The sequence below is a fragment of the Lepidochelys kempii genome, chromosome 10, assembly GCF_965140285.1.
Source record: "Lepidochelys kempii isolate rLepKem1 chromosome 10, rLepKem1.hap1, whole genome shotgun sequence".
Taxonomy (NCBI): Eukaryota; Metazoa; Chordata; order Testudines; family Cheloniidae; genus Lepidochelys; species Lepidochelys kempii.
The window spans coordinates 6571646-6837546 of NC_136389.1; the positions used below are offsets into that span (position 1 = coordinate 6571646).

Genomic DNA, 265901 nt, shown 5'->3' on the forward strand with positions numbered 1-265901 from the left:
TTTTTCTTCTGAGATTCTGGAATTCAGTGGTTTGATTTTACTAGCAATGGAGGAGCTCAGCGTGGCCGGGTGATCGCAGCTACTCAGGCAGGAGATTGGAGCACAGAGATGAGCTGGTTTAGTACACGCCAATCTAAAGCACAGTGAGGAATAGAGATGCTGCCAGGCTGGATCAGACCAGTGTGTCCATCAGTTCCGATACCCTCTCTCTCTCTCAGCTACCTACCAGCTGCAGGAAGGTGTGTGAAGCCCTGCAATAGGCCATTGTGGAATAATCTGTCCAATGGGAAAGTTTCCTCCTAATCCCATCAATTAGAGTTTGGTTAATGCCTTGGAGCTTGAAAGTTCATAACCTTTGCAATATGCTTCATGTGGTGTTGGAGGTTTTTTAACATCCTTACGATTGTAACTGGATGAAGGCTATGGAGAAGGACAGGGAATATATAACCATTATACTTTTAGCCACCTTTTACCTTTTGTCCTTGCAGTTGTCATTTGGAATCTGGAAACTTGTGTAGATTAAATCAGAACTGACCCATCCTTTCACCTGTGCTGTAGGTAACCAAGTAATTGCAGGGGGATGTATTATTCACAAGGAAACCTGTTCTTATGAGGTTTGCAGACAATTTTTGTGAATAGAAGAGACTCGGGCATTGGAAAAAGAACCAAAATGTAGGGGTGCATATGCAAGATAAATTAATAACCATTTGAGCTTGATTCACTACTGTTCAATGCGTACAGCACACTTGTGGGAAATATTAACTATCACCTTCATAACAATATACACTGTTTGTGAGTCCTGATGTTCCTGCTTGGACTCAGACCTGAGATCTTCCACTGTATCACTTAGCTGCAGACCGCCAAACAGGGACAGGAGCTAGGTGTGGGAGAGTCACTCACACAGAAAACTCCTCAATGAACTGTAGGCTTGTCAGATGCACACCACTTCTGTGGCTTAATCCAAATTATCTTCTGTTTTACCCGATTTATGGTCCATAACAAGCGTTGGTTTAACTGTAAATCTGAGTCATAGCATGGCTGAGTAGTTCACGGTACAGGATTTTGGCGCAAGTCATTTTGAAGGTGTGCGTTCTTTGCTTTACTGCCAAAAATGGTTTTGTTTGAATAAGAATGGTCTAAGTTCAAGCAAAGGACTGGGAGTGAGAGCTGGGTTGACCTTTCCCAGCCAGACATGCTGCATGACCAAGATGCTGAGGGGGGTACACTTTTCATAGAATCATAGAATATCAGGGTTGGAAGGGACCTCAGGAGGTCATCTAGTCCAACCCCCTGCTCAAAAGCAGGACCCATCCCCAATTAAATCATCCCAGCCAGGGCTTTGTCAAGCCTGACCTTAAAAACTTCTAAGGAAGGAGATTCCACCACCTCCCTAGGCAACGCATTCCAGTGTTTCACCACCCTCCTAGTGAAAAAGTTTTTCCTAATATCCAACCTAAACCTCCCCCACTGCAACTTGAGACCATTACTCCTTGTCCTGTCCTCTTCCACCACTGAGAATAGTCTAGAACCATCCTCTCTGGAACCACCTCTCAGGTAGTTGAAAGCAGCTATCAAATCCCCCCTCATTCTTCTCTTCTGCAGGCTAAACAATCCCAGTTCCCTCAGCCTCTCCTCATAAGTCATGTGTTCCAGACCCCTAATCATTTTTGTTGCCCTTCGCTGGACTCTTTCCAATTTATCCACATCCTTCTTGTAGTGTGGGGCCCAAAACTGGACACAGTACTCCAGATGAGGCCTCACCAATGTCGAATAGAGGGGAACGATCACGTCCCTCGATCTGCTCGCTATGCCCCTACTTATACATCCCAAAATGCCATTGGCCTTCTTGGCAACAAGGGCACACTGCTGACTCACATCCAGCTTCTCGTCCACTGTCACCCCTAGGTCCTTTTCCGCAGAACTGCTGCCTAGCCATTCGGTCCCTAGTCTGTAGCTGTGCATTGGGTTCTTCCGTCCTAAGTGCAGGACCCTGCACTTATCCTTATTGAACCTCATCAGATTTCTTTTGGCCCAATCCTCCAATTTGTCTAGGTCCCTCTGTATCCTATCCCTGCCCTCCAGCGTATCTACCACTCCTCCCAGTTTAGTATCATCCGCAAATTTGCTGAGAGTGCAATCCACACCATCCTCCAGATCATTTATGAAGATATTGAACAAAACCGGCCCCAGGACCGACCCTTTTGGAAGGGTGCCCCCCTTTTTGGATGTGCAATTTGTGTCTGCACAATCTACACTTGCATTTTTACATGTGTGAATTGTGGACACAAATCTGTGCATTTTACACCTCCTAACTCTTTGACTGCTGATGCGAATGCGAGAGAATTGCACTTTCTCCGATTTACACCTGCAATTCATTTGATGGATGCAAATTGCAGTTGGAAACCAGAATGAGGAGTGTCAGCCCAGCAGAAAACCTACCCCTTAACTTCTCAGTGCATCAGTTTTCCGATATGTAAAATGGGGAGAACATAAGAATGGCCAGACTGGGTCAGACCAAAGGTCCATTTAGCCCAGTATCCTGTCTTCCAACAGTGGCCAATGCTAGATGCCCCAGAGGGAATGAATGGAACAGGGAATCATCAAGTGATCCATCCCCTGTCACCCATTCCCAGCTTCTGGCAAACAGAGGTTAGGGACACCATCCCTGCCCATCCTAACTAATAGCTGTTGATGGACCTATCCTCCAGGAACTTATCTAGTTCTTTTTTGAACCCTGTTATAGTCTTGGCCTTCACAACATCCTCTGGCAAGGAGTTCCACAGGTTGACTATGTGTTGTGTGAAGAAATAGTTCCTTTTGTTTGTTTTAAACCTGCTACCTATTAATTTAATTTGGTGACCCCTAGTTCTTGTGTTATCAGAAGGAATAAATAACACTTCCTTATTTACTCTCTTCACACCAGTCATGATTTTATAAACCTCAATCATATCCCTGCTGAGTCATCTCTTTTCCAAGCTGAAAAGTCCCAATCTTATTAATCTGTCCTCATACGGAAGCTGTTCCTTACCCCTAATCATTTTTGTTGCCCTTTTCTGAACCTTTTCCAATTCCAATATATCTTTTTTGAGATGGGCGACCACATCTACATGCAATATTCAAGATGTGGGCATACCATGGATTTATATAGAGGCAATATGATATTTTCTGTCTTGTTATCTATCCCTTTCCTAATGATTCCTAACATTCTGTTCACTTTTTTGACTGCCGCTGCACCTTGCATGGATGTTTTCAGAGAACTGTCCACAATGACTCCAAGAGCTCTCTCTCACGTGGTAACAGCTAATTTAGAGCCCATCGTTTTATATGTATAGTTGGGATTGTTTTCCAATGCGCATTGCTTTGCAATACTTACCTGGAGCACAACAGTTTTGCAAAGTTGAATTTACTCCCTTTATAAAGCACTTTTGCTGGTTGGATGGAAGACGCAGAGAAAGGCAAAGCATTGCTCTTTTCTTTACGCTTATCGTAATTTCAGTGCTTCTAGGTAAGTTCAGCTTCCTTGGGTATGTACTGCTTGGCAGGCAGCCAGTAGAAAAATGCAGCAGAGTTCAGGCTAGCAACTCCATGTGTTTTGCTAGTGGAGCATGTAGGGAAAAGGAAGTTAAGATTCATTGGTGAGCTGTTTGTGTGAATTTTCACCCCCAGAGCTGCTTCATTTACTGTTGACCTGGCCGCTCGTTACATATAGAGAAATAGCTTCCCCTTAACCTATGGCTCCTGTGCTGACCCTTATTAATCACAGCTCTGATTCATTTTACTCTGGTCCTTAATGGTCCTCATGTTTAGACTATGGTGGGGAGGGGATGGCTTTCTATGCCCACTCCAAGTTATTTAGTTAACTGAAACAAACAAAAAAAGTACAAATATTTATACTCTCATTCCATGAAAAGGGTGGGTCACGTCCCAGAAGTGGGGGCTTATAAACTGCATCCTGCTACTAAGTCACGGGATAGCTAGTCAGTATGAAATACTCAGCATGGGGCAGATAAAAGCAATAACATTTAACTACCCAGGATAAAAACATTTAACTACATGCGATTAAAAATAAGTGGCACTATATGTGTGTGGTGTTTCGGGACTCTCTGCTGTGTGGATGTGCAGCAAACACAGCCCTTTCGAGCATCCCTCGCTGAGGAACACCCGGAGTTTGATGGTCTACCCATCAGTTTCCTGAGTTCCCCTGCAGTTCTCTTTGCCCCAGCAAAACTGGATAAATCATGAGAGCCCTGGTGAGTACTTTTTCTGGACACAGTGAAGCCCCTTGCCTGAGAAAGACGTGAAAGATTTGGCCCTATGTCACTTTACATCATGCATAGAGAGAGACCATAAATTTGGGTGAGGTCCATGACCGAAAGAGGGCCTGATGATGAAGAATGAACTCCCTTCCATCCTGCTGCCCTTCTCCCCAACCACTGCGCTTGTGTCATGGCCAATCTGCCAGGGTCTCCAACCTCCAACTGTGATTATAAAGTTGCTGTATAGGCATATAACCAGCCTCTCCAGCGGGTGCCATTTCAGACCTAGAGTGGGGGGTAGAGCTATTTATCAGACTAGCTCACTAAAACCCCAGTGCCGCCTTCAAACAGCATTTGAGCAGCTCACACTGATGCGTTAAGGATGAAGCCTTCGGTTGCCATGACACCAACCCATCCTCAAGGAGACGGTGATGTGTCTGTTTCATTTTGCCCTTGCTGACCCTATTCCCAGACTATGTGGTCTCTCACCCACGTTCCAGTCTCTTTCAAGTAATTATCTGCTCTGATTGCTCATCTGGTGCTGTCGTCAGATATACATGTATGTATATTAATCAGATGAGTCACACAAGCACAAAAGGGACAAGGCAAAACATCTCTGGTTTTGCCCAGTTTCTGGGTAAGGAGTGGTTTTGAAATGAGCAAGCATGACATATATTTATTTTAATTCGATGGCTGAATGGTTTGTGGTGTATTTAAGGATCCATTGGGTTTATTCTGGGTAAAGGTGCAGTTAAGTTGATCTCTGATTTGGATCTTACCTACACCCCTATAAATCAGGAGCAGCTCAACTGAAGTCAGTAGTGCTTCACTGGTGTAAGAGAAGTCAGAATTAGACCCTGTGTGTGTTTCTCTTTTGGACCAACTTTTCAGACGACTTCCTAATTTGTGTCCACAGATATTGCAGATCATTTGATTAATGCTCACAAAACCCAGGCTTGTGTGCACATCATTGAGGTTTGCACATACAAATGTCCATTTAGCATATGCAAGTGTGGGCTTTGCATGCACCAAATGGGAAAGCTGTCGGCTCTCTGTTGAGAAGGCCACTTGAAAATGGCTCTCTGTTTCTTGTGATATTTAGGGTGGAGTGGCAGGGACAGAGGTCTCCATGGATGACTTTCCATGGAAGTTCGCTTCTGTCCTGAGAGACTCATGGAAATATGTTCAACTTCACTTGATCTCAAATGCATAATTTCCTAAATAAATTCTTCTCCTCTGTGCTTGCCTGATCCTCACTGATCTGAATGGAGAGATGCACTGGTCTAGGAAGAATCAACCCTGAGTTCTGGCACAGAATGTCGTTTTGGGGAGCATGATCTGGGCTGTAGCAAGGGAGAGACCAGGGAGATTGGATTGGTAATGCGGTAGGCAACCTTACCCTCTAGATCACAGGTAAAAACCTAGCCCAGTGACTGACCGTTCTTACTGTCCAGTGACCATTCAAATGGCCTGTGTGAAATGATACTGATCTCAGCTTGCAGAAAACACCAGCACAAAGGACAACAATTGGAATTGTTCTGAGTCCTCTCAAAAAGAGATGGGGCCATGGTGATTGGACTCCTGTCCCATGTCTAGCTACAGGTTAAGGTTAAGCTATATTGGTATGGCTTCATACGCTGCTCCCAGCCATGTCATACCTGTCCATCGAATAAATAAAAGACGTTGGTTTCCCGGTCTGTCAGTCCAGCTCCAAATTAATTTACCGTATTAAAAAAAAAAGGAACTATGTGTGGTAGGGGACTGAAGGCTGAGTGACTCCAAATCCCCAGCAGGACAGGTTTTCAAGGCTCTGGGTTAAGATACAGATTTTTATCAAAACCTGGGCTACGAGTGATGAGGGGAGGGGACTCCTAGGACATAGAAATTAATTCCAGGAGAAGAGAATTAATATCATGCTGGAGGCGAGCCAAAACAATAAATGTAAGTACAGCTTGTATTGCTTTATGTGGAAACAGAGACCATCATTGTGTCGAAGGAATCCTGGGCATTCAGTCATGTCACACTTTCCGACAATGCACCGACTGCTCTGTTCAAAAACATTCATCTATCCCCGAGTCAGTGACCGTAAGAGGCTGACAGAATGTTCAGTAGGGGCCCAATCCTGTAGAGTACTGAACACTTCCTGGAAGGTGCCAAGTGCCCTAAATCCCTCTGAGCTAAGGGCATTCAGCCCCTTCCAGGGTTGGACCCTTTTGTATCAATGTATGATTTGCAATTCTGAATGATGATGCTCTTTCTTTAAGTCTCTGAACCAGCAGAGTAGGAACATTTGTATATGTGTTTGACCTTTCAATCCAATCTGATTCAGTTCCCTGTGATCTAAGCTACTACTTTGCAAGCTTTAATTCTCGAGAGTTATAAGAGGAATGTGTCAGGCTCTGGCTAGCGTGCACATCTGCATGTCACCATTGCTATCTAATGGGTGCCCAAGAGTACAGTGCCCCCTTGTGGCAAGGCCACACAGAGAACGTAAGCCCTGCTACCGTTCCTGTGAGTAAGGGGAACGATGCTCCGTTTGTGCGACTGGTACAAGCTTGTTCTTCTGGAGCAGAAGGATGGTCTCAGTTCTATCCCTCCTCTGATTGTGAAGTTCTGGGTGGTCATTGATTCATTCCAGCTGCTACAGTATATTGCACTGAGTTTGAAAAACCATAAATAACAAACCATTCTGTGATTCAGACCAAAGACTGGCAATGTTTATTCTGTGGTTTTTGAGGGGAGCGGGGAAAGTCATGAAATACAAACTAAATAGTCGGAGATGCAGTTTAGTGGAAAAGCTTTAGTGGAGTAAACTTCTTGTTTTCAGTGGAATTAAATTGAAATAGCTGTATTTTATCTCATCCGTCATAATAATGCTTGCTGCTTATCTAATACTGTGCACCCATATATCTCACAGCACTTTACAAAGGTGGGTATTTTATCCCCATTCTACAGATGGGCAAACTGAGGTATAGAGAGGTGAAGTGACTTGCCCAAGGTCATGCAGCAAGTCAGTAGCAGAGACTAGAATCTAGGACTCCTGACTCCCAGCCAGATGTCTTGGCCACTTGACTACACTAGAAGAACTTAAATCACCCAATGTGGAGCCTTCCGTAAAGTAATCGGTTCTGAAATTCCTCGGCCAGATCCTCAACTGGTGTAAATCAGTGTAGTGTCTCAAAATCATTAATGATTATCTTCAAGAAGTCATGGGTGAGATCCCAGAGGAAGGGCAAACATAGGTACCTACCTTTAAAAAAGGGAGGAAAGGAGGACCTGGGGAATTATAGCTCTGTCAGCCTAACTTAAATTATTGGAAAGATACTGAAACATGAGCCAACAATGTGATGCAGTAGCCAAAAAAGGCAAATATCATTTTGAGTGTATTAACAGGAGTGTTGAATGTAAGAGACAAGGTAATTGTCCCGCTCTGTTCTGCACTGGTGAGGCCTCAGCTGGAGTATTATGTTCAGTTTTGGGTGCTGCATTTTAAGAAGGATGTGAACAAACTGGAGACAATCTGAAGGAAAGCAACAAAAATGATAAAATGTTTAGAAAACCAGATCTTTGAGGAAAGGTTATAAAAACCAGGAGTGTGCAGTCTGGAGAAAAGAAGACGGGGTGAGGGGGGACCCTGATAGTCTTCAAATGTGTTAAGGGCTGTTCTAAAGAGACAGTGATCAATTGCTCTTCATGTCCAGTGAAGGTAGGACAAGTAGTAAGGGGTTTAATCTGCAGCAAGGGAGATTTAGGTTAGATATGTGGAAAAACTTTCTAATAAGGATAAAGTACTGGAACAGGATACCAAGGGAGGTTGGGGAATCCCCGTCACAGGAGCGTTTTAAGAACATGTTGGACAGTCACTTATCAGGGATGGTCTAGATATGCTTAGTCCTGCCTTAGCACAGGGGGGCGGGACTCGGTGACCTCTCAAGGCCCCTTCCAGCCAGACATTTCTATGTTTCTACTGAGGTGGATTGAACTATGCCTGTTTACACAGTTGAGGATCTGGCCCCTAAGTTTTATTGGTCTAACCCATTCACTCTCTGACTTCTTTTTCTAAGCTGCTTATCATAATTCTTTAAGTTTGCAATCAGCAGAATGACATATTTTAGGAGATTGGTAACTGGGTGTAGACCCTTCCGCTGCTAGATTGCTGGTTCAAATCCAGGTTGGCTAGGGATTGAAGCCAGTCAAAAAATGGAGTGAAAATTTTCTCAGAATCTCTCCTGTATCGTTCATCAAAATTTCCAAACTCTCACAGCAGCCTTGCTGGTTATTATCCACTGGTGGCTTTTCGTTGGCCCATTTTGGATGAGTTAACGGTCAAACAAAATCCATTTACTACAATCCAATTTGGCACTAATGTTCCCCTTGTTGACAATTGCATGTGTGTGCAAGGAGGGAGTGGACCAAGAGATGGAACTATTCTCTTACTATGGCGGTGGTCTTTTCAAGTCATGGAGGATGCTCATTGGCAATCCAGTGTGGGGAAACTTCCAGAGTGGTTACTTGCTGTGTGTAAGAGAGAAGTTCAAACTCCTTTGACTTTTCACCTCTTGGTCTCTCTTCTGAGACTGCTAGCAGGAGTGCCAGTTGTACTGGAAAAACTGAAAAGGTGTAAGGCATGATTCAGCAGAAATCACTCCAGCGTATGCAAGCCTATTCTTTGAGGCTTAGAAAGTGCAATGTAAGTGATTATAAAGAACCTCCTCCTTTGGGCCAGAACATAATCTCGTGGTTAGAGCAGCCTGGGGGTCAGGACTCTAATTTCCAATCCTGACTCTGGCATTGCCTAGGTTAGCATGTGTAAACTGCTTAGCTGCTTTGTGACTCATTCTCCCCATCTGTTGAGTGCTTCGACATGCTCCAATGCAAGGAGCTATACAAGCAGCACAGTATTGCAGCTGTGATCAAGGCATCTCAAGGTTTTTCTATTAGAGACAGGCCTGAGTTACAAAATTTGGAGCCAGCTTTTTAGGGTGACCAGATGTCCCGATTTTATAGGGACAGTCCCGGTTTTGGGGTCTTTTTCTTGTATAGGCTCCTATTACCCCCCACCCCCTGTCCCGATTTTTCACACTTGCTGTCTGGTCACCCTACAGCTGTTGGACTTGCCAAAAGTTAGCATGCTGAGGGCAGGGGGCGTTTTTTGGTGCCATTATCAAGATGCGGCTCAGCCGTGACATTCAGATCACCGGTGCAGATTCTGAAGTTACACCTGTGCCGGTGGAGAAATGGGCCCTTACTCCTCTGAATTGTTACTGTATGGCGGAAAAGGAGCTTGGCTTAGAGAAGCTCCAAAGAGCCAAGGCCCCAATTCAGTAAAAAAAACACTTAGGGCTTGTCTATGCTTGAAACACTGCACTGCTTCAACGTAGTCACTGCCTCTGCCGATGAGTGGGGTTCGTCCATCACCTCCCAGAGAGACACGAGCGAGGTCGACAGAAGAATTCTTCCAGCGACCTAGCACTGTCTACGCCAGGCTTAGGTCAGCTTAATACAGTGTTCAGGGGCATGGCTTTTTCACATCCCTGAGTGCCGTAGCTTGGTTGGCCTTACTTTTTCCATATAGACCAGGCATAAGGCACAGGCTTTAATGACATGCGCATGTCTGTCCTTCCTCAGCCAAAAGAAGGAACGCATTCAGCGGTGCTTGATGATGTGCTTAAAGCGAAGCTTGACTAAAGCTGGACTTGACCCTGTCACTGAAATTCAGAGACTTGTCGATTTTAAAGCTAGAAGAGACCACTGAGTCCTTTAGCCTAACACAGGCTATAGGGCTTCAACCACTTCCCCCTGCACTGAGCCCAAGCTAAGAACAAGGCCTGCTTTTGCAAGATGCGGCACACATTCGGCTCCCACGGCTCTCAGGGGAAGCCGCTGGTGTTCAGCTGTTCAATTTCCAGCCCGTCTTTTAAGATTACTGATTCCAGTAGGCTATCCCTCTAGATGAGTAATACCTTTCTCGTCTCTTCTAGGCTCTCTGGTTTGCAATCAAGCACAGTTGTGGGAAAGGGAGCTTCCATTGCAAGCCATGCTTAGTGTGATGCCGGTAATGTTCTTTATGCCATCCTACTGATTCCAGCCGTTCATGGACATGCTGGCTCTCCAGCAATGGACTTGCAAAGGGACAAAAGACGCGCGCTGTTGATCAGCATTGACCCAGGCATGCTGCTGCCTGCAAAGTAGCTTTTAAGGATGCTCCATTAGAATCATAGAATACCAGGGTTGGAAGGGACCTCAGGAGGTCATCTTGTCCAACCTCCTGCTCAAAGCAGAACCAATTTCCAATTTTTGCCCCAGATCCCAAATGGCCCCCTCAAGGATTGAACTCACAACGCTGGGTTTAGTAGGCCAATGCTCAAACCACTGAGCTATCCCTCACAAACCCCAGCTCCAGCATTTCTCCACGGACCACAGACATCCCACCTCCCCTGCTTTCCCTTAATAGCAAGGGGGTGCAGGCAGTGGTTTATGTCAGAAATTCCTAGCAAGGCTGCGGATGGAGGGGAAGCGGCTCAGAACAGAGGACGGAGCATCCTATGGTAACTAAAACCATTGACGATGCAAGGCATAGAGAAGGAAGCGGAAAATAAATTACTGAGCGGAGAAGTTAGGGAGCCTGATCCTATGAGGAGCTGAGCCCCCTCCTTTCCCCAGGTCCTTAATAAGTGTTCAGAGCCAGGGGACAAAGAATATGGTGGGGGTGCGTTCAGAAATCCTTAGCCTGATTTAGATGTCCTTACGAATAAATCACTGACAGCACAGCAGTGCACAGCAAAATGAGTTGTTTATGCTTTTGGGAAAATAAGACACGTTCTTAGTGTTAGCTTATCCTTTGCGCAACTGCCAGCAGAATGAGAATGTCGCATAAAGTGCATTTGGGTTTGTTAGGTGGGGGTGTGTGTGTGTGTGTGTATTTTTCAAACTAGTGGAAAGTAATTATCAAGTGACTCAGGCTAATCCTTCCTTAAACAAGTTTTCTCTGCAATCAGCCTAATCGCCAAGGATTTGGGGCTTTTCTTTCTTTCTTTCTTTCTTTCTTTCTTTCTTTCTTTCTTTCTTTCTTTCTTTCTTTCTTTCTTTCTTTCTTTCTTTCTCAGAAATGTTGTTTCTGCCCTGTATGTTTATGATATTGTTTGGGCAAAGCATATATTTCTGAAACTGGTTTTAAAAAAAAAACCCACAAACAAATGAACCCAAATTAATTTTAGTTTTATTAAAATGATCCTGTTCGGTGAATTAAAAATAGCTTTAATCCATCAACTTTTTAAAAATAAAAATCTTCCTTAAATTATTCAAAAGCACTAGTTTGAGTTGCCTCTTGGGAATTTTATTTTGACTGGTTTCCTAACTTCTTTCCCACAGGGGTTTTTGGGTTTTTTTTTCCATTTAATAAATATTGTTGAGGGTTGAGTATTTTTTCACTCATTTAGCAGCTAATATTAAACATCTAGAAAGTGGACTTTCTAAACCTGTTTGTTTCCTGTCATCATGCTGGTAGGTAAGGGAGGTTGTTACTATCATCATGTATGCATGCACGTGTGTGTATTATGGCAGCACCCGGATGCCCCAGTGAAATAAGTGCTATACATTCATACACGTCTGTCTACTCAAGATCTTATAATCTTAATACACTAAAGAGACAAAGGATGGAAAAAAGGTAGTAGTATTCTCCCCATTTTACAGACAGGGGAACTGAGACACAGAGAGATTAAGTGAGTTGCCCAAGGCCGCATAGGAAGTCAGTGGCAGAGGCAGGAATCTCATCCAGGCCTCTTAGGTCCCAGTCCAATGGTATCCTGTTTATCTATCTCCAGGTGTTTATATGGCACCAAGTTCCTCATGTCATCTGACCTCCTTGCAAAAATTATGAGTCCAGTTCTGCACCTATATAAGTCCGTGGCCTAGCTCCCAATGACTTCATCGGTCAGGATCAGTAAAGAGCTTAAACATGGTGGATGTTCAGTTCGCCCTCCTCTTTTTCCACTATTGACTAGTGCCCTGGGACAAAAGCTTCAGAAACTGGCCACTGACTCGGGGCGCCTCGGTGTTGTGATGACTGACTTGATGCCTCTGGCCTGAATTTCGGAGGGCCGAGGCACACCTACCTCAACTGGATCTGTGGATGCTGAGCACCTTTTGCAAAGCAGGCTCTCGCTGTCCCAAGCTGGACACCCAAACTCAATGGCCACTTTTAGAAAGGGGGGCCGTGGTTCCCCTGGTCGGGAGCGGTTGCTAGGAAACTGTGGCAAAGAGGCGCTTTGCTGGGAAAGTAGGGAGCTTCCTGGTTATTCTGATCCCCTGGGGAAGAGAGCTCTAGCTTTGGACTGGCAGCTGTGAAGGTTCTGCTTCCTGGTACTCCAGGCCTCACCCTTGTTCTTGACAGTTCCACGTTTCCAGACTGTAGCTGCCATGGTGGACTCTGAGGATGGAGGAAATTTTGCGGGGAGATCGAAACTTTAGGGAGGGATAATTAGAGGAAAGCAGAAAGAGATCTTCCCTTATGGTTCTCTCTCTAATGTAGTCTCCCATCTGTCCTAATCTTCCCTAAACCACAGCAAATGACATGTGTGGGGCTGTTCTGCAGATGGGGCAGCGGTGGCATGCACACACAGCGGTGCACATCCGGCATGCAGCTCTTTGATTCTCTGTTTACTAGCTGGCCAGGGGCAGCCAGATTCTTAGATGGCTCACAGAGAGAGAGAGAGAAATCCAATGACACTAGTCCTACCTAACAAGGATCTCCATGTTTGAGGCAGAACTGTTACTCTCACTTTGTCTCTTTCCTTTCCCCTCTGTCCCTGACTCTGATCCTGATTCCAAGTTACTCACATCCTCTCGGAAATAGGTTAGGGGCAGTTGACATAGGCACAGAAAATGCACAGGTGACATCTACTGCAAATTAGCTCTTAGGCCAACAGAACTGCAACCCGATCTCATTTACACTGGCTTCAATCTGGAGTGACTCCATTGCAGTCTGTGAAGTTGTGCAATCTTGGTGGCTTCAGAATCTGCCAGGGTGCGAAGGTTAAAGGTCCATTTCTCCCCTCCTCCCCACTCCATGCCTTATATTTCTAATTTAGGCCTTGATCCTGGTAGTAGAACCACATGGGTGCAGGGATCTGTGAATCTTATTCTTATAATGGGAGCTGGGCACCTGATTCTCTTACACCTCTTTGAAAATCCAGTCTTGGTCAAATAAGAATAATATATTTTTTTTAAAAGTCTACCCCTTTTGTGTCGTGTGTTAGTAACATCATAGACTCTAAAAACTGAAAGTTCCGCTGGCTGCTTCTTCTGTAAACACATGTAATTATAACTTGGCTTTTATTCCTTGTTCTTATTTTCCTCAAAGACTTATGCACTGTGTGTCACAGTACAGTAAAGCTACAATATGGTTAAGTATTGCCAACCCCAAGCATTTACAAACCATGAGTCAGTCCTCCCAAAAAAACTAGGAGATTGGCGTAAAAATAATAAATTTGGGGTCTTTTTCTTTGCCTTCTGTTTTATGAGCCTATAGGTCACATTAAGGTCACATTTTCAAGCTTTTCTCTGCAACCTCAGGGGGCTAGAAACTTACTCTTTTCTTTAAATGAAAGCAGAGATTCTCACCTATTGATGGGGCTTTACAAAACAAACCCAATATCATGAGACTTGTAATAAGATCACAAGAGTTAGCAAAACTATTCTATGTACACTATTCTAGCACTTTTAATGTGTTTATCTCAAAGACCTTTGTCAAATTACAAATATGGGTAATACTGATTATTCCCGAAGCATTATTCCCATATTAGAAATGGGAAGCCTGACGTGATGTGTGGGAACAGGACTTACCCAAGGTCACAGCATCGGAGTCAGCCTAAAAGCCATTTTTCTTGACACCCAACCCTATGTTCTCCACACCTAGCTTTGTCTGGAGTTCCATAATATTCACCCCATGGAGTCTGAATGGTGAACAGTGCAATGACAGACAGCTAAAAGCAGGGATTACAGGGACAACAGACAGAGTTTAAATACAAAAAGGAGGTTTTGGCAGGGTAGTTACAAAAAGCTACCATCCAAACACAAATAAAAATATTTTCGTGGATTTTAAATGTTAGGTGAATTTCAACACTTAGATAGATGGATAGACATTAAACTTGTATCTGCAACCTTGGAACCCCAAACATTATGACACTGATCTAATGTATGAGACACTGGGACAGAGAAACTGACTAGAAACAGGAAGTGAAACTGATCCTTCTGGTTTTGCTGGCCAAAGATGAATGAAACATGGAACGGGGCCACATCATTGTAGAAAATTGCCTTTGAATTTTACAATTCTTTTTGAGCTGAGAATCGAATGTTTGTTAGTGACCGAGATAGGGAACGTCTTGTTCGTTTGTTAGTTTAACTTTTAATAATACGCAGCTCTTATCTAGCACTTTTCATGAGTAGATCTCAAAGCACTTTACAAAGCAGGTCAGTATCATTATCCCTATTTTGCAGATAGAGAAACTGAGGCACAGAGTGCTAATGTAACTTGCCCCAGGTCACCCAGCAGGCCAGTGGCAGAGCCATGAATAGAACCCAGGACTCCTGAGTCCAAATCGATTAGACAACACTGCCTATGTGATTTTGTTTTTTCTTTTGTTTTGTTTTGACTGTATCCCTTTCAGTGTCACAATGTAAAACAATATTGACCATCTCAGAAACAAGCGGGGGCCTTGTCTACGTGGGAAAGTTGCTCCAGTTTAACTTAAATCAGTTTAGCTAAACTGATGCAAATCCTAGTATGGACACTTACTCTGATTTAAGAGCAGCTTATTTCTGGTTAGCCTGTGTGTTCCCAAGCAACTCAAGCTAAACTGAAATAAGTGTGTCCACACGGGACTTTGCACCTGTTTGCTATATTGCTTTAAATTCACACCTTAGGTTACAGCAGTGTAACGTTCTCACGTAGGCAAGTCAAGGTCTCATTAAGCAAAGCACCGGCAGGACGAGAGATAACAGCCCGCAGCTGGGCCGACTCCTGTGACTCGGTGTGGTGTGGGAGGACTGGAAACGTCGCACACAGCAGTTTCACAGGTTTTTTTTTTCCCCCTTTCCATCAAATCAAGGACAAATAAATCTATGAATTAGAAGAAAAATAAGACTCCTCTTCTGGAAACACTTGCGGCATTAAGAAAAATACATGTCCCATCTCTGCTGTACCCCATAAAGTGTAAAGTGTTGGTGACAATCCATTGTGCTCCAGCTCTAATTAGGCCAATTTCAAAGACTGAAATGTTCTCTGCTACTTGTTAGCCTGATCTCCTAATTAATCAATAATGTCCCTGACACAAGAAATGAGAGACTTGTTGACAGGTAAGCCTGGTCAGAACTCCTTCCATTTGAATAAGACAATGACTGCTATTACAGCCACCCTATGCCAAGACTCTTTCTGCCTGCACTCAGGACGAAGACACGCGGGTGCTAGGCTGTTTGTTGTGTAAGCCTCTCTCAGCATATTCCAGAAACACAATGAATCCCCCTAAAATTAATTGTTAGACCATGCTGACCTGAAATCCAACCCAATTTATTTTTTTTGGCTACTTTAACTAAAATAAGCTCTAATATTTCCAGAAGTAAAGTTGCCTTGTGCCAGTTGGAAAGATGAGATTAAATGGACCTATATTATTAGTATATATTATTAGGATGGAAGATCAACTCATTACAAATTGTGTTTGCCAAGGAATGCTGCTACATGGTCAGCAAATCACGTGGGCACCAAAAGCTTTGATGGTGTGATAAGTTCACCAATAATGGACATAGACTGCCAGCAAGATCATAGAATCATAGAATAACAGAGTTAGAAGGGACCTCTGGAGGCCATCTAGTCCAACCCCTTGCCCAGAGCAGGACCAATCCCAACTAAATCATCCCAGCCAGGGCTTTGTCAAGCCTGACCTTAAAAACTTCTGAGGAAGGGGATTCCACCACCTCCCTAGGTAACGCATTCCAGTGTTTCACCACCCTCCTAGTGAAAAAGTTTTTCCTAATATCCAACCTAAACCTCCCCCATTGCAACTTGAGACCATTACTCCTTGTCCTGTCATCTGCTATCACTGAGAATAGTCTAGATCCATCCTCTTTGGATCCACCTTTCAGGTAGTTAAAAGCAGCTATCAAATCCCCCCTCATTCTTCTCTTCCGTAGACTAAACAATTCCAGTTCCCTCAGCCTCTCCTCATAACTCATGTGTTCCAGTCCCCTAATCATTTTTGTTGCCCTTCACTGGACTCTCTCCAATTTCTTCACATCCTTCTTGTAGTGTGGGGCCCAAAACTGGACACAGTACTCCAGATGAGGCCTCACCAATGTCGAATAGAGGGGAACGATCACGTCCCTCGATCTGCTGGCAATGCCCCTACTTATACACCCCAAAATGCCATTGGTCTTCTTGGCAACAAGGGCACACTGCTGACTCAACAGTGATCATCTTAAGGACCTAAGTATATTGATCTGGGTGGTGCTTGTTCTGCAATGAGGCTATATCCTTTTGGGATTTGCCATGATGTTGGCAATTAGTGCAAATGAGTCCTTAGTATCAAGTCAGATCCTTGCCAGATAAATTGACAAGGCTGAGGCCAGAGTGGAAAGATGATCTTCGTCATTGTGCAGCAGTACTTGGCAACTGCTGTTCTTGATCTTCAGAACCCCCCAAGAGTCTGTCTTTGAGGTAATTCTGATTTTAATTAAGAAATATTAAAACCTTTATTTCAGTGACTAAGCACATCAATTTAGCATCTACCCTAGCAGCCTGTGCACTGACATTATTTCCTGGAAGTAGCTGGTTTTAAACCCTATTGCTTCTAAGCTCTGGACCAAATCCGGAAGTGGAAGTTACATTTCAGCAAGTGAGTTTAAGTTGATGTAATTTACGCACTCAGGTAGGAATGCTGGGCTGTTGCAGAGTGTATAAAACTGTCTAGGTGAAATCAGACCCTTCATTCTTTAACTTACGACTTCATATCCCCTCTGGCCTTTGGCATGTAAGTTTCATTAACTGAGACTCTCTTATTTAGATTCAGATGTCCTTACCAACATATAACTTACACATCAGTGAAGTCTGAAGTCTTGCTGTGGAGCTGGAGAAGTCTGAAGTCTTGCTGTGGAGATGCTTTCATGTATTAGTAATAATTAGCACTCTATAGCACTTTCTCATCTGCAAAGTGCTGGAGGTCTGGCTAATTGAATACTTGCTACCTGGTTTTGGAACATGATGGTTCTTGGAAATCCCATCAGGTGGAAATATCTCAATCTAGCCAGGACAAAGCTCTCAGTAGTTCACTGTAGAGAACAATCTTGCCTGGGATGGACAAGGTGACCCAATGGATCTTTTTCCAACCCCAGTCTCTCTGAGTCTAACAGCCTTGCGTTTGGAAGTTTTGGTGGGAATTGGAGATTGGCCTTGTTCTGGTTCAGATGCCATTACCCTGGAATTTGCTGTACAGACAAAAAGATTAAGCAAATTTCTTATAATTATCATTCCCTCTAGTGACAGATGACAGCAGATCTCCCTACCGTGTCTTTTTATTTTTAAATCTCTGCTTAATCACTGGCTCGGCTGCTTTTAAAGTGGGTGGCGCTTCATAGGCCTCTGAGAGCAATAGTTTCCATGATAACTAACATTTACCGGCTTTTGCACGGTGATACTGTTAATGGGTCAGCAGCCAATACAGGTGGGTTGTGATGACATTAGCAAACTGAAGGGGGACCTGAAGAATTCCAGTCAAGCAAGAAGTTTCTGCACATGGGGGCAAATCAAGACCTGGCAAATCCAGCCATGGCATTAGTTCTGATGAGGCTCTGCTGTCCAGAGAGAGCTGGATTTGGGATGGCGATGAAGCTGTGATAAAACAGGAGTGCTGGTAAGAGATTGAAGTCCCTTTCTTGGTGCAAGTCACCTGATATGGTTAAAGGTTACTGCTCCCGCTACATCTTCCCTCCCATCATTGCCAGCTCTCATGATTTTAACATTAGTTTAGTGGTATTTGTTATTTTTCTTTTTACCCAAGCTCCTGGAGTCATGTGAATACATGAGACTCTTGTGCTTATGTTTCAGAGTAGCAGCCGTGTTAATCTGTATTCGCAAAAAGGAAAGGAGTACTTGTGGCACCTTAGAGACTAACCAATTTATTTGAGCATGAGCTTTCATGAGCTACAGCTCACTTCATCGGATGCCTCAGTACAGTCACAATGGGACAAATTCCTAGTGTAGACAAGGCCTGAGAAATGAACCAGTATAGCCAGTTTGAAACCAACAGAAGCATGTCCACACACTAAGTTGTCCCAGTTTAATGAACCGGGTCGTTTAAACCAGTGGTTCTCAGCCAGAGGTACGTGTACCCCTGGGGGTACCCAGACGTCTTCCTGGCGGTACATCAACTCATCTAGATGTTTGCCTACTTTTACAACAGGCTACCTTAAAAGCCTTAGTGAAGTCAGGTTTCAGAGTAGCAGCCGTAGTGAAGCAAAGTCAGTACAAACTAAAATTTCATATAGACAATGACTTGTTTATACTGCCCTATATTCTATACACTGAAATGTAAGTACACTATTTATATTCCCATTGCTTCACTTGATAATATGGTAAAAATGAGGAAGTCAGCAACTGTTCAGTACTAAGAACAGGAGGACTTGTGGCACCTTAGAGACTAACCAATTTATTTGAGCATAAGCTTTCGTGAGCTACAGCTCACTTCATCGGATACATTCAGTGGAAAATACAGTGGGGAGATTTATATACACAGAGAACATGAAACAATGGGTGTTACCATACACACTGTAACGAGAGTGATCAGGTAAGGTGAGCTATTACCAGCTGTGGGGGGGGAGGCTTTTTTAGTGATAATCAAGGTGGGCCATTTCCAGCAGTTGACAAGAACATCTGAGGAACAGCGGGGGGGCTGGGGGGTGGGAGGATAGTTTTACTTTGTATAATGACCCATCCACTCCCAGTCTTTATTCAAGCCTAAGTTAATTGTATCCAGTTTGCAAATTAATTCCAATTCAGCAGTCTCTCGTTGGAGTCTGTTTTTGAAGGTTTTTTGTTGAAGAATTGCCACTTTTAGGTCTGTAATCGAGTGACCAAAGAGATTGAAGTGTTCTCCGACTGGTTTTTGAATGTTATAATTCTTGACGTCTGATTTGTGTCCATTTATTCCTTTACGTAGAGACTGTCCACTTTGGCCAAGGTACATGGCAGAGGGGCATTGCTGGCACATGATGGCATATGTCACGTTGGTGGATGTGCAGGTGAACGAGCCTCTGATAGTGTGGCTGATGTGATTAGGCCCTTTGATGGTGTCCCCTGAATAGATATGTGGACACAGTTGGCAACAGGCTTTGTTGCAATCAGGCAGCCAGTTCTTCTGATAACTGTCCCTTCTGCCATAGCTTGTTTGGCCATTGAAGTGGATCCATCACTGGGAGACTGTCTTTGCTGCTGCTTGTTTCTTTCATAGCCAGTGACTTTTTGTCTTGTGTGCTGTTCTGACTGTCTGCATGGTACTCCGCTTTCTGTAATCCGCTGGGAATGTAGTTTCCTCTCCTCTTTGTTTGGCTGAAAAATGGTGGTTTTATTGCTTTTATTCTCATTAGCACAGTCTCACTTTCTTTAGTTAACATGGTGTTGGTGGATGTCATTGTGCCACTTAATGTACGGTTTTAACAGTAAATAATCACAGAAAAGAATAAGGGATGCTAGGAGCAATCACATCTTGTAGTGTCTCCTAATATAACTTCTGTTTCCATTGGTCCATTGTGTGTTACCGCTGTCATGCACAGGCACTGTCTGCAGTATTCTGGATGTCTTCAAGAAACAGAGAGCCAGTGAAGTATGTCCTCCAGTAGTACTCTCCCTCGGGGGTAGTTATCGTGTATGACAATAGCACGGATGGTACAGGTGTCACCTGGGTAAATTGTCAGCCACTTTCTGTTTGGAATCTGATAATCTGTCCCATGTGCAGTGAGGGTCACTATATATCATTTAGTATTCCTTCTAGTCACCTAACTTGCAGCTCTTTTGCAATTACTTCAGGGTAAATTCTCTTTGAATGAAGAAGCTTGTCATAGTAGATGGTAGCACTAAGATTTTTGTCTTTCCACAAGTCTCTGATCTGCTAGTCCCCGGCTCCCATTGTGACATATGTTGCAATATTCCAGTAATGCTACATATGAATTACTTGTACCCAGTAGGGCTTTTATTTGTATCAACTCCTTTGCTATTTGCACTGACCCAGACCTACTATTGGCTGGTGCATTTGACTGTGCACAGTAAGGGATTGATGAGGTGCTTTGACTGATACACCAGAAAGAATTGCTGAAATGAGCCATTTATGTGTTGTGCACCATTGGCTGTTATTAAGTCATCTGGAATCTCACAGCAAGCAAACTGTTATTTACCATGTGTTATTACATTGCCACTTGATGTGTTATGCAACAGCTTGGGTTTAAAAGAGTAGTAGCCCACTAGTAAGATGTAATCTTTTTCATTTATTTCAGATGAATCTGTGACAACCTAAATTCCAAAGTGTTCAGAAATCACACTTGGTTTTAATGATTCTTTGCATTGTACTCTGCTTTTCACTCATGGAGAACTTTTCTTGGATGGCAGCATTCACGCCTGGCCAGAATAGGCAAGCTTTGGCTTTGCTTTTACCCAGTTGGGCATGATGGGTTGTGCTTAGCGTTTCCAGCTTGCGCTGTGACATGATGCTGGAATCCCACTATCTGCAGCAATGTCTGTCAACCCAGTATGGGCTCTTATGAGAGTCTTCGCACTGCTCCTGAAGCCTGACACTACTTTGAGGACACTTTTACAAAATCAGCAGGCTATGGGTTAAACCTGATCCCCAGAGCAGTTCATCTACCAGGAAGCAAATCAATTTTCATTCAGATTGGAACATGGCCCAGTGCAAACTACCCTCACTTGGAGCAAGGGACATAGCGTTCTCAGCTTAGCTCATTGTCAAGAGAAATTGAGAATGAACTGAAATTGCCTCTGTCTGGAATTTCTGGGAAGGCAGATTAGTTCCGTTAGACCACAGCTATCAGGGTAATCCCACTTTTGAATTATGGAACAAATCACTGTCATTAATCTGATGTGAAAATAAATAGACCAGGCACTTAATGCATTTGTACAAAACCCCAGTCACAGAGAGAGAACGCTGTCTGGTGAGACATTTTCAGAGTAACAGTCGTGTTAGTCTGTATTCGCAAAAAGAAAAGGAGTACTTGTGGCACCTTAGGTACTAACCAATTTATTTGAGCATAAGCTTTCGTGAGCTACAGCTCACTTCATCGGATGCATACTGTGGAAAGTACAGAAAATCTTTTTATACACACAAACCATGAAAAAATGGGTGTTTACCACTACAAAAGGTTTTCTCTCCCCCCACCCCACTCTCCTGCTGGTAATAGCTTATCTAAAGTGATCACTCTCCTTACAATGTGTATGATAATCAAATTGGGCCATTTCCAGCACAAATCCAGGTTTTCTCCCCGTCCCCCTCCCCCACAAACCCACTCTCCTGTTGGTAATAGCCCACCTTGATTATCATACACATTGTAAGGAGAGTGATCACTTTAGATAAGTTATTACCAGCAGGAGAGTGGGGTGGGGGGAGAGAAAACCTTTTGTAGTGGTAAACACCCATTTTTTCATGGTTTGTGTGTATAAAAAGATCTTCTGTACTTTCCACAGTATGCATCCAGTAAAGTGAGCTGTAGCTCATGAAAGCTTATGCTCAAATAAATTGGTTAGTCTCTAAGGTGCCACAAGTACTCCTTTTCTGTCTGGTGAGACAGGACAACAACAGCAAACCTCCCTGCACCAGGCTGGAGTTTAAATTCAGAGTGCTTCTTCAAGACGGTATCAGTCATTAGTCTTTTTGAGGTAGGAATAAAGAAAGAGGAGGAAGAAATATGCTCATATGGAAATTTCATAGCACTGCAGATGGGGAAAATTCCTCGAGGGTCCTGCATTATATTTCTTACAGTGTATTCTTTACTGGTTTCCCAATCTGGGTTAAGCATCCCAAATGGTAAGATGCCCACCGCTGCTAGTTCAGGTGTCCACAGCCTAAAATATCTCAACATTAAGAAACGTTGATTCATATTCCGCCTACATTTTTCTTTTCCGAATTTCTTTCCATGCTCTGCTTTTATGCTCCTTTTCTCCTCTTGGGTATTTCCAGTGATGCCTTTTGCTGGACATGGCTACAACTCTCTAATCTGCACGGCTCGAGTTTTCTGTGCCACCGTGCGGTAGGTGTTCCTTCCAAAAAACTTCCGGCTTACTGGAAAATACCGAGTTCAGCTTTGGCACGAGATGAATGAGGGCCAGTAATACCTCCAACTTCCAGGACTCACTTGAGCTTATTCCAACTCTATGGACAAAATTTCAAATGTAGGTGCTTAAAATGAGGCACCTAAATCCATATTTAAATGAAAGTGGCCAGGTTTTTAGAGATCCTGAGCTTCCTCAGCAACTAGTGAAGTTAATGGGAACTTTTGGGTGCTCAGCGTATCTGAAAATCAAGCCACAGACTTAGGTGTCAAAATACCGATCGGGGTGAAATTCTGCCCCATTGACATAAGTGGCAAATTCCCATTGATTTCAGTTGGGCTGCGATTTCATCTTAGATGCCTAACTTTTAGATATCTACATTCAGGCATTCGACGGCAATAAAAAAAATTCCTGATTGAGATAAAGGGCATTGGAAACCCATATGAATGTATTTGTCATGAGAGGAAGAGGATGAAAGATGTTGCTTTCATTGATGTGTGTGGGACAGGAGCCAGAGAAGGATGAAAGCTCATGATTGTCAATAGAGTGTAGAGAATTCACTGTAGGAAACAATCCTGAGCTAGCCAGATATGTGAACAAAATGATCGACTGGATATTTTTCCACCTCTTCAACAGCATCTATTATTCTATTGTGGCCACAGAATCTATTACAGGGAAACGCTGGAAGCTTTTATATTGTAGCTCCAGGAAGCTAGGTGGAGTATATTAAACCTTGGGTAACCTTTGTACTAGTTTGATAAGTTAATGCAATCTATCTATAGTTTTTATACTGTGCTCATTACTGTCGTCTGGGCCAATGTTCCCTCTAACTTTTTTTCCATCCATGTTTCGGAATGAATTTTGTGATGTGCACCAATATGGAGGTCACATGTGGTGGGGGTGGGGCCAAGGGGGTTTGGCGTGTGGGAGGGGGTCAGGGCTGGGGCAGAGGGTTGGGGCACGGGGGAGTGGGCTACCGGTGAAATTTATGAGCAAACCTTCCTGCTTAAAACAAGGTGCTGAAAGTGGTTGTTCCTAGTGGTGGTGTTTGGTCTGAAGGGCCAATGTTTGGTCTGAAGGGCCAAGTTCCATGCTATGAGACAATGTCCCCTTTAATTAAATAGTGTCAGTCTGAAAACCATCCCCATTGATATTTCCTCCTCAGCGAGGCAGGGCATTGCTTGGCTGAGTATAGAGAGGGATTAGAGCTTTCAAAACAGGGGAGCAGTAGTCTCTACAGGATTGCTCTGAAATCCAGCAAAAAACAGCAGTTAGCTTTAAAATGGCCATGAGCGTCCGATTTGCGACCACATCACTCATGAAGTGTTAGACCTCGGTACCTTTCTTTTCTGAAGGCACCGCCTTTCCGGGTCAGAGGGCAGTTCACAATCCCCGAGCCCATTTAGCTCTTGGCCTGTGTGTCAAGGCTGCCAACAATTGGGCAGCTGCGTGCCAGTTGTGGTGGTGGCTTTCCTGGTGTGGTCACTTGTCTGCTGAGAGCTGGCGTGAGACCCACCCACGCACGTCACAAAGGCCACCCAGCATGCCTCCTTGCATCCTCTCCTGAACTCTCCAGAAAGCAACTCCAGATGGAATGTGGGGTCAAATGCTTTGTTCAAGCGAGGGTGGGAAATTGCGTAATGGGCAAGTCCACATCATAAAATCCAACCCAGCTTACACTAACCAGAACATTGAGACCAAGGATGAGCGGGGCCATGGAGCGTGAATTTCCCCTTTAGTCCCCTAGATGGCCTCTCTAGGGCCGAAGTACGTTGGCAGGGGGGAGCTTGAACTGCTGTTGCTTGTTCTGAATCTTTTCAGTGGGGAAACAAGAGGCGCTATCTCGACAGCCCCTTTCACCAGCAGTAAACCAACCCACTATTAATGTTTTTTTCAAGGAAAATACAATGTAAAGAGTGAAACAAATGTGAATGCAGACATCTGGGAGTAACCCAGGAGCTATATTAACACAGAGTTCTACATAAACCCATCAAGCTAAGCAAACGTTGTAAGCAGGCTGCAGCAGTGGGTTGGTTTTTGTTTGGGTCTGACGTGGTCTGTTTTCTTTATGGAACAGGATTCTAACTCTGCTTCTAATTAGCCCAAAGATGAGGCTGAGGTGGAACCAAACGTGCCTAAAAAAAATGCCCAAAATCAAAACCTAATGGCATCTCGGGGAATAAAACCAAAATAAACTCAAGCTAGTATTTCAGCAATGGACCAGTTCCTTGAAACTGTGGCCAGTAGCTTCAGTATGGGGGCCTTCATATCACATGGCAGGAGAACTTGGCAGCTCCAGTCTCATGGGTGGATTGGCTGGATTTTTATTTGTTTATTTCTGTAGAAGCTCCTCCTCCATTAAAAAATCAAACACGTTCAACACAAAACGTTAGCTGGGCAATTCTCCCAGGTGCAGATTGTTCCAGTTCGGCGCTCTCTCATGAAACCAGAGGCACCATACCCAGCTACTGATATCCCCCTTCCACCCTCAGCCTTTCTTCTGTGGGCCTCCTGACTTTCTGAACTGCCTGATCCAAATCCCACTGACATCAATTGAAAGGCTTAGGCAGGAACATGCCAGGCAAAATATCTTAAATGTACCAGTAGGTGTCAGTGTTTCGGATTATTGCTTTGATTTGCATTTGTTTTCTCCCAGAGGGCCCTGTCTCTGTTCTCCAGCTGTTGTCAGTGGGGCAGTCGGACAGTTCCGCCATGGGTCAGGCAGGGCTGCAAGGAGGCTGGAGCTACAGAAGAAGCCGGCAAACACACTGCCAGCCCCAAGCGTTCAGACGTCGTGAGTCATCCCTAGCCTCGTCAAATCAGGAGATCAGTTTAAAAAGCAAGAGCTGTTAAAAATAATACAACAGGGGGTTGGTTTTTTTACCTTCTGGTTTCTGAGCCATTAGGATGCGCTCGGGGGCACGTTTTCAAGCGTCTCCCTGCAGCCATTAGGGCTACAAATGTAGTCATTGTTTTAAATGAAAGCTGCCGTTCCAATGTAATCACCTGACTCCAGAACCTGGGGCTTTAAGAAATACACCAAGTGTCGTGACTTGTGCGTAAAACTGCAAAAGTTGGCCCCGGGGCAGAAAGAGATGACATGGTGTTGGTCTTCTTTTAAAGACACTGAGAACTTGTACTTAACATCGACATTAATGCTACTTAAACGATACATACCGCTAATACAGTAGCAACCAAAGCCTGGTGTTGACTGTAGCCTGCAGTTCCCTGATATCCAGCACCCCCCCTCCCAAATTGGAGGATGACCTTTGACCTCTGCAGCCATACCCCACCTTTGCATCATACTAACAGTAGTTACGCCAGGCAGGCAGCGCGCGCACAGGCTCTGTGGGCAATGACTCGTACAAACAAGGTTCACATTCACTGAGAGATTTACCAGTTTGGCTTGCCTCTGTTCTCATTCCACCCTGGTGCCTTAACCCTTTGGCTGTTGGCTGTCAAACCCTGGTCCAAGTGCCAGTTTTGTACAGTGCTTTAGTCTTTTGTGGCTGCTCTTGCAGGCCACCATTCTCTCTTTATGCTGAGGTTCCACACTGGCCCTGGTGTGCCTGTATCCATTCAGTGGTGCTGACCCAGACTCCCCATGTGTCCTAGCTAGCCCGTGTTCTCTGGTTGCTGAGGGTGATCATGACTAACAGGCAGGTGGCGGTCACTGCCTGCCACAGCTGTGGTGTGTGGTGGTTGTTTTTCTGGATAAACTGGAACTTTTGTTCAGAAAGGTTGGAAACTCTAGCTCCGCCATTGCCTGTTCTTCTGCTGTGATTCTGTGACTTCGAAATCTGTGGAAATGGACAGATTTGACTGCCTGGGAGATGTGTCCTGGTGGGTGGAGCTGGAATACCGGGCTGTTAAAGATCTCCTCCAGACTGGCTCCATTAGATTGCAGTACAGATCACTACTGAGGTCACACCATTGAAACCAGTGGCGTTTTGCCAGCAGAGACGTCAACCCCCAGTCATGTTTGTATTACGCTCCTAGGAGCAAGGGCAGTCTCTTGAGGTCCGTCGACACTGGCGGTGTAATTTGTGGCTAAGATACACGTACCTGCGTTAGCTCTGATCAAGCCAGCACTCTAAAAATAGGTTTCCGAGTAGCAGCCGTGTTAGTCTGTATTCGCAAAAAGAAAAGGAGGACTTGTGGCGCCTTAGAGACTAACCCATTTACAAATAGTGTAGGTTTGCTACCCCAGGAACGGTCCCATCTGACTCCCTACGTACATACTCAGAGTGACCAGCCTGCCCCGCCACCTGTGACTATGCTTTTTGTTGTGGTAGTGTAACGCCGACAGACCCCGGTTGTTAGTGGGCAGGATCAAACTGGGGACCTCTGGAGCTCAGTGCTGGAGCCTCTACCGCGTGAGCTAAAAGCCAACTGCCTCTTAGTTAAGGCTGCAGAGCAGACTCATTTCACTCTCCCTAAGTCTCAGTGCCACTAGATGGGGCAGAACACCACACCCAGGAGGTGGGTGGGTTACACTAGCTTGGTCAGAGCTAGTGCGGGTGTGCCCACCCGCGCTGGAAATCTCACCTCCAGCTCCAGTGTATATTTACCCTTAGATGCTCAGATACCATATTGACAAGCACAGGGTGAACACCTTGGGCCAGATCCTCAATCGTTGTCACTCAGTTGAAATCAGTGGGCCTCTAACCGTTTACACTGGCTGAGGACCTGGTCCCCTAGGCTTCCTCTGAGCTTTGCAGAGCAGTGCTCACGCTGATGTGATTTTAATGATAGTGCTCTCCATTACGGCTTCATTTCACCCTCGCTCTGGCCTGGGAGGGTGTCTGTGGCTGGGCTTTATCACAAAAAGCTTTACAAGCACTTAGTGGAAACCAAGGTCTCCTTCCTTTCTGGTGCCCGGGCTGTCTTTGTTTTGTGGCTTTTAGGGAGGCTGCCGGTCATTACGGCTGGAATGCTGCTGAGTTTGAGCAATCCGGATGGTAGCGGAATTCCAGCTGCCTCCCGGGTGCATGGTTTCCATCCTGTCGGACACACGCACACACCGCCCGGCAACCCAGATTCCAGGCAAACGCAGTGAACGTTTTAAAAAAAAAAGCATCTTTGGGGACAATAACACCAAGACACAAGCCTGGGTGGTATAAATAAAGGATAAAACATGGGGCCGCCAGGGCAAAACTGACAGACCCATTTCTCGAGAGATGAGAAGCCCCGATAACCCAAACTCTAGTTTTTGTTGGATGGTTTTCATGAACCTTAGTTGATCTTCAGATTATAAACACTGGATTTATTACTCAGGCAGCTCTTGCAAACACAGAGCAGTCAGGCAGCATGGGAGGGAGGTTGAGTTAGGGATGTTGTATAATGAACAAACCACTTGCTGTATAGTAATGAACAGGACAAGACATGGTAGGGTATTTTTTCTGAAGTTATTGATGCAAATAAGACCATTTTCTACAGTGTTGTCTAATGTAGAAATGTTGTTGCGGGTTTTTTTGCGTGATGATATAAAAGAATTCTCCTCCTCCGCCACATTCTCTCTCGTGGTCACATTTATTTTCTAACATCCAGTTCTTTCACACACACTTGTGAAACCCAAGATTTTTTCCCCCCCAAAATCTGTCTTTTGTTTTGTTTTGTTTTTAAATCATCCCAATAGTAGTAATGAAACCCTCTGAATTCAATTGAGTTCTCATTTACATTGGTGTAAATCGGCAGTTACTACACTGGAGTTACTCTGGATTTACATCGCTGTAACCTAGATCAGAATCTGGCCCTCCGATTTTCTTCTGATAGTTCAGCCACACCAAAGTTCTCTAACCAAGAGCCTTTTGCTTTCCTGTGACTGTGAATCAGATTTTTGGAAGAAACTTGGTCGCTCCAGGTGCCAGCTGAGCCAACTCTGCATCTGCAATACAGCTCGGCAGGCCCAAAATACATATTCTCCCTCTGTTATCGCCCTGTGATTTATAGCCTAACTCCCAACCTGGCATCCCCTCTCCAGATCAGCATCTGCTGCTGACTTCAGTTTGCTTTTGCTGTCATTCACCTTGCCCATGCTGAGGAGCTTGTATGGAAGTTCCCATCTCCCAGGGCCTCCGACATCGCCCTGATGGGGACTTGTAGAAATCCTTGGATTTGCAGCATTTGGTGATCGCTCTGAGAACTTCAAATGGGAACAAAGGGAATGTGTCAGTTTAATTTGGAAAATTATTAAATGTAAATGGGACCGCTAGTCAAGTCTCGGGTGCATCCGAGGCACAGAATAGGCCCAAGCCTCAGGAAAGTAATGAGGTACGGTGCGATATGGTTGGAGCAGGCAGGATTTCTGGGCTCTAATCCAGACTCTGTTACTGACTCACCACGTGACCTTGGCTAAATCACTTGACCACTCCCTCCTCAGTTTCCCCATCTTTGTAATGCAGAAATTATTACCACTAGCCTGTCTCATGCAGGGGGGTTGAGGATTTAGGCTGATAAAGGGTTTTGAGATGAAAGTTGCTACGGATGGACAAAGATTTTTTGTTGGGTCCTTGGCTGCTCTCTCACCTGTATGATATATGGAAATTGATGACAAGGTGTGGAAGGTCATCTGTGAAATCTAATAATTCGTCTCATTGCACTGTTCTGAAGCCCCTACCGTCCTCTCATCTCAGCAGGAGTCCCCTTTGCAGGGATCCTTTCCCGTCAGTTCCCAGAAACTTCAGCTTTGAGGCAGCTTTTGTTATTTGGATCGGGAGTGCAGGTTCTTTGGATGTGTAAATGGGGCCGTGCTTTTGCTGACACTCTCCATGTCTTTGCCCACTGCTGACCAAGTGCATCCTCCTTAACTCGCTGCTCTCACCTGGTTCGAGCATGTCAGCATGCTGGTCATCCTGCTGAACTGTGTCACCTTGGGCATGTTCCAGCCCTGCGAGGATGTGGACTGCAAGTCGGAGCGGTGCACCATCCTGGAGGTAGGAATGGGAGCCTGATGCACTTTCACAGCTGGGTGGTAAAACTCTAGCCCATGGAGAACAGTGAGCCTTCTGGGCTAGTGATTCATTCAGGAGCCAGGGCCCCGAGATTATATTCCCAGTCAGGATCCTAAGGATCTGGCTAGAGTGTACTAAAAGCCTGTGCCTGCTTTGTTCTTCAGCTGACCTATATCCAAACGAGCTGCAGATTACTGTCCACTGAGGCCGGTGTACAAGTCCTGGGCTCATAAACCTTTTTCCTAGAACCTTAATAGCCTCCCAGAACTCCAGGGGGCAGCACGTGAGCCTGGCAATCACATAGCTGACATATGCCACAGGGCTGGCCATCTCTAAGCCCCTTGCCCTTAGCATCACATCACTGCTCCATCTGGTGTGAGAGTTGTGACTCTGCACCTCCTTCACCAACTAGCCTTCTAGGCTCCAAACAGACATCTATGGAGACACTCAGCCTTTGCAAAGCATTATGTGAACCAGTGTAAAGATGGCTGGCTTGTGTCTGTGTAATGTCCTGAGCATGCTTGACTCTTTAATACCCTGCAAACCCTTCTGCAGTAAGGAAATGCCATTGGGACCTCTAGTAGATCATCAGATGCATCCACCTCTAAGGACTGGTCAAGGATGCAAATGTCATCAACCATATGCAAATGTCAACAACCAGAGGTTCTCTCATCCCAGACCCATATGCAAATGTCAACAACCAGAGGTTCTCTCATCCCAGACCCTTCCAGCCCAAAGTTATGAGATGTTAGGTGCAGAACTGAACCAACCAGAGCAATTGAGAAACCACCAGAGATTGGTTACAGAATAAATTGTAGAACCGAGCTGAGAAAATACTGCAAATGGTTATCCACCGTAGGAATTGCCACACCAGATTAGGGTAGCATCTGGTCCCAGCTGCTTTAGAGAAAGGTGCAGCAAATTGTGGCAGGTACTCATGGAATACCCTGCCCATGGGGAAAGCAGCTTCCTAGACCTCATCAGATAGCAACTGGTCTGAAGCAAAGGTTTCCATTCCTCCCAACCATGTTCCTGCCTTTTGTTGTTTGTAATCATTCACACAAATGGATCTTGGCTTGGTGGGTGTCTGTCATTCTTACAAATACCCAAATCCACATGCAAACAGAGGGATTTTTGCATGAGCAAGAGTCATTGTTGTTGATTATTCACTCTTTGTTCTCTTCAGAAAATGTCATCAAAGCAGTTAGCCGAAACCATATTATGGATACGTCTACACAGCCCACAGTAGCAAGCCTCCCCAGCCCAGGTGGACAGACTCAGGTTGTGGGGGACTTATGCTAGTGTTCTAAAAATAGCCGTGTCGACAGCACTTCGGAATTGTGGTTCGGGCCGGAGCTAGGGCTCTGAAGCCCATCCTCCTTCCTGGGCTGCAGATTCTGCATCACTACATCTACCTAGCTATTTTTCATGTGGTAGCATGGGTCCCGGGAGCTCGCATCTGTTGCTCCGGGCTGGGAGGCTTTGCTGCGGCAGGCTGTGTAGATCATAACCTTTGTGACGTGAATGAATCGAAGTGACCAGTTCAGGAGGAGCCCGCACAATGACCAATGTTTGCGTTGAGTGGTGAATGATTACAACATGTCCGATATATTTGTAAAAATCCGAGCATGCTGTGAACAGTTAGCAGACTGAAAAAGAGCAAAACATGCAAAGAACAATCATCCAACTTTCACCCCTGCCTCACTCCAGCTTGTAGGAAGAACGAAAGCCAAAACATGATGTAGGAAGCATTGAGCTCCCTTGTGGAGATAACTCAGATGCCAATTATCAAATGAACGGAGACTGCTGGAACAAGTTCAGTATAGTTTGTAAAGTGTTGGTAGGTAAGCAGACAGCTCGACTAGATAGATCTCTCTCACCTGCACAGGTGCACACCCAACAGCATATGCAAAGGAAGCCAGTTTGCAGCTGCCTGTTTTCTGTTATGTTTGGCAATAAACCATGCAGGCCTCAAAATGAAAGTATCAGAGACTCACCGTAGGAGGCTCTGCTGACTGTTACGATCACAAAGAAAGTGGTTGGAGGGGCACATCTGTCCACGTTTACGGGCGTGGATCAAGACACTGCTGTAACTTTCCCGAGGTTTTTTTCAAAAGAGAAAAGTTTTTTCCATGTGACTAATAACAATCAATACGTCCCACTGCATAGTCATAATTTATGGGGCAACATGCATTTAGCAATGAGTCCATTTCGTAATATTTCAGTTCCTAACCTGTAGCACATGTGGTCTGACTGATCGATATTTGCTTCAGCCTGTGCACGATACAAAGCCTGGGCACCCCAAATGCACAGCACGTGTATCTCGGAGTTTCTCAGTGGCAACTTGACAGGACCCTGAGGGTTGTGTGGCATTTGCATATCGATTTGCATATGCTTTAAATGCAATAGTAAATCCGTAACAAGCATAACACGTTTGTGTGCTTGTATCTTTGTCACTAGATGAATAGAAATTGCTTATTGTTCCTCAGCAATAAAAACCCAACAGTTGCATTTCAGTCGTGTTATCATCACTCAGCAGACAACCCAGGATGTATTTTGGGTTTTATAGCTGACACTTCAGTACTCCATGAGCCATGGTTTGATCACCTCAGCTGTAGATACATAATATCCATACAGTAGAAATATACATATGCCTAGTTTTTTTATCTCTGCAATACAGAACCACAGTAGAACTCACTGCAATCATCTTTTTATGACCTAGGCATTTGACCATTTCATCTTCGCCTTCTTCGCTGTGGAGATGGTCATCAAGATGGTAGCTCTGGGGATCTTCGGGCAGAAGTGTTACCTAGGAGACACATGGAATCGCCTGGACTTCTTCATCGTAATGGCCGGGTGAGTAGCCAAAGCTCATAAATTAACCATGTGCACTGGAGGCATAAACAAATCCACCAGTCGCCCTGGCTGCTTTTGGGTATTTCTTAAGGAAGCTGCCAAGTGGGAGCCAAAGAAAAGTCATGTAAAACCTGATCTCTGAGGCAATAAAACTGTTGAGTTCGGCTGTAATTGATTTTGCAAAAGCATCTGCAAAATATGAAATGGGAAGCTGCTGTTGATTAGCCTGACCTGAATCTGAGGGTTGGGGTGGAGGGAATGGGTTAGAGAAGGCATTCTGCAGCAGTGCATCTCCCTGGACTGGCTGCCTTCTATGGGTGTGTCCACACAGCAGCTAAACACCCGCAGCTGGCCCGTGCCAGCCAACTCGGGCTCATGGAACTGGGGCTGCAGGACTCTTCCATGGCTGTGTCGACTTCCGGGCTCAGACAGGAGCCTGAGCTCTGGGACCCTCCCACCTCACAGGGTCCTAGAGGCCAAGCTCAACCCTAAGCCCAGAAGTCTACATAGCAACGAAACAGCCCTGTGAATCCAAGTCAGCTGGCACAGGTCAGCCATGGGTTTTTCTTTGGTGTGCAGACATACCATGACCACCTCTAGTCCTTGGAAGTTTGGGGTACAAAGGGGTGGGGACTAAACTATCATTTAAACCACTTGATTTTGTCCTGCCACAAACTCTTAAGTCGTGTATCTGTCCGGGGATGTTGAAGCTTCTTCACCAGCAGGCATGCTCCCTACGGTATAGGGGAGGTCTGAACAGCAAAGAAGGGTTGCATGGGAAGTGTCAACTGGAATGCTGGCAACTCAGGTGCTTCTGTACCAAAGACATGTGCCTAAGCCCCTGGCAACCACTGATGTGAACCTGTCTACCAAAGTAAGAGCTTCAAGCCCCTTATATAGCAATCTTTGCTGGCTTGATTTCAGTCAAATCAAATCCATTCAGATCTGGGCATTGTAATAACCAGCATGTTCCCAAAGCTCGCAGTTAAGGCTCAAGAACAGATGTGTAAAGTGCAGTCGGGTTCAATTCTGCTCCCACAAAAGTCAGTGGCAACGCTCCCATTGACTTCAGCTGCTGTGGACCAGGTCCCCTTCTGTGTCTCTTGCAGTGTGCGTTGCTGGAACATGGTGCTTGAGCCCCTGCAAGGGACAGTGACTAGAAAACAACCGCAAGCAAAGCAGAAACTGACTGGCTTTCTCCTTGCCCAAGCTCGGAGACCTGCACAAAGTACAGAGCAAAAATAGGGGGAAACAAATCTGTTCCTCAAGAGTCCTGTCCATGCTAATAATCTAAGATGTTAGCAACATAGATACGGGATTTAAATTAACGTCTGAGATTTTCAGCTTGACACTGTCCCTGCCTGGAAAGCCACCATGCTGCTGTGACCCATTGGCCTCAGTGGGTGCTGTTAGGACAAATGAAGACGGTGGATTTCAGCTGAGCAAGGAGAGTCTGGCTCAGGAAGATTAAAGCATCAGCGAGGCTAGCCGTGGGGGGAGGGGCAGGGAGCTGGCTGTCTGGCACACTTTCTAATCCTCATAAATTATAAACACATGGTAATTTCTGCTTTAAATTTATGTTTGTTGACATTTGAACACACCTCGCCCAACAGCTGCTTATTCTCCTGAGACAAGTTTATGGAGATGGTTATTTTACACTCCCAAACACGCTTGGAAGAGCAGATTCCTTTAAACTTCAGGTTCCCAGTGATCTGCAGAAAAGTATTGAGCAGATTAAAAAATGTCCTAGATATAAACTAATTAGGTCCTAAGACTGGATGATACCCACTCAAAGCAATTTTACCTGCTTGGTGTACAATTAGGGATGGAAAACTGGTTTGGATATTGCGTGTAACCTTACCTTTGAATATCCTGGGTTTATAGTACTTGGTTTTGGAGTAATTGTAACATCCCTGCAATGTGTTTTACCCTTAAAGCAGTGGTGCTCAACCTTAACTCCATCTTAATGTAGTTTTTTGTCCAGGAATACAATTAGGAATGGATTACTGGTATGAATAAAACATAAAACTGTCGGAGCTGAACCTCCTTTGAATCAGCCTTTGGCTACAGTTTAAGAAAAAGCTAGTTAACATTTTTTTAGCCCCACTGTGTATTTTTTAGGATATAGTCAGGAACCAGGTGCACATGCATAGTTCTGTGTAAGACCATCCATCCAGGAGCCATTAAATCTGGAATCTATATCCAGCTGGGCGGCCACTGTCTCTCTGTGTGACTTCAGGTAAATCACCTTTAGAATACAAATGATAATGCCCAAGCATCTTATCCCAGGAGGGAGCGGTGGAGGTTATGCATTACATTAACATTTGGGAGGTTCTCAGGTGTTATCACGGTGAGCATCAGAGCAATGCATATTAAAATGCCACACACACGCAGGGAGAGTCCTCTGCTGTTGCTTAACAATCAGACTTTCCTTGGCCACAGTATTGGTAGCTCAGTAAGCTGGAAAGATAGGAACACTCGCAAGCAAGTCTGTTGGAGGTAGTTTTCCAGTCCCATTTTATAGACGTAAAAGGCTGGTGGAGGAGAGAGGGGAAAATCAAACCACTATTAACACAAGAAAACCTTCTGGTGGGATGCTGTTAATGCTGAGGAATGACACGCAGAATGATCCATTTGCAAGCCAGTCCCAAGGGCCTCTCAAGCAGTTGGAAGGCACAATGTGGCCTATGACCATTGTACCTTTGGAGCATGCCTGTGGGAATTCTAACTTTGTTGCCCACAGGAGAGACTTGAACATGGGGTCCAAACATGAACCATTTCTCCTCGTAATTTGCCTTGTCGTTCTCTGTTTGGCTAACAAGCCCTTGCATCCCCGTCCTGTTCCCCAACCCTGCCTGGGTTTTCACCTTCGGATCTAAAGAAAGGAGAGCCTTGGAGGGTGACTTGAATTACAAAGTACTTTGGAAACTTAGTTCTGTCCTTCCTGGGCAACAAGCAGCAGTTTTACCGGGGAGCCTGTGACATAATAAGTGGGTTGTTTTTCTTGACAAGCGGATCTGGAAGCGATGGAGCCTATTAAGGGGCCCTTCTGATAAGCAGGGAAGTGAGTGACAAATGGGCATTGCCCGCCATTCCATTTGTCCTATTCAGTTTCCTTAAGCGAGCTGATTTATGCTAATAGCACAGTTATCGAGGAAAGCCGACAGTAAGCGGGAAAACTACAAAATAAACAGATCTTCTGCTGACAGCAACAGATTGCATCTGAAGGCCACTCCAGCAGTAAATACTCTCTGTCTCTGCTTGCCTAAGAAAAGTACCATGGGAAGTTTCAGCCTGGGGAAAGCTGGCTCTATTTCCTCTGAGGGCATGTCTGTACGGCAATCAGGAGGCATGACTGCGGCAGATATATGCATACCCGGCCTAGATTTGAACAAAATAGCTCGCTACAAATAGTGGTGAAGCATGGGCTAGCTGCCCAAATGTATAGTCAGGATCTCAGGCAGGCATTTATTTGGGCAGTTAGGCTCTCATATCTCCTACTTGTACCACTGCAGCTTCACTCCTGTTTTTAGTGAGGAAGCTCGATCTCACCTACCCCTGCTGTAATCATACCTCCCGACTGCAATGCAGACATACCCTGAATCTGACCACAAGCCCGGGTGGAAAACATTGGCCAAGCAACAAAAAGGTAATCTGTCATTTGTCCCCTCATGACTGCTAATGTCAAGTGGGTCATATATGTCTCTGCTCATTGGAGCGGTCCCTGTGTCGTGAAAAATGCATTAGATGCCATTAATCTAATCGCTGTCCAGACCAAGAAAGTACTTGCCTTCCTTGGGAGAGCAGATAGGAAAGAGCTGTGACTTCTGTTCTCTGGTATATTGAGGCCACGATAATAGTCCAGTCTTTATGAACGATGAATGAGGATGCTGAAGGACAGGACATGTGAGGCCGTGACTTTCTCCCGTGGATGCTAAGGGTCTTTGCACGCGTATGGTCTTCTGTGGCTTTACACCCCACAGGCTGTGTGCGCCATCCTCCTTTATTATGCATCAGTGCATCCCAAATAAAGCATCATTAAAGGCTACACAGAGAGCGATGAGAGGAAGAGTTCGGTGTTGCAACTGTCCTTGTGACAACAAGAGAAATAAGACTTGGGCAAATAAATGCAAGAGGAGAGGGCTAGGGAAAGGGCTGATATGTGAAAACAGCCATGGGGGGGGGGGGTGTAACATGGAAGGGAGAGTGGCAGGAAGGTGGAACGAAGGGACAGGGTCACTGAAGGTCAGTGCAGCAGTGCAGTGAGAATGGTAAGAAGGGGGAAGCTATGTGGGGAGCCTGGGCCAGTTAAAATAAGGGCTTGATGGTGGGTTTCCCAGGCAACGCCCACCCCACGCTGCATGCTTTTCAATGCGTTTCTCTCTCCTTGCTTACCTAGAGCTGGGAGCAGAACTCTGGTTCTTCCAGACAATGGCTTTTTTTACCCTAGACAGAGCCCAGTGGCTCAGTCTTCTATTTGATTCCAAACCAAGGGTGCCTTTTCTCCCAGACAGAGGCCCTGAGGGAGTCTCTGGGTTCCACCCTCTAGCATAAAGGAAGGAAAACCCCAAACAGTGAAACACATTTATGGGGTTGCTAAGTTCACAGGGTTTTTTAATGAAGCCAGTTCTTTTCCACAAACCATTAGGAAACAAATCCCTGACTTAATCCTCCCTGGGTGCAGTGCAATGAGTCTGCCAGTCCTAGTCTGCATTGACTATGCAGCTTCTGTAGAGCTCAGAGACTGAAGAAAGGATTTTTTCCCCAAATGCTTTCTAACTATCAGGTAAAAAGAGAAGGAGTACTTGTGGCATCTTAGAGACTAACCAATTTATTTAAATAAACTGGTTAGTTTCTAAGGTGCCACAAGTCCTCCTTTTCTTTTTGCGAATACAGACTAACATGGCTGTTACTCTGAAACCTAGCTATCAGGTGTATCTCTCAGGTCTCTCACTTTACCTTGCAGTGAAAATTTAACACTGAAGTTCATAGACTTAGGTGGCCTGATTCCAAATTACTCCATTCCTGTACTTGGGACATGGATGAAGGCAGGGGGGCAACGGTAACTTTAAACCAGTTTTGTAATCTGGGGCCGTGTAGGGATCTATCCAGCCATCAGGGTAAATTAGAGCAGCCTTAGGACTACTCTAAACTTCCAGTGTGCTTCCAATGACCCCCTTTGGGCCCAAAGAAGCAGAAAATAATCAGTGCAATGCACTCCTGCCACACCCCAACCTCCCCTGCCCCCCAAAGAGGGGTGGGAAGCAAGGCTGGCATAGAGATTTTACATCAGCAGACAGTCTGCATAGAGGGAGTTCTCTGGGGGCCTCTTTCACACCTTTTAAAGCCCCTTTGTTTTGCCAGAGAGATTTAAAGTGTTTTTTGTGTAACTGAGAGTCACACCCACTGATTTTATGTGCAGCAATTTAGTTTAGAGAATCGCTCAAAGCCCAGATGTTCACCCAAACCTCCCAGACCTGCATGTTTGAGCTGGAAATGATGGGTGAATGGGCTTCCTTGCAAGATTTTTGGTGTAGCCTGCTCCTGGGTGGCTCAAAAGTGACCACTTCAGCAGGGTGTGAAAATGAGAACCAGTGGCAAAAAAGAGAAGTGATCTAGAGCACTTCACTCTTAAAGAGAGCTTTTGTTTTGAGTTGTGTGTGAAAGTTTTTGATGGTTTTATTGCATACTAAGAGATCAAGCCAAGCCTACTGTAGTCAAAGGAGACAAACTGAATAAAAGCTAGGTCGGGATCCGAGGTAGTACCCACCCAGACAGTGTAGGAACTTTCAGTGGAGCACTTTCCAACTGCTTTTACATTCTATTAGTAGTTTTAAAACTGGTGTCCAGTTGCAGTAGAATCCACTTCCTTCAGCCACCTGATAAATTGCAAGTGTGCCTTATTAGGACGACAGCCAGGGGACAGATCGGGAATCATTGATATTCATTTTAGTGACTTTAAACAGAGGTTTGTCTATTCCTGAAAGGTCTGTTTGAAGTGCACACCTGGTGCTGGCTACAGGCCTAGTTACTGTAACTAGCAGATGCAAACTGGTGTTTATCAATTTCCCACTGCGTGGTATAGAATCATAGACTATCAGGGTTGGAAGGGACCTCAGGAGGTCATCTAGTCCAACTCCCTGCTCAAAGCAGAACCAATCCCCAGTTAAATCATCCCAGCCAGGGCTTTGTCAAGCTTGACCTTAAAAACTTCTAAGGAAGGAGATTCTACCACCTCCCTAGGTAATGCATTCCAGTGTTCCAACACCCTCCTAGTGAAAAAGTTTTTCCTAATATCCAACCTAAACCTCCCGCACTGCAACTTAAGACCATTACTCCTTGTCCTGTCCTCTTCTACCACTGAGAATAGTCTAGAACCATCCTCTCTGGAACCACCTCTCAGGTAGTTGAAAGCAGCTATCAAATCCCCCCTCATTCTTCTCTTCTGCAGACTAAACAATCCCAGTTCCCTCAGCCTCTACTAATAAGTCATGTGTTCCAGACCCCTAATCATTTTTGTTGCCCTTCGCTGGACTCTCTCCAATTTTTCCACATCCTTCTTGTAGTGTGGGGCCCAAAACTGGACACAGTACTCCAGATGAGGCCTCACCAATGTCGAATAGAGGGGAACGATCACGTCCCTCGATCTGCTCGCTATGCCCCTACTTATACATCCCAAAATGCCATTGGCCTTCTTGGCAACAAGGGCACACTGTTGACTCATATCCAGCTTCTCGTCCACTGTCACCCCTAGGTCCTTTTCCGCAGAACTGCTGCCTAGCCATTCGGTCCCTAGTCTGTAGTGGTGCATTGGATTTTTCCGTCCTAAGTGCAGGACCCTGCACTTATCCTTGTTGAACCTCATCAGATTTCTTTTGGCCCAATCCTCCAATTTGTCTAGGTCCCTCTGTATCCTATCCCTACCTGCCACCGTATCTACCACTCCTCCTAGTTTAGTATCATCCGCAAATTTGCTGAGAGTGCAATCCACACCATCCTCCAGATCATTAATGAAGATATTGAACAAAACCGGCCCCAGGACCGACCCTTGGGGCACTCCACTTGATACCAGCTGCCATCTAGACATGGAGCCATTGATCACTACCCGTTGAGCCCGACAATCTAGCCAACTTTCCACCCACCTCATAGTCCATTCATCCAGCCCATACTTCTTTAACTTGCTGACAAGAATACTGTGGGAGACCATGTCAAAAGCTTTGCTAAAGTCAAGAAACAATACATCCACTGCTTTCCCTTCATCCACAGAACCAGTAATCTCATCATAGAAGGCGATTAGATTCTGGTCCTTGCTTCTGCTAAGCACCACATCCCAGATATTCTGTGATGTGGCTGCTTAATGCATCCAGGTTAGTTTTCAGAACTGCTTTAGTGTAGTGCTAAATTTTAAAGCTATCCCTCGAATTTAAATTTAATTCCTAGAGGCAAACTTTAAGGTAAAGTTAGGATTGTAAAGATTTATTAAATGCCTCAACAAAAAAAAGTTATTAAAAACAACAGCAGCATTCCAAAAATGCTAAATTAAGGCTAAAGGGCCAATTTCATACCTGCTGTAATATTAGTTAAGTTAATTGAGGTATACCAGGAATAACTCCAGCCAAAGGTGTGGAAAAATCAAATATCTGAAATTCTTGAAGTTCCAAATTAAACTTCCCAAATAGCCTTAACTCTGTCCTTTGCTGTATCACCAATCCCTTGGAACAGATTTATACCCCCACTTACCTCTGTCAGACAGACAGATTTACTCCGGGCTGAGTCCTTGGCAGAACTTTCAGATATTCAAAATGACTGGGTGCAAATCAGGCCACGTGTTAAACTGCAGACTTCTCACTTGTCAAAGGCACCAGTATGCTTGGAGAACAAATGAATAAGCAACACTTTCAGTTTGTAGGCTGAGCCGATTTTGTGTTCGCTTTGCACCAAAGTGTTAGATATTGAGTGTATGTGGGGACACATCCGTGTTCTTTATGAGAATGTTGATGTGAGTTACACTCAGCTATTCAAATGATTGTGGAAAGTGAACATACGGGGGCATAAGCCAAAGTGAATGCATTGTTAAATCTGGGCAAGCACTCTAAGAAATGGGTGCAAATCTGTCATCCAGTTCTCCTATGCAATCATGATCACAGCTTCGTAATGACCCTCTGCACAGTGCCTTCCTGTGACTCCATGATAACGGGGACCACCACAATGTTGCCACACTTCTCTTTCCATCTGCATGTTCCAAAGAAGAGGATTCCACTATATTGTCACTTATCAGATTGTCATTGCAAAACATGACCTTGTCCTCCCACATTTGTGCTAGCATAAAAATACCAATTAGAATCCTTGGGTTCATTTGCTGAAAGGTGTGCTGTCATCAAAGCGGAGATATTTTAAAAATAGAAATCCCATACCGGTTTCTGTCTTGTACCTTTAGAGTATTGAAAGTACCAGATGTTTAAAATCTCAGGCCAGGTCCTTGGCTAGTATAAATCAGCATAGCTCAATGGGACGACAACGGATTTACATCAGCTGAGAATCTGGCTTCATGTTTGTTGCATTTCACTCGATTTGGAAACCGAAATCAGTGTGCAGTTAAAACGATGCTAAAATATGATTTCTAAGGCCCTGATTCTGCCAACCTTATTCTCGTGAGTAACCCACTGACATCAGTGGGACCACTTGCATGAGTAAAGGCTACTCTCACGCATCAGGCGCCGCCCCCAAAGCGAGCAAGCTTGACTATTGTTTCTAGTCCGTTTCACTTTCACTCCCTGGTTGCGTCATGGACAATCTCAGTGCCTATGTCCTTAAGGTGCCTGTGGAATGTTTAAAATAAAAATGCTTTCTGCTGAAATTTTAAAATATTGGATGGAAACATTTCTGGGTATTTGCTTTTCTCAGGCCTCCCTCCTTCCCGCTCCATTTTTTAATTTGTGTATTACTTTAAAAAAAAAAAGTCTTTCTGGTACCAAAAGCTGGTTCACAGTCTTGCTCTTGATGCATTGTGGTGTCTGAACAGGAGTAGTGAGAGAAATGTGACACATTTACAAGCGCGTCCCTGTAGTCAGCTCAAAGGCTATAAATTGTAATTACAACCAAGCTAACTAGCCAGAGCCCCATTTAAGAAAAAAAAAGCCTGACATGTTTACCACTCCTGGTTATAAAAGACCAACGAAACTGACTAAATTTAACATCTTTCTCAGGCCAGGAGGGAAACGTGTGTGAAATGGCAACAGGACATGAAAAAGAAAATGTTCCTTTTTTTTATAATGTAAATGCAGCCCAAACTACCTGAATGTTATTCCCCAGCTCTTTTCTGTAAATGTTTGTGGGAGGAGAAAAGCCAAGCTGTCAAGAAAATACACCGGGATAGTACAAGGAGGTATCACAGGAGTAGTGAGAAAGGAATATCAGGAAAATCTTCTTGACTGTGAGCTGTGTGGGGCTGCAGAATAATCTCCCAAGTGAAGGGCTTAAGGATCGGAACAATTTACCAAGGGTCACGGTCTGTCTCCGTCACTGACGAGTTTTAAATCAAGACGAGATGTTTTTCTAAAGGGAACTATTTTGGGGGAAGTTCTAAAGGGAACGATTTGAGGGGAAGTTCTCTGGCCTGTGTTATACAGGAGGTTGGATGAGTTGATCAGTGGACCCTTCTGGTCTTGGAATCTCTGACGCGGCGTTGTACTGTAAAGAGCCGTTTTGCACTGACATGGAGATTTATAGGTTCCCCTTTGCCCCCTCCCCTGCCTCCAATTTCTGTTGGGTCTAATTCTGCAACCAGTAGTCATGGTGAGCGGCACTAACCAATGACTTCAGCAGGACTGCTTCAGTAAGTAGCTGCAGCTCAGCGTAATGCACCAGGGCAGGTGCTTTTAGAGGATGCCAGATCACTCACAGACACCAGGCAGTGACACGTTGGCCTTTCATTCATAAACCTTCCCCCTCCAGGAGGCACTGCTTCCCTCAGGTAAATCACGGCATCAGCTAGGCAGCTTCCTCTAGTGCTGCAACAATCCCGTGCTGCGGTAGCCTTCTGCTAATCCTGCAGAGCATGAGGGTGCCCACTGTATCGCTTAATCCTGAGATAGCCAGGGCACATACTGTCCAGCTAACTGATCCACCTCAGCAGCTAGGAACAGCCCCTTTTTAGCCTGCGCGCACACTTGTAAGGCCTAGGAGATGAGACACCTCTGTTCTGACTTCTTTTTCTCTTTCTTCCTTAGCATGATGGAATATTCTCTGGATGGGCACAACGTAAGCTTATCTGCCATCCGAACTGTCCGGGTACTCAGGCCTCTACGAGCCATTAACAGGGTCCCAAGTAAGTAAAAATCCTTCTTTTCCCAGAGCAATGAACACAAATGTGAATGTGATTCAGAACATGCCTGGGGAAAGTGGCACAGCACTGGGGAGCTAAGCAGGTGTGGCTCCTACTGACTTCCATGCAAATTTGATCCCTCGTGGGTGCTTTGTTTATCCCATTGTCCCAGGGTGTCTGGCCCCTTAAGAGGAGGTGGGCCTCAGTCCGACTGTGACACGCTTAACTCACTCACGGAGAATGAAGATCATGTGACTGGTGGGTCACGTGACCAAACCAGACCTCTTATAAAGGAGAGGCCTCGAGAATGAGCAGCTGATAACAGTCCAGCTAGAAGGCTCGGGCAGGGCAGAAGCCAAGAAAGCTGTAGCTGGCATGAGGAAGCAGCTGCAGAAGGCAAGACTGGCTCCTGCAGGGAATAATAGGATTGTTTGCATTATAACTCAGCCCTGGGAAGGGGCATTGGGGGCTCCTGCCTCAAGGGGAGAGAGATTGAACTGAACTCTGGAAAGGAAGACTGAGGACTCATTGGGGACGTCTGCACTGCGATAATAGACCCGTGGCAGGCTGCAGCTGGCCCAAGTCAACTGACTCAGGCTCGCGGGACTTGGGCTCCGGGGCTCTAAAATTGCAGTGAAGACATTCAGGGTCATCCTGGAGCCTGTGCTCTGAGACCCGGCAAGTGGGGAAGATCCCAAAGCCATATGGCTGGCCTGGTGCCCAGGCCACTTGCCCCGGGCTGTGTTTGGTCAAGGCCCCTCAGTGATGATGGAAGTGTGTGTCAGTGAGATCCTTGCCCCGCTGGTCACTGGGAGGGGCTGTGTCCCCGGCTTTGGGGCTCTGTGATGGGTGAGGAGCTCTGACCGGAGATGGCGCTGTGGAGACAACGAATTGCTTGGCTCCCCTTTGAACTGGCCACAGTGCTACAGCCATGAAACCCCATTGGAGTGAATATGGCGTTGCACTGGTGACGCGTGAATTAGACACGTTTTCTTTAAAGGGAAGATTATCACAGCTGTATTCTGCCCTTCTGAAGGTATGTGGTGATTTTTAGGGCTCTGAGGGGGACACACTGTGGCCCCAGATAACTAGAGTTTTCGGGTAACTGGCTGTATAATGTATTTATATGATCGTAGCAAAGAACCCTCTCAGAATTGCACCCCATGAGGCTGGGGGCTGAACTAACACAGGAAGAGCCAGTCCCTGCTCTGGAGAGCTGAAGTGAATCTACATGTAGACACCAAAGGCTCTGTAGGTGCCACTTGCATCCCATGCTGCAGAGACCACAGAAGCTGCCGAGTCGTGCAGCTATGAAGGTGTCCCAAGGATCTGGGTCACTCGCCGACATAGCGGTTTTCTGCCTTATCACTTGTCACCTCTGCCCGCCCCCTTCTGGGGGGTGGCAAAGACTCTGGCCCCACCCACCCAGTGGCCATCCATGGCAGTCAAGCAATGTGGTTGCGACTCAATATGCTCAGTAAATCCCCCAGGGTCTGAACAAGGAGTGGGGGGCGGAGGGGTTCTTCCTTGTCTGACTGACAGCTAGGCTGAGGCCTCTCAGGGAGGGCAAGTAAAACTGATATTCCAAAGAGTGGGAGAAGCAAAGACCTAGACTCTCCTGGGCAGCATACGTAGATTGTAAACCTTGCGAAAATCTAGTCCCCTGCTTCCCTCGGGCAAGTCATATTTTTATGGGTGAGAAAAATATCATTAGTTTTAGCATTATCGTCAAACCTGGTGAAGGGAAGGGGTGTAGATTTTGTACCTGGGCTGGTAAATGTTCGTATCTTGATTTTAGTAAAGTTTTGGACGCAGTCCCCCATGACATCCTCATAAGCAAAGGTGGGAAATGTGATCTAGAGAAATTACTGTAAGGTGGGTGCACAACTGGTTGAAAGACTGTACTCAGAGAGTAGTTATCAATGATTAGCTGTTGAGATGGGAGGGCTTATCTAATGGGGTTTGCAGGGGTCAGTCCTGGGTCCGGTACGATTCAGTATTTTCATTAATGACTTCAATAATGAAGTGGAGAGCACGCTTATAAAATTTGTGGATGACACCACGCTGGGAGAGTTTGCAAGCCCTTTAGAGGACAAGATTGGAATTCAAAATGACCTTGACAAATTAGAAAATGGGTCTGAAATCAACAAGATGAAATTCAGTAAAGACAAGTGCAAAGTACAACTACAAAATGGGGAATAACTAGCTAGGTTGTAGTATCACTGAAAAGGATCTGGAGGTTACGAGTGGATCACAACTTGAATATGAGCCAACAATGTAATACAGTTGCAAAAAAGGCTAATATCATTCTGGAGTGTATTAATGGGAGTGTCGTACATAAGAGACGGGAGATAATTGTGCCACTCCATTCAGCACTGGTGAGGCCACAGCTGGAGTCCTGTGTCCAGTTCTGGGCACCGCGCTTTAGGAAAGAGGTGGACAAATTGGAGAGAGCCCAGAGAAGAGCAACTAAAATGATAGAAGGTTTAGAAAACCTGACCTATGAGGAAAGGTTAAAAAAAGGGGGCATGTTTAGTCTGGAGAAAAGACAGGGGGGAGGGGAGGTTGGGAGGGACCTGATAAGTCTTCAAATATGTTAAGGGCTATTATAGAGAGGGCTTTGATCAATTGTTCTCCCTGCCCATGAAGGTAGGAGAAATAGTAATGGGCTGATCTACAGAAAGGGAGATTTAGATAAGGTAGTAGGAAAAAGTTTCTGATTAAAAGAGTAGTTCGGCTTCCAAGGAAGGTTGTGGCATCCCCATCACTGGAGGTTTTTAAGAACAGGCTGGGCAAACACCTCTCTGGGGTGGTCTAGGTTTACTTGGTCCTGCCTCAGCACAGGGGGCTGGACTTAGTGAATTCTCAAGGTCCTTTCCAGCCTGATATCTCTATGATTCTATGGATATTTTGCAAGGCTGTTTTAAACACTTTGGGACAGGGAAACTCGTCTCCATTTCTGTCTATAAAGTTCCCAGCACACTGATATCTCAAGGCAAATAAAATGTTCCTTTCAGGGGGAAAAATCAAGGCTAAGAAGATCCCGATTTTCTAGATAGGCTCATTGCTCCTCTCAGATGTCTTGCCATTTCTTTGTGCTCAGGATTAGTGGCACAACAGACTGTGCTTCTGGTGAAACACCAAAGAGCGTTCATTGCAAGGTGGAACAAAATTGAGTTCACCCCCTGTAGAAAGTTCAAGTGGTCCCTAAGCCCATTTTCAAGTGGATTCAGCTGTTTATCTCTAAATTCAATTTAAAAATCGAGCCAACCAGTTGAAATTGTTTCTGGGTTGCTACCATCCCTCTTCTGAGTGATCCTTCACTGATATGCTAATTCTATATCACTTTCATCACTCTTTAACTGAAATCCTCTCTTTTTGGAGAGGCAGTGTAATTGTTTGCAAATCCTCAGGTTCCCTCCAGAAATTGCTTTTCCTGCTCCTGTTTAAAAATGCATTTGAATTATATGGCATTATCATTGAGCATCCCACTTAGATTAATTGCCCATAATGTCGGCACAGCTACAGACAGCAAAACAAACTCCCACTAAATTGTTCTGATTCCAATACCTTACATGAACAGGCAAGAAAACAGATGATGTTTGACTGCAGGAATACTCTTTGAAGTTTTTCTCGGCTCTTGCAGTTTTTAGACTTTCTTTTTTTAAAAAAAATTCCGTGATGACATTTTTTCAAGTCAGAAAAAACTTTGGAGGGTACACACAAGGACTGAAGGGATCTCAGAGGCTTTGGATTCAGAATTTAATTTTTTATCACGATTTCTCATCAGGCCAGAAATATCCCAGGGAGTAGCCTTTCTCATGGGTTTTTGGCTCCGTTGTTTCTAGTCCCGGCTGGGAGTGGGAAAAGTGCAGAGTGGAACAAAAATATGAGCTAGTTGGTAAGGGAGCTCTCTGAACTTCTTCAAACCACAAGAAAGATTCAGGTTTTGAGGGTAAAGGTTCAAATTGGTTCTTATTTTTTCTGCATCCATTCAGCCACCCCCTAGCTGCCTTTTGAATTAGAGGGTGTTTTAGGCTGTAATTCGGGAGAGCGTTTAAACCTGTGCCTAATTTAACTTGAAGTCAATGGAATTTAAGCACATGCTTAAGTGCTTGGTTGAATTGGGGCCTTAAGGACAATCATTTCATTCTAAGAGCTTGTCTGCACCACAGAGCCTCTGCCAGTACAGCTATGCCAACATAATTATGCGGAGACGTAGCATATTCTGGCATAGCTACACCACTTCCCCAAACAGCATTAGCTATGCCAGCAAAAGCACTCTTCTGTCGATATAGTTGTGTATGCATGGGAGGGGTTATCTGGCATCGTTCTATCAGCCGGGGGGAGATGATTTTTTTGCAGTCCTAGCTAACATAGCTATGTTGGCACAACTTTGTATTGTAGACTAAACCTAAGTAAATGGGTCTGAACCAACACCCTGTCTCTAAATGCCTCCACACCTTTGGGGAAATTTTGATCCGGGTCCAAACTTTATGGTTCTGCTTTATGAGTTTGCTATTGAGGCTTTGAAGTGGGATTTTTTGGGCACTTGGTGCCATAATCCCTGTTTTGCTTTTTCTTCAGAAGAGGGGTAATAATGAAAAAAATGACTATGAGATTAAATTCAAAGAGCTAAACCCATGTTTTGAGTTGCTTGGCCTGATGAGCCCCTGGGACAGGCTCATAGTGTTAATAGCATCTTGAATTAGTGCCAAAGTAGGATTAGTATTCTTAGAAGGATCTCAATTCCTGGAGGGTAGATAAGCACAGACTGTTTCTTGTTTATAAGGCACTAACTCTGTCCACTTTTGACTTTGGTATTTTTAGTGCTCCAGCCTGATGTCTGATACGATCCAGGATCTGCCCTGAATGGATCGTGATAACCCACCATTTTTATTTTTTCAGAGCAACTGACGACCAGTATAATAATGCTGACTTATGTTTGTACAGTCAGGCAGCTTTGATCCAGGGGGATTCCAAAGCTTAACACAGAGGGAAATTCACCCCCTGCTGAAACCCTGAATAAGACGACTCATCCCATAAACCAGTATAACAATTGGCACTAATCAGCCATAGAGACTAAGCCACTCTCCAGCCATAGAATGGAACTGAGCTGCGAGAGAGAAAGGGGTGGAGAAGGTGGGAAGGGAACCTTGCACTGCGACTGCCCATTCCTGCGCTGTGATTGATGAGGGTCATTGCACAACTTTCCTGGACATAATTCAACCCGCGAAACCCCCTTCCCTTGCCTCCCTGAGATGCAGCATGTCGGCTTGGCCTCATTTGGAGTGTGTTAAAATCAGCCTTGCCAAATTGCCATATATTGGGGGTGTGTAGGAAGGAGTAAAATATCTACCTGCCCATCACAAAAAGAGACTTCCCCTGAGTGAGTGGCTTGGGATAGACTTTCGCAAAGCTGATCTAAATAGAGTAGTGTAGGAATAGCGGTTCTTAGACTTCCCCCTACTGGGACCCAGGGCTGGATTCGGTCAGCCTGGAACATACCAGGATACAGGATTCCCCATGCCCACACCCCATACTGTCCCCCCATCCAGTGATGAGCTGCCAGAAGCTGAAGAACCGGTTCCTTCAGTCGCTTCGTATCTTCAGCGGCACGTCCTTCAGTTGCTCCGGGACTTGCCATCGAAGGCTCGGAGTGCCGCCGGGTGAGTAAAAATTCAGAGGGGAGCCTCCCCAGCCGAGAGCTCAGGCAGGACGGACAGGACAGACCTGCGGGTAGCATGTGGCCCGCAAGCCGGAGTTTGCCCAACCCTTTAACAACCGGTTCTAAACCGACTTCAAAATTTAACAACTGGTTTGCGCGAACCGGCGCCAGCTCGCCACTGGCCCCATCCATCCATTAAGGGATGGGGAATATGTTCCCTTCGAGAGAGGTGGGGCAGTAACATGGTTCCCCCCCACTCTCAGGGACACATGGTGCTTGGACCCTTCCCTTGGGGCAGCAGGCTCACATCCCCTGCACAGAGGCAGGAGAGCTGTCAGGGGCACCCCCATATTTAACCAGCAGCTGGAATGCATCTGTTTGAGTGAGTGGACCAGGCCTGCGGTACCTGTCTTCTGGCGCACACACAGCCCTCCGTTGGAATAGTGCTAGCCATAGCTTCTAAGTGGCGTTAACACCCCCTTGAGATGTATGGTGCAGTTCTCCCCCTCACAGCTGTTGTTTCAGGCTCTCTTCAGATTCAGGCAGAGGTTACTGTGCCAGTTGCAATGGGGTAACATTTTTCAAGCTTCTCTTCACAATCATGAGGGGTAGAGACTTACTTTAAAAAAAAAAACCTGGATTCTAACAGTCACATGATTTTTGGTTGGCGTCAGAAATCCAATGGAATCAAAGACAACGTGACTCAAAGCCCACTGACCTCAAAGGGAGTCTTGCTACTGACTTCAGTGGGCTTTGGATCAGGCCCCAAAGGAATAAATTGAGAAGAGAAGGAAGAGACGGAGAAGGGGGCGTCATGGGTCAGTTCAGGAAGGGCCGTCAATGCATGAAGGCAGCGTGGAATGAAGTGCACAGATGTTTGTGAGGGAAGGTGGATGGCTGAATGGGAGAGGATGAGGGACAATGAGAAAAGAGACCAGCATATAAAAGTGTGGAAGGGCACAGCTGTGATGGTCCTTGATGACCAGGACAAAAAGCTTGATGTTGATGAGCCAGCAAGGAAAGAGCCAGTGGAGGAATCCAATGCAGGGAGAGGTGACCTGGTGAAAATGGTGGGGCCAGAAAATGGTCTTGGCAGCTGGTGTTTCAAGAGAGACTGGTGGAAGCCGAATTGGGTATTGAGGGCTAATTGCATTGAGAGCTCAGCTTTGGAAGAACAATCATCTAAGCAGATTTTAACTGCAGTTACTGCATAGTAGATAGAACTGTCCTCTAATTCCTTCCAACAGGGAACCAAAAGCCTCCAAAGACGAGATCTGTCAAAAATAGCACAGCAATTTATCCACACGACAACCTTGCACTTTGCCTGGCCCCATCCAATTCTATTACCCCTTCGCTTTCATGTGCAATAAATTCATCCACAAGATATTTTTTCAAAGAAAAGAAAGAAAGGCGGAACCCAGCCAATAAAAACATCATCTGCATTAGAAATTATTCCTTGGAAATGACTGGGAAAAAAGATAATTCCACGATTTATGTTTTTGGCACGGGCTGTAAGGTTTTTAATAGTGGTCACTGTTTTCAAGCTCATTTCATTGCTGGGTTGTTGTTATTTTTTTAAAAATATGTGATTTAAAATGGGCCACCACATGTAATGAAACTGAAAAGAAATCATGAGGCTTGTTTTCAGCCTATCTGATGCTAATCATCTTTTCCCATGGCACACTTGGCATTTTACTAAGAGGGTCCAGCTTGCATAGATAGCTAACAGATGGGATCAATCTCTAGGGCGGTGCCACTAAACAACCAAGTTGTCTGGCAGAGGAAGATAGATTTTACCTTCTTTCTCCCAAAAATGGTTAAGATGGGGGAAGGAGAATAGGATAAGAGCAAAAATTCTTCCTAGCACTGGGAATTACATGAGCCCTTTGCTTTTCCAAAGATAGATTTGTTAGTCAAGTCCGAAGGGCAGTACTATTGAATGTGTTCCTTGGGGGTTAGAATTACAGAGTGCATTGGGAATGAATGCTATGAAATAAAAACTCATTGTGCACTCAAGTTAGTCTCCTATTGTATTTTAAATATATATATATTGGTTGTGACATTGCAGCTCCTCAAGCTTGCGCTTTTTAGTGACTTTAGGGAAGCAACACGTTGAATAGTTAATGCACACGACTGGGAGTTGAGGAAGACCGAGTTTTACTCTTAGCTCTTTCACTGACTTGTTCGGTGACTTTTGAAGAGTTTTTTATGCTGTCTGTCCATCAGTTTCTCCATTTGTATAGGGGGTAACATCTACGTCACAAGACACTGTGAGACTAGTTATTACTACTGAGGTTTATCTTACTGGTAAGGATTCTGTCTTCCTGATCCTGCCACTTTGCACCACTCGGACAGGGTAAAGTGATGGACTCTGGCCCTAACCGGTATAGGTTCCCCTACAGTTCCCTTGCCACAGTGAAGTTCTCAGGTGGTGTAAAGTAGCATAGCCATCTGCTATGCTAACCGCCCCCCTACATCCTGCTATGGGGGTGGGAGGGCTTGCGTTGGGGGTGGTGTGGAGCATGTCTGCACTAGGCTAACTCACAGCTGATATAAGATCCCACAAGGACCAGAACCAGTCTATGTATGTTGTTGTAGCCTCCAGCCTCTTGTAATTTATGCCAAAAGGCCTGGGATGGTGCAAATGCAGTTGGGGAATTAGGGAGGTGTATCTTGCCCCGCTACTCATCCTCCTCCCCCAGCATCAAGCTTATCTCTGTATGGGAGAAGAGCTGAGCTATTGCTTGTAGCTGATGATCTCACAGTGCTTTGAGATCCTTGGATGGAATGTGCATAAACCAGCGCAGCCCCATTGACGTCAATGCAGCTATATTGACTTCCACAAGCTGAGGGTCTGGTCCGGTTAGGCCAAAAAAGTGGCACTGCCTGGGCAACTGAGCCAAATCCTGATGTTCTTAGCCCATACACGGACAAAACTCCCTCTGAAGTCAAAGGACATCGAGCTGCAGCCCTGTGTAATTAAGAACTACTCGGTGATGCATTAGACATGACTTGGGAGTTGGCTGGAAGAAGGAGCAACCTGAAAATTAAGAGCGTAAGAGAGAAAATACATCAGAATTTAAATGCCATTCTCTATCCAAATGGGATAACTAATGGAAGGTAACATCTTGCAGGGGCGGGGAAATTAAGGGAGAAATAGCTCTACACAGAGAGTACTTTGCAGAGCAGCCTCTTAACGGGATAAAATGCCCCTGAAGACTGCACTGTCGCCAGCATTATCTGTCAGACAGACTGATTTGCACCGTGCGTGATGTTTTCCATCGGAATGTTCAGTTCCTAAAGCTCTTTCCTTTTTTGGAACTTAGCATTGTTGGGGTTTTTTTAGTTCTCCTTTTCTTGCTCTCAAAGCTACAATTATCAGCTGCTCAAATTATGGTTGGTTGATTTTGGAAAACTCATTTAACCTTTATTGAACCACTAATTTGCATGTCATTATTCCTCAGGATGGGTTTTTTTCTTGCTTTAACTTAAACTTGGAAGTCACCCTGACCTCTAACTACAAAGCACAGAGCGAAGGCAGAGTTTGACCCTTCATTTATGAGTATCTCTGGTTTGTTGGGTAGGCCCCATCCATAAGTCCTTGACCAGTACAGTTAGGCTTGGAAGACTGTTTTTTAATGGTGAATGTCAATCAGCGTCGATATCACTATGCATACACAAGCAGATGTATTCCCATCCAGAATAATGGAAATTTCCAGATAGGCAATGTAAGGAAAATGCTGCTTGAAAACTTCTTAGAGTTGATTTAAGGACACGTAATTTGTGCATTTTGACAAGTGATATTGACAATTTGTGTTGTAACAGTTATAAAGCTTTACCTTTTTTTAATCTCAACATCTACTGTCATTGAATAATTATTGTCTAACCCACACCCCCACCCCATAATTTCCCGCAACTGCGAAAATTTAAATGGATAAAAATCAGGAAGACATGTTTCAAAATAAACAGCGATATTATCAGTCGAAATTATTTAAAAAAACTTAAAATCTAATTCTGCCAAGCCTAAGAATATTAGACAGACAAGGTGGGTGAGGTAATTTCTTTGATTGGACCAACTTCTGTTGGTGAGAGAGACAAGCTTTTGAGCTTACACTGAGCTCTTCTTCAGGGCTGTAGAAGCTCAAAAACGAGTCTCTTTCGGAAGCTGGTCCAATAAAAGATATTACATTTTCTCCACCTTTTCTCTCTAATATCTTGAGACTCACATGGTTACAACAAGGTTGCAAAGCCTACGTATAGTCAAGGAAACCATGCTAGCAACGGTCATTTTTAAACATGGTTCCTTCCACGGGGCCAAGAAAGACAAACCCCTTAATGGTACTAGTTTGCCATGGCTTGTTTAGGGGACAGGCCCAATGTTATTAGGGAAGCTTTGTGCATCAATGTGTAAATGAACCATCGTCACACGCATATGCTTAGCATGGGACTTTCAGACAGCACCAAGCTCTATGCACTAGGAGAACTAGGCCTTGTAGAAGTAGATATTATGACTGAGGTTTCTTTCCTTCTCCCTACTGGGCTGCTGCATCGTTTCCACAGAGCAGAGTCTTTCCCCTAATTGATTCTGCTCCAGTTTTCAGTCTCTGGCTCACCATCTTCCTCTGCAATATTTCTGTGGCAGTGGGAGGACTAAACAGCAGGAGGAGAAAAGCTAGCTTGCTACATTTTCACTTCCACTAGCTGAAGCTACGGTAGCATGAGACACCGTCATGGTGTTCAGAGGGTTTCTCTGCTGTCTGGCGTTCCAGCACAGCTGACGTGACATTTCCACTGCCTTGCGGTTGTCGATTGGTTTGCATGGATGCCGGCTCACTGTCTGGCCCTATTTCATCAGGTGAGGAATCAACAATATTATTAAGAGGTAGCAGTTTTACAATTGTCCATGTTCTTTGCAGAATTCTAAGCTGCATCCAAGTAGGGATGGGTGCCGTCACTCGCCCCACCAAAATGAAGCCACCTCTAGGGTGGGACACATCAGCCACTAAAATGACACCAGCAATATCATACAACCATTTAGTGCAGGAAAGGGGGAAGAACCTTGTATTCAGATTAGATTGCCAACTCTTCAGGGTGCAGTCTAGATCTTCATGCTACCTGTACTGTCAAGTGCCAAGCCCATTTCTGGATGTCATAAATATATAATTACTACTACCAATGATTCATTTCAAGAGAATTCATTTTCATTTTACCCATATTGGTATTTGGCCCCAATACCCCTAATTTTGTGAAAAACAGCACGAGTAGCCCAGAATTACCCCCTAGCTCCCTGATTTGGGTATTTGAGAATAACAGTTCTAACTAACTACCTTAGGAACTTCTATCCCGTCTCCCACCCCATTACCATAGCATCTGAGTGCATCACAGTCTTTATCCTCCCAACTCCCCTGTGAGGTCAGGCAGGTCTCTTCTCTGCATTTGACAGAAGGAGAACTGAGGCACAGCGAGGCTAAGGGCTTGTCCTCACTGCTGTGTTAGCTGTAGGTATAACTCAAGTACTCCCCCAACATGACTCCCATCTGCACCCAAAAGTCTTTAGCTCAAGTTCAGTGGTGCTTTAAACTCCAGCTAGCTGGCCTGACAGGATGTAGGTTGAAGGTATAGTGGCATTTGAGTTAGTGATGCAGTGGGGACTCAAACTACTCTGGGCTGCTCATATCACCAGCCTGTTGCCTCATTCGACCCAACTCGAGTTAACATTTGCAGCAAAGGCAAGCCCTAAGTGACTTGCCCTAGATCACACGGGAAGACTCGGATGAAATGGGGTCTCCTACTTCCAGGACTAGTGACCCGTGTCTGGGAGATCTTCCACAGGACTTTCCTATTGCCACTGCTACTAGAAAAGAATTATAGCCTAACTATGGCTAACCAGTAATAGGAAGTGTGGAGTATGCGTGGTGATAGGTTCTTTATGTTGTACAGCAGTCTGGTTAATCCCCTCTGTCTCCACGATTCACAGGCATGCTCTTAACATTCACCCGCTTTCTTCCTGTTCCCGTCCTTGTAAATTGCATTGAAATCGTGGTTTGCCCCTTGGAGGACTCTACGGATCTGTCCTTTACTTCTGGAACAATTAGTGCCTTTTGAAAATGCTCGATATGGAATCCCCACCCCCAAACCCTGACAGTTCAATACCAATCAGGGAAAGGGATTGCTGTGCTGTTTCCCTGAGGCAGCCAGACAATCAGTCAGGCATTGTGAAAGGACTGGCAGCCTGACAGCAGCGCAGTCTGACAGCACTTGAGAGCACTCCGGGAGAACGGTGGTGGGCATCATGGGCTTAAAGTGGTGTCAGCAAAGCTTCTGTATGTTGCAGGTAACGTTCACCCGTCTCGTTCATAGTTTGCACCATCTGGGACCTTCATGTTCCCGCCATTTTTCTCTCCTATCACCGAAATATAGCACAGAAACTAAAGTTTCCTCTGGCTGTGAAGAGCAGGTTTTGACACATCCACTGGCACCAGTAATGAAATCTTGGGCCCATTGTAAAGCACTGACTTAGTGTGTATATCAGAGTGATGTCGCCCTCTGGTGGCTGGTTCAGAAAGAGGATAAAAGACCTACTGCTACCGTCAGGTAGGAAGGTTCTTCTTTAGCTTCAGTGGCAGAGGCCTGTATTTTTTGGAGTGGAAGGGACAGATTTCTAGCCCTGCTCCCTATATGAGTGTGATTGTTGTCTGTAGGCCAAGGATTTGTTACACTCCAGCTGGGGCGCTGACAGGTTGTGGATATTATAAGAATGCTTCTGCCCAGATGAATTTTGGGTAGGAAAGGATTCCTCAGGGCATCGGGTGAGTTACTTGTTGGCACGTGTTGGTTTCCCAGAAGGTAGTTTTTGAATAGAAGACAATGCTGGCAGGTGGGCTGAAGAGTAGGGACGTTTCTTTAGAAAGTTTATTGAGCCCTTAGTCCATCAGAGAGAGACACAGCCTTTGGCCTCACGTCCTCCTGCCCTGCAGTTTGAATTCATTGAGTAACACTGAGTTCCTGAGTCAGGAGGGGGAACTCCCAGCATGTAAAATGCAGCTTCAGTGGAGATGAGCCTTGGCAGCCCAGAGTTTTAAAACTTTAAGTCTTGATTCACCCACACCCAGAGCATTCTGGGAAGCCACCTCGCAAGCATCCAATTCAGTGATTCACATGCAGTTCCGAGATGTAAAGTCTGTCTTTTATCCTAGTCTCCTCATTTCTGTTGACTTCACTGGCTCGTGCAGGGAGTGCCCCCTCCCCGCCCTATTGAGTCCCATGAGCAAAATCAAAGAGGGAAAAGGTTTGGAGGGAAGTTGTATGCAGGCAGCCAAGGAGGAAGAATCTCTCAGGGTGGGAGCCATCTGAAAAAGCAGCCAGAAGGAGAATCATTCAGTTCAAAATGTGAAATGAAAAGGCCGTGATTCTGGACTGGATCTGGGATGCCCCAGTTTTTCTGAGCTGCATTGTGCGCTCCTCCAATGGAGCGGAGAACACGGCCTGTGTAAACGCAAATGAGTGCACGTAAAGCAAGACAAACGGGAGAAAAAGAGGGTGCCAAGTTAATAAACATTCTGGGAGTGTCTCAGTGCTGACACATACCGAGTGTTCTGTTGTCTCCCCACTTTAACGCCACCCCAAGCACACAAAGGAAGTTTCATTAGTGCAGTGACAATGATAAACTTGACACCCGTCCCTGCAATCATGGGAGGTGCTGTTTTTTCTCTCCAAGCCTTACGAGGGTGATATTTCCCATAACATCCACCCTAGCACCAAGAACTGAAATGACACGAAACACCAGGGAAGTTCACGTTTTCACCAGATGTATCATAAGAGGCCTGACAAAGGTTGAGTCAGGAGGGTTCTCTTGAAGACTTCTTGTCTTTTGGGAGGGAGACTACTGAATTACTCCCCAAGTCTGAGCTGCAAATGAAAACAGGAAAAGTAACATTTAACAAAGGTGAGGCAAGAGGTTGTCCCAACGCCGTGTGATGGAGTTACATGCATTGCACAATAGTTGGTAAGGAGGTATGGTGCCTTTCATGCATAGGTCACAGGTTCAAATCAGTAGTGACCAGGAATGTATCCTGATGGCTGACCAGTAGCCTATATAAAGTGCGTTGATTCCTGCCCACATCATAGTGAATGAGGTGTCCACATCACAGAAAAACACCCCCACTAAGAGCCTAAGCAGCGAGGTCAAGATGGAGGAGACTCTGGATTATCAGCCCCTCTCTTATCCCTTGGAGAGGTTGCCTCCAACTAATGGCCAATACATATTGGTTAAAAGAAAAGGAGGATTTGTGGCACCTTAGAGACTAACCAATTTATGTGAGCATAAGCTTTTGTGAGCTACAGCTCATCCGATGAATTGAGTTGTAGCTCACGAAAGCTTATGCTCAAATAAATTGGTTAGTCTCTAAGGTGCCACAAGTCCTCCTTTTCTTTTTGCGAATACAGACTAACACGGCTGTTACTCTGAAACCTGCATATTGGTTGAGAATAGTGAGGGGGAACCCTGTATTGCTTGAGCCTGTTTGAAGGCTAAAGCGTCTCTGGAAAAGGTGCAGAGAGCATCTGCATTAAAACTCCCCTTCGTCTCCACGCCGGGCCCCATATTGTTAGGGGAGAAGGAAATTGTTGGCTTCTTGTGAAATTCTTTAATACGTTTTTTAAAATACATATTTTGCCAGCCTTTCCAGCTATCCGTAGTTTGTACAGAGCAGCAGCTCTGATGCCCTCTAATGCTAAAAGGACAAACCTATCAGCTGGGTTCCTGCAGGCTGCATGCAGTGTGGTTTTTCAGAAGAGCTGAGTAGATGACCCCCAGAGTCACTGGCCTCTTGGGGGGGCGGGGGGGAGAGAGCATTTCACAATGATAGTCTAGCTTGCAAAGTCATCAGTGTTTATGTACCATGCAGTGTGTTGTGGTATGGGAGGGGTGTCAATTTACCTCTGACTTCAGTGGCAACAGAGTAGGGTGACCAGATGTCCCGATTTTATAGGGACAGTCCCGATTTGGGGGGCTTTTTCTTATATATGAACCTATTACCCCCCACCCCCTGTCCTGATTTTTTACACTTGCTATCTCGTCACCCTACAACAGAGGTAGGACAATGCCGGGCACTTCTAAACATCCCACCTTTAACCTTGCTTTGTAGAACTACATGCTACATACAATTGAATCTTTTTGGCATGTGACGCTAAACCTTTTGCATTTTCATGGCCTTTGAATATTCAGCAGCAGCTTTAAGATGAACCCTACACATGAGCACCCCTCCAAACCTGGACTGGGGTGTACAGAATCTGGATCCACGTTTTGCATCTTTCCTCTACCTGCAGCAACTAGCCTAGGCTAACGGCTAAAACACTGGAATGGGAGCCAGAGACCAGGGATTCTGTTTCTGTCTCTGCCACCGACCAGTTGTGTGACTGGACAAGTCACTTCATCACTCTGTTTCCTCTCTCGCACTCTGTCATGTCTATTTAAATTGCAATCTCTTCAGCATGGGGAGAGTCTCTCTGTGTGTGTCTGTACAGCACCTAGCACGATGGGGCCCTAATCTGTAGGCCACCCTGTAATACAGATTGTAATACCTCTAATTGAAAAGTGAGAGATGAGCCAGAACTGGACTGCCTGATCCAGCCCTCCCAGCCCTTAGGGAAGTACTGATCTTTGACTTGCGTCCATCTTCCATTGAAAAGGGAAGATGGACCCAAGATAACTGCAGAAGATAACGTTGCTTCGTGTGCCACTGTACAGCTCATCACACTTAGAAGCTGCGAGCTTGCTTCTGAAGCTGTGAAAGTGATGAGAAAGCTTCTCCTAAATGTGTTGTTTCAGAGTAACAGCCGTGTTAGTCTGTATTCGCAAAAAGAAAAGGAGTACTTGTGGCACCTTAGAGACTAACCAATTTATTAGAGCATAAGCTTTCGTGAGCTCCAGCTTATAGCTCACGAAAGCTCACGAAAGCTTATGCTCACGAAAGCTTATGCTCTAATAAATTGGTTAGTCTCTAAGGTGCCACAAGTCCTCCTTTTCTTTTTCCTAAATGTGTGGAGCTCATCATAACACCTGTGTCTATCTGTGTCCTGCTCGAAGGGCTCACATAACCTGTTTTCTCCTTCTCCCCACAGGTATGCGAATACTCGTTACCCTGCTGTTAGATACTCTGCCTATGTTAGGCAACGTCCTTCTCTTGTGCTTCTTTGTCTTTTTCATCTTTGGGATTGTCGGCGTGCAGCTCTGGGCAGGGCTGCTCAGAAACAGATGTTTCCTAGACAGCAACTTTGCAATGTAAGTACAGCAGAAAACTCACTGTCTTGTCTTTTCTCTCTCCCACTCCAGCTATCGGGGAAACGTTTCTATGTATCTAGCTAGCAGGGTTAGCATAAGTTGTGGGTTCCATACAAATATCTCCTCCTTCACACTGCCCCAGGCAGGAAAAGGAAGGTTGCCCCATTAGGAATAGGTGTGGCCAGCAGAACTGAATTGAACTGGTCCATTTGTTGAGTTCTCCTCCCAGGATTTAGCCCAACGTGTGTCTTCCTCAGCTGCTGTAAACTGGCGTTGTCACTGAAGTCAACTAGAGCAGGGCAACATTTTTTCAACAAATAGATTTTTCTTTTCCCCATTGAAAATGCATTTTTCATTGCTCTGAAACTATTTGCAAAACTTGGGTTGAATTCAACCAATAGTTTTGCCGAGGAGCAAAATGTTGGGGTTTTTTGGTGGTTGTTGTGTTGTTGTTTTTTTTTTTCAAAAAAACCCTCAACGTTTTGTTTTGACCATTTGTAAATGTCTCATTTTGACTCTTATGGTTCACAATGGCGTTTCGAATTCAAATTTGGCCATTTAAAAAAAAAGAAGGTGGAAGAGACCCCAAAATAGCCACATAGAAGTGAAAAAGTCAAAACAAAATTCGTAGAGCTGTCTGAAACCTTTCAGTTGACTCAAAATGAATAAAAAACCCATTCAATTTCTGTCTGAGTTGACACAAAATATTTTGATCCATTAGCAGTGACTTTTGGTTGAGTTTTTTTTATTTTGATGAAAAAATTGGTTCTGGTTCAAATCAAACTGGAGTTTTGCCCTTGATTTTTCAGATTGGTCCCAAACAATGTCAATATGAGCGCTATCAATAGCAGCATTGCTAACTTCAAGCACTGAAAAATCAAGAGATTGGCCTAAAATCATGAGATTTAAAATAATAAGTATACATTTGGGATTTTTCTTTTTTTAATATTTGCCTTCTGGTTTCTGCACCTTTAGAGTTCACGTTTCCAAGCTTTTTTTTTTTTTACAACCACAGGAGACAGGCTCTTACATTTTATTTTAATGAAAGCTGAGCTTCATCACTCCAGGAGCTGAGGATTTAAGATAAACATCAAATCTTGTGAGACTCCAGAGTTGGCAACACTGCAACAGCAAATGCAGAAATGTCAGGGTGTGTGTGTGTGTGTGTGTGTTCCGAAACATGTGTTGCAGCCGTTTATTCCTGGTGGGAAGTGCTGGTTACCCTGCTAGGCTGTCTGACTCTGAATCACATAGGGCCGTTTCCCCTTTAAAGCGTGTGATGACGATGTGTGCTCTGTTTCTTTAAAACTCCGTCAGGAATCCAGCCAGGAGGGGCTGGACCCAGAAAGATCTAGGTAGCAGTGAAGCAGGGGGAGAGAGGCATAGTAGTTTGAAGGATAAAACTATTCTCCTTTTTCTTTCATCTAGCTCATTGTTCAGTGCTAGATGAAAGCTACTCCTGAGATCCTTCACCTTTGTCACATGACAATGTCATCTATAGCATTGCAGGTTCCTTCCGCCGCTCTGGTTCCCCAAGTTCCTTTCCTGATCGGTGCAACTAAACTTTAGCCTGAAGCGTCTAGGGTGCTTGTTCGATGTCCTGATTGCTTCTAGGATGCTAACATTTGTTCTGGTGGGTTGTCTTCACGAATACCCCAAACACAAATTAAAGAAACCCCGTCAATTCCTTAACGTGACAATTGCAGGTATCATTCCCAATATGTGACACATTCCTCCTCGACTCCTGCCAGGAGTTGTGCTGCTCGTAGGGCGTTTTCCCTAGATGGGCAATAAGGCCTCGGTTTTGTCCTGTGTCCTGGATGACACAATAATTTCCGTCGTCTGAATGAACCCATTCTTTGGACAGATACGTTGACTACGAAACACAAAGTAGTAAACTCCACTAATTTTTAGCCCTCTCTCCCCCAGAATGAGTAAACCCTTGTGCTCCATGAGGAAAGAGGGGGGGAGGGGAAATGCCGATTGTTGGGAGAGGGCCTCCCAAAACAAACCTCTGCGTTGCCCAAAAACACGAAAGCTGGAGGTGATTCCAATCAGGCCTCCATCACGTATTATCGTATTTTACTGAAGGGCTCAGGAGATGCTTTAATGAGCATGCTCGCGCACCCCCTGATGAGGATCTGCTCAGGCACTGATCGCATTCAGTGTAGTTTTTGGAGAATGCCCTGGTGGAACCCTATGAATAGACCAAAATCAGACCCTGCTCTCTTGACAGAGAGAGTGCAAAAGCTCTCTGGAAAATGAACATTTTCTGCGCTGTACCAGTAGGTCTGTTATAGGATGTGTTTGCAAATACACATTTCACGCGCTGTAAAAAGTGGGCGCCGTGCACTGTAGTTCAAGGAGGATGAGGCTGGCAGCCAGCAGCCTGAGCGCTCTCATCTCAGTTTTGGCATTGACAGTGTAGATTTGGGGTAGGTCACTTAGCTGTTCTGTGCCTCCCTTTGCCGGTCTGTAAAATGAGGATAATGTTCTGCAAAGCTCCCTTACAGGCACGCAGTTCGTCGGTGCTTGTACGATGCTATGAACATGTAGAGTGTCATTTTAGAGGGCAGTAGAGAGAGCAGGGGCACCGGAACAGCTATGCCCTTCCACTTTTTCTGGCCATACGGGCGAGCGACGGGAGTAGCTGGGGGAGAGGTGTGAGCAGGGGGTGGGAGGAAAGAGGCAGCGTGGGAGCAAGGTCTTGCCACCCCTTGTGACTAAGAAGCCCTGGAGAATCTTAGGGTGGAAGAGGCCAGTCTGACACTAGGCTCAGTCACAGAATGGCAGTGGAGAGAAACACATCTGCAGACCCTTTAACAAAGGGAAGAGAGCTGGATGTTGGGGGATCAGATCTTCCTGGGCGGATCGAAATCTCTCACTGTAAATGGACTGAACTTTGATCTAAGGCTTTTTTCCCCCTCTTGGTGCAGCAACAGGTCAGGGGGAAAAGCGAGAGCTTGAATGCCATCGAAATCCATGTTGTCTTAGAGCTGGGATAGCTGGTGTTTTAATGCAAGTAGCTGTCTCCTATTCAAAGGAGGAAAACACTGATGAGAAACCAGGAAGGCCTAGAAAGCAGGGGAAAACCTGGCTGGGCTGGGGAAGACACATCGAGAGAACTGTTAGGAAAAAGTAAAAAATCGGGGAGTGGGGAATAGAGAGTTGGAACCCCTAGGAGAACAAAACTGCGTTGCTAAGACGAGTAAATGGAGTAGCAGCGATTATAAAGGGAGCTCGGGATATATAAGTGCCATATCTGAGAGCCAGGATCTCCCCCCGACACTCAGGTCACTGTCACTGCTCCTCTTGTAAGTGGTGCATATCTTGAAATAGGGCTCTACAAATGCAGTTGCTTGTTTCCAAAGCTATTCAGCATATCAACGGGAAAACTCCAAGCCTCTAGAACTAGGCCGGAACCAACCTCCCTGAAGTGTGGGTTTGTTCCGGATCTGGATTTGAATCTGAGCGTTATGGATTGAGCCCATATTCATTTCATGTATGTCCTAACACCCGCCTTACCAGTCACACCAACCGGGATCCAGACTGAATACATGAAGATTTCTGGAAACTCCCAGATGACTATGAACTGTGGTTTGGATTCATAACGAAAATCCTGTAGAACAATCTCACTTCCGAGAACGCTAAAGATCGACGTTAACCACCCAGGAGCGAGGAAGTGCCTGAGTTCAGCCTGCATGTGCAGCTTTAACTCTGTCCCCTGATGTGTATGGATTATGACATCCCTCCCTCCCCCCCCATTACTTCATCATATCCTATTTGTGACGACGTAGTATTTGCAGCATGTGTTGCATCTTATCCAGTGTGCAGAGACCGTCCCTCAGTTCTGATGCAGGAGTCCTGAGGCCGATCTCACTCTGATTCGTAACTGCCTTGTTGCGTGATCTAGGACAAGTCACTTTACGTCTCTGGGCCTCTGTTTATTATGTAAAACAGTCCCTGCAATATTTATTCAACTGGCCAGCGATGCTGAGAGACATGATGCTATGAAGCACTTTTAGAACCTCAGATAAAAACTTCTATGCACGTTCAGATCTCTCTGTAGCTATCCGCTGCCCTCTGAGTCCAAGATGTCACTTTCCCCCTCCTACGTCTTATTGCTCTGATACCGCTGACCCAGAGTTCTCTAGCCAGTGCCAATCAAAGACCGCGCAGCGTACTTCGGGACTTTCCATCAGTCATAAGTTAATCACACAGTTGTCATTTAAAAGCTCACGAGGCTGTGTTAACATGGGGCTCTGAGAGGTTGCATTTCAATTTTATGGTGGGCAAGCACAGTGTGAGCGCAGTGTTTTGGGTGCCTGGAGCAGAGCGCCATCATTGACATAGGCGGGTCTCTCTAATCTCTTTGACCGGTTTGTGTCCCCGTAGTCAAAATTATGATTTTGAGGGGAGGGGGGGTTGCTGCAAAGTGGAGCCTTTAAAAATTAACCACACGGGGATCACTTGCTAAGTACAAAAACTAACCAGCACAGAGGAACAGGCTGTTACATAACGTCCATTAGCCGCATCAAAGGCACTGCAGGATTTTCTAATCAAGGGCTCAATCCTTATCATTAAGAGCTAAATTGGGTTCCCTGTCCTAAGCCTGAGCCACCGGCCTTGGCGCCGAGAGAGGGAGTCCTGGGATCCAGGCATGGCAGCACTTCTGTGGCTGCTACTGCAGCCCACACTTTTCCTGCACACCTGGTCTACCGGGGATAGTAGCAGGTGGATCCAAGTTGCTGTGGATCAACTTTTCCATGTCTGCCACCTAAAAATCCAGTTTCTCGGGGATGTACAGGGAGTTGCCAGCAGCTGGGCTTCAGAAGGATTAGGGGGGTGCAAATGCTCTGGATTTGATTCTGCTCTTAGTTACACTGGAGTAGTAGTGAAATACCGTGCACCTGTTCCATTGCATCAGGGGCCCTCTGCAGCCCTGAAGGAAGGAGCGGGGCTCGTATATTTCCCCTTATGTCCAAATGTTGCAACAGAACTCCCACTTTGACTCTTGTTCCCTATGGAGTGAGTGATCACTCCTAAAACTGCATTTGTTTGGTTCAAATAGCCCCACTCAGCACCACCACCACCCTGGCCTCTGCCTACAAACCACCCCAAAGCTTGGCCCCAAACTGGGAGTGAATAATTGCTCAGGCTTGATCAAAATTTGTACTATATCGTCTGTCTTTTTCATCCCCCTGAGTCTGCGCTTCTGGGTGCCAGCAAAATGTTCACAGAGGCAAGCGCAGTGAAATCCCACAGGAAGGGATGTTTCTGGGCGATTTATGACTTGACTGCAAATCTCAGAAGAAAGCTTGTTCTTCCAAGAATCCAGTGCAGCTTTTCAGTCTCAAAGAATCCAATCCAGCGCCTGCTAAGATTCATGGCAGCACCCATGTTGACTTCAGTGGGAGCATGGTCAAGACCAAGAGTTCTGAAATCATCTTCTGGATTTTTGAGAGCGTAGCTGAGTGGAATAGAACCCCCAAACCAGGGTTGGCCAGCCTGAGCCTGAGAAGGAGCCAGAATTTACAAATGGACATTGCCAAAGAGCAACAGTAATACATCAGCAGCCTCCTATCAGCTGCCCCGCCCCGTTCCCGGCGCCTCCTGCCCACCAGCAGCCCCACCGATCAGTGTCTCCCCCTCCCTCCCCGCACCTCCTGATCAGCTGTTTCGTGGCGTGCAGGAGGCTCTGGAGGGGAGGAGTGAGGACATGGCAGGCTCAGGGGAGGGGGCGGGAAGGGGTGGTGGCAGGGCAGGGCCTGGCCTGTGGCAGAGCAAGGGGTTGAGCAGTGAGCACCCCCTGGCACACTGGAAAGTTGGCACCTGTCGCTCCAGCCCCGGAGTCGGTGCCTGTACAAGGAGCCACATCTTAACTTCTGAAGAGCCACATGTGGCTCAGGAGCCCCAGGTTGGCCACCCCTGCCCCAAACCTTTTGAGGTTTGCCCTGCTAGACAGAGAACCAATCCCCGTTGAAATATTCATTGTGGTCACCCTGCTGATAGAATAATTGTCCCCTCGGGCATCCTTAAAGGCTCTTGGAGGGCTAGATTCTGCTCTCATTTTTACAGACACAACCCCATGTATTTCAGCACGGCCCCAATAACTTCAGTGCCATCCGTGCAACTGTGGTAGATGTTGATGTAAGTGCAGTATTCAATGCCACCCCCCTGAAGAGCAGAAAGAAATGTGGTGGCTCAGATGGGCTTGTGACTGAGGAAATTCCAACATCATTGACGTAAACAGGACTGGATGGGTGTAACTGAGGGGAGAATTCAGCCCATTTGCTTTAGTGCCCAGGTAGGTTCTTCCCCCCCCCCCCTTGCTGCTGTGCTTCAGAGTCTGAACTAGATGCGTCTGGCCCTCAGTCATGCCTTTCAGCTTCAGGGAGAGCAGTCAAAAGGAAGAAAAAACCCTTATGCAACGGACATAGATTCAAAACTAAGCCATGGCTTTAAACAGAGGCGAAGAGAATAGAAGTCTGTACTGAAATGGGAATGAGATTGTGGTAATTTAGTGTCGCTTGCAAAACATTCCCTAAATGTGTCCCTAAAGCCCATTGCTGTTCTCCTCTGCCTAAGACAATGGTTGCTAGACCTTTGGCATGCCCCGTTGGGCAGAAGGAGACACCGCAGCTTTCCTCTCACTCTGGACCTGCTGCTGGAGGCCAAGACAAAAGAGGCGGGCATGAACTTTTCCCATTCCATTTATCTGCCAGAGGGGGACAACAGTCCAGAATAAGAGACAGGGGCAGGTGGTGCTTGGGTAGTGGGCAAAGGCTAGAATCCTGGTTCTGATTTCCCGAGCACCCCTGTAAATTGGGAGTGACTCCCATGCAATCACAGAGCCTGATTCTCTGCAGCCGTCATTACACCAGTGTGATGTAAAATGCTACCCGATGAGCATGATGGTGTTTTAAACCCTCTTTGCTCTGGTGTTAATGACTATACAAGGGGCAGGGAAGAATCAGACCCATGACGTTTAACTGAAGTAACCAGTGTAAGTGAGATCTGCCTCTGGCCCTTTGACTACAGTTTCTAGTTAATTTCCTCTCTTTGAGGTCGTCATTGCCAGAAGATGTCTGGACAGTTTGACATTTTACACCAAACTTCAGAGATGACCATACGTAGGAGGCCACGGTCAGAGGTTCTTACACAGATCAGACTTCCAGGGACTGCAGGGACTTTTTTCCTGAGGAGAAGAATAAAAATAGCATGGGGGACAAAGGTGTATCTTGAACACCAGCTCCATGGTGATCTCCCCACTCCCAAATGAGGGTGCTCCCATGGTCCAGAGATCCATGTGGTGGGAGGAAGCTGAGCAGAGGGGACCTTCCTCTGAGGTGTCATTCCCACGGTTTCTTGTGTGGCGTGTCTGATCTGACATCACTTGAGATTGGCACCCGAAATGAAGGACTCTGCGTGTGTGTGTGTCAGCAACAAGTTCAACCCAGCAGCCTATCCAGATGCTTGGCCCTGCCAGCCACCAATCCAGAATTAACCTTTAACTCTAGAAAGAAAAAGAATCCAGGTCACCTCTGGCTTGCCCAGGCTGCTGGCGGGCTGTTCCTTGCATGCCGCTATTTGTAAGAGCATTTTTCTCCTCCTCAGAGCCTTTGAAGAAATTCGGTGAAAGAGCTGTGACGTGTCGTATGTATCTCACGCTGCCGGACAGATAAAACACGAGTACTGTGGTCTTAATTAACTCCGGAGCCGCTCCACGCTGCCCCGCCTTTGGCTGCCTGGTTTTTTTAAAGCGTTGAGGAAGTAGGTATAGGCCATTGCAGACAGCTCTGTGGGTTTGTATGAAAGGGGCTTGTGAGTGTAGCTTAATTGGTCCTTCTGGCTTTCCTTAAGTCAGTGGATTTGTCAGTCTGATTTCCCATGGAGAGCAATTTGCTCTTGAAGGGCCCAATCCCATGAAGTGCTGAGTGCTCTGAACTCCCCCTGGCTTCATGGGACATCCAGGGCACTCAGCATCTGGCAGGAGCATGCTCATCGTGAGCTCCAAAGCCTGTAGATGAAGCTAAACTACTGTCTTCCTTCCTGGAGGGTAGTTCCTCTGAGTCAGCACTGAGGCACGCTTGCAAGGCAGTGGGTAAGGAGTTTGGACAGTCACCGCCTGCGTTAGAACTGGACGGAGTTGTTAATGCTGCATCTCCACTAGACAGCCAACATTCAACTGCAGCAAGCACGACAAACGGACAGGCCAGCTGGCAGAGAAAGAGGTGCTAATTCACTCTTCCTTTCCGGTTAATTTGTCCTCTTAGCACAGGGGTCTAGTGATGCGTGGATTCACAGCCATTAGCAAATTATGCAAAGGACGTCTATTTGCAAATAACAATATAACCGGCTGGCCTGTCCCCCTGAACAAGGTAGGCGGTTTCAGATGAGTAGCTTCCGTTTGGTTCGTGGATCTCACCGGCTCTTTACCTTTGGATGATGGTTTTGCTTTGCATTTTTTTACCCATTTGGATTTGCTGACAGGCCACTCAGTACAACTGGACACCAACACCAAAAAAGGATCTTAATTTTGCTACATTCCTGTCATGTCATGGGATTTTTTTCTTATTGCAACTACAGTAACTAGAGAGCAGCCGTTGTTCAGTGAACAGCTACAGTGCCAGCTTTTGTAGTGGGTTGGGAAGGGGGGGAAAGTGGAGTCTCAATTTTGTGGCCTCCCTAGCACCATGGACCCAAAGGAGCAGCACTGGTTACTCAGAGCTTTTGATGCCCATTGGCAGGGTTTGGCCCTCTGTGGAAGATATTCATTTTTTTAAAAAGTGATTTTTAGTGCAGGTGCAAAATTGAGCGAACTAGAGGCAGAAAAAGAACAGGTCTGCCCATTGGCAGGGTTTGGCCCTCTGTGGAGGATATTCATTTTTTTAAAAAGTGATTTTTAGTGCAGGTGCAAAATTGAGCGAACTAGAGGCAGAAAAAGAACAGGTCTGCCCATGTAAGAATGAAGCCAAACTTCCCTCCAAACCTCACACGCGAACCTTTTCCCAGATTCAAAAATCATTAGTTAAGCAGGCTTCCCCCAGAAGTCTCCCGCCAATGCACTGACCAGATCTGACCCTACCTCTCTTGTTAGATCACCGGCCAAGGTGATACAGCTGCAGACAACATTTATCCTCTAGCAGAAATGTCTGGCATGGTGCCCATCTCTCTTCCCTCCCCACGCTTTTGTTTCACTAGCCACATTTGCCCTCCTTCTTCCCAGTTTTAATGTACAGGGGGGAGTGTGTCAAGTCAAGAGGTTAAACATAACCCAGGAGGGAGAGAGGGTGCAATGGAAAAGGTTGATTTGGGAAGACAAACATGTATTAACTGACTTGCAGCTGGGAGGACAGATAGCTATAAACTCATGTGTGCCCTAGAGCATTGCACTGTGTCTGATTACACTGGACAGGGATGGACAGTTTTCATAATAGCCAGGGTGGAAGATTAGGGGGATTGATATCACACGCAGGCATCGGTCACACCTGCCTGGATCACTTTTGAATCCTTTGTCCATGCTCTGTGATTATGGCATGTGTCTCCGTCCGCACATTTAAACATGAAACAACCGCCAGCAAGTGGGCTTTGGCATCCATCAGCTGCTAATTGTCCAATCATCAATCCAGCTGGTCTCTCCCCCTTTGAAAATCCAGCTCTGCTCTGGATGGAATCCTAATTATAATTACCCATGAGAGATGGAGCCCTGACCCGCCCCCGCAGCCATTAGCAACCAGTGTGCTCCTGGTTCCAGAGTTGGGGCCACTGAAGGTAATGAGCTTCTGCTTAGTTTGACATCTGTCTGGTTCATTACAATGCTTCATCTACTGCACCCCAGCCTGGGCTGCTTCAAAGGGCATGTCATCCGAAATGCCGCGAATGGATCAGAACAGATTTTGGCCAAAATTGCTTTTTTTTTTTTTTAACTGGTGCCCAGAGAGGGCAAGTGCCTTGTTCCAAGCTCACACTGGGAGTCTGCAGCAGAACTGGCAACTGAACCCAAATCTTCCAGGTCCCCGGCCAACGCCTAACCCACAAGACCATCCTCCTTCTCATTGTGACTCTCCCTGACGCAATACACACGCCTGTGTACTGAGCTCACCTGCCAGGATCCAAGACACAGGTTTCCAACTCCCCTTCACTCTGGGGGATTTTTTGTTTCTCCTCCGCTTAGTAGTCTTAACTCCAGAGGAGGACACACGAGGAGTCTGAAGTGTAACACGCTGCCTGGACCTCAAGCAGCCTGTCCCTCGCTGGGTGGAACGACCTTGCTTAGCCCAAGCCACTTCCGTTCTGTTTGCTGCCATATTCTTGTCAACAAACCCAGGAGCTGGAGCACGTGGGGTTAAAATGCCCTTTCCTTCCCCTGGTTAAGACCAAAGGCTGCTGTAATTCCAGGAAAACTCTGGATAACCAGGCCTGCAAGGTGAGAAAGCACCCCGAGGGACAGAAACGCCTTTCCTGGCGACGTGGGAACACTTACATTTTCCTTACAGGTTCGAAGGCCTTTGCAGTACTCGCCCTGTAACTGAACTCAGGAGACCCAGGTAACAGGGATGAGCTCGTTAACTACCGAGGAAAACTAGGCAGTTGCTAGGAGTCCCCATGGTTTGTTAGTATCGGAGGCGGTGCTAGCCCATTGGGGGCCCAAAGCAGGAATATTTTGAGGGCCCCCCTACACACAACACATAATAGACAGCAAATAGGGGGACCCATTGAGCTGCTCGGGACCCTAAGCAATTGCTTAGTCTGCTTATGCCTTGCACCGGCTCTGATTACGGTTGCACTTTCTAACACCGTCAAGCAGCTGAGAGTATCTTCCAGCAGCCCCAGTACTTAAGGAACCCAAAGTGAGACCAGGGGGATAAAGTCTCTTTATTAGATATATAGCAAGCTGGCTCCTATGGACTCTGACCCTGAGTGTGTCTGCATCATGTGAGAGACCCCTTCCAATAGGAGGCGCTCTGGTGATTGCACAGGACTAATTTTAAAGAGACGTTACCAGCCTGTACTACAGTTACCTTGCTGCAAAGTCAGCCAGCGCACAGCACGATGCAAAGGAAGAAAGGTTTGGTCGGTGCTCTTTGGGGTGTTGGCTCTGTGTTAGCCATGACCGGTGACACAAACCACAGGTTTCTGAGTCTCATTCGCAAGTCCCCGGCGCTCAAAACGGCATGTTGCTGTCTCCCTTGGAAGGCTGAGGGTGCTGAGTCAATGCTAGTGGGTTTCAGACATGTGGCTCTGTGGCATTTATGGTCTTTCATACCTATGGGCTGGACGAGGAAAAGCTGTCACCTCCAGCTGAGCAGCTGAGCCCTGGCCCTTTAAATCACTGAGGAGCCCTGGGGGCTCCCGGCTACCACTGCTACCCCGGGGCTCTGGGGTCTGGCAGAGCTTTAAAGGGCCTGGGGCTCCACTGTGGTAGCAGCTGCCAGAGCCCTGAGCCCTGCTGCCCGAGCCCAGGGCTTCAGCAGCAGGGCTCCGGCAGGGATTTAAAGGGCCGGGGCAGTAGCGGCGGCTGGAGCTCTGGGGCTCTTTAAATCCCCGCCAGAGCCCCACCACCACTACCCCGGGGCTTGGGCAGCAGGCTCAGGCCGGGATTTAAAGGGCCCGGGGGTGGGTAGCAGCGGCTGGAGCTCCGGGACCCTTTAAATCCCCGCCGCAGCCCCGCCGCCGCTACCCCAGGGCTTTAAATTGCCCTCTCAGAAAGCCAGTCCTGGTACGGCGCACCAGCTCTTACCGGTACGCCGTAGCGGGGCGTACCGGCTTACTTTCACCTCTGATGACAGTCTTCCTCTCCCTGGTTATTTTGTAGCCTAGCGGGCTGCTGAAAAATCAAACTGCCTGAGAAGGCCACGTTGAAGGGATAATTAGCACAGGATCTAACGCACCCACGTGGCTTCCACCCACACACAACCTCCAGCATACCCGGGGTGCATGCCTATGCCTATTGTTCCTCTGCAGCCCAACTGCAGACAGTGGGGATGTCTGCTGATTATGTTCCAAGCAAACTTTCTTCTGGTTTGTGGGGTTCTGGTTTCTTTACTCCCCCTTCTCTCCCCCGCCCCCCCCCAAATCCTTCAGCTACCTCCATGCGCTCCTGCTCTCTCTCCCCTGAAAACCTCCACACACTTATACACGTGTGTCTCAGCACATTTTAATCCTTCACAAGAATCTCCCTCTCTTGGTGTGACGTTGCAGCATTCGATCGCATAACAAGGACAGTAGGAATACAGCACGGACTTTTCTTCAGCCTGTTTTTGGATGGAAATTTCCCTCGGAACGAAAGAGGCTTGTGGGTGGGCAGGAGGAATTCAGGCAGGCTGGGAAGATGCACTGTTTTAATGTGCCGTCTCTGTCTCTTCGATTCAAGATGCAGATGCTCTGTATAGTGTGGCACGGCCCATGGGTCGGAAATGGGGCCCAGTGCGAGGCCCTGAAACAGGGCACGGAGAGCTCGCCTTGGCCTTGGCAAATGAGGAGTAAATAGCAATCCCTATTCACTCCTCTCTCCAGTGAAGGGGCCATAAAACCAACTGCTTCAAGAACAGGAAGGGAAAGACTGAGATGGGGGAAGACTGATATCTGACCCTGGGGATGATGGCTAGACCCCTCCCCTGAGCCAAGGAACAGGGTTTTATCTGATGGATGGGGCCTGAGACGGAAGGAGAGAGAGATCCTCAGCTGATGTGAGTTGTCCTAGCGCCATTGTGGAGCTGTTCTAAGGTTCTCCCTGGGAAAAAAGGGATCTGAACGGCTGAGCTTGTGTGTTTGCTATTTCTCCACGGAAAAGGCGAATTATACAGGTCGAAGAAAAACCAGAGTTTTGTACTGAATTGTTTCACCAGCATTCAGGCCCTGTAAATCTCTACCAAATGCAATAGGCAGCTGGATTTTCAGCGGTGCTGAGCCCCTTTACCCCCGTTTGATGTTGCATCTGCTTGTGCCATCCTGAAGCAAATCATATAAGGGAGAGATCCCTGCCCCCAAGCTTCTGTCTAATTCCAGGCCCTAGATTCCATATAAATAAGATGTCATTTATTTCCCCTGGGCCACTTCAGCTCAGAGAAGCAGACTCCAGTTTTTTATTGCGGTATTGGTAGCAATTTCCCAGCTTGGTTTACTGATGCTTCTCTCAAAAATGCCTGCTTGGATGAATAAAATAAACTGCACAGGAGCCATTGGTTTCGCTGGGACTTTCCAGGTGCTTGGTTCTTGCATTTTAACTGCTAAACTGCACAGTCTCCGACAAGATTATGGCTGGTGCAGGCTCAGAGATTTGGTCAATGGATAGCCCTGTCTTGAAGCAGTGTTTTAATTGCAGAGATGAATGCTAGGGGCACATCTCCCCTACACACCTCTTCTAAACTGGACCTTAGAGCTAACTGCTTAATAGCGGAGCCTCAGTTTCCACACCTGTACAATGGGGATAACGCTACTGTCTGCCTGTGTAAAGAACTTTGAGAACTACTGAGGAAAAGTGCCAGAGAAGAGCTAGCTATTTTTGTTATTTTATAACAGAAAAATCTATTCTTTCTCCACTCCCTCCCCCAGATAATCTCTTGTAGTTCGCATTATTGCTTGCTTAGCTAATGGCTCCACGAGGCTCCTGAAATCTGGAATCATGAGGAGATAGAGCTGTCCGTTGCGGTTCTGTTCCTCTAGTTGCATTATGCTCGTTACCTCAGGCCTACATCTCAGAATCTTCGCTGTGACTTCCCCTGCACTTTGGGATTCCATAAAGTAAATCTACCCAGAGCTGCTGAAAACCTCACAGACGTGTTCTCCGTTGTCCTCTGGTCTGATTTTGTTATTCAAGATGTTCCCACCAGTCCTCCCTTTCCACACCCCAAGGTCGGTCTGGCTGGCAAGGACTTTAGTGCTGGAGGTGGCAGATGGACGGGCCTTACTCACAGAGCTAACAGGGTTGTGGAAGGAGCCAAAGGCAGACTTTCCAAGCAACAATGGCAGCAGTTGAGCAGAAAAATCATAGAATCCCATATAGAGCAGAGTGAACTGTGGGTGGCTGGGTGGGCAATGACGTGTAACTAGCTCAGTTCACCATTAAATAGCAAATTATCCATTTGACTCACTCCATTTCCCGATCCATGGAGCTGATTGGATGTTTGTTTAAGAAGTGTTTCAATTACCAAGGGGGCAGAGGAGACAAACTTCACAGTGAATGATGTTCAGAGCAAATCCTACGATCCGCGCTGCCCTATGAAGTTTGTGCCATCCCTGGAACACAGTTACTGAGTGCCCTAACTTTTTAGAAGGACTTAGGTGAAGGCTTAAAACGATAGGTTAAAAGTAAAGCAGTATGTCCGTGTTTACAGGATTTAATTAAATTCTCATGAGCGAGTACCTAGACGTTCCCTATGCACTTCACTGAAACAAGGACCCAGCCCCTGCCCTGAAAAGTTAAGTCTAAGTTCTGTTGAGCCCTGTTCCTTTTTTCTTTATCTATTGATTGGTTTTATTCAATCTGTTACATTGCACCGTAGGTGTGCGTGGTGCTGTACGGAGCAAATTGCATGTCTGCAGTAGCACTTTTCACGCTAAACTTTTTTATCCCACTGCGGTGTTTACCAGTGGTAAAGTATCTGTGCTTGGCCTACACTAGCATGTCAACATTACTGGTACTAGTGGATCCGCACAGGCGCTAGACAAATAGTGTGAGAAGTCCAAGCCTCTGACACTCGCTTGCTTTGCCCCAGAAATTACAGGTGTAAGTAAAGATTAGTGAAAAGGCACACACCGGCCGTGCAGCAATTAAAGCTCCCAGTTATCTTAGCCTTCCAGAACCATAAACTGAATCCCAGACTAATTAAATCAGATTGGAGATAAGCACACAGCTCTCGGTAATGTGCTTTTGGGTTTGTTTTTTTTTTAATTGTGCAACAACAGAAAGAGTTTGAGATGGCTGATTCGCTCCTTGTTAATGCTCGGCGTGCTCTTCCCAGGGACATGCCTGGAGATGGATTTATTGAAAAGCCAAATTGCTTTTAATTGGAAATTGGGTTTGTCTGAAGTTTGTTCTGTGCACCAAGAGGGGAGTTGCTTTTAGTGAGGCAAACTTGACACTTTCAGCAAGAAAGAGGACTCCAGAGGAACCACAGAATGGCTGCTCTTGGCCATGCTTCTCTCTAGAGTTTGCTAATTAGTTAATTTCTGCTGCAGGCCACTTCTGGAGGTGGACCCATGCCATGAAGTTTGGAGCCAGGGATTTGTTTCGGACCTGTTGCTAGCTGATACCTATTAAAAATTGATACTGCAGGAAACAAATGAGTGATGTTATGGGACTGCAATAACTGCACCTGCAGGGAAAGTGGTGGTGATCTGTCAGCATGTGGCATTGTTGGGGCTTTGTATTGTGCTGTGGCAGCAGTACGGGATGCCGTTGCACCATAGTGCAGCAACAAAATAACTTGGCTACGTTGACATGGAGATGTGATGAACTAATGGACTGGCCCAACTTCCTGACCTGGCAATGTTGGGCTTGTGACACACCGACATGGCATCACAGTGGGGTGGCAACCATTAACAGCAGAATGCGGAATAAAACTGAAGTTAACTAGCAGGCCTTACGGTAGAGCCAACCTAATCACATTTGTGACGCTGTTGGGGACAAAGAACACGGCCAGTCCTAGATATTGTGGGGCCCTATGTTGCACCTGTAACTGGGTTCTCTTACCTGCATGTACCCACATCTTGCCTCCTGCCCACCTGCGAAACCCCTTAGCCTTTGGCAAACCCCTCACACACTTAATTATGAGACCACTGGAGCCACACCTCAGGAAGGCATGCAGTGAAGAACAGAAGCAGACTTTTGTAGGCAGAGAATGGGGAAGGACCAGGAATTGCATCTCTGCTGTGGCTTCCTGGTGCCAGAGCTGGATGGGGCAAAATGACCAGGAATCGGAGATGGTGCTGTGGGGGGTGGGTCAGGTGAGGGGAGTGGAAGCCCTGGAAGAGCAGTCTGGACAGTCTCATAGGCCTCCGACTTCCTCTGACAGGTCAGCGCCATTGAGCTCCTCCACAATTCTCAGGGCCTTCTTTCTGAGGTGGAAGCAGGTGGCCCTGGCGAAATCATGTTGGTCTGTGGTCCGTAAGAAACGAAGGAAAGCCAGCTGAGGTTTCCCCACAGGGAAGGATGGGGAGAGACACATTGTTTGGTGTTCCTCTTGGTTCCTTCCTTGCTTGCTTGCTCCCCTCAGAGCTGCTGTGCTGCAGGAGAACAGTCGTTACCTCAAGAGACAGTTGCAATGGTCAGGTTGACAAACGGGCATCTTCCAGGGCCTTCACGGGAGGACAGCCCACTCCTTCTCCAGGGGTATGTCTTCTTAGACCCTTCAAAGCACAGCTGTGGAGGTGGGAGGAGCCCAGCGCCTGATCTGCCATGTTTGACCGTCTCTGTTCCAGAGGGACCCAGGGGTGACCTAGCAGGGGGGCTGTGCGATGGGAATGAGGAGCTTTGGCAGAGCTGAGGGAGAGGGGGGACCCAGGGCGTATGGCTACAGGCTGAGATTGAGGGGCATCAGCAGAGCCCGGGGGGTTGCAGGTCTGAGTTTAGGGACATCGATCAAGCTCTGTGGGTGGGAAGAGGCCAGGACTGGGGGCTGCCTGTTGGGTTGAGGTGTGTGGGGGACAGCAGGAAGCTACAGCCACTCTCCTTGCTACGCCTGACTGCAGCCTGCATTGTTAATCTTTCCATTTCAACAACTGATTCAAACACAGCGTTTCAACTTATTTTAAAAAGAAAGCAGCATCAACAAGTGGGCAGCAGAGCTGGATCCCTTCCACGGCCAGCAATTATCAGAGAGCAGCAAGGATTAAATATTTCATTAAAGCCAAGCTGCCGTGGGCAAGCTTTTCAGGTGATAACTTGCCGTGGTATGCAAGGCAATCCCCCTGCTTCTTGCCCAGGCCTGACCTGCTGAATAGCACCTGGGAACATTTCACTGTTGAGCCTGAAAGGGAAAAGTGCGAGGGCTTCTGTAACAAAAGGAGGTGATGCGGGAAAGGGGGATCCTGTGTGTGCAAGAGTTCAAGCAGCCGAGCGTTAGGGAACGTTCTGTTCCCTCCTGCAGCCAGAGATAGGGTGGTGGCGCGGCTGGAGACCTGAGGTGGAGAGAACCTCTGGCGCTGGTTCCAGCTCTTTAAAAACGTTATCTCCCAAGCTGTAGACTAATGAGTCTGGTTCAGAGACGAGGTCCAGGCCTGCCAAGTGGGAGACGGACACCGGGTTGCTGCTTAATTGAGGCAAAGGACGGTGCTTCAGGGAAGCTAGTTCTAGTCTCAACAAGCCCTCTGAGTGAACAGGAGAGAGCACCTAAGCCGTCGCCTCTCTCTGTGGGGCCTGCGGCCTCTTCCCTCACAGGAGGTGCGCAAGTGGGGGTCACTCCTGCTGAACGCTGCGCTGGTTCCCAGGTGGGGACCCACCAATTTGGGAGGGGGATGAGAGGGTTGTTACAACGCCGGCAGGCATTTCGCCGCGTGAGCAGCCTTGTCCGTGGCGGCTCACCTCCACACCTGCTGTGCTGCGAAGGGTCTCCACGCCAGCCCTGCATAAGCCAGTGCAGAGAGCAATGATGGGGCAAGCCCAGGGCAGGGACCACAGGTTCTGTATGGATATGGATGCAGCAAGCTGCAGGCCTCCCCCCTGCAGCTGCTATTCCTACCCATAGCTCAGAGTGGTCCTGTCAGGAGAGCTGTGCTGCGGCCCCATAGCCTGGCCCCGGGTGTGGGAGTTGGAATTCAACTCTCCAAGCTACTAGAATTCAGAGTTTTGGCCCGTCCAGCTTCTATGCTTGGACTCAATTCCATCAGACTCTGGGGCGGTTCCCTGGCTGGCTGAGTCTGTGGTCCCTAGACTGCTGGTGAGTGAGGAGCTGAAGGCACGTCTACCCACTGGCTAAAACAATGGCCAAACGGTGGGATTATGGCATTTGTAGGAGTGCTTTTCAGGGTCAGGACATCACACCATTTACATGCAGCTTTTTCATGTCTCTAAGAAGGTAAATAAACAGATCATCAAGCATTCATCCTCCTTTGATGTTTGCCAGCTAGCGTGATAATTCCACTGCCCTCCCTGTTTGCAGACTCCAGCCTGGCTGGTTACCATAATGCCACTGATCCTGGGTCATGGCAACACTCTTTCTCTCTGCCAATGAATAAGTATAATCAGGGTGACTCTGAGCACCTTCTGGCCCTGAGGATACTCCAAGGAATGGAACCATGGGGTGGGCAGGGAATGTGTGATAGCCCAGTAGCTGGTTGGTAGTTTGGATAAAAAGTGGAGGCAGCTATTGCAATGCTGGAGGTGGAGTGGAGTATGGAGGGGGCAGGAACAAACCCAGCTGGGGCAGGGAAGTGACTTAAGTTCTGATCTAGGAACAGTGCCGCTGGTTTAGGGCTTGATCCAGCTCCCCTGGAAGCGAATGATATAACTCCCTCGAGCTTCAATGGGCGTTGTATTAGGCTCGTTGAATAGGCCTACACTCAACATAGTACATACACACATTAGCCCGGTTAGTGGCCAAAGCTCTTCCTCGATCCCAGTGTTTTCCTGTGTTCTTATGGATCACAGAACATAAGCTTCCTCTCCAACTTAGTTGTCTGTAGGGTTGCAGAACCTCCCTGCCCCTGCTCTGAGTTGCCTCTGCCCAAGAGGGAAATTCCAAGTCTTTTTACATTTCTTGGCTGCCGCAACTAATAGGACCCACCTGGTCTGGCAGTGAGGGAGAATCAGCAGATTTAACTACATCTCTTTGCAGGATCCCAGAACTGACACTCTGTAAGAGGCCGTTGCTGAGGGAGAGCTGTACACTGTTTAATCCCTGTTATCCTACATCTTTCTCAGTTAATTACTGACTTCTGCACTTTAATAAGCACGAAAGCGTTTGAAAGATGAGGGCTGGATGAAAGGCACTAGGCCAGGAGGGCATAACTGTTTCCTAACCTCAAACTTTGAGCATTAAATTCAGACTTTTGGGGAGATTTTGCAGTCCATTGGGACAGTCACTAAAATCTGAGCATCCATCAGGGCAGCCAGTGAATAGAACAGAGAATGAACAGGAAGACAGCTCCAAAGAAGACCATTGTGGAGACCTGGTTATTGTCTGGGTTCATAGAAAGGAGGAGTTAAGAAATCTGGATGTAATTGATGACCAGTGTCTCTAATTCCAAAGAAAAACTCTGTGTCTGTGGGCGGTTGGGCACGGAGTGGCTGAGATAGAAATCTCAGGCTTTTCAGTTTCCTATTGTAAGCAAGACTTGAGGCCCTGCCCACTCCTCAGGTCTTCAGAGCAGACCCTTAGAGTTCTCCATCTGTTAGTCATCTATATTTGCCAGTGGACTCCTACTGTGATCCAATATTAAAAGGCAGACTGTCAGTGTGCAAAGTCCGATGCACTATGGGTATCTAAAAAAATCCAGTCATAAAAAACTAGGGATGGAGAAGACTTACTAGGTCTTCTAGTTCACCCACACTTCTGGAGTACGTTCTCCAGTGCTTTGGCCATTCTGCCTTTAAACGCTGCAGGCAATAAGAATTTGAGCCTTTCCCCAGAGAGATGATTCCGGGATCAATTAGCCCTCCGTCTCAGGAATGCTGTTTGTCATCTTGTCCCCCTGATGCTACTCCTGATGATGTCTGTGGCAAGGGTCCCACTGATTTCAGTAGGAGCAGGAATGAGCCTATACACATTTGAGAATTTGGAAATGCTTGTAAGCATTTTGTGGGTTTGGGGGAGGGGGGTTCATTCTTTCCTCCATCATTATGGTGTTGTTGTCCTGGTCTGTCAGTCGGTTTCTGCTATTCCAAGAAATGACTCAGCCCTAGACACTTTTTTGCATCGTCTGGAGTTAGAGAGTACGTCCACACTGCAGTGTAAGCCCAGGGTTCAAACTTAGGCTCAAGCCAAACCCTGCTTTCATCTACACACAAATCGTGTTAAACCAGGGCTTGGTCCCAGGATCCCATGGGGAGGATCCAAGCCTGAATCAAGCCAGGACCCTGGGTTCAAGCCGTATTGCTTTGCAATGTTGATGCAACCCCATTGAACTGGCACTCTGGGAGTCTGCCAAAAGTATCCCACAATCCTATGGGCCGACTTTCTTTGTTCTCTGGAAAGTCAATTTGGTGAACAGTCAAGTTTAGCCATATTGCACGGTGGACAAAGGGCTAGAGCGGCCACATTTTGGGAGGGCGCTAGGAAGTCTGGAATATGAGTGGTTGGACTCGGGCCCGCAGAATGCAGTGTAGACACAGGTTGGGACCCAGGATTCAACAATTCCTAACCTGGGCTTACAAATATGTGTAGACACTCAAGCCCTAGGTTAACAGGGTCTACTAACTAGAGTCCTACTAGCCCTAGGCTTACACTCCCTTTCCTCACTGTATTCGCTACAGTCCCAAGACCGCTGATTTAGAATAACACTCTTAACTCCTGTCCACTCAGATTTTTTTTTTTAGGTGAGGTTCTGCCACTCTTTCCCTGTGATCCATCCATACCTTGTTTTAACCCACTTCGGGAGTCTGAGGAGAAAAGCAATTCTAAATCCCGTGTCAAAATCAGCATCTCCCAGGCCACAGCATCTCCTTCTGATGAAACAAATGATGGTATAAGACACTGACTCTCTCTCTCATCTGCTTTTTTCCCGTTAGGACATATAACTTTACTTTACGGCAGCTGTATTACCAGCCGGAAGGAGAGGAGAATCCATTCATCTGCTCATCCCATCGGGATAACGGCATGCAGAAATGCTCCAATATCCCAAACAGGAAGGAGTACAGGGTGGAGTGCACCTTGAGCATGGACTCCTACAACCAAAATTTGTATAACCCAGATTTCAGCAACAGGAGCGCTTGCATAAACTGGAACCAATATTACAACGTATGCAAGGCAGGGGATGTAAACCCGCACAATGGAGCTATTAATTTTGATAACATTGGCTATGCCTGGATAGCTATTTTTCAGGTAGGATTTTGCAAGTGCTTGCTTTGTCTTGTTTTTTCCCATGTTGCTTGAAGGGGTTTTGACAGATGTTAGTTGAAAAAGGAATCTGCCTGCAATAGAATGAAACTGGTAAATAGATGGGACGTGTCAGGTAAATGAACCAAAGAATAAACTCCGTGCTGTTTGGAGAGAGGCAAACAATGACATTTTTCAACACATTTTAGAAAAGAGAGTGAAGATTTCTGATAGTAGAAGGGTTTTTCCTCTAGCAGACAGAGGCATAACAAGGTTGAGTGGCTGCAAACTGAAACTCAATAAATTCAGGCTAGAAATAAGACACATCTGTAATAGTTAAGGCCGTTAACCATTGGAACAACTTACCAAGGGGATTTGGTGGATTCTCCATCACTTCAAGCCTTTAAATCAAGATTGAACATCTTTCTAAAAAAAAATATGCTCGAGCTCAACCACAAGATATGGGCTTGATTTAAGTATTACTGGGTTAAACTCTCTGGCCTGTGTTATACAGGTGGTCAGATGGGATGATCTAAATGGTCTTCTCTAGCCTTAAAAGCTAGAAAAACTCCTTGTGCAGTCGTTTACACCAGTGCAAAGTGCAATCAGGTCAGAATGGGAGTGTTATATTTACCAGAGATGTTTAAATGGCTACCCAAGGTGTAATGTAACAGATAATCAAGTCCTTGGTGCACTGTTCCCTGAGGTCAAGAGCAATAGATAGTAAAGTTTATGGTCAGGAGGCCGTTGTGGCTTAGGGATTGTCTACACACCAACTTTAACTTTTAATTCCCACCTTGTGTTATTTCGGTGCGCATCCGTGAATGGCATTGTTTTTTCCAAAATGAGTGTTCTGTTTTGATTTAGGAATGTCAAACTATAATATACATTTATTCTGAAACAAGAAATAGGTTAGTTCTTTGGTGTGAGTTTCTGTGAAGACCAGCCCACCTAGGGAATAAGGTAAGAAGAGTCTGGCTGAAGCTGTTCCCTATATAAGAGGTATGGAAGGAACATGGTTTTTCTACACACAAGTTGCACTGCTGTAACTAAAGTGGTGCAACTTTGTGTGTGGACAGAGTGCATCAGTGTAAACTTGGCTTACATGTGCAAGCTGAACTGAGGCAAGTCTGGTTTAAACCAAAGTATGCAACTCCATCTGTGACATGTGCCTTCTGGCTGGCCTGGCCAGGATTGTACCAGGGACCTCCAGAGCTAAAAACATGAGCTTGCTACAATTTGAGGGTCTGTAGCAACTCTTCTTCTCTGTGCATCAACACACAAGCAGATTTTAAACACACACTTTTGAGTGCATTACACATGCACAAAGTTACACCGCTTTAACTGAACTGAACCTTTAGTTAAACTGGTGCAGCTTTGTGTGTAGATCAGCTAAAAGGAGAAGTCACTTCCGATCCCAACAGCAGTGACGTCTAAGTAGATTACCAGGCAGGAATCGTCTGATCAGCTTATCATAGAGGCCTTGTCTTCCCTAGGAAAAATGGTGTGTGCTTATCTTGTGTTAGCTAACGTGGTAACTAACACAAGGTAAAATCCTAGTTTGTAGTTTTCACATGTTAGCAGGTCAAGATGAACCCCAAACTCCCCCATAGTTTTTGACTTGACCTGCTAACCCACAACAAAGCTAGCAGGTCTTCTCTTCACGGGGATTTGTCCTAGTGTTAGTTACCGCACATTGGCGAGCATAAGCTAACACGCCCTTTTTCCTAGCAAAAACTTACCTAGAAAGCAGTTTCTGTGCTGTCTGTCCTTTGAAAGTCTCCAGAGCCCTAAGCCAGAGTTGTAGCAGTGACGTCTTCACAGCTTCTGCTCTTCCCCTTTTGAGACTTTTACTGCCATGTTTTGTTCCCCTTCACTGTGAGTAGCATTTTGGCATATATCTTACATGGCTGTGCAATGTGGTAAATAATACATATGTGTTGCTGAAGGGGTGAGTTTGTTGCAGTAAGACCTGCAATGAAGACAGGTGTGACATGCAATTGTTTTTAGCCGCTGCTTTGTAGTTTGGTGAATTACATAAGCGAAGGTTAAATTGGAGAGTAGTAAGAAGAGAGGGAGAAGCAAAGAGAGAGAAGGAAGAGCAGGGAAAAGGTAAGGCTGGCGGGGTGAAGGATTGACCCAGATACTCATTAATAGGTGAACTTTGTTGCAAAGTTTGTGCTTTCTTTTCTCACATGATCTGGTTCTTTCACTTTCCGATATGCAGGAATGCCCCAATGGTATGGTCGTTAGTTCCCATCATCAGTGCTCTTCAGCTTCTGCCGCTAGTTTTTTCTTCCTTTTAATTATGTTAATTACTAATAATTACCTGTTGGCATTTGTAATTGGTGTGATTTTCTTTTCTAAATTTTCTTCTATTCCCTCCGCGTTCTAAGAAGCCCAGCTCCCAAGGAAGATAGCCCGATGTGCATATTTTGTTTGCTTTCAAGTGCTGTCCCAGTGGCATATCCTGAGTTATGTTACTGCTGCTATCTATTGTTCTAAAATGCATCCAGACAGGTTTAGATGAGTCCCAGGCATCCACTATTAAAAATGCATTGGTACCCGCCTGGCATTAATGTGTCAAAATAGGAGCAGCCTCCGTGACTTCTCATATTCCTGATTGGTGCTGCGTGGTGCATGGAAGAAAGGGGAAATTAAAAATAAGAATGTGTCCATCAGTGCGCTGTCCCATTTGGCATCCTCCTTTTCCAACAGGTGGCTAAGCATGTTATCAGAGCCTGATTGATATGGCACAAGTGATCTCTTAGGGCCTCCGGTCTCTGGGCGGGTGGTATCGTTACAGAAAAAGGGTAAAGGCCGATTCACTGCAGAAGTCCCATGCCTGGGCAGTTAAAAATGGTCAAATGTGTGTTCAGGAGGCAATGCTGCTTTCTAGGCTCCTGGGAAACAAGTTATTCATTTCACTTTGTCTCTGGGGCAAACTCTAGCCCAGATGAAATGTGTAGAATTCACCCCAGGAAGAAAACGTATCCTTAGAGCACAATACTCCCACGACTTGAATTGATTCCTCTGGGAAGACAGAAGGCTGATATTGGGTGCGTAGATCATTGTGACATCCTGCTTTCAGATACCGGGAGGTTTGTGTTTGGTTTCAGGATTGCTGCTTTGGCCATCAGAATACTATCCCCAGCCAACTCTCTTCTTATATATTTTTCCATTTAGTGCCTTAATTTTGAGCTTTTAGAAATAGAAAACAAAGTTACTTCATGGGCAAAGATGAACTTGGGCATTGAGGTGACTGCTTAACAGGGCTATGAGAATATGGATAATATTAAGTATTATCTGAGTTGTTAGGTGCTCAATCAAAACAATTGCTGGAAAGCAGAGACCATTAAATTCTCATTAGATTTCATCAGCTAATCAGGATGGCCCAGGTTAGACCTCCAAGGAAGGTCCTGAGGGCTGCAGGAGGTAGGGTTGACGGTTTTAGAAGGCCATGCACTTCGCTATCTTTGACCCAGTATACTGTGTAACAGGCGTACTGCCGCCGGATGTGTTATCTTTTGGATGAGACAGATCCAAGGTCCTGCTCACTTCTGGCCAATAACTATGCTTTTTGCAACAGTGAGAGTGGAGAGGTGACCCTGAGGTCTGGCCCAATTCCAATTGGGATCATGCCAGTCTGAAGACTCAGTTGGATCCTGTATTCTTCATCCTTCACCCTACGCTGCTTTGTAGTATAGCGGTGTACGAAAGCTGCTCTGCTCTGTGCTAGAGGTACCAGCGTTGCATAGGGTAGCCAAGAGATCGCTATGCAGGCTTTGAAGGTTTTGGAAAGCCTATGTAACAATATGAAAGCAAGGTCAACATCCCAGGCGGATCAGTAAGTAAGGTCTGCGTTTTTAACAGTATGTTGGTGGTGCTCCACTCCGAGTGCCCTGCCAAGCTGACTTAGGCTCATTTCCAAAAATGACTTAGGCACTTAGTATAGGAGAAGGTAGCCGCAGGGGGCGGGGCTAACCACTCCAAGTACGTATCTGCCTGGGACCCTCGGTACAAACTCGGTGCCGCTGACCCCTCCTGCTGTTTGCGCTGCTGTGGCGACTCTCTGTTTTCACTGCGCTAACTCCAGGTGAGCTAACTGCCGGTTTGTCTCCTGGAGCTGGGAATCACCCCCCCCACCCACACACCTCAAAGCGTTGGTGTGCCCCAAGTCTCCCGGTGACGTCTACTGCCTGTCTACCACTGGCAGCGGCGTGTAGGGTACGTGCAGCTACGTGCGGCAGTGAAAAGCCAGCTGCATCCATGCTGTAGCTACATGTGCCAGTGAAATGCTCTGGCGGGGGGAGGCAGCGGGAAAGGCGCTGCGGGAACCTTTCCCCGCTGCTTCCTTCCTGCTGGAGCCTTTCCCTGTGGCAGGGAAAGCCTCCAGCAGCAGGGAGGCAGCAGGACACTACACTGCTAAAAATGCAGTGTAAACGTGGGAGACGCTGCTTGGGGATGTAGAGTACCACATAGGGTATGTACCCACAGGGTTCAGGTGTGTCTTTACTCACCTAGTCAGAGCCTCACTGTCTGCACTAATAACGAGGAGTCCTTGCGGCACCTTAGAAACGAACAAATTTATTTGGGCATAAGCTTTCGTGGGCTAGAACCTACTTCATCAGATGCATGGAGTGGAAATACAGGAGCAGGTATAAATACATGAAAGGATGTGGGTTGCCTTACCAAGTGTGAGGTCAGTCTAACAAGATAAATCAATTAACAGCAGGATACCAAGGGAGGAAAAATAACTTTTGAAGTGGTAAGAGGGTGGCCCATTACAGACAGTTGACAAGAAGGTGTGAGTAACAGTAGGGAGATATTAGTATTGGGGAAATTAAGTTGAGGTTTTGTAATGACCCAAACACTCCCAGACTCTGTTCAGGCCTAATCTGATGGTATCCAGTTTGCAAATTAATTCCAGTTCTGCAGCTTCACGTTGGAGTCTGTTTTGGAAGTTTTTGTTGTTGAAGAATTGCCACTTTTACGTCTGTTATTGAGAGGTTGAAGTGTTCTCCTACCGGTTTTTGAATGTTATGATTCCTGATGTCAGATTTGTGTCCATTTATTCTTTTGCTTAGAGGCTGTCCGGTTTGGCCAATGTACATGGCAGAAGGGCATCGCTGGCACATTATTCATACCCATGCTAGGGGGGCGTGCAGTGTACGTTGTCTGCATGCACCCATCAGGAGCGTGCAGGGTAGACATACCATGGAAAGTCAGTGGGATGTAGGCTCCCAATGCCTAGTTACCAAAAGGTGTTGAGGCACCTCACTGCAGTGGAGGTTAGGCTGCTGAATCCCTTTGAGGATCTAGGTCCCAGTGCCTAAAGCAATTTTAGAAAATGATCCTTAAGCTCCTAAATCGGTCAGGTCAGACTTTGCAATGTGGAGGGGAGCAAGCCTAAACGCCGTTAAAAATCTGGGCCCAAGGAACTTCAGCAAGGAGACTCAAGACCGTGCTGATAATAAATTCACGAAAGACATAAGGACTATGGCTGCATCCATGTGTATGCGAGGATAATAATTCCTTATGTAATCCTACAAATTATTCATGTTTTGATTCTCTTCATTTGTTGTGTAATAAGCTAATTCATGTATGTATTTGTTACGAAGGCACGTTCAATGGCGCATTATGTGATCTAATTATCTTACTACCGAATAAATGAAAGGAGATGGAACCTAAATTAACTGTGAGGTTTGGCATGATATTAAGATCCCTTTATTGCACATGAATTTCAGTAGCAACAGTAAGAGTTGTAATTATGGGTATTGTCGTACTACAAATGATGAATTACCCACCTCAGCAAAGTCTAATGTAATCTGAATTACAGATCCTGTTTTGCAGGACATCAAAACACTGCCACCATCTACACCAGAAATTACGCTGCTGCAGGGCCTAAGCTAAATAAAAGCCGGCTATGTCAAGGGAGCCGGAGTGTTGCTATGAGATATTGTGCAGGGAGAGGAGAGATGATTCAGGCTGCTTTATTTGTATCATTTCATTTTCCATCTCAAGCTACGAAGGGCAGGGCCCACAATGGATCCTTCTGACAGAAGGTATACTCTGGGCAACATTTTACAGGCAGTTGTTGGGGTGACCGTGACATCAGTTCTGAGTAGGAACTGATGAAGAAATGTAGGGGACAATCTGTTTCAATATTTCCTTGAATCTCTGATGAAACTTGAAAAGGTAAATTTTTCAAGTATCATTGTAGGGATTTAGTTCAACACAGGAAGGGAGTGTTCTGTCTAAGCAGTTAAGGAAGGGCACTGGGAGGCCACTCTCTCGCTGTTGTTTGTGACTTTCTCTGTGCCCCTCTTACGTGATGTGTTCCACCCCAGAGGTGGCTGCATTTCAGTCCTGGGAGACGTTTACATACCATTTAGGGGCTTTTACAGTTGGAAGGCCGTATCGAAGTTAGTCAGGCTGTGAGATTGGGGTGCATATCTTAAACTTCGGGAGCGTTTTGGTTTCAGACCCATCTCAAACACAAGGGCATATCGCTTTTCATGCACCGTTTCTCCAAGAAGAAGAGTTAATCAAGTCGGATAAGCAGCACACATCTGGTCCTTCGTCAGAAGGCTCCAGTGAGGGAATTCTCTGTGGAGGCTGTTATGTACACTTCTGCTGTCACTGAAAAAAACCCGATAGTGTGCAAGAGAGGCTTGGCAAGTGAGCAGCATGACAAGAATGCCCAAGAAAGGAAACGCAGAATCACCTTCTCAGAGAAAAATACCTAAAATACTGAGTGGTATTGAAGGAGCTGTCAGCGACCACGAGAGATGTCTGTGTTATCTTGATCACCCGCCTAGGCAGTGGAGAGCTTCTGGCCGCCACTGGTCCTGCTGCAGGCAGCAGTAGGTTACAGCAAGGAAGGTGAACGTGATAAACGCACCCAATAAATATCGCCCTGCTCAGGAAAACATGTTATAAGAGGGAGCAGATTTGGAGGGGGGAATGTGATGCCAACTGCCCCTCATTCATTCCTGTGTGGAGGAGATTTCTCTGAATGAAATACACAGGCAGGAGGAAGTAGATTTTCAATGGAAAAGGCATTTGTGCTAAGGAAGAATGTACTCCAACTATTTAGTCCTCCTGTTGTGCCTTTCATCTGAAGAGCTCAGAGCACCCTGCAAATGTGAACTGGGTCACCAAATGCCCCTTTAAGGCAGATATCATTATCCCCATGGGGAAACTGAGGCACAACACGGTTGAATGATGTGAGTCTCAAAGCGCCTGCTGCTCCCATAGGATTCACAGAAAGCTGCGAGAGCATCGCGCCTTTAAAAAACCAGCTCATAAACCAGCCCAAGACCTGCAGCGAGTCAGTGAAAAAGCAAGGAATAGAACCCGAAAGTCCTGCCTCCCAACTCCCTGCTCTGACTAACTAAGGCAACATTCCCTGAGTCCATTGTGTAAGGGGCCACCTTCCCTTAGTGCACCCTAATAAACCCCTGTCAGAACAGAGGGGAGTTAACTGCAGGAGTTAAATAAGGCCATTTACACTGCCCAATCCTGTTTCGCTTGAAGCAAATGAGAGTTTTGGCACTGAGTGGAGTGAGAGCAGCGTCAGGCCCCATATAGTGGGAGGCTTTTGCTCCTTTTCAGAGGGCTGATGAGGATGTGTTCCTCTGCTACATAGCTGCTGGTGCCTTCTCCTGCATTTCTCACTGAGCAATTAGCTGCTTCAGGTACAGTCCCAGCATGCTGGCATAGTGCCCAAGCAAGCGTGACAGCAAAAGACAGCCAAAGCTTCTTTCCAGAGCCAGAAAGTTATATGTGGAATTCTACCTTCTGAAATTCCCTCTCTGTTTGCAAGTGGAGAAGTTAGCTGTGTCCTCTGGCTTGTCCGGAAAGCAGCTGGGACATTTTGTGAGTTACTAAAATGTAAAGAATTATTAATGCTTTATATCACTTCCTATAAATTCTGATGGGAAGCCCAAGAGACAGAGTGCAGCTCTGGAATGCAAACACCTCTGGATCTGTCTGGGTTTGGATCCAGGATATTTGGGGCAGTGTGTTAAATGGGTCAGCCAAGAAAATTCTAAGTCAGATCTGGGTTCAGACTTCAGACACTTGCTGAAGCTGGGGGGCAGGAGGGTTCACTTGCTCTATCGTTGCAAAAGTTTTTGCGCAGTGTACAGCCTGGCGAATAATGGATTTTCAGTCTGTTGGCAACATTGAAAAGTCAAAAAAAATTGTTGGGTCAGAACAAAATCAAAACTTTTCACATTTTTCAGTAAATCAAAAAGTTGGGAAAAAATCTGTTTGGGGTGAACAAAATGGTTCATTTCCACAAAATTGAATTGTTCTCATTTCAACCAATTTTAAATGATTCTGAATTTTTAAAATAACATTAAAGGAAAGTTTGAAATCATTAAAGGAAAGTCGTTTCAAACCAAAAAATCAAAACGTTTCGTTTCAAAAATGTTGAAGCAAAATGTTCAGGGGGTTTTTTTTTGTTTTTTTTTTTGAGGGGGTGGGGAGGGTAAACAAATGATTTCGTGAAACCAACTTAAATTTGCAGTTTTGATTTCTGCATTTTTTGCCAAAACTGTTTGACCGAAAACTTTCACCCAGCTCTAATGTAGTGTCCCAGGTTTATTTGAGTGGCCCCTGCTGCCCACCTCAAAGGGAAACCAACTTGGGTGGTACACACGCTGACTTCAAAAGTTCCTGAGAAACATTCTCTTCCTTGGGGATCCTTCCAGTTACGCTGGAGTGGAAGCAACATAGACTCATAGAAATGGAAGGCTGGAAAGGACCTCAAGAGGTCATCTCGTTCATCACCCCGCTCCCCCGATGCTGAGGCAGGATTAAGTATACCTAGGATATCCCTGACAGCTGTTTCTCTAACTTCTTAAAAACTTCCAATATCATCCCATCCCGTTCAAAGCAAAACCTGCAGCAACTCTGATGAAACGCTTCCAGAGCCATTCTCAAGAAGATCCAAAAGTCCCTTATGCTAGTCCGTGTTAATGATTTTCAGCCTAGATGAGCTCCAGTTGAGGACATGGTGTGCAGAGTTTTGAGCACTGCCTTCCTTGGAAGTAATAAAGGCTGCACTAGACTCTACCAGTAATCAGAGTAATTTTGCAGGCATCCCACTTGTTATGCATTGTGGGGGAGGAGTTAATTCAGAGTTTGGGGAGTATTCTAGCCCATGTGGCATACACAGTTTTTGCTGTGTAGCTGTAGTCAAAGTGAGGATCTTCTGTGGGTTCCGTATTGGCTTGGATTCCATTTTTCTTGGTAAGGGAATTGCTCTGTGAATGCTTTGCCTTTCAGCTTTGATACCTTTTCAGACTAGTTTATGGTTCTCAGTTAAATACATTCCCTGTGCATAAAGTACTTTACAAAAACAATGAAGACTAAGGATAATTATCCTGGTAAATCAAACCTCATTAATATATACTGAGATATGATTTGTTGTTATAGCCGGCATTCATCTAAAATTGGTGATACTTGGGAGATAAGGATTTTGCATTATTTAGTGTAGAATGGATAGGCAGTCAGATAACATCCTCATCATTACAGAAGTTGCTGTTGGGGTTAGATAATTTCATTCAAAGGCATCATTTTCTGCTCCTTGCCACCAAAGTCAATAGGTCCTCAGACTTGCTGCCCATGGCTGCTGTCAGGTTCAACGGCAAAGGGAGAGTCATGGGCATTTATTTTAAAGGGATAGGGTCTGCTATTTTGAAATCAAAATGTACAGGCTAAAATCCTGCCCTTAGTGGTAGAAACCACCTGGAAAGGAGGGAGTGGTGTTGGTTGTCTTCACTGCGGGGGGGGGGAGGAGTGTGTCCTTAACTTATGTGTCCTTAACTCAGACCATGGTACATTGACCTGGTAACCACTTGTTTATCAGAGAAAGCCTGCAGTGTATGAACCATGTTTGCTGGAGCCATGTCTGTATACATCAAACACTAAGGCCATCAGCAGGTATCAAACTCAAGGCTTTCAACAGTAGAAGCACAAGCCTCTACAGCTTCAACTTAAGGACTGACTCTGTTAGCTGGCACTACATAGCAGACTTTGATCCTCACTGGGACCAAGAGTGAGAGGGAAGCTTGATCAAATGTACCCATTGAAGTCAATGGGAGTCTTTCCATTGACTGCAATGGGCTATGAATCAGGCCCTAAGACAGCCTGTTAATATTTTTCTTTTTCTCCAGAGAAGTAGTTCCCAGTTTTGCTTTTAAACTGAGTTCACTTTGAAATTAGAAACTCCTTTTCTGTGGGGAGCCACTCATTGGAGTAGAATCAAGAAAGAGAAGGTGGGGGGAGGTGCTCATAAGCTTTCAGGAACTTTTGAATATTTAGGTCCAAATTCTGCCCTCTGGTGTAAGCTTGCATTCTCACTGAGCTCAGGAGGATTGCATGGTTACTGGGCACAGAATTAGGTTGATGATCAGGAAAGCAGCTGGGCAAAGGAGAGATTTTTGGTTAAATGATCATTCTGAAAAATCCGTTGTTTCATGTCAAAGCCAAAAATGAGGGTTTTTTAGAAATTTTGTGTTTAAAAAAATAAAAGTTTGAGGTCAAACAAAACATTGTTTTGGTTTTGAGCATTTTTAAACATTTCTTATTTTTTAAAGTGAAATGAAAGGCCATTTTGAATCAAAAAATAGAAGCATTTGTTTTGAAAAAAATCAAAATGAAACGCTTCAAATTTTCCGAAAGTTTGGGGTTTTCTCCCCCTAAATTTGCTTAATATTTTGGTGTCACCAAATTTGCATTTTTCACTGGAAAAAAGGTGTCGTTGAAACATATCATCCAGCCCTAAAAGGGAGCCTTTCTTTGAACAGGGCTATGGGGGAAAATGGCTGATGTTTGAAACTTAGCATAGAAGCGATCTGTGTTTCGCATGGGGCGGGAAAAAGTTACTTTTTAATCACTTCTGAGCATTTCTGGGTATCTAATAAGATTTTAACATTTCTTTTGTGACAACACTGCACCATTTTACTGTCCTTCCTGACAGTCCCAGTGATAAGAATTCCTGGGACCCTGTGCTAGAACAGAGGCTGCTAAGAGGCCACTCCTGGGACAGTTTGTGTTTTTTGTTTTAGTTTAGGGGGTTTTTTTTGCCACAAGGGGACTGTGTCTCATTGAAAACTCAGCATTGGATCTGAGAATCAAGCTGGGTTCTTTCTATTTTGTGCAATCTTCTATATTGTCGCCAATCCTAGACCCAACTAAATGTGTTAGAGATCTGGTAAGAGTATTATTGAGCTGTCCAATTATATAATACGCGTCTATTTGGGGAACGATTCCATTGGCTGTAGGAGGGAAAAAAGAGAACCCAGCTTAACTTTCAGATGCCTGTGTGACTTTGCAATGCTGGATATTGGTGGGGAAAGAATGATAGCATCCTTTTATTTGTAAATGGAGCGAATTTCATCCAGAGTCACTGAAAGAAAATGAACATGAGGCTCCACAATGCTGATTTTTTTGCAATCACTTTTCAGAGTAAATTGACGCTCTGCAAGACTCCCAAGTTTAACGAGAAGGTTAAATATGCTTTGCAAAGTAAGGCAAGCCTCAAAGTGCAGGAATACCTATTCAAAGGATATTACTCAGAAAGTAATAAAAGCTGTTTTTCTGCCCGTAGAGATTACTTAACAGCGTGTGTCATGAGGAAATAATTAAAATTATGAAATGGACTTGAAAAATATAGTTCGTGATTTGATTAGCTGCCAAGCACGCTGCATCAGAAAAGTAATACTCCATTATTCACTGTTCAGAGCTTGTTAGCCAAATCAATATGCCCATGAAAGGGCAAAATACATAGAAAAAGGGCCTTCAAAAATGCATGTTAAAGGCCTTGTAAATTTACTGAGAGCATCGCAGTAATTAATTAGCTCCAACAGTTTATGATATCATCGAAACTCATCTTGACAAGGTTCATAAAATCCTTCTAGTGGGGCCAGCAAAATTGAGAGATAAGCAGTGTAAAAAACAGAGCAGATCACAGACTCTCCGTCTAATCACCGTAATGGATTCTGATGCAGATAGTCTCCATCTTGCACAAAAAGAACCCAGCTTGAGCAGCTAGAAAGGCTGAGTGGAAATGTGTATATTTGAATATAGATGTAAATGTTGACTGATATATCAATTAAGATGATCCTGGCATGCAAGGATCTCAAAACATTTTGCAAATGTTTAGGATTCAATCCTGTGTTAGACCCTGATTCAGTAAGGCAAGCATATGCTTAAATGCTTTGCTGAATCAGGTCCTAAACTTTTGAAATGAACAAGCAAGGGTCTTGACTAAGGTGTCAGAGCTTGATCTAACTATTAGGCAACATTTTCCTGCCAAACATAGTCAGAACAGCTCTACATGTAAAGCTAGTTCAAGTGATTACAAAAGCAGAGGTTCCCAGTGTTTAAGATCTAGTGCCAGGGATGAGGCCAGAATTTAGCAGGCCGTGCATTTAGTACTTAGCTTGTTGGCTTCCCTTCACAAGGTAGTTTTTGCAAACTTCTCCATTGATTAGCAGGACTTCAAGGTTCATTTCTATCTGCAGCAGTCCATCTGGCACTCACCATTAGTGCTTTATAATATACCGAGAAGACTTAAGTGTTTCAAAAGTAACACTGACTTTCCTAATTAAAGGAGTGTGTGGGGTTTGGGTTTTTTCCCTCTTTCAAAAAGTGACACTAAAGAGAAGAAAAACTTGACCTCGAGCTGGACTGTGTCCAAGTCTCTGCATACACTTTGGCAGAGCTTGGAGACCATGCTTTTATGGTGAAAACTTGTAGACGCGCAGTAAGAAATAATTCCAGAAAGAGAGTTAAAGTGATCTGGGGACTGACCGAAAAAAACTAGGTAAACTGTCTCCCATTGAACAGCGAGGATGCCTGAGTTAGTAGCTACTGGCTTTAATCTACAGCTCCCTTGTGACTTTAGGTCTAAAGTCTTAGGCTGATTCTGATTGACTTGAACAGAAGGCCTGATTCTGCTCCCACTTACACTGCTATAAATCAATGGCATTACGACAGTGTAAACATAGCAGGAGAAGCAGTCCCAGGATAACTGAGGTTTTGTCTTCACTACAAAGTTTTTCTGGCCTAGCTATGTCAGCAAGGGGTGTGAAAAACTCATAACCCCTAGCAAAAACCCTAGTGTAGACACACAGAATCCTTTTGCCAGTATAGCTTATGTTGTTCAAGGAGGTGATTTAACTGCACCACCAACTCCTCCTTTCTGTCGGTATAACCTGGCTCTCCACGAGAGGCTTTGCCGGAATAGTTTATACCAGTATGGCTGTGCCAGCAGAACATTTTTAGTGTAGACGAGCCCTAAGGGGCTTGTGTACGCAGTGCGTTACTCTGCGCCAGAAGGGTACGCGTTTTAACGCACGCTAGCATATCGTGCGCTAAGTGGCCATATGAACCCTGGTGGCACCCACTAAAAGTTTCCCTAGTGCATGGTAACATAGGGCTGTTTGCAACTGGGCTACATTAGTGCACACTAGGGAGCTTTTAGTGCACACCAGCAGGATCCACATGGGCCAGTTATTGTGTGACACGCTAGTGTGGACTAAAATGTATACCCCGCTGGTGCAGACTCAAGCACCGTGGAATCAGGCCCAGAGAGACTTTGTTGTTGTGATTCTCCTCTCTCGCCCATTGTGCACCAGGATAATGCCATCAAGTAACTTCTGATTTAGGGCCTGAGGCAAAGGTAAATGAAGTCAAAGCGTGTCTTTCCATTAGTTCCAGCAAGCTTTGGACCAAGTCCTTGCACTGATGTGAGCAGAGATTCAGGCCCTGGCATGTAAATTGCTGGGACAAGATGCAGGGTTTTAGCAACCACTTCTGTTGGGATTTGGGTGGTTTAATCCACCCCTCACCAAGATGACAACATACATATGAGTGTTAAGGGAGTGGTAAAAGCGGGCAGGGAGGTTGGATGGATAATCCAGTGTCTGTCCTATAGGACCTTCATCTGCCTAGGATGACAGCTCCATTTTCTGCCCAGGAAGGTCAGTCTTCATAAACCAAATCCCTTCCTGATGCTAAGGGGAACTTTTCTTTCCCTCTCCTTCTCTAGCATGTTATTGCAATTGGCAGCGGCCTGCGAGACTAGCTTGCCAATCATCTTAATTGAATCTTTCAGCTATTTCCCTCCAGCTGCCGTTTTTGGTTTGCTGCGTATCTCGCACAAATCTTTTTCATCAGAGCAGAATTAGGAAACGTGTTTCTTGCTGCCTTATCTCTGTTGATAAATAATTGCATGTTGCATCTATGGGAGGCTTTGAACTGGTACGTTTTGGAGGGGCTGTTTAATACGTCTGTCTGTGAACGATTCCGACTTGAACCGAATTTAATTATTGAGCACGGATTGACACGATTGCAAAGCACTGGGAAAGGTGCTTTGGGCCCTTGGAAGATATTTAAAAGGGGCTTGGAGGAACAAATGGGGCTAGAGTCAACTGGATTAATCACAGAGGAGACTGGAAGCAGGAGGGGAGTAATTTCCATTTAATAGAGTAGGTGATAGTACATTCAGGGTGCCCGAAGGAGGGGTCATAGGCAGTACAGTGCTGAAAAGAAATCAGATTTTTATGGGCAATATAGAGTATTCTTGACCTAATCTCCAACTGTTTTTGGTCTGGGGACGTAAATAAGGGATCAAATTCTGTTCTCCAATGAGCACCATCAATCCAGAGCAATCCCATGAAAGTTAATAGTTACTGGATTTGGATTTACACCAGCGTACTCTGGAATTTCACTATGGACAGCTCAGTTTGTTCCAAAGAATCAACCTGTTTAGTTCATTTTATCTAAACCAGTGATGGACAAAAGCCCTGGAGCCTGATTCTCCCTATATTAAAACAGGTGAAAATTCTATTTCAACTCACATTGAGCCTTTACTCTGCCAGCGTTGCCTAATGGGGCCTTAGTGTAAATGAGAGGCTCTAAAAGTATAGAGGCTTCTTTCAGCTCAGACAAGCATCCACGTGGTGGATTTTGCCCTACCTGTATGATTAGAAAAAGGAGCTGGACATCTTGTGAGGACCAAGGTTGCTGATGAGATTTCCAGTGGTTCCTGGTTCCAACCACCTTAGAAATCCCTCAGGAATAAATTTTCCAAGGGTATTTCTGCATTTGACATTGTGTGTGCATTGTGAGAATGAATCCACCTGGAGCCAGTCACACCTATCGGTCTGCATCATGTTATTTTACAAGCGGCTCAGCAATGCAAGTCCTAATTACATCTTGAATATTCTGGGAGCTGGGTGAGTGTTTTCGGCCCGCTGCAGCAGAAATCTGGTGTGTCGATTGACAGCAACTGGAAATGATGTGTAATGCACGAGAAAAAAACCCCGCTATTAATGTAGATTCAGTTCTCCCTCACCACACACGCTCCCGAGTTCCTGAAGCTGTTTCTCAGGCACTGCACTTCATAGTGCCCCAAGCACTTGACCGCAGAGTGGCCGTCGTTGAGATGCCTCTGCCGTTTAATCATTTTACTACATTCGATTTGAGGTTTGCCAGCCAAAATCCAATTCAGTGAAGAGGTACAGCCAATATGTTTTGGGTCCCTGGGCTCATTTTTCATCACCAAGTGGATAGAACACCTGTTACCACAGCTGTTACAGCGTGACTCCAAAAGACTCATTGAAAGAAGGGAGAGAGGGTATCAAATAAAACCTTGAGCACTACAGTGGAGCCTGCCTTCTTGGGTAACTGGCAGCAGTTTGATATACATTAAAAGCTGTGTTCTCTTGCACTTTATCGACCAAAAAGCTCTAGAAACCGGTATTTCTGATATCTCCCAATACAAATCTTCAATAGGGTTGCCGGGTGTCCAGCTTTCGACCGGAACACCTGGTCAAAAAGGGACCCTGGCGGCTCCTGTCAGCACCACTGACTGGGCTGTTAAAAGTCCGGTTGGCACAGGGCTGGCAAGCTCCCTGCTTGGCTCTATGTGGCTCTCCGGAAACAGCGACATGGTTCTACTGCTCCTAGGCAGAGGAACGACCATGGGGGCTCCGTGCACTGCCTGTGCCCGGCCCCGAGTGCTGGCTCCACAGCTCCCATTGTCCAGGAAGCGTGGCCAATGGGAGCTGTGGGGGTGGTGCCTGCGCGGACGCAACGCGTAGAGCTGCCTGGCCGCGCCTCTGCCTAGGAGCCAAGGGACATGTCACCACTTGCGGGGAGCTGCCAGAGGAAAGAGCTGACCGGATCCGGCACCCCAAAACCCCTCCAGTGCCCCAACCCCTGCCCCAGCCCCCCCCACACCAAACTCCCTCCCAGAGCCCACGCCACGCACCCCCTCCCGTGCCCCAGCCCTAAGCCCCCTCCTGCATCCAACCTCCCTCCCTCCATTGGTAAGTATAACTCTTAGTTAACCGGAATTTTTGACTAACCAGCACCCTCCATGCCCCCAACATGCCGGATAACAAAGCTTTTACTGTATTACCATGCTGGCTGCCAACTTAAGTTCCTTGGATTCCCTGTGAAATAGCACAAGCAATTAGTGCTGGAGACGATCCTCTTCCTGGCATGGCACATGCCTGCCAGGGACTCAGATGAAAGAAATTTTGTTCTGTGCAAATGTTTCATCCACATTCAACACAAGGCAGAAAACAGCAGATTCAGAGCCTGAGCCTGCTGTCACGTCAGTTTTACACTGTTGAATCAGATAGAGTTACTCTTGACTTCCAGTGACTGAAGTGAGAAGAGAATCAGGTGTGTGTAGTTTTCTGTCTCTTTAAACTATCTTCCCTTCAGCACATGTGTAAACCAAGGGAGAGTGAAGTGATGGGGCAAGATGATGGAAACTTTCTATTCCACCAGGTTTGGGGTGATCATGGGTACCAGTGTTGTGAGAACACTAACGGTTATGCTGTTGCTTATAAAATCAAACAACAAAGACCCATGTTTATTTCAGCTCCATTAGAAAAACAAAGGAGGAAAGGATGTACATATCAATGGGAATGTCTACGCTGCAATGTAGGCTCAGGGTTAGTGGACCTCAAGTCAGCGGACTCTGGGTTAGCGAACCCAGGGCTTGAGCATCTACACTGATTGTCAAACCTAGGTTAGGAATTTTCTAACCTGGGCCCGAACCCAGGACTCCAGCACCCACACTGCAATACGCAGACCTGAATCCAACCACCAATATCCCAGATTTCCTTGCGCCCTCCCAAAATGTGGCCACTCTAGCCCTTTGTTCGTGGTGCAGCATGGGAAAACTTGACTGTCCAGAAGACAAAGAAAGTTGGCCCATAGGATTGACAGGCTCCCAAAGCACAAGTCCAGTGGGGCTGCGTCTACACTGCAGAGCAATAGGGTTTGAACCCTGGATCCTGGCTTGACTCAGGGTCAGAACCTTCATCCCTTTGGTGTCCTGAGATCCTGGGTCCAAGCCCTGGGTTAGTGTGATTTGTGTGCAGACAGAAGGCGGGTTAGGCTTGAGCTTGAGTTTGAACCCTGGGTTTACATTGCAGTGTAGACATACCCTATATTCCTTGCACATGCCATACTCCCACTTTAAGGCTACTTATACAATACCAACTAATGTGGAAGAAGTCAGACTGACTCTCTCTCAATGGCTGTCACCAGCACTTTTTACAGAGTCCTTTTATAATCTACCTGCAGATATGCCTATACGCACATTAGGCCTGATTCTGATCTCATTCACACCAGTGTCAATCAAGAGTAACTGTAGGGCCATCAAGGATCTCATTTACCCCATTTCAAATGTGGTGTAACTCTGGAGGAATATCATCTAAGTCCGAATGGAGCTAGTCCAAAGGCTGGTGTGTAACCGAGGACAAAATTTGGCCCTGGCTCTAGTTTACCGCCAGTAAATTCAGAAACAGGTGTATTGGTTGTGCAAAGAAGGCAGGATCAGATCCAGCACAGGGCGTGAAATGTTGAATGAATGTGCGGCTGCATTTTAATTAAATAAATAGCTTGGATGATGCAGCGGCTGTTACTTTGCTCTGAACACTGGCTGCTTAGTGTTAATTAAATCCTCAGCTCCTTTCCTAAGGAATAAGAGATTGAAAACACAAGGATGTAATTGATTCACCATTTAATTTAAGTAACTTTCTTTCGTTCAGTTTGCCACGGTGCCAACAATAATGTGATTTTAATAGTCAGCTTTGGAGTAGATATTGCAAAGAACTGAGGTAAAAAAATAAAACCTCTTTAAAATCAGGAGCATCTCACTTTAAGGGCAACGGAACCAACAGACCAAGGTAGATTTCATGTCCCTGTCTGTAGCTTTGCTGCAGGGCCTTCTCTAAGTTCTGCTTTGCGCTGGCTCTGAACCCGTGCTCCGGCTGTTTCATTGTGTTGTTTTATCAGTTTGAATCATGCTTGATTCCTTTGAAACCTTAGGCCAGTCTCTTGGCCACATGTGTAGCACTTATTACTGTGATGCTAAGCCAGCGAGGAAAGAATTACTGCGAGAACAGTGACCGACTTTGCGAAGTGATAAGTAACAGGCGTCCGCAAGAAGTTTGACATTAACTCTGATCCTAATTGTAACTTATTCTTTTTTCCTCTTCTTTCTCTCCCCGTAGGTTATAACCCTGGAAGGATGGGTTGACATCATGTATTATGTTATGGATGCGCATTCTTTTTACAATTTTATATATTTTATATTGCTTATAATAGTAAGTATGACTCACTGGACACGCGCACTCCCCCGCCCCTCATTGGTAAAGTTGTGTAAGGGCCCTTTCCTGGAGAAGAGCCAGGTGTTGTGATTATGGCCCCATCAGCATGTCATTCGGGCCACGAGGACACTCTGCAAACCCTGGGTGTCATCATAAAGGTGGTTTTACGCTGCGGGTGGGAGATTATGCCACAAAAAGCTTTGTCCTGCCTAGCAACGTATAGGATGCATTGCTGCGGCTTGTCAAACCATATAGGCCCCTCCCCTCCCTCTCTCTTGCTCTCCGAGTCTCGATCTTATAACCTTGACTTCTCCTGGCTGTTGTGTCTTGTTGCCAGGACTGCTAATGAGAATAAGCAGCACACGTCTCTTGCTTCCCACTCCCTAGCCTCCTTGACATTCCAGAAGGCAATCTGTTTGTATTAGAAAGGAACTATTTGTGTAGAACCCCAGATGCCGGATTATTAGCAGAAATGTCTGCAGCAAGATGTCCTGAGACATCTACACAGCAGCTATAGGTATAATTTCCAACACTTACAGAAGTACATGCACTTGCTTTGAGGCTGCTGTGCTCTGGTGGTTAGTGCATAGGGCTGGGAACCAGGAGACCTGGGCTTCCATTCGGGACTCCCTCGAACATTTCTGCGTGTTCATAGCCCATCAGCAAAACCAGAAGGTGACTAATTGGGACCGAGGGTGGCACCCTTCGTTCTTCCCAGAGAGCGCCCAGGCTGAAGTTAAAGACTGGAGATTTTCACTGCACATCAGTAACCCAGTGATTTCTCCAGAGGAGGCATAGAACAATGGCCCAGATTAAAGCCATAGATTTTCTGCTGAGCCCAGCACACAGGCAACAGCACCTTGAGTCTACCTCTTGATGTGAGTCACTTTAAGTCTCGGTGCATTGGTTCTCGGAACAGGAATGCTGGACGTTTCCCTGAGGTTGATCTTTTGCAGCGTGCTAACCAGGGAAGTGAGAGGGAGGGGCAGGGAGAGAAGGGGCAAAGCCAGCATGACACCGTATCCACCAGCATGGCCTTCAGCAAAGCAAAGAGAGGGGGTCAGTTGTGGTCTGTCCTTGTGGAGAACCTCACAATTCCTTATAAGTGCCACTACCCTTGGCTAGCCCTGTCTCCCTCCTCTTAGAGGGATACTATGTTCCCATCAGGCAATGTGACCTGAATAGAAAGCAAGTAGAGCTTTGTTCTTGACCATGAAATGTAAGTCACCGGACTGGAGAAGGGTCTTAGTCTGCATCCTAGCTACTGTCCGAACACAGACGGTAAGTGTTTCGTTCGGACACACGTACATAGAAAGACCAGACATCAAGTGGTGCTTTTATTTACTGATTTCATTTTGGTTAATGACTGATTTCAGCGCACCTGTGGCAGTGTCTCTGGGCACCTGTACGTGTAGATGAATATGCATATACAGCTCCGAGTGGGGGTAGGCCAGTGAGCGGACTCACTGGCTGGAGAAGGGCCAATAAAGATCCCAACTCTGCAGGTTATTTCACAACTCTTGCCTCAGGCCTTGCTTTATTTCGAGAGACAAACCTCTGACTCAGACCGCCTCGACTCAAACTCTGGGTAGCGACTACACAAGGACTTCCCAGCGTCAGCCAGCTGGGAGGAGAGTGGGTGATGCCTACACTGCAGCTGGGGGTGTAATTTCCAGCACAGGTAGCTGTAGGTGCACTAGCTTTGATTGAGTCAGCACACTAAAAATAGCAGTGTAGCCACCGTGGCACAAGCGGCAGGATGGGCTGGACACCTGAGTACATTCCAAGGGGTTTTGGGTGGGATTGTACTGGGGCCGCTAGCCCTTCCCGCTGCCTGCACCACCGCAGCTACACGGTATTTTTAGTGTACTGTCTTGGTCAGAGCTAGCGCAGGTATGTCTACCCAAGCTGGAAATTACAGCTCCAGTGTAGGCGTTCCCTTTGTCTTAGCACCAGCTTCCCCTTTCCTTTTATGACCCTGCGCGGATCAGCTATGTGGTTGGCAGGCATTTATTAACTGCTTCTCTGCTGGAGCACCTTTACTCTTTGTCACGAGGGACTAAACCTGAAAGGACTCTCCAAATGGGGGGTTTGAATCCTGGCTGGTGTCTCAGACATCAGAGTACATCATGCCAATAGGTAAGTTAGTTAAAAGGAAAAGAGGAAATATTGGCAGTTCCAGTACAAGAGAGAGAGTGAAACACAGACTACAGAACTTCCGCTCTGCACGTTGGCCAGCTGCTTGCTAATTAAGTGGCGTACTTCTCGGCAGTCCTTTGGTTAAATTTTGTTTTGCAAGTCCCACAATAACCTATGTCAGTCTAGGGTTTGAGGGCCGGGTGTTTAAAAGTAAAGATCTCCCTCGTTGCCTCTGAAATAGCTTAAAAGAGCTTACCTGCAAATTAATTAATACAGCACTTGGTTCTCCAACAGCAGTCCTGGGTATTCAGCATGATGGTCAAATCCTGATATTAAAATGAGCCCAGCAAATCTTGTGACTCCCCTGGGGCAATTGAGTGTGTTTGGTGGGTGCCTCTTGGTAAAATTGCTGATTCCTCTCTTCTTGGCTTCCCCAGGTGGGCTCTTTCTTCATGATTAACTTGTGCCTGGTTGTGATAGCAACACAGTTTTCTGAAACAAAGCAGCGAGAGAACCAGCTGATGAAGGAGCAGCGTGCCCGCTACCTCTCCAACGACAGCACAATCGCCAGCTTCTCGGAGCCGGGCAGCTGCTACGATGAGCTTCTCAAATATATCTGCCACATCTTCAGGAAGGTAAAGCGGCGGACGTTACGCCTGTACAACAACTGGCAGAGCAAGCGCCGGAAAAAGGTCACCCCCAACAGCGCCCCCAGTGGGCAAAGCCGCAGAAGCAAAAAACGCATCACCTCCATCCACCACCTCATTCACCACCATATTCATCACCACCATCACCATCACTACCACGTCAGCAATGGGAGCCCTCGGGGGCTCCGCTCCAACCCTGAGATCTGTGACCTGGAGCTGAAGGCCATGAAGTCTGGGAGCCAACTGATGCTTCCATCTCCAGCCCCCAACCTGCATAGCCCTCCTCCTCATGTGGATTCAGAGTCTGTCCATAGCATTTACCATGCCGACTGCCACGTCGAAGGACCCCAGGTGAAATGCAAGTCTTCCAATGCCTCTGCAAGTATTAAACTGACCGCTGGGCTCACCACCAACCATGGCAATATGAATTATCCAACCATCTTGCCTTCTCCAGCTAGCAAAGCCAGTTCTGCCCCGGTACCCAAAGGGAAGGAAAGTGGCAGCCCCCCTGTGGCCATGGTTAATAGCCCTGTGAGTGTGAATGCAGCTCCTTTTGAGAAGCTCCATCAACTGATGGGAGAGCATGGTAAGAACAAAGGATTTGACATCCTGCTTGGAATTAGTGGACAAGGGGCGAATGGTCAGATGGGATTTGTAGGAAAGGGTCTTCAAGGGCAAACTAGAGCCCAATTTCATATCTTCATGTGAGCTCCGACCTTTCTTCTAACTGAGGATGGGTGAACCTCACAGGGGTCGGAGTTCAGGTTCAGGGTAGCCAACCACCCAAGAGTTTGCATGCTTGTCTAAAGCACATCAGGACTAGCCCAACTTCTTGGTTCTGCAAAATGGAGGCTGAAGAGAGAGAACAGGCTTTGTATTGGGGCCCTGTTGAAACCCAGAGGAAAATAAAAATCCTGGGGAGAAAAAGTGAAGCCAGCGCGTAGCTGTGGGTGAAGGGTCAGCCTGGTTCTTAGTCCGTCAGAATCAGTTTGACTGTTTCTCATGAAGAGCCACAGTCCTCTCTTAAGCTAGTGGGGAATCCTGGGCAGACTGCAGGGTTTGGGTCAATGAGGTTGCACTAGTGCAGCTGTAAACTTGAAGCCTTTCTCCCCGGTCCCTCTCCCCTCTGATTTCCAGGAGCTTGTCCCTGCAAAATTGGGTTCAGAACAGGATGTACTTTGGGCTCCTATTTTATATTTGTTTGTCTGTTTGTTGCCATATAAAATGCCCCCTTGCCCACACTGAGACCTGCTGCAAGTACAGGAAAGAATCAGGGATTGTTAATCATGGAGGCTGTATTGGGACAAGTGGGGGGAACGGATGAAATCTCCGGAGCAGTGACATGAGGGCAAAGCCATGAAAGGTATGGGGCGCTAACTGGAGAGCAGATAGGTCCACATAGGAGATTTCCTGAACAGTGTAAGCAGAGAAGCCAGGAATAAGGCAAGTTCTGGACTGTACACTTTGTTATGCCCTGCCTTCTGCTTGCTGGCTGGTTTGAAACTGCGTGAATGCGCAGACAGTGAGCCCTCAGCAAGACTGCCCGCCTCTTTCTCACTGCTATGAAACAAACAGCTGGTCGCTTTTCACCCAGAGAACAGTGTTCCCTTGAGTTTCCCTCCTCACTCCCACCCAAAATGAAAACCCACTGCCTGGAATCTGGTCTCCAGTGTGGCAGTGATGAATGAGGATAGAATGGACGAGAGGAAAGGTACTGTAAAGCATCTGGTCCTCCAAATCAGCAGCCTGGCAGGTTCTGCTCCGAGCAGAAGCAGCCAGCCCTGGTGGCTTCGTTTATTTCCGATCTCTGATCTTTTGTCCCTGATGTTGCGAACCCTCGGTCTCGCTCCTTGTCAGCCTCTGATAAACTGATTTATCAAAGTAAACCGCTGCCTTTGGAGTAGTTTCTCTTGCTGTTCTGTGCATATCCTCCTGGGCAGCTGGCTTCCAAGGAAAGCTTGGATGTCAGCCATCTACGCTGCATGAGTTTTGCCCCACGTTCGGGCACGTTTCTCGAGGCTTTGGTTAAAAGGGGAGAGCCCACTCTACATGCTGCACCATTCCATGTGCTCATTCGCAAGTCCAAAAGGGGACAGGAAAATGAATCTCTGTAAATGAAAAGAAAGATGGAAAAAGAAGCTTCTTACAGAGACCCCCAAAACCCGCTCTTGCTTCCACGGTGGACCCCCTGGCAGCAGAACCTGTGGGGTTCTGCTGTGCAGTGGGGAGCGATATGGTTGCCTATGCTCGTACTCAACAGAGGGGTGTGGGAGCAGCAGAGCCACATAAGTTTGGATCCTCTAATCGTCCTCATCTTCCGTTTCTCCCTGCACAGGGGAATGTACAGGGCTGCAAAGCTACTGCAGACTCAGAGCTCTTTTAAATCAGGGAAAGGACAGCATTAATGTTGAACACACACACATCTCATGAACTCTTTCAACATACGTATCCCTAATTGTACGTTGTGTGTGGCCTCATTCAGCATTGCTGACTCTCACGGTTTTATTGTGAGTTTCATAATATTTGTTGCTTTTCTTAAAACCCCAGCTGCTGGAATCATGGGATTATGAGAGACTCTTAGCTTCCTTTTTTTAAAAAAAACAGTGTCTAGCCCTCAAGGTGGCAGAGAAAAGATGGAAAACTTGAACTCTAAAGTCTAAAACTACAAAAAGTACATAAAAAGACCCCACATTATTATTTTTAAAATCTCATAATTTCTAAGTCAGTCTCGTGATCTTTTATGTTTGTGGCTGTCAGTATAGTTTATATTCATCCACGCATGTACACACACAACTATTTATACTAGTGATGTAGCTGTTAAGAGTACTAAGTATGTCTTGTGGGTCTGATTTAAGGTCGTCTGTGAAATATGTTGGGTGACTTTTTCCATGTCGTTGTTTTGAACTGAATGCACAAACGGGTAAAGCTCATGAAATTATTTATATAAATTACATTCACTGGACACTTGCACCCTTTTAAAATGCTCAGGGACAAGAGGGGTTCGTTGTAACGTTCTTCTGTTGCTTATGCAAGGGTTTTATATTCATCAATGGCATGGCCTTAACTCTATAAGTTAACGAAGGCTAGAGTGTGAGAATCTGTATTTCCTTTGAGATAAAAGCCCACGCTCCTGGAAGTTGAAAGCAAAGAAATGGTTCCAAGGCCGTTGCTTGAAACTCACAGTCCAAGCCAGAGGTTGGTCCTGCTGATGTGCACAAAGAGCCCCGTTCTCTGTGCTTTTATGGGAGATAAGGCAGTGCCGGATTCACCTTTCACTTAACACCCACGTGAATTCAGGGGAACACCAGTGACGTCACTGGATTTTAATTTGGCTCAGCATTCTTCGAAGACCTTGCTATTAATAATGCCATTAATAATAATACCCTGTGTGTATAGAGGCCCTTTCAACCCTAAGGATACCAAAGTGCTTTATATACTCTACCAGAATCGTATCATCACTCGCTGAAGTGCAGCCCCCTACAGGGTGGAACACGGCAGCTGCTTGTCAGTGAACTGCAATGCTGCAGAACAGTTGACAATAGGAAGTAAAGAAGATGGTTATCAGGCATCTCTTGGTCACTTGCAAGGGGGATGTTTCTAGGGGGAAGGAAAGTCGAGTGGAATTCCTGGTGGAAATCCCTGTGACTCAAAGCCACCCAGATGAGCACATATCTACTCTTGCCTCCTCAGCTTCCAAATCTGATTTCCAGCTTGACCAGTCTAATGTCCGATCCCTATCCCATTGGTAGGGTGGCCACTCATGCAGCCCCAGAACACCGGACATTTTCGTACTTCCAGGAATAGTGTCAGCCTCCCCCCAGCATGACCCCACCTCTACCAGCGTGAGGTCACGCCACATGAGGGCTCCATTTTGAAGAGCAAGCTACCTCATCCCTCACATGCATGGCATCCTCCAGCCGTGACACTGGACAAACCATTTAAAAACGGGATTGTCTGGCTTAAAATTGTCTGAATGGCTTGCCTTACCCCGTGGCCAGACAGCTTGAAGGTAGGGTTGCCAGGTGTCTGGTTTTCGACTGGAACACCTGGTCAAAAGGGGATCCTGATGGCTCCGGTCAGCACCACAAAAGTCCATCAAAAGTCCGGTTGGCGGCGCAACAGGGCTTAGGCAGGCTCTCCCTACCGGGCTCCGCACGGCTCCTCAGAAGCAGCGAGATGTCCCTTGGCTCTGAGGCAGAGGCATGGCCCCTGCCCTGAGTGCCAGCTCCGCAGCTCCTATTGGCCGGGAACTGCAGCCCGTGGGAGCTGCGGAGGTGGTGCTTGCAGGCGAAGGCAGCGTGCACCACACAGAGCCGCCTGGCTGCACCTCACCGCCGAGAAACATGTTGCCACTTCCAGGGAGCCACCTGAGGTCAGCGCTGCCCAGAGCCCGCACCCCTCACCGCCTCCCCAGCCCTCTGGTCCAGCCCTGAGTCCCCTCCCGCACCCAAACTTCCTCCCGGAGCTCGCACCCCTCACTCCCTCCCGCACCCCAACTCCCTGCTCCAGCCCTGAGTCCTCTCCCTCACCCAAACTTCCACCCAGAGCCTGCAGCCTGAACTCCCTCCCGTGCCTCAACCCTCTGCCCCAGCTCGGAAACCCCTTCCCGCACTCCAAACCCCTCAGCCCCAGCTCGGAGAAAATGAGCAAGTAAGTGAAGGGTGGGAGAGAGTGAACAATGGGGGGGTGATGGAATGAGTGGGGGTGGGGCCTTGGGGCAGGGGCAGAGTCTTGGGGAAGGGGCACAAAAGGGAGCGGGACTAGGGAATTTGGTTTTGTGCAATTAGAAAGTTAGCAACCCTACTTGAAGGTGGCGGCAGACAGCAGTTGTGTGGGGTTGGGGAGGCCTTGAAATGGGAAGAAAGGGAGGTGACTCCCTTCAACACCATCACCCCAAGAAATATTTGCAGGGACACTAAAACAGCTGGAGAGGCACGTTAAGAAGGAGGGAAAGGAGTATTTAAATTGATCCAATTAAGCAAGAAGTTCCCTCTACTTGCAACTGCTGGTGACTAATAATTCCACCACGGCTGGTCCTTGCTTCAAAAAATAGAGCGTGACGCTACGCCGAGGTGTCTCACAGCTGCTGAGAAGTGGCTCCAGCCGGTGCTCAGTGATGGACCCGTGCTAGATCCCTCCCCATGCTGGAGGGATTAGACACTGAAGCCGGTTGGTGAGCTCCATCTGGCATTCCTGGCTTCCATCTCAATCGGACTAGTCAAAAGGGCTGCCTCACTTATCTCCCTGCACCTTCCCAGGTGGGAAGAAGGAACAGAGTGGAATCCAATCCTGGCAAGCCATGTGCTAAACAGAAACACTTGAAAGATAGTTGGGTGCATTAGCAAGGCATTAAGGGCCGGGGAGCTCACAGTCCTGTCTGAGAAGGGGCCTGGTGTAATCGAGAAGGGATGTGATTGGGGGAGCGTATTCTCCTTTTTTGTGCTGTGGAATTGAGCAAAATGAAGTACAGTCTGTTCCTAAGAGTGCGTGTGCCCTGCAATGCTGTGAGGTTATTTGAGCAGGCAGCCAAGGAGACTCTGGTGCTCTGAAGACATCTGCGGAGCCAGTGTTTTTTTGTATCATTGTTAACACTTTGATAGCATTTAGGAGGCACGAGCCATGTGCTCTAGCATGCGTAGTGCCAAAGCAGCTGCGTGGTCATTTCTCCTCGGATCTGCTTCTGCATTTCTAAATCACTGTGTAAATTAGCAAAGAGAGGGGCTGACATGGCCTAGCGTGTGGAGTCAGGGGGAGAGGGAAAATACCTCTGACCTCTTGGGATCTTTGGCATGATTACCAGAAATCTCCAGAGAGCCCATTCTCCTGAGGTGATCAGCCCAGTTTTGCGGGCCTGTGATTTCTGGGTAAGGTTCAGTGAAGCAGCCAGTCTTTCAATTTCTCATCGTAACCCAACTTTCAGACCTTGTGAGTGAAGTGATGGCTTTTTCTGTCACCTTCTGGAGTATTAGACAGCAGGGGTCTAAATCATGACGTGTTGTGTTTTAGGCCCACAGCCATTATTATCTGATGGCTCTTGGGTGGCCTCCCTGAAATGAGTTGGTGGGTTGCAGTCTTTTTCTCAGTGGAGAGGGCCAAGCTCTTCAAACATGACGAGTTGACTTTGGTGCCCAACTTGAGGGACCTCACAAGGGACTTTAAGAAAGGGCCTTTGAAGATCAGGCTCCTTTATGGTATCTCCCGGCAGGCACCCAAAATCACTCATCCGCATCCCCAGAACTGGCTGTTAGCCCCTTTCTTGGCAGATTCAGCACACAGGCCACTGTCTGAGCATGCTCAGGAGCTGAACTACCCTCTTCCCTCCAAGCTGATCCCTTCCCACCAAGCACGTTATGTAGGAGGGGAGCGTTACCGTGCTGTTGCCTGCCCTGTATTTATCTGACTCTCGCACATGAGTCTGGTTCAGGTTCCGTTCGGGTGAAGGTTCAAGTCAATTCATCTCCAGTGGCTCATTGCGTTGGTCTGTAAAGACCTCCTGGTTAGGCACATCCTCTCCATGCTGGGTAGGCAGCACCACCACCGTGTCCAGCTTCTGGGAGGGCTGCCCCATTTTCTCCCCACGCCAGCAAACACTGTTACAGATTAGATTAAAAAATCCAGCCCTTGCACGCCCGTTCGAAATAGCCACAACTCCCGCTGTGCCATGACTGCAAGAAATTCAAATGAACCTTTCAAAAAATGCTTGAAAGGAAAGGAGGGGTGAGGAGACATCAAAGCAGCCACTGCTGAGATGTTTAATTGGTAGCCGTCCTTGTTCCCCCCCATGCCTCTCCCCTCCTCTCCTTAACTTGGCTTGTTATGGGAATTGAAGGGTCCTCTAAATCTGGCATAATTTTCAGGCAGCACTAGGATTGCCATTAATGATAGATCATTGGGTTTAATAAAAGTGAATGGAAAGTGTGCGGTATGCCACTCACCTGCAGCAGAGTGCAAAGAGATCACCATGTGCTGGGGGAGAACTGCCCTATCTAGGGCTAGAGAGCTGAAGCAAGGAAGCTAAGGGGTACTTGTGGAACTTGAAGGAGGGGAGACAGGGATAAAAGGGGAGACTATGGAAAAAGTTGGACCAAATTAGAGGCCGTTATAGATTTGAAGGCCAGCAGGGACCATTATGAGCACCCAGTCTGACTTCCTGAATGGCACGGGCCGAAGAACCTCCCCCAGGGAGCCTAGCATCAAGCCCGTGATGTCTGATGGAGCTAGAGCAGATCCATCTTGTTTGTTATAAGATGACATGTCCATGGAAAACAGGAGATTGTGGGAGTAAGGTGGGAGTTAATTCCGCTGCTGACCCTGTGCGTGTCCCTTGATTGCAGGTCTGTGTAGGACTTCCAGCAGGCTGTCGGGTTTGAACATGCCGTGCCCTCTGCCCAGCCCCCAGCCCAGCACCCTGACTTGCGAACTCCAGAACTGCCCCTACTGTGCTAACATCCTGGAGGATCCCGAGTTTGAGTTCAGTGAGTCCGACAGCTACGACTCTGACAACAACGGCGTCTACGAATTCACGCAGGACCTGAGGCACGGAGACCAAAGAGATCAGATCCAGCAGCAGAGGAATAAGAAGAGGAAGAAGAAGAAACCAAAGGAGAGGAATAAAGTCACTAGACTTTGGGTGGCTTTTGGCAACAAGCTGAAAAGGATTGTGGAGAGCAAGTATTTCAACCGGGGGATTATGATCGCCATTCTGATCAACACGCTGAGCATGGGAATTGAGTATCACGAGCAGGTGAGTAAACTCGCCCCAATGACTGTTGCTTTCCTTTTCTTTTTGTTGGGCTGCGTGTGCTGCTTTGCATAGAAAGGAAACTAAGTCACGCAACTGGGATTTTGAGTTTTACAGTCTGAGCGTCAACAGCTGATGTGATCTAGATCAAGCGCCCGCTTACAGCAAGTGGCAACGGGAATGGTTTCTGAATAGTGAATACATGCAAGGGAATTGTCAACTGCTCACAGCTGAGAACAGAAAATAAGGGCAGGGGTCCGAGCCTTCAAACCATGGGCGGTGGGTATCAAAGGCCAGGGGAGGCTAAGCCTCCCCTAGCCCAGGCCGTGGCCCTGCCCATGTTCCGCCCAAAGCCCCACCTCTCTACCCTGAAGCCAGTGAAGGCTCAGTTCCAGCCGGCGGCCTGGAGCTTGAGCCCGCCAGGGGCTGGGGCTGCCCTGCAGCTCAGGCCAGCCCAGGGGTTGGGCCAGAGGGTCGGGCTGGTGCTGGGGCCAGCGGCTCGGTCTGGAACTCAGTGGCGGGGGGGTACTGGGATCCTCCAGCAGTACGGGCTGGGGGGATTGGGCTCCTCCGGCTGCAGGGCCGGTGGGGTTAGCCTCCCTGAAGTGGGGATTAACCCACCACCCATGCTGCAAACCATTATGCAGGAGCTTAACCGTTGGCAAGTATGTACATATGTGTAATGGGTTTGCAGGATCGGGGTCTGTATTCATGGAATAAATTATCCTGGTCCTCAAATGCATGAATTATTCCACTGCAAAGTTTCACCTATCCCTGGCTGAGATGGTATGCTGTGAAAGACCATCTGCATTTGAACATGACTCTGGGTTTTTCTAGTGGATGGTAGAATCTGGGAGACATTCATTTTGTAACATGAATCATCAGTGCACAAGTTTGCTTCTGTGCATTGAAATAAAAAATAAAACTCTGAAGCCCACTGTTATGCCAGGCCAAAACCAAACAAGCCAGCTTCTACTTTGCCCGTTGGGGGAGGACTCTTTGTTCAACCCCAAGTGTTGAATTTGATCTCCTAGGGAACAAGGTGATGCCTTTTAAATGTTTGGAAGCAGGAAGAAAATTCATTGTGTTCACCCTAATCCTGGGAACAGCATGATTTCAAGAAACAGCATTTGCCACCAAGGGTGGTGTGTCCTCATTGTAGTTTGGCTGGAGCTGAAGAACAGTGAGATGAGAGGTTTCAGAGTAGTAGCCGTGTTAGTCTGTATTCGCAGAAAGAAAAGGAGTACTTGTGGCACCTTTAGTCTCTAAGGTGGCACAAGTACTCCTTTTCTTTGAGAGAGGTGAGTCATCTAAAGATCCTTCAGTCAGGTCATTGTGTGGGAAGCTGCTCTTTTCTGAGTTTTCTTGGAAAAACTGGTTAACCAGCTATTTTATAAATGACGTGCTCTGAATTTTCTTGGCAAGGTGCAGAAAACGCCACCCTGTGATTTGGAGAGGAATTTTTAGTGCTGATTTTCTAAGTGGCAAATTATTCACAGTGTTCTGTCGAAAGCTCTCCCATATCGCATGCTGCAGAACCGTGAATGTATTCTGCACCCCAAGGTTATTAACTGGTTATCACCCCAAGGTTATTAAATTATCCCTGTCCCCACTAAAATCTGCTCACTCAGAAATGACTAGGAGAGGCAGTACAGGGTAGGGGTGGAGCTTTGCCATGGGGGCACTTATGTGTCTCTTCTCTCAAGATCAATTCTTAACTAGAACAACCTGAGTAGCAACCCTATAATAATAAACCAATTCATGTCTGCAACAGAGGAAGGCCAAAAAAAAAAAAAAGGCAAAGAAGCGAATGTCCAGGGCAGATTTTTGTCTGATGAATTGTTCAACAGCAAGTTTTAAAATTAGGAAATACACCTAGACAGTCTCCTTTTAATAGAGCCATTTATTCACTGGGAAGGCTGTGTTGCTGTGCGGGATACTTTGTCAGGCAGATAAAACTTAGTCAGTCCTTAGATACTCTGGTGATGGGTGCTAGGGGATAACCTAAGTTAGACAGGCTTTGGTGAGCAAGCACAGGGTTTCTGTGGAGTCTGTACCCCATTGATGATAAAAGGTAGATTGTGATAATTATGTCCTTGTTCCTAAGAAAGTAAAATTCTGTGGGTTTATATTGGATTCCAGATTTGCTTAAACTGTCTTAAAGCCAATGGTAATAAAAGATTTTAAAGTTTTTGGCTAAAGATCTTCAAACTCCAGCCAGTTTTGCTCCTAGCCACTGGCCAACTTGGGTGCAATAAAAAGGAAGAATTTTGAAGGAAAACCCTGCAAACGTTCCTGCACATGCCTGACGGTGAAAAGCCTAATGTCTCTGGTGCACTGCAAGGATGACAGATGGCTGAGCTGTCAGACCAGGCTTTGAAGCACCTCACCTAGGCAGTCTGATATCAACAGGATAGGCCCTGGGGCCTTGCCTGGGGCCAGTACATGATGCTAAAGCAATAGGAAACAAAGTCAGACTCCTAGACTATCTGGCATGAAAGCTTTGGGCTTTTGTTAGCAAAGCCTGGATGATTTCAGAACCCAAGCCCTGTGAAAATTGGCTGTAGGATTCAAGACCAGAGAGGTGTGTTGGTGCAGAGACAAAGAACAGTTGCCTTAGTGGAACTGACCATGGCTTTGGGGCGGGAGGAGAGCTGGGAATGGATTGTTCTGGCTACCCCTGTCCCCGCTGCCGTGAAAAATCCATTCAATCCCAACTTGCTGGATCGCTGCGTGAAAGGTGCTGGCCTGATGGCCCTGAGTGGCACAACAGCTATGGCATTGGTGGCAGCAGCTGCAATGTGAGGTTTCCCCAGGTTGCTGATGGCCCTCCGCCGTAGCCTGAAGATACCAAGACTGTTATCGCATCCCCACTAGAGCACAGGGAGGGAGGACAGTCTGCCTGTGAAACTGTTCTACGGAATCTGCTGCCAAGCGTCCCCTCTGCTGGGGAGTTCTGGAACACAGTGGCATTCACAGGGGGCCAGGGCTCCTAGCCCTGGGGATCCAGGAGGAAGGGGGGTACAGTTATAGGGCAGCAGGAGCAGTCTGCATGGATAGCTCCTGCCTATGCTCTGCTCTGCCGACTTCCCTACAGATTACACGGTTGCGGCTGGGCCCGACTGCCGCTGCACAGAAGCATTCGCCGCAGAAGAGGCTTGGGAGAGCAACTGTGGCTTTGAACAGTTGTCACTCCCTGTTAGATCACTGCATGGGAACCCAAAGTGTCTCCAAGGGACAGGGATATAGAGCCCAGCCGCTCCCAGCCCTGAAACTCAACAGAGCCCTTTCCACGCAGAGCACAAGATGGAAGGGATTGTGCTTGGGGGAACGGGGAGCGCTAGAGACACCAAATTCCCAGACACCATCCCTTCAGCACAGACAGAGAGATCCACATACCGAGGGATGCTCCAGGCCTAAGGGAAAGGCCTAAGGCCTTAAGGCCTAAGTGGCTTACATGTTCAGGATGGACTCCTGGAAAGAAACCCCCAGGTGTTGCCCGCAGGTACACAGACAAGGTGACAAAAAACCCATCTGTGAACATGCAGCAAGGCTCCAGGATCACCTCCAAGAACCCTATTTGAAGGTCTTTTCCCTCACCATGAAGGCCAGCACCTCTAGCGGAACCATCCTGTCTGAAGCACTTTTCAGTCAATGGTCTTGAATCCTGGATTTTGCGTTCTCGGATTTCCTTCATGTGGACAGAGCTCTGACCGGCTCAGCTTCTAAGACCGCTTCAGCGCACGACTGCTTTGTTGAGACAGCAGCCTATGTTAACCAGGTGTGCTAGTGGGTTCTGCGACACTCAGTGACACTCAACCACCAGGAACTGCTCTGAAACTAGCTTCATTGAACAGCTGTTGCCTTGACCTGGCTGGAGTTCAGGCAGTGACCATCTCTAAGTCCCATTGCTCATGCCACAAACCATCCATTCCCTTCACTGGTCTCTGTTTTTAACATCATTAAAGAGCTTGTTAGCTTTCATTTCCTGGCATTTCGGTTCTGTGAAAACGATCAGAGGCTTTGCAGAGGGATCAACAGGCGGTCTCTGTTTTTATTGCACAATTATTCAAAGCCAAAGAATCAAGTCCTTTCGTTTGTATGTACTGAAGAACATATGGCATGCAAGATAAAACAATAACAGTCCTTTGCACTTCTATAGTTCCTTTCATCCAACGACTTCAGAGCACTCTGCAAACAGCTAAAGTCTCACAACAGCCCCTGGAAGTTAACAACTATTACTGTGCCGATTTTACAGATGTGGAAATGGAGGCATGGCGAGGTTGTGATCTGCAGGGCTGGGAACAGAACCCAGGAGTCCTGACCCCCCATTCTAATTACTATACGAATGCCTCAAGTGCCACGACCGTCCTGAGTGGTGACTGGACAGGACAAGAATTTGACTGGTTCTCTTGCTTTGTGTCTCAACCCTAACTGTACATCACATCCATGAGGGATGAGCCTGGACAAAAAACCCACATCCAAATGGCCCCCATCGCATACACTCCTCACCAGTGTTAACATGGCTGTTTTGCTATAGGTATCGGAACTAGCCTAGTCAATGTACTACAGCCAGTGTCAACGTCTTCTAGCACCAGAATTCCACCTTTCAGCTGGAATAGCCCTCGCTTAACAGACCCACTCTTTTTGAAAACCATGTCAGATTTAATGGCAGGATGGCCTCTTTAAGAAAGACATTGTTGGCCTTGAAGAGTGTTAGAACTGGACCTATTTGAGAGCCAAATAATAGAAACCAGCACGCAACAGATAATTGGCAGAGTGTTTCTCTGGAACTTTAGTCATTATTTTGAATCCGATACTATGGCATAGCACATTCTTGGGACTGGCTGACCCAGTTCTGTCTCTGCCTGTCTAAAAACATGTGAATACTAATGAGGAAGTTACAGGATACTGCTAGTTAGTGGCAACATGACTTGTATTTTACAGGTTAATTGGCTGCTTTGGATTTTATTCTTTTTTATTTATTTATTCTTCTGCCACTGCCCTGAATAGGGACTCTGCCGGGTAGGGAAAGCAAGCACAGAGAAGTTGGCAATCCTTATATTATTATGATTACCAGTGTTTTCAATAAGATGGATGCTTTGACTTGTATATTCTTCATGACAGACAACTCTTTGGTATACCCGAGTGCGTGCCTTTTTAAGCTGAGCTGCACGTGCTGCTTCGAAAGCAACAAAGTACCCATGTAGTTTGCACAACCCCTTCCCCATGTCATTTTTGGGGGACGACGAAGGGATGCACAGAACAAGTATGGCAGGTTCCAGGGTCTGTCTTTTAAAGTGCGTCTCTGCTCTGGAAAGTGACTGTGGAACTGTGAACACCCTCGTACTCCATAGATATTCTCCCCGTGAGGACCCAGAGTCCTGTTTCTGCTGACTTGAGTGGCCAATACAAGTGATTACTCCGTTTTACTGCAGCTATTCCTGCAGGGCCAGCAGACCAACGGGAGAGTGAGCTGGACTCTATTCCTTCTCTTGGACCGTCACCACAATTGTGAATGAGATTCCTATTTCAGGGGCAAGCTCTGTCCTCAGTTACACCTCTAAATCCCCAATGAAAACAGCCTGCTGTTGTGGTCCATGAGAAGGAATAGGCTCATTCATCCATTCAGCCCCACTGAGTTACTCACCATAGAAAACTGAGCGCAGAATTTGCCTCCAGGACCTTTTATTGCTGCTGATGACAAGTGGGCAGGAGAAAACCCTACAAGATATCTGAAAAAAATCTTTCAAAGACCCAAGGTGAGTTTGCAGGGGTGACAATGCTAAACTGAGCCTATTTGATGTGGAACCATCACATCAAATGGCACCTAGGGATGCTGTTTTATTGTCACTTTTCAGAGCCGAACTGCAAATTAATACTTGTTCCAAGCTTTTGCGCTTCCTCATGATCCTTTCAGTTGGCTTTATGAATTCTTGCTCTCTTGGTGTGCTTCATTCAGAGAAGCTTGGTTTGGCGTAGTCAAGAGACGGTCTTTAGTAAACATTCAACAGTCCATGTTCATTGCTATGGGCCAAATGTTAATTCTAAGCACCACAATTGCTTATTACAGAGCAGCGGTAGACTCTCCATAATTAAGATTGCATCCAGCTACTATAGCTAAGCTCTAATTTAGCATCCTGAAACTGTGGCTTGGAGAATTGGTTTGGCTTGAAAAATTCTATATTTATTCTGTAGCCAAAGGAGAATGGTCAACATTTGAAGGAAATGGGTCACAATGCTTTTCAATTATGGGCCATTAAAATGTTACCTTTATTTGAATGCTGACTTTTTTGTCTAACATTTCTCTGTCTCCACCTATCTTTCAAAAAAATCTCGTTGCTTGCCCTTCAAACTTTTCATGTAGTTAAATCTTCTTAAGAACTCACGTTCCGGCTATACGTGAAGCAGGGAGATTCAGTGCCATGGTTTAATTATATTCTGTGGAGTGTATAGGGAAGCTGTGTGGTCTAGTGATAGAGCCCTGGAGTGGGACTCAGAAGACTCAGATTCTATTCCCGGTTTGGCCACTGGCCTGCTGGGTGACCTTGTCAAATCACTTTACCTCCCCCTGCCTCAGTTTCCTGCTCTAAAATGGGGATTGTAACAGGGCGGCTTTCCCTTTAAGGGCTGGAGGCCTGAAGCCAGCTAACCCTGACTACTAAAGGAACTGCTCCAGCCCACCTGTGCCGCATTAACAGCCTGGGTGGAGGACAGCTGATTCTCCGATAAAGGCAGCAGGAAGCTGCACTGAAGTGGGCAACTCAGGAAACGGCTGGCTGGCTGGCTGGCTTCTGCAGGGAAAACCCTGAGACCAGGTGAGTTGAGAAGTCAGAGCTAGGAGGCAAACTTCAGCCAGGTGGAGCCTTAGAGAGACTTTGAATTGGGACCCAACACGGGAAAGGAGGGCTGGGGGGACTCCCTGCCTAAGGGAGAGCAATACTAAACTGGGGTTGAGCCTAGAGGCCAATGTTTACCCAGAGGACTGAATAAATGGGGCCCCCAGAAGGGCAGTGTTTTGACTAACTTTGTGTTGTGGTTTTGAGTTGATTGAGGAACCAAGAGGAGAAAGAGAGGCAGGGTGCTGCAGTGTGACCTCTGGCCATGGGGGATGCTGCTGCTGACTTCCTTTGTAAAGAGCTTTGAGAACTACTGATGAAAAGTGCTTGGCAAGAGCCAGGAATCAGTAGTAGTATTAGCTGGAAGCACAAAATGGTGCCCCAGTGCAGCCAGTGGGAGTTATTGCCATTGATTTCAGTGGGAGCAGTGGGAGCTGCCCTACGCTTCTGCTGGGGACTGGCTCTAGGATTGGGGGAGACACAGGCTTCCTTTGTGTTCCCACACCAAGTCCCCAGGTGGCAATCTGGCCTGATATGTCTGTGCTTATTGTGTAGTCAAGGTAAAATTTATCCTGTCCTTCATATTTCCTTGCTCTGAGGGGCTTGGGTTTTGTAAGTGATGTGAGTGGGAAGTATAATGCTATAACTTAGCAACCTTCATTGTTTTTTTTACACAGTTGTTTGCTTTTGAACATACCTTGCACCATGAACATACAGAGCACAGCACAACAGGGAAACCCTCAGAACCCTAGAGTGCCTCAAGCAGTAGGATATTATTTCTTTTCTTTTTTAAAAGTATTAAATCTAACTATTCTGATCTGGGAGAAGATTTCTCCCTAACCTCAAATGAGGACTAATTTTTACCCTGACACAACTAATAACCCTTGAATGTTTATCCCATCTAGTATAACTGCAGGTGACATTTGTATTCATATAAATGGTCATTCATTTTTGCCTCCATTTGTCGCCATAATATCCTGTTGCAGTGAGTTCCACAGGTTAGTCCTACATATTTTCCTTTATTTCACATTTGCTACTGAGTAGTATCAATTGCCCCTTGCTGTCTAATAAGTGGAAAAGACAGGGAGACTGACTGACATTCTCCAGCAGCCACTCACTCTAAACTTGACTACTGCTCACCGCTCTGTTCATAATGGTCTCATTGTCACCTCATATTCTGCTTGTCTCTTTGCTGTATCTACCTGTTGTCTCTTGCCTCAGACTCAGATTGGAAACTTCTCAGTGCCAAGGCTGTCTTCTTATTCTGTTTTTGTATAGCACCTCGCACAAGAGGGTCCTAGTCCATGACTGGAACCCCTAGGCGTTACAGGAATTCAGATAATAAAGGCTTAATCCCCTTTCCCTTTTCAAACTAGAGATTCCTAGTGGATGTGCTAATACAGATAAATTCCTGATGGACCACTGAGAATTAAAGAGCCCTCCACTCTGATTAGGCCTTATCTGCAGTATTGTGTCCAGTTCTGGGTGCCACGTTTCGAGAGGGATGTGGACGAATTGGAGAGAGTCCAGAGAAGAGCAACAAAAATTATTAAAGGTCTAGAAAACATGACCTATGAGAGAAGATTGGGTTTGTTTAGTCTGGAAAAAAGACGACCAAGAGGGGACATGATAACAGTTTTCAAGTACATAAAAGGTTGTTACAAGCACCTCCTTTCCTGCAAACAGACATTTCTCAGCTGAAACTTAATAAATACGCAGACGGTTTGAGATTCACTCCATGAGCCATTCAGGGATCAGGACACTGATCATTACAAGTGGCCGTCCTTGTGTGTAGAGCTCTTACAACTGGGAGGCAGCATTTTTATCTCCTTGTTACAGATTGGGAAAATGGGGCTTAGCCAGAGGAAATGGCTTGCCCTGAGGACATACAGTTGAGTCAGTGGCAGAGCTAGGAAATTGAACTGAGGAGTCTTGGCTCCCAGTCCAGGGGACCCCACTTGAACCTGATGAGGCAGTACAGAGTGTGTCTATGCTGCTGCATTCACATCTCTGATTGCACGTGTAGACCTACCTGAGACAGCTTTGATCTCGCTAGCTCGAGTAACAAGAGCAGTGAAGCTGCAGAAGCAGGAGTGGTGGCGCTCAGGTATGTACCCAAGATCCTGGGTGGGCGCGGTTAGCCTGTGTCCCTTCACATCGTGCTGTGATTTCATTGCTGTTGTTACTCAGGCTAACTCGGATCTAACTAGACCCAAGCTAGCTCAGGTCTGTCTTCAGGAGTTGCAGGCACACCTCCTGACTACCGTGTAGACATACCCATTGTTCCTGCTTTGTGGGTCCAGTTGTAATGGAGCTCCTTCTCACCCACTCTGTCAGACCGTCCTTTCTATATTAACCAGCCTTCTGCGCTCACCCACTTTCCACCCTCAGAGTTTTATGTTGTTGGTATAGTCTTTTTATTATGGGAACAGCCCCTCCAGATGGGAACAGCACCTCTGCTGTGCAATTAAGCATCCCAGGGTTGGCATTCTGAGAGGTCACCAAGGAGAGCGTGTGTGTGAGGGGCCGGTACCACAGGGCTCATTGTGAGTGGGCCCCTGGAAGTTCAATTTGCAGATTGTCACTGGTTTCTACAAACATATTCATTATTCTTAACGATTCCCTGCAGAATTCTGCGCCTCCTCGTTGTTAGCCAGCTGTTCCCTTCAGCTGTGCCTCGTTTGTAGTGTGTTTTGGTTGGGTGCATAAGTCACAGGGTGTTGTTTCTGCACTCTTATTGGATGACTGAAACTTTTTAAGCAAGAAAATACTGAAGGGTGAATAATGCACTTCCGAGTATGAATTTTCAGACGAGCGTGTAATCGGTGGCTATCTGATACGCTCCGGTTTAATCGGAAGCTGTTGGGTTTGATGCAGGAGGTACTGAGTGATGTTCTCTGGGCTGTGTTATGCAGGAGGTCAGACGAGATGAATAAATGGAAGAATGAATCCATCGAACACTCACGCTCTATAAACAGAGGTTATGGCAGTGGAGCACCTATGAGAACCTAGCCTGTAGGTAAAATAGCCAAACACTCACAAACCAAGAATACTATAACCCTGCGAATCACAGCAAAGTGAACTTGCCAGCTGCATTTCCTCTTGTAATCACTGTATTATTCAGCCAACTTCAGACATCATGGTGACAATGGGTTATGAGTCGGAGAGGTTTAGAGTAGTTGGTAGTGAGAGGCTAGTTTCTTACTAGAGGAAACGTAAGATGAGGGCAGGCCTTTAGTGAAGGTGGATTGTACAAATGAAGGACATGGTGTTGCATCCGATCTGCTGCTTATTGCATGTTGTCCACGAGTAGGTTTCACGGGCAGGTGGTGTTGGTCAAAAAAGCGAGTTCAGCTCGGGTCAGTGAAGGAGGCCCCAGGGAGGGCATGCTCCACCATCTGGAACAGACATACCTGGTGCTCGTGTGTCTGAGAAATGAAGAAAAATGAGTTAAGGCTAGGAAAGGTTACAGCCCATTGTTCAGGGCTTGTAGCATCCATGAGCGGCACTGGGGAGGTCACACCGCCTTCAGGCAGCCCGCGAAGCCTCCTGCCGTGCAGGTGGTACCCCTGCACGCAACTCCTTCTGTATCTCCTGCCACGTGGCTTTTTTTTGTTTGTTTTAAACTTCACACTAAAGCAGATTACCCTCATTCTGCCTTCCTCCCTGTGTCTCTGAAATGCAACCTGGCTGTATGGAATAGTAAAGTAATTACCTGAAGGCTTTGGGGAGGAAATGCAAATGAGCAAGGCAATCAAATAATGACTGGTAACATAATGCTTGCGACGTACCAGCACTAGTCGGAATGCAGCGATAGTGTGTATGTGGCTTTAAAGTGCTGGGGAACTTGGAAAGGTATTTGGGGATCTAGCTGGCTCAGGGGCCTGGTAATTGAAAAACGCAGATTATCTAAATTGTCCAGGGTTTTGGTTTTTTTTCCTAAAAAAAAAACCCTGAAAGTTTTCAAAGAAAAGTAAAAAGCTTTGATTTTGCTGAAATTTTTCACTGAGAGGGGAAAAAAATATTTTTCTGCTCATCTCAGAGGAGAAGCCAAATGTGCCCCCAAAGATAGAAATACTCTCTTGCATCCCCAGATGGTTCCTCCAGATGGGCTAGCACCACTATCCTACTCCGATTCTTATACTGTTCCTTTCCTCCTAGCACCCAGGTGCTGTGCAGAGTTCGCCTAATCTGCCCCATACAGGTAGAGGATTTGAGTCTCCAAGACTATCAGTCTAGCACCTTTCATCACCAAGAAATTCACTCCAGAAAAATAAGCCAGTGTATCTACTGCTGCCTCCACCTTGACTGGGATGATTTAATTGGGGATCAGTCCTGCTTTGAGCAGGGGGTTGGACTAGATGACCTCCTGAGGTCCCTTCCAACCCTGATCTTCTATGCTTCTATGACTCATGGCTCGTGATTTTTGCTCAGCGTTTTAACCACTTTTCTCCAGCTGTGACAATTTCAATGACTGAGATTTCCCAGAATTATGAATGAGGTTTTAAATGTCTTGTTGAAACCTCCTTCAGAATCCTTCATCACAAGACTGAGATGCTTTTATAAATGATCTAGGTAAAAATGCATCTGAAATAAGTGAGACTCTGGCTCGACAATGAATGAGACTTGGCAGGTCTGCTTCAACTCTTTAAACCTCTTTTTGTTTTCTCTGTCTGGCTGCTGAACTTTACTGTCCTAAAGGCGGCTTGACACCCTATTTGGGAACATCACAGTGTGCACTGGGTTAATAGCATCCACAGTAGCCAACACTGAAACAGGAAATCTGCCACCAATGCTGCCGGGGTGGAAGGCAGGGGAGAGGAAAGGTGATTTTGCCTTTTATCCAAATTGAGTGCATCTCAGAGTCATCTTCTCTCCTGCCTAATTGTCTTTGGGACTAAGTACCCTGCAAAATGAGACTAGCAGAATGAATCTGGAAGTCTTTACTGTAGTATCCCCAATACAGAAAAGAGACAGGACTTGGGTGCAATTAACAAAGTGAACTGAATCTGCTGGACACAGACAGACCCTGGATGCACAGCTTGTGCTGTCTAGTATAATTGTCAGTTTCCTTAAATCCTGGCCTGGACTCCACAGTCATAGAATAGGTCATATAGGTGGACACCTCCTCCCCACACAAAAATCCTGGATCCAAACTTCCCAGACACCTTCCTCCTCCACTTCCTCCCCTCCCAAACAATCAGGTGCAGGTCCAGTCCATCTCAAAGCCAAATGAAGACCATAGAGAACGGCTCAACCGGGAAGAAAATCAAAGTTACATTTTGCCCCTAAAGAGTTTGGAGCCAAAACGCCCGTAGTCCCAGCCTCACTTATCCCTGATCTGGGTGTACAACAGTGGTGCAGTAACTCCTTGGCAAAACCAGCTTGAAGTCACTTGTTTAAAGCAATTTCTGCCAGAGGGTCAGAAAGCAGAATATGTTGCTGGGCAATTAAGTCTTATTTAGAATGGTCTGTGGTAGGTGGCCCAAACGTTGTGCTGAATAATCCTTGTTGCGCTGAAGTCTGGGTTGCACAGTGGATAGATGGGTGCCCGGAATGTCCCAGAGCCGAGATGATATCCTGTCTCTTTAACAGAAACATGCTTATCGGTGACTGTATTGCAGAGCGGCTGGGGTGTGCATGGGAGCAAAGAGATGGGCCAGATGGATGCCAGAAATAAAACAGAGAAGAGAGCGCTTTTAGGAGGTGGTGATTCCACTGAGAGCAACGTGAGCCAAATGTGAGCGCTGTGGGCAGGCACCGGAATCCCTTGGTCGATGTCTAGCCCATCCCAAAACAGACTGCAAAGAGATCCAAAGACTTGACTAACCATCCCCTCCCCCTTTCTCCTGCACCACTCTCTCCCAGCCCACTCCTCTGTCTTTGCTCCAGGCCCTGCTCCTTTTTCAGGCTCCCGCTAGACTCTGCAGTGACTTCAGCCAGAAGGCCGCCAGAGTTACATTCCAGGCAGATATTCGTGGCACAGCAGTAGTGTCGCCCCCATGCTGTAGTGGGTGGGAATGCATCATTCAAGGGTTTCATGCTGCCCCTGCAGCTCTGGTAGGTGGGTTCCCACCATTCCCAGGAGTGAATTTATGACAGTGATGGACAGACTGAGATCGACAGACAGACGACAAACCCATGACTCGTGGCCGGGGGAGGGGAGAAGACTTCTTTGTGGATTATAAAGGTCCTTTAAGTGTTGCCGTCTGAGCTAGCTGTAAAGCAAAAACTTTCTAATGCTGTCAATTTCCCCCTTTCTCTCCTTGTTTGTTTGTGTGTAATAGCAGGGGGATTGGTGTGTGTAGTTCTTTTAAATATAATATGAAAGCTGAATGCAATATTTATGGTTGCATCTGTCACTCCTCTGAAAACATGGAGCAAAATAAAGGTTAACAAGTTTGGGCTCTCAGAAAAGCATGCACAACAGAGCTTTGTGAGGGAGTTTGTGTGTCACCACATAGCAAGGAACAACACGACTGCATTTTCCAAGCGTTCGCTCACTTTCCCTGGTGCAGGGTTATTTATCATACTCTGTAGCAAACTGTCTTCTGATTGTATGTCCTCATTTCAGATTCTCAAAACCCCAAATCAAATTCTTTCCCCATGTACAGCATAAGCAGGTTGTATAGTATAAATAGCCAGAGGGGATTGCTTAAGCATCAGATTGGAAATAGCTATACTCTCTGCAACCATACGTTCAAGTTCCTCTGGCATCAGCTCATTGGGAGGTAAATGGTGCTCCATATAATTTGTGTTTCCTTAGAAACAGAGGTCACATGTGACCGGCATGGACACGCAAGATCCTGGGCTAGTTTTGGAAGAGGAGGGCTTTTCCCTGGTATCTGTGGTTAAAATTTCCCCTCCCAATATTGTTGTGCACCTCTTCTACCCCTCGCTGCCATTCTCTCTCCACCCCAGAAGTAGCTTTATACAGATCCATATCTTGAGGCCTTTACTCAGTTCTCACTTGCTGATTTCAATATGAATTTTTCCAGAATAAGGGCTACAGGATTTGACCCACCATTGTTTTAGCAATCCTCTGGAATGAAAGGTACTAGATCTAAAACTACTATTGTTCTCACCTTGGAATTCATCTGGTACCAAAACTTTCCTAAATCTTCTCTGGCTGCTGCAAAAGGTGACACCATGAAGAAGAGTAAGAGGATTGAGAGTAATTTGTAATAATGACATTCCTGTTTTAAAAAAAAAATACCACACACCATCTCCTCTAAAGTTATTTTTTAAGATGTGAGATTTAGACTCATCTGCCCAGGTATTCAGATTCAAGAGATGCAGCTTGTTCTGGAAGCAGCCAGACTTTTGTGCGATTCTCACAACCAAGCCTCTGAAATCAGTGATGTTCGCTCATGCCTAAAAAATATTGCCTCACGCCCTCTTCCCTTTAATGTTCATGCTGTGAGGAAATTGAGCAGGCTATCCTCTTGCTGTATTAGTACTCCATCTATTGCAGTTAATCAAACATCTAGATGACACTAAATGCAGCATGTCAATTTTGTTAACGCCTGTCATCCAGAGCAGTAATTTACTCCCATTATCCACAGCCCTGAATAAGCAATCATATTCTGTCTCTCTAATTCAGTTCCCTCGCTCTCGCGACTCCCCACACACACACATTTGCTGCTCACACAAGTTCTCTCCATGCACAGTCCAGTGCTCAGAAGGTGCTGTTCCATTTTCCATCATCACCATAGAAACAGCTCTGTCGTTCCAGGGTGCATGTGCTTTAAGAAGCCTTCAAAAAAATTAAAAAAAGGAAACGATGCCGTTCAATTGAGTTGGAAGCTGCATTTTATAGGAGGGAAGGTGTGTTTCTATGATAAAGCCAAGGAGAAAAATGGCAGCGATTGTCAAAGGCAGAGAGGTAATAGAAACTTCCGTGAAATCTGCCGTGGAGGCATTTTTTCCAACAGCAAAAAAATTATCTCAAGGCTTGATTTTTTTTCTTTCTCTTTAAAAACACCAGACAAACAAAAATCCAGGGAAAATGATTTCCTAGGATCATACCTATTTGTATGCAGAGCTTTGTAATATTTTACCCCCATCCTCCATTGATTCTGCCTTTCTTAACAGGCACATGTCGTTGTGCACTTGAGATCTGATCCGGTGATGTCCTGAATTCCCATTACCTTTATTGGCCTCTACAGGAATTGAGGGCTCAGCACTACCCAGGGGTGCTCGGCTCTTCTGAGGTGTGGGGCCTTAGTTAGTTTCCAGCCGACTGACATGAGAGGCCATCAGGGTTCACGTCAGTTAACTTGAGGGTTGAGAGGATGGTGTGAGCAAAGGATGCCTGTTTCTGTAGTAATTCAAACTTTTTCTCTCTCACATCCACCGACAGCAACTTATTAGCCAGGAAGGACGGCAGGAATTAAGAGAAACACCATTGAACAGCAAGGAAGGAAATTCCATATTGTGCTTGACTGTCCAAAGATTGTGTCAATTTAACGGTAATATTCCAGGGTTACCTAGGCAATGGAATTCATGGCCTTGGTAACATCCACCACCTCCACTACGAGGGTGTCAAGCAAGCAATATAATTATTGGGAGTCCCATTGGAGTGGTTGGAATCCCACTCCTTGACACATTTTGGGGCTAAACAATAAAATAACTTGACAGCTCTGACAGGGGTCTAGCTTGGGAGGCACTGTGGCAGGATTGCCACTAGGGTAAATATTTCCAGGCTCAGTTGTTCTCCTAGACCATCATGGTTTCTATGGGGATTATTTTAGATTTGATGGCTACTCAGTACACTGCACTGGTACCTCCATGCTCCTAAGATCGCTCAGAAATTCTTCACCCCTCCCACCCAGCATGGAAATAAAACCTCCGGTTGACTGACTAAATGTTTCGTATGAAGACTGACTTAGCTGATGAGAGGATTAGAAATTGCTCCTTCTGGCAATGAGGTTTCTTTCAGGGGTGTCCCTCTTTATAGAATCATAGAATTATAGAATATCAGGGTTGGAAGGGACCTCAGGAGGTCATCTAGTCCAACCCCCTGCTCAAAGCAGGACCAATCCCCAATTAAATCATCCCAGCCAGGGCTTTGTCAAGCCTGACCTTAAAAACTTCTAAGGAAGGAGATTCTACCACCTCCCTAGGTAACACATTCCAGTGTTTCACCACCCTCCTAGTGAAAAAGTTTTTCCTAATATCCAACCTAAACCTCCCGCACTGCAACTTGAGACCATTACTCCTTGTCCTGTCCTCTTCTACCACTAAGAATAGTCTAGAACCATCCTCTCTGGAACCACCTCTCAGGTAGTTGAAAGCAGCTATCAAATCCCCCCTCATTCTTCTCTTCTGCAGGCTAAACAATCCCAGTTCCCGCAGCCTCTCCTCATAAGTCATGTGTTCCAGACCCCTAATCATTTTTGTTGCCCTTCGCTGGACTCTCTCCAATTTATCCACATCCTTCTTGTAGTGTGGGGCCCAAAACTGGACACAGTACTCCAGATGAGGCCTCACCAATGTCGAATAGAGGGGGACGATCACGTCCCTCGATCTGCTCGCTATGCCCCTACGTATACATCCCAAAATGCCATTGGCCTTCTTGGCAACAAGGGCACACTGCTGACTCTCATCCAGCTTCTCGTTCACTGTAACCCCTAGGTCTTTTCCGCAGAACTGCTGCCTAGCCATTCGGTCCCTAGTCTGTAGCGGTGCATTGGGTTCTTCCGTCCTAAGTGCAGGACCCTGCACTTATCCTTATTGAACTTCATCAGATTTCTTTTGGCCCAATCCTCCAATTTGTCTAGGTCCCTCTGTATCCTATCCCTTCCCTCCAGCGTATCTACCACTCCTCCTAGTTGAGTATCATCCGCAAATTTGCTGAGAGTGCAATCCACACCATCCTCCAGATCATTTATGAAGATATTGAACAAAACCGGCCCCAGGACCGACCCCTGGGGCACTCCACTTGACACTGGCTGCCAACTAGACATGTAACCATTGATCACTACCCGTTGAGCCCGACAATCTAGCCAACTTTCTACCCACCTTATAGTGCATTCATCCAGCCCATACTTCTTTAACTTGCTGATAAGAATACTGTGGGAGACCATGTCAAAAGCTTTGCTAAAGTCAAGAAACAATACATCCACTGCTTTTCCTTCATCCACAGAACCAGTAATCTCATCATAGAAGGCAATTAGACTCTTGTATATGGATCAGTTTTCATTATCCTTCTACTGGTCATGGGATCACTTAGGCAATGTATTAGGCCAAGGGGTGCAAATGCTGGCACAATACTGAGAATCAATAAGACCAGGCTTTCAAGTAGCTCCATCCACTGCAACCCCTGCTGTTTGTGCTGCCCGTATTGTGGGCAGCCACATCTTGCAGTTTGGGGCAGCTTGACTTTGATATTCAGGGGACAAACAAGAGGCTGGGGGAGGGGGGAAAGAAGATCATGACATGAAGTGTCATGGGCGGGGGAAGAGGGGGGAATTGAATGTATAAATAATGTTTGGACCTAGGACTCTGCGCTTTTCATCTGTCACCATCTTTGCCTCTGGCAGGTTGGTTTTTTTTACCAGATGAATGGGGGATCAGCTGGCTAAAAGCGCATTGCTATTGATTAGGGCTGCACGCTGTTCTGTCACAGTGTCACGCTCTTACCGTAGGTGATCAGAGACAGAGTGGGCCTGATTCTGATCTCATTTTTTGCTGGCATGACTCCACTGACTCCCGTGGAGTTACTCCTTATTTACACCGGCATGAGATCAGAATCAGGACCACTGGCCCTGTTCTTGCCATGGAACAATGGACTACCCAGAGCATCCTGTCAAGATCCTTGGCCTCCCTTCTCTTTGGCTGGTGGGTCAATAAAACGTTGGCATTTGTTTCCAGCATAGGCCAAAGCAGATAGTGGGTAGTTCTTTCTGCTCTCCCAGTGCCTTGGACTCAACTATTCCCCACCACTGAGTCAACCGTGCTGCCAGTGACAGAATCTTTATCACTGGGTGGGCATGTAAGAGTCAGAAGGAACCCAGCCCGAATTCTGGATTCCAGTTTGGGTTTGTAACTTATCATCGCCTGCAGCCCAATCGCCTTCTGGCTTATAAACCAAACACGTTAGATATAAACTCTGCTGACCAAGAGTAAACAGGGAGTAATGTGTTGCCATTTTTACCATCACTTTCCTCCCAGGGTAGCCCCACTTGAATTTATGGCAATATGGAATCGTATCACTTTGCCATTCGAAGCATAAGTGCTTAGAACTGATGCTTTAATATGTATTATTATTGTGGTTATTAGTGTAATTAACACTGGCATAATTAGTGTTGTTATGAGTGTGAGTATTGATACTATTTTAATAGTAATTTATTTTATTAACAAATTAAATTACAATGGTTAACATGTTCTTGTTGTTGTTTTATTTTCCTGTTATAACAAAAGGAACACACCAGACCCTCATGTCTTCAAGCCTGGAGGGTGTGCTTTTTTCCTGAAGGAATAAGAAAATGTAGCTAAAAGCATTCTCCTTATTTTTAAAGCATAATTTTCTGCGTATTTTTCTCTTCTGATCTTAAATGCTAGTGCTTTATAATAAGCACATATGAAAATAGATTTGCTGTATAAGAGGGAACATGAAGGAGAATTTTGCTCACATGCAGCCTAAATCTAAGTAATTCTGATGTAACTCAGCTAGTCAAAAAAAAATCCAAACATTTTCATTGAAAACCAGTGAGGCTTCCTCCATTTAAAAACTGAGTTTGTCAAAAAGTGTTGGAAACTTGGAAAACTTTGACCAGCTGGGAACTCGATGATGGCTCCATTGAGGTCAGTTACTCCATTGAGGACAGTTATTTGTACATGGGTACAAATAAGGTATATCTAGATATTTATTAATCTATCTCCAACACCAGAGTATTAAGACACCTGATCTTCACACTAGCAAAATGAGAAGGAATCGAGGAGATCCAGTCTATGGAGTTCCTGGGATGGTGTGTTCCTTAGTACTCATGTTTCTCCACAACCAGCATGTCTCATGTCTTGGCACCAGGTGTCTCAGCTAAATATTGGATATACTGCTATGCAGCCATGTTCTTACCCAATGCACAGATAGCTGATGTTTTTATCTGATGACAGTTGCTACACTTAAAGGCAGCTTGCTATTTCTTTATTAGCAGTTTGCATTCATTGTTGCCTTAGAAAACCAAAGTCGTGGCCCCTTGGGATTTTTGGGGGAGGTCAACATTTCTGATCATAGCCCTTATTTGTATATTTGCAACTTTGCATGTGCAGATCATGTGCGTGTCTGTTTTTGGTGTGTGCACTGGAAGAATCAAGTCTCAAGCTTGGTTTCTGAATGGGTTGCGAACACGCCCTATCCTGGTCTATGCTTGCAGTTCAAGCATGTGCAGCTGATGGTCAGCAGTGGGTGATCTTTCCATTGTAGACCCAACCAGAGAGGCTCCAGAAACCTGTGATTAATCAGAATCCAGTGTCTGCCTACTTTTTGATGCATTTGAAATGATCTGGTGAACATCAGCCCTTTGCGAGCCACCATTGTTCAAACCCTTGTTTTCATACACACACAGTCTGCATCCTTCTCGGAATACCAAAAAAAGCCACTTAATTAAAATGCTAAAGAGAAGGTGAATTTAATGAGGAGAAAAAAAATCTCACCAGTCACTTTTGGCTTACATCCAACCTAAATCTGATGTTCTTGGATTCTGTTTTGGAGCATCTTGAACCTGCAACAGAGAGATTTCATAAGGTGGTGCTAGCAATGGTTTGGGTTGGGTGATCAGTTGCTGATGTACAAGATAGACACATCTGTTAGGAAAGAATGTGAGCAAAAGGGTCTGTGTTTAAATCTCCTGTATTTTGGAGCACAAAAGAGAGGCTAACTTTGTTGGCTTAATTCATCTGTAGATCTTGTTAACTGCATCTGCAGAGGAGAAAATTTTGACCGTATGGACACTTGTTAGTAATATTAGACCAAATTCAGCACTGGAGTAAACAGTAAGAGAGGGCTAAGGGGTGACTTCATGACAGTCTATAAGTACTTATGTGGGAAACATAAACATTGATGGGCTTTTCAGTCTAGCTGGCAAAGGTAAAACAAGATCCAATGTTTGGAAGTTGAAGCAAGCCCAATTCAGACTGGAAATAGGCACAGCTTCTTAACAGTGAGAGTAATTAACCATTAGAACAACTTACCAAGGGGTTGTCGCGGATTCTCCATCACCAGCGATTTTTAAATCAGGCGTGGATGTCTTCTAAAGAAGATGCTCTACTTCAAACAGGAATTAATTCAGGGAAGTCCAATGGCCTGTGCTATGCAGGAGGTCAGAATAGAAGTTCACAATGGTCCCTTCTGGTTTTATAATCTATGAATCTAGGGACACAACTCCAGCAGACTTTTGGGGGGAGAACCAGTTGCAAGATTTCTTGACAATGTTGTGCGAGTTCTGTCCTGTCAGTCAGTCCGGCTTGCCAGCCACCCTGCTATTACGTACCTGTTGAACCATATCCAAGAGAGACAGACATGTTCTAGTTCTCTGAACATGAGATTGAGAACCAGGAACCCTGAGTTCTAACCCCAGCCCTGATGCTGACCCCTCCCTTTGGCCTTGTGCTTGGTGGTTAATTTCTGCCTCAATTTCCCCAGCTGTAAATAAAGAAAATAATACCTCCCCTGTGAGACACATGGTTAACGCTTGTAAAGTGCTCTGAAAAAGAAAAGCATTAGCTTATCTCTTTGCAGATAGCTACCCTTTGAAATTCCTCCTGTGTCCCTCTTTCCAGCTGTATATCCTGCTGTATAACAGTAATTTCCATGATTGGAGTCTCTTTGTTCTTTTGCATCTGCCATCTTTCAGTCAAGCCTCTGGGGTGAGATGTCCATGGGGACTGGTGCTGCTATGACAGTTGTTACTTACAAACAGTGCACATTGAGACAGACGGGCAGAAAGCAAGCAATAGCCATCCTCTTCCTTAGTCTAAACCCTTTTAATGCCAGTAATTATGTGATTACCTTGCTCCCCCCCTGGGGTAAGGGGGAGACACACAAAGTATCTGTGTTGCGTTTCTCCTCACTGTAGTTTCGGCCATTGGTTCCAATTTAGGAAGAGGCTCTTCTGCGGATGGACTCATCACGTGCTGGTTTGACCAGTGATGGTGAGCCTAGGTAGGATTCAGCCTGTGGTTGACCATGGGCATTCTGTGCTACCAGACAGTCCCAGAGAAGCTGGGTTCGGTGTGGGCGGTGTTGTATTTGTTATTGAGCAGCCAGCCAATGATTGAGTACAGATGTAAATGTTCTCAGATTGCCAAAGTTCTGTGTGTTTTCCGCTCTGAACATTCAGCAGGAGTGAGTATTATTTGTTTATTCACTATTTGTCGTTCTCATGTTTAAATCTTTCACTGATCCAGTCAAAGACTCCGCACCATGTGATGTTGATGACCAGCCACAGGCCAGGAATAGCAAACAGCCTAATCCATATCTTGAAAATTGTTCACCCCAACTCTTCGGTAAATACTTGTGCACTGTCACCATGTCAGTTACAAGGGGCTAACTATGTAGTGAACCTTCTGTAACAGATTGTTCTGCCAGCCCTAGCTGGGAGGGTGAGACTGGCTTGAATCTCCTTATTTCACACCTTCCTTTGAAGCACATGTTACAGGCCGTTGTCTGAGACAGGATACTGGAAAGGGACCGTGGTTTGCTCCACTGTGGCGATTCCTCGATGTAGCCTAGCACCTGCAGTTGGCTGCTTTGAAATACAAACACGAGTTTATTTTACCCTCCCTCTTTCATTGTTGCCAATTTCAATCACCATTTGATTGAACTTGGCCTGCACAGTTGTGACAAGTGTATCAATAATTCAGTTCCAGGAAGTACTTGGCATTTTGGGACCTAACCATCTGCCAGTTTCAGTGGCAGGGCTCAGACCCACAGGCTATTTGCTACATTGCATACCTTGGGAGAGAGGGGGAAGTGTTGGTGTTTGATTTGTGGGTTTTTGAACAGGAGGAAAGGAAGGGTTCCCTAGATTCTAACTTATGTCTTACAAAGCATAGGCAGAGAGAAGAGATGAGGTGTGCATTTCTGGACATGGCGTATTCCAGATAATCGTACCTGTGCCGATGAAGCTGTAGGGTCCATATGCTTTGTGAGAGCGTTTCTGTGAGACAACTAAGTTGTGCCCTTACCTCCATTGCAACAGCGGTAAGTCTACGATGCGCAGCCAGGCTCGAGCCCGTCTCTGAGGGAGAAAAGCTGGAGACAGTGCAATCTGTATTGTTGGGGCATCCCAGTACGACCGTGTTAATCGCTGGACTCATTGGAGAGGGAGGACGAGCCGCAGTGGTGGTAGGCGGAGAAGTGGTTCTGGATTCTGACTGGTGAACCGAGGGGCGTTAATTGTCTACCTGCCCTTTTCAATGTGCAGCTCATTGTAACGCTGCTCCTCAAGCCTACCCTGTTCAGAATTCATCGCCTAACATTTCCTCCGGCACCGAAGCGTGGTGGCGATAGCTGGCTCTGCTTCCCGAGGTGTTGGTAGTTGTGGGCTGCTCTGAAGAGCGTGATATTTCAGGCGACAGGCCTTGAACATCATTAATTTCCAGAGTGGTCCAAGGTTCCCAGTTATGGGCCAAATTACAGCCCAGGTATAAAAAAGATGAAAACTCCATTGAAGTCAGTGGAACAGCACTTGCTTTTACCAGGGCTGAGCTGGGTCATGGTCCCTGATTTGTGAAAATAGTTTGAACAATGCAGAAGCCTTCAATAAAATGCAGACTTGCAAAAAAAGACAGCATCTAATGCATGTGTAACCCCCACACCTCCAGGGTGTGGTGTTCTGTCCCAGCTCGTGGTGCCAAGACCACTCAGAGAGAGATTAATGAGTCTGCTCTGCAGCCTTCGCAAAGGACCATAGGGCTTTTAGCTCATGCACTGAGGTCCCAGGTTCGATCCCTCCCGCCGACGACTGGGGTCTGTCGGTGTTACACGTGCTCTAAAAGTTTGTTCTAAATGAATTTGAGTCTGAGAAAAGATGTTGAATTCAGGCCATCAGAGGCTAGCATCCTCCAATTTATCCCTGGAGGAGGTAGGGCAAGGGCAGTGCAGTCTTCCCCAGTGGGTTAATCTTCATTCCTTTTTAGCCGTTGGCTTCACTCACAGCAGAGCGCCTGATTCCAACCGTCCTTACCCTGGTTGTGCACCAGTGAACTCCACTGGTTTCAGCAGACACACTCCTGTTTTACACCAGCATGTGTGAGGTCAGAACCAGGCCCAGATAGTCCAAGTGCTGCCATTTCTGAGGGTGACTGTCTGTGATGTAGATACTTGTCCAGTAGGAGAACATCATGTCACGTGTTACTGACATTTGGTTTCTTGTGGCCTGAGATGCATTTGAATTGGTGAGGGAGAAGTGAACAGTTTCATATTTTCTAGGACAACCAGACCCTTGCCCCTCTTGATAACATTAGGGAACCTGCGAGGCACTGTCCTATACCTGATCTTTGAGTGGATGATGGCAAAAGCTGGCTGACTGCTTTTGAGTCAGTTGTCTAATTATCTATGGAGTATTTGAACATAAAGTCTGTTCACATCCCAAATAAAAAACTATTAAAATGGAAGCATCAGAACCTTAGTAGGAGGACTTAGAACAAATTGTAACTGAAGAGTGGCCGCATGAAAATCAGCAAATATCAGATTTAAATTTTTTAACAGGAGGCTTAGAGCATGCAGAGCCCATCTGTTCTACTGGGAATTTCCAGGTTTGCAGAAAGCATTTCCGTTCCACAGCCCTTCATCTCCCTGATCCCTCGCCGCTCGGTTGGGCAATCAGGCCTTCTCTCGAGGCACGTTAGAAAGGTAAAGGCGGATAGTGCTAGAAGATGGAATTTTGGAGTCCCCGTATGGGCATTGCTACATCTCTTGCGGGAGAGATTATGCTGAGCGTCTACTACCTGGTTGTTCGGAGTTGGTGTCTCGCAGCATAGAGCTTCCCAGTTAGTTTGTGTGTTTGTTTTGCACAGCACGGAGGAGATCAGGACCAACTCAGAGATCTAAAAGTTATGGTTCTCAAGAGCCAATCTCCAGGGTCTATCTCTGATACTTACAGGGATTCCCTAACCAGAGTATCTGAACTCCACACCATCTTTTATGTCTTTTTCCTCATAACACCCCCGTAAGGCAGGGTGATGCTATTGTCCCCACTTTACTGAGGGGGAACTGAGTCATGGAGAGGCCAAATAACTTGTCCAAGGTCACCCAGGAAGTCTGTGGTAGAGGAGGGAATTGACCCTGGGTTTCCTGAGGCCTAGCACTCTAACCTCTAGGCTGTCCTTCCTCCCCTGCTTTTCCTTAGTGAAAGAATCTCAGAAATCCCTTAATTTAGATTATGGGAATAAATTACACGAGTTGTAATTCAGAAGAAAATTCTCCCATGAAACCCTGCCTTCCTTCCTCTGGGCATTTAAACCAACTTAGTAAATAAATACTGCCCGCAACTTTCACTACCTATTACACAAAGGTCTTGGTGCCTGGGAAGTTGTGTTGGCAAATGCTGATTCACTTCATTTCATCAGGTGAGCCTTGTGTTTGAGTCCCAGTGCGCCTTAAACCCCATAGATAGATAGAGATGTTAGATGGGGTTGGTACTACCTCAGGGATAGCATGCAGGCTGGGATCACTGAGGCTTACGGAATGCTTGTTAGAAGAATAACCTCCTCTGTGCAAATTACACTCCTCTTTGCAGACTGTATAATTTAGCTGAGTTTTCACCATAGGAGTTGTGATGTTTGTAAGCAAAACAAACATCTGTTGGGGGAAAACTTCACAGGCAGCACCAAGGACCAAAACCATAGTGTATTCTAATACAGAAATGATCATGCTTGTAAACTAGGAGGCAGGAGAAAATGAGGTGGCAATCACCATGAAAGCTGATGAACAGCTGTGAGTGTCCAAATCTCCAAGCCTGAGGGGTCCGCCAGCTATAGCTGATGGTTCACATGCTGCAGAAGAATAGTTTTGCCGTGACTTGCCTGCATGCCTCTCTCTTCCACCCTGTGGTGGCATTCACACAATCTCTGAATCCTTTCCTCCTGGCGTTTGCATTCTGGAAGGCCGGATTTCAGAGGGACCTGGAATTACAGCCGTCACTCTTCAAATTTTATCTGATCCAGTCTTCAGAGGGCTACAGAATTTAAGAGATTTCTCTCCCATGCCCCACAGAAGACCTGGGGCCGAATTCATCCCAGCTGTGACTCCTTTGATTTTACACTGGAGGTGGAGGCGACCCATTGCTTCTGTTCAGCTAATGACAGAAACTCTTTGATCCAATCCCTCTGTGCTAATGCAGGATTGTTATCCAGAGCTGCCTTATCCACCTTCCTGATGATCGTTCTTTTGCTCCTAAATCTTTCACGTGAGGATCCCAGTTCACTTTACAAACATTGTTTCATAAGTGCCCCTGTGATGTTTGTATTATCCTCATGTTAGAGATAGGGACATAGAGGTGAACTGATTTGCCCATAGGGATAGGAAGGGTGGTCAGTGGAGTAGGGCATGGACTGGGTTCAGTTCCTGGCTTGGCCACGAACTTGCTGTGGGACCTTGGGCAAGTCTCTTGGTCTACTAGTGCCTCAGGTCTTCATCTGTAAAATAAGAAAGATACTTTTCTACCACAGACTTGTGCGGAGGATATAATCTGTTCATGATGGTGAGGCACACGGATACACCAATGAAAAGTACCTAGGTAGGCATGGTCACATTGCAGTCACTGGCAGAGGTGAGAAAAGAACCCAGGAGTACTGACACACAGGGCCCTGCCACAATCACTAGGCCATGCTCCCTCCCTTGTTGTACAGGAGTGAAGCAGTGTGGAATCCATCTCGTGCCGAAGGGATGGTATCCCATTATCTCAACCTCACCTGAAGGAAGTTTCTTCTAACATTCACCCTACATTTTTGTTGGCGTTAGTTCATCCCCATTAATGATAGTCATCTTGAAACACCCTATGTAATCGCTGTCTCCTGGGTCCTTTTCTCCTTCATCACAGACCTTGCAGGCCAATTATGGCTGACTGTTCAGTCTCTCCTGAAAGATTACCTCCTCCTTGCACTTATTTCCCTGTCATCCCATCCCAGCCTTCCCTCCGAGGGCCTGAAAGATGATGGAGACGGCGTGTTTGTGAGCTGTTGGACAGATGCATTCCGCATCCAGTAATACAGATGAGCTCCCCCAGCCAGCAGGCTGGTTTTCTTTGTCATGGTTTTCTTGCTTGCTTTCTTTCCTAATACCGGCACGCGGCCCACAAGCATTTGTCAAAGGGACTTTCCATAAAAGTCTATTAGTTGGGATGAGGAATGGCTTGACAAAATAGATTTAAGTGGCCCCTTGTGAATCATCCTGGCAGTATTAGAAACTCTGTCCACTTTTTTGATTAAACATTTCCAACGCCATTAGTGGCGAAGAAGTAAACAACTTCAATTGAGTTTGGCTGTTTAATGACAGCAAAATGGCCTTTGATCTCTCTGTTATCAGGGAGCAGTCCTTTGCCTGGATGTGGAGAAAGCTCACGTAATCACAAGGCATCACCAGCAGAGCAACAAAGAACCCAGAAAGAGCTCTTTATTCTCTTGCTCCTTTGTGGAAGTGACCAGATCCTTCTGCGACTGGCTCCTTATACATCTGTGGAGTCTATAAAGGCAGTACTGAATAAACTAGCGGTTTGGCTCTGGAATGGTTCAGAGACAATACCAGGGAGCGGAGTTGAGGGAAACTTCCCAGCTACTGTTCCGACTGTCCATGCTCTGTGGATAAAGACACTACTTTGCTCTCCGGGGCTGACGATCCAGCACTATACTCACCTATTTTTTATCTAATTAAACCAAAACACAAAGCTAACATTTGTTAAATTTCATGGAATTTCAAATCTAGCTGGCCGGGCTGGTGGATTTGCAAAATTACTGGCAGCTGCAGTTTTTTCCGCAAGATTGTTGCACAGCAAAATCAGGCTTGTGTAGGTAAAGGATCTATTTAGTTGGTGGACTCCTTGGGGCAGGCACAGGGTGTTCCTGTGCCTGTTGTTCAGTTTGGAGCATGTTTCAATGTAACCAACTCTCAGTTTTATCCCAGGTCTCACAGTAGTTGGTGGTTTTTCTTAAATCCCCAGCTCCTGGAGTCCTGTGACAATGAGAGACTCCCAGCTTACTTTTTCAAATGTAAGTTTCTAGCCTTTTTGGTTGCAGAGAAACCTATGGAAATGTGACCCGAGTACATCCTAAAGGCTCAAAAAGTCAGAAAGCAAAGAAGAACCACCCAAACTGTATTATTTTTAGAAATCTCATGAGTTTTAAGCCAAAAAAAAAGCTAATTGTGGGGGGCTTGGTTCCTGAGTTTTGAACACTTGTGGCTGGCAACACTGTGCTCATGCGACTGGTTCCTTGCGTGAGCATGGACATTTCTGAAGAAATTCGTGTTCATTATTTCCATCTGTTCTTTGCCTCCCGTTCTTCTTTGGGTGGGAATCAGCACGGGGATTAGAGCAGATAGGAAATCAATTGCCATTTCTAAAAAGCTCTGGGACGTGGCAACCGTCTCCCCTGGCTGCTAAAAACAAGCAGGGGGGTTGCGATAGACCTTTCCTGGCTGTCTCCCTGTACTTGGCTGGTGACATGCAGCCTTTGGCCTGAATATACGGTCCCTTTGTGTTTGGTTGCCCAGTGTTTTGTTTGTGCACAGGCACTGTAGAAGCGATTGGGTGCTCTCCTCCGAGAGGAGTGCTGGCATCCTCTGTGTCCTCCTTTTCTCCATAAAACTAATCAGTACATCAGCCATGACGGATGGAACCAGTTCATACAGAGTACACGCTCGAGCATCTGCCCCCGAAACAAATCATTACTGCTCTCCTGGCGCATCGCTGCACTGCCTTGTCCTTGCATCTTATCTGGAGACTTGACTTTTTCTTTCCCTGAGACCTCTTTGTTTAATAACTAAGCCTAGGCTCTTCACAAGCTTTTTTGTTTTTTGGCCATCTGTCAGATTAAGCGAGTGTCCGTGGAGATATAATCTGGCTGATTGGCCCAGCTTTCAAAAATAATGGCTTTTAGATTTGCATGCGGCTGATAGGAGTATTTCAGATTTCTTACCCAGCTTCTTTTCTCCTGTGGGGGAGCCAGGAATTGAATTTTATGCCATTTGAAATGAGATTGCATTTTGCTGAGCAAAGCTGAGGAATAGGAAACTAATGCGACAAAGCACAGCTATGTGATGTCACATAAGAGACTGGGGTCGGGGAGGGGGAGGGTTCTCCCGAGAAGCTCTTGGCTGGGAAGTTTCCTCAGAAAGCTAAAAGGAAGGGAATCATATAATTAGTTCATACTAGAAAGCAAACTTGCGGATGTTTAACGTTGGAGTCTCAGGGGTGGAAACTGCTTTCTGCTAGAAATGTGAGCTCAGAGGTTTCGCCTACTAAGTGGGCCCAAAATCAGCAATGGGCAAACCTTAACAGACTCTGATACCCTACCCCCTTAGCTTTCACTCTTTTTTGTTACGCATGTTGGATTGCTGGGTAATGTTGGCTCTGATTGATTGCAATGTTCAGACTTCTGAGCAAGGCTTATGGCACCAGTTTGCTTTCCTCTGATCACTGCCTCTGTTGATAGCCTGTTTGCCATTCAGAATAAAGGAGGGGAGCGTTTGCATTTGGTTGGCCTTGTCACTCATATCCATTTGGGTGAGTAATTATTAGCAGTGACTTTCATGCCACAGAACAGACAGGTATAAGCAATTCCATGGAGCATTAGGGGATCTACAGTTCAAATGGAAGTAAGGAAAATTATTATCCTCTATCTTCAATTAAACCATTATCGCTTCACTTGAAGGAGCCCATTTAGTTAAAGGGGAGGCATAAAGCCTCAGAATAGAGTTGGTTTAGAGAATAATGTGTCCAATTTTAATTCCATAAACAGGAGGGAGAGCATCCATCCAATATTTTTCCAGCCTGGTAGTATTTCCTCATCAGATTTAATATAGTTGAGTGTTTATTGAACCAGACTCCAACGGAAGATGTTTGTTGGTATCTGTGACTCTCTCAAAGAACAGAGAGAGAGTTAGATTCCAATTGTACAAACCTTGTCTACAAGGGAAACTTTCACCAGTATAACTTTCCTTTTTCCAGCAGAAACTGCCCTGTGTCCATATACAAATCATCATATAATGGTTTATCTCACACCTGAATTCAGAATAATTAAACTGCTGTGGAATTGACGTAAGACAAGGACCCACTATGGATAACAGGCTTGATCAGTCATTTACAAAAGATTTATCTTAAAGGTGACCTTGAAAGGATTTTATTTAAAATAGCGTTCATGCATCTTCATATTGTGTAGGAGAAAAGGGCCTGATTTTGTTTTTTTGGTTTGTTTTAAATTGCTTGTTTTATTACCTTAGAAATATCAGGAATGTCAGGTCTAGTCTGTGATCTCAAAGTCAAGTCTTTGGTTTTCTGGAAAACTCCTTGAGGGGATCACCGATGTTACGTGTGAGCTCTCACACCACAACTGCAAGAGTCTGGGTGTTGAAGATTTAACAAAGATGTCCTTTCTCCTAAATGTTCAGTAGACATTGGAATTAAATAAGTGTTCAGAATACAGAGTTTTTAACAGCCTGGTGGGGGGGGGGAATCCCTTCCTTTCTCAGTTGCTGCAACATTCAGTCTTTTTGTTTTTAAGTTGTCACAATTTCACTAGTTCTCCGGTTACCATAGTCTCCAGGGATACTTTTAAATGGAATTTCTAGTTTAAAAAAAAAAGCCCCAAAAAATCTTTTTTTTTTTTTTGGCAGGGGGAGGGCTTAAAAACATGAGGCTGCCTTTATGCTTCATAGAAAGGTGCATAATCCCAAATTTTCCCCCTTTCTAGCTTAATTTTAAAACAGATTTTGTACATGATGTTGAACCATGTAATGTATGTAATAATGTGACACTGTAGGTGACTTCTGTCAAATCCAGGGTAAAACTGAGACCCTGACCCCTTGTGGTAATTTAAGATCCCACCTGACTTTTGTAGTGACAGTAGCATTAATGCTGGCGCCCAGGTCAAATTCCAATCATTCTCCTGATCTAAATTATTGCTGAGATTCAACTGGATACAGGATTTTGTGTGGTGTTGCAGTACGCTATTAAATAGTTCCTTCGTTCCAACCCAGAAATGGATGCATCTTCGGGATAGAGGAAGACCTTTATACTGGCATATACACAGGGCCGGCTCTCCCAAAGCTGCCGCCGAATTGCCACCACCGCGGAAACTCTGCCGCCCCAAGCACCTGCTTGGAACGCTGGGGCCTGGAGCCGGCCCTGCATAGACAGGCCCGAAATGCTGATGTCCCTTACTCAGACTTAGCTCCCAATGGACCTGAGATGCACTGGAAACCTACTGAGCTTTTGCAATACCGGAAGTGGCAGCAACTTTCAAGAGGGGTTTTGTGAGAGTGCAAACTAAATAAGGACTTCGTCACTTCATCCCACGTATAGAAAGAGCTTTGGAAGGCAAGGTTTCCTCTCAGGAATCGTGATCATTTCTCCATTCCAAAATATAAATCCTGCCGAGGCTTTCAACAGGACGGCGCTCTTCTAAGTAGCAGTCTTGAGTTCTCTTGGACTTTCTCGTATCATTATTTTAAGTCCCTCCCAGTTTTAATTGACGGGGCTTGTGTCTCTCTGCCTGAAACGTAAATGTTTGGTGGAGTTCTATGTGGCGGATGGCCAGGGGATAGCCCAAACCTGCAACAGCCCAAACAGTCAGCCATTCATGTCGAGGTCTGATCACGTTGCCCTGGACAGGCTAATAACGTAACACCCCCATCAGCTATGGCAGTGTCACAGGCTCCCCTTGCCGGCCCATTAACCACCTGAATGAGCTCCTCTTAGGCCTTGACAAGCAGGTCAAGTTGCAGCACTGGCTTTTGAGCCGTCTCTGCTTGTACACACACAAAAAGAACAGGAGGACTTGTGGCACCTTAGAGACTCACCAGTTTATTTGAGCGCAAGCTTTCGTGAGCTACAGCTCACTTCATCGGATGGAGCTGTAGCTCACGAAAGCTGATGCTCAAAAACTGGTGAGTCTCTAAGGTGCCACAAGTCCTCCTTTTCTTTTTGCAGATACAGACTAACACGGCTGCTACTCTGAAACCTGTACACACACAGTGATCCAAGCCAAAATGCTTTGCATGTCAGTCAGCCAGCTTAGGCCATGCACTCATCAAGCAGTTACAGACTCCTTGCATGTCTGGGGTCATTGAACTACAATGGGAAATAAAGGCTGATCCTTTGCAGCAAATGTCTCTTACATGCTTGTTGCTGACAGTGCCCAGCCTGTGAATGGACTTGAGGTGCTGACATGAGAAAACAGGGGTTCCTTTATGACCAACCCCGCTATAGACTACATGCTAAGGGCCAGATGCACAGGTGTGCAAGGAAATCTCCCAGCCACAAGATGGCCGGTCACATTTCTAGTCCTCGAGCTCACTTGAGCACAAGAATTTTGTGGGAGATTGGCACTAGCCAACCCAAAAGGACTAGGAGGGAGGGGAAAGTCAGAACCACGGAGTCACCCCCACCTCCTGTGCGTGCTGCACAGAGGAGATGCTCCCAGTCTGTTGCCCTTAGGGGCTGGAAGAGTTCTGGCGACAGCATAGTCAATTCACGTTGCAAGAAGGGAGTGACACAGCAATGCGCTACTCAGCAGCGATTCCTCTTGCCACTTCAGCAGCTCCATTCCTAGGCTCCAAAGGAAGAACAGTGATATCCCCCAGAGCGGGCTTGATGAGGGCCACATCGTACACAGTTGAGCTGGGAACGAACCCCGCCACCCTTAAGGAAATAAATTAAACCACTGCTGCTCTCTGGGCCACTGCCAGCGCTTTGCGCGCCAGAGATGGCCCTCAGGGTAGAGACTAGAAATACCCACCACATTAACGGGGGACGTCAGAAGCAGCAGTAGAACAAAGTATCTTCCCAACCACGAGACCACATTCTACCTCCCGATCTGGGACTAGAATCCAGGAGTCCTGGCTTCCAGTCTGACAAGCAAATTCCCATCACTGCTTGAGAGCACGGCATGATGTGGGTTGTAAACAATGTGCATGTTTTTTAAGGTTATGGTTAAAAATTAAAGGAGTATTTTGTAATGTTGAGCTCCCTTTACCAACTTTATTGATTCACTCCCCTCTTGAGGTGCCAGCATTTTAAATCCATTTAAGCTAGTTTCTGCAATTTTGAACAACTTTTTTAGATACTGCTCTTACCCAAAACATTACTTCTGTCTCCCCCCAAAAACGGGCTTGCATCTAGCAATTGCTTTCACAATCTAATTTGGAGATGGAGCCCCATAATCCATCAATTAAACAGATTAGTTACTCAGGAGGCTGCATGTCTCACTTGGGAAAGCAATAGGCTGTAATCCCTCCCCACACACAGAACCAACCCAAGTACAGCTCATGGGACGCCGTAAATGAAGTCAGTTTGTTCCTTTTGTTTACAGCTCCTGCTGCAAGGGTGGACTTGGGATGTGATGTGCTGGCCCATGTCGCTCGGTGTTCCGTTATGGATGAGTGAGTGGGAATGTGCTCTGCTGGGCCAGCCATGGAGGCTGAGAAAGCGGGAGGAATCTCAGTCCCCCTCCCTACTGGTGCCATTGTGGGGTGCAGTGAGGAGAGAAGATTGGCCACTGATGACTGCCCTCTCGGTGCCTTATAATGACACGGTTTCTCCTCTGTAGTGCAGCAAAGTGTGACATTCTGACATTAATGCTGAGGTGACGGCCAGTCAGAGAACACATGCTTCCAAAGACTTTAACTCTGCCATGGATAAATGTCTCTCAGAGCAACACCATGGTCTAGTGCACTGAGCACACGTCTAGAAGTGAGGCGTTCTTCGGTTCTGCCACTGATCCTCTATGCGAATTTGGGGAAATCTCTTAATCTCACCATTTCTGTATCAGTACAATGGGGAAGAGTAATTAGTTAATGCTTGTAAGATGCCTAGGAGAGGTATTCTTGTGAATAAATGGAATGCATCAGACCTGGCATAAGCAGCTGTGATGGAGAATCTAAGGTTCAGATGGATGAAGATGCAGAAGCTTGGATGCTATCTGAAATACATCCATCCAGAGACCTTTAATCTAAAGATCCATCAGGAGGCTCATAAGAGAGCCTGCAATGCTGGTGCTTCCAGGTTCTGGTGATCAGCACCATGAGAGTCTTCAAGTCCTTGCTGGGGCTAGGAAATGCAGAGCTGCCTCAAAGTCAGAAATAAGAATTTTAAAGTTTAAGCAAAAGAGTTTAGAGCCTCAGAAGAGCTTCTGGCCAAAAGTGGCCACTAATTTGGGGTGCCTCCATTTTGGACAAGCTGACTTGAGAGGCCTTGGGCCTGACTTTCAGAGGCGGTGAGCACCCGTAATGCCAGCTAAAGTTACGGAGAGTGGCGGTTGCTCAACACATCTGAAAGTCTGGCCCCGGCTGTGTCTCGTTAGGCTCCCAAATGGGGAGATACTGAAAATTAGTAGCCACTATTGCCAATTTGGCTGCTGAGTTTGTATTGGGAGAAGGTTCAGGCTGGCGTCAAGCTCTCCGGGCCATCCTGTGCTACTGAAGTGTGTGGGACTCCTGGGCACAGGATCAAGATACAACACACCTTAGACTAAAACCTATTTAACTCAGCAAAAAGAATAGGAGGACTTGTGGCACCTTAGAGACTAACCAATTTATTTGAGCATAAGCTTCATGAAAGCTTATGCTCAGATAAATTGGTTAGTCTCTAAGGTGCCACAAGTCCTCCTTTTCTTTTTGTGGATACAGAGTAACACGACTGCTACTCTGAAACCTATTTAACTCAGGTAAGTTTCTATCCTCAGTAATTACTGCATCATTACTACACAGTATCACACACTGCTACGCAGTCCCTCCCATAACCACTGTACACCCCTTGCAAGTGCTTCTGCAACCTATGGACATACTGCAAAATAAAGCTTCTTAGTGCAGGGTGGATTTATCCCGTATTGTGCTAATTGCCTTGCTCAGGTTTAATAATTCAAACAGCTGTGAGAGCTGGATTCCCCCCATCCCCAGTTGTAATTAGCATGAAAGGGCTTTTTTCCCTCTCTCCCTCTCTCTTCTGCATTTGCTTCTTTTTAAATTCCATGAAATGACTTTGCTGTAGGGCTCCCTAGCCAGGTGAAATATCTTGTAAGGAAATAGACACAACCCAGAAAAAAAAAAGTGGGGGAGAGGTAAAATATCCAGAAGCAAAGCACAAGTTGATGGTTCATTGTGGGAGACTATTACTTCTCATCTTTATGGTCCGAGTCCCTGCAGGCTGAGCTTAAAATATAAAACAAAACCCCCACACATACGCACACAAAATCTCATTGACAGCTTTAGGGCAGGAATTCAAAATAAAGAAGAACCCAACAACAAAAATGAAAGGAATGTTTGTGAAACTAAATGTTCTGAATTTGTTTACAATTCCCCTGTGTTGGTGCCAGGCCTGGCTTTCCTTGTTCCACAGGATTAAATCAACTGCCTGTGCGCGGGGGCGGAATTTCTGACGCGAGTCCCTTTTTTTTTTTTTAAATTTGCAAATGTCACCCAAACACATTTTCAGTGGAAGAATCTATGTGTTGGCTTTATCCCCCTGTTGGATTCTAATTATTTATTTCACAGTAGCAACTATGCACCAAGCTAAGTTTAGGGCCTCATTGTGCTGGATGCTAAACATAAGCATAGTAAGACAGTCACTTCCCTGAAGAACTTGCAATTGAAATAAACTAGGGAGAGGAAGGGTGGGAGGGGAAACAGGTGCAGTGCGATGAAGTGACTTGCCCAAGGTCACACAGTTAATCAGTGGCAGAGCCAGGAATAGGTCCAGATCTTCAGACTCCTACTCCAGTGCCCCGCCATCATTAATCTTAGCCACTCCCATGCTGGACTGTGATTGGATTTTTCATTTTTTTACTTTTTGATTGATCAATTTCTCCCAACTTCCTGGTGCCTAACAGACTGTAAAAGGAGACTCTCCCTTGGTGAAACATTAAGTGTAAGATTTTTTTCCAAGAGAGCACCTGTTCTTCCAAGATTTCCAGACCCAAGCTAGCTAGAGCACTAGTCACATGTTTGGCTGTTTATCTCACCTTGAAATGAACCTCTGAATCTTCTGGGATTCACTCTCTGCTAATAAAAAACACAGTTTAAAATCACTGAAATATCTTGTAGACACATGTGGTACAAATATGGACCTTCCACATTAGCAAAGGTGGCAGTCATTGTGTCTGGGTTAGGTTTTGGCTGGAATCAGGGCTAGTGAGGGTAGCAGGGGCAGATTCAAGGTGCTGGAGGGTGGGAAACTTGCTCCTCCATCTGACACCTCTCTCCGGCGCTCTTCTGCTGCTAGGAATGGGGAGGTGTCGTCTCCTCCTCCCTGACTCTAGGGATCCCTACCATTCCAGTCTCTTTGGTTAGTACCATGCTGTACATGGGTCATGTGGCATTACGGTTACCACCTCTGAAATGCCAAAAAGAAAGGCACATCCCTGCTACACACACACACACAAGGCAAGCCCGACACAACCACAACCCCAAATCATAAGGCAACTCCCCAACTCCCTGCTGACAGTATCTAGAGAGGTAACACACGCAGATAAGATTAATAATGTCTCCTGTCTCCTCACTCTCGCAAGACTCAAACCCTCTCTCATACACGCACAGTGCGCTTGTGTGTTGGTGGGCAGACACGTGCTTTATTTTCAACAGTTTTGATCTGTTATCACTTAAACTGCGGAAGGTGGGAACGCTGCAGCATCTTTAGCTGGACCCAGAGACTTTTAACATTTGATATCCCAGTGTATGGTGGTGATAATGCAATCTTTAGACCCACATAAAAACCCTGCAGATTCAATTATCTTTCCAACAACTGGCAAATCCATTAAAAACCTGCCCAGGCCAGACAAATACCAGCCAGGTGGTAACCCTAATGTTTCATTAAGGGCTGCATTGCTCCGCTCACTCCACTTGAAAACTGGCAAAAACTAGAGGTGCTCTGACTCAACATGTCCCCCAGAGCTGCCTGCAGAGCCTCAAAGTTCATGTGTTTCTCGAGTATCACTCATTTTGAGTTTCCCTTTCCTTGTCTGAAAGATTGCAGAGCTGGACAGCTTAAATGTCACAGCAGGAAAAATTTGATTAGATACCCAAAGCTAACAGAGTTGAACCATCTCTTTTGAGGAGCATTTTGGTGTCCTACAAATGGCAATTCAGTAGGGCTGGCGGGGGTGGTGACTTTTTCCTGTCCCACATGAATGTTTGAGATTTAAAAGAAAAAAATGTCCTGGTCCAAATCAGGACAAAAAGTCCATCTAAAAAATTTTGGGGATCCTAAAAACCAAAAAAAAAACCAAAAAACATTTCAGCTTGGGTCAATCAAAATGTTTAGTCTCGATAATTTTGAACCATTGTATGTTGATAATTTTGGCCTTTTTTCCACCTTTTTAAAAACATCAATCAAGTTACATTTCTAATCAAAAAGTCATTTCGAACCGAAAAAACAAAACTTTTCATTTCATAAAAGGGAACAATGGGAAGTTTTGACAATATGGAAACTTTTTGAGTCAGGAAATTCAGCAGAACTGAATCCAAAACCACCAAAAAACAGATTTGGTTTGGGTTCATCAGCATTTTTTGGTGAAAAAAGGTTTTGTCAAAAATTTCCCAAACAGTACTACAGTTCAGCTGAATTTGAGCTATGCAACAGTGACTTCTAGTGGCTGGTTCAGTTAGTCTTGTGTCTGACTGGAAGATGATTGAAGAAGGCAAGTCAAATTGGTGTTGGTTTTGTATATCTCTGCCTTAACCTTCCTCCTTGATCTTTGCTCATTGGGGGATATGAGAAGTGGGAGATGAACGACACTGTAAGCCACAAACCATTTCATAAGACATAAAAATACCTCTGTCAGGCTGTTTCCTAGACTCCAGTTGGTGCTGAAAGGGAGTAATTACGTTTGAACGCAATGTCACTGGTGCTTGACTGTGCTGTACAACTTCCACTCTGTGATACAAAAACTCACATGAGCCGCGTTCGCTAGCTTTCAGGGCCATCCAGCCTTGTCTTTGCCTGCTGGGACTGCAATCTAAATGTCTCTCATTACAGCAGTCCTTATCCCCACATTAGTTCTGCCTCGCACCAAATACGAGTAATAAGGGATAATGAAGATCTCTGGTTTGAAGCACAGTGGCTTTGCAATGTCAGCAAGGCCGAGGCATTGCGGCTTTGTCTGTAGCTATCTGATAGAAGATCTGCTTCTAATTATGGCTATTGATGATCTCATTGGTGCTAGTTCCCCCTCCCACCCCTGTTCCCTTGAGATACCATGGCATCTTTCATCGTGCAATCTCTGCCCTGATATTTCAAGCAAAGGTTACGGTGCTTGAGAATAAGAAGCAATGGCACCAAAATGTTGTTGTGAATTGGCAAGTGAGTTCAAACAGCAATGTTAGCATATGAATCTGTGCAGCGCTGCCTGCTCCAAGCTTTTGGAAATCAAGAGTCAGGATACAAAAAAATATGAGGTTGGCTTCAAAATTATGGGATTTTTTTTTAAATGGGTTCTTTTTGTTCCCGTTTTTGTTTTTTGAGATCTAGGTTTCAACGTTTTCAAGCTTTTCTCCACAACCATGAAGCCTAGAACCTTACTTTTTTTTTTTATGTATGCTGAAATTTTTCTCTTATTTACATGACTCTAGGAGCTGGGGCTTTGAGAAAATAACAAATGTTATGAGACACATGATAAATTCATGAGCGTTGGCAACTCTTGTAATAGTAGCAAGGACACCACAGAGAATTTTTGATTAGGCTTGGTTTTGTCTAGAAAGACTCCTTCTATTTTATCAGAGAGCCCAGGGTTCTCCTTTTACTCTCCCTGTTAAATGTTCAGTTCCCATCTGAAGGTACCTTGAGATCCTGCAAAATAGATGCTCTCCCTGTCCAGAGAAGTAAGACCATGAGTACACAATATTCTTGATGCTCTGTGTGTGTGGTATCCACACTGGAAGGAAAGAGAAGAAGAGGCAAAGATGGAGAGGAAAGAGGGGGGGCTGGTGGGAAATATGATTTTACATTTCGCGTTAGTGCTCAGCAATGAGATGTTCATAAGAGAGCGGAGCAGCCCTGGAACAGGCTACTGGCTAGAGTGAGGATATTGTGTATACACGGACAAGTAACTCAGCAATAGCTAGCCAAACACACATGCCCCAAGAAGTTGAGGAGACATTCCTAATGGTTTGTATGATTTAACCAACACCTGGACATGTGCATAGTTTTATCTGCAGGAGTTGGACTGGGGGCTTCATTTCTGCAAGAGGCCACAGTATGCAAGACTGTGTCTGGATCCCTAAAAATTGGTGGGTAATTGCATGACCCCTAACACTTGTAGATATGCAAGTTACGATCAATCTCAAGCTGCTACAGATCGCTTGATGTCCTGAAAGGATCAGGACAGAATTCACACGCTGATGACATTATGGGGGTTTTGACCTGCTGCTGCATTGTACGGACATAGAGGGGAAGACGGTCCAGGCCCTAAAGAATTTACAGCTGGCAACTGCACACAAGATGAGAGTGAGCCCATTCTGAATAGGGCACTGTGCAGCAGTCACCCCCCACCAGGTGCTGAGCCATTGTCCAAATCAAATTCAATCTCAGGGGCAATTGCTGCCCTTGGTTGGGTTTCTACCCAAGCCAAATGCAAGGGCCACATGTCCCCTCTTGGGTGTGTTCCCTTTTCCTTGGGACATTTACTTCTGTGGAAAGGGCCTATGTGCCACTCAAGTCCCATTTAAAATCTATTTTGAGGGGTTAAGGTTATTTTGATATCAGATGTTATTGTGAAGAGAAGGGACATTTCCTGTTAAAGTCCCACTTAATAGCCATGGGGCAGACTGTTTCCATGGACATCAGTGGCAAAAATCTCATTGACTTGAGTAAAGGAAAATCAGGCTCCTGTAATGTGTGGGAGTTTTAGCAGATGCTCTGGTGTTTCCTTACTGTCGTGTAGGCTTTCCCTTTTCCTTACTCCTTCTGGGGCTGTGCAGCCTGTCTCTCTCTCTCTCTCTTTTATTCTTTCCTTGGCAGGGTTTCCCTGAGTTTCCCCACAAAATGGAGAGTACAGAGCAGAAGTGGTATTACGGGAGGCCCCATCCCTTTAAAGTGCTCTGAGCTGCAGCTTTCATCTGAAGATGATGCTGTTAATTCTCATCTGGCCAGCAATGTGCTGCCAGCAACTTGACTTTAAGAAGATAGCACAAACATTTTCTCCCATAATCTGCAATAAATACCGTATTCCAGGGAGGCTAGAGAGACCAAGGAACGTAACCCCTAGTTTTGCCTGTCCTCAGGAATGCTCCCTCTTAACCCTGACCAAGGAGAGAGGCAGTAAACGCGCCATCCAGTCTCTGTTCCTTCACAATGTCTTGAATACATTGAGAAGTCTGGCACAATGTTCAGTTTGTGTCACATGATGGGGAGGGGAGGACCCATGGAGCTGTCTAAGGGTGGCCTCTCCCCCGAGAATGGATGGAGTCTGGTACAATCCTAAGGCAAAGTCTTCTACAGCCGTGTTCTTATGAACCCAAAGATAAGTCATCTCTGGGCAGGATGGTTTAGCAGCATCCATGGGCAATGGGGCTGGGCAGAACACGACTTCATTATATGCAGGGAAGTCATCCCAATCCTCCCCCTTCAATTCAGTCACAAAGTTTTAACAAGGGGCACCAGAGAAGCTCATCCAATATAATCTCAGCTTCTGGCCCAAGGTGGTGTCAGGCAACTGGGTGCTAAATGGGGTTGTCCTTTTATAGGGGTTTGAGAGCAAGGAGATATGGTATGAGTAGTTGTATCTCTAATGTATTTTAGCAATCATGGTGTGCATTGAGGATGAGCAGGAGGTTGCTTGGAAACACTAAGCAGTTAGTACTGTCTCTATAGGATAAATGGTTGAGCCTATAGTAGGTTATTGCACAGAATGATTTGGCCTATGCAAGTTGGTTTCATAGATGATAAAGGCAGAAAGGACCCCTGTGATCATGTAGTTGACCTCCTACATAGAACTTCCCTGAATTATCATCTGTTTGACCTAGAGCCGATCTGTTAGAAAACCATCCTATCTTGATTTTAAAACTGCTAGTGATGGAGAATCAACCACAACTCTTGGTAAGTTGTTCTAGGGGTTAATCTGCAGCAGCCTGATGGTATAACCAGCCTGGACAGGGTGGGATCTCCGTGGCTACCACTGAATCCAAGTTAACCACTGCCATTCCTGGCTGTTTGCTGAGTATTTGATATACAGTGCATTGAATTCAGTGTCTCTTCTATGCTGCGCACCATGATACGACAAACATCTCCTGTCTTCAGAAGCTCAGATAATGCAATAACCACCTCAAGTGCTTCCCAGCTGTTAACATACCATGAAAAATAAAGGAAGCTATTACCAGACAGGAGATGAGTTGGATATGAAAATAGCCCCTTTTCCTAGGCAAGATTATTGCACTGAGGAAATGGAAAAGACCCATTTTCTTTTGCAAGACAACTGGTACTTAGCTTTAGAAATGTATGTTGCAGTTCCTTGAACAGTTTTTTTTTAAGTAACTCCAGTGAGAAAATCTAACTCGGTCCCTTCTTTCTCATTAGGTTTGGTGAGAGAGGAACTTGTAAAGGTTTCACACTAAAGGCTGTAACTTGGAGCGAATGTTGGTTTATTTGGGAAGGTCAATTTTCTATGTCATGGATCTGAGTTCATGCACAAGGTCTGCTCCAAGTCCTGTTGAAGTGAATGGAGATCTTTCCATCAGCTGTAATGGGAGTTAGATCAGGGCCATAGGTAGGACATCCTTGAAAGATCCCTTCCAGGTTTCTGACCAGAACTTTGGATCAATCAAAACAGAGACAACCCACAAAGAAACCTTCCTAGATTTTTAGTGTGGCGTTTTCAAAGGCGGCTAAGAACACAAATCCCATTGACTTTCAGTGGCACTTGTACTTGTTAACTCTCTTGGGTGTTTTTGAAAAGCCCACCTTACATTCAGAGCATTTAGTCTGTTACAGATAGACCTCTAGCCTGGCTAAGCATATCCTACAAAACGTCTGACTTTGTGCCTTAATGCTTCATTTTAGTGCATTGCTTAAAAGATCTTGTTAAGCTAGGACACAACATGAGTGTCATTACTGCGGGTGCTACAGAAATGGGCATTCACTCCATTAAAAGACCCGATAGAATGTCCTTCCAGTTCTTCTTACGCACTACCTCTCTCTTCTCTGCCCCCTCTCCAGTTTTTTAACATACTTTTTGGAATGTGGACACCAGAACTGGATGCAGTATTCCAGTATCAGTCTCCCCACTGCTGAATCACCTCCCTTTCCACACTCACTGCTCTGTTTATTTATCCATGGATGGCTTTAGCCCTTTTTACCACAGCTTCACACTGAGAGCACGTGTTGCGCAGCTTGTCCATTAGGGCCCCTAAATCCTTTTCCGAGTTGCTGCTTTCCAGGGGACAATCCCCCATTCTGCAGATGCCGCCTGCCTCCTTTGTTCCCAGATGTATGGATTTGCAAAGGGCTTTATGATGTGCAAAGTGAAACAGTGCAATAAATTCCTTGAGGAAATGAGTGTGTTTACCATGCGGAATAATAAAAAAAAATTCCATGTTTCTCCTTATGTCTCAGCTTGACTATGTGTCTTTCTGTCTTGTAGCCGGATGAACTGACCAACGCTTTGGAGATCAGTAACATTGTCTTCACCAGCATGTTTGCCCTGGAGATGGTCCTCAAGCTCCTTGCCTTTGGTATCTTCGGTTACATCAAGAACCCATACAACATCTTCGACGGGATCATAGTCATCATCAGGTCACTGCACGCTGCATGATACTTTCCACCATTCGCCTCCAAGTAGCTCCAGGAGACTTTAGACATGTCATGTCATGCAGGGGGTAGGAGTGACGTGGGTTAGTGTGAATTTAGAGCTCAGTGGGATTAATAGCGTCTTGGCATTTTAGGGTCGTATCTTTAGAAGTGCTGTCCAAACGAAATGGACGTGACAGACGAGGAGTTCTATTTCTGCCATACATCTGGCGGCGTGGTGAATTTTCCACAGAAAATTCTGGGGAAAGCAGTGTAATGACCCCAAGTTGCAGCAGCACAGAGGTTTCCCAGAACGAATACATGAATATGTGACCTGGAAAGGCAAGAACAGGGCTGTGAGAAGGTGGGATACAATAAGTAATGGGTGTGGTGTCCACTGCAGGGGGCTCCCAACATCAAAGAGCAAGTGGTAGGGGTGCTGCAGATCTGGGGTGGGTTGTGCTGGCCCATGTGCATGGGAGAGGCTTCTTCTGCGTCTGTCCGTGCTGTAACTGGCTTGGCCCACACCAGTCATCCCCTGAGCTTCGTGGCTGCTCAATTCACTCTAATTTTGAGAAAGAAAAATGTCGGGCCAGATCCTCTGGAGGTGTAAATCAGCATAGTGCCGTTGACGTCCATGGTGGGATGCCGCTTTACACCAACTGATGGCTGGGCCCATGGAGATGAAATAAGTCATGACCATTAGAGAGGGGTGCAGACCCACGTCCCAGATCCAAACAACTTCAAACTCTCTGAGATTGTTCAAACTTCAAACCCAATTTTACACTTGGCTCCGTCTCTTTATAATAATAATCTGAACTAAAACCCCCATGTTTGAACCCTCTGGAATTTCAGGGCCTTCCAAAATCCTGATCTAAATTTTGTGGCTGGAGCCCATCTCTGATTTTCAGTGGTTCAGACCAATCATGCATCTAGAACACCAGTAAGTCATTTACTTTATCGCTAGATGCTGTAGCAGTTTAAACAACACTAAACTGGCTACAGAGGAAATAGATTAAGCATATATATTGAAGGGGGCTGATTCTGAGATCTTTCCAAGGTCAAGAAGGAGGCAGAGCAGCAGAGACAAATATGCAAGTTGACTTCCCCCCCCACCCCTCTTGTAAGTCCCATCTGTTCCTACAGCGCACTCTGATCCCAGGTCACAGGCTGGGCCAGACAGACACCCTGCAAGCTACTCACAATCCAATTAGCTACGGGTTTTGCTGTACTGTACATCAAACTGCTACAGGTCGGACAAGGACAGTGAGTTTGTTGTTTTCCCTCTTATGCTCCCGTAGTGTCTGGGAGATCATTGGCCAATCCGATGGAGGCCTTTCTGTGTTAAGAACTTTTCGGCTGCTCAGGGTCCTCAAGCTGGTACGCTTCATGCCTGCCCTTCGCCGCCAGCTGGTGGTCCTGATGAAGACGATGGATAACGTGGCCACTTTCTGCATGCTGCTCATGCTCTTCATCTTTATTTTCAGGTACCACCGACGGCTGCTTTTCTTCTTGAATTAATTGTTTGGCTTGATTAAATAATATGCAAATTAGAATGATAATAGAGCATGTTTGCCATGCAGCCTAGATGACAGAAGGGCTCACAATAGACTGACAGGCAGATATTCAACAGATGATTTACCACTTTGAGGTCTCAGTGTTTCATGCAATCCTTGTAATTCTGTAGACAAATGAAGAATACAGACAGACAACAGCAGAAAAACAATCGCTCCAGAGTTCCTGAGAGGCACAGTACAGGAGCAGCAGAAGCTTCCTAAAATTGGGGGGGCCACCAGCACCTGAACCGTGGCCCTGCCCCCTCTGTACCACCCCTCTCCCCTAAGGCCCCGACCCTGCACCGCCTCTTCCCTCCCCTCCCCCCAAGAGACCCCCTCTATTCCGACACTCCTGACCCAGGAAGTTGTCCACAAATGGAACTTGATGGCTTAATGTTTTAGAGGGAGGAAATATGGGGTCCAGGAATTACTTTTTAACACTAGACTACAGCTGAATGGCTCAGGGGGTTGATAACAGGGCATGCAGCCTGTCACCAGCTCCGCCCCACTGAGTTCTGGATTTGACTCTGACCGAGGTCAATAGTGATGAAACATGATCCAGAGAAGCAAGAACAACTATGGAGGGAGAGTGGGCACAAAGTGGGCAGTTGACCTAATGTTCTTTCGGGGAGCTATTTACCTCACCTTGTAGAGAATATCAGGGGTCATTGCCGGTGGGTGTTTAGGAGCCAAAATGAAATGGATTGTTGGTCTTAGTTAATTTGGTAGTGGACAACTATCTGTAGCACCAAAAGTCACTTCCCAGCAACTTCATGGGATCATCTGTCCATGTCAAATAGAAGACTTTAGAAATAATAGTCCAGATTCTCAGATGGTTCAAATTAGCGTATTTTCATGGATGTGGTCCACTGGCTTCAGTGTAAATTACCTGAGAATTTGCCCCAATACCTATGACAAACATCTTGGAAGATGGTATTTTTTATTAAATACTCAGAAAGCACTAGGAATTTATGTCAACTGTTAAATCTTCTGAATGTTTCCCCGGGCTTGTGTAATTCCAAGCTGTTTTCTCTATTCTTTCTCTGTTTGATGTCATTCATACTTGTATATTTGTCATGCATATTGTATATTTGTCATGCTTATGTCATACGGAATAGTTCCTGGCCACATATCCATTACGCTGCTTTGACAGAAGGAACTCAAAAGTGGGGGAATAGCTACCATTGCAGTTGCCACTAATTGGCCGCTTTGTTGGCATTATCAGCAAAGAGAACGAGGACTGAATGGTTAATGAAGATTGAGTGACCCTTTCAAGATCCTGGAAGTGGTCAAATCAGGTGTAAGGTCTATTTTTCATAGAAGATCCTTTTCTGGGAAAATCTCTGCGACCTGGCTGGCCTGAGCCATGACAGGTCAAATGTGCCTTGTTACGCTAACATTTAGTGAAGGTATCCTCTTTTTGCCTGAGTCCTATATAATGAACGGAAAGCAGCCCCTCCTGCACCCTCAGCTCTCTTCAGAAATTCCTCAGAGAGGATACTGGCGATAGAGCTGGATTGTCTGAAGAGTCTTCAGCCATGTCACCCATAATTCCTTGGGCCAGTAACATCCATTCCAGGTCAAAGGCTGCATAAGGTGTAGAAAGCTCACCAACTAGTATTGAAGCTGTCTCAATGGGAACCCAGAAGCCATCAGGCTCTGAAATGGAGAGTCACCTGTAGGCATCTGGACTGAAATGGCAAGTAGAAGCTGTGGGCCTCAAGAACCAGTACATTCGGTGATGGTTCACCAGGGAGTTAGTGCAGGAACATAAGGACAAAAGTTATATCTAAGTCATGCTATTCTGCTTTCATCTTCTGGAAAGGCTCTTTTTTTGCGTATAACAAACCCGTGCTCTGATTCACCTTATAGTTGGTGTCCTCCTCTAAGGAGGACTCATTTCCTGCCTGCGGGAGCACAGATAGCACTCTCTATAGACCTACAATGTGCAGCTGGGAAAAGAAAGTGACCCCCAAAAGCGCTAAGATGCTCCCTGAAACCATGTGTCTCATGCAGTGATGTCTTCTATGTCGCTTCCTTTCCCTCTCCAGCATTCTCGGCATGCATCTTTTTGGGTGCAAGTTTAGCTTGAAAACTGATACGGGGGACACAGTTCCAGACAGAAAGAATTTTGATTCCTTGCTCTGGGCCATTGTGACCGTGTTTCAGGTAAGATCTGGGACCACTGATGAGTTTTATTCTCTACCAAGCAGACAAATGTTGTTGCTTTTCAAAAAACGTCATTCACAGCATCACAGAGTTAACTGGACAAACTTACCATGAAAGAGGTTTGTTTCGGTTCTTCCCAATGAATCGACTGGTCTCAGGCTAGCTCTAAGTGGGCAAATGCCCTTGTCACAAAACCCACCACTATGTCGATCTCGCTTCTTAGCAAAGGCCAAAGCCTGAGAAGGAATAGAGATTGAGCAGTACTTTCATATCATTACACTTGTGCAAATAACAGATTTTCTCAGTTCAGTTTTGATTAAACTAAAAAGTAGGAAAAAAATTCTGGTCGCTCAAAAACACTTTGACCCAAAACAAAACATTTTGTTACATTCAGGGGTTTTTTAACCTTTGCTTTTTCCTTATATCTGGAAAAATCAAGATAAAATTTGAAACAAAGAGATAGAATGTTTTGACTTCGGGGGAATTTTTTTCCCCCAGACTGAAACATTTCAGCAGATTCAACATGAATGCATTAAATGTTTCAGTTGACCCAAATCTGCATTTTTTGGGGCCAAAATTCACGAAATTTTGCCCAGCTGCAATCATTACACAATTCAGGTTGAAACATATCGGTCATTTTGAAGGAGGTTTCTAAAACCATTCAGTGCTGTACCTGTTCCATGAATAGACAGAAGACTTCTGTCTCCAAGGATACCAATCCAACACCTTCCTCCAGCACTGAAATTCACTTTTTAAAAATACCGTGTTTTAGAATTGGGGGACGAACAGACTGTCTCAGGTCAATCTAGCTCAGCAAATTTTGTAGGTGCTGGCTACACAAACAGTGGAGTTGGGATGAGGATTGCTGGACTGGTAAAGACTGTGACACAAAAGAAAAGCAAGGCAGAGGACTGGAAAATCTCTATGTAAACTTGCCGACTTTCCTGTGTAGACAAGATCTAAGGTATCATTAGAATGACTCATATATTTCATAACAGAGCAATGAAGCAACTTATTCCAGGAAGGTATTTCTCCGTAACATTAGCTGTCTTTCCGCTTAAGAAATGAGCCCTTAGAATGCGAAGCAGAGTGAGTATATTAAAGGCCCCCTTACAACCACCAACAGACATAAACTGGGTATAGTGGAGGAGAGCTTAGGAATGTTAAGCAGGATTTCTAGGTACAGGACAGGTGCACCTCATTAAATGAGTGGCAGTCCATGTGCAAACTGATCCAAACTCTCCATAATGCAGAATGTTACCTCTCCCCTATATAAACAAAGACAGATTTTAATTCACTGCGAGGGGAAACTGACAGCACTTCCATGAGGTTCCTACTGTTGTAATAGCGGCTCATGTATTTATTTTTAACATTCAAAGTCATGTGTGTAAATAGATTCAGTGTGATGCACAAGGACATAACCTTACGGGGAGGCACAGGGCTAATGGGAGGCACAGGACTAAATGCAGCCGACTATATTTTCCCACCCCCAGATGCCGCCAACTTGTTGTTCCTGTTTTATAGCAGTGCTAGAGGACATCTTCATAGTAGAGTCTGGATTAACGAAGGGCAAGAAACCATCCTCTTCTTTCTTTTCTTTTTTTTTTTAAATCCCTGGGTTTTTCAGCTATGGAAACATTGGCAGGCCAATGTTTCCATAGCTGAAAAATAGCTGAAAGGCTAGGAATATCTTAAGTGAATCTTTTATGAAGGCACCTTGGACTAGTCTTTTCAAAGGAAATATGTTTTCCTGCCAGTTTATCTTTTTTCCACCCAACAAGCACTTGTTTCCTTTCCTGAGTTTCTGGAGATCCCTCGTATCAATGACTGTGAGGAAAACCTGGGGTTTTTTCCCAACGTCAGTTAACTCATAATGAGAAAAAATGTTCTGATTAAAGGAAAGCATGGCCCTGAAAAAGTGTGACCTTCTCTTGATACAAAACTGGTGCCATCGCAGGCCTGTGAACTGGTAGCCGATCACCAGAGTACATGTAATCATTTGGGAACTTCCCCACCAAACAGTAGAACTCGCAGCTTGTGCAGCTGATAGGTTACCAGAGTGGGGATTTGAACTAGCAACCCTTGTGGGTCATAAGGCTACTAGGCAAGCTGAACGAGGAGCCAGGGCAGAAGAGTATCCCAAGAAGAAGCCGCAGCTTGCAGATCTATCTCAGGTGCTGAGATCTAAATAAAGAGATCCTTTGCTGTCTCATCTGATTAGATCTCTAGCCGGTCAGAAAGGAGAGCGGGTGCTGCCTCTGTAAAGGAGGAAGGGATAAATCAGTGATTCAATGTGCATTTTAAACCAGCTGCTCCCGGCGAGCAGTGAGGAGTAATCGGAAAGTCTTTCCTTCCCACTCCATGCAGATCCTCACCCAGGAAGACTGGAACGTGGTGCTCTATAATGGCATGGCATCCACCTCCTCGTGGGCGGCACTCTACTTCGTGGCCCTGATGACCTTTGGCAACTACGTGCTCTTCAACCTCCTAGTTGCCATCCTGGTAGAAGGCTTCCAAGCAGAGGTAAGGAGGCTTAGCAAAGCAATGGGGCAGGGAACTGGCAGCTGCACGTAGGAAATGGGTGAGGGGGTCAGCCTCATGGCCTCTTCATCAGTAGGGAAATAGCACCTTATCTCTAAACAACCCTCCAAGGACCACAGCAGTACCTGGCCCCCCAGACTCTCCAGTAAAGCCCACCAGCTGGAACAAGATAGGACACTGGTAATCCAGTGCTCATGGGGGAAAGGGCCAAATTGAATTAAGCCTGGTCTACACTTCAAAGTTGGTGTTGCTGTATCAGCTAGTTAGTGGTGGGGGCAGTTACTGACATAAATAGGTCGGCATAAGTCCTAGTGTGGATGCAGTTATACGATGGATGCAGTTATAAGCAGAGTAGGAGTGATAAAGCTTGTGATGAGGTGCCCTTGTGATGCCTGTCTAGCTCTGATGGTTCCATTCTAGAGAGGATGATCCAGTGGTTAGAGCACTTGCCTGGCATTCACAAGACCACGCTCCACCAGGTTTCCGGTGTGACCCTGGGCAAGTTGCTATGGGTATGTCTCCAGTTTGTGCTGGAGATGTAAACTGAATCATCCTGAGCGTGGTCCCAGCTGAGACTTGAGGCACGGACTTGGGTGACTGGATGCTTGCACCACTGTGACTATGCTTCTGGTTTGAGCGTGCTAATGTGGGTATGTCCTCTTGCTGGAATGTACACCTGCCGCTCCTGCACAGACGTGTCTACACTAGGAGCTGGGGATGTAGATTCCCAGCTTGAGGAGATATACTCGTGCTAACTCTCACTCACTGAGCTAGCGTGCTAATAATAGGATGTGCCCAGTGGGATGGGCTCACCGCTCTGAGTACGAACCTATGGTCTCTGGCAGCAAGTACTGGGGTCAGAACCACAGGTCTGACCCCATATGGCTGTTCTTATGTACCACCACCTGAAAATGAGTGCTATAACAGTATATGTGGCCAGGGGCCTGGGTAATGTCCAATCGCCTTATCTTGGGTAAGGAAGATTAAAGAAATGACTATTTCTCAGTCTGCTTTGAGACGTTCCCAAGTGTCAATCCTGGAACCCGCTGACCTATTCTGCCCTTCTCCGTTTTTTCCTTTGGAGCAGGACAGATCCATATGTAGCATGGAGTTTTAAATGAGAATTATGATCCCATTTCTGGTTTAATATATTATCCAGAAGCTTTTGTGAAGTCAGTAGGGCACGGACATGATTTTGAGACTCACCTAAAATCATCCAGCCTCAGTTCAAGTTGAAAATAATGATCCAAAACGCTTGAATCACATTTTTGGATTTTTTTTGTATCCCAAGGCATGCAAGAACAGAGAGGCTGCTCAGCGTTTTGGAATATCGAACCAGCGCTAAGCCCGTGGGAACTCAGAAACAAAATGAGGAAGGGTTTCAATTTTCATTCTCTAAATTCCCAGGGTGTGGAGAGGAAAGAAAATCTTTTATTTATTTCAGAGTAGCAGCCGTGTTAGTCTGTATCCACAAAAAGAACAGGAGGACTTGTGGCACCTTAGAGACTAACCAATTTATTTGAGCATAAGCTTTCATGAGCTACAGCTCACTTCATCGGTTGCATAGAATGGAACATATAGTTAGATAGATAGATATACAGATAAGTTGGAAGTTACCAACAGACTCCAAGGAGAAACTGCTGAGCTTGAATTAATATGCAAACTAGATACCATTAACTTGGGTTTGAATAGAGACTGGGAGTGGCTGGGTCATTACACCTATTGAATCTATTTCCTTAAGTATCCTCACATCTTCTTGTCAACTGTCTAAATGGGCCATCTTGATTATCACTACAAAAGTTTTTTTCTCTTGCTGATAATAGCTCATCTTAACTAATTAGCCTCCCACCGTTTGTATGGTAACTTCCAACTTATCTGTATGTGTATGTGTGTATGTATGTATGTGTATATATATATATATATATACACATCTTACTATATGTTCGATTCTATGCATCCAATGAAGTGGGCTGTAGCCCACGAAAGCTTGTGCTCTAATACATTTGTTAGTCTCTAAGGTGCCACAAGTCCTCCTGTTCTTTTTATTTATTTGTTAATTATTTTTGATAGCTTTTCACCTTGTCCCCAGAAATCTCATCGTTTTCATATTTTTTCTGTTTACATTGCATTACATTACACCGAGACAACACTGCGGTTCACTGTGAAGTACCACTGAAATATGCATGCACCAGAAACACCCTTCTCCTCAAATTTCACAACTACATTTTCCCCCTTTAAGGTGGTCTGCATGGTTTCCATTATTAAAAAGTCCGTTCCCAGCTTCCCGATAAGTACCAGGACAGGCAAATGAACAGAAACAGCTAGTTTGAAAATCTTATCCTCATTGTTTATTCCCAGACTCTCAAAGCGGCTTTCTCAGGATCACAGATCTGTGTGATACATGCACTTTGCCAGGGATGCTACAACTCTTCACATCCTTGCCTCTTAGCAGAACTGGCATGATCCTGCTTCTATTGAAGCCTGTGGAAATTCTGCCACAGACTTTCGCAGAAGCAAGATCAGCCCCCAAAGAAGGAATCACCAGGGTTCATGGAGAATCTGGGCAGGCTGTGCTGTGCGGCGGGGTGGCAGCTGGCTGGAGTTTTGCTCTGCGGTGCTAGTTGTCTTCAAAATCCCACATGCTGTGCAGAAAGCTGGATCCAAAGCCTCTTGGAAAGTGCCTGGACTCTGGTACAGCCGGCTGGCAAGTCTGAGGCCGGTTCATTTACATTTTAAAGTGGTAGCTTTTCATGAATTAAACATAAAAATGAGTAACCCATCAATGCAATAACCCTGGTGGTGGTGATTTTTATATTGAACTCCCTTCGTTTGAAGCCGTTCCCCATGTCATCAGTTTTCAGTGTGCTGCAGATTTTTGCACTAGCCGCTACATCATAGAAGTAGTCAGTTGAAAAGGGTTTGAAAACTCGCAGCTGATCAGGACAGTTTGAGTTCTGGGCACCTTTAAAAGGTGGGGAAGGCAGTCTGAGATAATTGGCTGAACACATTAGCTGCATACTACTGCTAAAATGATCCACGGTGACATAGTTAACAACACTGGTCACTAAACGTTCATGATGAGCTTTCAGAGATACCAGCCAAATAGAAATGAATGAAAGTTTCAATTTAGACTTCCCCATAGCTTGTATGTGTTTTGAGGTGGGAGTGTAATATATGAAAAGGAACTGGGTACCTAGATTGTAAGTTCTTTGGGGCAGAGATTATTTTTGTTCTGTTCGTACAGGACTTACCACAGTGGACCCATAGATGACGTGGGAATACAAATAATAATACTATTATGTGTGTGTATCACAGCCCACGGTTAGATGGAATCAGAATAGCTCAAATGTGTGTCATAGGCCCTGTATTGCTAATGAGAATCTCATTGAACTCAAGAGGCAGGGACTGTTCTTTTTTGGAGCTGAAGGATCTAAGTTTTATCTTTTTGCTTCTACCACCAAGTCCTACGCCGCTATAAATGTGTTACGATGGGTAGAATTTGAGTAATATGTGTTTGTTTGCCTTTGCCCAAATCATTCTTCACCTTGGTTCATCCCTCCAAAGTTGCCCGTATTTCATGACTCTTGCTGCTTTTGAAGCTCCTGTCTCTCGGGGTCCACTAGTGTGTCTCACACCTCCCGGCCCTCAGAGAAAATCCTTTAGGATATTATAAAAATGCTGAATGTGCGTGCCAGCCATGTACGCTGGGGAAGGGCCACCAGTATCAGCCTTTTGATCTTCAGCAGGTTCCAGAGATAGGAGGTCATAAACATTCCAGATGAAGCACACAGGCTGTGCCAAAAGTTAACAGCTAATTGAAATCCAGGAGTCCGCTGCGCAGGCCTCCTTTCTGTTCTGCCTGGGCTGTAGAGTAGATGCAGCTGTTTGATGTTGCCAGGCAGACCCAGCCAGTCCTACTTTGCACTTTTCCCCTGTTTTTTTTTCTAAGTGTAAGTCCACATTCATGCTCTGTTCCTTGCCCAATCAGCTTTATCGGCTACACTATTGCTGTTTCATTTGCACCCTTTAATCCCTGGGTGCTGGGCCCCAGCTCCCCTTTGATAAGAAACTTGTCTTTAAATATGTTGTCATTGACGAAAACAAACAATGGAAGTGGGGGGGGGGGAGGAATGGGCCATGGGCCATGAATTATTCACTAGCTAGTCTTGGTGTGTGTGTGAGGGGGTGCAGAAATCAGTGCTTTTGTTATCCACTCTGTCTAGATACATTTTTAACTGTCTCGGGGAATTTATAATACTTCTGCTTATTCCAAGCTGTTTCATTCAGTAAGAGAGAGCAAGCAGAGAGAAATCATATTTGCCTCATTTATTTTTCTGTGATGACTTCAGTGAACAAATAATGATGCATTAAGTGAGTCTGGTAAGGGTACCAGCCAAATGCCTGGCGGTAAAGAGAGTGTTCTGGTTTGTAACTTAGAGTTAAGCTAAAGGATAGTCCCCTTCTCCCTTGGATTATAGTTGGTCGGCTCTGTAAAGCTTCCTTCACATGCCCATGGCTCCAGACAAGTCCATCCCCACTTCAAATATCTTTTCTGGTTTCCCCTTACCTCCTGAAGCAAATGTAACCACCTTCCCCTTTTCTGCAAAGCCCTACACAATCGATCTCCTACATAGAATCATAGAAGTGTAGGGCTGGAAGGGATCTCAGTAGGTCATCTAGTCCAGTCCCCTGCACTCAAGGCAGGACTAAGTGATATATAATACTGTACATATAATGCTCTGGCTCTTGCCTCTATTCATTTGTCCCCTCAGCATGACCGACAACCACCTTGGTTTACCATCTTGTGTTCTTACTACCAAATAGAACGCATGTTTACACACTGGCTCTCTGTCCCCCTTTAATAGCTGAAATACTATGAGCCCAGACTGCAGTGGACTAACAGCTACCGTGTCTTCTAGCTCAGGTAGTCGAAACTCATATTTTTTAGCTCCAGAGGTCACAGGTTGAATCCTTGCTGTGGAAATAATGTTTGTTGCAAAAGCCACCCTGGCCTTTCCACAATGTCCTGTCTCCTGCTTGTTCTCTAAACGGCTGAATCATGTGCTACTATGAAGACAGAAATTGGTAGCCGTGTGCGATATTCTCGATAAATATGTAATTACAGTCTTCATAAAATGGACCCTGTTTTCTTGCTAGTGTTTAATGGCTCCTTTTGGAGCTGGTACAGACTGTGATTTAAACGTGTAAGAGACAGTTTTTAAAGCCTGCATCAGAACAGCCTAACCACCCCAGGAATTAAATTTGTAGCATGCATTTTTCTTTCTGGTTTCCTTCTTTAGGAGCCTTGGCAAAGCTTATGGCTAGAGGCTTGTCAATTGTCTCTTAGCAAGTACAGTATGCACTAGAGAAATCCCACCAGAGCCATATTTCAGCCATGAGGCCTTGTATCAAACTGCGTGCTAATAAATGAATAACTTAGCTCTAGTTTTTATACAGCAAAGACCGGCAAATCTTCCTTGGCTGCAACTCGCAGGAAGAAGCATTCAGCAGAGCTGAGGATTTTTTATTTTCCTGTGGCTTTATTCTTTGATTTGTTGACTAGCTGTTGATGCCAAAATATGAAAAATCTTTTAAACAGCAATCCTCACAAAGTCATATACTACAGAGGAACTTGTCTGAAGTCTTTTGCCTTGCTCTTCTTCTTTGACACTACGTGTGAGTATGATCAGAAAGGTGGTTATGTACAAATGGGCCTTTCTTAGTCATCCGATCACTCCAAGTCACGTGGGCTGACTTTACTGATAGAATTGGGGGGGGGGGTTGCTATTGTTGGCCCTCCCCTACAGCTAAAGGAGCAAGCTGGGTTCTGTTCTATCCTATGCGTCATTGACAAAATTGCCAGCTGACTTTGATTGGGGGACTCCTTTACTGATGATGCTGTCAGAGGCTTGATCTTCAGATCTTGACTTATGAATGGTGCAAATTTGACAGGGACATCAAAGGAAGAGAATAGACATGGAAATCCACAAGGTCAGGCATAGTATAGAGCATCCCTGACTTGCATGTATGACTGCAGAATGATGAGCTAAAGGGCAAAACTTATGCTTGTGTAGCTGAGTCATGCGGAGGTTCCAGATTGACTGATTGGAAAACTATCTCAAATCTGCTGTACGACGCCACCCAGAGCTTCCAGAATTATGCAGATCTAACAGCTACTGTATGTTAATTCTTCATCCGTGAAACAAAAAAGATGAACAAAGAAACTCAATCCCCTCTCTTAATAAATAATCATTTCTTTGGCTGCACCACTTAGCAACACACTGCCAAAGAAATTAAATTCATCACCACCTTGGGGAGAGCAGTGTGTGTCTATTAAGACCATGGTGGGTTTGTACAGGCACCAATTAAGAAACTGTGCTCCTTATAAAGACCAATTTGCACAACTTCTCTGTAGCCTTGATGGATCAGTTGGACAGCTTGCCAGAGCAGTTCTGTCCTGCTGACCACACACAAAATGAAATTGTTCAGGAGAACTTTACAAGACAAGCATTTGTACTCCAGCCTTTTAAATGAATTTAGCTTAGTCTTTTTGGTAGCGTACCTGGATGTATGAAAGCAAAGAACCAGTGTTCAAATCCGGTAAAGACATTTCAAAGAGGATTGTGAGGCTGAGGGTTCGGCTTTGGCATGCCAAACCTCTCAGCAACATAATCTTCTGGTTGCTGGTCAGGGCCCTGTGTGTCAAAAGAATTAAAGGTCTTCTCCCAAATCCCAAACTCACTGTCACCATTGGCCCTCCTGTTGGCAGTCTAGAAGGAGACGCTAGAGACTGAATCCGCCGTGAAGACTGAATTATTCCTCCCTGCTAGAGACGGTCCATGATGGGGTAGCGTGTGCGTGTGTGTCCGTTCACCACTTGTGTTGTATCACTTCTGTGGATCCCGAAGTGTCTAATCTGGGGTCTGTTCATGACTGTATTGGGGAGGATGTACCAAAGCACTCAGTATTAGCCTAACTGCTCCCACTGAACTCAATGGTGAAACTTCCATCCACTTCAACGGTCACAGAGCTGGGCCAATGCTGAGGTGCAACTCACCAGCCGCTGTAACTTGGCACATGTCCCCGGGGTCCTCTGGGGTTAGGGTGACCAGATGTCCCAATTTCATAGGGACAGTCCTGATATTTGGGGCTTTGCCTTATATAGATGCCTATTACCTTCTCCCACCCCCACCCCCATCCCGATTTTTCACACGTGCTGTCTGGTCACCCTATCTGGTGGAGCGCTCCGTGGAGCTACGACCTTCTACCAGCTGAGTTTCAGCCCTGAGAGCATCTGAAAATCCCACCTTACATGTTTTGGTAATAAATGATTTTTCATTTGTTTCCTGCAAGGATCGCATGGTTCTCCATGTGGTGTTTGTATAATATTCCAGTATAGAGACTTCTAACAAGAAGCAACATGACTAGACAGAATTGTTAACTAGGCCCCCTGAATGAGATGCACCATAGGCACGAAAGATGTTACGGCATGAAGGTTAAAGACAAGACTATTTTCCAAACCACTGGGGAGCCCAGCGTGATTCACAGAGATAAGACTGACAGCACAGAGATGAAAATCACCGACTGCTGCTCAGAGGTGTCCCCACGAGGCACAGACCCCCTGCTCTCCAGCATGAAATGCTGTGATCTGTATTTGTTTGCTGAAGATATTGAGGCATGAGTCAGCCAACAAACTAGCTGTCATTAAATACGGATCTTTAAAAAAAATATAGGCAGATGTTTTGGAAGGAGAGAGTGTTTTAACTGCACAGCCTGAGTGGAAATAACCTGGAGGGAGGTGGTTACTCAGTTGTCATAAAGCCACCAAGTCTTAAGTCTCCAGCTGTGGCCATCTTCACTTTCAACCCTCTCTCTTTGTCTTCAAGCCACGTCTGCTGACTTTACTGACATAAATAAGCTCCCAGTACTATCTCAGCCCTGCAGAGCAGGTGCAGTTATGGAAGAGCAGGTGCAGTTCTATTCTACCTCATCCTACAATGCTGCCCAGTGACTTCTGATTGCAGAATCTTTATCATAGAATCATAGAACATCAGGGTTGGAAGGGACCTCAGGAGGTCATCTAGTCCAACCCCCTGCTCAGAAGCAGGACCCATCCCCAATTAAATCATCCCAGCCAGGGCTTTGTCAAGCCTGACCTTAAAAACTTCTAAGGAAGGAGATTCCTTTATAACGAGGCAGGATGAAAGACAGGGCAGGGCTTGATTTTTCAGATCCCGGGTTGAGTTTTTCAGTACTGGTAGCTAGAAAAATATCCTTTTGACACCTAAACCCAGCAGCTTGTGAGTTGGGATCATGGAGAGAGGATAGATACGGAACCCCGTGATGCCAGTTTTTCTTAGTCCCGTCTCTGGTAACAACGCTTTCACGTTTTGCAGTGGGACCCATTGTTCAGTTAGGTTAGACACTGAGGTGAATGCAGCAGCATTGGCAGAAGCTATATCTTGTATAAGGGCGTTCCCATACACATCATAATGCTTAGCGCATATAGTGTGACCGTGCCCAAAGGCCCCAATTAAGATCAGGCACCACTGTACAAATACAGTCAAAGAGAGAGTCCCTGCCCCAGCTTTCAAAACACTTTACAAACCTTACTTGATTAATACCCGCAACAGGTAAGTATCATGGTCCCCATTTTACAATGAAAAATACAACAGCTGCAAACACCGAGTTAGGGAAAGTGAGGTACAGCAGGGTTGAGAGATTTGCCAGTGGTCACTCAAACAAGTCAGTATTGGAGCTAGAACCTGAAGCATACTCTTGCATGTCCCAGGCTATGCTCAACCCACGAGATGACATGGCCCCTCTGATGGGATGAAGTGAAGATGGGATGGGCAGCCATTGGTCTGGCATTAGTAACTTAAATGGATCCAGGGAATTTTATTCAAAAAGGTCTCTTTCTTGGTCAAGAGCAAAACACTAATCAAACATTAAATTCCCCCATCCCTTCCATGCAGGGTGACGCCAACAGGTCTGACACAGATGAGGACAAGACATCTGCCAACTTCGATGAGGATTTTGAGAAGCTGAGAGACCTCCGCGCAACAGGTAGGAATAAGCTTGAATTTCCTTCTGCGGTGTGCATAGCTATGCTATAACTCTGTTTCCAGAGGCCTTGTAGAATGGTTTAGGTGAGTGTTTCCCACATGGTGGGTCCCAACCCACCAGGAGGCCTGGTGGCATTCCCTCTCCCCAACTACCCTCCTCTCTGGTGCTCTGACATCCCCAGGCAGAGGCATGGCGGGGTGGGATCTCCGTGGCAAGTGCAGTGCGAAGGAAGCTGCTGAGCCAGCGAGCAGACAGTAAGCCTGGTAGTGATTGCAGCCCAGCTGCGGGGAGAGAGGGGCTGGCTGGGGCACAGAAGGGGGTGGGCTGGGGGGAGCTAACTAGGGGGCTTGGGCTTGGGACTAAGGGGCTGGGGAGGGGAAGGAGCAGGTGCAATGGATCCCCAAAAGAGACAAAATACAACTTAGTGAAAAGTTTGGGAACTACCGGTTTGGGAGCTCTATCGCTTTTATCTCCCCTCGGGGCAGTACATTTCATGTGGTGACTCACCTGGCTGCTATGCTTGCGGGGCAGTAGTTTTGCATTTTCAACTAGTCAAAAAGTATTTCGAATATGAAAAAGACTTTCCAGTCTGAACAAATACGAAGAGAGAACGTGTGTTGCTTTTCAATATATCCTTGCCTCAGATATTAAACTGTATTGGCTATTTGGTCACATTACATCTCATCCCCTTTTAATTTTCAGGGTGGGGTTTTCTTAAAATTTTAAAGTGTCTTTTGGGCCTGTAGCCAAAATTCATTTGACTCAGTGAAATGACAGTCATCTGGTGACCAAATGGAATTAATTGCAGATAGAAACAGGAGTATTTTAATGGTTGGGGTCACCAGTTGAGGGAGCTGGAGCAATACTAGGTGATTTAACTGCCCAGTCATTCAGCTCAACTGGAAAATTCCAAATATCGGGTTATCAAATTCATCTTCACTGCAGACGGTTGGCCAACAAACCATAGGCTGAAATTCCTTTGTATAAGCTGTTTGCAGAACCACTTCGAATAACAGGCCCATTCCAGGGCAGGAAGGAAATTGCCACTTATTCTCAGGAAGTTCACAAATAGAGAACAGGGCTGAACTCTCAGAATAAACTATGGACAAGGAATAGCTTGACCATTTCCAGTCTCCATAAACCTCCTAAATGCCAAGATGTGTACAAACAACATACGGGCATTAATGATCCCATTACAAACCCATTGGCCTGTAAAATGTGTATAGACAGAAGGATCTTGTGTGGTTCAGATTAGCAGATTTGGGGCTTCCACCCCTTGAAGTGATTGGCAAAGCTTCTATGGATTTCCGTGGTTTATGGACAGGCTTTGTGCATCAGCAAATAAGCAAACTGATGCTAAAAATACAAGGGCACGGCATGACAAAAGCCGGCATCAGAGGAGAATTAGCCGGGGTAATAAAACCCTTGGCTTTCTCCGTACAGTGGAGGCGGAATCATTTCCTGAACTACCTGTACAAGTGTAAAATTATTCTTCTCTCCTACATATGGCAGATGGTCTCATCCTCTCCCCTCCCCCAGGCGGCAGATTCTGCAATCATTAAACCGAAATCCACTGAGCCAACATAAATTAAGATTTGCTCTCGACTCCAGACCTTGTCTTTGAATCTAGGCTTTTGATGACAGAGTATTACTGCACTCAGCAGTGCAGAAGGAGTTTTGTTCTGTAGATTCTTGTTTATCTTCATCGTGAACACTGTTGCTGCAATTTTTAACGAGTATATTATGTTGCTTTCTGAAAAGAGCTGATGCTGTGTGGCCGTGACAGCCCCTATGTCTCAAGGAGAAGTCCATTTTCCCTTGCCTTAGAGCTGAAACAATGTGGTGTAACTGCTCCCTTTCTTTTTATTAACTAGAAGCAATTATCAGGGAAAAGTAGTTCATTAGGTTATTCTGTTGTGCTTCTATAGATGTATGCATGTTTAGGAACCCTTCGCATTTCCTGTCCCTGGAATGGATGACTAACGATCACAGTGTACGTTTGTACAGTGCCTTCCGCCCCAAAGGAATCCAAAGCACTTTACAAATCATTTAATCTCTGCACCACAGGAAGAGAAGAATAATTTATCCAGATTGCAATTTGGTGAACACATGAGGACTAACAGCCGTTTCTCTTAGGGTGAAAATAATAGCCATACAATCTGCAACTCCAATCCTGATTGCTGCTGAGCACCCACAACTCCTTGTGTAGTCCGGGATGAGTTTCTAACTCAGCAAATGCTGATGACCTAGTGGCTAGAGCACTGGACTGGAACTCAGGACACCTGGGTCCGATTGCTGTCTCTGCTGCTATCCAACTAGGTTACCTTGGACAAGTCACTTCGCCTCACCATGCCTCAATTTCCTCCATCTGTTAAGTGGGGATAATGATACCAACCCCTTTTTAAAGCAGTTTGAGATCTAGGGAAGAGCTAGGGGTTATTATTAAGATTGGGCCTTCTGAATGCTCCTGACCTTGGCCTTCTATCTCCTATGAAAGACCCACCCGGCATTGATGGCACCAAGGAGTTTCCATCTGCTCTTCCTGTTCAGTGAAGTCAATAGGAGATAAATGTGGGTTGCCTGTTTTAAAAGTGCTGATTGCAGTCCCCAGCTAAGCTCCTGAGCAGAACCCTAACTGCAGCTCGCCTTCTTTCCAGAGATGAAGATGTACTCCCTTGCCATCACCCCAAACGGTCACGTGGAGGGCAGGGGGAGCGTACCCCCTCCCATCATCATGCGCACTGCTGCTACTCCCATGCCAACACCCAAGTGCTCGCCGCACATGGATTCGGTGCACACCTTCGTGGACTCAAGGAGAGGGAGCAATGCTTCAGTGGATCCCCTGAGCTATGATCAAAAGTCCTTGGTATGTTACCAGTATTGGCAGTTTCCCCCTATTCTCTGCCTTTTATATGTAATAACACAGAGGGGGAGATAAATGTATAATCTTATAGGCAGGGCTGGTAGCGCTGCCTGTGATTAAGGTTGCCCAATATTTCCCATTATAAAACCCTGTTTTCAATTGCATATAACTTTGAAAAAAAACTAACCCTTTGGGCTGATCTTTTCCATGCTGTGTGTGTGCCTCAGGCAGAATTGTTCTGCGAAATTGCAGCCAAAATAGTTTAGCAATTTCTTAGAGTGAGGCTGGGGAAAAATACATGATTTCTTCCCATGTTAAAAAATCTCAGGTGATCTTTTCTTTGACCAGCTTTAGTGTCCCCATGCTTTGGAGCTAGGACTTGAAATTTGGCAGGGGGTGGGTCAGGGATATGCCCTTTGCCATCCTTGTGAAAAGGCTGTCCCATGGACAACAACCTCCTGGTAGCCCTGATTCATCCACAGAACAGGTCCAGCCTGCGCACTGAATGAGGCAGGAGTCCTGTGGGGAAAAATACTATGTGATTATGTAATTAAAGACAGTATCGTAATGCATACACAAAGAGACATAGTTAAGGTTGCACACTGGCAATCTTCATCTCGGCATTTACTAATTTTTGAGTACTTGACTTTGCAACCTTTAATGCTCTTTTAACATTTTGGGTGGGTGGGTTTGGTAACATATCTAGGTTGTGTAAGGAGCTGATCACAAATTGGAATTGCCATACTGTGGTAAATTCTCACATTTCTATTCAGACAAAAAGTCAAAATATCTAAACCTATTGCAGAATGTGAAAAATTTGGATTTGGAAATGTCATAATGTTTTGTTTCAGGTAGACATTAATCTCTGCACGGCCTGACCTGTCACGGTGTTTGATGGGATTTATAGTTCTGGGTCCCTCAGTCCCCATTCTCCCCAATTGGCCCAGCTCTGTGGTTGGACTACATCTCCTGTGATACATCCTGGTGACTTCCTATCCCATGATGCACTGCGACTCAGCCATAATTTTTTCTACCCTGGGTTGGGTGGTGGAAATGAAGTGATCGGTGGGAAGGTGAGATCAGGCAGCAGGGGGCATGATGAAATAGGGCAGGATGGTCATAACAGTGGATTCAGGCTGTGGAGAAGCAGTGGGGAATCCAGAGTTGCAGGCTGGACTGACAGGTGCAGAGCTCGATAGTGTGTGGTCTGTCATCAGGAGGGCTGATGTGGCAGGGAATGCCTAGAGCAGTCAAGATGAGTTGCTGGTTCTGTAGTCACTGGAGAAACTAGGGTCTGAGGACTTTGCTGCCTCATCCGCAGAAGGCTTAAGGAAGAAGAGGTTACTGGGTGCTGCACAGTTGGGGGACAGGGACTCAGTGCCCCTGAATGGTTTCCCTTGGTTACGATGGAGGTGTCAGGAGAGGGGGTGAGCTGGCTCAACTGACTGGAAGCAGGCAGTCCCAGACATTACACCTGGGCACAGTCTTCGAGAGGTTTCATTTGGCTTTTGCACAGGCAAACCACTGTGGTAAGAAACACGTTCTTCCTGGAACTGCACAGCCCCCGGGTGCCTTGGAGATGAGCCAAGCATCTCCTGTCAGGCAGGACTAATGGGCGGTGGCTCTGCAGGGCCCTAATTCCTTGTGGCGTTTTAATGATTGGCTAGATCTCGGGAGGCCGGAATAAACCATCTTGGAATGACTGCGAAGGAATCTGAATGCTTGTTCACCCCTCGCGCGGCTGCTCTGCTCCTGTTTATTATACCCAGCCCCTTATTGAGGGGAACAGACAGAAACCAAGAGCTGAAATCATGGATTATCCTTAGGGAATAACCATCTGAGGGGAGAGAGATGGCTGGAATTACTGAACAGACAGTAGATTTTGTTACACTCACAGCAGGGCAGTGCTGGGGGGAAGGACTGAAAATAGAAGGACCAGAGTTAATGGACAAAAACGGGTTTGCATCTCTGCTTATCTGCCCTGTTTTTCACTATGTAGCTTCAATATCATGCTGACATCAAAGCAGTGGAGCATGAATGCACTTCATGCAGCGTACTGAGGTAGAACCATTATCACCTTTGGTAAGCTGCCTAGCCAAGGTAATGCTTCTGAAAAGAAAAACAAGATGACTCTATCGTTTATCTTGGGTTTAGATGGGATTGCTGGCTCATGGCTCGAATCAGGGCACAAGCAGCCACCCAATGGAACAGCACTGAGATGAACCTTAATCAAAACCAATGAGAATGCTTAAAGCAGTCAGCTCTGTTTCTGTGCTGGAAGGAAAATGTTAAGAGAAAAGGAGATTTCTTTCTAGGCTTTGCTGCTCTGACCTTGAACACTTCCGTACCAGGAACTATTCAGCAATGCAAATTGCAGTTACAAAATAATCACCACCAGACATTTGTTTGCAGGGGTGGGACAGGAATCCATTTGAGGACATATTTAAGGAAAAATAAGACTATTGTCTGGGTAAAATTTTCAAAAGCACTTAGATGCCCAAGACCCACTGGAAGCCAATGTGATTTAGACATTTGTTAGTGTCTAAGGTGCCACAAGTCCTCCTTTTCTTTTTGCGAATACAGACTAACACGGCTGCTACTCTGAAACTAAATCACTTAGGTGTTTAAAAAAATATTGCCCAGTGGGAACAGAGTCTTAGGGCTGGACACATTTTTGCTGCCAGAGTGGTGTAAAGGGATCTTAGTTAGTGTTAATGAGAGGCAGGCCCTTAGGAACCGGTTGTGTGATTTTTACCATGACACACAAGAATGTATCTCCAGTGACTGACCCCAGCCCTGCCATCCAGTTGGTGTGGAGCAGTGTCACAGTATAAAAGGGCCTATAAAAGGGCACTGTGACCCCAAGAGAGGATTCCATAAAATCCTCCTTGGCTGGGCTCCTCCACTTGCTGTGAGATTCATGGATCTGGAGCAGATGTGGAGCCAGCCTTGAGTTTTCATTAGTTGTGCCAAGTTTACATGGGGAATATGTTTTAAGACAGGTGGTGTGCTACTGTACGGCACTGACTCAGGTATGTGGACTCAGACCCCAGGCCATAGTGCACTGAGTGTAATTGAGCGGGGGGGAATCAATAGCTTTTGTGAGCATTGTAATTCTGGAAAAGGGGAAGTCCTATGAAAGCCTTCTTGGAGCCTTTGTAATGTGGCTGGCACGCACAGGCAGGACCCTGTGTGCTTAAAACTTACATGGGATTCAAGAATCCTGCACTGAGAGAGGTTCTAGCCATGCTGAGGGTGCACTTTAAAGGGACGCCTTCGATGTGGGTTCACCTGGGTACCCAGGTATGAGGGAGTCAAGGAGATGAGAGAGTTGCGGAAAAGCGCTCAACTGGAACACCAGCGTTCCCAGTGTGGGGCCCCTGTCCAGCAGCATGAATTTACCTGCCTTAGCCCTTAACAACACCTGCAATGTTCCCTGTCTGTTCTTCTTAACTGAATGACTGTCTTGTCCCTGGAGCCACCTAGCAGTTTGTGCCATAACTTCTGGGCTAAATTCCTTTCCCTCTGAGCTATTTCCTTCCCTCTTCTGGTTGAGGGTGAAATCTCACATGTTTTTCCCATCTCTCAGTCCAGCCTCCGCAGCTCGCCATGTGCGAACTGGGGACCCAACAGCAACTGGGGAAGCCGACGCTCAAGCTGGAACAGCCTCGGAAGGGCCCCAAGCCTCAAGAAGAAGAACCAGTCTGGGGAAAGAGAGTCCTTGCTCTCTGGGGAGGGGAAAGGGAGCACGGATGATGACTCCGATGATGCCAAGTCCAGCACTGTCAGCAGAGCCACCCTGCACCGCCGGGCAGAGTCCCTGGATTACAGAAGCTCCTTGGACTTGCCTGAGCTTCTCCAGCTCCCCACCATGCGCCACTCCCTCAGCATCAACCCCCTGGCCGTGCTGCCCGCAGAGTACCAGGACTGCAATGGCAAAATGGTGCATGTGCCCAGCGAGTTCTTCCTGCGCATCGACAGCCACAAGGACGACCCCTTGGACTATGATGACGACATGGACGACGTAAGTTGCCCTAGGGATCGGGCAGCTCTGGGGGTAAGGGAGCCTTTCCCCTGTAAGGTGCTTGTTCAAATCTCGGGCAGAGTTGTTGCCACCTACTGGCTGGTGTAGATGAAAGAGTCCAGTTCCTAGTGAATTGGCATCCACTTCCCAAAGAGTTTTGTTTGCGAATAGGGGGGTTCTGTTACTGTCTGATCTATAGGCAAGGTGAAGTGTCCGGGTGATGGGCACCCACCTTTGTGAACTACAGTCCCTGGCTGTGGTTGACACCCATCTCCAGGATGCCCTCCCAAACATTATTTGTTGTGATCTCAACCAAATTTCACCCTAGGCACACTCTGTCACAGGCTTGCTAGAAATGCAGAACCTGGTCCCCTAGGCTCCCTTGAAAGCCTGGGGCCTCTCCCTTGGGCTTGCTGTCAATTTTAGGCCCTTCCCCAGGCATGTTCTGAAATGTGGAGCCCTTTCCCTCTGGGTTTGCCCCAATCTACCCATTCACCTTGAAATAGAGGGGAAAAACCCCCTTTCCTCTGGGCTCAGTCAGCCATACAGACCCTTCTCTAGGCTCAGTGCAGTGTGAGGCTGTTGGCTCCCTGTGGAACACTGCTTTCCCCCTCCCCAGCTCAGTCCCATGTGCAGAGCCCCCCTGGGTTTGCCCTGAACCACTCGCAAACTTTGGCCACCTTACAGCGAGTTTGGGCTCTCCAGGGAAGCGTCACACATCTCAGTGTACAGTCCCCTCGTGCACAGCCCTCATTTTCCCGGGTTCTCTGCACCGCGAGCACTATCTTGGCTGTCAGCTCTTCTGGACCTGCAGTATCTGTTCTTCCAACTTCCAGAAAGTTCCACCTTCCAAGGAAAGAGGAAGTGACGTGTGGCATGTCCTGGCTTGGTGGGTCACCCAGAGCAGCTTGCAATGCCCTTTGCAAGAGCAGCATTAACCCAGTTGCTCTCCAGCACCAAACTGAGAGCCTTGGACATTGTTAACCCTCCACTGTGACCTCTCCAGGGCCTGATTCCTGTTTCAGGGACTTTGCTCCAGAGCTTCTGTGAAGGGAGGCTAAAGCTCAAAGGATTCCAGTCACTGCTGACACCCGGGTTGAGTTTTCAGATTGGAGTCACAACACTGCAGTCAGCCTCATCTCCGAAAGAGAAAAACTAGCCTCATGTCAGCCAACATGGAGGGTCAGCACATAAACCGGTGTCGATGTAATTACAGTGACGCGGTTAGGTCACTTAGGCACAACATTTTGGTATTGCAAAAAACAAAAACAGGATTTTCAATACCTCTGAATAGGGGAGTTTACACCGATGCTCAAAAAATTCATAGACCCCAGGCAATTAAATTAATTAATTAATAAGCACTTAGTGCAATGCCTTGAAGCTTGGAAGTCCCTCAATCCTTATGTCTGGTGGGAAAATAAAGACACAAAATATGACTGGATTGGTTTCAAGTGCAGCGAGCAACCCCCCGCCCCCGGCTCCCGCTCACTTTGGGGGGAGTTTTGAGGGAGTAAGGACTTCAAGGTTTGGCCATGTATGTAGGGTTCATGGAAGCTTCCTTTCCTCGGGGGAGAAGGAGAGTTAGATCTTTACCATCCTGCATCAGTCCAAATCCCAGCCGCTGGTCTGAGCATCAGATTGCCCTGTAACAAGGCTTCCATTCTACCTTTGGCTGCACTTATACAGTACATCCCATGTTGTGTGGCTCTTCTTCACTTCCCTGTGAGCCTGATGGGAGGGTAGGAAAGATGGTGTTCTGGATAGGGCATTGGACTGGGACAGGGGGAAATCTGAGCACAATTCCTGGTGTAGCCACAGGCTCCATATGGACCTCTGGCACATCACTTTACTGTGATGATGGGGGCCATATAAGGACACAGATAGGTCTTCATTTTCACAGCCAAATTCTAACACCGCCTTTTCCAGAAACCACCTATAGAGCAAAGAATTCAGAGGGTCGCTTGAGAAGGGCAGAGGGACCCCGTGGGCTAATGAGCCAGGAAAACTAAAGAAAGGAGCAATTTCTTTGTTCTCTCCAGAGTTACTGCTACAGGATTCGTAAAGCCCTGGAGCCCTACAAACCGGAGTGGTGCAAGAATCATGAAGACTGGTCCCTCTACTTGTTTTCTCCTCAGAATCGGTAAGAAACCCCAGTTCACCGAGTGGGCTGGCAGCTGAAAACTGGGGCTTGGGAGAAGCTCATTCCATTGGGCAGGAATGGAATTCCATTGCCTTTTACCACAGGAGGGGCTGTTCCAGACTCCAGTTTTAGTCAGCCCTTCAGTAGGCAAAACTCTTCTGTGGGGAAGATCTGAGTAAGGACATCCGAAGTCAGCCTCTTGTCTGAGTAATGTTTCTGTGATAGGCAGAATCACTGGACAGGGCCGTCGACACCTTGGCAGGAAGTTGAGGTGACTTATTAATAATAATTAATTATTATTATTATTGTTTCTTGTTTATTTCATTGATAATTAGTGCAGCAAACTGTGCACAGGTCCTATCTCAGCACCCTGAGATAGTTACCATTGAAGGTTTTAAAGGAGTCTCTCAGGAAAGGAAATGCCAGTCAGAGGGGTGAGTTCCAAGCTTGCTGACCCAGACTGGCTTCTGGCCATGACCTCTTCCTTTCTGCCCCTTTTCCCCCAGGATTCGAGCGATGTGCCAGAAGGTTATAGCCCACAAGATGTTTGACCATGTGGTTCTGGTCTTCATCTTTCTCAACTGCATCACCATTGCACTGGAGAGGCCCGATATTGACCCCCACAGCATGGTGAGCATCCTCCCATCCCTTTTCCTGCACCCACAATAACTTTTCCCCAGCCACATCGGGGAAGGAACCTGTGGGATGGAGGATGCTGGGTTTCTGCTGTTTAAATGACTTGCCTCCTGCTGTTGATTTCTATTTTACAGGAGAGGATATTTCTGAGTGTCTCCAATTACATCTTCACTGCAATCTTTGTTGTTGAGATGATGGTGAAGGTAATTATGTGTCTCCACTAAACCTGCCAACCCACAATGAGGGCTGGCCTCTGTGGTCTGAGAGCTAAGATGAGCTGTATTTCACTGCACGTCAGTGTCTGTCATGTACAGCAAAAAAGCAAAAGGCATGAGGCCACAACTTAAATATCTTTCTCCTACTGGTTCTAGGTGGTGGCCCTTGGCTTCTTCTCTGGGGAAAATACCTATCTCCAAAGCAGCTGGAATGTCCTGGATGGGGTCCTGGTCTTTGTATCCATCATTGATATTATCGTCTCCATGGCGTCAGCAGGCGGGGCTAAGATTTTGGGTATCCTTCGAGTCTTAAGATTGCTGCGGACCTTGAGGCCTCTCCGGTACTTTCACACTGGGCAAAATGGATGTGTGGGGGTTTGGGCTTGTCTTCATGGCAAGCTATTAGGCGTCAAGCCGTGGTGTGAATCTACAGTGGAAGTCCCAGCATACAGCTTGGCTACTGATACTTGAAAGCATAGTCAGCTGAGCCCTATTCCAGGACTTGTTGCAGTGTCCACCTGGGACGTTACTGTGCAGCTAGCTGGTGTGCAGTAGATTCACACCTGGACTTGCCGCATAGTAACTTGCCATGCAGGTGAGCCCTTCGTTTTGTTTTGATGAATCATGGAGTTTGAAGGGAAAGACTTGATTCCTTAAGCTACTGAAACTCTTCTGAAGTAAAATATCCTCTTGAAGCTAGCACTCATATAGCAAGTTTCATCCATAGACCTCAAAGCACTTCACAAAGGTGGTGAACATTGTTCCTCCTTTACAGGTGGGGAAAATGAGGCATGGGTTGATGAAGTGACTTACCCACAAACAATAGGCCTTGCCTCCTGAGTCCCACTGGGACACACTAAAAATACTGAATTGTTTCAGTGCATTGCATGCAGAGTGTCAACGGGAATCGTCGTGATCGCGCATCTCACTGTATGGCACCCTTGCAAATTCATGATGGAAATGCTCTGACAGAACAAAGCTGATAATGATAGGAAAACTAATGGTTCTTTACTGGGCCATAAAAAATAATTCTCACCACAGGTGAGTGTTAACGGAAGTTGGCAACACTGATGGTTGTGAATCTGTTCTGGGATGGAAAAACAAGTAATTGCTCTAGTAGAAGGTTCTTCCAAGTTGTAAAATGTCGGTCACATTTCTGGATTAACACCAAGACAGGACCCTTCTCTGTTTCAACATCAGAGTCGAAGAAGTTATGAAAAGGGCAAGGTTGCGTTTTCATGAAGATTTCCAGGCCAGCTTTGCAGTCTCCAGCCTGGTGTACACACGGGGTTGAACCAATTTAGCTAACGGTATAATTTAAGCCACTTTAGTTAAACTGGTACAACTTCCTGTGTGGACTCTTGTATTGCTGTGAGCTTGGCTTTGATCTGTTTATCTTGCATTGATCAATTTACAGACCTAAGTTAACCCAGTATAACCAGTCTGAAACCAATATGAGTGGGTCTGCACAGTAATTTAACTAATTTGTTTTTTAAACCAATTTAAAATAAGCCAGTGTAGACAAGCCCTCAGCAGTGATGGAGAAATATCTGAGCTTTCAGTTGCTTATTATCAGACGTGACTGAACGTGAACACCAAATGGGTTTCGGTCCATCTGTTGTGTGCATACTCTCAGCACCTGTAAGGAAGACCAAAGTGACTGGTACTTTGTCTTCACCACTATCTAGAAGAGCTGATCTGGTTTGGGGCAGGAAGTGTTATCGGACTCGCACAGTGTGTATGATGAATGCCTTCCTCACGCTGCATTTTAATCATAATTTTACATATCAGGCTGGCTCCCTAATCAAAGTGACATGTTACACTGCACAACCTTACAGCCATTCCCAAGGGAGAAGGTCGCATTGGCTGAGAGTGAAATGGCAATTAAACAGGTGCTGGCAATAATTTGATAAGCTCCAGTTTCTGTAGTCCTTCTCCTGTGTGTGTATATCTAATGCCACCTGGACACAATGTAGCTGTTGGCTAGGAAGAGGAAAGGTCATGTTTTCAATATTTGAAAGAGGAATAAAGGGAATTTGTATTTTGTTTGATAGCACAGTAATAAAGGGACAGGGAGAGTATAAATACTTGGGGAATTCTCATCAGCTCACTTTGCCCGTTCCCATTTTGCATCATGCCCGACAAAAAAACATTCTCTTTCCCAAGAAATTTCTTTGGAAACAAGATAGGTGGCTCCAGAAACGTGCGGTCCTTAGGAAAAAGAGCCATTTGCCTCTTCCCATCACACTAGTAAGCAAGAATCAATCTGGCCGGTTCCTACATAAGCAATGGCTTTTGTGTATTCGCTAGTTATTTCCTAGATGGCAAAGTGCTTGCATTAATGTTTTCATCTAATTTGTTGCTTCGGTACCCCAATCTGTTTTCTGAATTTGTCTTTACTGCTGCCCTCTTAGATTGCAATCTCTTCAGAGTAGGAACCATCTCTTTGTGTATTTACAGCATCTAGCACAATGGGGCACTATCTTGGCTTGGCCTTTTTAGGCAGTACCGTATTTCACAATGGTTGAGGTGGATTCTCCATCATCAGCCATTTTAAACAGGAATGATTTGTGGGAAGTTCTACGGTCTGTGTCATGCAGGAGCTCAGACTGGATGACCACAATGGTCCCTTCTGGCCTTGGAACCTATGAAGAGTAATGGAAATGAGGGCACAAATGATGTATGAACAAATATAAGGGACAGAATTGGGAAGAATTAGTTCCAGAGAATAATTCAACCTGCTGTATTCACAAAGAGCCCATGATTGACTCTGGTGTTACTTACATAAGTCTTGTGCACTGTTATTCCAGAGACTATTCAGTTTCTCTGTCACATTATTCATTACTAGTTTGAGAGAACAAGAAGTTACTTAAACACTTCTCACTTAGAGGAAGTATAAACCGTCTGATGTTACCTATTGACTGGGTAGCCCCAGGCTTACAACATCTACCTTTTATCCTCTATCCCTTCCTCACACATCTCTACTTGCCTAGATTATCAGCCACCTGGGCATTAAAGTGTTAACTTAGCCATGCAAAATGAAGCTACCAACAAGGATCCTGCACCACCCTCTTAAAAAGCTTTGACATTTTTCAACTGAAACATGCAGCCTCCTGGAAAAACTCCCTGGGGTTTGTGGTGCTGTTTGGGCACAAACGCATTTCTCAGACCCACCCAGGAGATCCTTTCTCTAGTCACTCACATAGAAAAGAAAAACATCCAAACTTTCTGTGCTGCTATAAACCATGCCTCTGGATCCACTACTGGGCTCCTCTGCAAATAGAAGGCAATCAGTGCTGCTCATTAATTTTGTTACGGACCTGTGGACCACAAATCTCTTTTGTCTCTGAGTCAGTTCCCGGACCGTTTAGGTAGGAAACAACCCCCCTTGTATGATAAAATACTCCTCCCCTTTATAAATGGCATCTTGTGGTTCAATCTTTCAAAAGGTGCTGAGCACCATCGGCTCAAGGCAGCAAAGCACTTAAGCCTGTGCTTAACTAAGTGCTTGAATGGTCCCACTGACAGAAAGTTGAACATGTGCTTAAGTGCGTGGCTGGAATGGGGCCAGGGTGCTCAGCAGGATTGAGCCTTGGTTCATTAGCCTTCCTGAGCACTTCCAAAGATGGGGCATCTGAGTAACTTACAAAGTAGGTGTGTTCTAAAGGCCTGAGCCCAAGAGCACGAGACACAGCTGCAGTGCTCTTCAGAAGTCCACCACAAACGGCCTCTCTCAGTGGCCTCACTTAACCACCCTGTGCTGGAGTTTCTCCATCTATAAATGGAGGCTAAGGCTTGCTTTCCAGCACTGCTGTGAGTTACTGTCTATACGCTGCTAGAAAGATTTTACATGCTTGGTATTTGGGGGCAAAGTTCAGGCTTGGTATAAGGCCACTGAACACAACATCTGCCATTCCAGATCAGACCAGTGGTTCAGTACCCTGTCTCTGATGGTGGCCAGTATTTCAGAGGAAGGTGCTAGAAACCCTTTAGTGGACAACTGTGAGAGAGTCCAGCGGAGGGCAACGAAAATGATTAGGGGGCTAGGGCACATGATTTACGAGGAGAGGCTGAGGGAACTGGGCTTGTTTAGTCTGCAGAAGAGAAGAGTGGGGGGGGAGATTTGATAGCAGCCTTCAACTACATGAAGGGGGGTTCCAAAGAGGAAGGAGCTTGGCTGGTCTCAGTGGTGGCAGACGGCAGAACAAGGAGCAATGGTCTAAAGTTGCAGTGGGGGAGGTCTAGGTTGGATATTAGGAAACACTATTTTGCTAGGAGGGTGGTGAAGCACTGGAATGGGTTACCTACGAAGGTGGTGGAATCTCCATCCTTAGAGGTTTTTAAGGCCCGGCTTGACACAGCCCTGGCTGGTATAATTTAGTTGGCGTTAGTCCTGCTTTGAGCAGGAGATAGGACTAGGTGACCTCCTGAGGTCTCTTCCAACCCTAATCTTCTATGATTCTATGAAACAACCTGCCAATAGGAGATACTCCTTCCTAATCTTCATCAGCTAGCGAGACTGGCTTGTGCCCTGCAGCAGGAGAGTTTATATCCCTTATACATTTTTATCCTATCTAATGTAACTGTGAATGTTCTCATTGTCTATATAAATGTCTAATCAGCTGAGGCCTTGCTACACATTTGATTTCAGTGAAATCTTGTGGTAGACAGTCCCACAGGTTTAATTACGTGTTGTGTAAACTAAGTACTTCCTTTTTGGTTTTCAATTTCAACTTCACCCCCTCTCTGTCTGTTATGAGAGGGTAAATTGGAGCATGCAACTGACTCTATACCCAGGGCACCATGCATAATGTTGTTCTGCAGCCTCGTTATTTTTTTAATTGCCGCACAACTGTATTCTAAGTTGTTATTTAAAAATAAAGGCCTGATTCTCATCTACACTAAGGCCCTTTAAAGTACACTTGCACGCTTTTTAAGGCCCCTTAACGGGACAAGAATGGTGAGAGGTGGCCGTAGTGTAAATGAACACCAGGCCCGATGTTTCCAGCTCTCACAAGTGCAAAGAGAACTTTCAAAGTGTGAGCCAAATGCAGCCGATGCAGAGACATCTGCCTGAGTGTGCAAAGAACCTTAAATACTAGCTCTGAGAGAAGGGCAGGTCCGTGAACACTTATCTGTTTCACAGGGGTGTGGTGAGGCTTAATTAATTAACACCTGTACAGCGCTTTGAAATCAATTGATGAAAGGAGCTATAGAATAGTATAGCGTAACATCCTATATGGTAGGGTACCATACCAATACATATGGGGGGTAAAGAAGGGTTATATCAGCCTGACTGCCCCCAAGGAGCAGGAGGAAGAATAAAGATGGGATAAATGGGGGTTAGACTAGATGGCCCTGGTGGTCCCTTCTAATTCTGTGGTTGTATGAGTCTAGGATGAGTGCCAAGCTTTTTTCTGCTGTTTTTTTCCCCAGAGTCATCAGCAGAGCCCCAGGTCTAAAACTGGTGGTGGAGACCTTGATATCATCCCTGAGGCCTATTGGAAATATTGTGCTTATCTGCTGTGCTTTCTTCATTATCTTCGGGATCTTAGGGGTTCAGGTAAGACTCTCCCTCTGTAACCAAGCACTCATTCAGAAAGTCCCTTCTTATCCCAACAAGACAGAGAGGTCATTCAGAATAGGCTTTCCCCTGCTGGGTGAGGCAAGCCACTCCGATCCCTCCAGGGATGCGAAATCCTCTTAACCCAACAGAGGGGCTTCAGGCTTTGTGCCTGAAGAGGGGTACCTCAGCTGCAGGGACAAGGGAAGGAATCCCAAATTCCAACCAAGGCAAGCAATGATCTGTCCTTGGAACAGAACAAAGTGCCCACGCCAGGCTTCCCAAGATACTTTTCCCCCCCTCCTCTTCAATTTCAGCTTTTTAAGGGCAAGTTCTACTACTGCGAAGGACCAGACACCAAAAACATCTCCACTAAAGCCGACTGCACTAGCGTGCACTACAGATGGGTCCGGCGGAAGTACAACTTCGACAATTTAGGGCAGGTAAAGTAGTTCTTGTTCCGAGAGGTTTCTGTGTCATTGTCTGATGGGCTCTTCCGAATGTGTCCTGCTCCAGCACTGAACTTCCAGCCATCTCATCGTCAGGTCCCCCGTTTAGGTTTCGTTTATTTAAAGATTTAACAAAACCCAGGAGCTGAGAGTCTGGTCCCATTACTCGCACTGAGTAGTGCCGTTACTTCAGGTCACCACTCCTCATTTGGGGGGAGGGATAGCTCAGTGGTTTGAGCGTTGGCCTGCTAAACCCAGGGTTGTGAGTTCAATCCTTGAGGGGGCTGTTAAGTTGATCTGGGGCAAAAAATGGGGATTGGTCCTGCTTTGAGCAGGGGGTTGGACTAGATGATCTCCTGAGGTCCCTTCCAACCCTGAGATTCTGTGTAAGGTACTGTTCAGCAGGAATAAGGGGATTGCAATCTGGCCCCCAGTGTGAAATAATACCTTGTTCTTGTTGTTGTTTTTAAATTTAATCAGATTTTTATGTGTTTCAGTGGCATGTACAAAATAAATAACAGCACTGAGCAAAACTACACCTAACCCACAGGCCAGTTTGTGTTATGTAGGCCCTGGTGGGATCCACAGAGGATGTGAGGCTGTTCCACCTGTAGGCTCTTTAATTCAAGCATTAGCAGTTGATGCTTTAGCTCTCTGGAGGTCCCTGGTTCAGTCCCCACTGTGTTGAGCCAGATGATGGCTGTGACATGCTCTGAGCTATGCTGCTGATTGTCACAATCAATAGCATGACCTCACATGTTCACGCACGCAGCATTGCCAACTCTTGTGATTTTATCGTGAGTCTTGTTCTGGAACTGCCATCCAATGGGAACAGTGGGGACAAACAACCTCACTCGCTTCAAGAGGGCACTTGACAAAATTATGAATGGGATTATATTACAGGGTTGCCTGTAATTGGAGGGGACTGTGCTCCGTGACTCAGGGGTCCCTTCCAGTCTGATATCCTGTGGTCCTGTTTTTTTCCCTTAAAGCCCCAGCACCTAGAGTCAGTTAATTGTGTGAGAATCTCACCTTTCATTTTTTAGAATAATTAGTTTCTAACCTTCTTCGTGTTTGCAAAGAAAAACTTGAAAAAAGTTACCCCCTCCAAATTTTTGTGCATTTGGTCTTGGCGATGCTGCCAATGTAGCTGAGCAGAACCTGTGTTATAAGTACGTGAATTAATCTGGGTGGAACTAAAAAGGAAGCTAACCAGTCAGCTTTTGTTGTCCAAGCTCCATTAAAACCAAAACCAAGCTCCATCAAAACCAGCAAAAACCAAACCAATAGCTTAAATGGTTAAAATCACAGTAAATTTTCATTTGAAAAAATTATCTCCATTGTGTTATGAATTATGAATTGTTTTAGCAGGTCATTTGACTCTTCTTGGTTTGTATGCCCTCTTTGAGGCTTGAAATTCATTGTCTTCCCAAATCAATGTCCTCTACGAATGTTGATTGTTTTTCTCCCCTATGTACTTAAGGCAGAGGAAACTGACATGACTAAGTCATTCTGCCATTTCTCTTTGGTTCCTGTGGCCCTACCTTTCCACTGCTAGTCTGAGAAACTCAAAGAGCAAATGAGTCCACCCCTTCCTCCCTTAAAAAGACCAAAGGGAGGTGAATAGCAGCAGGGCTGATCTTTATATTATTGCTTTTCCTTGCAGGCTCTGATGTCCTTGTTTGTACTCTCATCCAAAGACGGCTGGGTGAACATCATGTATAATGGCCTGGATGCTGTGGGCATTGACCAGCAGGTAGAAACAAAAGACCTCAAAAAGTTTTACAAGTTTAGTGTTCGTGGTCTGGATCACTGTGCACAGATCACAGCTGTTAATGGAACTGAGTAACCCCCACAGGCGCTCTGCTCTGGCGCCGATTCCAGTAGGGGGGCTCCAAAGCAGCAGCATGGACCTGAACAGCCTGGGAACCACAGCTGAGCACTGACGAGCACTTCAATCAGGGCTCAGTTGTCCCCTGGATGCCATCTGGGTGTGATGGGTGTAATGGGGCCCTAGTTCAGCAGATGTCTCCAGAAGGAATTCTGGGAATCTCAGCTGGAATTCTTCCTAGAGGTCCCAACCTCCCCAGCATGGCAGCTACCCATCCCTTTAAAAAGCTACAGCACACTCCCCACTCTATGCCTGGACAGGTTGGGTGCCTGGCCCCACCATCACCGCAACCTTCCGTACCCTCTTTCAGGCCCTGAGTGTCCATGGAGCCACTAAGAGGGAGCAGGGTCTACGTCCTCCAGTGGGGCTCTGGGCAGCCCCTATGCAGCAAGGTGGGGAAGGATGCTCTTTGTGTACCTCTGCAGGGGCTGATCAGAATCTTGCTCTTACTCAGAAATGGTTGCAGCAGCCCATGCAGTGCAACTTTTGCCAGTGACATGGAGCCCGTCAAAATGGGCATGTTTTTCACACATGAATATGCAGAAGATAGAACCCCCTGCCCACAGGCAGCTCTGAGTTAGCCCTCTTCCTCCCTCGGCATCACTGACCTGCTGAAGAAAACACCAGGAGGTGAAAGCTACAAATCATGTCCTAAGGACGGATACCTTGGGACCAAAACACCAGCTCCAAGGGGCTCTGAAAACATGTACCATTTCACTGTTGCTTTAAGGAATGCATGGTGAACGTGAATGTATTTACATGAAATAGAAAATAATTGGGGATGTTAAAAAGAGGTGCTACCAAATTTGGGTGTTGGGAGGCTTAAAGCATTAGCAAAATTCTCTCGAGATCCTTTGGTGAATGGTACCATGTTGTAACAGTGATTACCCTTTGTACTTAGCATCTGCAGTGCCCAAGGATCTCAGAACAATGGACAAACATCAGCTAAGCATTAATGCCCCCATGCAAATCATAAATTTGAGCCTCTCTTCAATTAAAACTATTTCCATGCCAAAAATTGTGATCTTGCGAGGAATTTTTTTTTCCAGCCAAATTATGGTTTTCACAAAAGAAGGTAAAATTTCAACAGGGGAGAAAATGGGTGAAAGGAAAACTTGCGGAGAAACAGCCCATGGGTTCTCCAAGCCCTATTCTCCTACCCATGGGAATCCACCACTGGCTTCCCACTGCTGCTGGACACTTGATATGTCTGTTTTACAATGACCCACACTTTTCTCCTCTTCTCTCTTGCCCTCTCCTGCCTCCCATCTCTCAGCCCGTCCAGAACCACAACCCGTGGATGCTTCTCTACTTCATCTCCTTCCTGCTCATCGTCAGCTTTTTCGTGCTCAACATGTTCGTGGGGGTGGTGGTGGAGAATTTCCACAAGTGTCGGCAGCACCAGGAGGCAGAAGAGGCCCGTCGGCGGGAGGAGAAGCGGCTGAGGCGCCTGGAGAAAAAGCGCAGGAGTAAGGAGCTATACATGTCTGGTCGGTAGACTGCGTTACAAACCAAAATCTTTCTGAGCCCTGCCTGCTTCCAAAGCAAGACTTTCATTTTCCTTTGGTTTGGTTGACATGGGACTAAAAAGGCCACGTTGTTTATTTACTACTTTGGCGACGCCTTAAGTCTCAGGGCTACACATTCCCTAGAAGTGTCCTCTATGAGCTCGACAAATGTTGCCCGTTTATGTAGATGGTAGGCAGAGTAAAGGCCGGCAAGCCTGGAAAGCAGAGTCCTATCTGAATTATTAGTGAGCCCCTCAAGACATGATTCTTACATTATCTTCAGGAAGCGTGAAGAAGGCCATTGGGCGAGAGAGGGATTTACTGAGTAAACATGAGCGATGTTTGCCACGTGTGCGAAGACAACTCACAAAGGCATCCCAGTGCCCTGGGGCTTAAAGTGTCGCCTGCATTTTTAAATTACGATGGTGGTGGTTTGATTTTTTTTTTCCTTAGATCAAATAGTTGCAATGCTTTTTAGGATCTCAGTGCATGGCCCCGCATGCCACGCACATGCTGCATGAGGGCATGAGCAAAACAGGCATGGGGAGAGGAACGGAGCCCCAGTGCAGGGAAGCTGAGACAAGTCTTCTTGAATGAAGTCCATTAGACAGGATGCTTGCCTAGCCACCTATTGCAAGAGACCTTTAGCACAGAGCAATGATGTAGGTGTGGACAGGCCTTCTAACCATGTTGGATGGAAACAGTGGCCACTGGAGAGTCATTAGGGACCTACATAGCTTTGACAAGTTCTGACCATGGATTTCTTTTAGGGATGGCCAAACCAGACCAGAGAACATCAGAACCTGCCTGAGTCTTTGCCCATTTCTAGAACTGAATCTTCTTGAAAGATCCCAAAAGTTTCAGCTCATTTTTCCTGTCATAATTTTTCACTTTCACTGTCCCTGCCCGGTTCCAGCTGCGAGTAGGAAATAGCAGGGAGTTGTTTGGGTAGTCCCAGCTGCAGGAAGCACTAGAAATGTCCCCAAGAACCTGTCACACACGATTCCCAGCCACACTGGCAGACTCAAGAAGACTCGTTTTGAGCTGGTTGAAATTTGTCAGACGTGAGTGGAGGGATAGGCTCCAAGCTGCAATTTCTTAGTGGAGCACAGACGGATCTAAGAGGCAAGGTGCTTTCAACTCCACCAGGCTCACTAGCACTTTGTCACGTGGATTGTACCCTTATCATTCTGCTGCCTCACATAACCTCCTGCAATGGCTGAGTGCCTCTTAATGACAAACTGCTAGCAATCTCCTAAAACACAGAGCAATAGGCATCCATTTTCAGCAGGGAGAGCTGCTGTTAAATCAAAAAGTCATGCCTCTGCTGTAATGACATGGCAAGCAGGCAGCTATGCTAATTGAAACCTCAACCCCAAATAGTTTCCTCCTTCTATCCCTGAATCTGATCTGCACTTGATCCAGAAGGCGGTCTGCCTACATCTCCAGCAATAATTTCCACTTTCCCCATTGTCTCTCTAGTAATTTGTCACAGGAGGCTTCCGCGCGAAATAGCTCCACAGTGAACTCGTGCTGGGCCTTAATCAATGGCAGATTGACCTGAAACCAAAGCCAGGGCTGCATGCTTTGGATTTGTAGCTAGTCATGGGTCAAGTGGCGTGGCTAAAATAAAATCCAGCCCAGCTCAAACCTTTATTACAGCCCCAAATGCCAACTGCGCCTCTTCTGAGATCTGAAAAAGTTCAAAAGCAATCCAGCTTTTCTTTACCTTTCTTATTCATGCGTCTGAGCTTCCAGGTTCAAGCTGGGGTTGGAAGCGGAAACCTGGGGATCCCAGAAGGCTGTTCTTGCAGTATTTGTAGCACAACAGGTGAAGTAGATGATAAAGTGTTGGGAGACAGGCAGCTTCCATGAGACTTCCAACCCAGGAGGCTCGGAGAACTCAGCTAAGCATCCAAAGCTCACTGAGGTCACTGGGAGACTTTCCACTACCTTCAATGTGCTTTCAGATCAGGCCACCAAACTCCCGAGTTTTAGAGGTTGCTGCTCATGCTATGGGGCCAGGTCCTGGGAGCTAACAAATATGTACAACTCCCATTGAAGTCACCTGCAGTGCAGCTCCTCTCCCAGAAAGTCACCTGCACCACCCAAAGAAATCAGTGCCACTCCAGATTTAGCCCACTGTATTTTGCAATTTACTGCAAGAAATCTTTGAGTCCAAGAACACACCCAGTAGGATTGCCAGTCCATGTGCAAATACAGCCAGCTGTTTCCCAAAGAAATCCATAAATAATCAAATGTACCTCCCTGTATGATGTTCAGGAAGATAAACTTCAGCTAAAGGAAGAAGAAGTTAGGAAAAAGCAGATATTCCCTTTGTAATTGTCTCCTCCTAGACGCTATATAATTATCTTTAGCAGGCTGAGAGACTCTGGAGATAAGGCCACCTACCTTTAAACTCTGAGATTAAGGTCTGATGTGTAATGAGTTTGGTCTCAGCACTGTTCCCATTGGAGAAGAGTCTATGTCATGAAACTTCTATGGCACAATGGGCAGCAGAGAGCTTCTTATGCTCTCGGAATTATTTTGGGGAAGTTCTGTGGCCTGTACTATACAGGAGGTCAGACTAGGTGGTCCCTTCTGGCCTTAGACTCTATGAATCTGAAAGTTGAATCACCTCCTTGCTCCAGAGGGTATGGTTCTGCTAAGTCATTGTTAATGTACTAGCAAAGTAATATGGGGTGTGATCACCCCACTGTTTCCTAACTCTGCCTGGCCTCTGGATTTGGGGGTTTTAGCTTCAATTCCTGCTAGCTCCATAATCATGAGGAGGACGGACAGTTCACCTATGTTTGCAGTTAGTTTTTGGAAGGCTGACCGTGTATTTTCCTCGCTAGTAATGTCTCTGTTCTCACACATAGCTTACCTCCTGCGGGGCAGTCCCTCATGCAAACTGACATGAGCTTGAAAACAAATGTGGCTGTGGAATGGGCGGCAGTTTGGGAAACCACAGAATCCATGTTAAATTTGTGCAGCTGGATGCCTCTCTCTCTTTCAAGATGCAGAGAAGACTCGGCCCTTTCCCAACAGCAGCTGAAGAATTATTAAGGACTTTGAGTTTCCCTTTTAAGTATGTGCAGCTCTGCACTGCGTGGCGAAAAGTATTGGACTGAAATCCCTAGGGACTCATGGCCAGACCAAGCCTCACAGTAGGAGTACAGAACAAAACAAGTTTCACCTACACTTTCCCACCAGCATGCATCGACCCTGACCTAGACACAGCACATTCGGGGGTAAGAGGGAAGTTTAGCCTCCAGGCCCATTCCAATCATTCAGCTCTCTGCTGAGATGCCAGAATGGGGTTGGGTTTTTTGTGAGGGGCACAATTCTCCATTAGGAACTGGCTTGAGACCCACCAAACTCATTTCACAGGGCCCACTACACAATCATCTGATCTCAGCAACTTGCAGTCAGTATTGGCTCAGGCTGGATTCGTTAGGACCCCCTAGAAGTCAAAGCCAAATCATCTGAACCAGGCCGTGGCTCCCAAAGTTCACTTGAGGCTCCCTCAATTGATACTCACTAGAACATAAGAACAGCCATCCTGGGTCAGACCAATGGTCCATCTCACCCAGTGTCCTGTCTTCTTATTGAGGCCTATGCCAGATGCTTCATGGGGAATGAACAGCACAAGGCAATTATCAAGTGATCCACCCCCTGGAAGTCAGAAGCTTAACCATCTTGGCTAATAGCCATATTGATGGACCTAATCTCCATGAATTTATCTAATTTTTCCTTTGTACCTGGTTATACTTTTGGCCTTCACAACATCTGGATCCACAGACTGACTGTGTGTTATGTGAAGAAGTACTTCCCTTTGTTGTAAAGCTGCTGCCTGTTAATTTCATTGGGTGACCCCTGGTTCTTGTGTTATGTGAAGGGGTAAATAACACTTCCCTATTCACTTTCTCCACACCTCCTGCTTCAAAACATCAATTCCTTTATTCCTACCCTTGGAAACAGAGATCCTGCAAGGTCCTGAAGCTCCCTCAACTCCCAGTGGGAGTTTGGGTTGCTCAGCATTTCCCGGGTGGCCCTTGGCAGCTCACACAGTTGGTCCAGAAGAAGCCTCCAAACCATAACAGGTGGAACTTGTAAGCAAAGAGCAGAACTCACCAGTAGTCTGTAGAGAAAATGGACTACAGCATGGGCAAATGAGAACTATCCTAATTATAGGTGGTTGCTGTGTCTGGTGGTGGGTTAGGTTGATAACAGGTTGTCCCTGGCTCACTGCTCTGAGGCCGAGCAGAGCCAGTCCCTGTCTACGTGAAGGACGCTGTTGAGTTGCTTTCCCAGAGAACTCCACACCTCATCTTAATTCATATAGAAGCCTGGAAAGGCCAGCAAGGAAAGAGCCTAGGAGGTATTTCTAGACTGAGAGCCCAGGCGTTGCACAGATGTGGAGTGTAACATTTCCATCAAGCGTGCGCAGTGAGGAAGACAGCTCTCTGGAAGGGAATCAAGGCAGATGTAGCAGGCAAGTTGAGCCTAAGTGTTTCATCCCATGCAGGGCCTACAAGAGCTTACCTCAGATCTGCTCATTCTCGTGCGTGTGCTTGGAGAATCCCTTCTTGACCGTGTTCGGAATGGCAAGCTTTGGCTCGGGAAATGTTTTTTAACCAAGTGAAATCAAACAACGGTCACTTTTTAAATTATTGTTTAAATTTAAACTCTGATCTAAACAACATGGGTGGGATTTTTGGCTCCTTTGGTTAATTTAGAAGACTATGGGCTTGGCTCAAAATGTGGCAGACTCAGAAAGATGTGAAGTGTGGCTGGTGCCGTGTTGACTTTCTGTGTGTGTACGTGACGTACCGTGCCTGTGAGGTGACGCAGTGACCATCTTGGCCTGCACAGTGCTGTGTGCTGTTGCCGTTTTGTACCAGGAGGGTGGGGCAGAAAGGAGAAAACGGGTGGCTTGGCGTTGGAAGGAAGTTGTACGGCAAAACCAGCCATGCTGGCGAGGCAGCACAAGACCAAGTCAAGAGGGTTCAGCAGCCAGCCACAGCTTCCCCTGGGGCACAGCTGGGCTGCAGGGGCTGCAAAAACAGGAAGAGTATAAGAAGCATTGAGATGTATCCTCTTCCCAGGAGGCCAAGGGGTGACACACGTAACATACTGTGGGCAGCAAAAGGAGGCTGTAGCTGGCAAAAATACAGTCTGGCCACCTGTCTGTCTGTCTGACTAGCTTCTGACTTATGTCTGTGTCTAGTTCTCTGTCTGTGTATGTCGAGCAACCCATATGTTGTGTGTCTTTAAGTGCCTGTGTATATGTACATAGGGATGTGTGTGTACACAAATGTAAGGTGTAAGCACAGCAGGCTTTGGCCTGCGTCTGGGAAACAATTAGCAGTCTGGGAGGGGCAGCTTGCTCACAGCCTGCCTATGGCACAGACAGAGCTGGCTCTATGGGTGAATGTTAGATAATTATTGACTAGCTCCCCACACTGTCTGAGTGCAACATCTGTCAAGGGTTACAATAGTTTGGAGACTGTGTACCATTGCTACAGACCCTGCCCATACACTGCCACACCCCAGAAGGGGTTGCGTGAACCCAAGGCCCAGCACTTTGTTCCTGTGCCGAACACCCCTCCGCCCCAAGCCAGTGGGGATTTGGACGCAAGATGGTCTCTTTTCTTCTCCCCAGACCCCTTACCCTTCCCCCTCGTGATGAGGCGCCCCCATCAATCTCTTGCTGCCTTCTCTATCTATCTAATCCCCTGCACTCCTCCCCAGTCCTTTTGGAGCTGGCCCTCTGCCTGTGAAATGCCAGCAACCAAGCACTTCCCTGGTCCCCGTTGAACATCGGCAATGGTGGCCTGCTGCCTGCCTCGCTTCCTCACCGGGCCGCCCTGTTGCACGCAGCCCGGCTGGGATCTCCCTCAGCTAGGCTGGGCTGCGGAGATTCAGCAGACAGTCTCTTTGCCTCCCCCCTTGCTATTCCCACAGCAGATCCGAGCCAGGGATGGGCGGACGCAGGTCATGATACCTTCCCTCCAGCCAGCTGAGCCAGGGGCTCTAAGCACCACGCCCCCTCTAGCTACAACGCACCTTCACCTAGTGGGGCATCCTACCCCTATCCAGCAGCCTCCCCAACCCTTCCTAGTGTTAGAGTGCATGGGGGAGTGGGAGGATGCTGGGGCAGCTGGTTGCTTGCAGGGATTGTGGGGGAGATAGACAGCTGGATTGCCCCTCTCCTCCCCTTTCACTGCTCCCTACCCAGCCCCCCATGCCAGGGCGGGAGTTGAGTTAATGGCTGGCAGGAGGGGAGCGCCATTCCTCCCACTTGCCCCAGCACCTTAACAAAAAACTTCCTCCTGTGACCAGTGTCACTCGAGAAGCACCTCGTGACTTGGCAGCGGGGCTAGTGGGTCTTGTGGAGGCAACATTCCCAGTGAGATCAATGGGCGCTGGGCCTGACCGAGGTGCAGCAGCGACTGCAGGGACTGGCCGGTGATGGTTTGTATGCAGCATACTCAGCTGTGAGAGGCTGATATTGACTGAGAGAGTGCCAGGCAGGCAGTGATTGATATTTAATGAGTTTATTGTAAGCAGGAGAGAAAGAGATTTAGAATTCAGGACCACCAAGTCCTGCACACAGCTGGCCTGCCAGACATTGTTGCCCTTGTCCGCTCTCTCCCCCGTTATTTCTGTGCCCGTGTTACATCTTGTGTTACATTAGTGTCTTCCTATGTATTTGTGCAGCGCCTAACACAACGTGGCCCCAATCCTGACTTGGGCTGCTGGGCATCACTGTCATATAACTAATACTAAGTGTGAATGAGCTCTTAGGTATCTTTGCATACAAGTGACGCTGGTGGACTGGGGGTCAGGAGACCTGGATTCTAGCTTTACCTCTGCCACTGTTGCTGTATAACCTTGGGTTAGTCACTTCCTTCTCTGTGCCTCTGTTTCTCTGCCTGTGATTGTGGGGAAACAGATGCCACCCTTTATAAAGTTCTTTGAGATCTATGGACTAAAGGCACTACTTAAGTGTTAAATATAATCATGCTGTATATTTGCCAGCTAACTGCTCTGGAATGAAAAAAGAGGGAGGGAGATTGAATAAATAGGCTTTAAAAATAAAATTTGGTGGTTTTTTGTTTTTAAAGCAGAACTATGTTGTACCACAATGTAATTGTTAATGTGAAGGTAAAACTTCAAGATAAGCTAACATATTTCTCCTGACACGATCACTGCCTCCATCAGATATAGCCACTGTATAAATAAAAGTGCTGTAATTTTATAATCCTGCAGCTCCTCACCTTTTGATGAGGCTTCCCGAAGACATAAAGTGAAACTCTCCTCCCCAGATTAAAAGCTTTGATTAAAAACAAATGGATCAGTTTGATCTCTTCTGTGTTCAGGACACTGGGCCAATTTCAACCCTGTTGTAATGGCTGAAAAGCCAGTGCACTTGAAGCTGGGAGGCATTTGGTCCGTCAAATACAATCTGATGCCAGGTTAAAACTGAGTGATGTTCTGCCCCTTCAAAGGCTAAACACAAGTACTTAAGACATCGCATACTGAAAGGAGAGAGCAAGCTGGACTGAAAACCAAACCAGTTGGCGTCAGCACTGGGATGGCCCTCGATCTAATGATGAAAAGTTGGAGTTTGGTTTTTAATTCTGTGGCTAGTTCAGTGAACCATGGAAAGATCAGCTACTGCTGTGGACAGTCTGGTTCTCAGTGCCAGAGTGTACACAATCACAGCTGACCTTTAATTGATGTCCATTCCCTTGGGGATCCTGGACAAATTAACATCTAGACATTTGTGGCATGTAGAAGGAAGAGGTTGGTTTGTTGAACAGACACCAAAGCTGTGCCCTAATAAGACCTGCACTTCAACGTGCTGATCGCAGACAATTCTCCCTGAGGGTGATGAGGCGTTGGGGATGCTGAACAACATTCAGGATCAGGTCCGTTCTTTCTAATCCATGTGGTGTGTGTGCTCCGTATTCTGTAGACCGAGCTTTAACTAAAACTTGTACACTGTGTACCCGTGTGTTTCACGTCTGCCTAGGGACTTAAAAACATTTTGCTTATTTTTCCAGGCACCTTTCTTAATACAGGTATAAAACCAGCCTATGGGAAGCATGCACATAAACCCACTTGGCTTTCTAATGTTTCATGCAGAGGAGACTCATGGAGCAGCTTTTTAGGTAGCACTTGTAATGCCAACCTGAATGCCTTTTAAACTGGAGGTGGTGCTTCATTAATTCTCATGTCAGCAAAATCTCAAGCAGAGCAGGCTAAATATTCCCCAGGGAAGGTGAGATTCTAATTCATACAATTATTAGTCAATATCAGGAAGCTGGAGGAGAGAAATGAGAACGGTTCACCTCTTGTATACCTTTCATAGTGTCTCTCTTCCCTCCCGCGTTTCCACCAAGTCAAACCTTCAGTAATAATTGATAGAGGTAATGAGACTGCTTTTGATGTTTGGTCACAGTCAGCTGGCCGCAATATCATTAGAGAAACCATTTCTATGGAAAAACCAAGGGAGGCTTGCATTCTGCCTGATGGTGTAATTAATGAAGAGCTTGACATTTTCCCACCCCAGCAATCCAGTGTTCTCCTCATCCAGGCTCTTCTGTAGATTCCCCTGTCTCCAAACTTTAGCAGCCTGTACAGCAAGTGTGTGCAGCGAACCTTCAGATGAAACGCACGGAAGCCTGGAGACTGTGATGGCATATTCTCCTTGGGTATTGGTAATACACACAAATGCATGTCTTTGATTGGACCGAAACCAAGCATGCAAATGACAAGCTGTCACTGTTTGTGCAGACGACTTAAAAATACTATGTCTAAAGGAAATTGGAATAGACAGTGATTCAGCAAAGCTTTGAGCCCACGTGATTGGTGACTTTTCAGGAACTCTTGGAGTGTTCCTACTGCACCATTACATCAAAATACAAGCCTCATCGTTGGTCAAAAAGAAATAGAAATGTAACAAAAAACATGGGACTGATTTTTCTCTCTTGTTGGTTTCACACCGCTGTAACCCCACTGACTTCAGTGGGGTTACTCCTGATTTACAGCAGCATAACCAAGAGCAGAATCTGGCCTGTTGTCCCTTCTGCACATCCCTGCATGCCACATTTAGCAGTGCATGAGTAGCATCTCCTCCAATGGACATTGCCTGGGTTACTGCACTGAGCATGATGTTGCTGCATGTGTTTCCAAATGTCATCAAACTTTACCCTTGGATTGTCTTTGTATGTGTCTCAAAGTTAAAGTTCTTTTCCATCCATTAATTGGCTTAAAGAAGTTAGGAAACTCCAGCAAATTAGGAGTTTTCAAGAGCTTTTTCTGTCCCTCTCCCCACCTCATATTAAATATCTCCCAGGCTTCCAAGCAACCAGCTAATCCTTCGTGTCATCTTCCCACAACCCACAATGCAGAACGGTACGACACATCTGCCGAGCATATGACATATATTGTACATACTCTACATGGTAGCTTCATGCTGTACAACATATATATACATACTGTACATCAGAGAGAGGGTCCATATACTATACCTATAGCTCACAATGTATATAAGGAAATGTCTATTTCAATAGTGGGGTAAGAAGCACGCCTGTGCTCCAGCAATTTCCAGGCAGAGTATTTAACTCTGGACTCACACTTTATATTAAGGTGCATTATATAAATAGTTGATAAAGGGTTAATAAATGATAATCAGCTCTTTTAATAAATTGCTAATCAATTGTTATAGATTGTTATAGTCCAAAAGGTCAATAGATGATCTTCTGTAGTACCTTTTACTGATGTACTTATAACCATCTATAGCACATACTATTCATGTCTGTCACATGCTTGGAAGAGTTATTAATCATTTATTAACAATAAATGTACCTTTAATATAAAGTTTGACCAATTTGAGTAAACCTTAGCCCTTCCTGCAAGCTGATTTTGCACATTCCCCAAGAAGGCATTTCCAGATTTCCACATGTGATAAGCCTGAACGTGCAATGTGTTTCCATGCACAAATTTAAATAAATATTTTTTAATTTCAAATAGTGCTTTTTATAGACATACCATAGGATTAGCCAGACTCAGCTATTCACAGCAAAGACCATCACTCCAGTTCAACATAATGTTTCGGATTTATACCCATCATCAAAAACAGAACACACAAAGATAATTGTTTGCTTTTGTGTTGTTTTTCCACCTCCACAGGCATTAAAATTAAGTCTAGGTGACCTTGATCCAAACAAATGTTTAATGTGTCCCCATTCGACATTTAACCACCAAGAAAGAATAGTAGCTAAAGGATATGGGTGGATCCAGTTCCTTTGAACCAATTTATTTCAGTTTTTGCATTCTGATCTGGCATCATCTGTATTACCAAAAAGTAATATTACAAGTGCCCCTTCCAGCTGGAAGACATTAGCAAGGATGGGAAGATGAGCTCCTGGAGGCTTCTAAGTGTAGTTTTTCCATATTTCCCTGCTTTTAAAATAAACTCTCTCCCGCTTTCAACTCTTGAGACATTTAAAACTAGATTGGGCAAAGCATCAACAAAACCACTGTCAGAAGCAATCCTGCTCTGGCTTGGATATATGGCCTAATAGGTCTCTAGGTTTGGCCCTGATTTAGTTATTTGTATTTTTATGTTTCTTAAGTTTGAAATAGAATCAATCGGAAAGACCACAGTCAAAATCTATTACTACACACACAGTAAGAATACAACCAATCACAGGGTTGTATCCAGATACTAGTTACAGTGGCTTGTACTAAGGCTGGTTATGTGCAAAAAGTTTCTCAGTTAAAAGAATTCTTGACCGAAAGCACAGATATTAAGTTCACGTGGCCACAGTCCAGCTATTTTCCTGGTTACTCCCCTGCTCTGGTTCTTAAATTTCAAAAGAACCTTGAGCTGCATAACCTTATAATGAAGGTTCTAATCACGTTCCACTTACAGCATGTTTCCTTTGGATGACCTTCACTCCTGGGCAGTGGGACTTGAGTGTCATCCTGCACAGGGTGAATTTCACTCCCTTGGAGGCATACAGCAGAAGATGTCACACCTCCAAGCACCTGTCTAGATACAAAAGAGAGAAGGAACTAACACTGTTACAGAGCCGGCAGTCTGCACTATTTGACGTGCTAAGCCACAGTCTTTGAATCATGGCTGCTTTCCGTTTGCAAATCTGAGCTACTTACAACAAAGTCATTGTAGGGCCAATAGGTACAGAACATTCCACCCTACCTCCTTTGGATAGTTACCCTTAACCTGGTCCCCTATGCTAATAACCATCCACCAATATGTGTTCCCCAGCTGCCTCATCCACCCTTGCATTCCCTCATATGCCATGCCTAGCTGGTAAATCCCCTTTCTCATAGAAGATGCGTCCAGGTTGCCATTCTCATTCCCATTGACTTGCAAGTTGTCTGACTCCAGCTGAGTGAGAAGTAGAGATGCTCAGCCTGGTCCAGATAAAATAAGAACTGCCCTGGCTCTTTGCCCCAAACTGGAATTGAACCTGTTGTGGGTGTGAAAACTTTTCCTTCCTTAATTTCTGTTTCCAACCCTGCCTCTTGCACCCCCTGCTTCCAACCAGATGGGGAAGTGCCTGAGATACTATGAGTGAGGAGGCTGGTCTCTGGTCTGACTAGAAGTGGTAAGTACTGTGAAGTCTTGCAAGAGAGAACCTGGCCTTCCATGTTATCCAGGACAGTTCTGTGGGCCCAAGAAACCTGGATTGTTCTGATAAGGTATCTGATCCTTTTAGGTGCTTAGCTGAACTGAGTCTCCAAAGGGCCAATGTCACTAGTTGGAAGGCCTTTGTTCATTCCCTCTGAGGCTCAGTGCGTTACGTCTGCTCAAAACTCTTTTTGGAAGCCTCTGATCTTAGGAGGAGCCCACCCAGCGTCCAATTTTATGTAAGAGACAACAGTCAGGAAAGGATGTTGTGTGATACCTGCCAACGTGCCTCACGCTGGCAGCAGGGAAACATGGTCATTGCCTTGCGTTTGCTTGTCTCTTTCTGCAGAAGCCCAGCGCAGACCCTACTATGCTGACTATTCCCCGACGCGGAGGTATATCCACACCCTCTGTACCAGCCACTATCTGGACCTCTTCATTACTTTCATCATTGGGGTCAATGTCATCACTATGTCAATGGAGCACTATAACCAGCCCAAGGTAAGAACCACGTGCCCTCCTTGGAGTGCAGCTGAAGCTAAATGCAATTGGATGGGATGTCACAGCAATTAAGGACCATATCCTGTTCACCGAATAGCATGGAGTATGACCATTGATGTCAGGGGTATCTGAATATGGCCCTAAGCGAAAGCTGACATGAGAGCATTCCCTGTTCTTTGAGATGCTTCTGAGGACCTCACGTTAGAAGTATTTGGTACAATGAATTCATCAGCTATAGCCACATTTCCACCTTTGATTAGGGCCAGCTGTACCGTTCTGCCAGAAGAGAGTCACCTCTTGAAGCAAAGGGCTTGAGTCTCCTCTCGTGTAAACTGGTGTGAATCAGGAGTAATGCCTTTGAGGTCCATGGAGTTACACTTGCATAAGAGCAGTGTGAGATCAGAATCAGGCCCACAGAGTATTAGATGGACTTTGGCCTCGAGAGCGATGAAAGAAAAATTGCCCAAATAATTGGTCTCCTGATTTTAGCAGTGTCCTACTGACATTTGCAATGTAGATTTTCATTACCAGGTGGAGTAAAATATGTCAATGTTTTAGAATATTCCATTAACTGATGTTAATATGCAATGGGTGTGCTCAGGGTGGCCTTCTTTCCTCACTGAATTTGGAGTAAATCGGCTCTGTTTACATGTTGTGCTTTTGGTCTGGGTTGTGCTGGTCTGGGTCCTCCCACACCTCCCCAAATATTCCTCTGTGGCCTCCTAGGGGGGCATGCCCCACAGTTTGGGGACCAGTGTCCTAGGGAACAGGGCCTTCATCATTCTAGGGCTGATATATTTGCCCTTCACCACTCTTACATTTGTCAGGACTGACTTTGTCACATATAGATCTTTTGGCCTGTCCATCTGTATTACAGGAACATTACATAGTATTATCCCTCACAGCTCTCCAGAATCTGTGTTTGCTTTTTAATAATGTAAGGTTTGCCATGTCACCTGCAAATGATTCTCTGGGAAGCTAAGCCAAGATACACCAAGCCAGAGGGTAGTGTGTGTGTGTTTTATGCCACCTGTACTCCTCTGCTTCTGTAATTCCTTTACACAACAGCCTTTGTTTTATTTCTCCTGAATCCGATCTCACTTACATGTGTGTTATAGGAGTGTAAATCAATGGAGTTCTTCTGGGTGTACACCAGTGTACATGATACAAGAACTGGACCCAAGAGAGATCTTAAGTTAAATAATAAATGGCCACATTATAAAAAACAAAGGTGTCTATTTTATTTTAGGGAATATAATTAGAATCAAAATAGAGCAAGACAGGCATTCAGAAATGCCAGCTCTATTACATCTGTACAACTTTCAGATCACATTTCCAAAAACCAACAGAAGTCCATCCCACGCATCAGGGGAGAGCAGTCGCACAGATGTCAGTAGGAGAATTTTGCCCTGAAATTAAGCCATCTCTGAAGTTCTGGGTTCCCCTGTCACCAAAGCAAATGAGATTTTCTTTTCTCTAGTGTTACCATTGACTTTTTGTTTCCTATTGTGTCTGGTTTTGTTGTTCATTTTTCTGATTTGTAAGAAACCTATGGCCACATTTGACCAGAAAACAACCCTAATCAGGGGGAAAAAGCTCTTTTACTCCAGAGCCATCTATTTTAAGATTTGAGCAGTGTGTTTTTTTGCTATTTTTGGCCTCCAACTCCAATGAAATCCATTAGAAACAGTCATCATCTTAAAGTATAAACACTCTGGATTCCTGACTTCCGAACGCGGCTTTATAGAGGGAGCGAACATTACACCAAATATGGAGATCACTGGAGATGTAACACATTTTGAGAAGGCAAGATTTCATCTGTCTCCAATATTATTTATTTTGCTGAATGTATTAAACTAAGCTGAATTCCTAGGAATAGCCACACCGGAACAAAGCAATGATCCATTTAGTCCAGTATTCTGTCTCTCATCATGGCCAACTCTAGATATATCAGAAGACAGTGTAAGATATTCATAATGCACCTTATAACAAAATTGTAGTAAGTGGGAAAGGGGTTGAATTTCCTCCTCTTCCTCCTGTGTTCAGCAGTTTATGCCCTGAAGTCTGAGGATTGATCAATAGCCATTGTAATTTTTGGACTAGCTAGTATCACTGCTGATGATGTTCTTATTCAGATCAACATCTAGTTCTTTTTCAAGTTTTGCTATGGTATTTGATGCAATAATATTTCATAGCAATGATTCCACAGGCTCATTCTACTTTGCGTTAAAAATAGAGGACGGATCAACCCATACAGTTCAGATCTGGATCTTGAAAACTCCCAAAGACTGGGGGGGTCTGGAGGCATGGTTTTGGCTAGGGTCCTTCTTTAGTTAAAATGTAACTATTTTTAAACAGCATAGAAACTTGTCTTCTCAATTTCCACATCAGAGTGATTCTTTTAGGGCCTAATTCTGATCTCACACTGGGGCAAATCAATAGTAACTCTTCTGAAGTTATTGGAGTTATACAGATGTGAGTTGCAAATCAGGCCTTTAAACTCTTGTTCATTCATATGCAGAGCACCTGATTTTAAGTTTCCAATCCTCAGCTGCTTTATCCCTCCATTGTGCTTTGCCCTTTCTTTTGTCTCTACCTCTACCATCCTCCTACCTGCCAAGTGCTTTGTGGTGGGACGAAGGTAAAGCAGCATGTATAGAACTAACAAGTGCCTTTCCTTTCAGACCCTGGATGAAGCTCTGAAGTACTGCAACTATGTGTTCACCATCGTTTTTGTGTTTGAAGCTGTTCTGAAGTTGGTGGCATTTGGTTTTCGAAGATTCTTTAAGGACAGGTGAGATTATTTTCAACTCCTTTGTGTTTGGCCCAGGGTCTAAACCAGAAGCCAAGCAACTGAAGCATTGCTGTAAAAATAACATAGTTGGATACAAGAAACTCTGTGCTGACTAGCTACAGCTCCCGGGGATGTCTCACAGGAGTCAAGAAGTTAACAAAATGATGATTGACACCACTGGTCACGCTTTGTAAAGGGAATAGGAAATTAATACAAAGGGTTTAAGTGTGTTCTTAGCCCCTTTCACTGACTCCACCAAAGAATTTATCAGTGCTTAGTTTTGCTTGGCCTTGAGGTGACAGTCAAGCCACTACCCTTAATACATGCCTGGAAAAGACTATTCTTAACAACGTAACGGCACCGTTTCCTGCAGAACTGATGTCCTATCCAATCTAGACTAGTCCATAGGCAGCCTGCAGGGTGCTAGCTAAGTAAACCCACCAGGAATGGGCAAAGGAAGGCACCCTCAGCACTGTTGTCCTCTGACTACAGCTACCCAGAAGCATAACTTCACATTTTGCTGCTCACTCGACCGGATACAAACATATGTGACAAAGGGCTGTGATTTGGAGACCCGCTGAAGAGCCAGATATGTCAAAGAGCCTTATTTCATGCTTCACTTCACACAGAGGGGTCAGATGCTGTTCCATTTAGTCCTGGGAACAGTTTGTGTCCCTCGTTTATCCAGACAGCTGATGCATGGTTCTAGGCTGCCATGAGCAAGCCTACTTATCAGGAAAACTCCTTAGGAAAGTAGCTTAATCTCTTTTAGCTAAAACAAGTATGAGTTTTTAAGTTGCACATTGGTCTATCTCTAAGGAAGGTAGGGATATCAGGAACAATGTAGCATAGTATGGTTCCAACTTTCCTCTCTAAACTTTGGGCCAAATCCTGAGCTGGAGTAAATCAGTTGAAGTACCTGGTGCTTTGCCAGTTAACACCAGCTGAGGTTCTGGCCCATCAATCCTGGATCTGAAAGGGGATGGGGTGCTGGCCTTGCCCACGGTCCTTTCTATAGGAGAATACAATTCCGCTGTTACAGGGCACCATCCTAACAACTCTGTCCATGACGCTCCTTTGAAGTGTGGTTCTTTTTTCGTCTTTCCCACGTGTACCCTGCTAGGTGGAACCAGCTGGACCTGGCCATAGTTCTTCTCTCAATCATGGGCATCACGCTGGAGGAAATTGAAATGAATGCCGCGCTGCCTATCAATCCCACGATCATACGCATCATGCGGGTGCTACGCATAGCAAGAGGTAAGAATTGCCTTTCCAGCCTGGAGCCTCTTCAGTGACCATGCCTGATCTCTGGGGTGATTCCATAGAAGCCAGTGGGGTTGCATCAGGGATGAATTCAGCCCATTGTGTTTCATTTCTAGGTCATTTGAGTTTGATTCAGACCTAGGGATGGAGCCGGGCTGCAGGGTTTTGATTCAAAACTGTAGTCTGATCTATAGATCATGAATAAATATTCCCAGTTATCACTTTGAGGGATGACAGGTTCTTGTCCCAAGATCAGGCCCAGTATTATTAAAATTATTATATAGTTGGGACCCCCGATGTGCACAGATGCAACACTCACACTATAGGAACTCTTTTATATTGACAAATAAATAATTTATTAACACATTTAGCAAAGTCACACACTCTAACTCTGTAAGGTAGACAGAGATAATACATAAAGTACATCGGAACATCCATACTCACACCATCCCTTGCAGAACAACCTGAAATGTTAGCCATTATCTTCCTCATCCCTGTCACCCTTCTCATCTTCACCAGTGGCCATCATTCTGGCCCCTCCCCAAGGCTACATATCTCTCTCTACTGCCCCAGTTTGGGATGCCACTTTTATAATATGTTACGCTGACATTACCATGTCTAATGCATATTCAATAGGGGTTTCTCCCCTCTTCCATATTTGTATTTCCTCCCCTTACCAATGTTAAGGTGTCCGCCTTCTATAGGTTGGTGTATTTATGATTTCACCCCATTATCTTATATGTCAATTCATTGCCATGGCACTCTTGCGGTCGGATGTTTCGTCCAAAACCTTCCAGAAGCCGGTGTCAGTTCATGTTCTGTGGTTGGCTGATGTCATTATGGACAAAATTCCCCCCTACGCTCTACGTCCAGTTCACCAAAACTCATGCATTACCTAAGTTTATCTATGCCAAAGTTCATAGACCTCAAGCCTCTTGCTAACTGCTGAAGCCAATGACTTACAGGATACAAGCCTGTAGGTTCCTTGCATTGCTGCTGAATATAATAAAACAGAATATAATGCAAAGCAGTGAATATAATGGAGGTAAGCTGGCCCAGTGGTCTATAAAACCCAATATTCCCAGATATCATGGCCCATCTCTAATTCAAACCCAGGGTCCTAGACCTCTTGTGGGAAAAGATCTGCCATGGGAACACACAAGAGCAAGGACTGGTAGATTTCCCACATCCTAGTCTCCTCCTTAGAAGAGGAGGATCATACCTCATGGAGTGAGGCACCTTCCCTAGACATCAGCTGCAATGGGGCAAGGAGGAGAATTGACTTTGAAGGTTACTGTCTGCTCCCATTCACTTTGGAAAGGACAGGAGGGAGTAGGCCCAGAAGTTCCCCCATTCTGTTGTACGTGCCATGGAGGGGAGTATACTTGACACTTAGATCCCTGTCCCTGCATGCCGTATTTATAAACGTAGGGCCTGATCCTCCTCTTTAACAGGCGTAAATGTGGAGTCACTCCACTGACATTAATGAAGTGGCTAGAGAGAGGAGAATCCACCCCACAGCATCTGTTTCACTCCTCTTCCTTGAATAGGTTTGTGGTGTTTACATAAAAAATGTGTCCTAGCCCTGGTGCTTCAGCTTTGCTTCTCGTTGTAGTGTTGAAACTGCTCAAAATGGCCACGGGGATGCGAGCTCTCTTGGACACAGTGGTGCAGGCCCTACCCCAGGTAAGTCCGGAGACAGGATCCACGCCAGACAGGGACAGAAGAGTTTGACTTCTCTCATGGATTTAGTTTTTGTGCTGCACCTTGTAGGAGATGCTGGTCCTGGTATATAGTCTTCGTATTCTCCATTGATACAAATGGTTCTGCTGAGAACTGCAGGCAAACATTCTGCCCTCGGGGACTGCAGGGTAGATCTTGTTCCCTGATTTTCTCGCCCCGTGCATGCATGGAATCCCCAGGAGTTCTGGGCTTGGTGAGAATAGCAGAGTGTTGGAGTTAGAGATCAACTGTGCAGATCTAAGAGCAAAATCTACCCTTCAACCTTTGTAGGCAAAGTTGTTATAAAATACAGAATTGGGGAGTCACGGGTGGACCGGTGCTTCCCAACCGATGCATCACAACTCCCGGGTTGGGCGCAGGGCACTGAGCGTTTCATTACAATTACAAAAGAAAATAAAAATTTCCAGAATAACTGCAGGGCAACCAAAATCTTCCCTGTTTGCGAGGTCAGATGTTGTGGTTATCGTAGTAGGTCTACTCCTTTCATGTCTGCAAAGGCCAGCCGGACCCACAACTCACTCCCCCGCTCCCCCATCTCCTGGAAGGTCAGGTACTCTGCCATCCTCTCAAAAGGCACACCCCAATAATTATATAGCCTTAGCATCATTATCACTGATACATGGTTTACTCTTACTTCTGTAGTAAATGGGAGGGGTCACCAACGTTTTTGACTTCAAATGAAGGGAGACAACCTGAAAAGGCAGAGAGAGATCGGGGTGGACTGAGGAACCTGCTGGTGAAAGCATTGGCATTAAAGGACTCTAAATGTGCACTAGATGGACTGTCCATATTTGACGATTTCCTTAAAATCCCCAGTTCCTTTATGGGGAAATCTCTGCTTTCATTTTTAAAAGAGCAAGTGTCTAGCTCTCATGGTTGTCAAGGAAAGCTTGAAAGCATGATCCCTAAAGGGTCAAAATCCAGAAGGCAAATAAAAAGAACCCAACGTTTTGCATTGGAGGTTGTTGTTTTTTTGTTTCCTCCCCTCCTCCCAAATCTCATTATTTTTAGACCAATCTCGTGGGGTTTTTTTGTTTCGGTTTTTTTTTTTTTGGGTCACCTTGCTCCTGATGTTTGAGTGCCCGGGGTTGGCAATCCTGCCAGTGCTGTAGAGGAAAGCATGATTTTCCACTGCCTTGTACTCTCATTTACACCTGAGCAAAGTGGGTTTAAAATGCTCCCAGATCAGTATGACAGCCTCTTGCACCCACTTTATTACAGGCATTAAGTGCTGAGACAAGCCTGTGGAGAATTGGGCCTAGGTAACTTGTACAACTTTGGTAGGGTTTATCTACACAGGGAAATTTACCAGTGGGACTATACCAGTGTAATATCCCTGGAGTTACTCTGGTATAATGTCCCACATGCTTTCTGCTTTCTGAATAAGTGTGTCTACATGGGAGTTGTGCCAGATAGCTACAGAGGTTTAATTGTACTGGGATAGCAATAGAAGTATAATTGTACCGGCATAGTTCTGCCAGTACGTTTCCCCATTTAGACAAGCCCACAGCCTCTCCTGCCTGAACTGAAAAACAGAAGTTTCTTTTTCTTGGAAAGCTCTGTTTATCCTTCACCACTGCCTCAAAAGATGTTCTTAATCTAAGCCAATTGCTCTTTGGTATTTAGACTTTGCTTTCAACAATGGGCTTTGACTGAGAAGAAAGCCTGGAATTTACAAACCCGACCCCTGCGTTGGCATTTCAAGAAAACAATTTATTTGTGTATATTCTTTTTCTTTCGAAAGCCATGAATTACAGAACTTTTTTAAAAAAACAAAAGGGGCACTTGAGGCCGGGTTTTCTACTTGTGACACAGAAACCAAATTTTCTGCTAATGTGAAATCCCGGGGAACCTTGCAGGCAAATCTTGTGCTGATAAAACCGCCATCTGTCATTAAAGTAAAAGTTGAGGAAAGGAGGAAGGGGACTTGGGAAATCTTCCTCCCCATCCTCAACCCAGATAACGTTGCATTACTTAAAGCTGCACCCAGGATCTGAAGCGCAGGGAGACATTTCTTACTCTAATGTATCAGTCTGTGTAATTCTTTTGCGCTTGCTTGTTAAATGACGAGAGAGGGGAATTCCATTTGTATGGGTCCTGCTGCAGCTTTTGAAGACATCTCTCCCGGAGTCGGTTGAATTAGCCCTTTCCAGCACTCTCATGCAGTACTAATTACAATAGATTTCTTTTCCTCTTTCAAGGGTGATTTTTGTTAGTTTCCTGTTCATCTGTATTACTTATCAAGAGAGATGAGCTTGATCTCCCTCTGCAGAACAAAGCACCCTGAGCTTTGGGGATGCTGGCCTTTGAATCCACGTTTTGTAGCTGGCCCACTGAGACAGGGAATCATCAAGATCCAAATGCATGGACTCAGCCTGTGCCAAAATCCACAATCCCGGTTCATTAATATTAATGAACGTCAGAATAAGCGAGCAGGAAAGAGCCACCATCAAATACCTTTCTCCTCCACTAGAACGTCCAGTCTGAGCATCTAATGAAAATAGTCCGCCTTAAAGCCAAGAAGAGTTCCCATCATGCACTGCTCTTAAAGTGGTAGTCTAGGAGAAGTGAGGCAAAGAAGCAGTGGTCAGGGGAAAGACCTTAAAAAGATAGGCCCCCCCCCCGCCCAATCACAGCCCCAATATTCATAATGGGTCAACCCCCACCAAACATTTTGGAAGTTCAAATCCAGATCCAACTCTGTGGCTTGGGCCTGTCCCTGTGTCAAGGTTCCTCCCCCACTCTGAACTCTAGGGTACAGATGTGGGGACCTGCATGAAAAACCTCCTAAGCTTATCTTTACCAGCTTAGGTCAAAACTTCCCCAAGGTACAAAATATTACCCCCGTTATCCTTGGAATGGCCGCTACCACCACCAAACTAATACTGGTTACTGGGGAAGAGCTGTTTGGATGCGTCCTTCCCCCCAAAATACTTCCCAAAACCTTGCACCCCACTTCCTGGACAAGGTTTGGTAAAAAGCCTCACCAATTTGTCTAGGTGACTACAGACCCAGACCCTTGGATCTTAAGAACAATGAACAATCCTCCCAACACTTGCACCCCCCCTTTCCTGGGAAATGTCGGATAAAAAGCCTCACCAATTTGCATAGGTGACCACAAACCCAAACCCTTGGATCTGAGAACAATGAAAAAGCATTCAGTGTTTTACAAGAAGACTTTTAATAAAAAATAGAAGTAAATAGAAATAAAGAAATCCCCCCTGTAAAATCAGGATGGTATATATCTTACAGGGTAATTAGATTCAAAAACATAGAGAACCCCTCTAGGCAAAACCTTAAGTTACAAAAAAGATACACAGACAGAAATAGTTATTCTATTCAGCACAATTCTTTTCTCAGCCATTTAAAGAAATCATAATCTAACACATACCTAGCTAGATTACTTACTAAAAGTTCTAAGACTCCATTCCTGTTCTGTCCCTGGCAAGCGCAGCATACAGACAGACCCAGACCCTTTGTTTCTCTCCCTCTTCCCAGCTTTTGAAAGTATCTTGTCTCCTCATTGGTCATTTTGGTCAGGTGCCAGCGAGGTTACCTTTAGCTTCTTAACCCTTTACAGGTGAGAGGAGCTTTCCCCTGGCCAGGAGGGATTTCAAAGGGGTTTACCCTTCCCTTTATATTTATGACACCCTGTCTGTCTGTTTTGTGGCGATTTTTACCTAAGGCATCATCTCTTTTTCAGTGATGAACCTGTGTTTTCCAATTTCACAGCTCAGTTGACCAATCAATAAAGATATCTAGTGACCTGGCCAGGGTCACCACAAAGACATTATCGATCTTTGCCCTGCTGCACTATGAGCGTCCTAGGAGAAGAGGAATTTTTTTAAATGCAGAATGAGCAAATCATACAGTAGAGGAGAATTAAAAAAAACAAACAGTGAAATATCCTCATTGGCAGAGGAAGAATCCCTCCTGTGGACTTACAGCTTTTACATATATAGAGCCAAATTCTGCTCCCAGGTATGCTAATGTAGATCCCAAAGCGACAGTGTTACTCCAGGTTAATGTGAGTTAAACTGACATCATTAACTAGACATTACTAACCATAGCTCAAGTTTTTCATCATGCTAATTTAGTCTGACCTCCTGCATAAACCAGGGGAAAGAACTTGACGATGCAATATCTGCATCAAGCCCATAACTTCTGTCGGCACTCTAACATCTCTTGTAGAAAGATATCTAGTCTTGACTTATAGATTGAAAGTGATGGAGAATCCACCACATCCTTAGGTAACTTTTTCCCATGGAGAATTAAATACCCTCATTGTTTAAAATGTGCACCTTATTTCTCGTCTGAATGCGTCTAGCTTCTGCTTTCATTGGATCTCGTTATGCCTTTTTCTGCTAAATTAACAAGCTGTCTTCTGTCAGAAGTCTCTTCCTTATGTAGGTACTTGTCAACTGTGGTCAAGCCACCTCTTATCTTCCTTTTGAATCAGCTAAACAGATTGAGTTTCTTTTATCTCACACTGTGTGAGGCAGGTTCTCCAGACCTTGAGTTCTTCTTGTAGCTTTTTTCCACATCCCTTTTCGTGTGTGGACATCACAGTTCTACACCCCCTCCCAGTAATGATGGCACTAATACTGTATACAGAGGCAATATCACTTCCCTACTCCTGCTTTGAAATTCCCCTGATTATATATGCAAAGATTGCATTTGCCCCCTTAACTACAGCATCACACTGGGAACTCCTATTCACCCCAACTCCTTTTCAGAGTCACTGCTTTCCAGGCTACAATAACCCCATCTTATAAGTGTGACCTACATTCTTTGTTCCTAGATGTATGACCTTGCTCTTGGCTGTGTTAAAATCCACGTTGTTTGAGTGAGCCCGGCTTACCCAAGTGATCCAGGTCAGTCTGTATCACTGTTCTCATATAAATCGCCGGTCAGAAAGCATTTGCAATCAGTTGCCAGTATTGCTTGTGATGGGGAAGGCAAAATGAAATTCAGCCACAGCAGTGCTATTGGTCGTACAATGTGGGGCCTTTGCTGTCAAAAACACAAACAGAAACGGCTGACAAATACATAGGGTGCAACGGGTGCTATTTGTACATACTCCCTTTTCTGGCCATAATCACAATTTACAATCCATGAAAGAATCTACAGTGGAAATGAGACATTTGCAGAAATGTGAGGCACAATAGCACAGCTAAAAGAGAGCATTTGTTGCAAGTCGAACTGTTTGATTTTTCTTTGTATCCCCCACAGTAGGTTAAACTCTGCTCAGTCACACCACTCTAATTCCGTTGGAGCAACGCTATAGATTTTCATTGCTGTGGCTGAGAGCAAAATCTGGTCCAATCTGTCAAGAAGATCTGGGTTCTTCTTTTTTTACTTCATCTATGGAATGCACATTAATTAAACCCAGGATTGGACAACATACCCCCTTCTTCTCTTCAAAGCTTGGAGCTCTGTACAACGGAGATTCTGTGCCAAGAAAAATGTGAAAAACTCCCTGTTCCCTGCTTCATTCTGCTGAAGGACAGAGGCTTCAGTTTGCTGCTGTCTGGGAGTTTAACTCTTCTAGGGGCAGCAGCTCCCATAGAGACTTTTGGGTGCAGCTTTTAAAGGCGTTTCTGCTGTTGTCTAAAGGGGATTTTATGATCTAAACAATAGTCTATTGTTATCATCCCCTGAAAATATACAGCGATTGTAAAGGCCCAGAGAAGGGGAACAAAAATGGATTGAGTGTGGGACCTGCAGCTGACAAGAGCAGGGAGAGATTAAATACTCAGGAGCCCCATTGAAGTCAATGGAGCTGTTCCTAGGTCAGGTCCACACTTGACCCTTAACTTATTTAGCCACCAAAAAAAAAAGGGGGGGGGGTGAGGGGGGGAAGAGTCTTGACTGAATTATTCCAAATGATACAGGCTGCAGTGAAAAATGATCAGTCCCTCTTTTTTAACCCTGTCCCATAATACGGGAACAAGGGGCTCTTTTGCACCTCAGGCCATTACTGGCCGTCCATTCTGAAAAGAACTGTTGGCTTATTGGCACTAGATTAGATCTGTGGTTAGCTCCCAGCTGGAAGGAAAGAAAAGTGAGAAGAAAAAGAAAAGAGGAAAAGTCGCGGGGGAGGGGAAGGCAAACAAAAATGTAAGCGCGTCTAGAACCGGGCCGAGAGACACTGGTGGAGCAATGCAAGGCTGTTGACTGCCCTAAAGTAGTCACGTAGCTAAGCAGAGCACTGCAGCCTCCCAGGCTGTCGATCTGGCACCTTCGTCTCGGACTGGAACTCACCCAGATGATGTCCCCTTTCCAGGCTGGCAAATGTGTCCATTTTGTCCTCTGTCTAGTACATAAATTAGCTGGCATTTCCCTAATTCCAGAGTTATTGCTTTGGATGGTGGGAGCTGGCAGGAAAAGATAAGGACTCGTCCTGGGAAAGGCATGGCAGAGGCTTAGCTTTGTGAGAAATTGCTCTTCCCAGGCACCCGGGGATGCCCCAGTGCATTGTCTACATGGGCGGCTGAAATGCCAAGGGGCAGGCTGGCAGTGCGGAAATGGAGTCAGAGCAGTGAGAGGTCCAGGAGGAGCTGAAGCAGGTTTCAGGAGCAGGAGAGAGGAGGCCTTCTGCCTTTCATTAACGCCTCTCACAGAGCCGACCGGCAGAGGGTGGAGAGGAGGTCGTCAGTCACAACGCTCTGTAGGGCTTGGTTTTGACTCTACGTCCTGACAGTGGATTCGGTAGCTCTGTGGGCCAGGAGCTAGCATCCTGCTCTGATGATGATCCTATTAGCACTTCTGGAGCACTTTCCATCTGAGCCTCCCAAAGGGCTTCACACAGGAAGGTACGTACCATTCGCCCCTGTTAGATACAGAGGGAGAATCAGGACACAAAGGACCTAATCCAAAGCCCATTGAAGACAACATGAGACAACCCTTTGATGTCACTGGGCTTTGGATCAGGTCCAGAGAGAGGTTATAAGACCCACTCGCTCCAGATTCACACAGCAAGTCAGTGGCCTCAGAGGGAGCAGAATACAGGCATGAATCTCGGCCTCGACATCCCTTCACCAACAGGGTGGGCCCGGCTCAGAGGAGCCAACACTGCTACCTCAGCATAGCCTCTGCGCTGCCTGAGAGGCACTGGGTCTCCCCATGGTTCCCAGTGTAGGGCTGCACCTTCAGGACACAGCTGAGCCTTTAACAAAAACAGCCTGCGAAAACCCCTGTGAGGTGGCAAGCTCGTTCTGTGGGTGGGGAAACCGAGGAACGCAGCGGTTTAGGTCATCAAAAGATCTGTGGCACAGCTGGGAACAGAACCCTGATCCCCAGCCCACTGGTGCTCAGCTACCACAGCGACTAGATTAGGTTAAATAGAATAGCTGGAACCAAAAGACTCCCCTCAGTGCAGTACTAAGGAGGGTGATGTCCTGAGCAGCCAAAGCAGGGAGAGGCCCCAAGCCATCCCTCCCAGTGCATGCTAAGCCCATGCCTTTGCGTGACGTACTCCGTTCTGTGGAGTCCTCCTGGTGGCCTGGATGTGCTCAGTAAAGCTGCTGGTCTTCCGCCTCGCTCCTGAGCCTTAGCACGTTAGTTCAAGACTCCCAGTGGTTGGAGATATAAAAGGGAGGCAAATAGGGTGGCAGGTGACCTGCCAGAGCCCTCCATGCATAGGTCTCCCTTGACTGTGTGGAACAGCAGCATCCCGCTCCCTGTTCCCCAGCCCCACGCTGGGGAACGGACCAGCCAGGGGGATGTGTGCGCTGTGCGGGCTGTCCCCCCGTAGCCCCGTGGGGAATCCACTGTAAAGGCCAGAAACGTTTAGGCTGAATTAACTTGTCTGGGAGCCTCTCTGGGCCCAGCAAAGTCCCTCTCCGAGATGTTCCACAGGTAGGGAGGTGGGACCAGGCTGCTGGGGAGACAATCCAGGGGTGGGAGAACAGATGGCCCTATCCTACCCCTGATCTGCAGGCTCTGTCGCTGCATCCCCCGTTTGTTTCATAGGAAAGAGCTCCACAAGACAGCTTCCCGGGGCTTCCCTTCCCCGGGTTCCTCCCCACCCTGACTGCTCCCTGGCAGCGAGCGGTCTCTTCCCACTGACATTGGAGCCACAGCGAATGACTGATTATGCTCTCGTCGCCAGTGAGGGCAGCCGGGTGGGTTTTTTGTTGCTTTTTACACCCGGTTCAGACAGTCCCAGCGCAGGTCAGGGGGAGGCTAGCGGATAAACAGAGCCTGTGCTGAACTGCCAGGGCAGAACCGCCTTCGGTAAACCTGCCTCAGGTCACTGGCTGCCAGGACAATGATTGCTGGCTGTTAGAAGATTGGCTGGATCACGTGGGTCTGTTGCTCCTGGAGAGCCCAGAGAAGGCATCCCAGGCCCTGGCTGCTGTAGAAGAGTGTCTGGACACGATCTCACCTGCCTCGTTCATCACAACAACAATAATGATTCATACTTAGCCCTTCTCTAGTGCCTGTCCTTGCCAGCTCTCCCGATTGCTGGGCTGACCGCAATTACCTCCCTACGAAGGGACTGTAAACAGGTACGTTTAGTTGAAGAAGTGAAATGACTCGCCCAAGGCCACGTACATAGTCCCCCTCCTATGCTGTTCTGCAGCTTTCTTTGGCCAACTTCCGCACACCCTCCCTCCCCCACCTCCTTTGCCGGAATGGGCCTCTGATTTCTTCTTCAGACTTCGGCATCTGCTGAGGCAATGGATCACCGAAGCCCCCTCTTTCCAGTAGCTTGAGGCATGCTCCTGTTTAACACAGAGCTGAGGCGTAGCACGCAAACAAGCTCAGGAGTAAGGGGGAAAGCTGCCGAGTTCATTGCTCGCCGTGTGCACCACCAGCCAGACACATCTCTGCACGTCAGGAAGGCTGCGCAGCCACATCAAGCAGTTTTTACTGGCAAGTCTCGGCTGGAGTCGAGCCGTTTCTTGGCTCTCCTCTTTTGCGAGCCGGGTGTCATCAGGGTAGCGAAGCCAGGACTCACTGTTAGAGATAATATCCGCACATGTCATCTTTAAAGCTCATAAACTGGTGACCACAAAACATGACTTGGCTAATTGCACTGGCATTACACTGGGAGATTTTCCGAGCTGCAGTTCTGGCGTTTGTGAGGAACACTGTTCTTCATCTTTCGATTGACACGTCACTGAAGCCGGTATGTACATGGAGAGATAGGATACCAAGATGGGAACTACCAGTAGGCTATCTCAGGATCTTGGATTTGTAACCCTTTTCCTTATTCCCCTTCCCTACCTCCACTTTGTTTTCCATCATCACATCATGTTTCTACTTAGACTGTGAGCTGGATAGGCCAGGGTCTGCCTCTTTTGCCTGTTTTGTGGTACCTAGCACGCTTTTAAACACCATAATTAATAACGCAGCAGAGCCATGAAAAATGTTTGAGAATCTGCCACCTTATAACTGATATATGAAATATATAAAATCCTATATATAAAACCGATATAGGAAATACAGGGCAATTTCTAAAGCTTCATGTGCATTAAGATTCAGGGTAGTTCCTACTAAGTCACACTTACGGGTGGGTTCAGAGCTCCAACAAGGCCAGGGGGAACTTGCAATAGAAGATCTTGTGGGGAAGCCTCAGGAACAGCCAAGCTCAGGTAGGAATCGCTTTGAGTCTGAGTGACCAGTTAAACCCATGCCCAGGACAGGGATAAGTTTGGACACCTATTCAGGGTCTGTGTTGCTTCTTGAGGAAGAGATAGGGACTCTGCCCATTCTCCATTGGCAACGAAATCTAAAGCTGGATTAACAGACTGCTTGGTTTGGCTGGGGGCTTGGTTTTTTATTCTCCATTAGAAGAAACACTGCAAATGAGATTTAACCCAGACGGTTTTACCCATTGGCTGGCGATTTAACCCATTGATTACAATAACAGCACACAGCCAGGACATGTTAAAGGTCACTGTTGACCCCCGCTGGGTCAGAGGGAGCTTTTGAAATGAGGCAGGTGCCTGTGTAGGAATTGAGGTGCCTCACTTCAGTGTCTTATATTTGAAACTCTTCCCCTTAATCATCATACAATAAACTTTAACAAACCACTAAAGGGCTTAAAATCCAAACCAAGGCCCCGATTCAGCCCAACACTTCAGCACATGCTGAACCAAAAGCGCATACTTAAATCCCATTCTGTGCTCAGTGGAATTGGGCCCTAAAGCCGCACAATGAGCACAATGGGGTAGGAGGGTCCTATGCAGACACTGACAGTAGGTAAGACACAAAACACCTGTGGGTGTGGGTGGCTGAAGTGGACAAAACCACCTGAAAGAGAGAGGGTACCAGGAAGCTCTAGAGATGAAAGACTCAGGGCGGCCCAATAATTAGCCACTGGCCATTTGTTTCCCTTTTTTGCTTGTGTTTAAAATGTAATGGAGTTGGTTGTGACCTCAACTTGCCTGACCCTTGTTCTGCTTTCTTCTTATGTAGGTAGGGAACCTTGGCCTACTTTTTATGCTCCTGTTTTTTATCTATGCTGCCCTGGGAGTGGAGCTGTTTGGAAAGCTAGGTGAGTAATGTGCTTGACACTGATTATTTCATCCAGTCAATATTTATTTGTCTTTCTCCGTTTCCATTGTTTTCTCTCTCTCTCTCTCTCTCTCTCTCTCTCTGGTCCTTTATAGCTCTGCAGCTCTGAAGATTAAAGCTTTCTCTTGATCTCAGGGTCACAGCTGACACATGAGAATGTAACACAGACCCTTTCCACACCACACACACACACACGCAGAGTGTTCTGACCCTGCTTCCAGCTGCAGAGGAACTGTTTACTGCCTAAATATAATAATCTTGCATGGATATATTCACTAAGGCGGAATTTCACTGCTTACAGCCCAACAGATGAGTCTGCAGAGTTGGCTTAGAACCAGGTTTATGTTGGAGTAGCACCACAGTGAACTTCTCACTCTTCAGATCTTCCGCTGCCCTTAATTATTTCCTTTTCCGATAGGTTTTGGGATTCTGTCTTGTTTATAGATTGTTCTCAAAGAGCCATTTCCCCCTTTCTCAATCATCACAAAGCATCAGCTGTCTTAGCGACTTACCACCGACATCGCTTATTTACCCTGCTCAGGGGAGGTCTCTGGCACTGCAGAAGAAATGGCTACATAGTCACATATGTACTGCCATCCAGAAGAAGAGCAGGAGGCGTTAGACAAGAAAGACAGCATAGTCCTGCTTTGCTCCCAGCTTCTTGGGTGCTGGGAAGAGAGAATACCCCCATTCCAGATCGGTGACTTCCCCACCAACTCTTGTTGACCAAAGTCAGGAGACATCTACACTGGGATCAGAGGTGTGACTGCAGCACCTCGCTTTGATTGAATTAGCTCAAATAACAAGCAGCGGGAGTTACACAACACTGCGCGGGCCCCTCGAGACGCTAGCTCATGCTGTTGTGGCTTTGCTGCTATTGTTAGTGAAGCTAGCTAGATCTGAGCTAGCTCGGGTATGTCTGCGCATGCTCCCGTCACCCCTCTGACTGCAATGTAGACATAGCCTCTGTGTAATGTACTTTCACAATGTGGCTCTCTGGCTCCCTCTAATGGATGGACCACATAGAGGTCTGTGGGTCCGTCAACACTGCAGCTGGAAGCGTGTTTCCCAGCTCGGGTAGACAGACCCATCCGCGCACTAGCTTGCTAAAAATAGCAGAGTAGCCATGGCGACAGCTTAGGTGAGCCACCCAAGTATGTACCCAGGGGATCCAGGTGGGTTTATACTCGGGCAGGTAACTCAGGCTGCTTCCCATGATACCCCTGGCTACAATGCTATTTAGCATGCTAGCCCGTCTGTCTGCCTGGGGTGGGGGACACGCTCCTAGCTGCAGTGTCGACATACCGTAAGAGTCAGGTGATTGCTTCATGCTAACAGTGCTGCATCTTTTAGCTCAGGAGGGAAAGATCATGAATTTAGAGGCATGCATGCTTTTAGGCCCCATGTTCAATCCTCACAGATGACAGCCCATCTAGGGGCATCACCAACCTTCCATTAAGCATGTCCGGGAACACAACAGAGAGACTCTCGCCTAGCCAGCTCCACAGCACTGTCCCCTTTCAAGTGTGACAGGCCCAGGGGGCAAAATAGAAGAGTCACGTCCCAGGCATACCCTCGGTATCTCAGTCACAGATTGGGAGTCCCACACACGTTGCTTGGGAAGCCATTAAAGCTTTGATTTAGGACTCACTTTTGCATGTTCTGACTCTAACAAAGCTTCAGAAACTTCCAGAGCAGCTGCTTCCTCAGCCCGTACGGATGGAGAGGAAGGTCTGATCATTTTCAGATGGGCTTTACAGGGTGACAGCCGTGCTTAGGGCCTGACTGAAAAACCTTGTAGGGCTGTGGTATTTATATGAAACAGCAGGAGCTTCAGAAAGCTATGCAGTTAATGATGCTGTTACTCCAAAAGCAACATATTTTGCACTGCTGTGATGCTTTTCAGTGTATGGATTTCCATGCACTTTACATATATGTATTCCCCATAATCCTGACTGGGAGATCAGGAAGTGTTAGTAGCTCCATTTTACAGATGGGGAAACTGAGGCACAGAGAAGGGCAGTGACTTTCCCAAGGTCACCCGATGAGTCACTGGCACAGCTGTGAAAGGATCCCTAAGTCTTCTGACTCCAATCCCAGGTTTTAGCCATTAGACAATGCCTCTTGGGGAGTTGTGTGATCATTCACATCAATGCTCTCTACTGATATGTCTAAATGACCCCGTTGTTTTTTTAAAAAATGTTGTTATGGTAGCAGCTAGGGATTCACCTGAGATCCAGGCCCCCTTGTGCTAGATGCCGGACACATACAAAGTGGAGAGGGTCACTGCCTGGAAGGGTTTCCAATCTAAATAGACAAGACAGACAAAAGGAATATTTTTATATTCCCATTTTACAGCTGGAAAAACTGAGGCCCAGAGCAGGTAAGTGACTTGTCACACAGTAAGCATGTGGCAAAGTCACTAACAGAACCCAGATCTCCTAGGTCCCAGATCAGTGAGCTACAATTCGATTCTCTTTTACCTGCCATTGCAGCTGTATATCTACAGTACAACATCTAGGCTTGTGCAGCAACTCTCCAGAGAGCATCATTGAAAATGCGGTGATTCCTGTGCCAGGTATCTCTGGTAGCAGCAGTATTTATTCACCTATCCTTAGACAGAAGATACTTGAATACCTTAAAGACTAAGCAGCCCTCTCTGCAGTTCTAAACCCGTGCTGTGTTTCTATGCACACTCCATGCCAGCTCTGTGCAATAAACTATTGCTGTGTGTGGTTTGAGATTGAGACTTGATCCCAGCTGCGACGAGCACCCAGCCAGCCAGCAGACCGCTTCCACTTCCTGACTTTTATTGGGAACAGTTTGATTTTTCTTCTCTCAAGCATGGCTGGTCCATGTCTGCCACAAAAAAGCCCAGCTCCCTCCTCAGTGAGGTTGGTGGCCGGCTTTTTTTTTTTTTTTCTTTAATGCACTTCAGAAATAAATGACGAATAATGAAAGGCTCTTGCAAGACAGATTGCTGCCTGTCCTAATGAAAACTTAATGAGCCTGTGTTTTATGTACAAGAGGATGTTTGGTGTGTGCAATTTACATGCATTAGGATATTAAATCTCCGGGGGAAAAATATAAAAATTGCTCATGTTATTCCAGTAAAATATCCCTTATGGGAAATGTGCTCTGTTTAAAAAAATAAAACAAGATAATCAACACAATGGAGAGAGTAATAGACAAGCCGCAGTGCAGAGCAGCAAAGAGGGAAAGCAGTGTTCGTAACCAATCGTGCAGAGTTAGCTTACACGGTCTTACTTCGTTCCACTTCATTTTCAGCGTCGTATATAGTTAGTACTGCCTGTTAAAGGGGTCTTGGAGGGCGAAAATGCAATCAGGTTTGTACCTATGGCAAGTTACTTAATCCTCAGGATGTCTTCAGAGATTTTACACACATGCCCAGCAAGCCAGACTACTCCTAGTCATAGACTTGGCTCTTCCGTAGCACGTTTCACCAGTAGGGCTCATAGCAGTATCATTGTCCCCCTTTGTGCAGCTGGAGAGACTGAGGTGAAGGAACTTGCCCTAAGTCACCCAGCAGCAGAACCATCAGCAGAACCCCACGTGTCCTGAACCTCAGTCCAGCACTGTGTCCTCTAGGCCACACTGACTAGAGCGTGACAGAAATGTTGGCTCTCCAAACCAGGACGATTGCTTGGGGAGATTAGGGTGAGGGGAAAATCTGCTGCAAAAGAGCATGTTGCCTCTGAGAACAGAGGAAGGTAGAACCGTCCGTGAAGATCGGCTTGCACTGCAATTATGAGCTACGGACCACATCCGGGAGCACGTTAACATGCCCTTCTAAGCTCCAGGATCCCCCACAAAGCTAGGCTCCGATTCCAAGGCTGCAGATTGTGAGCTCCTTGGGGCAGCCGCTGTCTTTGTGTCCTGTCTGTACAGCGTCTAGCATCGTGGGGTTCCGGTGATACAAACAGTAACAACATCCTGTACAAGATGAAATCATGGAACTGAATCAAAGAAAGAAACTCCATGTAGGGTAAAATCCCACTACCCTAGAAGCTTAGTGAAGGTAGGGGGTCTGGTAATGGAGATGCCCCTACAGATAAAACCCATATGGTTCATCTTCCACTTGCAGCTCCCTCACCCCGCAGCACTATTAACCAGTGCTTCCAAATGTACCTTACCAAGCTCTCATCCTCCCCTCTACCTTGAATGAATTAAGTTGGCTCCATTGGGTCACCTGGTGTTACCCTCCCAAGAGCATTGCAAAGGCACTAAATAATAATAATAATACTACCTAGCTCTTGTATAGCATCTTTAATGAGTGGATCCAAAAACACCTGACAAAGGGTGGTCAGTATCATTTATCCCCATTGTACTGTTGGGGAAACTGAGGCACAAAGCGAGGAAGCGATTTTCCCATGGTCACACAGCAGGCCAGGGGCAGAGCTGAGACTAGAACCCAGGTTTCCTGAGTCTCAGGAATCTGTATCTGCTTGGCCACACTGCTGTATTGTCAGTTGGATCTGTTTGTAAACCAGCCCAGTTAAGAACTGTTTTCATTGTGTTGCTTTCACTTCTGTTCTGTGCAGACTGCAGCGAAGACAATCCCTGCGAAGGTCTGAGCCGGCACGCAACCTTCACCAACTTCGGCATGGCCTTTCTCACCCTCTTCAGGGTGTCGACTGGAGACAACTGGAATGGGATTATGAAGGTACTTGCGCTCTCTGTCCATGCTGCTGCCAGCTTCGCCATGCTGCAGATGTTCTCTGCCCCCTTTCCTCCACGGAACTGGCCAGTGTGAATTTACACCACAGCCCTCTATGGGAGGAATCAATTGTGCATTACAGGCTCTGTGCTTCTAAAAGATTCCAGAGCTTCCCCTTTAGCTCATGTGGCAGGGGGTTGTGGCCTTAGACAGCTTATCCCACTGCACCCACTTACCCCATCTCTATTCCACTTACTGCAGTAGCTCAGCTGGGTGTCTCTAACATCAGTACAAAATAAAAGGAACTAAAATTCCACCCTGCATATGGCATGCTAATTCCTCAGCCTGTGTCTGAAATAATATTCCCATTATCTGCACAGTGCTGAACAGGCTGGCTTTGGAGTCCCTCTGTGGTTTAATGCTTGTTAGCAAAGCTCAGTCTGATTCAAAGCCCTCCCTCCCTTTCTCTCTCTCTGAATCTCAGGACACGCTGCGGGAGTGCACCAAGGAGGACAAGCACTGCCTGAGTTACCTGCCAGTCATCTCCCCCGTCTACTTCGTCACCTTTGTCCTCATCGCCCAGTTTGTCCTGGTCAATGTGGTGGTGGCCGTGCTGATGAAGCACCTGGAGGAGAGCAACAAGGAAGCCAAGGAGGATGCAGAGATGGACGCAGAGATAGAGCTGGAAATGTCCAGAGGAGGGAGCACCCCAGCCAACAGTGGGGGTGGAAGTGGCACCTCTGCCTCGGACGTCAGGGCCCCCTACGGGAGCCAGGAAGCCATGAAGCCAGAGTCCCCCATGCGAGTGAAGCATCAAGCCCTGGTAATGATTGACTCAAGGCCTATGGTGTCTTCTAATGAATGGGGCAGGGAGCTTCTGGTCAGGATCTGTTGACCAGCAGAGGCTCCAGAGTCTGTCAGAACCCCAATTATATCAAACTAAAGGGACGTGCCACAAGGCAGTTCAAAAGGAAGACAGCTTTTCCTGTGTCCCCCAGGATCTTAGGGCTTGGGAGTAGTTTCCACCCCCATCTCTGAGTCTTCCAACAAGATGAGAGGCTCCCCATGATGTAGGGCAGTCTGGCTCTTTGACCTCCACGTGTGACCTTTCACCACCCAGCATTCCAGGGGGAGTTTTAACTTCCATTTCTCATAGGCATCAGCAGTGGAGGAGTATCCCTGGTGAATTTGGACTCCGAGAAGTAACAGCCCAAGTCACATGTTATATATACCACTCCCCTCTTTGTACATCATTTTACCATGATCAGCAGCTGCAGGGCCACTGGTAGCACAGGAGACCTTGCCCTGAGCAATCCCTGTTCGTGGGCTAAGCGGATGGCAGGAATTTCTTCCGTGCAGGTGCAGAAATCCAGCTCAGGTTGTTGTTAGTCTTAGCACATCAGCCTCTTGGCAGGATATCCAAAGGAGCCAGTCAGGGTTAGGTGCCCAAATCACTTGAAATTCAGAGGGGTTCAGGCTCCAGTTTGAAAACCCCAGTGCTTGACCTTAGGGTGCAAATCCAGTTCTGACCGAAGCTCTCTCAACTCTCATTGACTTCAGCAGGACTTGTGTTTTGCTTATGCTAGGCTGAATTTGGTCCTGGGCCTTTTCAAAGTCCACAGCTGATGCCGACTTCCTTGGTTAGTGTGGAGACATCCCAACCAAGCGGCATTTTGAACTCTGACTCCTATTTACCCTCCAGAAAACAGGGCAATCAAAATTCAGGTAGGAGCGGGGGTGAGATTTGTCCCATTTCATGGCAGACAGTAGATTGAAAACAGAAAAATACAGAATTGTTTTGCTCATATCATCAAAAATTAATCTACCATAAAATCAATGGGGGTTTTAGACTAAATAGTGTTTTTTTTAATCCCTCAGACTCTAATAAGACAGACAAAAAGTAACTTGGTTAGACAGTAGCCGGGGAGTCAGCATTTTGAATCTAGAGCTTAATAAAAGTTTCTACCGGTAAATGAAGCACAATAGAATTGGTTAAATTTCTCCTTGGGCTTTGAGATCTTTGTTCTGATCACACACTGAACACAGACCGATCATACTTTTTACAAGTGTGGTCATGATCTGTCAATAGTCACTGAGCAAATTGCAGCCCGTGGGTTGTTTCCAAAACTGCTAATCTCGCCTGCTCATGGTGCTCATGAATAAACTGGTGGCCATCCAGTTATTTGTGACTAGCCAGTAGAACAGCCCCAGCAGAGCAGACTTGCCATGTTGTTCCGTGTATTGGTAAACCACCCTTCCATCAGCTGGAAAAAACCCCATACAGCATGGTGTTACCAGGATCAGTTCCTCACCGTGATCTACATCTCAGGTGCCTTGGGTTGGAACAGATGTCTCATGGAGTTCCTGCTCCAGGTACCTACAGGAATAGGCCAGAGGCCTTTCTGAATCCAGGTCAAGAAGTTGCAAGCTAACGCTTTAACCCCCACTCATTACAGTCCTACGGAAACCCTAACTGAATTACCGTGTCCATCTGGTGTGGAATTGGGCTCCCCGTTTAGCTAGGTTCTCAGACATTCAGTAACTTTGTCCTGGGCTGGGTTGCATGCACGTGTAGGAGATATGAAACCACGGGTGCTGGGCCGTCCAAACGTGGCAAGGGTGGGGAGAGCCCAGCCCTTCCATGTGAGTTAGTGGAGCTGGCCAGGCCCCGGGGAAAGTGCCTGCTCAAAGCTGGCTGAGCTGCTCTTCCAATGGGCATTATCTGGGGAGCCCCCAGAGGGATCTGGAGGAGTCAGTCAAAGTTCCTACAGGGCAAGGGGGTGAAGAGTTCAAGGAAATACTGTTCTTAGGGTAACGGAGCAGGAGACTCTCACACCTGGAGTAGAAGGGGCTTTTACAGTGTCTGGGCGTGATGGGACGGATGCCTTTGCAAGAGGTAATAAGACACTCCAGACTTGCTTGCCATTTGGACCCTTTTCTGCCTTCTTTTTCTTTTCCTTCCCGTTTCATACGGAGGGGGCAGGTGTGGGGAGAGCGTGTGTGAGCGCAGGGTTGAAGGGTGAACCCCATCCTTGCTCCGCTACTGATACCTTTTATCTTCCTAATTTTGTCCCTGAAGGAGGCACTGAGCTGTGAGAATGTGTCTTTAGCCATCCCAGACTCAGACCCGCTGGAGGGCAGAGAGACTCCCCGGATGGAAAACACGTCCTTCCGCTCTGCTCCTCACCACCATGTCCTGACACCTTCCCACAAAACCCCAGGCTGCGAGTCAGAGGTGAATGAACGACGGACCGTTGCTTCTGGGTTGTACCATCATGCTTTGGTGCTGTGCAGCTGGCCGCTGGTGTGTTAATGTCCGCCTAGCGTTGTCCTCCTGTTGCTTCACAGCTAGAGCAGTCTGTGTCCGTCCCCTGTCTTCCATGCTGCCTTTGCATCTGCTGAGCTGGGCACGTTCTAAATCATTTGGCTGGGGCAGGCCAAGGAGCCTGCATGGATTGCGCGTGACATGTTCTTTTTAGCCAAGAGAGCCCTGCACTTATTAGACAGAGGGATGGACAGATTGTTAAATAAACAGTGAATCCTTCAAGTAACACTGTTATGTTTCTCCCACATGGAAAAGCTGCTCCCCACTGCTTCGATATGGACGTGACATAGATAATCCACTACTGCTACAATTGGCTTTGATTTTTCAAGTCGGTCAGCTGGTAACCTGCGGATTTTCAACCTGGCAGGCCATTTGTTTCCATTGTGTGGCTCATGTGAGCATATTTTCTTGGTTAAGCTAGAGGGGGCAAGCAGGTAGAGATTTCTATAGATTTCCTGCTTTTGGTTGAAAGATCCCGAAATTGATTTTCTTGCAATTACTGGGAACTCCTTAAATCTGTGCTGAGAAGGTGGAACGGCACAACAAAAGCAACACATGGTACGTAACAGTCTGGGCCCTGGCACAGAAAAGTGACATGACAGAAAAACTCCACAGCTACTCCATGATTGGTTGGTTGCACCTCATCTTATGATGGGCGCTCAGCGGGTAACTGACAGTACAGTAAATGGCCACGTTTCAATGTGTCTTGGGGAAGTGACCCATGGACATCCCTGGGTGAGGTCATGCAGCAAGAAAGGCAGGAGTGGGTCGATTGCTGTTGAGAGTCATTCCTGTATTTTGCCACTGAAATGACCTTTGCAGGATACAAGGGGGGCAGGTGTTTTCCCACACTGACCCTTCTTGCTTCTAATCTTCTTTTAAACCAGTGCTCAGGCTGGGTCCTGTATCCAATGAGAGTGCTTCTTAACCCCAAAGCAGGACTGGCTCCAGACCCCTTCAGCACCCATGACCAGGGACAGTGCTGTCTGCTAACTGGCGAGGAGTCCCCAGATTTAGTTTTAGGCCTCTATTTTGGGCTGCTGTTTCAATATGCGATGGACAATACAGCAACGCACCTGCTCTGCACGCTCTGTTCTGGATGCCAATGGACTCCTAACCGAAGTTCAGTGTACTAATCGTTGCTGGGCCGAGGTTACCTTAAACTCTGCCTCTCCAGCTCTGACTCTCTGGCATCCTGGGAGCCGCTGATGCCAGGGTGATGGCAGGACATCTTTCTTGTGGGTGCTGCACCTCTGCAACTCCCTCCCACTGGAACCACACTGAAGTGTATATACCTGTTTCAAAGAGAGTTACGCTTTGCCCAGACTTTCAGCTGATTGAGAGCTGTGAAATTCTGGGCTCTTAGCCAAATGGCCAGAAAGATCTCTTCTCTCAATCTTAAATCAGTAGGCTATTGGGTTTGCTCCTGTCATTTGGAATTGTTAATGACTGGCCATGGAAAAGGGACCCAAACACCATTTGTAACGGGTGCCTTAGAATTGTGTGTGACAATGACCGTGTTGTGGCAGCATCACAACAAGACAATGTTTTGAGACATAACACCACACGACACAGGAAACCCCAAGTCTAGACTAGAATGGACCTCCCATAATCAAGCCATCCTGGCCTCATTAGGGCCATGCTGTCTCTACCTTCTCTACTCTACTGATGTCTGTAATTAGAGTGATGAACAAGGCATGCGGCAAACATCTCTGGAAATCTCTGGGCATCCAGTGGTCAGTGGCATCTCCAGGCAAGTTCTGGGCTAAGACTGAGTTATTGACTGGAGGGTGAGTTTTCAGTGGGTGAGGCAGAAAACAATCTGTATGAAGAGAAGCCACTCTGAGATGCTTCTCTTGCTCTCTGCAGGGCTTCTGCTTCCTTGTCTCCTTTAACCTTGGCCACCTGGAAGCTAAGCTTTGAGTTGCATCAAAGGGAGACTGTGGCAAGGGCATGTTGCAAAGAGAGGCAATAATTGGCATGTTGAATGCCACAAGGGGTCGAGGGTTTCTGCTGCTGTGTGGATAAGGTCCTGGCAGGTCCAAGGACAGACAGCTTGTTAACTCTGAGGAGAGTTAGAAAAAATGTCACCTTGTTAAGCTGGGAGAGCTTGAGAATATGAAATGGCTCCCAGGTCTGGCATGTACAGGCAGGAGTATTTGTTTTTAGCTCTTGCTTTCCTCCTCCCTTCCTCACTGTGGAGCCTGGAGTTACCTGTGTGGGAAGTCGCTAAACTAGCTCTGAGTGTGAGCTACATTTATTTAGTAGGACAAGCAAGAGAGAATAAAAAGAGCAAAAGCCACTTATGTGCCTTCCCAGGAACCCCCCTGGGGAATTCTGCCGTTGCTTGCTTGCAGTAACCGTGCGCCAAACGCCAGGCCCACATCTCCTGCCACAGTCTTCTTTGCTTATGGAGTATTTCTTTTTGTTTAAAAAAACATGGAGTCGGTTTAGGACTGAGGAAGAGTGCTAAGCTGACAGGGAGCAGGTGAAGGGTAGGAAGAATGATCTAATGGGTGGGGCACACTGGTTAAATTTCTGGCTCAGCTACAGATTCCCTGGGGGACCCACTTAATCTACCCTGGTCCTCAGTTCCCCATCTGTAAAATTGGCATGATGCATCCTTATTTCGCAGAATGTTGTGACAATAAAATCCATTCATGGGGATGAGACGCTCAGATACTGTAGCAATAGGGGCCAGCTGAGTGGATGCAGAAGCCGTGCCAGGTATCCCACAAACCTGTTCTGAGAACTTCCATTCCCTGGGCTACCTCTGGGTGTCATGATCTGCATGCTCGGACAGCCTGTGGCCTCTCTGGTGAGACGACACACAGGGGGCCAGTAGGAAAGGTGGCTCTCTGATACGGACATCTGCTAAGTAGGAACTGGACTGAAGCCATCGTCTCATTTCACACAAGTCACTGATCTGCTCATGAATACTTTTGACCACTACCAGCCTGGACCGGATTTGGAGCAGTGGCCTAGAGGCAAAAGGCTTTGCATCCTATTACAAGTCCCCCATTTAGCCCCCTCCAAGGTTATTTCTGCCCTTAAAACCTCAGGGCTGGTGTGCGGTAATTGCTTTTGGAGAGACACTATGCATGGTGATTGCAGAGTAATTGTGATGTAACTGTTTGGTATTTATTGCCCACTTCTACCGGGGCAGTTACCATACAACTGAAAAGCATACACATCCTAGTTGTGTTTTGTCAGTGACACCTTAACATACTCAACAGTGCCAAGGAATGTCCACTCTTGCTTTCTCTCTATCACCTGAATGGTCAACGACCTGTGAAGAAAACGCTACAAATTTCCAGAGGTTTGATCGCGCTGCGGCCTAGACGCATGGTATTGGGGACAGATTGCAAGGTGCCAGTCATGCCCCGAGGCTACTTTTAGCATATGATAGTCAAGTGTTTGTCTGGCAGGAGGTGAAAGAAGGGGCACTGAGCTGGCATGGCAATCCTAACCCCAGGCCAGTGCAGAGGGGAGGCCCGGCAGGGGAAAACTGCAGAGCAGCAGCTGTTGTCCCACAGGGCTGGGCCTGGCTCCCTTCTCCAGGTGTTGTGACCGGGGCAGGTGTCAAGGTCACAATGCCATTGCGCCAGCCGCATCTCCCTCATGACAGAGGGGCAGCCGGGCCAAACCCAAATGGTGCTCCGACCCCATGTGCCAGGTCACAACACCCGGAGTGCAAGCCAGGCCCAGCCCCGTGAAACAGGAACCATGTGGGGTGGGTGCAGGGAGGGCTTGCCTCCGCTCTGCACTGGGCTGGGATGAGGCACAGAGCCAGGGCAGAGGGTTCTGCTGCTGGTGAGCGGTGCCCCTTCGGCGGGGCGAGGAGGAGGAGTGCGCCCATTGAATAGGGAGGCTACGTCCAGCGCTGAGCCGTACCATGTTAGCCTGGTGGTGCTAATACATAGACATGAGCATGAGTGAAACTAGCAAGCTAATAGGGAGGATTGAAAGCGGCACCACCAATGACCCCGGTTGCAAAACCCGCCCCTGCCACTGCATGTGCAACATTAATGTTCTTTATTTAAGGCTAGATTATACCTTTGTCTCACCTGGCTGTGCAGGGGATCAGGCAGCAGCACTGGGGTCAGGGTGGTCTGATGCAGAGCAGAAAAACTGCTCTCCCGATACCAGCTACCACAAGCCAGGCTGCAGGGAGGGGGAGGTCACTCGCACACGCAGAGCTGTGCAGGCAGGAGCTCCAGGAAATTATTTCACACACACGTACACACAGGAGGCAGGCTCTTCCTGGGACAGCACAGCTGGACACTGCCCTGTCTCATGAAGACACGGTGGCATGGATTTAAGCGTGAGCTGTACAAGCTTGCTCGGAACCCTGGGTACATCCTCACAGTGCTAGTCTGTGCCACCCTATCTTCACTTCCGTTTCCAGCTGGGCTAGCTAGATTAAAGCTAGTGTGTGTATGCCTACCCGAGCTGCAGTCACAGCTGAGACTGCAGTGTAGACATACCTTAGAGTAAGCTCTTGGGGTGAAATCCTGACCCTATTGAAGTCGGTGGGGGTCTTGCTGTTAACTTCAATGGGGGCCAGGATTTCACCCTCAATCTGGCCCTTATCCAGCACCAAAGACAGCTGGAGTCCCGCCATTGACTTCAGTGGGCTTTGGATCAGACCCAGCGGAGTGCTAGCTAGACACTTTAGAAACAAATATGAGGACAAAGGGAGCTTGTGTTCAAGTGTCATCGGATGTCACCATTTCTTAGAGTGGCATTACACCCTGGTTGGGCCAAAGTACATGTCAGGTCTGTAAATTTAATATGTTCATATTTAAAACTTCGTTATAAATGGATCTCTTCTGTTCCCATTGAAAAGGTCACAAATTGGCCCCGTGCCCAATAGCCTCCGTTATTGCAATCTTTTACGTTAGGATGTGTTCTTTGCAACTAACAGTCCATTTTAAAGAATTTTAAACAAGAGCTTAGCTTCTGTAGACAATACTGTGACCATTCTTCAGAAAATGGCTTCATGAGCCCCCGTTTAAAACTACTGATAAAGGGAAATGACTCCTTTCTTGCAAGCACTTTTCTTCGTAAATGACCTTATGCATGCAGCTCAGGTGTTCACATGCTATATTATTAACTACAGTGACTCTGCTCTGGTCAAAATTGGCACAAGCCTGATGCATTAACAGATTAGAACTGAAGGCCTGGGTTCCCTAGTGCTGCTGAGCAAATCAGAATTTTGTTCCTGATGCCAGCTACCCATAAATAATTGCTTCTTGATCCACTGTATTCTCAGCCAAGTTCAACAGTGTAAAAACACAGAAGTAATTTGTCTCAAGGGTTTGTCCTAAGAGGAGAAAAATTAATGAGCTGGGGATATGGAAAATACAGATTTAACCAGATCCTCAATGACATGTGGACAATTCAACACTGAGTCTTGAGCCCAGACTTTCCTAGCACGACTGAGGGAAACCCTACAGCTGGGAAGTAAAATGAATTAATTTCATGCATAACTGGGAAAATGTTTTCACTCAACCAATTGGAGGCTGACATTAAAGGAAAACCGATGTCATTAGTTGTATTTTAAATAATTAAATAAATGGTGAGGGAATGTGTCTAGTAGTTAAAACAGGGAGTCAGAACTCCAGTGTCCGACACTGACTCACTATATGACCCTGGGCAAGTCACATAAACTTGTCTCAGTTCTTCCCTCTGGGAGCGGCATAACAATTAGGTAAGTAAAGAACTTTAAGTCCCTTGGATAAAAGTTGCTAAAGAAGGACAAAGTACAAGTGGTGTTTATATAAATACATATTTGCAATATCAAGCCGTGATCCTGCAATGTGTAGCACAGTCATTGAGGCTCAGCATGGGCATAGGATACACATCACATAGGACTGAGGTCTTAGTGTATATATGGGAGGTGGGTATGTGTATTTATATGCATGATAAATGAATTACCAGAGATTTGTCTCCGCTTGTCAGCATGGGTTTGAGTGTCTCTGAGTGGGAGTGGCCATTTTACCCATCTATCATCAGACTGGACCTGGAGCTGGGCTGTAGGTTAAGATGTAGGTAATGCTTATCACCATGGGAATTCCTAAGAAATGCAGGAGACTTTCCGAGTTATTGTTAAATTAACCACACAATAAAAGATTAGAACGTGTCCAGTTGGAAAGTGTCTTTCTCGTGTGTTCCCATGGCGATCTGTGTTTCCTGTGATGTCAGATGCGTGTCCAGGTGGTGGCTTCCTGGGTGATGGTTAATTGTTGTTTTGTTATATTTCAGACACATTTTGAGTGATTTACTTAGCAATAAAGCCAGTGCTGACGAAAGCCCCTTTCATGTCCCACTGGAGCTTTCTTTTACCCAGGGGCACCAGAGACATCAAGCGGAAGGCACATCTGCCTCAGGTGTTAAGCCTCAGTGCTGTTTCCAAGGATGGCAAACAAAAAGGAGCTCAAGGCAGCCTCACCGCCAGGGTGCAGAATAACCCAATTTTCCTTCTCTTTCTAATTTGCAGGAAGGCGCTGCTTGCATGAGATCAAAGAGAGAGCCTCAGAACTTCCTAACGGTTCGCAAGATCTCAGTGTCCCGGATGCACTCCTTGCCCAACGACAGCTACATGTTCCGCCCTGTGATGCCAGCCAAAGCCCCGTACCCTCTCCATGAGGTGGAGATGGAGACCTATGCCTGCAAATCACAAAGAGGTACCACAGGGATGGGATGCATTCTCTGTGCTCTTTGTTCCTCCTCATATTGTATTTGCTAGGCACTGGGAGGATGTCAGGCAACCTATGCAAGGAACCGGAACCAGTTTGTGTGGTGGTGTGATAGGAAGCCGAATAATGCAATCAGTACAGAATAAATCCTTTTTAATGTAATTTGATACCACGTTCACTTTATTTTATCCTACGCCTAGAATTTTGAGGGTGCTGTAGGATTTTGTATTTAAAATGCATAACTGCCTTGTTAAAGTTATCTGGAGGAAGCTGGAAGTTTGCATGTCTAGAAACGGGACCAATGGGCACCAGAGAGGTTGCAGGTTGTGTTTCATGGAATAGCATATTATCTGTATGTTTCTTGTAAGATGATCAGCAGTGAAATAGATAACAAGGGTCCCATTTGTATTGCCATTATCAGTTTTCAGAGTCAACACAATATTGAGATGAATACTGTTCCAACCTCTCAGAGCTATAGTTTCAGTCTGTCTGAAGACTCAGGAAGCTGTCACTCTGCTAGATTACATTTAGGTCACAGTTGGAAGGTTTTTGTTATAAAGGCTAGAAACCATTTTTCCCTCTAGGGAAAACTGAGATTCCATAGCACAGCTCTGTGATGAGAAGTTGTTTGTGTGGCAGATTCTGTGGAATCAGAAGCTGCACAGGGGTCCTGACAACACATTGAGACAACCACATCCAAATATTTTTGCCCTAAGATGCCATTTTCTGCCCAGTTATTCCTGACTTGCAGGTTGGTTTGAAAGGGGAATGGGAGTGAGAGAGCGTCTGTCTCCCTAAAAATATGTGCATCTTGAATTATTGCTTTTTGGCTCCCAAGAACTTATCCAGACTGGCTTCCTCTGACGCAACAGTATTTTAATGCAAGAATGACATGGACAGATGGGTGGTGGGATTACCTGGTGGGGCTGGCCAGGACTAGCCGATCTGTTCTGATTTCTCCGGATAAAGTAACTCTCTGTTTGTTAAAAAGCCCTGGATACAGCTCAATGTTCTCTGCTCAGTATTTATGGTTGTCCCGCCTGTCCTGAAAAGGGGAAGTGCAAGAGCTTTGCTAAGCAGAGTGAGCGGTTGTTGGATTTCACTGCCGACTGACTGGGGCTGACTCACCAATCTCTGACGCTGATGTGAATGAGGAAGAATTCCACTGGTGTCAGTGAAACCCTGGTCCACTATTTTGTAACCTTTTCCAGCTGTATTCTTCAGCGAATCACAAGAAATATCACTACGCCTCACAGAGGGACTATTTTCCCTCCTCCAGTGCCTGAATCCTACCAGTGTCCCTTCATGCTGTACTGATCAGCCTACTGGGGGTGTACACAGGGACTAGTGTTTGTTTCATGAATTTTTGGGGCTTTTTGGAGGTCTTAGGAAGCCAGTGATCAGACCAGAATCAGCTAGAGCTTCTCGTCTACTGGTTTGGTTACTGGATGGGGAAAATGCCATGAAGTGGCCAGATTGTGTGTTCTTTTGGCCCCATAAACGACTCCCTGGCCCGTTAAAAAAGCAAATGAAAAACACACAGATGCCGAGCAATTTTGGTTTTACTGAGCTTTCCAGAATGCTACAATGTGGGGCGTTCTTGGCCTCTCCTCGAGGAGAGAGAGTTGGGAAAATTTCCATTAGACAATTATTCCAACAAAAGATGGTGGGGGAGGGGGAATGTCGTGAAAACGTTTGCTGTGTTTATTTGGTTTTCCCACCAGCTGCAGAAGCCCTGCCATAACGCTTGCCTAAGAAAGGAAAGATTGCTAATAGGACATCAGTCATCTCGTCGGAAAGGTGTTAGTGACCAAGGTGCAGCCGGAGTAGGTATTTATGGTCCCTATCCAAGAGGACTAGATTAGCAAGTACAAACCAAAATTGAGGGGTATTGGCAAAGTTTTGTGGGATCCCACGATGGGTCCAGCTAGAGGGGCGACCGGTCAGGACAGCCGTGCAGTCACAGAAGTGTGGAGGAGCTAAGGACTGTAATGGAAAAGCCTGCCACATTCCAGAACTTAGGAGCGCAAACAGAGCTATGCCTGGTTCTTTCAGTCCCTCTGAGGATGGATAAAATTCATTAAAATATTCCGTGCATATTCTGGGGAAAGGTACCTCCCCTCCCCCTCCCCCCCCCGCCAAAAAAAAGTGTCCAAAAAGCCTATTTTTCTCAATGCAATCGGGTAGCTGAGAGGCAACTGCAGACTGTCTAAATGGGTCTTGTAACCAGTCCAAGTTCACTGACCTCTGGGTGAGATCTCTCTGTGTGATGGATACTGTTTGTACAGAGAGCAGCGACGTAAAAACAGACATTAGCTCGTGCGCTAATGAGGAACAGTAAATCCTGCTGCCAAAAAGCAGGCGATCTTGAAAACAAAATGGGACACTCTGGTAAAGCCACAGAAGTTGGGAGGAGAGATTGCTCTGCAGAATGAGCTGGGGAAGCAGGAGCTATGAGTGAGAAACTAATGACTCGGGATTGATACCTGAGATTAGGGGGTCGCTTTTCAAAGGGGCTGTCTTCTAGGTGCAAACAGAGAGAATATCCACATAATCATCCAGGCTTACAGAGCCAGGGCTCAGCAGTCTCTGTGCTGCTGCTGTCAAAGAGTTTGAGTCCAGATGGGACCACCTGTCAGATCATCTAGTTCAGGGGTGGCCAACCTGAGCCTGAGAAGGAGCCAGAATTTACCAGTGGACATTGCCAAAGAGCCACTGTAACACGTCAGCAGCTCCCCCGCCCCGCTCCCAGCACCTCCCGCCCACCGGCAGCCCCGCCAATCAGCTCCTCCCCCTCCCTCCCCGCACCCCCCGGTCAGCTGTTTTGTGGCGTGCAGGAGGCTCTGGGGGGGAGCGGGGAGGAGCGAGGGCACGGCAGGCTCAGGGAAGGGGTGGACTGGGGGCAGGGCCTGTAGCAGAGCCAGGGGTTGAGCAGTGAGCGCCCCCCCCCCCCAGCACATTGGAAAGTTGACGCCTGTCGCTCCAGCCCCGGAGTCGGTGCCTGTACAAGGAGCCGCATCTTAACTTCTGAAGAGCTGCATGTGGCTCCGGAGCCCCAGGTGGGCCACCCCGATCTAGTTTGACCTCCTGTATGTCACAGGCCACTAAACGTCACCAAGCCAATCACTGAATTAGACCAAAATCTTATAACCCTCAGGAGACTCAACTATTGTGTGTCACAGGCGGAGAACAGGAGGGACCACTGTCTGAATCCCCTGCAATGGTAGCAAATTGGTTAAGTGTGACCAGGATCAGCTGAGCTGGATCTCCTGCATCAGTCACAATAGCAATAGACCATGTTTTGAGATTATGTAACCGTTAGCTGAGGATCTCAAAGCTCTTCACTCACTCTGGGTCTACAATCAATGGCAGAACTCTCATTGACTTCGCTAGGTGCTGGATGGGACCAAGAATTAAGCCGTACAGCAGCACCCCTCTGGGCATTTAAGTGGTGGTGGTGGTGGTTCCAATTTACAAATGGTTAAGGGGCCGTAAGCAAGTCATTGGCAGCCCAAAGAATAGAGCCCAGGTGTCCTGACTTACAGTATCCTGATCTAACCCCTAGTCTCCATCTGATCCAGATTCTGAAACTAGACCGCTTCCCTATTCAGATCCAACCCACAGCCACACGGGAAGGTTGCAAGTATGGAGCTGCAAACCCACTCTCCCTTTCCCTCCCAAATAAGCCCCTAGCACGTGAAGTGAAGAAGAATCTCTGCTAACATCTTAGGGCCTAGGACACACCAACTGAGCAGTATCCAATAGAGGGCAGGCCCACACATGAGACGGTTATAATTGGAAAAAAACGTATGCATTTAGACTGGGGTCCTGGTCCGTCCCTAGGGCTTGTACACACTACAGCAACACAAGTAATAAACAATCATCACAAGCTTTTCACAGGCCCACCTAGGAGACGTGTTTATCCAGATGCGTTCTCCAAGCACTACACAAGTAGTGTGATCTACTGGTTAGAGCAGAATGGGAGTCAGGACTCCTCGGCTCTATTCCGACTCTGCCCGTGGGATATTGTGTGGCTTGATTTGGCCTGTCACTGAATTAACTTGTGTTTTCTAACCCCGCGTCTGTGTGCTTTGAAATCCTTGGAGCCTCGTTCCGCAGCGAAAGCTCTCTCAAACCCACACGTTACAACTCTTGTCCGGCAGCTGTGGCTAGTGTTCTCTCTCCTTCTGTAGGGTCTGTCACCTCCATCCGTTCCCAACCCGTGGGAACATGCTCCTCTCTGAGAGTCCCAAGGGAGTTGCTTCAGGTGACTGCTGTATCTTCTCACCGCGACAGCTGTGACACATGCAAGATCCCTTCTCCACAGTCCACATCACGATCTCCCAGTCTCAACAGGCTGCTGTGTAGACAGGTAGGAGGCGATGAACTCTCCTCTCCCATCAGACTTTTTCTGTCTGTCTTTTTCCTCCCTCCCCTTCATCATCTCTCTCGCTCTCTCTTCTTTTGAATGATGGCGTTGTAACACAAGAACAAATAGAGTTTCACAAAGGCTGTGAGCAGGATGGGACAGAGTAGCTATCTGAGCACAATATAATCCTGGCGACATTTCCTATCAGTTTGGATGCCTTTATGATTTTGTATTTTTCAAATCAATTTCCAGTCTCAGTGCCCTGGGTATTTCAAACCACTGACAGATTCAGTGCACACAGGCAGATTCCAATTTCAGATCGGCAATGTCGTAGAGGCTGTGTTGAACATGCATTTGAGGGACATGCTTCCATGTTGTGCAAAGCTTCTGTTAACCCCCATTAGTCAAAATAATTGTGGAGGCTGTTTGTTGGGCCACCTCCAGGCCTCAGATGCGCACTGATAGCTCTCACTGAACTCATGTCCCTGTGGCCCGCACTCTGTGAGTAGAGCTTGCAGAGACTGATTTAGAGCAGACTGTTTCTAATTCAGGTACCGTATGGCTAAATACACTTGGGTGACATAAAGTCATTCAGCTGGTTCCCCCTTCTGCATGCAAGAGGCCTAATGGGCTCGCTTTATCAAAGAGTGGGATTGTATTAGTTACAGCTGCTGGTGTTTTACTCGAGGCATTGCCTTTCAGTAGTTGATAACCGTGGTGCCAAAAAAGAGTACTGACCCTTTTATGCGCACACGGCCTGTCAAAAACTAGAGGGAACATTGACCCTGTATAACAACATAAGAACGGTCACATTGGGTCAGACTAATGGTCCAGCTAGCCCAGTATCCTGTCTTCCGACAGTGACCAGTGCTAGATGCTTCAGAGCGAATTAACAGAACAGGGCAATTGTCGAGAGATCCATCCCCTGTTGTCCAGTCCCAGCTTCTGGCAGTTGGAAGTTTAGGGGCACTCAGAGGATGGGGTTGCATCCCTGACCGTCTTGGCTATAGCCACTGATGGACCTATCCTCCGTGAACTTCTCTAATTCTTTTTTGAACCCAGTTATACTTTTGGCCTTCACAACATCCCCTGGCAACAAGTTCTGCAGGTTGACTGTGGTTGTGTGAAGAAGTAGTATTACCCATATGAGAACAGAGACCGAAGTTCCATCTAGTCTGGTACCTTAGCTCTGACAGTCGCCAAGCGCATATACTTCAAATCAAGCTGCGTAACTTGCATGATATACCAAACAGTGCCATATTGTCCTCTGAAGAGAAATTCCTTCCTGACCCCTAGCTGGCTCTGGTGCCTGTAGCATGAGAGTTGGTCGCTCTAGAAATGGGTATCTTAGATAGCGTGTATTGGTACAGGACTTTGTGCTGATTCACAAATAAAACAGGAAGGTTCAGAAGGCCTGGGAAGATCAGAGGCCTGCACATACAGGCATGGCTGGAGTATACCTGAGATATGGCTTACCCACCATGAGTCTGTCTGTTAGCTCAACTGTTGCCACCTTATACCAAATGAACCTGCACTCGTGATAATTAGTGTGTGTGGCAGCTGTGGTGATGTTACCAGCTCTGAAACTCACTGAGCGTAGGTTGATTCTGTCACATGCCACATCCACCGCTAAAAGCGTGTCTTGTTAGCGCCCCGAGAGAACACTGTGCTTTTATCCCATCTGTCTCTGCTTGCCTTGCAGGAGGCCATTAGAACGGATTCACTGGATGGGCAGAATACAGATTCCAAGGACAGTCTGCAAGCTGAGTCCAGCGAGAGCCTGCAGCCGAAGAAGCAGTCCCAGAGCAACTTAGGTGCAGCTTTGTTCCATCCTAGCCCACTCTCCCAGCCGGGCACTCCCCCGCAGTCCCCAACGTCATCCTCACACCATCGCCGCCCGAGCGTTCGTACCCGCAAGCACGCTTACAGCCAGCACAGTATTCCGAGCAGGCCTTCCAGTCAAAATAGCAACCCAGCCAGCCCCGAGAACTCTCTGTTTGAATCCTCAGACCTGGCTGACGAAGAAGTCAGCCACATAAACAGCTCGGTGAAAGACTGGCAAGAGCAGCCGGAAATCAGAAGCCGCTCGGTCTCTCCTTTCATCTCCCCGGCTTCATCTCTGGTCCCCCTCAAGAACTGCAGCACAGCCAGCCTGGCCGGGAGCAACGGCAGAGAGAGAGACTTGAGGAAGTTTTACAGTGTTGATACTAAAGGGTTTCTGGACAAGCCCAGCTGGGCAGATGACCAAAGAAGGCACTCCATTGAGATCTGCCCTTCCATTGACAATGGAGACGGTAGCTTGGAACAGCCCGCGGAAGGGAAGGAAAGGTCTCCTGTCCACATTCAGTCTGAGTCGGAGTATATCCCTGGGGCTCGGAGGAAGAAGAAGATGAGCCCACCTTGCATTTCTATAGATCCTCCCATGGAGGACGAAAGCAGCACGGCTTCACGTACCAAAGCCTCTGAGAATAGCATGCTGAGGAGAAGGACCCCGTCGTGCGAATCCACCGCGTACAGGGACTCCTTGGACATGACTGACAGTCAGCCCGGGGAGCAGGCCTCTAAAGCAGAACGGCGGGTCCAGCCCCCGTGTCGAGGGGAGCACCTGACAATCCCAAACTTCTCCTTCGAGCAGTCTGACCCCAGCTCCTCGAGCAGCCTCTCAGATCTCCTTTTGGACAGTGGCCAGGCCACGCCCTCCGGCGTGGTGTCCGTGGACTCCCGGCCAGATGCCACGGCGCTGGAACTGAAAAAGCTGGATCACTTAAAAACTCAGTGCAACAACCCTGAGAAAAACAAAGAGCTTCTAGGCGTTACGAAGAGCCCCAAAAGGCGGCACGAACTGGTCCCTGTGACTGTTGCAACAGATGAGGACATAGACAAACCAGTATAGCTTTGTAGGGGCGGGAGAGGGAAGTCTTAAGGGCTTGACACCGATGTGGTTTTGAAACAGCACCCCTGTGCGGAAGGGACTGCAAAGCCACGTTCGTGGCTGATTTCCCCCCCCCCCCCAGTCACACGTTCCTAAGCGCTGTCGGGGGATGGGTTTTGCAAAAAGTGATACGGAAACGACACGAGGTGCAGGGCGGGGGAGGGGGACATGCAAACGTGTTTCTTTTCTAAAGGGAAGATGGAGTTGCTTTTTTTTTTTTCCCCAGGTGGCCTCAATCACATTGATTTGGGTTCGGGCTGTGTTCGTTTGTTTTGTTTTTGTTTTTTAAACGTTCTCGACTTTTAAACCGGCACCATTTATTGTGCAGAGATGCCACAGTATGCAGACGTGCCCAGGAGACGGGAGCTGTACATTGTCTGTCTATCGGCAGTGATATCAATAGAAATCGTGTATTTGTGAGATACAAAAGCTACAAAATAATACCCACAAAAAACTCTCTCTTCATAATGCACATATTTTTATAGAGAAGCTATACTGTTTTTTGCATTACGTCCGACTCCCCAGACAGGAGGTGTTTTCTTGGGTTTTATGTGGAAGTAATTAGTAAGGGTGGTTTTTTTCCCAAATGTTTCTCTTCTTTCTTTGCTTTCATTCTTCTTTTCTCTCCTTCCGCTTTTCTCCCTCCACAATCATCCTGCTGGCTTCTATTCACAGCTGGTGCTTTTGAAGTCTCTCTCTCTCTTTTCATTTATTTTACTTTGGTACTTTAGAGGATGTCCTCTCTAAAGAAAAAAAAAATAACCAAATCACTACTGAATTGTAGCCAGTGCAATAATAAGTTATTCATTCTTGTCTGTACAAACTGTCCTTTTTTATTTTTGTTTTTATTTTTTATTTTTTTGCTTTTACTGAATTCAGGTTAAATGTTGCAATAATCTGAACTAATGTGCACAAGCAAAGCTTCTTGAGTTTAAAAAAGAAAAGGGGAAAAAAGAAATTTGCAGAGAGATAAAGGAAAAAAGAAAACAAATAAATAGTAAATTATTTAAGAAATGTATTTTGTTTACTGCAGTCAAAGTAAATTATTGATACAGTATGTAAAGGTTTTAAGAGTCGTCTTAGATGATGTTCTTTGTAAGCATTTAAGCTAATGATTTGTTTTCTTCATAGCGTAATGCCTTTGAAAAGAAGGTGAGCTCAGTAATTGTATCATTTGCACTCTTTGTGTTCCTTTTCCCTACACACACACACGCACAAGCCCACTAGCACTCTCAATCCATGTGAAAAGGCCTCTTTTCATTAGCAGCATAGGATCAACATGAAGCCACTAGCAGAATTAAAGTCATTTATTAACACCCCCAACTTGTATTTTTATTTTTCCTTTTTTAATCTTCTTTCCTCCCCCACTCTCCATCCCAAACCCCTTTTTCCGTGCGACAGCTCTGCCAATGGAAAGCTGCTGCTTAATGAAAACAATAAACTACGCAACATCGTGCGAGGGTGCGGGGTAAAATCGAGCGCCAGGCGGTAGCAACAGTGACAGCAGCAGCAAAATAATAATTCTCTCTTTTTTTTCTTCCGTTCCATGCCGCCTCATATTTATGCATTCACGTATATCTTCTGTTATTTATGCATTCATTACTCAGAAAAAATGTATCTTGTTTCACATGTATTAAACTGTATAAACTGGACGCGTGGCTTGACTTTCTGCTACACGGTCAGATTTAGCTGTGCTGCCAGGTCCAGACACATGCCAATCCTGCAACCCTCACTCTAGTGAGTAGTCCCTTTATCAGTGGGGATTGTGGGACAGTGGTGGCTGAAGACACAGCTGCTCCCCTGGTTATATCCGGGTCCACATCTCTCCAGTTCCCAAATTTTTGCCGGCACAACCCCATTTGGATGAAGTATTTCCTGGGGACCCCAGACCGCATGGAGAATGCCGTTTGGAAGAGCAAGATGGCATCTTCCGTGTCTAGTGTCCTCGCATGCTCCGCAAAGCAAAATGGCGTCCTCCACGCAGGAGGGAGCACCGTGACCCCATCAGCTGATGGCACGACCCCATTTGGGGTCACAACCCACCGTTTGAGAACTGCTGTCCTAGTGCATGGTTGCTCTATAATAGGAGCATCTTTCCCAGCATGCCTTTCAGGAGCTGGCCCTTTCAGTTTGGCAGCTCCAAGCAGCTGCGGCTCGAAGGGCCCAACTTTGCCACTGGCAGCTGCCTCCGTCTCTCCTGCAACTAGTAGGAACCTGTCACGTTTCCTTTCTCTTATGGCTGAGAAACTGGCATGTTTGCACAGGACTGCTAGCTAGGGTCTACTCATGTGAGTAAGGTTTGCAGGACCCGCTTCCAAATTGCCTTTCCCGCAGCTGTCACTGGCATCAAGTATTCCTGAACCATTTCCAAGCTGCACTTGTCTATAGCAATGCTGAACCGATGAGCAAATCCCTTACCTAGCCGGGAGGAGCCTTTCCGTATGTTCAGGCACCTCCATGCCGTCCTTAGACGTAGGCTGCTGCCGAGCACCTGTGTTGTGTAATTAAAAAGCCGTTAGGATTAGTGTAAATAATGATCCCAGCTCAGGGGGATGGCGAGGACTTCCAAAAATGCGCCATAAAAGTAATTATTAATAGCACTTTGGGGACCGTGGCACACTCCCTTTATTGCAAATTAACCAACAGACTGGAAAAGCAAAAGCTCTCTGTTTGGAAAGTGAATTTGGCTTTGAGGCAAACACCACGTCCCAGTGTGTCCCGTTTTTTTTTTTTACCCTCCGCACAGCTGTGCGTTACAGCATTTGGCTGCAACGATTGGGCTTGGTTGTAAAAGACAATATTTCCCCTCTGACACCCCGCCCCGAAAAGCAAATGTGAGGAAAGAATATCTCCCCCTTCTGGGGTCTGTGCCCGCTCTGTGGCTGTTAAGTACAGCTCTGCATCATTAGAAGACGGAGCGGTTTGCTCGTAAACCGAGACAAAGCGGATCCGTTCCCTCCACTGCTCGTGTTCTGGCATGAAAGCAGGCACCGGAGTGCCACGTACTAAAGCGAGCGATGCAGGGCCGGATTCTGCCACGGTGCGGCAGCCCGAGGAGCTGCTACTGCTGAGACCAACTCGTGTGTGACGGGCAGCAGGGGCAACTGGGGCATGTGGAGGGAGGAGGAGAAAAGAAAGGGGACTGGGGAGGGCGACTAATGGATGGGGAAGTGGGATCTGGGGAGAACTGACCGATTTGGATACAGGGGGAGGTATAGGGGACACCCACATTTCAGATTTTAGACACATTTCATGCCAAGTTCACATATAGCTGCAAAGTTTCCTCAGGCGATTTGCCTCATCAGTGTAGACGGGACCAGGCGGGATGGTTTAGCTGCACACCCGAGTGACGTAAGTTATGCCGATGTAGGCTGTGGGGTAGACATAGCCTAAAAGTTTGCGTTCCCTCCCCATTTGTATAACTTTTCAATAGTTTTTAGGAGTGTGTTTAAGCTGAAATCCTTATGACCGATGAAGATTCACCAGCCAGTCTAGCTAAGTGGTTTCCTTTCTCAAAAGCAAAACCCAGAATGAAATGCTCTGAATTCGTTAACTGATCAGACCATCCACTATGGCCAGTCCAATAAGGGCCATTAAGGACTAGTTATGGAACCAAAGTTCTACTGATCCTTATTGGGTTGATCAATACAGCTATAGGAGTCCTCAATGCAGATTTATTACATTTACTTATTAAAACTGCTGACTTGTTACCTTTGGAAACCGAACCTGGTGGGGTCTTTTCTTTGGGTCTTGTGCAGATGTGACTGAGAGTCTTTGGTTATGCTACATCCGTCTGCCTAGATACAAATGGTGGAAGTTGAAGCTAAATAAATCGAGGTTGGAAACAAGGGGTAAAGCTTTAACCGTGACGGTGATTAGCCATGGGACAACTTACCTAGGAAGGGGGTAGATTCTCCATCCCTTAAGTCTTTCAGTCAACATTGGATGCTTTGGGGAAGTTGGGCAGGAGGTCAGACAGATGTTATGAGCTTGATACAGGAATCGCTGGCTGGATCTCTGGCCTATACTGTGCAGGAGGTCAGACTGGATGATCATAGAGATTCCTTCTGGCCTTAAAACTTAGGAGCCTATATTTTATACATGACTTTTCTTACACACACAATGAAAAATCATATCAAAACTGTACCTGGAGGGACTAATTTTCCACCTGGATTTAAGCAGATCTCCATTATTATTATTTTTTTGCAGGCCCAGTTATTTGCATCCTCCCTTTCAGCCAGTCAACACTGGGCAAATAATTTAACCAGTTCAGCTAAACCAATTCTAAAACCAGACAGAGACCTAGCATAGGCCTGATTTGACTCTCTTCTCAGATGTCTCTGAGTGACACAGCTGGAAATCTGGCTTCCTGCTGAATCCAGGATCCGACAGAGTTTGTGAAAATCATTTTGGGAGAAAAAAATTAACCACCTGTTTTTGAACCTCTGGGAATGTTTGGTTTGGATGGAGGGTCAGATTGGGTCGGGGGGGGGGGTTAATCTCAGCCTGTTTGCCCAGCCGAAAGATTAAATCTTGCCATGCAGGCAAAGTGGACCTTTCTTCTTGTTTCTGGGTAACTTATTAGCACGCTAAGGGTATGTCCATGCTGCAGCTGGGAGCCTGGATTTCCCAGGTTGGGTATTTCTCCTCAAGCTAGCACACTACAAACAGCTGTCTGGCTGGGCGTAATACAGGTGGCAGCTGAGGCTCTCTGCCCAAGTACAGAGTAGCTAGCCCAAGCCACCGCCTCGGCCACCCCGAGCTACGGCTGTAGCTCATGAAAGCTTCTGCTCAAATAAATTGGTCAGTCTCTAAGGTGCCACAAGTCCCCCTTTTCTTTTTTTGCGGATACAGACTAACACGGCTGCTACTCTGAAAACTGCTATTTTTAGTGCACTAGCTTGAACAGAGCTAGCATGTGTCTGTCTGGCCAGGCTGGGAAGCACGTTCCCAGCATAGACATCGCCTAAGACACTCCTCCAATGAGGACTCTTGTTCTTGACAAGTCCTCAGCACCTAAGACATCCCACAGCAACAGAATGTCAGCCAGATGCCTCAGTACCAATTCTACACCTACACCCACTGTTTCCATTCATCAGCTACTTTAACTCCCCTCGGGAAATACTCCAGGCAGTGAAAGGTGAGCTCCAAGAGGGAGACTTGGCTCCTGGATTTGTGCAGCACAATTGGCAACATGCTGCTTTCCCCTAAAGCTCTGTGTTATTAAGATGGCTCATCAGCTCTGAAGCACTTAATTCACTAGGCAGTGCTGAGAGCCACGGACACAGGAGTATTTAATGCAAACGTGAAGAGGTGTTTCATCGAACTCCAGCGCCAGTGGGAAAGCTCGACAAGGATGAAATTGCTTAGTTACATGTTCCGTTGGCTTTAGCATCTGTCAGAGTGAGTTGACAAACAGGCTCTCTACCAACGCTCCAGCTAACTGCCTTTCCGAGGCCTGCCTTGACCACAACAGACGCTGTTGAGTCCAGTCACACATCCGCCGTGTCTCCCACGCACCTCTCCCAGAGCTTCATTGCTTCCCGTGGCCCCAGCCAGACGAGGTGGTTCTGATTTTAGGAGCGTTGTCATGAGCGAAAAACAAAGCGTCGGACAATAGGCTGCAGGAGCTGCTTTTGTGACCCAACTAACTACTGTGAGAGTGAGTTCGTTTGATTGCGAGGCTAGAAGTAATTTTAAACCAGCTTTGGTTCAGATGTGATTCTAAGGTACTTATAGGCCCCCTCATTACTGTAGTATCAGCACCTCGTGATCTTCAGGGTGTTTAGCCTCACAACACCCCTGGGAGGTAGAGAATTGCTGTTATCCCCATTCTACAGAGTGGCTCTGTGCCTCAGTTTCCCTGAGTGACTTGCCTCAGGTGAAGCATATAGCAGACCAGGGACTTGAACCCAGTTGGCCCCAGTCCTAGGCTGGTGCCTAACCACGGGACCATTCTTCCTGACTGAGCATGGCTTTGTTTTCCAGAAGTCACAGCGAACTTCTGGTCAGGTGACGAACTAGCTACATCTTAGCTGTGTGAATATGCTGCTTTCCCCCGCCCCTCTGCTGGTATAACTAATTAAGTGAGCCATGAAAAATGTCCTGATAGTTTTGTGACACTGAAATGAATCCTGCGGCTGTCGGGAGCCCTGGGGCATAGGCCAACTGGGCCTTATTTTCACAGATGCTCAGCATCCATAATGCTCAGTGACTTCCCTGGGAGCTACAGATGTTCGTCAAATCAGGCCCCGTGCCTTTTGCCTCACTAATTCCATGACCCTGAGTTTGCTGTGGGAGCCGAGGAAAGAAGCCAGAGAAGGGTTATCAGCCTGTCAGTGGGATCCTTAAAGAGACCCTCTGACTGTTCCAAACTCTGGGATACATCCCTTTCCTGGATGCGCTTGGGAAAGGAAGACGTGCATAGGAGCAAAGCTTAGCCTCTTCTCCACAGTACTGTGTCTAAGGGAGAGGGTGCCCCCCTCCAATGGTAAAACCCATGGGTGGGGGCACATAGGAAGAAATGTCCAAGAGTCCGACCCAAATCATTCCATCTGCAGAACCAGCCATCGCCCCACTGACATGCCTGGTGCATCCCTGCGCTCTAGGGCAGACAGCTCCGTGGTGCCGCTGGGCTGAGGCAACGGTTGCTTTGATGTGAGATGCGATGGGGTCTCCTGTTCGCTGCGGGGGGGACTTTTCAAATCTGGCTTTGCTGTCTTAAACGGCAGCTCTCAGAAGCCTGCCCTCATCTTGAACAGCCTCACATCAGGCAGGAGCCCGGCTGGCTTTGAAAGGCGAAGCCAAGCGCCCATTGTGAGGCGCTTTAATTCCCTTTAATGACACATGTGAGGGGTGAACTCCATGCATAATTCAGCTGCAGCGGGCAGCACCTGCATGAGGTTACAGGAGGAGGCGAGAACGGGGGCGATGCTGTTTCCGGTTGAATGGGCTCCAGTGTAGGGGAAATAACAGAGAGTTGCTGGCTGCAGATGTCTCGGCAGACACAGTCAGCTTGAGTTTAAAAGCCTCCCTGACATTGTGTGCACCAGTGCAGGCATTCATATTCAATGTCTGTCTTCCATCCTGCTTTACATCTGGCTCCTAAAGCCATCCTGCTTTTCCAGAGTGGGAGACATTGGCCATGTGGCAAAATATTGTCTTGCCCTCAGCTTGTTCCTGTTCAAATCAAGGCATTGGACTCGAAAACAGCTCCGGGTGGGAGGGGGGGAGGGTGGTCTCACTCATTCTCACTGGTGCCTTAGGAACTAAGAGTGCAGAGGAACTCAGTAATGTAAGGCATTAACTCACCTTTTGTTCAGGGTACAGGCATGCTGCTACGGACGCAGGCCTGGGCACCCGGACGTCTTTTTCTCAATCTGCCGGGGCCTGAGTGCAGGGGTGCTGGAACTAGGGGTGTTGTGGACAGGGCATCACCCCCTGGTTTGAAGTGGTTTCCATCAGCTGCAGGGTTTACAGCTTGTTTCAATGGCTCTCAGCAGCTCACACACACACACACACTCTCTCTCACACACTATACAAATTGTTCCAACACCACTGCCCAAGCGTGAGACACAGCAGCAATCCTGCCAAACCCAAGCATTCCAAATTCACCAGTCAGGCAGCAAAAAATCATGATATTGGCCTAAAAATAATGAGATTTTGGCCTGGTCTACACTGAACAATTAGATTGACCTAGCACCGTTGCTCAGGGCTGTGTAAAATTTCATGCCCTGGGTGCCAGAGTTAAGCCGGCCTGATCCCAGTGTAAACACAACTAGGTCAGTGGACGAATGCTTTTGTCGACCTAGTTACCACCTCTCTGAGAGGTGGATTAAAGCAGTGGTTCTCAACCAGGGGTACGCGTCCCCCTGGGGGTACACAGAGGTCTTCCATGGCGTACACCAACTCATCTAGATATTTGCCTAGTTTTACAACAGGCTACCTAAAAAGCACTAGCGAAGTCACTGCAAACTACAATTTCATACAGAAAATGCCTTGTTTATACTGCCCTATGTATTACACACTGAAATGTAAGTACAATATATATATATTCCCATTGACTGATATGGTAAAAATGAGACAGTCAGCAATTCTTCAGTAACAGCGCACTGTGACACGTTTGTATTTTTATATCTGATTTTGTAAGCAAGTAGTTTTTAAGTGAAGTATAACTTGGGGAGTACGCAAGACAAATCGGACTCCTGAAAGGGGTACGGTAGTCTAGAAAGGTTGAGAACCACTGGTTTAAAGACCCCTTCCGTCAATGCAGGAAGTATATACACTATGGTGCAACAGTGACACAGCTGTCCTGTAGCTGCTGCCATGTGGACATACCCTTTAAAACATAGTCCGTTTGGGGTTCAGTTCAGTTCTGGTTTTTGAGTCCTTAGGCTTTGCATTTTCAAGCTTTTCTCTGCAATCACGAGGGCTAGAAACGTATTTCTTCTTTTCAAGGCAAGCTGAGATTCTCAGGTACCTGACTCCAGGAGCTGGGGCTGAAAGAATAAGGCAAATATTGTGACACCAGCAATAAAATTGCAAGAGTTGGCAACACACGGTCAGGAAGCCCAGGTCAGCAGCCAGCAGCAGGCACTGTCTGCCCACTGAAACCTTGGACATGATCTGGCAGGCTCTAAGAGGGTAGCTGGCCCTCTGAACAGGCCAGGGCCTCAGCTTAATTCTGACTGGCTCCACAAAGGGAGAGGAGGCAACTCAGGTTGGCCTGAGACTAATTAACTCACTTAGGCAGTTAATTAGGCAGGGAAGCTTCTGACCATGATAAACGGAAGCTGCTTCCAGTGGGGTCAGGCCAGAAAACTGATGTTCCTGGGGAGAGGAACAGTTTCCAACACAGAAGAGCGCCCACGGGAAGGACTTCTCGGGGAGAACCTGGTGAGGTGAAGAGGGCTCACCAGGAAAGGAAACCAAGGAAGAACACTCCCAGGTGGGGGCGGCTCTGAAGGGAGGAGCTCCGAATGCCTCAGCAGAGCCTGGGCCCCATGGAAGGACTTCACCAAGGAGCTGCAGAAGCCCCAGATCAGAGGAATTATATGCTGTCCTGAGGAAGGGTCATCATGGTTTGACCTCTGTGGGCACCTTGATTCAAGAGAAGAAACCCTTCCCCAGCTGATGACAAGAGACCCTGGCTCCAGAAGAGGATTCCGGATCAAGAGAGCCTCACTGGTATGGGACCGGGACATAAAGCTGACTCAGCCCCCTCTCCCTCCAGTTAGAGATGCTGAGTTGGAGGCCTATTTGTATAATGTTCCAAATTTGGGTTAAACAAACTAGCTCTTCAAAAGGGCACAGTTCAATATACATAAGCCTAACTGGACTTATTGAAAACCCCTGGGGAAACTGAGGCAGAAGCATAATTGCAATGCCATGCTGGGCTCTCCGGCTGGCCCCCACCCTGCAGGCCTTTGTCCCCTCAGAGGCTGCTGTACGTGGAAAATAATGGCAAGCCATTGCAACAATATCAACTACCAATATAGCTTCTTTAACTCAAAGAATGAAAAACATCACTGTTGTTTTATTTATTAAGTCCTATCTGCGTATCTATCCCAGGATCTCCCATCATTTTACAAACAATTAACTAAGCATCTCAGTGCAATACATCCCTCCAAACAGAGAGGCAGGTAGGTTAATAATAATATTTTATAGTTGGGGAAACTGAGGCACAAGTGGGGCTGGAAGTGCCTTGCCCCAGGTCCTGCAGGGAATCAGTGGCAGAGCAAGAGCAAGCCTCTGAAATCTTGACTCCAAGTTAGATAGCTCGGTAAGAATTTATATAGAGTATGGGAATGAAGAGCATTAACATGGTAGCATCTGAATGATACAGACATGCCTCTTTATGGTGAGAAGAAAAATCCTTCCTTTTTCTCCATATATATTGGAGGTATTTGTAACTGATGCATCAGAAATGCCTTTTAATCATGCACAATCTGATAGACTCTTGAGAGATCCAGGCCCGCTGGATTTGTACAGCACTAAATACGACGCCTCTTAACTTCAGGTCGTGAGCATACACCTTGTCTCCTCCCTGAAGTGTGAGTGGGCCTTTCCTTTAAGGTTCTTCTATGCAAACTCCATAGCTAATTATTGACTGTTGCTATTGTCTCTCTGGCGCTGCCTACCATGCCAGCTGATGAGCTTGGACCCACCTAGAGAGCTGTCCCACCCCACTGAGACATCGCCCCAGAAGGACCAATGTTCCATCATGTTGACACTTAAAATAATGCCCATGCCCGGCATTGCAGAAGCCCCCAGCAGTGAAGGGACTAATAGGGATGCAGCTAGAGAGCCCCCTAGCCTGTGCTCTGCAGTCCCAGCTCCTTTCCCTTTTTGTTGTTTTCTCTCAAGGCAGGGAAAGCGCCTCGTACTCTCCAAGGGCAAGGATGCTATCCCTTCACAGTCTGAACCTTGGTGGATCCAGCCATCTCACAGCAAAGGCTGTGGGAAATGACCTTGCCGGCACTGTTTCTTGCCTGCTGTTTTCTCAGGAGAGTTGAAGCATCTTGAAGGAGACGGATGGAAGTATGGGGGGAAAAAAATGCCTAGTTTTGCCTTTGACCTCTGCATCCTCTGCGAGCTGCAACCAGGATGCAGAACTGTCGCCACCCAGGAATCTGCTGTTGCGCAGGGCTGTTTTTAAAGCCACTGCCACTAATTGATTTGCCTTTTTACGTGGTTTGGCTTTTATTTCATATACAAAGCGGTTCCAGCCACGATGCCACGGGGAGTCCATTTTTGTTGGGTGGGAGATAACATGCTAAATATCCACCGCTGGCTACTTTAGTGTCCTCTCAGCAGAAAATACCTCAGATTGCAGCTCGGAGGAGAAACAGGGGTGTGGCTGCGGCTACTGTTTGATTTAACTACATGTTCTGCTTGTTTCCCACCGATCTGTGCTCAAACACCCTGTTGCTATTGTTGCTTCAACGTCCCTCCCCTGGTACCCGCTCGTTTTGTCTTCACATCTGCTATGTCTTGACTTTTTGCCTCTGACCTGTTTGGGGAATTGACACTATGTTTAGCACGATGGGGACTAGCCTGGCCGATGCCTCAAGGTGCTCCCGTCGTATAAACACTGAATAATGAACCTTTCCCCACAACGTGAACACAACCGAGTCGGACACATTTTTCGTTGTTGTTGTTGACTTTCCCGAAAGTTTGACTAGTGCCTGGCTTGGTTGTTCACTGTGATTTCTCATGCCACTCTGAACTGCTTTGCACTGGAAATGGAAATATCACAAGAAAAGTTCGTGTGACTCACTAAAGCCAGGAAGTCCTGATGCTCTATTAGCACTTGGCTGAATGATTTCTCCAGCCCAAAATCTTGCTCAAGCAGTTCAGAACTCCGTAAAAGTTCCAGATAACCAGCCAAGCTTTCAGTCAGTGATCTGATCCAGTCCAAACCTTCTGAGTTTGTCTCTCTCACATCTGCAGCTGGAGATGAAACTTTATGGTCATGTTTAGAATTTAGGTCACCATCTGACCTACTGTTGATACTCCCCTTTCTGTGAATGAAACAATACCCAGCATTCTAGAACCTTGGAACCAGCCACAGCTATCAGCCAATCAGGCAGCCTGCTGCAGGCCAGCTGCGTGCGTGTGTCAGGTTGCCCAAAGACTGGCTCTGCCTTCAGGCCCTGATTCCTGACACCAAGAAAGGCCCGGTCCCTGACTCAAAGAGCTTTCAATCTGAGCGTTACTAGCGATGGAACAAGAGGAGGATGGGGTAGGAAGGCCAAAGGACACCGCAATGAGATCACATGCGTATGGGTATGTTTTGGTGGGTCTCTTGGGCTGCTTCTATTGATTTGTTGCATTTATATAAACCCGTAGGGAATCTAAAGACATCGGATGGCGAAAATGGTTGCTACCTGGCCCTGTTTCACTCACTATAAAGATGCACCAAAGCATTTTAAAGACCTTCATTTCCAGCTGCTTCTCTGGCCTTTTGATTTGGGGTGATGGGGGTTAGCACGGTTTTATCCAAAAGCTGGAACGTCCAGAGTGTATTCTTAGTGTTACTTGCATACATCCATGCACTTCACCCTCAGAACATACTCCTGCATGCCGAACGTGTCCTTTACACACCCCGAGAGAACAAATCTGCACAGAAACGGCTAAATCCCCTTGAAGGGAAAGCCTCATTTCCCCAAACCAAAGTGTAATCGTTTAGTTGGGCTATCAGTGAGAGACCCGCAACTATATTGAACTCCTGAGCGTGAAGGCGGCTGCAGTTCTGCTATTTGCATGTCTCCCTGGAGTGCTGTCGCCTAGCCCTCTACCAGAACCACTCAATTAAGGCGAAACAGGAAGGATATAGTATTGATTTTAGCGCAACCCTCACCAGTAAGTCACCATGACTGCAATTGCAGTGCTCCTGGAAGACCTGTTACTCAGCTGTCCTTGATGCTGTCTGCCGCTCAGAAAGCGCATGAGTGCCCGGGGTATATTTTAAAGCACTCGAAAATATGAGGCTTAAGAATTTGCTTTGGTGTTTTTACAACTCAGCAATTCTAATCGAGCACTGCAAATAGTGGTCAAGAATTAATCTCGGTAGCAAAGGACAAGTTGCCATTTACAGAAGGGATTTTGAAACCACAGTGTCGTCGAGGGCACCGTCTGTTACATTTCAGAGCTTCGTTATCCTGTCTTAAAGGATCAGGAGTGGCAGGCCTAAAAATGGCATCTCGCCACATGGTTCTGGTTTGTTTTTCCCTCAGCCATCCTGCAATTCTGCCTCCCTGCTCGGATCAGGAATAGGGTTGAACACTTGCTCCTACATCACTCAAAATGGAACCTTTTTAAAATATCTGGCTATATCGAATCAACTGAAGCCACAAGAGCGCCTGTAAAAACAACTGGTCTATAGAAAAAAAAAAAGCATACTATATGTATAATACATTTTGCAGTGTAGATTACTGTGCACTGTGGCATAACTCACAGTTAACATTTCACAGCACAGTGGCCTGCAAAATAGGAAAGCTGGAGCTGGACAAATGCTGCACTAAAATGTCTGTAAATAGCTGTTCAAACTGTTAATCGTTTTTATTTCACTCGTGTTTGTGCCCTTTTGCACTCACCTGCCACGAATAGCTCCCCAAATCAGTCCACTGGCTGGAACTTAAGTCAAAACAGCACATTTCCAGTGAATATTCAGAACGATAAGAATCTCAGCTTGAAACCGAAGTTGCGCTTATTTCTTCGGGAAACGGGATCATTTTGATTTATGAATAAATTGGAGAAGATCGTGAGCTATTTGCGGCCATAAAAGGAGGTGACCTTAATCAAATCCATTATTTCTTCCTTTCACACTTTTGATGCTGTTACAATTCTACACCTGGACCACACTTTCTAATGCCGGGATGATTTTACTTCCACCTGATCCTCCCTTCTGAGTCACAAACAAATTGAAAAATCTTTTGGCAAGAAGTATAACTGAAGATTCCACACCACCATTTATAGCCCAAGCTCATTAAGAGAGTAATTTAATTGAACACTTAATCACTGGAGGCCTAGAGGGAAGACAGTAGACTTCTCCCGTGTAACTGAAGTTTTCAACCCATGCAACTTTCAGGCATCCTGTCAGCAGAGCGGGAACATACGTCATGCGGCAGATGGGGTGTTAACTCTTGAGATAACTGTTAGTCAATGTCCAGCCGAGGTCTTTCCCAGCGACAGCAATGTTCCCTTTCCCTTCCAGTGACTGTGACTTCCTCCTGCACGCTCACCGCACATTGATTTCACAGAGCACTCGCAAAGTGCAGCAAAACAGATGGTCATTCCCACAGCAAGACAGCCCACATGAGCCCCAAACTCATCAAGTGGCTTTTCAGGATTCCCATGATCTGCCAGTCCACAGGGCTTTTCTCTGAGGATCTTTCTCATGATCACACCCCAGTTACAAGGGTCAGGCACCTTTTGAATGCTGTTTGGCATCATTAATTGGCAATACATTAATTGGAATCATCCTCATCGTGGTAAATCCCAAAGGAACGTGGCCTCCTTGCAAACCAAGCGCCACCTAGGTGGATCTCTAATATTAATCGGAAGCAATAGCCTAATAGGCTTTTGTGTCCTCCTGGTGGCCTAAGACTTAGTCTAACCACACCAAGTTGCGTTAGTTTGACGAAGGATGTGATGTTAATCCAGTGTCTCTTTGTATGGCGACTTACGTTATTTAAATGGAAGTGTCCACACACGCAGTTGCACCATTTTAACTCAGTTTCATGTGACACCTTTAGTTAAACGGGTGCAAATTCTGCGCGTAGCCCGGGCCCTAACTATTCTGATTCGTGACTTCTGTTTGCTTCTCTCTCTTTCCGTTTCTTTAGAAGAAAGCTGATCTCCTTTGTTGCATGTGCAGATGTAAAACGCCCCCCTGCATTTTGGCTGCATGAGCAAATAGCACTGGCAGTCGAAGTGCAGAGCTCAGTCTGAGCGGTTGTGCCTTTAGCAACATGCTGGCAGGTACAGATGGGTAGTTGGAGGTGCACATACCCAGATTTGCACTCGCAGCTTATTTGTCCAGGTCCAAAATGGGGGGGCAAGTTTTTCAGTACCCAAGGCCTTCTGACATACCCTAGGGCAGTGATAATTTTCATTCTGAGCCTGCCATTGTCCTTGCTGGTAAAGAAACGGTCTCTCTCTCCAGAAGCGAGTCGCTGAGCTCTTAGCCCATAACTACTGCAAAGAAAACCCATTTGGAATTTCAGAGGAAGCGCTGTCTAATGGTTCGAGCACAGCCCTGGGAGCTAGGAATTCCTGTGTTCTAATCCCAGGTCAGTCACTGACTTGCTGTATGAGCGAATCACTTAACTTCTCTGTGTGGCAGGTTCCCCACTGGTAAAATGGGGATAACACTGAGCTATCTTAGGGGCTGTTTGTAAGGTTTAAGTTAATTAAGATCCCAAATGCAAAGCTCTGAGTAACTGCAGAACATTATTATTTAATTATTTGATTAATTTCAGCTTTATGGGGCTTTTTTACACTCCAGTCCTGTCAATTCGCCACCCAAAGCTGCATTTTAATAAATGCAGTGAATGCAGGAGGGTCATAATCCCTTCATTTTATGCTTGACTGGAGCCATTTTAGAAGCCTTGAGAAATGAAGAATAAACAGTACTTAGAAAACCATTTTGTAGGGGAAGGGGGTGGGAGAAGACCTCATGAAATTACTGGTTGAGGCTGCTCTACAGATGTTCCGTGCTTCAAGGTTAAACCTTTGACTGTATCGATTTTAATTCTGTTTGCTAGGGTGGAAAATACCCCCAACAGAAATCTGAATCCATCCCCAATGCAATTAGCTGCAGCCTTTAATCTGGCATTATTACACGATGGTACTGGCTGCATGAATACAAATAAGCGTGTTTGCTATTTGTACAAGCTTTTTTAGGATGAATAATTAAATTGACTTTATCCATTAAACCTTGTCTATTAAGCTTTTAATGCAGGGATGTATTTTAATGACTCAGGGCCATATCTCTTCCTTTATGGGGGAGGGTCTTAATTAGGATTTTTAATGCATCCTGTTACAAGCCTTTTGCAGAAGTATCATTCATCAGTAGCATGGTCTGAATGGCTGAAATCTCCATCTTTGTCTGAGTGTTTAGAGTATGTCTGCCGGTTTCCCTCTGATCCCCAAGAATAATTTGCAGTAGCAGCCGTGATCAGTGTCTTGAGTGTGAGTTCTTTCCTCCGTTGACTGAGACCCTTGGCTAATAGATAATAATAGATGTGTAAGAGATCCCAAATTCCATAATAGATACAGTAGGTAATAATAAAACATCTTCCCCACTCCCTACCATGCTGCATTTATTTTAGACTGTCAGCAGAACAAGTGAAGTGGTGATGGTCCAAAATGCAGGGTGGCAATACTATTTCTGCATATGCCACTGATGAGACCAGGAGCGGGATACTGAGCCCAGTTTTGGTGTGTGTGCTTTAAAAAGGATGTTGGAAAAACTGGAGTGGGCTCAGAGATGAGCTCATGTATAACTCGTGCTCTTGAAATGAGAGACTTAAGAGGCTCGGGCTATTTAGCTTATTGAAGAGAAGGTTGGTCACGGTCTATCAGAACCTATGTGGAGAGAGCATGTGGGATACTAGAGAAGTTTTCTTTCTAGGAGGCAAAAATATAACAAGATCTAATGGCTAGAAGTTGAAGGTTGAAAAATTCAAGCTAGAAATAAGGTGCAAATTTTCAACGGTGAGGCTAATTAATCATTGGCACAGCTGAGCTAGGGATGTAGTGGGTTCTCCATTGCTTGGTATCATTGACCAACGGATGGAGATGTCTTTCTAAAAGACATATTCTAGTTCAACTGGACATCATTAGGCTCACTGAAGGAATCACGGAATGGGATTTTCTGGGCTGTGTTGTGCCGGAGATCAGACTAGATGTCCTTAACGGTCCCTTTTGGCCTTATAATCTAGGACAAGACAGGAGACTTACCAGAGAGGCATCACCAACCTCAAACATTCCAAAATCATGAGTCAGGCCCCCCAGAATCATGAGGGTGTCTGTAAAACCAGGAGATTTTTGTAAATAATTTTTGGGGTCCTTTTAGTTGCTTTCTGGTTGCTGAAATTTTTAGGTTAATTTGCTTCACATTTTCAAGCTCTTTGCAACGAGGGCTAGAAAATTACTTTGGGGTTTTTTTTTTTCAAATGCAAGTTGAAATTCACCTGACTTCAGCAACTGGGGCTTTAAGGATAAACACCAAAATCATGAGACCTGTGAATAAAATCACTGGAGCTGGCAACACAGCCAATGGGACTCCCTGTCTCAGGCACCAAACCTGCTCTTTCTGTACAATCTTTAACTGCAGCAAATACAAGGAAAACAGAAATAGTTCAAAGCACAGGAGCATCACCGTTCCCACTATCCGTGCTCCTCGCTGCTCTTTGAGCTTCCAGGACCTTTCCAAGGCAAAGTTAGCAGGCTATATGGTTCCCAGTGGCCCCCCTGCCAAATAAGGCCCACCCTGCTGGTCCTAGCTAAAGACCTGTAATAGCCAGCAGTTACTGGGATTCTCCCTTGGGGTGTGGTGCTGTCAAACCAGAAGGGTGCCTTGGATCTCCAAGGGCTCCTGCATCCTGATAGGCTAACGGACTGAAAGGTGAGATAGCCGGTGATGGTCCTATGCTGCTTCTAGGATAGGCGGTTGAGTGGCTAAAGTGCTGTGCTGCCTGTCAGGGGACCGGCGTTCAATTCCTAGCGTTGTCACAAAGTCCCTGCATAAGCAAGTAAAGCCATCTACTCTGCACCTCAGCTCCCCGTCTGTGCTGTGGAGAGTCTATTTCCTTGCTTCGCAATGGAGCTGCGAGGCTCAATACATTACTGAGTGTGGGGTGCTGAGGTACTCAGGAGATGAGAGCTGTGTACGCTGACAGCTCTTTCTCTGTCCCAGATAAGAGAGACACCTGCAGATACTAACTAGTGGCAGGCGACTGTTCATGGAGCTGAGGTGGGAAAGCACCCAAACACGCTGGGTTTTACAAACCCCTCTAGCCCTTCTTTAGTTTTGGGTTTGGGGAAACTCACAAACTCCCTGCTCCACTAAAATAACAGGGTTGGGGTTTGTCTCCTCCAATGGCAATGTGAATTTAAAATAGTTTCATAGACTTTTAAGGCCAGAAGGGACCATTCTGCTCATCTACTCTGACCTCCTGCACAGCACAGGCCAGAGCCTTTCAAGCTGTGTTCCTAAGTAACCGGAAGCCTGCAGTAAGCAAACAGTACGGACTCTCACTGCAAAGTTATTCTAGCCCTGCTCCTGGCATGCCCAGGGGAATAAAATAGACATAAAAACCAAATCATGTGGCAGCTGAGAACGTGTGGTGTGACAGAGCCAAACGGAACTCGGACCTTGCACGTCCGGATTTTTGTTCTATGTCTAGAAAGTCTGGGGCCAGATTCCCATGTCCCTGCAGAACGGAAAAGGAGCCAAGAAGCTGGCTTAACAGGCAGGCCCATGCGTATGTCTCTATGCCATGTCTCTTTGCAACCCCTGTTGGAGTGGCTGTGGCCAGGGAAAGGGGTGTGGCCGGAGCGTGCTCCAGCTAAGCTTAGCTGTTGGAATGACCTCCTGGGTGCAAATTAGAGTAACCTTTGGGCTATCCTATTTTATGCCAGAAGCTAGTCCAATGAATCACAAAGGCGCATTAAAAAGCCATCTCCCTCCCCCACTGAATTCTGTACCTCGCTCAGCAAGCTAATCCCAAGGCTCAGGGCCAAGGGGGTTCTACACTGACAGAATGAATTCTCCCATGGCTAGATTTAACCCTTTGTGTGACAGTAGCTATGCAGGGCTCATCCACCCTGGCAGTGCCTCTAGCCTGCCCTGGGAAGGGTGAGATGGGAGTTCGGTTTCCCCAGCCCGTTCAGTGGGCCTCTCTCAGCTAAGCCTACTAACAAGTGGGACAGTTGTCAAGGTGGGTTTTGCGATGCGTGGCTCTGCATCTCATTTCCTGCCCATCAAAACCATGTCAGGTGGGTTTCTCCACCCCTATTCAAATAGGTGGCCTTGGCCAGAAGCTGGTGGTTGCTGGGCAGGGTTGGCTGAAGGTTGGCCAGTTTTCTGGTTGACCTCTTCTAGCCAGAGGCTGTATATCCCTGTGAGCATTTCAGATGCTTTTCCATGGAGGGAGGTGAGCCTGTAAGAATGCTGGGTGGACCGCTGGTCAGAGCACTAGCCTCTGACTTGGGAGACCTTGCTTCAATTCCCTGCTCTGCCCCAGATTCCCTGTGTGACCTCAGCATGTCAGGTTTCTGCTCCATGCCGCAGTTTCCCATCTGGGGAGACGAGCTCTGCCATGTCTCACGGGGTTTTTGTGAGGTTAAAGAGTGGGGTGCACTTTGAAAAGTGCTTTGTAGGAGGCCGGTGTTATTTCCAATGAGCCTTGTGTCACCATGAGAATCTGTACAGAAGCAGCCAATCTAGTGAGCTCCCACCAGCAGCAGTCTCAGCCTTATCCTGGAGGCTCATGGGAGCTGAATTCCCTGCTGCACCCAGGTGTTATGACACGGTATCTTGAGCCAGGAAGCTGTCCCGTCCAGAGAGCGGGCGGGTGCTTGCTGGATTCCTCAGCTGGCTGTTACCATTCCCACCTCCCAGGCTACACAGAGCATGAAGGGCAGCAGAGTTTTACCTTTTTGCCATTATCTTGTCAATCAACCCAGATCCTCATTACAAAAACACCTCTCTGCCAGGTGCTGCCCGTAATGGAACACATGCTGTGCGTCTAGGCTGCACCACCCTGTCTCCAGCAGAATGCGACCTACTCAGTACAGCAGATCGGTGACATAACGTAACGTAGCGTTGCACAGGATCTGAGGACCATGCACTATCCCTCCCTCGTCCCTCCTTTCTTAAGGAGAGTGGCTTATTTGAGACTCAGATGCACTCCCAGACTTGGTGTCACCTTATTTAAAAAAAAGAGTGCTAAACAAAACTCGGTGGTAGTCACTAGTAATGAGGTAGTAATAGAAGAGTAAGCTGTACTGTCTGCATTTACTATACAACATTCTAGTATTCATTGAAAAAACCAGGTGTGTGTGTTGTTTTTTCTTGTAATCATTACCTGTATTAATGGCAAAAATTCTTCATGATGACACTGAGAAAACGTTAGTGACTCTAATATTATTCCTTTCACATCTCAATATAATTAATGATATGAAATACATTTAGTATCAATTTAAAATTCCCTGAGCTGCTTATTTTCCTCATGTCCCTCCTGTTTTGTATTTGTCCCACTTCTAGGCATTCGTGGACTAAAGCCTGTGACAATGAATTCTAACACTATTTACAATATCACATATATACAGCACCTTTCATCCCATCAGATTCCCTAGCGCTACATATTCTGGCCATTGAAATGCAGCCAGCTCTGGGGCGGAAGGCTGCAGTGGTGGAATGGTGCACAGGAACACTGCACAATACTTTAAGGGCCCCCGTCGACAAAAACATTTCAACATGTACTTAACTCCTCTTAAATCAATGAGATGTAAGCCCTTGTTTAGAGTTAAGCACATGTCTAGGTGCTGTGCTGAAGCAGGGCCCAGAACAGGTAGTGAGGAATCGTGTATCCACCTGAAACCGTAGGGGCATTTGGTGGGCAATATTATAGGGCAGGCACTGTCTTTTCATTCTCTTTGTACAGGCCTAGCACAATGGGTCCATGACTGGGGCTCCTAGGTGTTATAGTAATATAAATAATAAATAATAATAACATATTCTACCTGACACCCACCTTGAAAACTCCATTCGTTCTTGAACTGAGACTTCAGGCCCCTGGTGCTTAAGATGTAAAGCTGCAACAGACCTAAGGCATGATCCAAATTAAAATCGACTGAATGGTAATGAGAAACAGGGAGTGTTGTCAAGTGCTCGGTCCTAATTGGTTCCTGAACCCAGCTGGGTTAGGAACACACCTTATATAAACTTTTCTTCTTCATAAGGAAAAGCTCCCAAATCACAAAGGCATGGGCTTGAATTGGAATGGAATGGAGCTCATCTCTGCCTACCCCACTGCTCCTGAGAGCTGGCATGGCTAAACTCATCATTTCTATCTCCTAGCTTCAGTCACTTTGCCTTGTGTTAGGCTCACCTGCAGCACAAACAACACTGTACAGCACCTGCTGCCAGGATGGGAGTTTTGGTGGAACCACAGGCTTCCATGGAGATGTGACCAAGTCCAGCTGATGGTGGGAACTCCTGTAAGAAAAGTCTCACCACCAATGCAAGACTCTTCTCTATCTGGACCTAGTGAGAGGTAAGTGGTAGCATTTTGGGGAGATCAAGCCATGGGAAAGGACCCTCTTCCCCCAACATTCAGGTAGGAATCTCTCTCCTGGAGACTCAGTTGAGACATAGCACCTCACCTCTTGTTTTAACCATGTGGGAGATAACCGCTGTGCAAGCTGAAGGAGCTAAGCTGTGGTGTCTTCTTAGGTATCTGTCGTAAATATTTCTAAGATGCCCATCACCTGGGTGTCTAAGCACTGACTTCCGTGGTATGATGGAATGGGGATGGAGGTTCCATCCTAGGCCATGTTTGTTATTACAATACATACAGTGTTGCTATGGTGATTGGTGACCACATATGAGTACCACAGTTATCAGCCATCCGCAGAAGTGTGGTATCTGTGATCTTTAGTTCAAAAGCCACCTTCTCTGTTGGCACAGGGAGCTGAGGGAACAGAGGACAGCTTTCTAATGCACTCAAAAGCCAGTGAGGAGCATCTGGGAAAATCAAGATGGGGCACATTTCAGCCTGGGAATTCCAGCCTCCAGGAGCTGAGACACATTGATCCATTGGGGGAACTGTAAGTGACAGAGTGTGCATTTCCCAATGTCCTTCCAGATACGGCATGCCCCAGCCACCCCTCATCGGCAGCTGCTCCTTGCTGCATTGGCTTTCGAGAGACGTGGTCCATTTTCCACACCCTCTCAGAGTGACCGGATGGTGCCCACAGCTCTGTGTCCAACACGCTACAGGACTTTGTGTCTGATTGGCACGTGTCTAACACTGCTGCCCCTCCCTCCTGTGACACGGTGGGTGGAGGGCAGTCCCATTTCTCTCGGTAACGTTGCTCAGTCCATAATCTTCTATTTATCATCCTTGTTACCGATCCACTTACAGAAGTTGACTGCCCAGCTGGGATCCAGTATCTCAGCTACCTCTCGCCCTGCCCGGCATCCCTGGCTTCTGAGCAGACGTGTAATTTATTCCGACTGGCTCCAATGGAGACACTAATTAATTTTCCTCATTTAAAAAAATTAAACAAATGGTAGCGAATTCTAATACAAATTAATTCTTCATGGAGCACCAGGCATTTCACAAATCATTGGCAATAACTCTTCCTGGAAGCCTGAGTGCTCTGACGGGGTTAATATATTCCAACAAGCTGCATAGTGGTACTTAGTTCTGTCCCTCTGCCGACTTGCTAGCCAGTTTTCCATTCTTAACCCAGAGTCACGTCACCTTTAAAACATTCATCGTCTGCACTTAAAGAGCATTCTGTGTCCTTCAACATACAAACCCTGGGAACTTGTGTAAGGTGCACAAACCTTCCCAGGAAAGTAGCATGGAATATAAGTGAAACCACATATGCATCCCAGGTGAGGCATGCAAAACTCAGCCATGCTCCTGGAATGTGAATGCCAGGCAATCCCAATAGCCTCTTCTGTTAACCCACCCTGCCGGCAGGTATTAGAATCCTGCATAAACTGCAACGTGTTTAAAAATGGTGTTAAAATTAAAAGCTACCACTTTAAGTTCTAAGGGGTTTCCTGGTCCTGCTTGCAGGCTCGGGGGTTCTGTAGGGAAGGGTGTAATCTAGGTTGGGCACTGTGACAAGAGCTGGGTGGGGTGAGTTGTGCCCCTCTGCCTTAGGGAGCAGCCTGCTTTGTCTCTCTCTGTTCTGGGTTCTTGTGTGTTAGAGTTCTGGAGTCTATGAAATAAAAGAGTGTTATGTGGCAACCCTCCTGCAAGTACATGTAATGTCTTTTTTATTTAACTATTCTGTGTTCATGCCGTGACTATAACAGCAACCTGCTGACTCACTGCACCAGGCATGGCTCACTAACTGTGTCTGGAATATAAGCAAGGTGGGAGTAGCTCTCCAGGCAGAAGAAACTAGCAAGCTAGGACATAGATGCTGGAGGGAAACCTGAGCTGGAGGATAGCCAGGAAGGTGAGGCTGAGATTTATGTATTGTCCTTGTTTGTGAGTTACCATGCCCGACACAAGGAAGGGGATGATTTTTGAAGCTAACTCAGATTGGCGATGGGGTGGAGTCTTATCACATTCACACACTTCAGTAAGTGATCTGATTGTAGAGATGTGGAACATTCTCATCTCTCAGTGATGCCAAGGGCAATTGGAGGTGCTCAGCACCTAGGAAACCAGGCCACATAAGCACCCGATTTCACCCAACCAACTTGAACTTGTTGGTCTAACTGCCCATGGAAGCACACCATGCCTTCTGCCCTGCCATGCAGTCTTTCAGCTTGAATTCTGATGAAGGCTCCAGGACGTGGTGAAGGCAGGACCATAAGGAAAATGGCCACAGTGGCTGATTTTCAAGGGAATCCAGTTATCATTTTAGATTTTATTTTGCACATCATATATTGTAAGTTCAATCAAGTATTGCTTGGCTATTGAGCTCACTTTCCAACACCCATCAGATTGTATTTAGCCTTCTGTTATCACCAGTGTAGTGCACCTTGGGTTTTGAAAGAGTTTTTACAAATCCCCCAATCCACCTACCCCAATTCTTGCTTGTATTTCCTTAATCACCCATCAAGATCAGGCAGATGATGCAGGCAATTCCAGCTGCCTTAATTTGGTTCTTTGCCCTTCTTCCCCATCAAAGATCTAAGAGCAAATATATTCATCTAGCAAGTATATGCCTCCCAAAGTTCAATCCTTTCAGCACACTTCCTTGTAAATTGGTTTCAACAGCAGGGGGAGAGAGTTCTAAGAACGGAAGTTAAAAGGCCATTAAATAAAAGGGCAAGGAATATCGTAGCTCTCTATTAGCGATAAAGGCTGGGCTGGGATGAGTCAAACTCACAGCTCTGTGCAAACAGAGTCCAAATAAAAAAACTTTATTGCAGATTAATGACACCATAAAAATGTATTTCACTGTCCATTTAGCAGATATCGATCATAAATATTTTGGATTAAAAATAAACTCTCCAGTGTGCCACCGTATGGTGATTTCTGTCTCTCCTGCCTCCCCTTGAGTGCTTTATGGGCAGCCATGAATAACCCCTGGGGTTAGTTTAATCATAATTTAAAATACGAAGGCGATAGTCTCCAACTTTCTAGGCATCGGTCTCAGATTCAGAGGCTTTTTCGTTCAGATATCAGCATGTAGCAATCATCATAACTGCCGCTCAGAGATACATTTAGTCCCTGGTATTTGGTACTTCAGGGTAGGATTTAGTCCCTTTTACTCACACTGAGTAATATGTACAAATGGCCACACTGGGTCAGACTAAAGGACCATCTAGCCCAGTATCCTGTCTTCTGTCAGTGGCCAATGTTCGGTGCCCCAGAGGGGATGAACTGAACAGGTAATCATCAAGTGATCCTGATCCATCCCCTGTCACCCATTCCCAGCTTCTGGCAAACAGATGCTAGGGACACCACCCCTCCCCATCCTGGCTAATAGCTATTGATGGACCTATCCGCCATGAATTTATCTAGTTCTTTTTTAAACCCTGTTACAGTTTTGGCCTTCACAACATCCTCTGGCAAAGAGTTCCACAGTTTGACTGTGCGTTGTGTGAAAAAATACTTCCTTTTGTTTGTTTTAAACCAGCTGCCTATTCATTTCATTTGGTGACCCCTAGTTCTTGTGTTATGAGAAGGAGTAAATGACACTTCCTTATTTACTTTCTCCACATCAATCATGAGGGATCATATCCCCCCCTTAGTCATCTCTTTTCCAAGCTGAAAAGTCCCAGTTACTCACAAGCTAGGCCCACTGAACCCTCTGTGCCTTGGCGCAAAGGTGTGGGAAGGCAGGGTTTGCTGGATACACGCCAAATGGCGCACCCAGCTTTCGTAGTGTGAAAAGGTTCCATGTAACGTTCATCAGGAGCAGTAGAGCTGCCTTTTGGAAAAGGAATGCCGTTCACAGCACTCGCACGCCTTTCTTCCCCCAAACCCAACCCCTGAAACAAATCAATCTACACCCCCTCAGAAATAAGTTAATATTTTAAATCGAAACAAAACCCCTCCCCCAAGTACAGTTTTCACCCAAAAGAAGGAGACGTGCCAGAGACGCCCTGAAGGCCAATAGGGTCTTCATTATCGCGAGTGCCTTTACATGGAAGGCACCCAGATACTATGGTCATGGGCGTCAGGCTAAAATCCTCAGGCAGAGAGGTGTGCGTTATGACACACCTAATGACATAGCATCTGCTACGCCCATAGAATCATAGGGCCAGATTCTGATACCCTTACTCACAGTGAGTAGCACCTTAAGCTACTCCATGTGATTTCAGTGGGACCGCTTCATAGAGCGCGGCAGTCAGAAATAGAGCTGGATGGGCAACTATGCCCCATCCTGCCTCAACTCGCGCTCAGGAAGGGTTTCCTGAGGTTCAGGCAAATTTCTCCATTTCTTAGTTGATTTCTTGCCCCCAGTTACTCCCCCCGTGCATCGCACGACTAATTCCTCTCCCTCTTTGGCGGTCACATCCTAGCTCAGACTGCTCTCACGGCTGGCTTAACCAAGCGGTACTCCTTAAGCTCTTTGGATAAGTCAGTGCCCTCCAGCACCTGGCTCCTTCTAGCTGCTCCTCGCTGATGTTCAAAGCTCTTTGCAAACATCAGCTAACTGAGCCTCCCACCACCCTGGGGAGGGCAGTGCCTTCGTTCTGCATATTGAATGGGCCATAAAAGATATGGGGGGGGGGGGTTCGCCTCTGTGGGCCAAAGCTGGAAATACTTAATTTCAACTCAGCACTCCTGTAGGCAGAACCTGCACTCAGACCAACGGCAGCTCTGTCCTAGTAAGGGCTGTGTAAAACAGGAGGGAGTGCCTCTGGGTTTGGCCCACTGGCCTTTTAGGCTGAGTGAGAGCTGCTGTGATTACCATCCACATTCAGGGGGTTGCATATCATAGTGCAGAGGTTTAACTCTGTGTCATAGTTTGTTTTTTTTTCCTGAAAAGCCCTGAAAGACTAGAACTCTGGCCGATGCCTCAGCAGAGTGTTAAACTGCGGTGCAGGATAAAGGGGACTTTATCAGTGTGCTGTGTGTTCTCACAGGCCCTGTTACATACAGACCAGCACAGCCTGTCGCCTTAGAATTCTCCTGGCTTTGGTGTATAGTATCCACATTCAGGGTCTGAGTCTGTCACCCTTGTTCATGCTTTACTCACAAGAGCAATCCCGCTGAGCTCATGTTGCAGGCTGTGGTATGGTCTCCGAGGGGAAGGCCTTCCCCTGGAAAACTAGAGCCCTAAAACATCCTGCAAGGGCACAATCCTGCATTAGCTACAGAGAGATGGGCTTAGCTTTCCCATCTCTAACCCCTCTGATTCCGTGACAATGACAAGTGCAAAGACACTATGGGTTTGCTAACATGTACTGCGCACAGGTGTCAATTACATGTAATAATAGATGGGAGTTTATTACAAAAGCTTGTGTGGATTTTTTAGTGCTAATGGGGGGGTCCACACCTGCCTTCCCTTTCCCCACACCAGGGTGGCCCTAAAAGGCCACACCTGTGCGTGCTGGGATGCTCAGCTTTGCAGAGGGGATCCTTTTGCACAACCACAGACAGGTTGTGCCCAGAGAGAACTATTATCGACCCAGCCAAAATTGTCCAGCCCTCGAGCATTATCCATCCCTGTAGCCCATCTGTGATTGATGAGCAGAGCAAATTGCATTTTAATCACGTTTCCAAAAAAATGGTACTTGCCCAGGAAGGGGAGAATTTTGCAAGTCTGCGCTTCCTGGAGCTCAAAAGCCAGCCTTCTGTGACGGCTGCACTCAGTTTGGAACAGGCCAACTCTCTTTTTATAAAAAAAACAAGGAGTACTTGTGGCACCTTAGAGACTAACAAATTTTTTTGGGCATAAGCTTTCGTGGGCTAAAACCCACTTCATCGGATGCATGCAGTGGAAAATACAGTAGGAAGACATATATACACAGAGAACATGAAAAAATGGGGGTTGCCATACCAACTGTAACGAGACCAATTAATTAAGGTGGGCTATTATCAGCAGGAGAAAAAAAACCTTTTGTAGTGCTAATCTGGATGGCCCATTTCAAACAGTTGACAAGAAGGTGTGAGTAACAGTAGGGGTAGTTGTTATCCTCCATTAGCGAGTCCTCTTCCAGAAAGTAATTGACTGGACCTCTCCTGAACTGTACACACCTGACAAGCTCCTCCCTTTGATGTGAGAATGAGTCATTCATTAACCGTTGGGACAGGATGTGCATGCAAACACCAGAGCCGATTGTTCTACAAAAGGGGAAAAGTCAGCTCTCAACAAACAGGTTTCCTTTGTTCATGTTGTAGGAATTAGGATGGATACAGCACCCCTTTACCCAGGGGAGGCCTTGATTTATTTCTTTTACAAGAGGCAACGTGGCATCACTGTAGGGAGAAAAGGGAGAGGAATAGTTTACCTTGGCGAAAAAGCAATACCAGCATCATGAAATAATGGGCATGGAATCACAGTGATACACAATTCTTCATTAAAGCCAGAAATCAAACTCCCTGCTGAATTGTTATTTGAGTTTTCAGTCAAGGTAAAAACCGTTTCTGCTTGGGATTTCATTATATTCATAAAGATTAAAAATGAAGCTAATTAGAGAGAGGTTGGCAAGAAAAATCTCTCACTGAGACCGGGAGGGGACGGAAGCCGTACATGAAGCATTTACAAACAACTCAGCTTCAGAACTGATCACATCCTCTAGCAAGTGAATAACCCTGACATCGCTGCTATTGGGCACTATCACAGTGCTGATTTTAACTCCTCTGGTGGCCTGCTGATTTGAACAGTATCTTGACAAGGGCGAGGCTGCTGGTGTGCTGAGATCACGGTCTGTCGTGCTGATGTTATTGTCTCATCGTTTCCTCATACTCTTTCATCTGTCTGTACCCATCTGTTGATTCTTGTCTCGTACTTAGATTGGAAGGTGGTTGGGGCTGGCACAATGGGGTCCTGGTCTGTGACTGGGGCTCTGAGGTACTACGATAACACAAATAATTAATAACAGTAATTTGCTGGATCTTCAGGCTTGCTCTGAGCCAGATCTGCTATAGCTGATGGACAAAACTGCCAGTGTTAATGAAAGGCCACTGCTTGCCGCATCACAGCTAGAGCTGTTTAGGAAACCTTTCTTCTTCCCTGGGAAAAATGTGGAGGAAAATGGAATTTCATTTTCTTTGGCCTTTTTTGGGATTTTTGTTGGGAAAAAATGTTTTGGCTTCAGCGGCTAAAAATTGAGAACAGGTGGGGGGGGGGAAAATGTAGTTGAAAATTGATATTTCCCATGGAAATGCCCATTTGGACACACCAGCTATTTTCCACCAAAAAAAACCTTTTTCAATGGGAAATTTTCAACCAGGTCTAAGCACGACCCTCACAGCACACCTGCTCCCTCGCACAGCTGTAGCCAGATTTGCAAATGAGACCCATCCTGCCAAGTACTGGCAGCCCTCGGCTTCTAGTGAACTGCTCTGCAACTCTGGATCAGACCCACATTGGGAAAATGAGGCCCAGATCCTTCAAGGGAGTTAGGTACTCGCTTGGAGGATCTGGACCCAAGTGACTAACTCCTATTTGCACACCTGGTGCTTGGTTTCTCTCCATGCCATTGTGGTGTCTGCACATCCACATGGAAGGCTCACAATATTTGAAGCACCTGTTATTACTACAGGAAGCGTTCTGGACTGGCAAGGTCCTAAATGAGCAATAGAGAAGCACCAGCTGGGTTCTTCTGCTGCATAAAGAGCAACTCGCGCTCCAGATTGGGATGTGGAAGGAGTGAGCTTCGCTTGCTGCCAATCTTTCTCCCAACACAGCGGGTAGAGGAGGAGGCCAGCTGTGCCACCTGCAGAGACCATACTGGGGGTTGAGAAGATGTTGGTTCAATCCCACAGAGGAGAGAGAACCAGGTAACTGAGACTTCTGAGGCTTGTGGGGAGGGCAGATCCAGGTGAGTGTCACTAATATGGGCCAATTACCAGGCCCTTAAGCCTCCAAAAGATTGTTTTAAAAATAATGAATATGGCAGCCTACCCAAAATGCCACGTTTCTAAGCCTCCCATATTCCAGAAACTGTTTCCTACACATGATCATTGCGGTAGGAAGGGAAAGGGAATCACTGCAAACTAGCCAATGTGCACATGCTTGCTTAGGTGGGCCTAACCCAAGCCCCCAGGCCTGATCACCCTGAAAGTGGGGAAAGTTTGGATCCAAATCAGAACTGCTGGGAATTAGGCATGCAAAGGATTCAACTGCCCAGAAAAGGCCAAGCATCTCTGAAGCGGAAAGTCACCGGAAATAATCTGCTGAACAATTTAGAGTCAAGCCAGGAACCTTTTCAATCAGGATCAATCTGACAGCATACAAGACAATGCAAAGTGAAAATCCCCACCAGACCAAGTAAGAGGCCTAGCAGGGAGCGGTCTCCTGCAATGATAGGTAGCATATCATCCGGCAGCCCAGGTGAAATGTACCCAACTGCCTTTAATTACAGTAGGTAAGACCTGAGCGAATGTTCAGTTCCCTGGGAACCAGCAGCTCTTCCAGAGAGAGTTGGTGTCAAACTTCATTCCGATTCCCCAATATTGCTTGCAACTACAGTCTGCTCTCTGGAGCTGTGGGGGCGGCTAGAGAGGTGAAACGCAGCAAGTGACTTGCTAGATCTTATTGGATTTCGACCGCAGTGGAAATTGCTAAGCCTCCCATTGTGTTCTGTGACATTTACACAGATACGAGCGTAGGAGTGAGGGATTCCCATGGCTAAAGGCTGCGTATGCATGTTGCTGCTGGTATCATCAGGGCACAGAGCGCTTGCCCATCCAAGCCCAGAGACTGTGTTCAATTCTGTATGGCTATAGCGAAATGGTAAAAGCACACCTGTGGTGCATAGATTTCAATAGGATTCATTCTTTAAAAGATTTCTTTACCTAAGAAAGTAAAGCACACAGAATATCCATCACGAAGTCCCTCAGGGTTTATCTATATATTAAAGTTGTACGTCTTTAATTATCCTGGTATAATTAAAGTGGTACAATCCCCCCTAATACGGATGCAGGTATACCAGAATAAAAGTGCTTATACAGGTATTTCTTATTCTGTTATAGGAAGAGGCATAAGCTATACTGGTATAAGGCACCGTTATACCGGTATAACTGCACACACACTAGAGATTGTAGCATGATAACAATACAAATAAAACCCACGCCCCTAACTAAAAGAGTTATACCAGTACAAAATTGCTTATGGATCGAACCTTAGACAGCCATATGAGAGTCAATGCAGTGAGATCACCATGCACTGATACATTCCCACGTGACCTTTGCATAAGTAAAACTAGGGAAATGTGGTCTAGATGAAATCACAAAAAGATGAGTGCAAAGCTGGTTGAAAAAGTGTACTCCAAGTCGTTGTCAGTGGTTCGCTGTCA

At 46.3% G+C, this 265901-nt stretch overlaps 1 protein-coding gene across 5 annotated transcripts; it reads left to right on the forward strand.

The window, feature by feature from the left end:
- Nucleotides 1-58550: 58550 nt before the first annotated feature.
- CACNA1H (calcium voltage-gated channel subunit alpha1 H) lies at nucleotides 58551-237362 on the forward strand. Of its 5 annotated transcripts, XM_078854518.1 has the most exons (31): nucleotides 79363-79645; nucleotides 98197-98289; nucleotides 100869-101664; nucleotides 108413-108822; nucleotides 150444-150595; nucleotides 151891-152076; nucleotides 154197-154314; nucleotides 156682-156837; nucleotides 165831-165921; nucleotides 168579-168787; nucleotides 172374-172808; nucleotides 174848-174948; nucleotides 175455-175578; nucleotides 175719-175787; nucleotides 175956-176140; nucleotides 181236-181362; nucleotides 181680-181805; nucleotides 183478-183567; nucleotides 184979-185171; nucleotides 193286-193303; nucleotides 197234-197385; nucleotides 200070-200179; nucleotides 201303-201436; nucleotides 203058-203128; nucleotides 213614-213692; nucleotides 218275-218396; nucleotides 218875-219213; nucleotides 221470-221625; nucleotides 228218-228404; nucleotides 232610-232788; nucleotides 234488-237362. In XM_078854518.1, the coding sequence occupies exons 1-31, from the start codon at nucleotides 79421-79423 to the stop codon at nucleotides 235676-235678; spliced, it is 6624 nt and encodes a 2207-aa protein (XP_078710644.1). In that variant the 5' UTR covers nucleotides 79363-79420; the 3' UTR covers nucleotides 235679-237362. The 5 variants fall into 5 exon arrangements, with proteins under 5 accessions (XP_073217879.1, XP_078710644.1, XP_078710643.1 ...); XM_073361778.2 differs by lacking the exons at nucleotides 79363-79645; nucleotides 193286-193303 and adding an exon at nucleotides 58551-58661 and having other exon boundaries at nucleotides 184979-185192; XM_078854517.1 differs by lacking the exon at nucleotides 193286-193303 and having other exon boundaries at nucleotides 184979-185192.
- The last annotated feature ends 28539 nt before the right edge of the window (nucleotides 237363-265901 follow it).

Coding starts and splice junctions, on each gene's coding strand:
- CACNA1H (XM_078854517.1), top strand. CDS start 79,421: ATGCAGAAATGCTCCAATATCCCAAACAGGAAGGAGTACAGGGTGGAG. Junction 101,665..108,412: donor TCAACTGATGGGAGAGCATG/GTAAGAACAAAG, acceptor CCTTGATTGCAG/GTCTGTGTAGGACTTCCAGC. Junction 181,806..183,477: donor ACTTCGACAATTTAGGGCAG/GTAAAGTAGTTC, acceptor TTTTCCTTGCAG/GCTCTGATGTCCTTGTTTGT.